The sequence below is a fragment of the Lissotriton helveticus genome, chromosome 2_1, assembly GCF_964261635.1.
Source record: "Lissotriton helveticus chromosome 2_1, aLisHel1.1, whole genome shotgun sequence".
Classification (NCBI taxonomy): Eukaryota; Metazoa; Chordata; class Amphibia; order Caudata; family Salamandridae; genus Lissotriton; species Lissotriton helveticus.
In genome coordinates, this window is record NC_136059.1 from 1,765,644,693 (window position 1) to 1,765,933,050 (window position 288,358).

Here is a 288,358-nt window from a genome sequence, read left to right on the forward strand (position 1 = left end):
ACGACGCCAAAGATATAGGCAAGTCAAAAAATTACTATGGAAACTAGGTCCTAACTATAACAACCTACTAGCAACCACCAGTAGGTAATATATTTAGGACCTAGTTTCCATAGGAAAATCGTTTTTTACTTACCTATAATTTTTGCGCTGTTTGACGTATCGTCAAATAATTTTTCAGAAAAGTATCCTTCTGATTCTAGGTTTGAATGGAAAATTTTGGGCTAATCTGTCATGCGTAGTCTGAGAAAAAGGAGAGTCAAAAAAAGTGTGTCCCATGTTAATTCCCTTAGGGATCTTAGACACGACTACAGTCAGTCAGTCAAATTCACTTTATTCAGTTAATTAGAACTATAAAAGCATACTACAAAAAATACATAAAATATTACAATTACCCAATATCAACACAATACAAAGGAAGAAATAATGTAAACATATAAAAAACACATCCTAAAAACGTTAAAAATATCTCAAAGTAAAAAATGATCTATTTCATTGTAATCCTTTAAATCCTTATTCTGACCCCCGCTGTTAGAAAACTGGCCATATTAGAAATTTCCCACACATTCGACAGCATCTGTAAATACAGAAAAGCAGGTTTAGCCTGTAAAAATCCTTTGCCCCTTAAAATAGGTCAAATAAAACGTCTCCGAATATAGATAAAATGATCAAAGAATAAGGTAAAGTGCATTGAGTCCTGGGTCGAAAAACAATTACATGAACATACTCCCAGATCCTCAATATTTTTCCATCCCTTTTGTTCGGCCAGCAGAAAATGTAATTGATTAAATCTAAATCGTACTAAAAGGAAGCTGTGATGCTGGTTTGTAACTAGATTTAAATAGGGTTCCATTGTACTTGAAGTGGACAATAGTTTATGTATCCGCACCAGCGGCTTTTTGATCTCACTAGCTTCCCTCTCAATCTATGCAACCTGCAAAAACCTAATTTTTGCCCAGAACAAATCTGCTTTAATCAAATTTTCGGGAGATATAAACATTTCTGGCCTTCCTAGAATAGTAGCAAGTTTATTAACATGGTTCAGCCAAGGGATACTACTTGCATGATCGAGTGTTAAACAGTCACTGATAACTTCCCGATTCATCCCTAACTCAGGGTTTGTCCAGATGCCGATCCACTTTGATAAGGGTGCCATCCTGATTAGGTCAGATACAAAGCCTATCCTAATTTCTTGATGAATAATGAAAGAGGATGTCGACTGGGGGACAGAAAACAGGTTTCTAAGAAAATTATTTTCAATTATTTGAATGTCCCCCGAATCCCTGTATCCTCATATGTCAGATTCATAACATGCTATGGTGATACATTTGGCCCTATAGATGTTTAACATTGCTTGCATTGGCTTTGCCCCCAATCTGCAGGCGAAGTTAAGAACAGCTAAGGTGGATCTGGCCATAACATTTCTTTTAGCTTTCATTTGTGGAATCCACGATTCCCTTTCATCAAATAAAACCACTAAATAGGTGAACAAGTTAACCCATGATATCACATTAATTTCACAAACAAGAGTCTTTTATTTCCTTGGTTTACGTCCTAAAATCATTGTGTTCGATTTAGAAAAATTAACATCCAAGTCTAATGACTTCATAAAATCGGCAAAGAAACTTAAGAGATGCTCGAGGCCAATTGCAGTTCTAGCTATCAAGGCAGCATCGACTGTATATAAGAGACCCGGGATTAACCGCTCTCCAACACGTGGTATGTCCTTGCCTGCTCCTATTAACACTGTCTCCAAGTTTTTAATATATAAAGTTAATTGGAGCGGTGCAAGAATGCATCCCTGTCTCACACCTTTAACAATACTGATGCTGATGGTAAGATGGCCTTTTTGGTCTATCGAAAGCAGAAGAAAGGTCTATGAAGGCTAGATAGAGTGAACCTTTCTTCGCGATCGTATATTTCCCGGCCAGAAAAGATAGATTTAGATACTTATCCATGGTTCCTCTTTCTTTCCTAAACCCATACTGTAGGTTTGAGAGGATATTACAATTATTTAACCAATCTGTGAGTTTACCAAGAATAACTCTACCTAAAACTTTCACAGCAGAGTCTATCAACGAGATAGGCCTATAACACCAAGGATCAAGTTTATTTCCCTTTTTAAAAACCGGGACTATAATTGACCGAGACCATGATTGTGGTAGACCTAACTTATATGCCGCAGAAAAATCATTAGCATAGATGTAAGACCATAAAGAAACATTAGTTTTAAAAAGATCCGCCGGGACCCCGTCCGGGCAAGGTGCTTTATTACTTGACATCTGGTAAATAGCCGCAGTTACCTCCATAGCAGTAAACACTGGGGTGTACTTCTCCATGACATTAGGTGTACTTTGGGGCTCCTTATCCCTTTGATCCCCGTAGATGTATTTAAAATGGGTAAGCCACTCAACTTCTGGGATGTTACAGTCCAGCAAGCCGGTCTTATTATTTGAAAAGAACGGCTTGTTGACAACATGCCCGAACTTTGCACTATTTTTGATTACATCTATGGAAAGCAATTCCATCCATGCTTCCTTTTTAATTTCTGTTTTACGTGTATATACCACTAGTTTATAGTTTTTCCTATGGTTGACTATCATTAGTTTATCATGTGGTTTATGTTTCAAGGCAACCATCAACTTTTGGTGAGCGGTGGAGCACTCATGGTCAAACCATTTCTCACCTCTACTAAGGTATTCCTTACAGGAGGACGTTAAAGCTCCAGCCACATGGTTACGTATTTTTACATAGGCCATAAGGATCTTATCATCCTTATCATCCAGAGTCCTAGAATCACGCATAGCTCTAACTCCAATCCTACTTTAACCTCTAGCTCATTACAAAACTCATCAGGGATCACTTTGCACCATTTGAGTCTACGACCCTGGTCTTTAGATTTAATAAGCAGATTAGAAACACATCTATCAAACTCAGAATTAAGCCTGATTCCCCCACCCAAAATCAAGTGGAACAGGTTATGGTCACTTAACTGTGACCATATAGCAGTAAAATCCTTGACATAAGGTGCCAAAGAGGAACAAATAAAAATATAGTCAATAGCCAAAATGTCCTCAAGAAGTTCACCCTGAAGCTTATGTTCAAAATGGGTATCCCTATATTTCCCCGGGCCTAAACTATCTGTAACCTGGCAATTTTTATGACAAAAATGAATATTAAAATCACCCAAAATTATTACCCAAGAAAGTGTGACCTGTTCTCCTTGTATGATTCCAAACACAATTTAAGACTAGATAGATGCTCTATAGCAATGGATCTATCAAATGAGTTATAAAAGTTCACAATTGAAATCCTAGTTGCTGTAGTGGGAACAATTTCAACTGCTAGACAGTTCGATAAACCAAGATTCAATTTGGGATGGCTACCTGCAACATTTAATGATATCATAGTTATAAGATCACTTTCGGATCTGCCTGCTAAGGGGGTCTAGCTGTCTCAAAATATGTTACAAAACCATCCAACCAAAAAATATTATAATAATATAAGTTTCTTGAAGCCCGATAACATCATAATCCCTTAAAAAATCGTTACGTAAGGGGTCATCCTTTTTATTTCCTAATCCAGCTATGTTCCAGCCCAGTACTTTAACTTGATTTGGCACTTTTGGCCCATCTCTATTGGGCAAGGTATTAGGGTCCACCCACTGAGTTTCTGCAACTTTCCCCTGTATGGGGGAGCCACCCACCAGTCAATCATTGCTGTCCATCTGGCTCAGTGGGGAGAATCTATTTGTTAATTATGGCCTGTGAGTAACAGAGCTTACCCCTAAATCACTCCCTGGGATTAGGGGCGCAGCAGGATTTCCACCCGATCCAATCTGAAAGTGATGATTACCCCTAGGCCTAGAGCTAGTAACCAGTTCATGCCTATGATTGTCTTATTGCCAGTTAGACCGGGGTATAAGATTGTATGGCTGCTCAGCCATTTTGGGCGGGTAAAAAAAACATAAGGGGAATGCAGTAATACCCTCTTTGCCCCCAAGATATTTACCTTGAAAAAGCAAACCCGCAATATCCCTCTGGTCTGAATTAATAACAACACAATCACCCTCCTTCTGTTTGAGGCAGGGACCTATGCACCCGACCCGTCTAGCCATGATAATATGTTGGGATCCTTTAAATCCTCCTTTGGAGTGCGAAGCACACCAAAATTTAACTTTATGGATTAACTCGTCTGTTGTGTCCACCATAATTTCTTTCAGTGGGGGTACCTCTGTTAGAACTGCCACTAAAGGGGTAGCCTCAGGTTGTAGATGAAGCCTAACCTGGTTAACCCCCCCCCCGCTGAGTTACACAGTTCCACCTTTCTTCTTATTTCCGGCCTCCTAGATATCCAAGCCTGATTCTCACTCATTTCAGCTTCTCGGGGCGACTTCCCAGATGTAATCCCAGCATAGGGCACAGTAGTGACACCCCCCCCCCACTGGAGTCGCCTTGGTTACATGTAGAGTGTTCTTATTGCAGAGCATTTTGCTACATTGTGTATTGCCATTCGGCTCCCTAGTAGTAACTTGCAAACATGTTACACCCTCCAGTTTCCTTTCCAGAGAAGTGAGTTTCTTCATAATCCCCTCAGTCCCAAATTTCATACAATTTATTATGCACGTACCATTTCTTTCTTGATGCTCTCCCATTTAGTATCAAACAAGAGGGATCTGACATACTTTACAATGTCTCATTGATTTCAATTCATTAAACATTTATATCCTCCTTTAGTAAATACTATCAGAGAAAAATGATTTTCAACACGATAAAATCCAACTTCACGCTCATAGATATGTAAATGTAAATGTAAATGTAATTTGCACTTGTATAGCGCCTATCACCCAGGGGTCTCTAAGCGCTGTACGAATACCGCTATGGTACGTGCATAATAATGCTTAGAGGGGAGTCTATTTTCTGATGGTTGTGGTAAATCAATGTAACCATAGTCTTTTGCCAATATATACTGTGTGTCAATCACATGGTTATGGGGTTTAAAGGATCGCGATGAATCACAGCCCGTTCATGTGATCAAGGCCATTTGTTAGCAGCCGAAATGCGGCAGGGACATACACTTGCACTAAAGAAGAGAAAAATATAAATCCGCCGCGTTTGAACCTCGTCATATATACACGTCATCACAAATGGCTAATTGAAGGTCAGGCAGGGTGTGTCATTACCAGGCCAGGCCGTCTGGCTCACATTGCGTCCTGTAACCGTGGAGATCTCTTATGCAAGGTGACATTACACTCAATTATATTTTAAAACGCCATGCATTCAACTTTGAAACCTTTAAACATTAGGCATGAAATGCTTGTGCACAATCTCACATGATGCCTAAATTGTATCTATCGGCTCGCTTATTCTAGCACTCGTCAGTTAGACATTTCGACATTTTATCAAGACATTTTACAGAACACTTAATTATGCCCTGAATGGGCCGGCACTGTCGCATTTATCAATTATCCCAAAATTGCGCGCCTGGTGGTTTCCTGATCCTATATTGTTTATTTTCATGGCCAAACTAGCCTATGGCTGGTTTGCCCTTGAAAAAAAACGCCACTAAAGAAACTTCGTTATGGTAGTGTATTCCTTTCAGAATGGAGCGCATGTTCTGCAGACTTCTGCAATCTGGTGACTTTGGTATTGAAGGGGTTTTCCTCTAACCCCGACATGCACCGGGCTGCTGTTCGCTGGAAAACTTGAGTACTGTGGAACTGAATATATATATACATATATATGTATATAATGCTCAAATTTAAGTTTGCACTTGATCTGCACAAAGAAAACCGCACTCCGGGCAGCTTGAAATGCAAGTTCTTTTTTATTATTTACAGCAACAGACGCGTTTCGGCGGAAGTGCCTTTTTCGATGTTACCGGCACTAATGTGAAACACCATGTTTTATTTCCATTCACATTGTCAAAATTGAGGAAGGACTCGCGTTCCACTTCTAACGTGGGCGCCATTTTGTAACATGTTGTAATTTATGTACAAATTATCAATTATTTGACAATTTATCATCTGAAAGGTGTTTCATGATTCATTATTTCATTAAATAACGTTTATGAATCAGAGATAAGCAACAATAGTTGACTACATCATTTTATACCATATATTGCTATATTTCAGCATAGATGAAAACTTTGCTAATAGAGCCGTGGATCGGCTAATATCCTTCCATATACTATCCTAATCACACCTTGGATCAGGATAGGTTGTAACTAATCATGAACAATTGGAATCCATGAACATATTGCTGTATAATTATACAAAAATTCATCTAGGTGCATGTCAAAACAAGGCAAAACATCAAATATCGAATATCCAATATTGGTACATTAGTATATTTCTCAATTCATTGATACTATATACAAATCAGGACCCTTAGAAAAAAAAACCAAAGACAATAATTCATTCATCTAAGATGCTCTAGTCAAAACCTATCTTTGGACACCCCGTTTTCATGTTTTATAGTTCTATTATGAAACATGGTGTAAAACCAGTGATAAAAGTTCAAAATGAGACATCCAGTGTCCAAAGCCCCCTATACTGTGATTTTACCTCAGTTTTTAGCCTATGTGGACTGTCAGTTCCTCCCCACAGTTTAAACCATACGGGTGTTTGGTGTGCAGGTCGATGATGTAACGTGATTCTAACCTGCGCAACTTCTTCAGTCTATCTCCACCCCTTGGACTCTGAGCTACAGAGTCCAAACCAAAATATTGTAGCTGGTTGCGCTCTCTACTGTGTTTATCTGCAAAATGGCGCGCAACAGGGTATGCCTGATCATTTTTATCGATGGACCGCATATGTTCTAACACCCGCATTTTTACTGGGTTGACGGTACTCCCAATGTATCGGAGACCGCACGGGCACAACAAACAATATACAACGAAGGGTGTTGTGCAGGTGATAAACTTCATTATCTTTTTGGTGTTAATTCCTGCATCTGGTATTTTGTATGTCAACACCCTCCAACTGTTTGCGCAGGCCTTGCATTTACTGCATGGGAAGAAGCCCATCATCTGTTTTAGCCCACTTGTTTTCCCAGGCAGTTTGTCAAGATGACTTTTGACCAAGATATCCCGCAGAGATCTCGCTCTTTTAAAAGTGACCAGCGGTTGAGGTGGAACGTCCATACCAATCATAGTATCTGCTAGGAGGATGGGCCAGTTTTTTCGTAGCATTTTCTTGAGATAACTCTCCTCAGCTGAGTAGGGAGTTACCATCCGGAACTTACCCACATCATCTGAGGCCCTCTTGCTGCCAGTGAGCAATTGCTTTCTGTGTACTCCTCTCACTTTATGTAATGTAGTGTCAAGGGTAGCTGAATCATATCCCCTGACTCTAAATCTTGCAATGCTTGCAGCTGCAGCTTTCTCAAATTCATGGTCTTTTGAACAGTTTCTTCTCAGCCTAAGCAATTCCCCATAGGGAATGCTTTGGATGAGTTTAGGTGGATGGCTGCTGCTGGCAAAGAGTATCGAGTTGCCTGCCATTGATTTGCGGAAAAGAGTGGTTTGTAAGGTCATCTCCTCAACATAGATCCTCAGGTCCAGGTAGCCCACTGCCACTGGACTAACTGTGCCTCGAGAATCTAAGGTTGACTTGATTGTTGTTGAGGAGATCGATATATCGATTAGCTGACTCTATATTTCCCTGCCAGATGATGAATAAATCATCGATATACCGATACCACTTTATGACCTGTCCTGAGTTGAATTCGCTGTGGTAGGTTCTGGGCACCCGCTCCTCCCACCAGCCAACGAACAAGTTCGCATAGCTGGGGGCAAAGCAGGTGCCCATCGCCGTCCCAGTAAGTTGCCTGTAGTATTGGTCTCTGAATAGAAAGATGTTATGGGTTAGGCAAAACTCGATATACTCAATGAGCATGGTAGTATGTGCTGAGTACCTCAATTGTCGTCTTTCTAAAAAAGACATTACCGCTGTTATACCATCCTCATGCTTTATGCATGTATATAGACTGGCAATGTCTAAAACCATAAGTTGATAACTAGGGTCCCATTCGATGTTCTCTATTTGGTTTAGAAAGTCTTGAGTATCCCTAATGTAAGAGTCCAGTTGAAGTACCCATGTAGATGAAAAGTGATCGATGAACATAGACAGGTGCTCGGTTAATCCGTTCATGGAAGAAACAATAGGCCTGCCAGGCGGATGTTTGTCGTCCTTATGCAGTTTAGGTATGTGATAAAAGGTTGGTGTTACCGGGTTCGAACTTCGTAAAAACAAGTGCTCTTTCGGACCTAACATGTTTTCACTATACCACTTGGCAATCAGAATGTCATACTCCAAGATGCTGATCTGATACTCCTTGGCTGTGACTTTTAAATAACAATCTGTATTCAATTGGCGAAGTGCTTTCTCACAATATGCCTCCCTTGTTTGTAGTACTACATTACCCCCCTTATCTGAGGGTTTTATGACGATCTTTTGGTCTTGTACTAATTGCTGTAATGCTTGTTTCTCCATTTTCGCTAGATTGCCCGAGCATAGATGTTGTTTGGGTCTCCTTCTGAACTTGAGGAGGTCATTGGTCATCGCATCAGAAAAAATGTCAATTGCATCGGGTGGCATTTGCGGGTTGAACAGAGACTTAGGTTTAAATGGACTTTCTTCTCTGTCCTGTTCCACACCTACATTTGCCGCTCTCATTGGAAAGTCTGGAAATCCGTGCACTGGTTCACCGGCAGTTTCAGATCTCAATTCTCCCAGGCACTCCATTGCGGGCAAATCTCTCCGAGTGAGGGCGTCATCCGCATGGTGTTCCCCTTACGTTCTTTCAAATGTGATCTGGTTTTGAAATATTTGTGGAGCTTAAGCTTCCGCACAAAGCTAAATAGGTCTATGCGTACTTGTGTATACTCCAATCGATTGCTGGGACAGAATGTTAATCCCATTGTGAGTATCTTGTGTTCCACTTCAGTAGGGGTCCTTTCCGTGAGGTTGACTACTGTCAAATTAGACGCCATTATTGCCTGTTCATGTTCTTCTTGCGATTCGCCCAGCTTCGGGTTCGGCCCCTTCCTCTGCCTGCCTCCCCCGCCTCTACGGGTTTTTCTGCGCCTCCTTCCAGGGGTTTGTTTTTGCCCCCCCGGAGCCACGACTGTCGGATAATCTTGAATTCGTTGTGAAAAGGAGTAGGTGTTTTACTCCCTTCAGCTTTTGTGCCTGACCCAACATCTCCCGACTCATTCTCGGTATCTTCCGATTCAGAGGTTTCCACTCTAGTAGTGATTTGTTTGGATTGTTGATTTACTTCCTTTCTGGGTCCATCAAACTTGCGGGCGAAGGTGAGAACTCTTCCCTGCAAGTAATCATTTTCGTCACGTGCAAATTTTTCTTGTTTTCGTGACTTGATATTTTGTTCATATTTGGTTAATCGTGATTTCATTTGGCCCATCATGTCATCCAAGAGTTTCTTGTCTAGATCTTCCTTAGACAAATCTCCTTCTAGTTCTTGCCCTAGTTCTGAAAAAAATCTCCTTCTAGTTCTTAAATTTCCTGAAGGGCTTTATCTCTATCACTCCACGCATACTTCACCAGTATGCCAAGTGCTCCTCTACAGTATTGCACAGTGTGTTCTGCCCAATCAGTTAATAGCTGTGGGTCCGGATTTTCATAAGAAGGCACAGTATATACCCTCAGCCCTCTGGGGACACGTTGCTCATATGTATATATAACTTATTTTCCATAGGAAATATGCAACATTCTATTCCCAATAACGTTGGCACCGGTTGAGGAATCTTCACGAAATTTTTTAAACTTGTGGGACGCTCCGGTCCACTCTTATCCTGAAAGTCTCGGGTGATTCGTCAAGCGGGGTCGAGAAAAAAGATGAGTCCCAAAACATGTTTTCCCCGAGCGATCACAAACAAGGACCAGAATTATCCAGTTGCTAGACAATTTCAAATAGCACACCATAGTGACCCCTAATTTCTTCGATACTATGCCATAGAGTCAATTCCCCCATTGAAGAGAGGAGGGAACAGAGAGGCCAGTCTCCGTAGATTGGAAACAAACTATATACTTGAGTTTGACTCTAAGTGGCCGGGGGGGGCTCAATGCAACTGAGTACCTTCATACCTTTTTATGAGAAGTCAATTGTGGTATTAAAGTCCATTTACTTGTAACATGGTCCTAGTTCTCATCAAATTCTGAATCTGCTTCTCAAATTGATCCAACAATGAAATGAATGTTGTTGTTTTTTTTAAAAAGGTCTTATACATTAGGATTGCCGGATATTAAGATTAGTATGAGAACAAACTATTTATGCACAGACTTTCCCGGGATGCTGTTTTTAATGATTGGTTTTAGGATGTCATGGGTAGTTTTTATCAATGCTTCTTTTTATTGATCGTTTTAAATATGTTACTGGGTTTAGATCTGTGCATATTGACTTTATATGAGTATTTATTGCTTTTTGATCTTGTTCTATGATTAATTGTCTTTGTATCATAACTCTTCGAATATATATTAACCTTTCCATGCATATACTGTACAGGCACTAGTCACTTTAAAATTTAGCACTAAGGCACCAGTCACTTTAAAAATATGTAGTACTGTAGCACCGAAGCACTTTATTCAATGAATTTTAAATTGAATGTTTTTCCAACTTTAATCTGTTTACAATTTTGACTGATTTAATGAGGAATAAGGGGGCATTGAAATGAAATTTTGTTACTGTAATCTCATTAAGAAAATGTGCTTAAAGTTTGGTTTGGAGTAAAAAATGAGAAAAAATGTAAAAATTGAACAGATGCATTGCTTACTACATATGAAACTAATTAGGTGACTGGAGGAAGTTTTTGAAGTTTTTTATAACCACTTTTTAGTTATCAATTTTCCGAGATATATACATGTATATTTTCTCAGAAAATTTACGGTGAGCACACAGTTGTAAGGATGAAGTTGTGCATCTAGGCTAGAAAAAGTGAAATGCAAAGCATTTATGCAGTAATTTTTTGCTATAATTGGCAAAATGTTGATAGGTTTGTAAATTTCTGATTTGCATTTAAGCAGTTATGAAATATAACCTTAACCAATTTTTTCTATATATATGTGAAGAAATGTATTTATACAGTCATGAGTATGTCTTCTGTGTCTATTTCTATACATGATGCACTGGCACTTTAAATTGGGTAATGTTCTATGCACAGTCAGGTGACCAAGGCCGCTTGGACGGCCGAAACGCGTCCTGACGATTTTTGAGAGAGAATAAAATAATGCTGCACAAAAGTTTGGTCTGCGCCCCTGATCCCGCGTTCCAAGCGGGTTGGATTACGAGTTGGTGCTTATATATATATATATATATATATATATATATATATATATATATATATATATATATATATATATATATAACGTATTTTCCATAGGAAATACGGAACATTCTATTCCCAATAACGTTGGCACCGGTTGACGAATCTTCACGAAATTTTTTAAATTTGTGGGACGCTCCGGTCCACCCTTATCCTGAAAGTCTCGGGTGATTCGTCAAGCGGGGTCGAGAAAAAAGGGGGTCCCAAAACATGTTTTCCCCGGGCAATTTTCCATAGGAACATTTAGTCGCAGCTACAGCCCGCACTGCTGAACGGAATTACACCAAATTTGGCAAAAAGGTAGCCCTTGGTTCAGAGTCATGCCTTTTGGTTAAATGGTGTAAATCCGTTCAGTAGTTCCTCAGATATTAAAGGAAAAACATATATATATATATCTGGGCGGAGCCTAACCACACATCTCATTGTGAGAGCTGATTGGCTGTCAGCACTTCATCCAAGAAGTGTTGGCAGCCATCTTGGGACCAATATACATGATAGCACCTCATTATAAAGCATTGCAGTTAATAGAAGGTTTAAGACTGTAGTTACATTATAAATCATTTGTTGATGGTAGCATACTCATTTTAGGAACTGTGGTATGTTCTAAGGTGATTTTACAATGTGAAAAAGCCTTCTGCTGGAATATCATGAATCCTGTTTGAGTGAAAACTATTTTCTCATGCTTTTTCACAAAGGTTTGGAAGGTGATCTCTAAGCTAAACTGAGAGCATATTTTCTGTAAATTCATATTATCTTTCTCAGTCATGTGAGAATGAAGGCTAACATTCTCAGTAAAACATGTACATCCAACAAGGGCAGAGAATGTCAGTTGATTCCTTTATGTTCTACTGCAGCTTTCTAGAGTGTTCTAAAGCTCAACTAGAGTGCTAACAGCCTTACTTATGATAAAAGTATAGCACACCTGAAACCATCTTGATTGGAATAAAGTGGTAACTCCTAAAACATTTAATTTAAAAAGGAACAAAATGAAGGAGTTCATTTTGCCATAGAAAGTATGATTAGTGCTGCAGAAAGAAAAATTAGGGCACATTTTGAGTGACCATTAAATCAATGGGGTATCACCCACAAAATCAAAGGACCTGGGTATAAATTAATATAAGAAAAACAATAGTCCTTGAGTTTCAATCCAATCAACCTTGTATGGATATCATTTCTAATTAGGTAATGCGATTAAATCTGCATATTTCGACTCAAGCAAAAATGGGAGAGATATGTTCGATTTAACATTAGTTATGTACACATTACATGTAAGGAAAAAGCAGTACCCATGAGTGATAAGTGTAGCCTAAAGCTGGAATGAAAAAAGTATTGTACCCAAACTTCAAGTATTTATATTATCAAAGTATTACACATTTATTTACAGTTTCATAAAACAATTCTACTTGTAAACGGCGCAGAGACTATAAGGTTATAGTCAAGTGAAGAGAAAGGGTGCTCAAGTGATTAGAAGGAAAAAGGGAAAGCAATTGTAATGTACAGTTCTGGTATTTACAAATAACACAAGGCGGCAATTCTTCCGCTATTGTATAAGCCTGTCCAAACTATTCAAGGGGGGAAGGGGACAAAAAAGGGGGGTACAGGCACACAAGTTGAAAAGCGTCGACGTTTCGACCCTAATGCTCTCGGGAATTTTGCATCCTCAGCTGCGGGTCTTCTTCAGGACATGGGGCAGGGGTTGGATTGAAGGGGAGGCTTGGCCGTGATCAAACTTGTGGTCAAGGTCGAGCACCAATGAAGCTGGTCAGGTGGGAACTCCGTCCAAGCTTCCAAGGGGTCACCTAATAACTTGTTGGTGATCCTATGTGTGGTCTGTAGGATGTTCAGCTTGATTGTTGGGCATAGACCACTGTTTGTAGATCGATTGAGGGGTCCTACCGGCGCCCCCGCGGGCACTCCGGTGGTGATGGAATTGTAAACAAAAAAAAAAATATATATATATATAAATGCATATATATGCCTATATATGTGCATATGTGTGTGTGTAGCGAGAGGTAGAGAGGCTAGAGGTGTAGAGGTAGAGGTGTAGAGGTAGAGAGGTAGAGGTAGAATGTAGTAGAGAGAGAGGTAGAGAGAGGTAGAGAGGTAGAGAATAGAGAGTGAGTAATAGAGAGTAGAGAGTGAGTTGTAGGGCGTAGTAGAGAGTAGTAGAGAGTGAGTAGTAGAGAGTGAGTAGTAGAGAGTGAGTAGTAGAGAGTAGTAGGGAGTGAGTAGTAGAGAGTGAGTAGCAGAGACAGAATAGAAGAGAGGGAGTAGTAGAGAGAGAGTAGTAGAGAGTGAGTAGTAGAGAGTAGTAGAGAGTGAGTAGTAGAGTGAGTAGTAGAGTAAGAAGTAGAGAGTGAGTAGTAGAGAGTAGTAGAGACAGAATAGTAGACAGTAGTAGAGAGTGAGTAGTAGAGAGTGAGTAGTAGAGAGAGAGCAATAGAGAGTGAGTAGTAGTGGAGCAGAGAGTAACTAGTAGAGAGTAGTAGAGAGTGATTAGTAGAGAGTGAGTAGTAGAGGGAGAGTAGTAGAGAGTAGTAGAGTAGTGGAGAGTGAGTAGTAGAGAGTAGTGGAGTAGAGAGTGAGTAGTAGAGAGTAGCAGAGAGTTAGTAGTAGAGAGAGTAGTAGAGTAGTAGAGAGTGAGTAGAAGAGTGAGTAGTAGAGAGTGAGTACTAGAGAGTGAGTAGCAGAGAGGGAGTAGAAGAGAGTGAGTATTAGAGTGAGTAGTAGAGAGAGAGTAGTAGAGAGTGAGTAGTAGAGAGTGAACAGTAGAGTGAGTAGTAGAGAATGAGTAGTAGAGAGAGAGCAGAAGAGAGTGAGCAGTAGACAGTAGTAGAGAGTGAGTAGTAGAGAGTGAGTAGTAGAGAGAGAGTAATACAGGGTGAGTAGTAGTGTAGTAGAGAGTAAGTAGTAGAGAGTAGTAGAGAGTGAGTAGTAGAGAGTGAGTAGTAGAGAGAGAGTAGTAGAGTAGTAGAGAGTGAGTAGTAGATAGTGAGTGGTAGAGAGTAGTAGAGAATGAGTAACACAGTGAGTAGTAGAGAGTAGTAGAAAGTGAGTAGTAGACAGCAAGTAGTAGAGAGTGAGTAGTAGAGAGTAGAAGAGAGTGAGTACTAGAGAGAGTAGTAGAGTAGTAGAGAGTGAGTAAAAGAGTGAGTATTAGAGAGTAGTAGAGAGAGAGTAGTAGAGAGTGAGTAGTGGAGAGTGAGTAGTAGAGAGTAGTAGAGGGCGAGTAGTAATGAGTGAGTAGTAGAGAGTAGTAGAGAGTGAGTAGTAGAGAGTAGTAGAGTAAGTAGTAGAGAGTGAGTAGTAGAGAGAGAGGAGTAGAGAGTAGTAGAGTAGTAGAGAGTGAGTGGTAGAGAGTAGTAGAGAGTAGTAGAGTGAGTAGTAGAGCGTAGTAGAGAGTAGTAGAGTGAGTAGTAGAGAGTAGTAGTAGGTGAATATTAGGGAGAGTAGTAGGGAGTAGTAGAGTAGTAGAGAGTGAGTAGTAGAGTGAGTAGCAGAGTGAGTAGTAGAGAGTAGTAGAAAGTGAGTAGTAGAGAGCAAGTAGTAGAGAGTGAGTAGTAGAGAGTAGCAGAGAGTGAGTAGTAGAGAGAGTACTAGAGTAGTAGAGAGTGAGTAGAAGACTGAGTAGTAGAGAGTGAGTAGTAGAGCGTGAGTAGCAGAGAGAAAGTAGAAGAGAGTAGTAGAGAGTGAGTAGTAGAGAGTGAACAGTAGAGTGAGTAGTAGAGAATGAGTAGTAGAGAGGGAGCAGTAGAGAGTGAGTAGTAGACAGTAGTAGAGAGTGAGTAGTAGAGAGTTAGTAGTAGAGAGAGAGTAATAGAGAGTGAGTAGTAGTGTAGTAGAGAGTAAGTAGTAGAGAGTAGTAGAGAGTGAGTAGTAGAGAGTGAGTAGTAGAGAGAGAGTAGTAGAGAGTAGCAGAGTAGTAGAGAGTGAGTAGTAGATAGTGAGTAGTAGAGAGTAGTAGAGAGAGAGTAGTAGAGTAGTAGAGAGTGAGTAAAAGAGTGAGTAGTAGAGAGTAGTAGGGAGCGAGTAGTAGAGAGTAGTAGAGAGTGAGTAGTAGAGAGTAGTAGAGTAAGTAGTAGAGAGTGAGTAGTAGAGAGAGAGGAGTAGAGAGTAGTAGTGAGTGAGTGGTAGGGAGTAGTAGAGAGTAGTAGAGTGAGTAGTAGAGAGTAGTAGAGTGAGAAGTAGAGAATAGTAGTAGGTGAATATTAGGGAGAGTAGTAGAGAGTAGCAGAGTAGTAAAGAGTGAGTAGTAGAAAGTGAGTAGTAGAGAGAGTAGTAGAGAGTAGTAGACTAGTAGAGAGTAGTAGAGAGCAAGTAGTAGAGAGTAAGTAGTGGAGAGTGAGTAGTAGAGAGCGAGTAGTAGAAAGTGAATAGTATAGAGTGAGTAGTAGAGAGAGTAGTAGAGAGTGAGTAGCAGAGAGAAAGTAGAAGAGAGTAGTAGAGAGTGAGTAGTAGAGAGTGAACAGTAGAGTGAGTAGTAGAGAATGAGTAGTAGAGAGGGAGCAGTAGAGAGTGAGTAGTAGACAGTAGTAGAGAGTGAGTAGTAGAGAGTGAGTAGTAGAGAGAGAGTAACAGAGAGTGAGTAGTAGTGTAGTAGAGAGTAAGTAGTAGAGAGTAGTAGAGAGTGAGTAGTAGAGAGTGAGTAGTAGAGAGAGAGTAGTAGAGAGAGTAATAGAGAGTGAGTAGTAGTGTAGTAGAGAGTAAGTAGTAGCAGAGTAGTAGAGAGTGAGTAGTAGATAGTGAGTAGTAGAGAGTAGTAGAGAGAGAGTAGTAGAGTAGTAGAGAGTGAGTAAAAGAGTGAGTAGTAGAGAGTAGTAGGGAGCGAGTAGTAGAGAGTGAGTAGTGGAGAGTGAGTAGTAGAGAGTAGTAGAGAGCGAGTAGTAATGAGTGAGTAGTAGAGAGTAGTAGAGAGTGAGTAGTAGAGTAAGTAGTAGAGAGTGAGTAGTAGAGTGAGAGGAGTAGAGAGTAGTAGTGAGTGAGTGGTAGGGAGTAGTAGAGAGTAGTAGAGTGAGTAGTAGAGAGTAGTAGAGAGTAGTAGAGTGAGTAGTAGAGAGCAGTAGTAGGTGAATATTAGGGAGAGTAGTAGAGAGTAGTAGAGTAGTAAAGAGTGAGTAGAGAGCAAGTAGTAGAGAGTAAGTAGTGGAGAGTGAGTGGTAGAGAGCGAGTAGTAGAAAGTGAATAGTAGAGATTGAGTAGTAGAGAGAGTAGTAGAGAGTGAGTAGCAGAGAGAAAGTAGAAGAGAGTAGTAGAGAGTGAGTAGTAGAGAGTGAACAGTAGAGTGAGTAGTAGAGAATGAGTAGTAGAGAGGGAGCAGTAGAGAGTGAGTAGTAGACAGTAGTAGAGAGTGAGTAGTAGAGAGTGAGTAGTAGAGAGAGAGTAATAGAGAGTGAGTAGTAGTGTAGTAGAGAGTAAGTAGTAGAGAGTAGTGGAGAGTGAGTAGTAGAGAGTGAGTAGTAGAGAGAGAGTAGTAGAGAGTAGCAGAGTAGTAGAGAGTGAGTAGTAGATAGTGAGTAGAAGAGAGTAGTAGAGAGAGAGTAGTAGAGTAGTAGAGAGTGAGTAAAAGAGTGAGTAGTAGAGAGTAGTAGAGAGCGAGTAGTAGAGAGTGAGTAGTGGAGAGTAGTAGAGTAAGTAGTAGAGAGTGAGTAGTAGAGAGAGAGGAGTAGAGAGTAGTAGAGAGTGAGTGGTAGGGAGTAGTAGAGAGTAGTAGAGTGAGTAGTAGAGAGTAGTAGAGAGTAGTAGAGTGAGTAGTAGAGAGTAGTAGTAGGTGAATATTAGGGAAAGTAGTCGAGATTAGTAGAGTAGTAAAGAGTGAGTAGTAGAAAGTGAGTAGTAGAGAGAGTAGTAGAGAGTAGAAGTAGTAGTAGTAGAAAAGCTTTATTTCGATATATACACATATCTTGAAAAGCATTACAATACAGTAAAATTAATTTATAAAAACACTCATTACATTAAGTGCAAACATTTCAAACCTTTAAAACAATCGATTTGTGCATTAACTTATTCCATAAAGAAATTTCTGACAAGATCATTAACCTAGAAGAACGAATCCGCCAAACCCAACCCAGAAATTTGACAAGGCAACATGCAAAAAAGGGACAGGGGTCAGATCTTAGAATTCTTAGTAGAGAGTAGTAGACTAGTAGAGAGTGAGTAGTAGAGAGTAGTAGAGAGCAAGTAGTAGAGAGTAAGTAGTGTAGAGTGAGTAGTAGAGAACGAGTAGTAGAAAGTGAATAGTAGAGAGTGAGTAGTAGAGAGAGTAGTAGAGAGTGAGTAGTAGAGGGTAGTAGAGTGAGTAGTAGTGAGTGAGTAATAGAGAGTAGGAGAGAGTGAGTGGTAGAGAGTAGTAGAGAGTTGTAGAGAGAGTAGTAGTGAGTGAGTAGTAGAGAGTGATTAGTAGAGAGTTGTAGAGTGTGAGTAGTAGATAGTGAGTAGTAGAGAGTAGTAGCGAGTGAGTAGTAGAGAGAGAGTAGTAGAGAGTGAATAGTAGAGAGCAGTAGAGAGTGTGTAGTAGAGAGATAGTAGTAGAGAGTATTAGAGAGTGAGTAGTAGAGAGTGAGTAGTAGAGAGTGAGTAGTAGAGTAGTAGAGAGCAGTCAGTCAGTATCAGTCAGTGTCAGTGGTTCAATGTTGGTCCGTGTCAGTCAGTCAGTGTCAGTCAGTCAGTCAGTGTCAGTCAGTGTCAGTCAATCAGTGTCAGTCAGTCAGTGTCAATCATTCAGTGTCAGTCAGTGTCAATCAGTCAGTGTCAGTCAGTCAGTGTCAGTCACTCAGTGTCAGCTAGAGCAGCTCTGCGGACCTGGTTCTCTAGCTCTAAAGAAGCTCTTCTGACCTGGTTCTCTCCCTCTAAAGCAGCTCTGCTGACCTGGTTTCTCTGGCTCTACAGCAGGTCTGCTGACCTGGTTCTCTGGCTCTAGAACAGCTCTGCTGACCTAATTCTTAGGCATCAGAGCAGCTCTGCTGATGTGGTTCTCTGGCTCAACAACTGCTCTGCTAACCTGGTTCTCTTGCTCCAAAGGTGCTCTGCTGGCCCGGTTCTATGGCTCTAAAGCAGTTCTGCTGACATGGTTCTCTGGCTCTAGAGCAGCTCTGCTGACCTGGTTCTCTGGCTCTAGAGCAGCTCTGCTGACCTGGTTCTATGGCTCTAGAGCAGCTCTGCTCACCTGGTTCTCTGGCTCTAAAGCAGCTCTGCTGGCCTGGTTCTATGGCTCTAAAGCAGCTCTGCTGACTTGGTTCTCTGGCTCTACAACAGCTCTGCTGACCTGGTTCTCTAGCTCTAAAGCAGCTCTGTTGACCTGGTTCTCTGGCTCTAAAGCAGCTCTGCTGGCCTGGTTCTTTGGCTCTGAAGTAGCTCTGCTTACCTGGTTCTCTCCCTCTAAAGCAGCTCTGCTGACCTGGTTTCTCTGGCTCTACAGCAGCTGTGCTGACCTAGTTCTCTGGCTCTACAACAGCTCTGCAGACCTGGTTCTCTCCCTCTAAAGCAGCTTTGCTGACCTGGTTCTCTTGCTCTAAAGCAGCTCTAATGACCTGGTCCTATGGCTCTAGAGCAGCTCTGCTGACCTGGTTCTCTGGCTCTAGAGCAGCTCTGCTGACCTGGTTCTCTGGCTCTAAAGCAGCTCTGCTGACCTGGTTCTCTCCCTCTAAAGCAGCTCTGCTGACCTGGTTTCTCTGGCTCTATAGCAGCTCTGCTGACCTGGTTCTCTGGCTCTAAAGCAGCTCTTCTGGCCTGGTTCTCTCCCTCTAAAGCAGGTCTGCTGACCTGGTTCTCTGCCTCTCGAGCAGCTTTTCTGACCTGGTTCTCTGGCTTTAAAGCAGCTCTGCTGACCTGGTTCTATGGCTCTAAAGCAGCTCTTCTTGTTGTAAATTGGCAGCGATCATTGTTAGCATTTAGCTGAAGCCATCTTGGTTCCGGCAGCCATCTTGTCTACCATGTGCTCACCATGTGCTCTGTCCTTCTTTACTGTCGTTTATCCTTGTGCTCTGCTCATGGACTGACTATATTTAGGCTTTGCTATTCCGCACTTGCGCAGAGGACACTGCAACTGTTCGTACACATGTTTTAGTCTGTAACTGTCAGGATATTTTTACCAGAGTTAGCAAACTGCTAAGCTCCGCCCTACCGTTGACTGTGCATTTCTGTATGACCTTGTATGTATGTAACCTTCTCCTGTATACTTGTACCGCCTTCTTTTGAGCCCCTGTGTGGGTATAAAAGGTCCATGTTCCTTCTATTCAGTGTGCTACTTCATACACTACCGAAGAGTGTTGTGTAAATGTAGTTCCACCTAATGAGGGTTAATAAATGACTGTTTTATATTCCAGTTTCCATGTCAACTTCTATTCTATTGGTCTGAGGACTTGTGCACAGAAGGGTGAACCCCTAGCACTGGTAGGCCTGGCTGAAACCCACCACGACACATTGGCACCCAACCAGTGGGGCTCATCGGCGACTCGGATGCCCGAAGGAGTGGTCGAAACGAAGGATTGGAATCTTGCAGCAGACGATCAATGCCCGAGGAGACCCGCGTCTTGGCACCCACGGCGTTTTTCCTCTCTTTCTAATCTGACCCTCCAGGTGGTGCCGGTCCTCAACTGAGATCTCTTTTGTTGTACGCCGTGCAGTGACCATTTGGTCGATTCAGGACTTGGCAGTTAGAATCTGGAGACTTGTGATTGGTAAGGTCTTTTGCACTCATTTGGAATTGTCTATGCATTGGCCAATGATTTGGATTTAGAATTTGGAAATATATAAATTGCAATTTATATAGGCAGGTAATGAGGAGAATTTTCTCTACTTTGTATAAGATTTGAACAGCACATCATGACCTAAGTGCTACTTTGCGTATACTACTGCATATATGGCACTATTTTTGGCGTGCCTGTTTTTAGCACACTTCGTATAATGTGTTGCTTTTGTAATGGTACCTGTTTGAAACTCGATAGGACTCAACCGGCTCCCCCGGAGGGGACGCCTAATAGGGATATGTATATTAAACATGGTATTTCTTCTATAATGTACAGCACGTTATGGAATAAATATACTAGCAAGTATCCTGAGTTGCGTTGGCCTACGCATGGGTCATTTGATCTTCGAAAGGTTCAGTATGTGGAACAATGTATGTTTAAGCGAAAGGCTAGGCAAGATATGTTTGACTGGGTACGAATGTGGGAGAAAAAAGTGCGTGAACGAATTAAATGAGAACAAGCTTTGCTCAATAAGGAACAACAAAAAAGTATTCATGCGAAAGCATTAGAATTGAAAAATAAAGAAATGAAGGAAATAAAAGAGAGAGAGAATAGGGAGCGTCATTTACAGGTAACTGGCCAATACCCTGTTCGGTGGCCCCTCTATCCTATCCTTAATAAACCACAGGATGATTCCCTTTCGCTAGACCTTTCTCCGCCTCCATATACTTTCCCCTCTGCTCCTATTCATGATTCGGATGAGGATTCTTCTACAGAGCAGGAGAAGGCACGGGAAACTCACTCTATGTTGACGGCTGATTTTCGGCTGGCCTTAGATCCTCTGCTCGCAAAGCCGTTCGTAGTACTACTTCTGCTTCCGAACTTATAGATAACGTACAAAAATGTCAGGACAGAGAGCAATTACATTTCACCGAGGTATTTGCCACAGAGGTAATTGAAGAGTTTCGAAAGCATTCTGAAGAATTAGAACCTGATGATATAGCTGCAGATTGTACACAGTTGCCTGATGGTCTTCTTCTTCTCTCTCAGGTGGCTGACTTAATCAGACGTTTGGTTTAACTGCGTGCTGAAGCAGTCCGTTTGCGAGAGGAGAAAAAGGCAGCTGGTGCAGCTGCACAAACATCGCAGACCAGCATGACACATGCATCTACTTCCGAAACAGATAGGAATGTGGTAGTTCATGCGAAACCTATGCGGGAAGCTGCACCTATGTAAGCCCCTCCTAAAGGTACGGTAACGGATGATGATAAGACTTCCACTGACGCAAAGGGTTATTTTATTTAAAATTGGGTTTACACTCCCTGGAATAGAGCGGATGTTATGAACCTTAAAGCTGCTTTGCCCAATCCACGGAAAAATCCAGCCGCTTTTTATGAGGAAGTTAAGGGAGCCGTAAGCTCTTTTACCATGACTCTGCCTGATATTGACATGTTTTTCGGGTTGATATTACCACCTGATATGTGGAGAACTGTTCGTAGAGTTGATGATCATGCGACTTTTGGGGAGATATGGAAAGACTTAGAGCAGATGGATGTAGAAAGGGAACCCGCAAAGAAACCATGCCAACTAATTTTAGACCTTCTGACAGCTATATTGGTTAAGTTGAAGACAATTATTCCTCCTAAAAAGATAGACTGGACTGTGTTAGCATCTTGTAAGCAAAAGACAGATGAATGAGTTGCTGACTTCTTCACACGTTTTGAGGAGGTATTCCACGACTTTAGTGGCCAGTCATTGAGAGATGACACGGGCAGACATCTGTTCGTCGACAAATTTGTCGCAAACATGTTGCCAGGAATAGCTAGTCACCTAAAGGCCAGTGAGAGTTCATGGACTAGTTCTTCCCCAGTCTCTCTTTTGACTATAGCCCAGTATTATGAACTGCAGGAATTAGAAGCTAAGGGTAATGAGGATGAAAAGACTAAGGACTTAAAAACAAAGGTTATGTTAGCTCTGGCTTATGGCCCACCTTCTAGAGGTAGTGACAGAGGTGGACGTGTGTCTTATGGCCTGTCTTTTCCTCCTTATGCTCGTCCGAATTTTGGGTTCTGACCAGTGTGCGTATTATAGGAAATTTGGACATTGGGCTGTCAATTGCCCAGCATTGCGTGTTCAGTACTATACGCGGGGACGATGTCAAATGAGAAATCTTTCAGGATATTCAGGGCCTAGAGGAAGCACAGACGACCGTGCTAAGTTTGATACTAATACGAATAGACAGAATGGTTTTAATACTTTTGATAGACGGAACAAATATCAAATGTCTGATTATTTGCCATCCGATTTGAAAGATTCTGCTTATGCATAGGACTGCCTAGGATGGGGTAAGGAATCAGTTGAAGTTCTGGTAGATCAGAAGAGTCCCTATGTTACAGCACATGTTTTGGGTTCTACTGATCAGTTTCTGGTTGATACAGGAGCAACTCGTAGCGCCTTATCTAAACAATTAGTTCCAAGGGCTCCCCTGTCTGGCTCAACCATTACATCGATACGTTTCGATGGAACACCTTCCCTTAGCTCACTGTCACAACCACTTGCATTTCATGTTGATAAATTCACTGCTCAATGTCCATTTTTGCTTTCCCCTAACACACCTGACAATATTGTGGGTCTTGATATGCTCAAGTACTTCAGGGCTACGATACGTTGTTCTCCAGAAGGTGTGCGTGTTATTTTGAATGACAACTATCCAGGGATTGAGAGATCTTGTCTTGTTAAAAAGGACATTGCATTAGCTTCACTCCCTAGTATTTTGTGGGCCACTTTGGACACCGATGTAGGGCAAAGGGTTATTCCACCAGTACACATTAGTGTCAAGGAGGGCGCTTTTTTGCCACACTTGCCTCAATATAACATTTCTCAAGAAGGTGAAGAGGCGCTTGTGCGTATTGTTCATGATTTAATCAAAGTGGGGGTTGTGGAACAAGTTCCTTACAATATTTGCAATAGTCCTATTCTTCCTATTCTGGAAAAAGATACTGATACTAGGATTTAAGGGTTTATCATTGATTTGCGAGAAGTTAACAAGATTGTAGTACCACATTACCCGGTAGTTTCTGACATTACAATACTTCTTACTTTGGGTCCTCCAACAGCGACTGCCTTCACTGTGATTGATTTGAAGAATGCCTTCTTTTCAATCCCTATTCATCCAGATAGCCGATATTTGTTAGGCTTCACTTTGAATAATCGATCATTAGATTTTGTAGAATTCCTCAGGGGTATACCGAGAGTCCTAGTATTTACTGCCAAGCATTGAAAAACCAGCTTGATTCTTTCACTTTGCCTCAAGGGGTGGCTCTCATAAAATATGTCGATGATATTTTGTTGGCAGCTGATACATCAGACCAGTGTGAAAAATGTACTTTGTCTTTGCTTTCCTTTCTTGCATTGCACCATCACAAAGTGTCACAGAAGAAATTACAATATTGTAGACCGAAGATTACCTACTTAGGTCACCTTATGTCTAAGGAGGGGCGTGCACTTATACCAAATCGCATTCAAGCAATTTTAGACACACCAGTGCCTTGTACTCAGAAAGATGTCCGTGCATTCATTGGTCTTACTCCCTTTTGTGGGCAATGGATATTAGGCTATTCACACATTGTTAAACCCTTGTTGGCACTTCTGACCAAAGACACTCCAATGCCCCTTCCATGGACGACTGAATGCCAGACTGCTTTTCACCAGTTACGTCAAGCTCTTTGCTGTGCACCAGTGTTAGGCACTCCAGATTATACGAAGGCTTTTACACTCTATGTACACGAGAAAGAGGGGTGTGCATTGTCAGTTTTAGTACAGACACACGGTGACAAGCAGCATCCCTGTGCATATTTTCAGCTGTTCTTGATCCCGTTGCTCATGCATTGCCTGGGTACTTCCGTTCAGTTGCAGCAGCAGCTGTGTCCATACGTCAGAGTGAAGGGATAGTTCTTTCACATAAATTGTATGTGCTAGTACCCCATGCAGTCGATGCCCTTTTGAACCCAACTAAAACGCAGCACTCAACTAGTGCTCGCTTGAGAGGATACGAATTGACACTGTTGGCTCCTCACATTACTTTAAAGAGATCTTCGACTTTGAAACCAGCTACTTTGTTGCCATATCCAGCGACTCAACCTCAGTCACAGGAGTCTCATGATTGTATATTCCTTACTGAGGAACAGACAAAGGGTTGTGTCGATTTGCAAGATACGCCCCTTTCGGAGGTAGATGGGGAATTGTGGGTTGATGGGTCTTGTTTGAAGTTACCATATGGCACGACCTCAGCTGCATATGCAAATGCGACACTTCAGACGGTAGTGGAGACAGCTCATATACCACAGAAGTCAGCTCAAGCAGCTGAGTTAATAGCTTTGACACAAGCGTGTGAACTTAGTACTGACTTGTGTGTGAACATCTATACAGATAGCTCATGATTTTGGCCTACTCTGGAAGGAAAGAGGCTTTTTTACATCCCACGGGATGCAAATAATGCATAGAGAATTAGTGCATAATCTTTTGACTCCCCTAACATACCCGAAAAAAATAGCTATTGTTAAGTGTAGCACACACAAGAAAGTGACTGATAAGACAGGACAAGGCAACGCCTTTGCAGATCATATAGCCCGTGAGACTGTGACGCAACAATGCACTACATCTATGTACGTAGTGAAGTCACAGGCTGAATGTTGGCATGATGCTAGACAAGAAGTGCTAGACATACAGAGATCTGCTTCTGTGGAAGAACTTGAGCAATGGTTTAAACAAGGATTATTGGATGATGAGGGCTGTTGGTTCATATGGCACATGGGACAGCACATAGTGAAGCCTCCGCAATAACGAAATTGTTCACGCAAGTTTGGGAGCATCCATAAATTGCCGGCACAGCTAAAAAGACAGTACAGTCCTGTATGATGTGTTTGCACTACAATCCTGGTAAAGCGATATGGACTCCTACAGGAGGGTTTGCTACACCAACCGCACCTTTTGAAGTTTTGCAAATGGATTATATCCAACTTGAACGCTGTACCAACTTGAAGCATGGTTTAGTGGTGGTATATGCCTTCAGTAAATGGATAGGGGCATACCCTACGAAGGATAATACGGCTCTCACCACAGCAAAGGTGCTTTTGAAAGAATTCTTCCACAGATTTGGTGTTTGCAAACTTTTATGATGTGACAATGGACCCCATTTCATTCGGCAAGTTGTCAAGGATGTCCTGAAAGAATTAGGGATCAAACAGAAGATTCATGCAGTCTTTCATCCACAATCAGCAGGGTTAGTGGATAGATACAATGCTACCCTAAAGCTGAAACTAGCAAAAAAACAGGCTTCCACGTCTTTGAAATGGCCGGATGTGCTGCCCTTGGCATTGTTGTTCATTAGATCAGTACCACACTCACGATCTGAGGTTACACCATATGAGGTAGTATTTGGGAAACCTATGAACATTTGGGAAGTTCCTAAGCCACGCCCCATACATGATGTACCATGCGTTCTGATGAGTGACTACTCATCACAGTTGACTGACAGTTTGATTTCTATTCATCAACAGGTTCGAGAAGCTCTTCTTGACAGGTCCACAGTTGAGGCTCATGAACTCCGGCCCGGCGACCAGTTGATGGTCAAGGTCTTCGAGAGGGGGAGCAGCTTGGAGCCCAGGTGGCGAGGACCGGAGCAGGTGCTCCTAGCCACGAGGACTGCAGTTCGAGTGACAAACAGAAAGTACTGGGTGCAGCACCCATTGCAAGAAAGTGCCGTCTACCTTGGTGGAACCTGCTGCACTGACCGATCATCAACAGATTCTGGATACACAGAAAGGCCAAGCCATATCACCTGACGAATCTGAGGAAGTCTTCCCGGACCACACAATCCCTGGAGTATCTCGATACCAACTGAGACCCCGGAAAGAGCGTGCATTGTTGAAAAAGACTGGTTGAGCTACCGTCCTGGGTTTGTGAAAGGGAGCTGATGTGGCAAGGGGGGAATCAGTCCTACATAGTGACACCCGTCTTGACCCTCAGTGAAGAAACCACTGGCTGTCCAGGACTTTAGAGCTCCAACGATTGATTCAACGACGAAACGATTATGTCTTCAGGAAAATCAACTGTTGCTAAGATCTGTAACAAAAAGACCATATGGGTTGTAGGATTTGGTATCGCTATGGTTGCAATAGCAGTGACAACTTGGGTTGTTGAGGAAGTGGCTCCTGCTCGGCAACTGCTGATCGCCACTACCCCAGTACCAGCTGAACATCATTACTTCACTCTTCCATACCATGAGCAAAAGCATTGACAATCCTATTTAAACAACACGTTTATTCAGATGTTGCATCACACTCACAATGCCACAAACACTACTGACTGTTGGGTGTGTGGTATGATATCTGCTCACCAGAAGAAGGGCGAAACGTCTTTAATTTCTCTTCCCTTCTCCAACAACGGTTCTTGTTAAGCCTGGTTTGCGCTTTTAATTGCTTCTGGAAAGGCTAACATTACTAGTATGACTGTAGGACGAATAAATGAAAACCTCAATAAAGTATGTTATCCAGATGAAGGAGGTTATCCCCGAGCTGAAGGAACTAAATGGAAATGGGAGGAGTATCGACCTGAAATATTTCTACACCTTATGTCTTCCCAAATATGCAAACTATTAAGAATAATGGACCATTTGTAATTTCTACTACTAGAGCCAAAGCAGACTCGTGTATAAGCAGTGCTGGGAAAATTCCAGTAGGAACAAGTGAGTGTACTCTGGTTCTGACCATTGAGGGTGCCAATAACAGCAGTTTCATATCTTCGCATCATACCTACTTTTTCTGTGGTAACAAGGGATATTACCATCTACCTGTTGGATGGTCCGGAGTTTGCCATATGTCCTTTCTGTTGCCCCCTGTGTTCTTGGCACCTGCATTGTATCACAAGGACTACAAACTGTTTAATGATATCTCCAAGACAGATTAAGGAGGACAACAAGAAAGTGGACCAGACTAAAACACATAAGATGATGGACGAAATGTTGCACAAAGGCAAAACATTCACCACCAGTCACAGATCTGAGTTTAATCCATCGTTATTTTGCTCACCAAGCCATCCCAGTTCAGGCATGGCCATATGCAAATCAGTCATGACCCTGTCCCTCATGGGAACAGTCCAGCCCGAACTGCCAAGCCATGTGTTTCCGGACCGTAATCAAGCATCCTAGGACCAGTTTCGGGCTATCAGCCGTCTTCAGCCAGGATAGCTTGACTCCAGTGGCATAGTGAGCAAGGGACCCACATCTGGGCATACCCTTCCCACATAGGGTGAACAGCAAAACACACAAGATGATGGACGGAATGTTGCACAATGGCAAAACATTCACCCGCAGTCACAGATCTGGGTATAATCCATTGTTATTTTGCTCACCAAGCCACCCCAGGATCAAGACTGATTTGCATATGGCTGGGTTCAAACTGGAATGGCATGGTGAGCAAAAAACGATGGATTTAAGCCCAGATCTCTTTACTGGGGTGAATGTATGACATTGTTCTGCATTCTATCCATCATACTGTTGTTTTTGCATTTGTCATCCCGAGTGGGACGGGTATGCTCAGACGTGAGTCCCGTTTTCTCCATGCCACTGGAATCTAGCAATCCAGGCTGATGAGGGCTGAAAGCCCAAAACCGGTCCTTGGATGCTTGTTTCCAGTCCAGGGGGGACCTGGCTTGGCAGTTCGGGCTGGACTGTTCCCATGGGGCACAGGGTCAAGACTGATTTGCATATGGCTGGGTTCAAACTGGAATGACATGGTGAGCAAAAAACGATGGATTTAGGCCCAGATCTCTGTACTGGGGTGAATGTATGACATTGTTCTGCATTTTGTCCATCAACTGTTGTTTTTGCATTTGTCACCCTGAGTGGGACAGGTATGCTCAGACGTGAGTCCCGTGATCTCCATGCCACTGGAATCAAGCTATCCAGGCTGATGAGGGCTGAAAGCCCGAAACCGGTCCTTGGATGCTTGTTTCCAGTCCAGGTAGGACCTGGCTTGGCAGTTCGGGATGGACTGTTCCCATGGGGCACAGGGTCAAGACTGATTTGCATATGGCTGGGTTCAAACTGGAATGGCATGGTGAGCAATAAAACGATGGATTTAGGCCCAGATCTCTGTACTGGGGTGAATGTATGACATTGTTCTGCATTATGTCCATCAACTGTTGTTTTTGCATTTGTTACCCTGAGTGTGACGGGTATGCTCAGAAGTGAGTCCCGTGCTCTCCATGCCACTGGAATCAAGCTATCCAGGCTGATGAGGTCTGAAAGCCCGAAACCGATCCTTGGATGCTTGTTTCCAGTCCAGGGAGGACCTGGCTTGGCAGTTCGGGTTGGACTGTTCCGATGGGGCACAGGGTCAAGACTGATTTGCATATGGCTGGGTTCAAACTGGAATCGCATGGTGAGCAAAAAAACGATGGATTTAGGCCCAGATCTCTGTCCTGGGAGGAATGTATGACATTGTTCTGCATTCTGTGCATCAACTGTTGTTTTGAAGCGGACCAGACTGACACTACATTGCAACAATATATTGATTTCAATTTGGGCTTGTTCTTCTTTGTGGGTGCTGCACTAAATAGCAGGAAAATAAGACGATTGACTCGTTTTGTGGAAGCTGTTACCAGCCAGACAGCTATGGCACTTGGGATCATTACAGAAGAACTGCAAATTGCAAGGATTGTAGCGCTCCAAAACCGTATGGCTCTAGATGTGATTTTGGCTGATCGAGGTGGTGCATGTCGCATCATCGGGAGTAGTTGTTGTGTCTACATTCCAGATCACTCTACTTCAGTGTTTGATGCAATCTCCAAACTGCATAAGAGTGCTGCTGAAATTCCCCCAGATACTGGCACATGGTGTTCTACAGGTGTCAAAGCGCAGAGATACTCCAATGTGAGTTGATTCCAGCGCTATACAAACCAATAAATAAATAAATGGACTTTCTCCAACTGGTTTTGGACATTGTTTGTCACTTGGGGCTGGAAGCTATTGATCATCCTGTGTGTAATATTTGTAATCTTATTTACATGCTGTGTATTTATACAATGTGGTCCAATGCTTTGCTCCGTTTGTATCGCTGCTTGTACACCTGCTAAACGAAATGTTGCAGAAATAAATGCTCAACATATGCTGAATAAAGAGATTAATGAGATGATGCGAATAAATATACAGGATTTGTATTCAGATTATCCTAAATAAACGAATGTCTTCAGATAATGCTAAAAGGGTCGTCTGTTGTAAATTGGCAGCGATCAACGTTAGCATTTAGCTGAAGCCATCTTGGTTCCGGCAGCCATCTTGTCTGCCATGTGCTCACCATGTGCTCTGTCCTTCTTTACTGGTGCTCTGCTCATGGACTGACTATATTCAGGCTTTGCTATTCCGCACTTGCGCCGAAGATACTGTAACTGTTCGTACACATGTTTTAGTCTGTAACTGTCAGGATATTTTTACCGGAATTAGCAAACTGCTAAGCTCCTCCCTACTGTTGACTGTGCATTTCTGTATGACCTTGTATGTATGTAAACCTTCTTCTGTATACTTGTACCGCCTTCTTTTGAGCCCCTGTGTGGTTATAAAAGGTCCATGTTCCTTCTATTCAGTGTGCTACTTCATACACTACCGAAGGCTGTTGTGTGAATGTAGTTCCACCTCATGAGGGTTAATAAATGACTTTGTTTTATATTCCAGTTTCCATGCCAACTTCTATTCTATTGGTCTGAGGACTTGTGCAGAGAAGGGCGAACCCCTAGCACTGGTAGGCCTGGCTGAGGCCCACCACGACATGCTGACCTGGTTCTCTGGCTCTTGAGCAGCTCTGCTTACCTGGTTCTCCGGCTCTAAAGCAGCTCTGCTGACCTGGTTTCTCTGGCTCTACAGCAGCTCTGCTGACCTGGTCCTTGGCCTCTAGATCAGCTCTGCTGACCTGGTCCTTGGCCTCTCGAGCAGTTCTGCTGACCTGGGTCTCTGGCTCTAGAGCAGCTCTGCTGACCCGGGTCTCTTGCCCTACAACGGCTCTGCTGACCTGGTTCTCTGGCTCTAAAGCAGCTCTGCTGACCTGGTTTCTCTGGCTTTACAGCAGCTCTGGTGACCTGGTACTATGGCTCTAAAGCAGCTCTGCTGACCTGGTTCTCTGGCTCTACAGCAGCTCTTCTGACATGGATCTCTGTTTCTACAACAGCTCTGCTTACCTAGTTCTCTGGCTCTAAAGCAGCTCTGCTGACCTGTTCAATGGTTCTAAAGCAGCTCTCTCCACTCCTACAATCATCCTGACAGAAACATGTCCTTATCTAATCATTCTGCTGAAACATAAGTGACTTATACACATATTCTGCTGTCAACTACTAGCACTCTAGGAACACAGTCACTGTCTATGCACTTGCAGAATGACTCAGGCATTGAGACAAGCAGTGGTACAGTCAAATGTGCAAAATATATGTGGTCCCTTAAACCTTTGCAGACTACTGAGTCAGTCCTGCAAAAGTCCAGGTAATAGTCATGCTTGTCTGGAATCACGCTGTGAGTCTGTGTCCACTCCTACAATCGTCCGGACAGAAGTATGTCCTTATCTAATCCCTCTGCTGAAACATAAGTCCTTATAAACCTATCCTGTTGTCAACCACTAGCACTCTAGGAACCTATTCATGTGTAAGCACTTGAAGAATGACTCAGGCATTGAGACCAGCAGTGTTACAGTCAAATGTGCAATCACTCTGCTGAAACATAAGCGTGTATAAACTAATCCTGCTGTCAAACACTAGCACTCTAGGAACCCAGTCACTGTCTATGCACTTGCAGAATGACTGAGGCATTGAGACAAGCAGTGGTACAGTCAAATGTGCACAATGTATGCAGTCCCTTAACCCCTTGCCGACTACTGAGTCAGTCCTGCAAAAGTCCAGGTAATAGTCATGCTTGTCTGGAATCACACTGTGAGTCTGTGTCCACTCCTAAAATCATCCTGACAGAAGTATGTCCTTATCTAATCACTCTGCTGAAACATATGTCCTTATAAACTTATCCTGCTGTCAACTACTAGCACTCTAGGAACCTATTCACTGTCTATGCACTTGCAGAATGAATCAGGCATTGAGACAAGCAGTGTAACAGTAAAATGTGCACAATGTATGTGGTCCCTTATATTTATTTATTTTTAATTTTATTTATAAAGTTTTATATAGCACTAACTTAATCCGAAGGATATCAGAGAGCGTTACAAATTAAGGGAATGAGGTAACATCAGTACGAGAGTCAAATAGGGAATATACATAGGCAATGCAAAAATCGTGCACAAGAAAAGACCCGATATAGGCCCTGGCTAGGCGTATGATGTGTTAGGCATTGAAAACATAACGGCAAGGGGAGCAAAAGCAATAGAAAAATACCAGAATTACATCCATTCTTGAAGAGTGTCCGATGAGCTAAGAGCTGACAATCGCTCTTCTTATGAAGGTAGGAATTTGTCCATGAGGAATCTTTTTGTTTCCAGTTTGAAAGCAACCTAGGAGGAGATTTTCCGGATTTCCGGTGGAAGAGAGTTCCAAATTTTTTGGTGCAGATCCTGCGAACGCTCGTTGGCAAGTTTTCTTTTTGCGGAAGATCTGGGGTTTCAGAAGGAAGGAATTAGCACTCCTTGACGGTCTCCCCCCTCCGGATAGTTCTAATTTCTGCACCAGGTAATTAGGGTTTTTGAAGTGGAGGGCTTTGTGCGATAAACATGCAATCTTTAGTTGAATTCTAGCTTCGTAGGGCAGCCAGTTTAGAGATTTTAGGACTGGGGAGATGTGGGCATTTCGCTTGGTGCCCGTAATCAGTCTGGCCACAGCGTTCAATGAAGCCTTTAGCGGAGCCAGAGTGTATTTGGGGAGGCCGCATAGCATAGCACTGCCATAGTCAAGCCTCGGAAGAACAAGCGCTTGGACCACCTGCTTGAAGTCGGATTGAGGTAAGAAAGGTTTGAGGTTCCTGAGAGTTCTCAGAAGGTGGTTAGCTCCCTTGCTTACGTTGCTGATATGGGTCTTCATATTCAGATGTTTGTCCAATGTGATTCCTAGCGATTTCGCTGAGTCAATATTGCGGGGGGAGCAGTTGAAGGCTGTGAGTTGGTTCTAAGCATGGGCTCAAAATCCGTTCGGCTCTCGTAATTTGCGAATTTTTGGCAATTTCGCGGTCCGCGAATTGCGCAAAATTGTCAAAGAATTCACAATTCGCGAGTTGGCGCATTTTTTTGCTTGGTCGCGCTTCAAAAATACAATCTCGCACACGTGGCATTGACTTACCGTGATTTTGAGTTCGCCGAGTTGTTTTTCTCCCGGTTTGCGTGCGCTGCGCCATTTTCGATCTTGCTGCGTGATCGCGCAAGACTTTTCGACCGCGAGTACGTCATGCTGTGATCGCCCGAGACTTTTCGACTGCTAGTAAGTCATAGCATCCCCCCATCTTGCACTGCGAGACTTTCAGAACGCGGATACGTCATAAGGGCCCGCGATCAAGCATCGCAAGAGTAAACAATTGCGAACACGTAGATGCGGCGCGCAGCTGCCATCCGGCAAGAGATTTGAACATCTCGCTTTCCCAAATTTCCAAAATTGCAATTCAGCACAAGAAATCTATCGCTGGCAGCATAAACCTTCTGAAATTGATCATTTGGATCAGAATAACTCCTCAGATTGACATTTGGCTGCACTTTTTTGTGCAAGGACTGCATTTTTGGGGGGTTGGGAGGAAAGAAGTGCCCCAGAGTCTCCAACTTCCTGTTCCTGTCCAGCAGGCCCCTCCAACTGCTTTGTCCATGTCTTGGTCACTTTTCATTTGGATCTGGAGCTGGAAGGATTACTCTTTGTGGCTGCTGCTGGATATTTGTATTTGAGGACTTTTTGTTTGGATCACTTTTGGAGTTGAGATTTTACAAGTAAGTTGGTGTTGTTTGTTTGGGGCATTGCAGTTGCTGCAACTACAATTTATAAACTTTTTCAGAACTTTAAAAAAAAAAATTAAAATATATTGTGGGTAGCAACAGTATCTAGTAGGCCCAGTGTTAGTCATGGGTGCATGATACAACTGTTTCTGTGAGTTTTTTTGAACTTAAATATCATTTACGGCATGGATGGCATGGAATTGAATAGCTCACTGTTATTATATCTATGTGGGTGTTTTTTGTAATTTTGGGGTGCGTGTTAAAGCCACACTGGCCAGTAGGCCCAGGGGTAGTCAGTGGTGCATGGGCCAAGTCTTTCTGTGTGTTCTCTTGATTTTAAACATCATTTAGGGCATGGATGCCATTGGATTGGGGTGTTTCTTCTGTATATTTTGATTTTTGGGTGTTGTTGGGGCCTGGTCCAGGGTCTGGCCATGTGGTTGGGGGCCATTTTGAGGCCTGGTCCAGGGCCTGGCCTTGTGGGTGGGGGTCTAGGGGCCATTTTTGAAGCCAGGCAGTGTGCTTTGTGCCATAGGCCTGCACCCAGTCTGCCTTGCTTTCATCCATTATTCCCATGGGTAGTCAGTGATGCATGGGCCAAGTCTTTCCGTGTGTTCTCTTGATTTTAAACATCTTTCAGGGCATGGATGCCATTGGATTGGAGTGATTTTTATGTGTATTTCAATTTTTTGGGTGTTGTTGGGGACTGGTCCAGGGCCTGGCCATGTGGGAGTGAGCCATTTTTGAGGCCTGGTCCAGGACATGGCCATGTGGGTGGGGGTCTAGGGGCCATTTTGAAGCCAGGCAGTGTGCTTTGTGCCATAGGCCTGCACCCATTCTGCCTTGCTTTCATCCATTATGCCCAGGGGTAGTCAGTGATGCGTGGGCCAAGTCTTTCTGTGTGCTCTCTTGATTTTAAACATCATTCAGGGCATGGATGCCATTGGATTGGGGTGGTTTTCGTGTGTATTTTGATTTTTTGGGGCGTTGTTGGGGCCTGGTCCAGGGCCTGGCCATGTGGGTGGGGGCCTTTTGAGGCCTGGTCCAGGGCCTGGCCATGTGGGTGGGGGTCTAGGGGGCATTTTGAAGCCAGGCAGTGTGCTTTGTGCCATAGGCCTGCACCCAGTCTGCCTTGCTTTCATCCATTATGCCCAGGGGTAGTCAGTGGTGCATGGTCCAAGTCTTTCTGTGTGTTCTCTTGATTTTAAACATCATTTAGGGCATGGATGCCATTGGATTGGGGTGTTTTTTGTGTGTATTTCGATTTTTTGGGTGTTGTTGGAGCCTGGTCCAGGGCCTGGCCATGTGGGTGGGGATCTAGGGGCCATTTTGAAGCCAGGCAGTGTGCTTTGTGCCATAGGCCTGCAACCAGTCTGCCTTGCTTTCATCCATTATGCCCAGGGGTACTCAGTGGTGCATGAAGTGGGGGCACATCAGGAAATCGAGATTCATGCGGAGCTATCAGCCGAGCAAGCCACTCTTCCTGATGGTCCATTGTCTTCCAGATCCCCAGCAAGGAAAAGGTCTGGGGGGCTAGTACAAGTTCTTCTTCAAGCCCCCCTCCTTCTGATGATCTAGATCTTGATTGGCAGCCACTAATGCAGTCTGAGAGGGAGGCACGCATGAGCCGACAAAGCTAGGTAAAAGGAAGGTTCCCGCAAGGCTTTCAGTTATGGGTGATGACGAAGAAGAAGTAGAAGTGGTGTATTCTGCTGCTGATGAACAGTCTGACAATGACGACCCAGTCATCACAGTCATCACTCCAGCCCCAGTGGGCAAGCAGCAGACAGACATTTTTACCCTATCTAAAAATGCTGCTGTGCAGGATGTGTGCGGCGTGGCACCACTGGTACCACCACCAACACAGGTAACTGCTACACCAACACGACCTACAGCTTCCATATTTTCTCATAAGAAGGGCCGGCAGGGACCTCCATCCAGCTCGACCTCCATTACCTCAAGTAGTGGTGCTGTAAGTGCACAACAGAGTCAAATTCCGCCACGCCCATCCTCCACTTCATCTGGCATTGAAACTGAAAGTAGCACCTCCACCACCACCAGAAAGCTCCAGTCCCCAGTTTGGGACTTCTTTAGTGTTAGCAAAAAGGCGGAAAACCTAGTCATTTGTTCGATTTGTAAACAAGTAGTTAGTCGGGGTAAGCTTGGTACCAACTATGGTACCGGAGGCCAGAGAGGTCATCTAAAAAAACACCACATTATCCAGTGGGAGGCGCACCTCAAGAAAGTCAAAAGTACAAATCCAAAGGTATCCATTGATATTGCATCTGATGACGAGGTGCTGATCGTGCAGGGGGGAGGTGAAGAACCAAGAGACATTTTTTCTGGTACACACAGTACCCCTAGTAGCAGCACTGCAGTGGTAGCGCCCACACTCTCCTCTACCCCAGCAACATCTAGGAGGCACAGTAGTATGGTAGAGACACCAATGTGAAAAAGTACATCAATGAGCCTAACTGGGTTGAAGAAGTCTGGATCGTCATCACATATGAAAACGGTCCAGACCACCATTAAAGCATGTTTTGGTCAGAGGCACCATTTGAAACGCAACCATCCAACGGCACGTCTGTATAATGCAATGCTGGCTAAAATGTTAGCACTCGACCTTCTCCCTTTTTCTTTCATGGAAGGGGTGGGTTTGAATGATGAGATGGCATGCAGTGGACAACACTGACTGTCTGGCTCTGATGAAAGCAATTGCTGTTTGTTTGTTGTGCGTGAAATTAATCATATGTGTTCTGTTATTATTTAATCTTTTACACACTAAATGTAACTCAAGTCTACTCTGTTTTTACCTTGTTTAATGCAGATTGTACTTCTACTGCAGGGGCCACTACGTTGCATTTTTTAATATGGAAAATGTCCTTGGAATCACTGTGTGTAGACTGTGACTGCATGAACAACATTGAGTCTGCCAATACCATGATGATGATGAGTCTTGATGATCAAATTTACATAATATCTTTACAGTCACACACTGGGATGGATGGATCATCATCGTCGGTTTACGGAAGAACTATGGCCATTTCGTGAGTGGCAAACAGGTAAACAAGTCAACAACAACCACAGCAGAACTACATGTCTATCTAGTCAAGTTCAAGTTCAAGTTCAATAATTTATATAGCGCACTACTCACCTAGCCAGGTTTTAAGTTATTTTCTGGTATGGAGTGGTCGAGCCAGTGTAGTGTTGTTATGCCAGAGTCCAGACAGCAGTTCCTGTACAATTGCGGCTATGTGGCTTGCTGCATAAAATTAGATCTGCTTTGTCTGTCTGTGTCAAAGAGGTATGCTACATGGAGGTTGGTTCACTCAGAGGTGCCTGCCTTGACCGTCTGCATGGCCCCTGCCTGCTGTGTGCTAATTACTATCCTTAAAAAGGAGACTCAGAGTTTGCACTTTAGAAATGATGCTTGTATGTAATACTGTCGCCTCTGAAAGTAAAGTGGTATTTTTGCACTACACGCCATACCTTATATTTTTTCTCCGTGGTGTTTTAATATCCCTTCCTGTTTTTCCATCGACAATTACAGGCCGGCTTTTACCCTGTGCGATGGGAATAACATTAACTTAGGCTTACCATAGCAATCCGCAATTCCGCATCCGCCAAGCAAGCGGTGGACAGTGTGTCTGGACACCAAGATTGATCGACGGAGCGCCAGATGGAATGGAGGAGTACCGCGAATAAGAGGAATGGCTGGATGCATGCAACTTCCCAAATTGAACAGGACAACTACGACATACAGTTACAGAATCCTCTTCACTTCTTCTTATCTTTTAAATAATGTTATTGTTGTGAACTTCTATGAGTGCGACTCTGTGCGTTTGCTCTCTGCTACAAATTCATCTCTACAGCTATTTGATAAGTTTCTTTGCTATTTTTAAAACTAATTTAATGTACTAATAAGTGTTTATTCTCTGTGAGGGCAGATAGGCAAGTGAAATTGCGTAATTACTGCAGCCCTGTACTGTCAAATTGTTTATTCATAGTTAGTAAGTTGTAGTAAGTACTACTTTTCAGTAACCTAACCATCCATTTAGGAAACAACTTCATGCATGCAGTGCACTTCTTTTATGTCCCTTAAAAGATTTATGGATATCTTCGTATCCAAAGATTTGTTTTTCTTCATTTGTTGTTTGTCCATGCTGGGTTTTTTTCCTCTCTCCACAAAACCTTCCCAAAAACCCCCATTCCCATCCAATTTTCACACCCTAACCCTCTTCCACCGGGCTGTGTGGTTTTCATTGAGGTGTGACTAAATGACAACAATAATTCCACACACTTGCTGGGGAGGATACGGTCAAAGCAACAGAAAACCAATTTCAAGGCTGGTGAAGGAATCTGAGGATATATTCTTATTCTTATTCTGCTTGACACACACCCATGAGTATTTGCAAATCAAATCAGAATTTCATGTGCGCCATCGAGTGGATTCATCATCAACAACATCCTCCTCCTACACGTGACGAATGCTTACGCTGCTGTGTCCTTCACCTTCAGTACTATTTCTTGTAGTAGCCATACTCCACGCAACTAGTAGTTATATTTTGAATACTTTAGCATTGCTTAGACTACAATTTATGGCACTCTTCTTGTGTACTGTACTATCTATCGTACTGTTATAATGCTCCGCTCAGGCCACTCAATGTTTCATTTCCTTTTTTTTCATATGCTGCTACTGCCAGTGTGTAACACTACTCCTACCACCATAACGATGACAATTCATCCGTCCAGGATTCCATAGCCAACCTTAATTGTCATTTGCCATGCAGCCAGCCCTGTGCCTAGCCCTATTCTCAAACACGAATCACAGGTAAGATGAACATTTTGGGGGAGGAAGAATAATGGAGTAAGAGGAGAGGAGAGACTGACGTAGTACTAGTAAAGTAGAAGGACAATTGAATTCACTAACTCTGTCAGTGGCTCTTTTGTACAAATTTGGGCGATTAGAAAATTTGAATTAACCAGCCAGTTAAGTTTCAGGAAAACAAACATACAGTTAAGTTAACCCCCCCCCTGCCTCCCCACAAAACATTTAAAAAACACGTATGCTATGTTTAAGTTGAAATAAATAATTATTTTACCCTAACAAAAATAAACTATCCCACAAGAAGACCCGACCCACCCCGCTCCCTAACCCCAACCAATGTCCATGAAATCAAATGTCCCCAAAAGTCCAAAAATCCCAACGCCCAATTCCCACCCCCTCAAAAGTCTTTTAAAAAGGGGCAAGGGACAGTCTCTCTACTTTCGCCTGCAGTGTCCTCCTGTGGCCAGGTGGTCACGCAGCTCTCTCCGGAGGTCCTTGAGCAGGGCTTTCTGCCTCGCCACCTCCTGCTCAAGGTAGCCCACTTGCAGGGTCAATCGGCGCACACGAGCCTTGCACTTGCAGGTACTGAGGGGGCAGCTGTTGTTTTTGCTGCTCAGCGGCGGCGGGTGGCTGCTGGACCACGGCTCCATACCGCTGGAGTTTTGCTCTGACTGTATGACCCAGGGGCAGCGGAGGAGGATGCAGTTGTCGTGGATGTTGTTAACTGTGACTGCGAGTCATCCTCCTCCTCCTGGGCCACCAGCCGCTGATATTCAGCGACAATTGCATCCAGCTTCGGTAGCCGGGCCTGTATAGCCAACTCCTTCCTTGTTAGTTTAGAAGGAGTATCTAAATGAAAAAAGAAAAACACACTGTAACCAATGTTCTTTAAGATTAACACAAAATTATTAGGCAGAAAGTTGTGTCACAGTAGCACTAGCAACTTGCAAGCACAGTACATACCATTTGTGGCATGCATCTATCTAACCTCCCACTTCATCGGCCTCTGCTCTAACATTAGTGGGAGTTTCAGGAATTCTACTAGCACTATATGGACTCACTACATTAGACTCAGACAGTACACCAGTCTTCTTTTCTCTCTTGTTTAGCGAAATTGGTACATAAACTTGTGGAAGCCGGCCTAATGCCAGCGCAGTCAACTTGCACCCGAGTAAAACAGACGCAAGCCATGATGACACAGACTTGCGTTACTGTTACCAGTCCAGTGGTGCACAGACATAATATCGACTCCAAAATATCGTCTGGACAGAATATCGAGTTTTAAATATCGTTTGGAGAAAATATCGACTAGACAGAATATCGACAGCCAAAATATCGTTTTTAAGGTAAGTGAAGTAATATCGACTGTAAATAATATAGACAGTGAAAATATCCAAGTATATAATCTAGATAGTAAAAAATATAGTTTTTTAAATAATATTTAATTATTTATAGTGTGTTTATGTTATAATATGTGTGAAAAGTGTCAATTTATTATTATTTTTTTTTAATTAATTATTTTTTTAATTATTGTGTAATTTAATTCTGTAGCGGGTTGTGGGTTTATAGGGGAATAGGGTGGGAAGTAATTTAATTATAATTAATTAAATATGTAAATTTATTAATTGGTAGTAATAATTAATTAATTGGTAATTAAATAATATATGTTAATTATTTAAAATTTAATTGGTAATTAATTTTATTTAATTGATTAATTGCTAATTATGTCAATTAAAATAATTTATTTTCTCTAGCGGGTTGTGGGTTTATAGGGGAATAGGGTGGGAAGTAATTTAATTATAATTAATTAAATATGTAAATTTATTAATTGGTAGTAATAATTAATTAATTGGTAATTAAATAATATATGTTAATTATTTAAAATTTAATTGGTAATTAATTTTATTTAATTGATTAATTGCTAATTATGTCAATTAAAATAATTTATTTTCTCTAGCGGGTTGTGGGTTTATAGGGGAATAGGGTGGGAAGTAATTTCATTATAATTAATTAAATATGTAAATTTATTAATTGGTAGTAATAATTAATTAATTGGTAATTAAATAATATATGTTAATTATTTAAAATTTAATTGGTAATTAATTTTATTTAATTGATTAATTGCTAATTATGTCAATTAAACTAATTTATTTTCTCTAGCGGGTTGTGGGTTTATAGGGGAATAGGGTGGGAAGTAATTTAATTATAATTTATTAAATATGTTAATTTAATAATTGGTAGTAATATTTAATTAATTGTTAATTAAAAAATGTTGGTTAATTAATTAAAATGTAATTGGTAATTAATTTTATTTAATTGATTAATTGCTAATTATGTTAAATGAAAGGGGTATTTTTAGGGTTCAGGGTCAGTTTTTAGTTTTTGGGTAAAGGGGTATTTTTAGGGTTCAGAGTCAGTTTTCAGTTTTTGGGTAAAGGGGTATTTTTAGGGTTCAGGGTCAGTTTTCAGTTTTTGGGTAAAGGGGTATTTTTAGGGTTCAGGGTCAGTTTTTAGTTTTTGGGTAAAGGGGTATTTTTAGGGTTCAGGGTCAGTTTTCAGTTTTTGGGTCAAGGGGTATTTTTAGGGTTCAGGGTCAGTTTTCAGTTTTTGGGTAAAGGGGTATTTTTAGGGTTCAGGGTCAGTTTTCAGTTTTTGGGTAAAGGGGTATTTTTAGGGTTCAGGGTCAGTTTTTAGTTTTTGGGTAAAGGGGTATTTTTAGGGTTCAGGGTCAGTTTTGGGTTTTTGGGGTACATATACAATATTGCCTATTATTTAATTAAATGTTGTTACTATATATATATGTTTTAAGAAATATGATTAAAAATATTTTTTTTTTTACTTTCAATAAATATTTAATTATTAAAAGTTATTTTAAGTATTGTTAATTATATTTTAGTAATTAATTTTTTATATTAATGTAATTAAACATTGTTTTTAGTAAAGTCGATATTTTTTACAACGATATTTTTGTAAACGATATTTTGTAGTCGATATTTTTGTACTTACCTGTTTGTACATACAAACTCGATATTTTTGTAGTAGATATTTTCACCTCGATATTTTGGGTACTCGATATTGTGGTAGTCGATATTCTTTCAGTGATCCCAGTCCAGTACATGCAGGTGGTGAACCTCTTACTTTTCTATCATGCGTGGCACTGGCCATACTCTGTTACAACGGCTACTGCTTAATTAATTTAACTTTCACCCTGCCCTGCCCCTGACTACTACAAAAGGAAAATAAAGAAGATAAATAATATGACCATCTATACTTTCACAGGATATTTGCTTACATATGGGATGACTTTAGGTACTTTGTTTTTGATTGAGTGAACACCGATAGGCCACACTGACAGAGTTGTAAAATAATTATTAACAGAGGTAGTGAGTGGTCCCCGTAATCGCCGGAGGAGGGCACTTGTGAGTTCTGACTTACTTGACTTGATAATGTGAACTATACAATATAGATACACAATAATATATGCTGGGCTTGCAAACTATTGTTAATCATGGTAGTATTCTGAAAAATTAAATTACAACTTCTACTTTCCTTGGCTTTGCTACTCTGGCACGGACGTGCAGTGTTACATGCTCTTCAAAGTAACACTCTTCATCCAGTGACCGTCCACTCTGTCTACATACACCTATGCTATCTATGAGGAAGGTACCATCCAGGCATCCATCCATTCAAAGTAAATGTCAATCATTCTTCTTAATGTCTCAACTGGACAAACCTTACTTTTTCTCACCGAAAAACAACCTGTTTATTTTATTTTGTAAACCTCCAGCCATGCATCCGTGCTTGACTTGCATTTGAATGTGAACCAAAGGATATATTGGGCACACATCCAGTTTCTGTTTCACCCACCCAGGCAGTCCTCTTTTCTTTCTCCTTCGACCCATCCTTGCTTCAGCCTTCAACCGGCCATGCATCAGGTTCCCAGCTACCTCGGGCAGCATTCAAAAACACGTATCATTCTTTGCCAGTCATTAATTTTAACTCGCCCGTCCTTCCTTACACCCTTTGTTCCCTTTTCGTTCATCCATCAAGTTCATCTCTGATCTGACTTGGCTTCTTGATAAAACTTTCACAGCTGAGCTGAAGTTAAATTTAGAGGAGGCCATTGGTTACTCGTCAACTCCCGCCGCTAATGCTATTGCTAATGCGAAGTCAAGGGTGACTGTCTTCTACCTGGTTGACAAAAACTTAGTTCTAAATTTGTAAGTCTTCTTAACAGTAAAGTGTACTTGTACTGTACAACATATACACCCTTGCAGCGAGCCTACTCTGCAATCTCAATAAGTAAGGTATATAATAGCTTACCACTGCCAGCCACTAGCGTGGCATCCCCCACAGCAGTTCCTGCTGGCTGTGGCACCGCATCCGCCCCTGGAGTGACCACCTTCGCGCAGGCCCCGGCAATGGTGGTGGGCTGTGCCGCTGGTGTTACGCCTAGAAAATACATTTAATATTTTTAGATGCCATATACACCACTCCCTATTTTGTCTAGGAATGAAAAAAATATGTTACTAGTACTACATAAACAAATTTAATAATTTGTGACTCTCTAGTCTAAACTAAAAATGTCCCTTTCTTAAGGGAAGGGTGTTTTTAATTTATGCTTAGCCATAACATGTGATGCTACACTTTTTGGCACAACTGATGAATGCTTGCTTTTTAACATGCACCATTTTTCTCATAACAGACAGAAACGTTCCTTCTACGAACAAGACCAATATCATATGTTAGTCGGAGTCGTCATCATCACCACCAAGACTTTAGGTTCCAACCAGGTGAGGGCTCTCCCACATTTAATGTGTGAAATCAGCCACTTTTCAGTTTTCAAGCGTTCACCGTTTATGAAGTTGATTTTAATAAATGTTTTTATATAATGCACAATTGAAATGTAATATACAGAGTACAAACAGAGCTAGTTGTTTTACTTTTAATAAAGTTTTAAAACGTACATAGACTCTGTGGTTTTTGGTCATGAGTGAGTGAGCGAAAGGGTTTGCAATTTGCAAGCATGAGTCCGTGACTCTGAGAGGTCGGGACTCTGACTCCGTAGTCTTATGTTCTGGGTTGTATAATCATTGGGGATCATCGCTGCATTCAGGAGCTAAATAATGACTCTGACACACTAGCTAGTCAGTAAGGAGATTGGGGGTTCAACTTCTGTCATGACTGAGGTATGTGGAAAGTCTAACTACGCATATTATCACCAATGCCCTATTTCTTGTCCATAGTTCTGTATGTGCAGAATAGTCCCTGCAACAGTAGTAGTATGTCCTCCTATCCAATCAAAAAGTAAACTAGTATCTTATTCTTGGTGGCCATTGACATTTTATTGTTGGGAATTGTCAAAGCATAAACATTAAGAAGACTTCAATAGACATTATGGACAACCCAGAGGACTGCACTCAGTGCCTAGAGCTATTGCTGAATAGGAGTTTTCTTTAACACCTTTTGCCAACTGTGCAAGCTTAGCTAGCTACACAGGCAGACTAATAAAATAGTAGTAGCATAGAGAGTCATAGTAGAGGCAGGATAAGAATTTAGAAACAGTACAAGAAGATCAAAGACGAGTTAGGAAAAAATAGAATTATGATGAATGTTTGGAATAAATAGGTGCTGTAAAAGTTAGGGAAGCATAATTATTAATATTAACAGGAAAACTTACTGGGGCCAGCAGAGGAGCCCTCGGCGGACCGATCCTGGCCTTCCTGCTCCGCCGGCGCCGCCACTGCCACCTCTGTACTCATACCCCTGGGGGGAGCTGATGTACATGAAAGAAAGACACAAACATGGATGATTGTTGTCAACCAAATCAAACTTTTCAAAACAACAATAACAAATTATTTCAGGGAAATAGGTCAATAAATGTAGTGCAATTGTTGTCTATCTGATGTGGTCTACTAGGATATTAGTATTGCTGGATTCGCGGACCGTCTACTTGGAAAGGTATATAACTCACTAAACCAAGGTTCTACTAGGACTGGCAGGCAGCACTCCGCAGCACGCGAAGTGACAGACACAGTCCGCCATGATTGCAGACCACTAAAAAGTTTCCTACTAAATAACCAGTCATAATATGCTCAAACTATCAATCCACCACCACTATCTCTTCTTAGTGGCAGGAGTACAAGGAAGCACTGGACTTGAGTCTCTAGTGTCTAGCATTACACAGTTCTGTAAAGTACACTCATGCATAATCACTCAGGCCAAATGAGCACAAAATTGAAAACAAGTAAGCATAGTAGCACTGCCAGTGAGCAGGCGAGCACCTGCAGTCACAGAAGCTTTTGAAACATAATTTACCTGCAATGTAATCTCTAGTGTCTAGCATTACACAGTTCTGTAAAGTACACTCATACATAATCACTCAGGCCAAATGAGTACAAAATTGAAAACAAGTAAGCATAGTAGCACCGCCAGTGAGCAGGCAAGCACCTGCAATCACAGAAGCTTTTGAAACATAATTTACCTGCAATGTAATCGGCAGCATTCTTGCTCTTCGCAAAAAAAATATATTTGCAATATCATAACACAGAGCAGAAAACAACAAAGTAGTGATTAAATAGGTACTAGTACTCACCAAGCCCAGGGATCTCCATGCCAAGCAGGTCGAGCAGGTCGTGTTCCCGGTCCAGTATGTCCGACCACCGGTGCGTCACCTGGTTGTAGGTGCGCCAGACCCCAGACTCCCGATACATGGCCTGCACACCTTACCCCATAGCTGGCGACGCTCCCGGAGGCCGTACCAGGTACCGGGCCTAAAGCCTGCCACGACGGTCTTGGGGAGGTGGCGCTGCACGAAGAAGACCAGTGCAGACCTTGACTAGGTCACCATCCACAAACGTCGTCTGGATCTGGTTATCAACTGCAAACTCTGCCCTGATTGAACAATGAACTAACAGCCAAAAGACTGGAATGAAAAAGTATAAAAGGCTTGTAAGCTGCGGAGTAAAGCAGCAGCCTCCTCTGTCTTGTCTCTGACTAGCTTGGGACTCTGTTCCATTACCTGGGCTATTGAATAAATCTGGGTTCCTCCTGCAGACGAAGGCTCCTGTGTCTCCTTTTACTAAGTATGGAAGGCATGGAAGACTTGGGCGGTTGTCCCGCTGCCGAGACCCAGTAAGTGGGTTATTCCGGTTCTTCATGTTTGATCTTCGAATATCTACTTACCTTCCTTTTAATGATATTTTGGTCTTCTATATTTTTGCTATCAATATTTTGTAGTGTACAGTATGTAAAGTCAATATTTGTGTCCTCAATATTTTTGGGTGATTTTCTTTTGCAATATGTTTGTTGCTGTTATTCTGATATCCAATGATTTGCTCCAGTCCAAGGACTCAGTGGCTCACTTTGGTGTGAGAGGTCTCGTTTGTGGGCCATACATGAAACACCTCAGATAAAACAGATTCTCTTTTACTTAGGCTGATAGCCAGTGTAAGCTATTGTGGTCCTACAAGCTATGAGATGCACTGAGGGTAGGGTCTGAAGCCTCATTCTGCAGGAACGTACAACACCTCTCACTTAAATCAACCATTCTAAAGATCAGACACTTATCACTGGGAAAAGTCAATAAAGATAAACACTTACTTGGTCACCAAAAACGTCAAGGTCTGGAACACAGTACACACCCTCTCCCTATGCCATGAATGAGTTTGCCAATGGTAGGAATCCATTTCATAAGTCAAAACTGCGTATGAAGTCTTGGGCAAGCCAAACGTGCCATCTACAGCACCCATCTCAGGGAGTTCCCAATGAAGAACAAGTGGCACCTGGCCCACTGGTCTCACTGTTGATCAACGTGCTTTTTTTTCTTCATTTTTCTATGAGGTTCTCAAGTCTCCTACCATTATTATGGACTTCGGAGGGGTCATCTAAGCTCTATCACTCTAAAGCCCCAGCACAAAATCGAGCAATTAATTCCAATGGATGCATTCCACTAAGAGACATTAGTGACAGCTATTCTCCTCCGGGCAACCACACAACCTCAACATTACATGTGAAATTAAGCCCTCTGGTTCTTTCTGTCCGGTCGGGCTGTGCAGTAATGTCATCAAAGGCACACTGTTTTTATGGTCATAGTTCTTGGGGATTCACCACCCGATGAGGAAGCATGCCACCTTGGTGAGCGAGGGTCAGTGCATCTTGAGGACCATATCCTTCAACCTATAACTCAGTGTTTCAAAGGAAGATTGTAATTTGAGTACTGCCTTCGCAATGCCATTCCTTTTTTGAGCTCTGGGTCAATCTTTGTTTGCATAGGTTAGGCAGTGTTGCATATTAACGTCTCTTCTTTTCAACATCTTTAATAATAATCTTCGTAAATTCCACTCCATCTTAGTATTAAACAACTTGATGATACCAAGCATAATGCCCGCACTGCTTAATAATGATGGCCCATTAATATTACATTAGACCATGCAAAGGGAACTTAAAACCCTCCGCAAGGGCCCTCAACACATCTCCTGTATGAAGAGTTCAGCTTCACAGGTGTCAGATCAATTAATAAGCATAAGTGTTATAAAATGAAGTAATAAGGCGGTACACCATCGTCGTGTTGATCAGGGTTATTTATTAGGTTGCGACGTAGAAAACCCAACCAACGTGAACGGGACCAAACGGGCAACTGCCAACCGTTGGATCGAACACAGGACATGTCACCAAGTCGGGCAGCGCGAGCACAGCACGCGACCTGGGCGGTGACGCAGAGCACAGGGCGAACATAACACATCTCTTTTCCTTAAACAGATAATGAAACACAACAGCATCGAACACATTACTTACTCTTGAGAATGCAGGACAAGGTAAAACATTTCATCCAACCCCACACCCTCCCTTAAACGGATGAAATCACACATAATCTTTCAAATAAGCAGGAGCAACCTTACAGCGAAGAGGTCTGCAAACACTATCAGCAACCACATTCTTAGAAGTTTGAGCTGAAGGAACAGACTTAACCCTTTTTTGGTAAAGTGCTACCCTGCGGAGGTTCCACGTTTGACCATTTTGCAACTTAACATAATTGCCAACTACGGACCTTACCTGGTAGGGTCCCCTAAATTTGTTGAACATCCTCTGATTACCTCCTGGTTTTACTTTTACCAGGTCCCCATCAGCTATTTTGGAAGAGACAGCCTTTCCCGGGATGTTGCCTCCCACCTTGTTTTTTTTCCCATGTAGCCAAGTAGGAATGAGTTTAGTGCCTGGCACCCTCCCCCTCATGAGCTCAAAATGTGTTACCGACATGTTGCTATGAACAGCTGTGCGGTATGCCCACAGCATTTCTTTAATCTCCTTCTGCACGGGGCGACCTGACGCTAAAGCGAGCTGCATAGTACCCTTAACAAGCCTGTTTATTCGCTCACAAAGTCCATTCCCTTGTGGGTTGTAGAGCGATGTACGCAAGTGCTTTAATCCAAGAAAATTAAAATAATCCTCCATAATGGCAGAGGTAAGCTGCGTGCCATTATCCGTTAACACCATAGAGGGAATACCTTCACGTCGAAATACCTCATCAAGGACCTTGATAGTGGATTCAGCAGTGATGCTTTTCATGAAGGCAACCTCAACCCACCTCGAAGTTGAATCTACCAATACCAAGGCGAATTTCTCTGCGTCTGTTAGATCATGAAAGGGACCTATGAAGTCAATGCAGACCTTCTGCCATACATCATCGTCAGAAATAATTTTCCCCATGCTATCTTTACTTGCACAAACCTGTAACCTCTTTTCAGACTCCTTGCACGGCTGGCATTGCTCAACCCAACTCTTCACCTGTGCATCTACCCCTGGCCACCAAAAATCAGCTTTGACACGTTTGCCAGTAAGGGTTTGGCCTAGGTGGCCCTCATGTGCCAGGGCAATGATACGGGGTCTAAGGGATACTGGAGGTATATATTTCTCACCCCGCACAAGGATATGCTCGCCCTGTAAAGAAATCTCATCCTGTAACTGAACATAAGGCCGAAGAGCAGGTGAGACCGTACTTTGCCTTGACACCCCTTCTTTGCACATCCTGATTAAGCCAGTTATAACAGGATCTTTCCCCATTTCCTCAATCCAATCCCTCCTAGATATAGAGCTGGGTAAATCACCTTCTAAGTCATCTAAAAATGCGACCACACTTTCAGTTACTAACTCCTTAGGCGGCTCTTTAGTGTCAGGTAATCTAGATAGGCAGTCCGCAACACTGTTGCACCAACCAGGCAAGTATTCTACATTACACGTGAATTCTTGTACACTAACAGCAAGTCTCGCTAACCTCCCAGAGCAATTCCTAATCCCCCCAGGGGCTAAAACTTTCAACAGGGGCTTGTGGTCTGTTCTGAGTGTGAAGGTGATTCCCCACAAATACACCCTGAAATACCGAGTTGCCCACGCAGCCGCCAGAGCTTCACGCTCTATGACCGAGTAATTCCTTTCGGTCTCAGTCAGAGAACGCGACGCAAAAGCAACGGTGTTCTGTTTGCCACCCCCTTTTTGTGTTAGGACCGCACCAATCCCAACAGAACTTGCGTCAACAGTGAGGATGGTGTGATAAGACTGCACAAAACTTGAAAGAATGTTAGCATCTAATATGTTTTGTTTGATCAATAAAAAAGCATTCCTCTGATCTGCACCCCAAGTGAAACCTTTCCCTTTCCGCATGATAATCCGCAAGGGTTCTACCTTTTCTGCAAAGTTCTTTACGAATTTCGCATAGTATTCAACCATGCCCATAAAAGACCTTAGTTTGTCTTTGTCATTAGGTTCAGACACGTTACATATAGCACTTACAAGGTCTTTTTTGGGTTGTATACCAAGGCCAGATACGTGGTACCCCAGGTAATCTACTTCCTCAACAGCGAACACACATTTTTCCCTGCGCAATGTTAAACCAGCTCTTGAAAGAGCAGTGAGAACTTTATCCAGGATAACATCATGGTCACCAACATCCAAACCATGAATCAGGATGTCATCCTGGAAAATTACTACCCTTTCAATGTCTTTGAGTACATCTGTAATGATCCTTTGGAAAGCACTTGCTGCAGAGCAGAGGCCGAAAGGAAGTCTTTTGAATTGATAAGTACCCTCCGGAGTGATGAACGATGTAAATTGCTTTGAGTCCGGATGAAGTTTTACCTGGTGGTATGCGCTGCGAAGGTCCAATTTTGAAAATATCTTACTTCCACCCAAACTCAGGACTATTTCATTTATGTTCGGAAGCGGAAAGTTATCCATTATCACGGCTTTGTTAAGGCTCCGCATGTCCACACAGAAGCGCAAGGATTTGTCCGGTTTCTGTGTGATTACCACTGGACTCAACCACTGTGTGGCCTCCACAGGCTCAATTATATCATCCTCTAATAATTGCTTGATGATTTTCCTAACCTCAACTCTTGCAGATAGAGGTATCTTCCTTGCAGTGTGTTTCACAGGTGTTACACTTTTTTTTGTTTTGATGACGTGTTGGTAACCAATGGCCTCCCCCAACTTTTCATTGAAAATATTTTCATGCTTTTTAAGAATAACTTCTAAGTTCTCTTGAACTATATTACATGCACTTTCAACCTCAACACACATTACAGGTGGATCAGCTCTTGGGTTCACCCTTATATTAAGCTCATATTGGTGTAACCACCCTAAAATAGCAGGGCCATGTGGGGACACATAAACCTTCCCCTGAGTGGCTCTCCCTTTAAACTTAATATTTGCCTCAAAGTATCCAAGGACACCAATGCTTACACCTTGGTAACCTCTTAGTGTGATGTCAGATTTCACTAAAGTTGATTCAGTGCAAGATGAATTATACAACTTCTTAGGGATGATCGTGTAAAGCGACCCTGTGTCCACCATTAAATTGACAACAACACCATTCAATTCAAAATCTGCTTTAGGCCGAGACAGGACAACACCCTCTGTTGACTCTAGGCTGCCAGCAGACGTAATCATCATTACTTCTGCTTCGTCATCAGTAACTTCACCCTCAACCATAGCAACCTTTTTTGAGCCAACTGTTCTACACATTCGTGCATAATGCCCTTTTTTCCCACATTTTAAACAGTCTCTGGACAAAGCCGTACAATTCTTGGAATCAGCTAAATGAAAAGGGCTTCCACACCTATTACAAGACCGTGTGATCGGTTTAAACTTGCTTGTCCCACTTTTATTAAAAGAGGTTGTGGGTTTCCCCCCTTTATTTGTTTGTCTCCCTTGTATTAAAGCTATGCTTTCTGAAGCATCTGCCTGTAGGCTTGCAACTTCCTGACAACTAGTGTGTCCCAGTTGTATTCTTTTAAGTTCCTTCATACACCTATCGCTTTCTTCAGCGACCTTAGCAATGGTAATTGCCTCAGTAAGGGTGGGGTTTTTAGCTGCCCACAACTTTTCCTGTGTTTTTTTGCTAAAGCATTGTACGATTAATTGATCCCGAATCATCTCATCCTGTATGTTCCCAAACTGACATTTCACAGAGAGTTCCCTCAGCCTAGAGACAAATTCATCAATTGTTTCATTTTCTCTTTGAGGGGCAGTGTAGAATTTGTGCCTGCGCATTACAACATTTTCCTGCTTAGCAAACCTAGTATAAAGTCTAAACAGAGCATCTTTGTAAACATCATCAATGTCAAGAGGCGGATTTGGCAAGTATTTAAACACCCTTTGTCCCTCCTTCCCTAGGGCACCCAGTAACAAAGCTTTCTTCCTGATGGCAGAAAATTTTGTACCGTCCAAGGCTATGATATAGTTCTCAAATGCCTCGCACCAGTCATCCCATTCCATTGAGGGTTCACCAGGGGTACTGAGAAAAGGGACAGGCGCTTGAATAGCATTGTTCACATTCATAGTGAACACCCCAGAGTAATACACAAATCACGAAAGGAGATAAGTTAAACAGCAAAATTTAAAATACTCAGTAATGTTAGTAATGTCCTAATTTAAAGTGTGTGTCACTGATGTTTATGTTGAAAGAAAATGAGTAACACACTGTCTCGAGGTCGATTTTAAAGTGAGTGTGTCACTGTAAACTTTCTTTCCTTCAAAGACGGTGGTCTTTAATGACAAACGTCTTAGTGGCTGCGTGACACACAGAGGCGAAATTGTTTAGAAGTGAGTGTTTCACTGTAGGCAGGATTTCTGTGATATTTGTTTAGAAACGCTTTCCCTTTAGTTGTGCGTTTCCCTTTTAAGTCGTTCCGCCCTCTGAGCAGTGGGGCTCACTGGTACTGCCTTTCTTTTTAAATACGATTTCCCTTTTAAGAGTATTTGCACTGAGGGGCGCTGTCGCCTGCGTCGACGGGCCAAGGAGCAACAGTTAACGCTCCGTTACGCTTGGGGTGAAGACAGCCTTAATCACAGTTCCTTTCACGGTAAGCGATTTTGTGACATACCTTCCGTTGAGGCTTACGTTACACTTTTAATCCGCTTTCTTTTCTCCGTTCTCCGTGAGGATTTCCTCTGGTCGGGTTTTCTTTCTCGCGTCGTCTTTTCCTTTCTCGCGTTATCCTCCGCCTCTAGTCGTAGTCGCCAAAAATGTTATAAACTGAAGTAATAAGGCGGTACACCATCGTCGCGTTGATCAGGGTTATTTATTAGGTTGCGACGTAGAAAACCCAACCAACGTGAACGGGACCAAACGGGCAACTGCCAACCGTTGGATCGAACACAGGACATGTCACCAAGTCGGGCAGCGCGAGCACAGCACGCGACCTGGGCGGTGACGCAGAGCACAGGGCGAACATAACAATAAGGTATAGGTTTTAACAGAATTTAAAATTCAGAGTATTCCCTTCAATCAGATATTGACATGAAAGCTATTCTACATCATCAAGAAAGTCACCATGAGTGTTTTAGAAAGTCACCTATTACGATTTAACAAATTTGTGTACGCACATTGATAAAGACCTCTATTGATCAATGGCTGTCAGGTGTGTTTTCCTGTTGTACGTAAGCTATTGACCTTTCACAAGGCCTCGTGTGGAGTCGCCTTCTTGGCCTGAGGCTGGGAAGACACCTAAAGGTTATTAGACTCAAACTATACTTGATTATAAGTTCAGGAAAAATGCTACAGACCATCCCAAAATGATATTTTGTTATTTCTCTGGGACTTTCCAAACACGTAAAAGGATGGATTTGAAGCACCTTGTTCATTCTGAGGTAACAGTGTTATAAAGATTATGCCAAATTTGTTAAGAGTTGCTTAAACATGATTGGAACCAGATAGGTAATCTAAAATCAATCCTTGGGCATACCAAGATTTAAAGTAAATTGTCACCTCCCTGATATCTCGGGATTGAGACAGGAATAAGAAACACAACAAGGTAAAGGTATATTGCTATGTTCTTGTTTAATGACCACAAGTACACATAGGTAAAAGAACTCAATGAACAATGCGATGTATAGTCTCGCTAAAGAAAAGTACTTCATACGATACCCCTCAGTCGTTTGCCCATCCTACAGTAGGGCCAGGTACCAACCGTCCTCTGCATGAATACCGGTCCCGGTATTTATCCAACAGAGGACACTGTGCTAAACAACGGCCGACAATGCAGTTCGAGGACGACTGATGGGGTAAGAACAACTGTTGCGTCCGTGCGCTGTTTCCTGACTCACGTCTCAGGAACACCCAGCCGGGCGCTCTACCGAGGGGTCAGCTGTTATAAACAATTCCCAAAACAGAGACGCGGAAAACACCTCCCTCGGTGTGCGTCTCTGTTCCAGTCCGTCCAGGGAGCGTAGAAACAAACGCTCCACCCGGACTCCAAATCACTGTGGTTACACGAGCAGCCGCTCGCTTCCTATGACGGGTCTGTGATACCTGTAAAGCGGACCGCTTCTTGTTCCGCTGCTCCGTTCGGTGTCCCCGGAATCCTCTGAACAGCTAGACACTCCCAAACGTCCTGCCGGCAAGAATTCAAAATATCCGACACTGAGCCCGGTGATTGATGCGTCTTATGTACGCATTTCCGTGTGCGCGCGGGTCGCGCTAGGCATTCTGGACATTGTGGTCTCTTGATCTCTCCGAATGCGGCGATCGGCATTTTGACCCGACAGTTCCTCTCTTGGTGTCCCTCCGCGTCCCGGGAAACCTGACATAAATGAACCAACTAGAAATTGTTCAAGGGTTGTTCATTCGAGTTCATTGAACCTTCAGCAAATATCAAGCCTTCCTATCAAAGTTCTAGTATGGTCTATAAGCTAGAACACTCAGCTGATATGTTTGATACTTTCTCCACGTCTGCATTGTGCCTGCCCTTTATGCAGATGAGATTCAATCGTACGCCCTTCATGCCAGGTATACTTGTGTTAAGGAACACAAAGCTATGCATACCTGTGGATTTTGTGGTAATGGCTTGGACTCACTCAGCCACGTTATGTTTTATAGCGATGGTTTGACTGTATTGTGCGCTAGGCATTTTGTATATGATGAAATTGATTTTAAGAAAAGTAGCAAAGCTGAACATTTGCAAATGTTGATGAGAGTGGAACCACAATCTATTTGTAAACTCGTACTGTCGTTTATTGGATTTTAGGCAAATATGTTAATTATTTGAAGTATATAAATCAACAGTATGTATAGTTTATTTAAATCTTAATAAACATAATATTGAAACTAGAACATATATACAGGATAGCTGTATTTGAATCTTTGGCTTTAGTGATGATTAGGATATTCTTAGGCAGGTCTTCTTTGTGCAAGTTTGGATTTTTTTAATTATTAAGGGAAATCATGTTCACATTTCTGTGCTGCCAAAAACTAAAGCTTTGCTCAAGTGGTCTGTTTACCTTTAGAAACCGAAACGGATCCAAGGATTAATTTCTTTATAACAGTGTGGCTCAAATTTGTACTTAATTGTGTTGAGAATATTTTCTACGTCTGCTGGCAAATAGATTGGAATATGTTTAAACCAGGCTTGCAAAGTCTCAATTCACTCAATCATTTTGCAAAATCGTTGAATAAATCTACCATGACTATAATATATCTTCGCCTTTTACCAAATAGGTTATCAAGAGGAAAAGCCACGGAACAGGCTTCAAAGTTGCCCTTTTCGAGCTAGATTCTGAGAAGTGTTATTTTTTCAAAAGCGCAAACGGCTTCAAACACACATGAAATAAAATGTTGCCTGCGTTGCAAGTTCGAATGTAAGTTCTTGATTTGACCTGTCAGATCTGTACCAAAAGCAAAGTCAGCAACACAGCCAGTGTCTTCCTTGACAGAGATGTCCATTGCATTCTCTTAAAGGGATATTTTTATTTCATCTCCTAAAGCAAACCATCGATTGAAAGCACCAACGTCTCTGGCTATGGCTGTGATAGACAATATACCTACACAAATTGTATGAAGTGAAATCCGCCAACCTTTGACCTTCACGATGACTGCACCTTTTCTTCAAACAGCTTTTGTTGAAAACTAGAGAGTTGATCATTCTAATAAAAGGTGATTCATAACAAAAACACGCTGATAGAAAAACTATCAAAAACTGAGAGCAGACTTATCCTTGAACAATTTGTAATCACAAGGGCTACAAAACATACTACAGGGGTTACAATCAACAAGCAGGCAATGTGCAAAGAATTCGTCACTCCAAACAAAACTGTATTTTGAAGCTGGTGCCAGTACTTAATATGTGCTGGTGTTGACTGTTGGTTGTCACCATCAGTTAGAACTGGGATCAGGTCTCTTGCCGGATAGCTCTGCAGGCCACAGTCCTGATTCTAAATAAATGAAACTGTTCCAGGATGCTGGTCCATTCTGTCTGTGCATCAGTACTTGATGTGGTGACACACACTGACAGAGTTCACACACACACACACATGCTAGTCTAACGCAGCCACTCTGCTTGCTTATGACTGACGGTACAAAAGGGGGTGGTCAAAAGATCTGGGTTGCATCCATCACCGTTATTTAGCCCACTCTGCCACCCCAGTTCAGAAATGGCTATATGCAAATCAGTCTGACCCTGTGCCTCTTGGGAACAGTTCAGCCCGAACTGCCAAGCCATGTCTTCCTTGGACCGGAAACAAGCTTCCGTGGACCGGTTTCTGGCATTCCAGCCGTCTTCAGCCCGGCTTGCTTGAATCCAGTGGCAAAGTGTGCAAGGGACTCATGTCTGAGCATACCCTGCCACACTTATGGCAGCCAAAAGCGGTACAAAAAGGGGTGGTGATGGACGGAGCATCTGAATCAATCAAACACTCACACACCATAAGTGTGGCAGAGTATGCTCAGACGTGAGTCCCTTGCTCACTTTGCCACTGGATTCAAGCAAGCCGGGCTGAAGACGGCTGGAATGCCAGAAACCGGTCCTCGGAAGCTTGTTTCCGGTCCAAGGAAGACATGGCTTGGCAGTTCGGGCTGGACTTTCCCATGAGGCACAGGGTCAGACTGATTTGCATATAGCCATGTCTGAACTGGGGTGGCAGAGTGGGCTAAAGAACGGTGATGGATGCAACCCAGATCTTTTGACTGGGTGTGAGTGTTTGATTGATTCAGATTCTCCGTCCATCACCACCCCCTTTTGTACCGCTTTTGGCCGCCATAAGTGTGGCAGGGTATGCTCAGATGTGAGTCCCTTGCTCACTTTGCCACTGGATTCAAGCAAGCCGGGCTGAAGACGGCTGGAATGCCAGAAACCGGTCCACGGAAGCTTGTTTCCGGTCCAAGGAAGACATGGCTTGGCAGTTCGGGCTGGACTGTTCCCAAGAGGCTCAGGGTCAGACTGATTTGCATATAGCCATGTCTGAACTGGGGTGGCAGAGTGGGCTAAAGAACGGTGATGGATGCAACCGAGATCTTTTGAATGGGTGTGAGTGTTTGATTGATTCAGATGCTCTGTCCATCACCACCCCCTTTTGTACTGCTTATGACTGAGCTGGCTCTGCTGTGACAAAGCTGTGGCTTGTGGCCCTCAGGTGCTGCACTCACTCCACTGTGTCTTAGTTGTATGGGGTGGGCCTTGCCCTGGCCTAACTCCACTGGGACTGAGTGTGATGTTGAAGGCGTTGTGCCAGGCCAGTTATGCTCTGACTCTTATGTGTAATACAGACAGTATCCGGGAAGGGACAATGCTGTTCAGCTTTTTGGATAAGCACCTAAGCCTTGTTCATGTCCAAAGTAGATCATGTCTGCGGGATGGGTGATGGGGACAGCGATGGATAGAGGCCTGATGGATGGTTGTTTACCCGGTGGAGTGGCACATATAAACACCGTAAGTAATATCTATGGGCCTCGGACCATCTCTATTGCAAAAAGTCACCAATGGCACTTGTACCAGCTTTGGACATTTAACCGGACTTCATTCACGTCTATTGTGTACCTCAGTTTCTAAGCTTGTGCTTTCAGCACGGTTGACCTGGGCATTGACGCTGCCCTGCAGACCTGGCAGTACACGGGGTCCCTAAGGTGCTCAGATCCCTGATTCAGCTCAAGGTCAGTGAATGGCTGTGAGATATGGTAGACTCAAGGGCGGCTCATTACACCCTGCAGCAGGGACCCATCATTTTGCATTATGCCACTTCCAGCTTCCTGGGGGTTTGCGGAGGAGAGATACTGAATGTGGGGATGAAAAGGCAGATTATCTATCAGTAACAGATGGTTAAACTGGCTAGGGACACCCTACAGGCAGGTTTTTCTCAATCTGGTACTTAGGGAGAATCATATTTCTTAGTTGAGAAGATGACACTCACTGTTATTATCTCTGGATTTCAGCACTTCCTGTGCTGGGCAGCAGAGGGTTTAGCACAGTCAAGCTAATTGGATTGGCTTCTACTTAGTAAACACCCAGCCCTCACAATTGTTACAAAGCATGCTAAAGTAAAGAGAAATTAAGCAGTTCAGGCTGCTAAAACACGATTCATTGACTATAGCTAACTTGGTACATGGTCCTAACCTATTCATTCACATTGACAGCTGTCACTGTGCCGTATGATATCAACAGAAGGAGAGCTTTCAGAAGTGCTACTGAGAAAGGGGCATAGGCTATGCCCACATTGTTGATAACCTCAAGCAAAGATTTGTATTGCGTAGAAGTTGTGAGCTTCCAAAGAAATAGAGGGGCAGATTTACAAGCCCCTTGCTCCTCTTTTACGCCGCCGTTGCGTCACTTTTGTGACGCAGCTGCGGCGCAAAAGATGCGCCATGGTGCGAGGTATTTACAACGTGACGCATCTGAGAGATGCGTCACGTTGTGAAGCCCTGCGCCACATGAAACCTGCGTCAGGTTTCATGTGGGCGTTTCCACGAAGGGGGGGGGGGCGTTCCATCGCAGGAACGCCCCTGGAAAGTGACTCTGTGAAATCTACAAGATTTCACTGAGTCACTTTACTAACGCTGATGCGTCAAAACACTGCGCCTGCTTGAAGCAGGCGTAAGTCTTGACGCACCATGTTAACAGATAGGGAAAGTTGGAAAAGTGCTGGAGTTGCGTGCCGCATGCAACACAACTTCAGCACTGCGCCAACTTCACTCCCTAGATGCGACACGCATCTGTTTATTCCTGTGCCATGGTGCACCGCATTGTAAATGCGGCGCATCATGGGTGGCGCAAGAATAAACTTGCCTGCCGTATCTTTCCTGGCGCATCTCTGCTGATTTGCAGAGATGCGTCAGGCAACATAAATCTGCCCCAGAGTGTTTGTATTGTACTTTGCCTTGTGGGTAAACTTATGCTCAATAGAGCAGGGCTGTGTTGGTTATGATGACAAGCTGATATGCCTGAAACTATGATAGTGATAGCAGGCTTGACATGTTTATTGTGAAAAGTATATGTTAAAGTCAATAGGCATTTCAATGTCGATTGTTGTTACTCTGTATTAAAGCCTGCAAAGATGTATGTTACATTGAGTCTCAGAGATTATGTAATAGGCAAGAATTATGTTGTTGGTTACACCCTTTGACAAAACTTGGGTATAAAAGATTTGCACTGTAATAATCCTTGTTAGGGCTTCTTAACAAGAGTTTCACATAAGTATTTGCAGTTTTACGATGGTATGCCTAATGGTTGCTGTGTGGGAAAGCATACACTCAATACAGTAGGCCTGAGTGGGTTATAGTGGCATTTTGGTTTTGGTTGCCACTCTGACAAACTTTGAGGGTAGAACATTTTCACTGCTATAATCATTGTATTATTCCCTTTCCAGAATGGTTGTATATTGTTTTGTGCACTGTTATTTTGTACATATGTATCATTTTATAACTGTATATGACATATGCACTCATCAAGAGGCCTCTGCTTGCTCTAGTGTCAAGCCAAAGGCTGTAGGCATTTCGATTTTAAAAAGGTTTTGTCAAATTCCATAGGTTTGATCAGTTTATTATGACATGTTATGACAAAGCCAGTAGATAAGACTTACTTACAGCGAACATTATGTGTTAAAGGCAATAGGCTTATAAGAGTTGATTGTTAACACTGTGCAAAAATCTGTAGGCAGGTATTTTGTTATAGGGAATCTCATAGATTGCCATTGTAGGCATGGGTATTGATGTTTATGACCCACTCAAGCAAAACGTGGGGAAAGACAATTTGCACTACGATAATTCTTATTAGACTCTGTTCGGATGGATTTAAAATTGTTTGGACATCAGTAATTCTGGACATAATTGTAATTTTACAATGGTCTTCCTGATGATAGCCTTATGAGAAAGCTTATGGTCCATATGGTAGGTCTGAGATGGTTAGGGTGGCAAGTCAGTAATTCAGGCCATAAACCTGATTGGTTTATTGGAAAAGGTTATTTCAAATACCATAGTTCTGATGTATTTATTATGAAATGTAACAACAAAGGCAGCAGACTTGATTTACTTTTTAAGATATGCATACGTTAAATTCATAGGCCTTTCATGGTGGGTTGTTGTTGCACCATCTTAAAGTCTGCAGGCATGAATTGTTTACATGGAATATCACAGATTAGCTTGGTGGGCAAGTATTTTTGTGTTGATTACATCCTTTGAGCAACTCTATGGACAGAAGGTTTGCACTAATAATCCTTCTTAGAATCCCTTTGTAAGGCCTCACAGGCTTAGATGTATGCTAGTCTCCTGCAATGAAAAATTGAATTAGAAATGACATAATTCACGCATACATGCATACATATATAAATACAAACATGCATACATCTACATAAATATATTTATATACAAATATATTCATATGCATCTGTAAAGGGGCTTTAGTTCAACCTACTTTGGGCATTGGTCATATTGTTGTCATTAATACTCTGCTTCCATCCATACCAGCACAGCATGGGGCAGTGCCCAATTCAGCCACTGACACTACAGCGTTGTGAGTGATGTCATGTGCCTGATCTCATGTCCAGCTCCACCTGAAAAGCGTGTGCTTTAGTATGAAGGCTGATGGGCCAGTCTTGCAATTTTAAATTTTCTCTTTCGACCGGTCCCCTTTCTTTTTTTCCTTCTCTTGCTATTCTCATGTTTTAGAGCACACTACAGCTCCAGCGACAGTGTTAACGAGCTGCTTGCCTGTCGCTGATTTCATCTGCTATGCCCCACATCCTGCACAGCCACTGCCTATAAATCAGGTGACCATCATGTAAATATTGTGTCATTGATTTATCATTCCAAATGGCCAGTACATTGGTTCCATATGCGGCAGCCATGCTGAAACTTTCAAATAATTCTGCATTATGTACAATATCGTTTCAAGACAGCCAACCATTAGCTATGTTTAAGTTATTTGCTAATACAAGCATATTATTAAGATGTTTACGTGGGAGCATGCTTTCTTTTTTTCTACTTTTAATCTTTAAATTTATCTTACATTTGCTGTTGATTTTGTCTGTGTGTTTTATAGTGGCTGGGTAAGTAAGTGAATGGGAGGATGAGTCAATGGGTAGATGAATGGTTGCAAGAGTGCAATGATGAGTGACGGAGTACATGTATGAAGAATGATTGAGTACTAAACCCATCACTGACAACTGAAGATGCCCTTTCATTTATAGGCCAGACCTGTTGTCACTGCCAATGCTTGTTTCGTTTATTGTACTGTAACTTATGTAGAATTTAAACATCTTGGTTAGCACATATGACCAGGTCATATTACGTACTGAGCTGATACTTGGGGGATAAGTAAGCTCCTGACCTACTGTGACCAAATTTAGAAACGGATGGGAACTGTTTTAAGACTCTTGCTTATGTATCCAAAACAGACCTACATTTTGTATCTTTTTATAGGTTTGAGAAATCCTATCCTGAAGTCATTTCAGGTAGAGAATGAAATATCTTCCCTTCTCTCAAGTGCATAACGTGCATAAGGGGGTAGGATAGCTCAAGGCTACAATTCGTAGGTCAGGAAATTGAATGCCATTTTATCATTTCATTTGATATTAGTACCAAGTGAAATTTTCAGCAGCTAACAAAAAGTGCAGCATGATATATATAAAAAGGTATTGTTATTTACTAAGCTATTGCACAAGTAGGACTATAAAAATCCCTCTTCCTTTTCTTCACCCAGAGCAATTTATTCTTTCTGATGCTGCTGTTCCCACAGGTCTGGCTCATGAAGGTCTTCCTGAGACATGACTGTGGGGTGTGTTCATTGACCAAGTCGTCTATTTTTCATTTCGAGATGTTGTTTAGTTATTCGCTCTTTCTATATTTACTGTTTTCTGTGGCCATCTTACTTTCTTTTCTCTACAGTACAGTACAATACAAGTTTACTACTTTTCACATCCATAGCCCGGCTCTCTTATCTTCCTCTATTCTTTCATTATCCTATTTAGGGGAACATTTAACATTGAGTTGTGTCTCCCTTGCACCACGCAAGGGGGAGCGAGGGCGAAGTAACTACTAATTCAGATTTACCAAACCAAGCAAGGCCACCTTGCGTAGCCCTGCATGGCTTGATAACACTAGTGTACATTGAAGATCTAATTAAAATCCAACCACTTATGCTTTGGAGGCGAGTCTGGCTGTCGGAAAAAAATAATTTGTCCAAAAGCATCTTACAGGATACTATGGGTTTGGACCACGCCAACAAAATAGCTTGGCTCTCCTATGTAAGACACTTTTTTACCGACTTGGGGTTACCACAATATTACCATGAACCAGAAAACCTAAAAAACATATCTAAGAAAGATCTGAAGCAAACTGCTTTGAGCCACCTGGACTCCCTGAGACTGTCTTCATCGATTGCAAAAAAATCTGTCATGCATGCAATTATGACGCAGCAGTCTCTGAAGATGCAGCTATATTTGACTTTAGAGATTTCGACATACGAAAAGATGCTCCTTACCAGGTTCAGAATGAACCTTTTTTTCAGACTAGTGACATTCCCGGAAAAAACAACTGGAACACTCAGATGGATCCATGTCCATGTGATGGCTTTTCCATACAGTCCACCATCCACACAATACTGTTCTGCAAGTTTTTTCACCCCCATCGAAAAACATGGCTTATTCCTCTATTAAAAAAATGGGGCCACAGACAATGCCGTCCAGCTATGCTGGCACTACAATACTTGGACTCTGAATCCACCGTGTACCATGTACTAAATTTCCTTAAGTGCATCATAAGGCACAGAAACAACCTTTAAAATGTAGGGCCTATCCATATTTTATGTAAATTGTTGGCATTTTTATCTTCATTTTTAATTGTATAATATATTGCATTTCTTAACGTGAATGTTTGTATTTTATGACATCTTTTATGGTTTTCGCAAATGCTAAAAAACCGAATAAAGATTACATTATTATTATTAACACTAGTGTAACACAAAGCAGAGCAATAGCTGCATTGCGTTTCTCTGCCCTAGGGAGGCATTCCATGAGTGGAGCGTGGGTGTTCCTATGCAGCCACCCATGTATTTTGATGAATTCCGAAATTTATCATTACTAGTAGACTTGGGAATGCGTCAAAATGCCATGCCTCATCAGGTGAGACGTAACGAAGAGAAATAACTTTATTTCACATTATTTCTTCCTCTTTTTCTGTGTGCTGCTTTCTACATCACACAGAGAAAGAGGAAAATGCCTCAGAGGATTGTTTTTGTGTTGGAGGGGATACCCTCTTAAAACCTGCTTACAACCCGGGCACCCTTCCAACATGGTGCACAGGTGCCTGCATTGGAACTGGAAAAAGGCAGGAACGCACCGTATAATGTTGAATACCGTGCATCCCTGCCCTTTTCCTGGCACTCATGGCAGTGCAGCAAGGTGGCTTGTGGCACTGTACTGCATCACATAATGAGAAAAATGGCCTGTAGTCGATGAAGTGAATTCAACTAACCAGATATTTCTCTGAGTTTGTGCTTTGTTTTTACACAGCACAGCTCAAAAACAGAAAGAGGCAAACCTTGCTCACTGTGAGCTCTTCGGTCTGAAAATAAAACACTAACTTAGAGAAATATTTGGTTTAAAAGAATTCACTTTTAGCACTACAGGCACATTGAACAGGCACTTGGCTCTGCCCTGAGGTAGCAAAGGCCATCATGATATGGCTCCTGTACCGAAACACATTGCACATGATAATAAAAATCTCATTCACAGGACTGAGATAAATATTCAGGCTGATGGCACCCTTCATACTTGTAATGCATTAAAGCAAAGAGAAAGAGTCCCAAACACTATACTACAGAACCCACCAATGGTTGTCAGAGTAAGGTTAACGCCCATGATCTCTCTTGTTAGAAATGGGGGTCTCTAGTTGGCAGAGAGAGGTACCTTTGTCCAAATAGGGACCCCTACTTCTAGTCCTAATAAGGGGTATACACACCCCTGCTCACCCCCTGGGTAGCTTGGCATGAGCAGACACTCTTATCCCAAAGGCAATGTGTAAAGTATTTGTACTTAAAACACACAGTAATACAGTGATAACACCAAACCAGTTTAGAATAAAAAAAAGTATCTGTATCTAAACTCAACAAGACCACAATTACAAAAATCCCACATACATGTAATAAGAATATGACATTTAAAAAGTTTCAAGTAACTGGGTCCATAGAAAACTATGGATGTGTGATTTCTCATCAAGTACCTGTAGCAGTAAAGCATTCCTATCCAGCCTTGACTCTTTCTGTGCATGAATATTTATGAAATATATGCAGTGCTATCTCATTGTGTGGCTTTACGGCCAGAGCTGCTGACTTTGGAGCTGGGAAACCAGGTTGGAGTCTCGGGTTGGCTCAACATTCTGTGTTTCTGTGCAAATCACTTAATCTCCCTGTGCCTACCAAAAGTGAATGTGTTCTTGTTTAATGTACTTGGTGCTCGTGTAAAGCCTCCAATACCTTGGGTCAAGTTCGTGCTTACTATATAAAACTGCAAAAAAATTGAAAGCCTTTCAGACTCTAACAGATCGTTTACAACAGAGAGGTATCTGCACAGCTATCTTACCCATAATAGAACAGCACAAGAAATTCCTCTCTGGTGTGTCTTTTGACTCCTAGTCTCCTATGCCAATGACACCCAGCTCATCCTCTCCCTCACCAAGGACCCTACCATCACCAGACTCAACTTCCAGGAAGAAATGTAGGATGTTGCAGCCTGGATGAGCAACAGCTGCCTCAAATTCAACTTGGATAAGACAGAAGTCCTTGTCCTCAGAACCACCCCTTCGGCATGGAACAACACCTGGTGGCCCACCGCCCTCGGCAGTCCCCCGACCCCCACGGACCACGCCAAGAACCTCGGCATCATACTCGACTCCTCCCTCTCCATGAACCGACAGGTCAACGCCATCACCTCCAGTTGTTTCAACACCCTCTGCATCCTCCGTAATACCTTCAAATGGATCCCCACCGAGGCAAGGAAGACAGTTAACCACGCACTCATTATCAGCAGGCTGGACTTCAGTAATGTCCTCTACGCTATCATCAACAAATCTCTACTCTGCAAGCTCCAAACAATACAGAACACTGTCGCCAGACTCGTGCTCGGGGCCATTCGACAGAAACACATTAGCCAACACCTATGCGAGCTCCACTGGCTCCCGTCGAGAAAAGAGTCACCTTCAAGATACTCACCTACACCTACAAATATCTACACAACACCGGACCCTAATACCTCAACAACAGAATCACCCTCCACGTACCCAAACAAAACCTCCACTCCAGGGGGCATGGCTAGCGGCCGAGGGATATGGCCGCAGCTTGAGAGAGCTCTGCCCGTCCTGTGGCCCATTCTCCTACTATAACCTATGGATCGGGAGAAATTCGAGTCATAGTGCCCGATAATGATACCTGGCACCTACTCCCCCAGCAGAAGTGAGCGCGCTCCCGGATGGCCCGGGAGCTGCAGCGCCCAAGATGGCGGCTTCGGGGTGCTGATCGAGGTGGAGACGCGGACTGTTTCCAGCGGGACCCCTCCTCTCTTCAATTGCTGGCTCCTTGTCACCCGGACTCCTGGGCTTGGGGGTGCCGCGACGGAGGGCAGCGGAGACGGACCTCCTCCGGCTCCCGTTTTGGGGTGTGTGCGGATGTCAGCCTGGGGACGGGACATTAATAGAGGCCCCGGCTCTGGGGCCTAGCGGCGGCAAGTGCCCGGCATTACGGAGCTGGCGAGGCCCTGCCCCTGCTGATGGACGCCGTAATATTGCGGGGCCTGGGGTGGCATTGACTGGTGGCGGCCCCGGTTTGCGGGCCACCTGCGCAACCCCCCCGGGGATGCGGGGGGCCTGGGTGCTCTCTGGTGCGCAGCTGAGGTGCGCTCTGATGACGGTGTTGCATCCGCCTCCCCGGGCCACACGACTACCCACTGAGGATGGTCTTTGGCTGCATCCTCGCTGAAGGTGGGGACTGGGGGCATATTACCCCCCTACATGTTGTGGCACCGATTGCTGTCTCCCCTCCCCCCTCCAGAATAAGACCTGATTGCTTCAAGGTACTCCTGACCTCATTTCTCCACCGCGACCGCGCCAGTGGGCCAGGGAGTGGACTTGCGGCCTGAACTGTGGTGCCTGTGTACTGTGTAGCTAGCGCAGCTTTTGTGATCGGCTGCATCTGGTGGGCGCGGCCCGGTTCAGAGGTGCGGCGAACCCGGTGACAAGATCCCCAGAGGCTTGTTGGGGTGAATCCTGGCCCCACCAGAGGGTTCTCAGAACTAGTGGAGGATACGGAGGAGTCGGGGCTGCTGTCGCTGTACATATCCCGGGCACGCTTCTCATGCCGATGAGAAAAATGGCGACGGGGGGCAGAGGTTCAAGGAGTAACCCAGGCACAACTTTCCAAATTTACGTGGACCAAAGGTGGAGATAAGGGCGTCTCACCGAGAGCGGACAAAGAAGGCACAGAAACGTCGTCCTCCCCGGCTAAGGAACCTACACTACATGACGTCCTGACGGCCATAGGGGGAATGCGTACCTCAATGGACTCAGTCACGGCGGAAGTTTCCCTGCTCCGTGCGGACTTTCAACAGAAGAACGAGAAGGTGAGGGAGCTCAAGGTGGTGACGGCGGCACTACAGGAGGACACTTCTGAACTGCAACGTCAAATGTCTGACATGGAAAAGAAACAGTCTCGAATGGCGCAACAACTGGATGACTATGAAGGGAGGGCCAGCCGGAATAACATAAGAATCCTTGGTGTTCCGGAAAAAACGGAAGGGCCTGCTGCGGACTTTTACGTGGAGGAACTGGTCACAAAACATCTAAAGCCTAAGACGCTCTCTGCGTATTTCTCCACTGAACGAGCCCATAGGGTGCCGGGCGGGCTGCCCAAGCCTGGGGCTCCACCGCGACCCCTAATTGCAAGAGTCTTCAATTTCCGGGACAGGGATAATAGCTTGCAGGCCTCCAGAGCGGGCCCTCCGTTGAAGATTGACAACTATCAGGTTTCCTTTTTCCCGGACTTCACGGCGAGGGTCCAGGCCCAGAGACGCATCTTCCAAGCAATTAAGCAGGAACTTCACAGCAGGGAAATCAAATACGCAATGCTTTTTCCGGCCAAACTAGGAGTCGAATGAGACGGTAAACCATGGTTTTTTGACTCACCTGATGTGGCATGGGAATGGCTGGAGGGATGGACAAAGGTCGGCGACGCGAATGGCACCCGCCGCGACAGGAGAGACCGGAGGAATGGTGGAGGGCCTGCCGCCCTGGTGCCAGGGGCCGAGATGGAAGCAAGTGGCCTAGCCAAACAGGACTGAGTGCCCTTCGCTGTCTCTTGTCGGACTTGTTCATGAAGACATCTGCAAGTATTGGCGGGGAAGTGTGGGTGGGGGGTGTCCAGCGGGGGAGCGACTATATGAAGGTGCCGGGGTTTGAAGATTTTGAGTTTGTAACATGCAAGATTTGCGATTATCTAGATATGTTATGATACTTATCTAAGGGTTATATTCAAGATTGAAGGCTGTATTTTATTGTAGACACTGTAGATTGCCACGGGATGGGGGCTCTCTTACCCCTGTGTGATGAGCAAGGGTTTGGGGAGTACAGGCACTCTGCCATGTTGGGGGGTGGGCAGTTTGAGGTCCACAGGCAGGGGAGCAGTGTGGGGGTGGAGGGGAGTACGGGGGATGTTCGAAGGAAGAGGGGGGGGTGGTAGTACTGTTTGCTATGACAAGGCACAAATTGTGGCCGTAGCTGCGAAGGGGGGGTTGTTGAGTTTTGTTTTTAGTTTTAGTTTTCGGCTGCATTTCAAAGTTCTACCTGCTAAGATACATGCCGCGGGGGAAACATCCTTTACAACGCAACTTTTACCATGCAGTGCCTTTACGACACAACTATTACAATGCATGTCATTACCACGCATTGTGCTGGGGGCGCTCTAGGATAGGGAATAGATTTAATTTACTATCCAACACCTGGACTGGAGTTGGAATAGTAAATTAAACTATTCACTATCCAGCGCCCCTAAGCGCTATGCGTTGTAACAGCATGCGTTGTAAAAACTGCGTTGTAAAGGCATGCATGGTAAAAGCATGTGTTGTAATGTCATACATCCATGTCGCGGAGGTTGGTCCACAAGGATGTCCTAATTGTGATGGAAGACTCAGAACTGACAGGCACTGCGATAGATGTTAGCACCCCACTGATGGCCCCGGTATCTCCTATTACCTTACTTACTTGGAATGTTCACGGGCTGGGGGATAAGATTAAACGGCGATTGGTATTACAGTATGTATGCCGCGCAGCACCGGCACTTGTATTGCTTCAAGAGACGAATCTGGTGGGATCGACCTGTAAAGCTATGGATCGCTGGAGGTACACAATGGTAGTGCACTCAGAGTTCTCAACTGGCTCCAGAGGGGTGGGCATATTGGTACGCAAACGCTTCCCATTAATTGTTCAACAGGTTTGGAAGGACACACAGGGTCAATTTGCTGCCGTCTCCTGTCTGTGGGAGGGGAGGAAATTCAATGTGGTAACAGTATATATTCCGCAGGCCCTTCATAGTGTAGCGCTTCCCGCCCTTAGTGCCTTTTTATTGACGCTGACGGAGGGAGAGCTTATAATAGGGGGCGATTTCAATGTAGTTCTGAACGATGAATTGGACCGCCACCCCAGCAGGACACTGGGGATGAGTAAGTCCCGGCTGACTGGTTTTATAGATGCACTAGGCCTTACGGATGGGTGGAGGTTCAAACATCCCGGGAGCCGTGCGTACACTTTTTATTCAGGGGTACACAATAGTCTCTCCCGCATTGATTACTTTTTCCTTTCCGCTGATAGTTTACCCCATTTAACAGAGGCACTAATAGGCCCAAGAGGCATTTCTGATCACTCCCCAGTCTCTACGACCTATACCTCTATTCTTAAAGCCCGGAGACGTATTTTTCCAATTTCCCCCAGCTATTTACAGAACCCAAAGATTAGGAAAGAGTTGATTGCAGTTACAAAGCACTACTTCCAAGAAAATGCGGATTCGGTTCGCTCACCAGAGGGTCTGTGGGAGGCATACAAAACAGTGCTAAGGGGACAAGCGATAGCATCGATAACAGGTGATAGGCGGGCAGCGAGCGCCGACCTACAGGCGATCGAAGCTGACCTGGCCGTGCTACAGTCACGACACGAGGACGATCCTACTGAGGAGGCAGCACAGCAACTGCGCCTCAAACAGGCTGAATTCACTGAACATCAGCGGAAATGGGTATGACAGCGACTCCAACGCACGCAGCACACTATTTATGAAGTGGGGGATAAGGCGGGAAGGCTACTGGCCTGGTTGGATAGGAAGGAAAGGGCCCAGAGAACGATAGCACAACTCCGCACCCTAGAGGGGGTGGTGGTCACCACCCCAACGGACATCGCAGATGCCCTAGCCGACTATTACAAAAAAGTCTATATCCCCAACTCCCATATGTCCACAGAAGAAGCACAAACCTATATGAAGGATATAAAAATGCCTTCCTTGTCAGAGGACGAGGCCTCGCTCCTGGAATCCGAGTTCACGAAGGACGAGGTCCTTGCTGCGGTTCACTCTTTACAGTCGGGCAAAGCCTTGGGTCCCAACGGGATCCCTATAGAATTTTACAAGCGAGTATCTGGCTTAACGGTGCCGCACCTTTTGAAGATGTTTTAGATGGCTTAAGTAAGGGGGAATTGCCACGAGACCAGCGGATGGCTACAATCATTGCCATCCCGAAACCTGGCAAAGCCCCCGGACATGTGCACATCCTACCGTGCAATCTCCTTATTGAATGCGGAAGCAAAGATATTGGCCAAAATTATTGCTACTCGGTTGACCCCACAATTAGAGACGCTGATCCACCCGGACCAATCTGGGTTCATGCCGAACAGAAATACCGCTCTTAATTTACAACGGGTCCACGCGGTGATGGTGCAGATACCCAGTCTTTCGGAACCTGCGGTGATCCTTTCATTGGACGCCCGAATGGCTTTCGATATGGTTGAATGGCCTTATCGTTTTGCGGTTCTCCGGCATCTAGGCTTCGGCCCCAATTTCTGTGCGTGGGTAAAGCTACTTTATACTAAGCCACTAGCGCATGTAGTGGCGAATGGCCATATTTCCAGGGATTTTCAACTCGGCAGAGGCACACGTCAGGGGTGCCCGCTGTCGCCCCTGCTTTTTGCCCTGATCCTTGAGTCTTTGGCAGCATGGATACGGTGGGACCCCATGATAAGAGGACTGAGCTGGACAGAGACGTGGGAGGACCGCATATCATTATATGCTGATGATATCATCCTCTATCTGACCCTGCCCAGACGCTCGATTATAGTACTCCTTAACATCTGTGAAATTTTTGGGCAGACCTCAGGGTACACCATTAATTGGTCCAAGTCTGTTTTATTCGTTCTTAAGGGACCCCCACCGCGGCTTCCGGCTGACTGTCAATTGGTGATTACTGACGGACCCTTTAAATATTTGGGGATTTGGGTGACTCTAACCAGGAGGCCTTCTTTCAGCATAATTTGGCAACCCCACCTTGAACGTATTCGTAGTGATGTAAAACATTGGCACACCTTACCACTGACCCTTCTGGTGAAAGTGGCACTATTTAAAATGATGACTTTGCCCCGACTGCTTTATCTCCTTGAGAATACTCCATTTCTTGTGCCTCTTAAATACTTTACGTCTTTAAACGCACTGGTCTTGGATCTCCTTTGGGGGGACAAACCAGCACGCATTTCCCCATATAAACTAGTTAGGGGTTGGTTTGATGGAGGCATAGCCCTCCCTGATATTCAACTATACTATTGGGCGGCCCAGTTAAAGATCATAAATCATTGGCTGCACGCCCCACAGACTGAGCCGGCATATAAAGCGGACAGGTATGACCTCAGAAGCGGCGGTGTGATGGCCGCACTCTACGACACAAAAAGTGCCGCGGTCTTGATTGGCTCTACGGCCCATACGGTGCGGGTGTGGTATTTGGCATCGGCTAGCCTTCAATGTAAAGACACACTCACGCACATAACGCCGCTTTGGTCATCATGTCGACTGGGCCATCTATGTAATAGTAAGGGCTTCAAAGCCTGGGACTTGATTGGTATCTCTACGGTTGGAGACCTTTGGAGGCGTGGGGCAGTCCTTTCCTTCGAACAACTTATGGAACAATATGACCTAGCCCACACTGAGCGATTCCGATATTTGTAGATTACTCACGCCCTGAGGTCACTGGTCCAACCCGGTGAGGAGCTACCTGAATTTACCCCATTAGAAGATAGGCTTCTCACGGAGCACCTGCCCAATATGGCGACCTCCCTTGTTTACCGCAAAATCGTTAATAATCTGCCTGACCCTACTTTGAAGTTAAGGACAGCATGGGCTGCGGAGATGGGTGAGTTCGATGAGTTGGACTGGCAGGCTGTGCTCTCCTCACCGCGGGAAGTTGCTGTACCAGCTAGGCTCCAATTAATACAGTTAAAAATGTTGCACCATGTCTATTACACTAGAGTTACTCTTCATAAGATAAGGAAAGCTGCACATAAGTATTGTCTCCGGGGATTCGGTGAAGAGGGAACATTCTTTCATACCATCTGGGACTGTCCTCAGATTGCCGGCTTTTGGGTGAAGGTTATGCGGACTATATCACAAGTGGTGAAAGACTCACTGGTCCCGGAACTGCGCTGCTGCTTATTAAACATTTGGGAACCAAACTACCTTAATCACTCCATGCAGGACTGGGCCACACTGAGTATCATGTATGCTAAAAGGAATATAGCCAGGTTCTGGGGATCCCCTCTGGTGCCGGCATTCAGGGAATGGTGTTCGGATTTAGACTCTGCAATGGTGGCTGAAAGGGCAGTGTATCTGAACCGAAAATGTCCGCATGAATGGGCTGGGATCTGGGGCGCATGGAATGAGTATAGAGGGTTCCTATGTGAGCCACCACAGCTACATAGCGATAGTGATTCCGAGTGGGGGGGGATGAAGATCCGGGGAGGGGGGAGGACCGACGTCATGACACAATCATATTGTTTATTAAAATGTGCCGATGTGATGGATTCCTTGATCTGCCACTCTCTCTGTATGCATGTACTGTTTTGCAACTGCCCATTGTTTGTTTCTTTGAATCAATAAAATTGTTTTATAAAAAAAAAACTCCACTCCACCAACCTCCTCCTCGCTGAAACCCCATGCATCCACAGAGCCAGAGCAGGGGGAAGATCATTCTCCTACATTGCGGCCAATACCTGGAACTAGCTCCCCAGATGTCGATCAGACATGCCCCCTCCCTGAACATCTTCAGGAATGCTCTGAAGAGCTGGCTCTTCAACTGAAAAGGAACTGTTGCCCCCCCCCAGCAACTTGAGACCCTCACGGGTAAGTAGATTGCTTATAATTCCCCTGATTGATTGATTGATTGTGTCATCTGCAGCCTCTGGATCTTCATTAATGGCATGCAGATGGATTCTGATGAGATCTAGAGAGTTGATAGTACATAGAAGTAACTTTTAATGATTATCCATTTTCTAGAACAACACTGTTTGGTTCGCAAACGGAGAAAATGTTGAAGAACTCTACTGAAGATCTAAAACTAATGGCACCATCATTTTGATAATTGTTTAAGGGCTGTGGTTCTGGTCCTAGAGAAGATTTTAGTATATCGACAACTTCTATAGTGCAGAGCCAGAGATTTTGAGAGGGGTCGAATGTGAAGGACTTCTACCTCTGGGCAGCTGTAATTATCCTGACAGCGAGTAAGACGGTATTCCCCTACAGACATTTTTGAGAAACGGGAGATCCCGATCTAATCCAGATACCGCTGCAGATTAACAAAGACTTGAACACTAGTAACTTCAGGAAAAACTCTTCCTTTTGAAAATCTTGGAACGGTGTAACAATCTCCCGGTTAAAAGAACTAAACAGGAAATAATTCTAACTGTACAGTTCCTGTGACTTTCAACAGAGAACAGGATAAAAAGAGCAGCAAAGGCTGTTACCTATAACACCAGCCACCCGAAAGACTAGGGAAGATCTGAATGAATCCCTTGGTGTGACAGAAAATAAGAAAGTCTTGAAAAAAGTGGTAATTACCATTATAATCCACCGAAACGCGTCAACGCTACTCTGGGTACAATTCAAGACTCTAACATCGATGTTGACGTACAGATACTGTAGTAGCATAATATGGATGGAAATATAATTGAGTCCGAATGTATAACTTGTATTTAACAACTTTTATGTTTTACTGTTTCTGTCTCTAATCTCAATTGTGCAGGCCATAATTGATCATTCTGTATCATTTTTATGTATTTTAGATTAGGGCACTAGATTAGTTAGCCCAATATTTTCGTTTTTATGCTCAATGTATTCACAATAAATGATTTTTAATTTTCTAAGATTTTCTGTGTATTATATATTTGGAGGAATGTGTTTATAAACCTGTATTTACTGTGTCTCAAGGGAATTTTTGACATTTTAGACTTCACTTTATTAGACGCACTAGTTGTGCAGTGTGCCTGCCCACATTTACAAGGCCATGTAAAGTCACCCTGAGTGACTTTTCATGGCCTTGTAAATATGGGCCCCTTTCACGCATTACTATGAGTGAGAGGGACGTTCCATATGGGTGTTGCTGTGGGTGTTCCTACACAACATCTATGAAACCTGACACATTTCCAGATTTACAAAGTGTCATAAACCTGGGACTGCATCAGAATCCTATGCCTCCCCAGGTTTGTATGGGTGATGCAATAAGGCGAAATACTTGTATTTCTCCTTTTATTTGCTCTATGAGTGCTGCTTTCTGCAGCACACATAGGGGTCGATTGTGATGCCATTTGGAAAAGCTCTGAATTGGATTCGGGTCTGCCGAATTGGATTCGGAAGCCTTGTTTTTGACCGATTCTTAAACCTTTCCGAACTATTAATTACCATGTTTGGACTTTCGAAATCGATTCCGAATCCAAACCGGACAGCATTCAGAAAGTGCGGGTAGTTTGGATCCGAATTGTGTATGTCTATGGGCTGCATTTCCGAAAGACCCGGAAGATCTCCGACCGAGCGATTATGATGTCAGATTCAGACAGCCTTTCCCAATCAGTTGTTCCGACTCGGGTCAACTGTCGGAATGTCACTTTGGGGTCCCGTAGCCAGGGCCTTCCATATTGGTCCCGTGGGGGTACGCAAGGGATCCCCTGTCCAACCATGCACAATGTGGCAGGCACCATGGGGTGCTCACCTCAGGGTGCACGATTTTCCATAGCCACCCCTTTCTTCAATGGGAGCCTGTGTATTCGGTCGCAACACAGGCTCCCATTGAAGTCAATCAGAGTCTGACCGAATCGTATCCGGAAGCATATGGATGCGTCATAATCGGTCAATCCGACTCCCCGGATCCGATTCAGTCGGAAAACATTCAGAGACCAATTCGGTCAGAATGCTTTCTAAATGGCATTGTAATCAGCCCCATAAAAGGTGCAAAACACGATTCATGACATGTTTTGTGCAGGAAGGTGTCCCTTCCTGCCCAACAACAATCATCCCTGCAACGCAGGCACCCTGGCACCATGACGCAAGGTTGTCTGCGTTGGCGCAAGGCTGCTGTTTGTGTGCCAGTGCAGGGGAGACTGACAAGAATGGCCATATCTTGCAGATATGGTGCATTCCTGCCCATTTATTTTGACGCATGGTAGCGCAGCAGAAAGACTTGCTGCACAGGGCCGGATTGGCTTCCAGGCAGTTTGGAATGCTGCTGAGCTGGGGGCTGATTTCATTCATGGAGATCTGCGTGTGCTAAACGAAATTAGTTTTCCTTTAATTATTTCGAACCACACGCATGTCTCCATGAACGAAATCAGTCCCCACCGCAGTGAAATCAGCCCCCAGCTCAGCAGCATTCCAAACTGCCCGGCAGTCAGTCCAGCCCTATTGCTGCTCTGCCTTGTGTCAAAATATAGTAAATGAGGCCCTGAATATCAGTGAACTATGAGTTGTGCTATAAAAAATGAAATGTACGTAGGTCAGAGAGAGGCTATGAGGAGATGAGGTGCAATGTTGGAGTGTGACAGTGAGGGAATTCATGGTAGAGAAGGAGGTTATGGGGAGGAGAGTGCCAAAAAAGACTATTAGAATAGCCGCCAGCAGGCCCTGGCTGGCAGTCTTAACAACCCCCCCCCCACCTCCCTCCCCTGCCAAAGTTCGGGTCTGGTTGCGCCCCAGTCTAAGCTCATATGGTAAAGTCTGGATTGAGAAATATGGATGAGGAGGTAATCACCCAGTTACTTACTTGTAATTGCTGTTTGGAGCCAAGCCACGCCACTCACCACGGACCTCCATTGAATCAGCCTGCTGAACCGCTGCTGCTCGCCGGACCCGCTGCGCGGGTCCCGCTTCGCGGTGACAGCGGCTGTTTGTTTGTCTGCAAGGGGTATCAGCTGGTGACCGGCAGGGCTGCGAGGAAACAGCGGGTGGACTCCACGGACCAGGAGACCCCGCGCGCCCGTTTCCAGCTGGGCTCCTCTCCCTGCCGGCCCCGCCCCCATCCACCGCAACCATTTAGAGGCTCTCTGCCCTTCCCTCGGCGGATTTGCTGTTTGGAGCCAAGCCACGCCACTCACCACGGACCTCCATTGAATCAGCCTGCTGAACCGCTGCTGCTCGCCGGACCCGCTGCGCGAGTCCCGCTTCGCGGTGACAGCGGCTGTTTGTTTGTCTGCAAGGGGTATCAGCTGGTGACCGGCAGGGCTGCGAGGAAACAGCGGGTGGACTCCACGGACCAGGAGTCCCCGCGCGCCCGTTTCCAGCTGGGCTCCTCTCCCTGCCGGCCCCGCCCCCTTGGTAACCTGAGGTCACCTATAAAGAGGAGTGGACATACCCGCAGCGCGGGAGCGCGCGGGAGAGCGCCGGGAGAAGCCCGGGACAAGGGCGGGACCGTCTGTGGCCGTCAGAGGCCAGAGGAGGCCGGGCTGGGCTAGGGTATTTACATTTTGTTTATTGTTGGCAGAGCTATAGTACAGTATTCTTATATTGTGGTTAGTTAGCAGTGGTCTTTAGATATTACACCGGCCATTCATACTAATCTATCCCCCCTGATCATGAGCCATTCTGCTCCGCCTGGTGTGAGTGTCTCTGTTCTAGGTCCCCTGGATAAATTCTTTAAGAAATCTGTTAAGGAAGTAGATATGGATTTACTCCTTGCCGAAAAAAGAGCCGAGCGCAGACGCTCCATTGAGCAGTTAAAGAAAAACTCCCTACCACTTTTTAATACTACCAAAGAAATTCCCGACCAAGGTCTGAGCGTTATTGATGCTGACGCGACTGACCTCAATCTTACCCCTAGTATATTTAGGTTTCCTGCTATTTCCCCCCCCCCTGTAGTAGTGCCACCAGCGGAGGTCAGCTTGATTGTCCTCCTATTGATCACTCAAGCATTATTGAAACAAACTTTCCCGAGACCTCCATTAGGGAAGTAGAACCAACCCCCTTGCTATCCAATTTATCTCTGGTATGTATTGACTTAGGCGAGATTAATCCTGTGACGAGTGGACCAAAACCAGGAACTATGTCTGTAAAAGCTACAAGGGCTGTTCACTCCCCACCTAGGAAGAAAAGGAGAAAGGGAGGGGTTAAAAGGAAAGGACGTAGCTGTCCCACTCCACCACCACCCCCATTAAATTCAAATATTGAGCCAGGTCCACCTCCAGTCACACGTGATCATGTTACCCCAGAGTTGGTAACTGTAGGGGTAAGTGAGGTGCCCTTTGATATTTTGGAGAAGCTTATCAAATCCTACATGCTTCCCTTGTTAGAACGTGTGAGGGTTATGGGTGAAAAACTGGATCACCTTGTGGCGACCATTGAATCTACACACTCCACGGGCCTGGATAAGAACAGGGGCCCCTCTACCCAACCTGCTGGTTCATCTCTTGTTGCTGGCAAACCATCTAGAAGTACCAGCCAACTTACCACTAATACCACTAAAGCAGTCACCATCTCAAATCAAGCACCGACAGTGGTGGCGAAACCCACTACAACGCTACCCTCCGTGACAGCCAATCCCAGTGTGGTAGTCAGTAATTCATTGGCCATGGGATTAGCATCGCAGGCAAAGAAAGGGATGGGTAAACCTGCAGGCGCAAATGGTAAAAAGAAAATACCATTCTCATCAAAGAGAAATGTTGAGTTGCCGCCAGACTCACTAAATTTTGTTATTGTCATGACAGGTGTCCCACCACTTCACGAAGGGGAAAGAGAAAATGACGAAAGTCTAAAAAACAAAGTCATTTTCTGGCTAAAAACAAACAGACCCCTTCCACCTAACCTTAACGGGGATATTGTCACTGTCAGAAGATGTCAGTGGGTTGGGGTGCGCCCCAAGGACATTGAGGGGGACATTGTTATTATTAACTTCAGGGACCACCGGGTTGTATCTCATCTTACAGATTGGTATGTGGGTAACAACGAGGGAGGGATTTCCACAAGGAATCTAAGTTATTTCTACCCCGAAACTTTGTTTAACGTTAAGAATCAATCTTCTGGTAGAGCTAACAAAAACACTAAAAGCCTCCTTAAATGGTCCAACTTCACACCAAGTTTCCATGTTCCCCACTTTAATCCTGAGGCGCTATATCGCTCTTATATTCAATCCACTTACAACTGCCCAGTACAAACGCCGGGGTGGGCAAAGCCTTATATCCAGCCATCTGGTCCCCCATCACTTCTGGAATTTCCATTTGCAAATAAACCCCCGTTCCCCTTGGCTCCACCAACGCCCGCCTTTACACAGCTACAGCAGCCTTCCAGTTTATTTCCAGTAAATCCTTACACTATTAGGCATCCTCACCCCAAAGACCTTTGGAACATCCCACTGAGAAACCTGTATGATCCTCTCTCTGGGCTGTCATCTAATGATTGACAAACAAGTGAGAATAGTAACGAAGACCTGTATAACTCGTATGTGGGAGGTGATTCGGGAATCCTCCCATGTATTGTTGTAAGTTCTAATGGCCCTCTGCGCTGTTGTGAGGAGGGTAATTTAGTTCAATTAAGTGAGCTGGTTTCCCTAACACAGTCTCCTGCCACACTGCATCCTCAGGTTGCTTCTCCTATAGGTTCTCCTGCAGTGTCAGCATTACGGGATGGGTTAATAAGCACGATAAGGAAAGGGGTGTTCAATGAGGTCTCTCCATTCGCTGAATCTTCCCTGCAACCCTGTGAACAACTCCCTACTGATACAATAGTCCCGTGTGTTCAAGCTCGTGTTAAGGGTACTACTTTGGGATGTTGGAATGTGGCGGGCATAGAATCCTGTTTATGTATACCTGACTGGGCTGACTTCATCAGTTATGGTGATATTTGGTCTTTTCAGGAGACATGGTCAACCCATCCAGTTTTTTTTCAAGGTTTTCTGAGCTTTAACAAACCCGCAGTTAAAGGCCAAAGAGGTAGAGCTATGGGGGGCCTCACTGTTTGGGTTCGTCAAACTGTAGGGGTCTCTGTGAAGGAAATTTGTATTGACTGTCCTGATATCCTTATAGTTAATTTGAAATTTGATAGTGGGTTGGATATCTTGCTGTTTAATGTATATGCCAGAGGAACCCCGGGTGGTCGTGTATCTTCCACCCTAACACGTCTAGATGAATTCCTTGGTTCTACTAATTCAGTGGGTCAGGTGGTTGTAATGGGTGATTTTAATACTTGCTTTGAACCTTTAAGTGGGGAAGACGAGATGTTAACTGAGGCCGAGGACATGATGTGGGGTATTCCTCAACTTGAGCTTCCTCCCATTGCTAAGTGGTCCCAATGTGCTACTTTTGTCAAAGGCCTATGTCTGAATTGGGGGCTGCGCGCCCTAAATGGTCGTACAAGATCGGATAGATTGGGCAGCCCAACATTTTTCAACGGCAGGCATAGTAGTCGAATTGATTATATCTTAGTCGATATGTCCCTGTGGCCCTTGGTGACGGACATGGCAATTAGACCACGTCCTGAAAGTGATCACGAACCACTCATTGCTGAACTGAAGGACTTTAGTTTTGCCGGGCCTATTGTGCGACACTCTAAACCTGTTCAAGAGGCCGTGGCACTAACTAATGATATGAGGAGGGTTCGATGGCCAAGGGTTGCTGTAGATGGGAGTGCACGTAGCAAAATTAGAACACTGGTTTCAAGTTCGCTACGGGAACTAGAGAAGTGTGATGATCCGAACCAGACATATCCCAAAATCTTAGACGTTCATGCCAGCCTGTTTGCATCCTTAAAGAGACTATTTGTTAAAATTGTAGCTAAAAAGGGCTTAGGTAAGACGAGGAAGCCTGCGAACTGGTTTGATGAAAATTGTGTCAATTCCCATTCAAACTTGTTTAAAGCACTAAAATCCAGGAACCCAGCCCTTATTAAATCCAGCAGGAAGGCTTATAACGAAGCTAAACGGAGGGCCAAAGTCGCATGGGATGATGAGCGCTGGGCTCTCCTCGTTGATGCCTGCGGCTCTAGGAACCTCACGCAATTTTGGCATCTCCTCAAATGGGGACAGTCCCAGGACGATCGTCCTAGTCCTGCTTCTGTTGACCAACTTACTTGGGTGTCACACTTTGAGGAACAGTTTAGGTGTGTTAGGGAGGGGGATGCTCCCATTGGCTGGCCACTGACCTGTGATATCCTTGTGTTTTCTGCCAAAGAGGTTGAAAACGTTCTGAATGCCATCCCTAGGGGCAAAGCGCCCGGCCCGGACTGCATCCCAGCAGATATCTTCCAGCAGGACCAAGACTTATGGGTTCCTTATCTTCTGTATCTGGCAAACTCTATGGCTAGGGGTGCAAAGGTTCCTGATTCATGGGCTGGTGCCGAGATTCTGCCCATCTTCAAGAAGGGTGATCGGTCGGTTCCCTCCAATTACCGGCCGATCAGCCTTATTGACGCAGTACAGAAGATAGTTTCTCGTCTCGTCCTTTCCAGGGTCCAGGCATGGATTGAGGAATTTAATGTACTCACTCCTCTCCAAGCAGGGTTTAGACCTCACGTAAGCACCCTGGATCAGGCTTTTCGCTTCATGCTTTTACACTGGAAGACGGTCACCCTGGGTAAAGGAAACTTATTTGCGGCATTCGTAGACCTTCGGTCTGCGTTTGACCTTGTCCCGAGGGCTGGGCTCTGGAATAGCCTTCTAGAAATGGGTATGCCTCCCTCTTTGGTCCGCATTATAGTTAATCTCCACGCAGAGACCTATGCCTTTGTAAGATGGGGCAAACCTGGTGAGGTGACTAAGAAATTCCCTGTGTCGAAAGGTGTCAGGCAGGGATGCGTTTTGGCACCAACCTTGTTTTCTCTATACATTAATAGAGTCACCAAGTATTTCGACGGATTTCCCACTGATGCTCCGAGTTTGGCTGGCATGAAAATCCCCCTGCTCATGTTCGCTGACGACACTCTCCTGATTTCACGAACCAGACAGGGCCTCCAGCATGCACTGTCGAGGTTTGAGAGTTTCTGCAGCGAACATGAGCTCGAGGTGAACGTAGCCAAAACCAAATTCATGGTGATGAGGGGGCACAAGCAGGTCAAGGCTAGGGTTGTTATGGGGGACACCCCCCTGGAGCAGACCAGGCACTTCACCTATTTGGGCGTTACTTTCAGTGACACCCTTAGCTGGACCCATCAGATTGAGCTCATGACCCTGAAACATCAGCAGTTGGGCGGAGCCTTGATTAAGGAACATAAGGGGTCATTCACGAAGCCCATGTCACCGCTGATGAAGATCTATGGAGGGAAGGTACTGTCAGCGGTGTTATATGGAGCAGAGCTCTGGGGTGGAAGTAATCTGGAATCCCTGAAACATGCCCAAAACAAGTTTATAAGGATGGCAACAGGTCTGCCCCAGTCAACTCCTTTAATCCCTTTACTATTTGATTTGGGCTGCCACTCGGTGGTCGATTATGCCAAATATCGACCCTTATCATTCTGGCGACGCCTGTGGACAACGCCAGATCTACACCACTATGCGGAAGCATGCCTGGAAGTAAAAAATAGTCCTGGAGCCACCAAAATTGGTTGGCTTAAAGATCTTAGGGCTACCCTACTATCTTTGGGCCTCAACGAGTTGTGGTTTTCGCCCGAGACAGCCAAATTTCCATCAAAAAATGAGCTCAAAAAATGCTATTGGGATTGGGTGACGCACAACATTTTCTTAAATACGAGTACGAGCAGTCTCTCTGGCCAATTTATGGTTCATAAGGATTCACCTAGGTTAGAAAGGTATTGGGAAACTATCACCAAACCTTTGGACCGTAAACTTTTCTTTCAATTTAGATGTGGTACTCTTCCCCTGGGGGATTTCACTAAAAAGTGGGGAATGGGCAATTTGGGGCTCTGTGCTAACTGTCAGGGCACAGGGGAAAGTCTTTCTCACTTTTTGTACGTGTGCCCACTATATTCAGCCCCTAGAACCAAGTGGCTCAAACCAATATGTAGACTACTAGGTACCAGATCAGCTGCTGAAGCCCTGAGACTGTTAAAAACTAATCTGGATCCATTTATTGTTGTGGGGGTTGCTAAGTTTCTTGGGTGGGCATGGGTGATTAGATGCAGGTTTATCAAACACATTATAGCGGAGATTGCCTAAAACTTTTTATATGTATTGTGATAATATGGTCATGCACAACACTATTTTAAATTTTTGTATAGTTCTGTATGAAGTCAACTCGATGGTGATTATTTAATATTGGTTTTATATGTTCTTGTGTAATTGTATTTATGTCTTTTATGATGAATCAATCGAATAAAGACTTCTTGAACTTGAACTTGTAATTGGTAGTTCTTGTTTTTTTTTGTTCACTTTATTTGAGGAAATGAAGCTCTGTCTGGGACCTGGGCAGACTGTGAGGAGGAAAACTCGGACTCAGAGAAATGAAGATTACAGGTAAGTAACCTGGTGATTTTTACATCTGCACAACAGAAGGCAGCCCAGTCAACCTACCCTTTAATTGTTAGCCCTGATAACATCAGATTGTCTACGTGCAACACCGTAATCCTCTTCCCCGGACTGATTGCCACTTCTACCAGCTTGTCGGGCCCTCTGTAACAGTAATGAACCCGCCAAGCAGAGTTTTGTTTTCGAATCTTGCTGCTCAGCCCGAAGAGCTGGCTTTACAACATGTACCTCCGTTGGCCGATTCCTCTCATTAAACATCTCTGATAGGAAAACATCTGAGCGAGCTTATCATGTCCACCATCCGCTAATGCCAGGCGGGCCGTCGCGCGCAGCTAAGCAGCCGTGTACCCGCTTTATCGCCAGCGTAATGTGATTGATACTGCCAGGTCCACTGAAGGCCGGGCGATTGCTCTGCGAGGGCCGTGGCGAAAATGGAAGCCGCTCTAAATGCGAGGTGACAGTTCACTCGAATCGCAGCGCGTGCTTGTGTTCTGCTCGGCGCCCTCGGATTCCCAACAGGATATTAGACCTGACGCACTGTGCATGCGTGTTTCTAAACTGCAGGTGAATTGCTGGGAAATGTTATTTGGTTTCGGTGTCAGCAGCGTTCAGGTTGTAGGTGTACCAATCTGCCCACATGACGCCGAATCATGGCAGGCAGGGGCGACGGCCGGGGCCTATTGTGATAGATTACCGTCAACCTACCAGACAGAGGCTGCGCCATATTATAAATAGCAAGCTTATTTGCAAATAGTTTACATACGGCGACATCCATTTTGCAAAGTGATGAGGTAAATAAGGTCTCGCATCTGGCGATAATATCCCAATCTAGTTAAACGAATCCCTGGGTATTAATTAGAGATCAAATGCTTGTGTCCCTAAACGAGCTTGCAGGCACTCGAGCATAGCTCGCGCTATTTGGCGCCTTTCGGAAGAGAAGCGTGGTGTTATATTTTTGTACTCTCCCTGTCCCTCTGTGCCGTGTTGGACTGGTGTATGCAACGAATTATAAAAATTCCCCAAAACCGTGCATGCTCTGCTTTCCCTCTTTAAATTAGAATTTCATTTGAGATCTGTCTACCATGCCGTGCTAAGTAATATGTTAAAGTAAATAGTTCACATCATTTCTGTATTTAGCCTCTCATACGTCATGTTTTAAAAAGGGTGAAAGACACATCTGTTGTGCATATGAAAATAATTTATCTTCATTCACACCATCTGGCTTGTTGTGGTGCTACACACTAATCCGCTACAAGGAAATACAATCATTGGAAAATGATGTGCTGTTATTGAATCATTTTTATCCACTGATACATAATGTTCAGCTAATATTGTTTCATCAGCTATCGGGCTATCATGGAAGATTACAGGATAAGATGACATTCATTAGGTATTATAGATTCCAATTGCCGTTCTTCTCAAAGATGCAAATCAACCTGATCTCTTACGGATTGTTTGGTCTGGATCGTATTTATAGATAGCACAATAATTTTTGGACACATAGGATGGATTCACAATGAATCATTCACAGTAGAAAATATATGCACTATGAGTTTACTCTTAAATTGCCTGCTTTCAGATTTTTAGGACATTCACAAAAAATCCCAGGAGTGCTCGTGGAAAGTTATGCAAATATTACATGGCAAGCACACTGCAACAGCCACATATTTACACCTGTGGAGTGCACATAAGAATAAATGTTGCTGACAAAGGTGTTAAAAGTTACGTTTGTTTTCCTGCACCTAGAAAATACTTTTCCAGGTGGAGGTTCACCTGGAGATTTTCTCTGTGTGAACAATTAGCCTAAATGAGAAATTACTGGCGTAGCAGACCCAGAATTACTGATTCCCTCAGTCATTCCTAATTTCACAGTGGACCCTTAGGGTCTGAAGTTTTTTGGTGGAGCGGTGGCGTGGCGGTTGAAACCACCACGCCACCACTCTGACGAAAGATGCTTTGGGCACTGTGCCACTGCTAATCAGTGCCACAGTGCAAGTGCTCCCTATGTTAAATTGATGTACTAATTGGTGATTCCATGAATGGGTTATTTGATTTACCTGTCAGCCCCTAGTACAGTGCATCATGTGCCCAGGGTTTGTAAATCAAATGCTGCTGGTGGGCTTGCAGCACTGGTTGTGCCACCCACAGAAGCAGCTTGTAAAGTATGTCTCAGGCCTGCCATTGCAAGGCCTGTGTGCAGTCTAGTATTGCCATGTCGACTTGGCAAGTGCACCCACTTGCCAGTCCCTAAACCTTCCCTTTGCTTCATATTAGACACCCCTATGGTAGGCCCATGGGCAGGGTGCATTGTAAGTATAAGGTAGGATATACTCTGATGTATGTAGCATGTACTAATAGTGAATTACAGCCATTTTCGTTTTTCACTATTGCCAGGCTATCTGTTCTCCATAGGCTAGAATGGGCAGTTAGATTATGAATGAATGAATGAATGAATGTGGTTTTTATAGAGCGCATAGTAACCCGGAAGAATCCCAGCGTTAAACCAAGACAGCAGATTCGGTGGGGTGACCCGGGAGAGGAGAGAAGGAGTGGATCAGGGGAAGAGGTGCGTTTTCAATAGTTTTCTGAAGCGGAGATGACTGGGTTCACTCCTGAGTTTGAGAGGTAGGGCGTTCCACATTTTAGCCGTGTTCACCGAGAAACGCCGACCTCCTGTGCGTGCCTTTTTTACTCTGTGGGCTGTGATAAGGTGTTTGAGATCCGAACGGAGAGGCCTTGTGGCTTTGTAGGGCATGATTAGGTTTTTGAGGATGGGGGGGCCCTTGTCCTGTAGAAGTTTATGCGCAAGACAGAGGGCCTTGAATTTTATTCTTTCTCTTATTGGGAGCCAGTGCAGGAGTTTAAGAGGAGGTTTAGCCGAAGTTCTGGCCGGTGTGTTCGTGAGAATCTGGGCAGCGGCGTTCTGGATTCGTTGTAGTTTGTTTAGGGTGGCTTCGGGAGCTCCCAGGTAGATGGCGTTGCTATAATCCAGTCTGGAAAGGATCAGGCCTTGGATGAGCAGTTTCCGGGAGGTTTGAGGAAGCAGGGGCAGAATTTTTCTGACTGATCTAAGAAGGCCGAAGCAGATCCCAGCAGTTTTATTTGCTTGGGTTTTGAAGGACAGGTCCTTCTCTATCCAGATCCCTAGGCTCTTAATCTCCTCTTTGGGAGCGGGGGGCTCTCCCAGGCAGTTGGGCCATAGGTTTGGGGGAAGGGTGGGCCCTTTATGTCCGAGAAGCATGATCTCAGTCTTGGACCCGTTGAGTTTAAGGGCTGATTCGTTCATCCACATAAAGATTTCGGAGAGGCAGGTGTGAATGTTGGACGGTTCTTGGTTGGGATGGAATAGTGAGACTACCAGTTGGGTGTCATCGGCGTAGCTAATGATTTTTACTCCAAACGGGGTGACCACTCCCTCCAGTGGGGACATGTAGACATTAAATAAAGTAGGGCTAAGGGATGAGCCCTGCGGTACTCCGCACTGGAGGGGGATCGCTGTGGAGCGGGTGTTATTCTCCCAGACCTGGAAGGAGCGGTTGTTTAGGAATGACGTGAGCCATGCTAGAGCGGTTCCTTCCACCCTGATGTCTTTGAGTCGTTGGATGAGGACCTGGTGGTTGACAGTGTCGAAGGCCGCACTGAGGTCCAGGAGGATCACTGCCACTGATCCTCCTGCGTCCAAAATGCATCGGTCTCCTCCACCACAGCCAGGAGGGCGGTGTCCGTGCCCTGACCAGGGCGGAATCCAGTCCGAGAGTTACTGAGGAGGTTGTTAGACTCCAGGAAGTAAGAAAGTTTTTTGTTCACTATTTTTTCCGTAATTTTGCTGATTCCGGGGAGGAGGGAGATTGGCCTGTAGTTGGCCAAGTCTGACGGGTCCAGGAGTGGTTTTTTGAGAAGGGCTTTGACGACGGCGGCCTTCCAGCTGAGAGGGACTGTTCCCTGACACAGAGAAGAGTTGATGAGGTCAGCTAGGGGGGGGGCGATGGTGGATGCCACTTTTTTAAGGATGCGAATGGGCACCTGGTCGCTGGGAGAACCACTTTTAATCGTGGCGAGCGTTGTAAGGACCTCTTCTTCCGTTACCGGGCCGAGTGTATCTAGGCAAGTGTCTAGTTCTCCCGGCTGCGATACAGGCTTGGGTAGACCGTTAGCGTCCGCTCTGTGGTTAACTTGGGGCAGTGTAGCGAGGATCTTGTGAATTTTTTCGTCGAAGTATTTTGCCAACTTGTGGCATTTGTCCTCGGAGGTGTTAGGAACTGGGGGAGGGTCAGGGACTTTGAGCAATTCTTTCATGATGATAAAGGTTTCTCTAGCAGAGCTAGAGGACTTTTTTATTCTTTCGTCAAAGAATTTGCTTTTGGTGTTGCACAGGGCGGTTTTATAAGTTCTCGTGGAGGAGCGGAAAGCGTCTTTTTGGGTTATGGATCCGTCTTTCCTCCAGGTGCGCTCTATCTTTTTACATTTTTTTCGTACGTAGCAGTTTGAGTTCAGGGGTGTACCATGGGGCGGGGTTGACTCTTTTGGCTCGTTTCAGGGTACTTATTTTGGGGAGGGAAGAATCGAGTGAGAGGGTGAGCCAGGAATTGAATTGCGCATCTGCGGTTGCTGGATCTAGAGCTGGGGGGGGGGGAGACTGCGTGAGTATAGTAGCCCATTCTTCAGACAAGAGTTTGGACCAGCGTCTATCCGTGACCTGGATTTTGGGGCCGTTGGGGTGGCGGGGCGTTGGGATGCCAAGTGATGGGGACCAAGAAGTGGTCTGTCCACGGCAGTGGGAGGGGGAGAGCGGTTTTGAGGTCGTTGATATTGGAAAAAATGGGGTCCAGGAGGTGACCTTTTTCATGAGTTGCCTCTGAATTCACTAGTCTTAGGTCGTAAGAGGTGAGGTCGAGGAGGAGGTCGGAGGCTGTCAGGTCCTTGGGGTCTAGGAAGTGGAGATTGAGGTCTCCCAAGATTATGAAGTTGGGGGATGACATAGCCATTGACGTGACAGTTTCAACGAGGGCGCTAGATAACTTGGTAGGGGCTCCCGGTGGGCGATAAATGAGTAGCCCAGAGAGGGAGACTATGGGTGAGATTTGAAAGGCGAAGTGGCAGCTCTCGCAGTCTTCGATAGTGCCGTTGTTCGCTCTGCAAACAAAGTGCTCCCTCTATATTATTGCCAGGCCACCTCCTCTACCGAGGGGTCTGTTCTGAGAGTGGATTAGAAAGCCTTGAGGAAGGGCATTGACGATGTCGGATTCTGCGTTGGGGGTAAGCCAAGTTTCCGTAAGGAACAGAATGTCAATTGTGAGGTCCTGTATAAGGAGGTTTAGCTCTAGGGAGTGTTTCGGAAGGGACCTACAGTTCAGGAGGCCAAGTTGCAAGCCGTGGCGTCCTACCGTGGTGTGGGCTGGGTTGCAGAGATCGCAGTTGGTAAAGGGTTTCCCTCCTTTGTGGGTATAGTTGCAGTTTGCGTTTTTCTTGGGGTTGAGTAAGAGGAGGTTATCTAGGGTGTAGCAGAGATGATCCTTGATGGATTTGGGCATAGAGTCTGGGCCTAGGGCCGCCTGGGCCCGGACGGGCCCAGACGGGCTTACCTTTGGCGCGCCTTCGGCGCGCAGACGGCGCGCCCGCTGGGCGCGTCCGCTGCGCGTCCGGGTGAGGCACATTATAAAGGGAAGTGGGCGTGGCCTCTGGAGGAGGGCGTGGACTCGCTACCCTGTAATGGCGGCTATCTAATTCCCCAAAGCGCCGCGGCAGCGTTCAAATCGACTGCGCGGTGTGGCTTTGGTGATGAAGGAGGGGCGACAAGTGCTCAAAAAAGGTGAGAAATAACACAAGTTAAAAGCAGTTTTAAAAAATATTTAGTGCTCAAATACGGCGATGTGTCTCCCGGCTTTCCGCCTCAGGAGCTGTCAGGCTAATGCGTGCGGAGGAGCGGCGCGACTTATATAGCGAGGAAGGGAAGTGGACGTGGCCTCTGGAGGTGGGCGTGGCCTCGCTACCCTGTAATGGCGGCTATCTAATTCCCCAAAGCGCCGCGGCAGCGTTCAAATCGACTGCGCGGTGAGGCTTTGGTGATGAAGGAGGGGGGACAAGTGCTCAAGAAAAGGTGAGAAATAACACAAGTTAAAAGCAGTTTTTAAAAATATTTAGTGCTCAAATACGGCGATGTGTCTCCCGGCTTTCCGCCTCAGGAGCTGTCAGGCTAATGCGTGCGGAGGAGTGGCGCGACTCATATAGCGAGGAAGGGAAGTGGGCGTGGCCTCTGGAGGTGGGCATGGCCTCGCTACCCTGTAATGGCGGCTATCTAATTCCCCAAAGCGCCGCGGCAGCGTTCAAATCGACTGCGCGGTGTGGCTTTGGTGATGAAGGAGGGGGGACAAGTGCTCAAGAAAAGGTGAGAAATAAAACAAGTTAAAAGCAGTTTTTTAAAATATTTAGTGCTCAAATACGGCGATGTGTCTCCCGGCTTTCCGCCTCAGGAGCTGTCAGGCTAATGCGTGCGGAGGAGCGGCGCGACTTATATAGCGAGGAAGGGGAAGTGGGCGTGGCCTCTGGAGGTGGGCGTGGCCTCGCTACCCTGTAATGGCGGCTATCTAATTCCCCAAAGCGCCGCGGCAGCGTTCAAATCGACTGCGCGGTGTGGCTTTGGTGATGAAGGAGGGGGGACAAGTGCTCAAGAAAAGGTGAGAAATAACACAAGTTAAAAGCAGTTTTTTAAAATATTTAGTGCTCAAATACGGCGATGTGTCTCCCGGCTTTCCGCCTCAGGAGCTGTCAGGCTTATTACATTCTTATAATCCTAACTGACTCAGGAAACATGGTCGAAATTCGAATTTAGTATGCCTGAACTCAGAATGATAAAATACATATTTTAGTAAAGTTGGTTTTAATATTCTGAAAGTAGGTATTTTCTTGCCTAACTGTCCAGGCCTGTCTCTGCTAGGTTGTGTATTCATTGTCTGGGTTTGTGAGTGACAGGGCTGGGGGATTCCAGGAGACAGGTTGGGGCAGCCCAGTTGTGAATAGAGAGTTCTGCATCAAGATGGGAGGGAGGGGTTGCACCTGGGACCTGCATAGGGCTGGGCCTTCCCTCTACAATGCTGGCTTCACCTCCTGTGGCTTGTCTGATGTCTCTGCCCTGCACTGTGAAAGGAGAGAAGGAATCATGTCAGCAAAGTGCTCCAGAGCTGTACCTTCCCTCCCCTGTGCTGGCTCCACCCCCTGTGAGGCGGTGGATGCCTCTGCCCTGCACAGTGAACGGAAGAAGAGAGTCATGTAAACAAACTGCTCAGGAACTGGTTTGGACTAGGCAGAGGCCTCTCTGCCTTCAGAGAACAAAGGATTTTGGGGTATAAATATTGGGACCCTGATCCGAAGAAATCAGATGAATGAATGAATGAATGAATGAATGGGAGTCATAATCCGCAAACTTAGCCCAAAGGCCATCAAGGCGCAGGAGAAAAACAAACATACAGTATCAGAGAGGCAGAAACCACGAATTAGTAAGCCTGAGGGAAGAGCCAGGTTTTTAGAAGTTTGCGGAAAATCCCCATTGAGGGTTGACTGGAGAGTTCAGGGGGGAGAGAATTCCATAGTTTCGGGGCCATGGTGGAGAAGGCTCTTCCTCCCCACTTCGCTTTTTTAAATCTGGGAACAGAGAGCAGATTTCTAGAGGCCGAGCGTAGGGTTCTGCTAGGGGTGTAGGGGCTGACAAGAGACCTAGTACCTACAGAACCTAATCCAAAAACTGCTCTATGGGCCATGCATATCAGCTTGAAAGAGATCCTGGCTTGTATAGGTAGCCAATGGAGCTCTTTCCTGGCCTGGGTTGCAGATGCAAGCCTAGGGAGGTTCAAGAGCATCCTGGCTGCAACATTTTGGACCATCTGGAGGCGATGGAGAGACTTCTTGTTGATGCCGCCATAGAGCGCATTACAATAGTCGAGCCTGGAAGAGACCAGGGCAACTGTTGACTGTTTGAGGGCATCAGGCGACAGATACGCGGCAATCTTTTTCAGCGTCCGGATGATGGCACAGCAGGTGGACATTGTTCTATTGACCTGAAGGTCGAAGGAGAGGGCCGGATCTATAAGTACGCCCAGATTCCTGGGCGGAATCTTTTAAAGACTGAGTAATGGAGACAATAATCTGGGTATTGTCGGTGTATGACAATACCTGGTAACCAAAAGAACGTACTACTTTGGCAAGTGGGGTTACATAGATGTTAAATAAGAGCCCTGTGGAACCCCACATTGCACAGACTTAGAAAGGGACAGGAAGTTACACAACTTTACTCTCTGCTGTCTCTGGTGGAGGAAGGAGGATAGGAGATTAAGGGCACTGCCTCCCACCCCTATCCCCTTCAGCCTGTCAACCAGGATTGAAGGGAACAGGGTGTCAAAGGCTGCCGTAAGATCAAGCAGTACCAACAGCGTGGTCTGTCCCCTGTCGACCTCAGATTGGATGTTGTTAACCACGACTGTGAGGGCAGACTCGGTACTGTGGGCAGCACGAAACCCATGTTGGGAGATGTCAAGTAGGGTCGCACTCTCTAGGTAAGAGGTTAGATGGTGATTGAGATGGGCCTCAAGTATCTTAGCCGGGGCTGGTAATAAATATATGGGGCGGAAGTTTTTTAGGACTTCAGGGTCCAACGAGGTCTTTTTGAGAAGGGGTTTAACAGCGGCAGTTTTCCAGGGTGTTGGAAAAATCCCCTCGGTGATGGCTATATTCATGATCTCTAAGAGAGGAGGGAGGACATTCTCTCTACAAGCTTTCAAGGTTTTTAGAGGACAGGGGTCCAGAGGCGAGCATGACTTGATGGCGTCTAGGAGGCAGTTTAATTCTTCTAGAGTTAAAGGAGGAAAGCCTGTGAAACCAGGAATGGGACCAGATTCGAAAGCCTCATCTTGAACAGAAGCAGGGGGGGAAGTCAAGGATGCGCGATTAGTGTCCAACTCCAAATTGAGGATTTTAAGGGAGTTGTGAATGTCAGAAATTTTAGAGTGAAAAAAGCTTGCGATATTGTCACAGAGCTCTTGTGTCTCAACGACAGGATCGGCAGCTTTGGGTGTCGAAAGAGTATCAATGATTTTGAAGAGCTCTCTAGATGATTTTAGCGAGGCAGTAGTATTGCTAAAGTAATTCTTTTTTTCCTCTGATATGGCCCTTTTGTATTCCCTCAAAGCTAATTTATGTTGCATTTTCCCAGGGGAGTCAGGAGGTGCATACCAGGATCTTTCTTTTTGTCTGCACTTCTGTCGCAGGACTCTTAGATGTTCCGAGTACCAAGGCAACGAGGGACTCTTCCTAGCCAAGTAGAATTTTTTGGGCGGCGCTAGGGTGTCCATAGCGTTAGATAGGGCGTTGGACAGACCTAGTGCAGCGGCATTGGGATCTGACGAGGAGAGGGAACTGACAGCCGCCATAAATGGGGCGAGGGAAATGTTCGAGACTTCTCTATAGTTTCTTCTGGTTTCCCGTACCTTCCTATTTATTAGATTGGAGGTGGAAGAAGAGATGTTAAGATGGAGAGGTACTGCCCGATGATCCGACCAGGATAGAGGAATCAAAATTCCCGCCACCAGTCTGGTATCATTCGAAAAGATACCATCGAGCGTGTGCCCAGCAAGATGTGTAGGGCCTTCAACCAGTTGGCTCAGCCCACAAGCAGTCAGACCCTCCACCAAAGACCTCGTGTCTCTGTCGTCTACCACCTCCAGATGAAAATTGAAATCGCCAAGGAGGGTTAGCTTGGGCCTATTAATGTAGGGCTCTAACAGTTTGAGTATTTCATAGGAGAAGGAGGCCCTGGGGCCAGGGGGCCTATAACAAAGAATGCCAGAAAATGAGGCTGAAGGTGCAAACTGTTTGGAGAAATACAGTGCCTCAAAATTATCCGAGGGAGACGAGAGGGGGTCAGTACGGCAAGTAAAACAGTCTCTGCACAGTATTCCCAGCCCTCCACCCCTGCGCCCGGTCCGATCCATTCTAATCAGGACATAACCATCTGGAATGGCGACAACCAGGTCTGGGCCAGAGGAATCCGAGCCCCAGGTCTCGGTAATGAAGACCCATGGGGGTTTCCTCTGTAATATAAAATCGTTGAATGCAACTTTGTTTTTGACCAGTGACCTGGCTTTAATAAGAAAGCCTGCCTCCCTTACAGGATTATATAAGACCTTAGCTGCCTTCGATCTTGCCCGGTGCTTTCTTAGATGTCGAGTGCGAGCAGGTCTGAGTATGAAGCAGCCACAGTTGTTGGTTGATATATCATCCGGAGATCGGGTGTGATGGCATAGCATAGGAGGGGGTTTAAGAGCGAGCAAGATGGAGAGTGTACAAGAATCATTTCCAGCAGAGCGTGGGAGGGGAGGCCCTGGTAGCCCGGCCCTTAGCACGTCCTCAGCGCGGACGGGCGCAGACGGGCTGGACTCTGGCGTGACTCCGGCGCTGATGCGGCGCTTCCGCTGATCGCGTCCGCTGCGCGGAGGCATCACCGTCTCTTTTATGTGCTGGCGACTAGAACGCTGCAGGTGAAGCCTCGCACCCACCCAAGATGGCCGCTGCTAGTTCCGAGGTCCGTGTGTCTCAGCGCCTGAATCGGCTGAGCGCCGGATGAGAATCACAGAATGCGGGAAAGAAGCTGCCGAATGGCGAATGGTCAGCAGAAAGCAAGGTCTGTTTCAAAGTGAGTTGTAGGGAGGGTTTTAACGTGAATCTTAAAACACGACGCTTTTAAAAGTAAAATTAAATTAGGGCACAACAGAAGGTCCACACACACAGCACAACCTCCCGGCTTTCCGCCTCAGGAGGGAACAACACACAGCAAGGACCTACGCCTGCTTAGGGTGCTCTTTTATGTGCTGGCGACTAGAACGCTGCAGGTGAAGCCTCGCACCCACCCAAGATGGCCGCTGCTAGTTCCGAGGTCCGTGTATCTCAGGCCTGAATCGGCTGAGCACCGGATGAGCACCACAGAATGCGGGAAAGAAGCTGCCGAATGGCGAATGGACAGCAGAAAGCAAGGTCTGTTTCAAAGTGAGTTGTAAGGAGGGTTTTAACGTGAATCTTAAAACACAACGCTTTTAAAAGTAAAATTAAATTAGGGCACAACAGAAGGTCCACACACACAGCACAACCTCCCGGCTTTCCGCCTCAGGAGGGAACAACACACAGCAAGGACCTACGCCTGCTTAGGGTGCTCTTTTATGTGCTGGCGACTAGTACGCTGCAGGTGAAGCCTCTCACCCACCCAAGATGGCTGCTGCTAGTTCCGAGGTCCATGTGTCTCAGCGCCTGAATCGGCTGAGCACCGGATGAGCACCACAGAATGCGGGAAAGAAGCTGCCAAATGGTGAATGGTCAGTAGAAAGCAAGGTCTGTTTCAAAGTGAGTTGTAGGGAGCGTTTTAACGGGAATCTTAAAACACGACGCTTTTAAAAGTAAAATTAAATTAGGGCACAACAGAAGGTCCACACGCACAGCACAACCTCCCGGCTTTCCGCCTCAGGAGGGAACAACACACAGCAAGGACCTACGCCTGCTTAGGGTGCTCTTTTATGTGCTGGCGACTAGAACGCTGCAGGTGAAGCCTCGCACACACCCAAGATAGCCGCTGCTAGTTCCGAGGTCCATGTGTCTCAGCACCTGAATCGGCTGAGCACCGGATGAGCACCACAGGATGCAGGAAAGAAACTGCCGAATGGCGAATGGTCAGCAGAAAGCAATGTCTGTTTCAAAGTGAGTTGTAAGAAGGGTTTTAACGTGAATCTTAAAACACGACGCTTTTAAAAGTAAAATTAAATTAGGGCAAAACAGAAGCTCCACACACACAGCACAACCTCCCGGCTTTCCGCCTCAGGAGGGAACAACACACAGCAAGGACTTACGCCTGCTTAGGGTGCTCTTTTATGTGCTGGCGACTAGAACGCTGCAGGTGACGCCTCGCACCCACCCAAGATGGCCGCTGCTAGTTCCGAGGTCCGTGTGTCTCAGCGCCTGAATCGGCTGAGCACCGGATGAGCACCACAGAATGCGAGAAAGAAGCTGCCAAATGGCGAATGGTCAGCAGAAAGCAAGGTCTGTTTCAAGGTGAGTTGTAGGGAGGGTTTTAACGTGAATCTTAAAACACAACGCTTTTAAAAGTAAAATTAAATTAGGGCACAACAGAAGGTCCACACACACAGCACAACCTCCCGGCTTTCCGCCTCAGGAGGGAACAACACACAGCAAGGTCACTTCTGGAACAAGAAACCTTTTGCCAAGGAGAAGAACCAAGGAAGCTGCAGGAGTTTTACTGCCCCTCTGCCAGTGTCCTTTTTGCTGGGTTGGCCTGCAGTGGTTGCTTCATTGCCAAGGAAAGGAGAAGGAACTTTTTAAGGACTTTCATCATTTACAGAATATTCTTCAAGGGCTTGAACTCTGCTTGCCTCCTGCTCTCAGGGACAAAAGACTTCACCTCCAGCTCCCCTCTGAATTTCCTTGCTGGGAATTCTCACCTCCAGACATTTGCGTTTTGCTGGGAGCTGGAAGCGCGATGCACCATGAGGAAGCGTGTCGCCGCCGCAGCTGAAATCGACGCATCGCCGGAGAAGCGAGCCTTCACCGCATCTCTCTGGAAGCATGTGTTCATCGAAGCTGCCTGCTGTCGTATCACCGGAGAAGCGTGACGCCATCGAGAGAGTCGCCAATGCATCACCGGAGCAGCGTGGCGCAGGGGCTGTCGCGACTCCAAAGTACAGAGTTGTCGCAAGGCTGCCCGAGCTTCTACGCTCAATCATCGCATCGCCGTGTCAAGGGCTCCATCTTCTCGCATCTCAACCGGGTCATCGCATCGCATCAAGGCGCCATCTTGCGCACCGCAACGGACCCGCAGGGTCTATGAAGGAGTGTAATCCCTTTATCCTGACTTACAAGTAAGGGTCCCTATTTGGACAAAGGTGAATACCATTGTCAACTAGAGACCCCCAGATCTAACAACTACCAACAAAGTTATGACTTTGTTTGTGTTCACTACCTTCCTAACACCCACTTCATGTTTTCCCTCTCTAACCCTCAATTTGCAATGGCAGAACATCTCCCATATTTGTCAATGTTTCAGTCATAAGATCCATCTGAGGGTGAACGTGTAAGCAGATCCTGGTTTTTCGAACAAGGATCTGCCAGTTTAACACAAGATGATGGATGGAATACTTGAATTATTCTCAATCACTGGCAATCACTTGGGATGCACTCCAGTCCATCGTTTTTCACCTACTATTCTCATGATGGATTGGGATGCAGTCTGAGCGATTGCCAGTGGCTGAGATTTATAGGAACATTTCACCCATCGCTTTGTTATTGATGCCATAAGTGGTATGCCCAGATGTGAGTCCCATGCTCACTGTGCCACTGGAACAAAGCTATTCTTGGCTAATGAGCCCAAATAAGTGTGAAGCCGCTACTGGGATGCTTGTGTTTCGGTTCAGGGAGGAGCTGGCCTGGCCGTTCGGGCTTTACTGTTTCCATTGGCAAAGTGTTAAGACTCATTTGAACATGGCTGTGTCCATACTGAGATTGCATATTGGGTGACAGACGATGGGCAGAGATGCAGCCCCAAGTGATTTCCAGCCACTGGGATTAATTTGATGCCCTAAGTGTGATATATCTGCCCAGGCGTGGGTCCCATGCTCACTGTGCCACTGGAACCAAGCTATACCTGGCTGATCAGCCCTAATAAGGCAAAACTGGTCCTAGGCTGAGTGTGTTCTGGTTCCGGGAGATCCTGGTTTGGCAGTTTGTGCTGGGCTTGTCCCATTGGACCAGGGACAAGACTGATTTGTATATGGCGGGGTCCAAATTGAGATGGCATAGCGGGTGAGATATTGCCAGTGGCTGAGCATAAGTCAAGCATTCCATCCATCCCTTTGTGTTTGATGCCCTTGTCATCCACATTTTGAAACACTGATAATACAATTACTCAAATACAGCACAGTAGGTAAAGACAAAACAATAATGAATTGAATGTAAAGCACAAATGTTCTTAAAAAAATATAAAAGGCATTGCATTATTTTGCTATTGCAAAAAATGTATAATTTTTTTGAAAAAATAGAAAGAATGTGAAATATATACTAAGTGTATGCCTATAATACAATATAAATTTAAATTAATTGTTAATTTGTTTTTAAAAGTCAAAAAAATTGAAACTTTGTACCATGCAGTGAAAAAAAATACATTTAGCTGAATACACAAAATATGTACTAAATATTTAATGTTTGCATGTTTTAATGTTAAGTTTAACTATGGAAAAAGAGTAACAAATGTTCCTATTTTCACACATTTTCTTCTTACATTTTATTTTCGGTCAACTGAACACTTTTAGCAGATATGCAATAAAATGTTGCAAAACGTATTGCTCTATCTGTGTTAAATATTAATTGGGCTTCAAATGTAAAATCATAAAATATGAAAAAGTATTGCTATTTGAGTAATGGGAAATTGTAAACCTTTTTATCTCTAACATGTACATGTATTATTAAAGCATTTTAGAATATTGTAATTAACTTAATACAAAAGTAAAACAAAATGAACCTTTGAAAATTATATTAAAGATATACTTCATAGCTTAAAAATAAACTCTACCTACAAAACAGAAATAAAAAGGTACAATGACAATATACTCCAAACTAACTAACCTACACTGGAGAAAAAACAGTAGGCCTGGGAGTCTCTTTTACTATTCTAACTCTAGTTCCACTAACACTGGTAAAAGTGCATAAGGTTGGGCGGGGGCAATTTTCTATTCAAACTCCTTTCGAACAAACATTAAGGAAGGTGTACACATTAATGGGGTTTTGATTTACTATTGTAACTCCAATTCCACTAGCACTGGAGAAAGTGCATACATTGTTGAGGTCTCGTTTAATATAACATAACATGCATCTTGGTGCGGAATAGTAGATGCTTATTTATGTTTATTGTTACAGTACTCATTTTGTCAACCTCAGAAAGATGAAAGGCTGAGTGGACCCAGCAGGATTTTAACCTGTGGCCATGAAGTCAAACTCAGGTCCCTACAGTGGCGCATTAGTTCACTTAGGGCCAGATGTAGGTGGCCATTTACCGACCGGTAACGGCCGATTTCGGCCGTTACCGACCGGTAAATGGGTATTTGTGATGTAGGGGCCCTATTTTACCGATTCGGTAAATTTACCGAATCGGTAAATTTACCGAATCGGTAAATTTACCGAATCGGTAAAATACCAAATCGGTATTTTTACCGATTCGGTAACTTGCAGATGTAGGTGGGACTCTTCTGAGTCCCAAAGGCCTTACAGAATCGGTATTTTACCACCCAATCCAATTGGGTGGTAAAATACCGAATCCAGGTGTGCATGTACATGTGTGCATGCACACCTATGCCATGTGACAGACAGACATGCCCTTAGGGCATGTCTGTGTGCCACATGTCACACGTGCCTGAATTCGGGGTGCTAGAGGGTGTCAAAGTGACACCCCCTGCACCCTTGCAACATTCGGTATTTACCGAATCGGTAAATACCGATTCGGTAATACCCATTGATTCCTATGGGCTTCAATGCCCATAGGAATCAATGGGCATTACCGAATCAGTATTTACCGAATCGGTAAATGCCGATTTTTACAGAATCGGTAATACAATTACCGATTTTACCTAAATCTCCCCCCTTCTATTTTACCGATTCATAAATACCGAATCGGTAAAATTCGGTATTTATGAATCGGTAAAATAGAATTACCTACATCTGGACCTAAGCCACCAAATTGAGCCTATTTTAATATTCTACATACAGTGCCATTATTGAGGGGTGCATACATACATGGGTTTTGATTTACTATTCCTACTTCGATCCCACCAAAATATGGGAAAGTGCAGAAAGTTTGGAGGAAGATTAATCATTATTATGCCGATCCCACGAACACTGGGGAATGCATATAAATTAGACAGAATGGGGGGCACGTTTACTATTGTAATTGCAATCCCACACACATTGGTGAATGTGCTACATTGCAGGTGAACTGTTTTACTACTCGAACTCTTTTCCCACAATCATGGGGAAAGGGCAGGCATTTTGTGAGCTTTGGGGGTGGTAGTTTACTATTCCACCTCTAGTCCCACAAACATTGAGGAAAGAACATAAATTCATGTTTTTTTTTACAATACTAACTCCAGTCCCAACAGCATTAGAGAAATAACATAAACTTCAGTTCCACAAACACTAAGGAAAGTGCATAGATTCAGGGGGTCATTTTACTAGTCTAGGCCCAATCTCACAAACAATGACCGAAGTACATACATTATTGGAGGAGTAATTTACATTCCACTCCAGTCCTAAAAATTAAGGAATGTACATAAATTCCAGGGCCATATTTACTCCTCTAAATCCAGCCCCACAAACAAATTAACTTTTAAATAAATCATGTTCGCCTTCAATTGTAAAAGAAAAAACAATTGAAAAGTAACAATTTTCTAAATTTTTAAATGCTACCCACCAAAAACTCTCAAATAAACCAGAAACTTTAAAAACTAGTAACAATCTATAATTTCTTTAAAATGATTCTGACAAAAATAGGATCCCAACAAATTACAGTGCAAATCTGCTACCAATGGAATGAAAGTCTAAATATTACACTGAAAAACGATAAAAAGAAAGTACACCCCCCAAAAATTGGAAAGGATACCTACATATGATAGCCACAGAAACTCCCAATATTGCTCAAAACCCATGAAAACATAATTTAAGATTAATAATGTGGACGTGGGGTATCCCGCAATTTTGACACTCTAAAAATAGGCACACCAAATATGTATCTCAACAGAATGCGCACAATTCGATGAGTTGGACATGGCATTAAACATCAATTTTAGGAGGCAATGTGTTCCACAGAAAGCACAATAAAATACCAGAAAACAGTCAGTTGAGGAAACGGGCCCACTTAACAACTGCATTCTAGATCAGCTAAATATGTTTAATGGTGTTATTACAAAATTCATAACATATGTGATACAGAGTCAACGCCATGAAGTCTCTTTATCTTATACAGCATTACAGAGAAGTGCAAAATCTGAAATTACTTTAACTCCCAAGTGGGCATCAAAATCACAATAGAAACAGAGAGCATCCCTAACAGCAACTAAGTCTTCAGGAAAGTCTTGTGGCTCATCCCCAAAATCAAGGGTTTTTAATACATTATTTCCAAACATGAAAACCCAAAAACTTCAGATTCATTAAGGTATGATCAAATGTGTTACATTCTCAGCTGATCAGAACATAGTTTCATTAGGTGTCATATTGCCTTACCCTCTGCGAACTATCCCACTACATGAACTCCTTGCTAATGCCATTCAGAAAAGGTGGAACAAACTAGAATAAATGAACAACAGTGAGCTATAATGTATGAAAATGGTATAGCATACTAGCGGAAGGACCTTGAAGTAAAGTTGCAATTTTGGGTCTGGGCTGAGGAAGGTTTATCGAGAACAGCATGAACAATGACAATGAAAATAAAAAAAACAGGATTCTGCTTGACTGTGCTGCAGAAATAACAAACAGGGAATGTGCACGGGAAGGACACGGAAGACATCCATTTTGTAAAACATACCCACACATCATAAGAAATTAGTTTTAAAGACAATAGTACTCTACTAATGTGTATATGTGTAAAAGGGTGTAAAACCATATTATGTAGATTGTTAATGATGTACAAAAACATAATTGAACAAAAATACTCAACAATAGTGAAACCTGTACTTCCTAAAAAGTAGAAATCCCAATTTTTAATATAAAACACCTCAAAATAATCTATGTTGCAATGCCAACCAAAAAAAAGTGTCCCTAAAAATAATCTCATAAAACGATCAAATTAATACACTGCAAACCCAAATTACCAATATTCCTACCAACCGATTAAAACTGGATAATATTGCAACAAAATAAAAAACTACTTATACAAATTCAAATTCAAAAATAGTTAGTTCATACTTCAAATAATTATTAGAACATAAACAAATTAGTATTAAGTACACATAATAATACCCACTGTATTAACTACAGAATATATATTTTGTATGCTATACGTCAACAAAATATATTGTTTACTAAATTAAAAAAATGAATTTGTTTACTAGGGATGGACAGAGTTTGCTCCGTTGCACTATGCAGAATTCCGTGGAATTCCACAGAGTTTTGCTCTTCCCTATGGGGGACTGAAATCAAGGACTCCTCATGACAGATGTGGGAGGGTCAAAGAGGCTTGGAGAAAAAGGCCTTTGGTGAGGTGAGTTTGGTGTCTTTAGCTGGGCTGAAGAGGGTTGTAGTTGGGACAGACTTTGTGAAAGGAAGAGGGTGGGTCACTGGACGCAGGATGCACGGTGTCCAGATAGCAGCTTCTGTCATCTTGGATGGTGGTGTCACCCAGGGCCCCATGCCAGGTACCCCACAGGTTCATGGGCAGACCCCACCACATACCGTATCCAGTCTCCCTTCCTCCCACCTCCTGCAGCAGGTTCTCTGTTCCCGGCCTGTGTCGCTGCTGACGTCTCTCCTCCTGCCGGTCTCTGCCTCTTCGCCGGCCACCGTGCCTTAAGTTACATGACAATCTCCTAGGGGCCGGTACCTATGGCGGAGGAAGGCAGGCATATTGGCAATGCAACAACAGTCCGGAAAAGGCAGCAAGCTTCTTCGCCCTCTGTCACATCCATACAGGGAGGAAGTAGAAAGGGACCAGCAGCACAAACTACCACTCGCGGAGGGTGGGTTTAGTTTCCAGTGGAGGCTAATTAGGCAACCAGCCGGTAGCCAGGGCCCTTAGTGCTGCACCTTTGTACAGTCCACCAACAGTCAAAGTGGACTGCACCATACCAGCAACAGCCAAGAGTGGGGAGGTGTAGTGTACTCAACAGAAATAACATAGAGGTGCGTACTGGCTCTTCTTTCACATCAGTAAATTGTGTGGAGATGTAACCACATTTTGCGAGAAGCACAGCGGAGCAGAGAGGGGAGAGTGAGCTGCAAGAGGCTGCAACAGCCCGTCGGCCTGTCGGCCATTGGCGTTTTCGGCGTTTTCAGCATTTTGGGTATTTAGTATGGGGCTGCAGCTGGAGCGGACTGGCCTGGCCCCCACTTGGCCCCCCTCAGTCGGGCTACAACTCTCTGTGGCTGCCGGCCAGCCTGTGCTTCCCTGTATCGCGGCAGGGGCCGCGAAAGACTCTGGCAGGGGCCGCGAGTGAGTGACTCTGGCGGGGTGAGACCCACGGGCTGCCAGCTGTGATACGCCTGAACCTACGGTTTGGCCTCCAGTTTGGCAGGAGCTGTGAGCCCCTCACCCGGTGCGGTTTGGGAAGACGTGAATGCTTCCTTAATGCAGCAGGAGCATATTATACTGTATCAATCCACCGAGGACACCTGAGGACATCTAAAAGACGTCAGGAACTTCCCGGGGGCCGGAGCCGTTCCTTGTAGGAACACCTGGGGCAGATCGCTGTGGGATACCGGGACGGCAGAGGTGGCAGAGGCGGCCCTGGGCCAGGGACTGGGCCAGGGACCGGGATTAGGACACCAGGGTCCCAACGGCAGCTGAGTAGGTGCCGAGGGGTCAGCAGGATACAGCCGGCTGTACGGTGAGGCCTCCTGATCTACTGAATTACTCTGCAGCGGGGAGCACTGACCCAGGCCCGTGTTGTCTCTTCACGGTTTCATCCATGCTGGCCACAGGCTTGGTCGGTGAGGAAGCGAGGAGGCTGTGTGAGGACCGCTGCAGTGGCCTGATTCTGGAAGGTTTAGGATGGCCACATAGGCCTGTAGCAAATCCGATTACCCTATTGCTTGATAGCCAGGTGAGCAAGGGGTGAAGTTGCTTGCCATCCCAACACATTTCCTCGCTATAATCCGATAATTACTTTCTCCTGGGTTTTCACGGGTAGGTCCAACTTTCATTTTTATCACCTTATCACATTACTCATTACTATTAAAAAGACCTTCCAAAAAAAAAAAGACTGCTAAATATCTAAAGCCCCCACAAGCAATTATTGTAATCACCTACCCTACAATGGCCCATATAAAATTAATATCTCGTAGATCTTTAAGAAAAGAATTGGAACACAGCAAGACATACGTAAAAATGCATGCAAGAAGGTCCACGTGGGACACGTGGTGTGGACTTCTGAAATAACTGCATTTTCCCAAAAATAAATCACAAAGTGCAAAGGATCGACCCCAACGACCAAGGAAGTGCTCTGAACTTCAGAGATTTCAATAAAACGATCTCGACTGACCTCGGTGAAGATCAAAAAAACCTTAAGGGGCATAAAGTCAGCAAAGAGAGTAATTCCATCGCTCAAGGTATGGTAACCATAGAAGCATTGCAGGACCAGGAAACAACATCATCACCTCCCTTAGAACATAATTTACAACAAGTTCCTGCTACAGACTTTACTTTACCTGACATCAACGTCTCTCTCTTGACTCAAGCGCCTAGAGAGATGAAGGATCACTTGACAATTATAAACAGTACCCCCCGGAAAAAGGCAAATTTAACTCCACTAGGGAATTTTTCTCCACCATCAGAATTTCTTTCCACAATGCATTTGCAATCTTCAAATGGTCATACACCGGTATCAAATTCTTTATTTTCCCTGCAAAAAATTCTAGAATCGATTCTCAACCTTCTTGGGAATATGATGGATAACTCAGATCAGATGCTGGACACACAAATAGGCATGTTGCAATATCTTGTTGACAAAAAAGGAAACAGCAATGTATCTGCCAGTCACCATGCCAAAAAGGAATGGGAAAAACTGAGGACAACCTTCCTAATGACAAAGATATCCTCTCAAATGAAGAAACACTTTCAAAGATGAAGCATGCATCAACCCAAACGGGGAGGAATAAACATAAAATAACACAGAAAAGGTCAGAGAGTACTCAAACGTTCTCGCTTAACAAACTTTTTAAGGAACCAGAAAATGATAAAGTCTCAAAGCCAATTGAAGCATATTATCCAATTTTTTATCAGAATAAATCTAAAGCCACAGTCGATCAAACTAATAAATCATTGACAACTGAAATTAAAAAAAGAGGAAAACTGTCAGAATCTCCAGACTTAGTCCTCGCGGATACCCTTTCATCCAAAAAGGAAAGGAGAATTGCTAAGAACAAAAAGAAAAGGCAGAAGAAAAGAATAACAAGGAGATTCGCAAAACAAAAATCACGAGTGCTAAAGTTTCAAAAACCTTCATCTACCGAACTCCAATCAGCTGAACAGGATATACTTCTGGAAAATAACTCAAATCAGCATATTACGGAGCGCATTGATACACAATTAAAAGAGACGCTCTAAATCCTTTGGCAGTTAGTTTCTCAACTACCTTAAGCTGTAATAAACGTTCCCAACCAGAATCCACCCAATCAATAGAAAATCTCTGGACCCCTTATGAAGAGCAGACTCACCCGCGTACCCTGGAGTTCACCGATCTATTATCATCAGGGAATGATCCACTTAACAGAGAGAAAATTACAAATCTTATACAAAAGATTCACGTGTTACATTCCTTTTCAAGCGCAGAGATTAAACTAGTAGTCTTTCCTTTAAAACCCAAATTTACGGTAGCCGTTGTGGAGTTCTGGTCTCCATTGATTCCGGGTATTATTTTAAGGAAAGAGAAATTCTGTTTAAAAAGGATATGATGTTGTAGCAGTTGACCACAAAAGATACCATAATCGGAATAAACTCAAAGAAACTACTGATAACAAAAACTATTCCCTTCCACAAACCCATAGTGGTCGCACTGATTTGATTAACGCCACAAACGAAAATCTGACAATATCAGTCAGGAATGGTGAAAGAAGGATCTGGAACAAATCTATCCCTAAAGAGGAGACAATACCAGGTGAAAAGCAATGGTCTTGGATTGCAGATAACTTAAATGGTAAAACACAGGGAAGGGCACAGATATTCTCTTTTTAACCAAGGCCTTAGCATTACCTCCTGGAATATTGCAGGGAAAACTCAGGAGAAAGTCGCAAAGATCTTGGAAGATGGCCCAGGGATTGTGGCACTTCAGGAAACATGGTCAACTATAACTTTTCACTTAGATAATTATATTGTATTTGATATTCCAGCAGAACCAGTCAGTCGGGGACATGCTAAGGGCGGATAAGCAGTACTTCTAAGCGAAGTTTTCTTATGGGAACAGGAAATCATACTTACAAAAACACCGAATAGCCAATGTATAAAGGTCAAGTGCCTGAAGGAGCTTGCAGATACCCCAAATGACCTTCTCATTTACAACGTATATATTCCGCCTGGCTCCAAGTTTAATTCCCTTATGTTCGAAATATTGGAGGAATTGGAAGAAGTCATAGAATCCTCAGGATCCCTGTCAGTCTTTCTAATGGGAAAGTTTAATGGGAAAATCCCCAATGACTTGCTGGAGAAATGGGAATGTGGACTACTCAATGAGGCACAGTTAATCTCTACAGCAGTTTTTCCTCCGGGGATTAAAGCAGATAAACGGGGAAAGCTAATACTTTCCTTGCTACCAGCTTTTAACGGAGTTATTTTAAACGGCAACGTAGAAGAAGACATACCGGCTACAAGCACATGATCAGGTATATTTAATTCCTCAATATTAGACTACATCATATGTAGCCAGGACTTGTTTAGGAAGATAGAACACCTAAGCATCAACTCCAATCAGGGAAGCGACCACGCAATTCTTAAACTTACAACTGGCCTAACTGTGAAGTCTAGTTCAGCAGTTTTCAACATGTATCCACAAAATCTGGCACTCGTGAATCAATTCCAAGGAAGAATCACTTTGAATATTAGAGCACTCATCAATATCAACATAACAAAGGCACTTACTCAAATATTTGAAAGCATACGTTTCGAAGATCCAATAGCAAATTTTGAAGCTGCTTTAAACAAATTAGTGAAATATCTGCAAGAATCCCTTAATCCGCGAGGTTCCCAATCAGGAAATCACAAAAAGAAAAATCCTGACAAAAACGTAATATCACTTAACAAATTAATTTGTGGACAATTCTTATGTTTCTCTGACAGCAGACAACAGGAAATCAAAGTACTCACAAATCGTAAACGGAGGGAAAAAGATAAACAAAGAAAAGTACAACAGGATAAAAAATGGATGGACAATCAGATAGCGGCTAAGCAAAAATATATGTGAATACTGGACTCTTATTGCAAGAGAAACAGGCACAAAAAACCCTTGCAAGCCACACCTGTCCCCCCAAGGGAATGGGAAGTGTATTTAGCAAATTTATACAAAATAAATGAGAAGAAAGAAATCATGTTGTGACCATTGGACAAGATACGGATTACTACTCTCGATGATCCCACACCTTCACCATTTCAAATTGTACTTCACATAAAAAATGTAAGAACATCCGCAGCAATGGGACCAGATCACATCCCAATAAAGGTGCTTCAAAAGAACTCCAAGGAGTGGAGTTTGTTTCTAGCTCCCCTCTTTTCCCATAGCTTCGCCACCGGTGAAATTCCCAAATCATGGAAAGGAAGTATAATTATTCCTATCTACAAGAAGGGCTCCCAGCTGTCCCCTGGCAACTACCGTCAGATCGCCCTCCTCGATGCGACAGGAAAGATCTTTGCGGCCAGTGTATTGGAACATCTAAAGCAGTGTGCCTTCTCAACTGGATCAATTCCATTTAATCATGCTGGGTTTCACAAAAATCATTCTGTAACTGACAACATTGCGATGTTACAACTAATAATTGATAAATATGTGGTCTCAAAATCACAGGTAGTCTACTCTGTCTTCGTTAATTTTTCAACAGCATTCGACAGAGTGGACAGACCAACACTGTGGTGTAAGCTAAAAAAATTAAATTGGGAATCCCAGATAACTTATTACATATAATTGTCTCACTCCACTCCGAAACTTGGTGCCAAGTATTATTGGGGAAAGAGAGAAGGGCCTCACATCCCCAATTAAAACATCGAATGGCCTAAGACAAGGGTGTCTCTTAGCTCCTCTATTATTTTCCCTCTACCATAGTGATCTCCCAGATTGTTTTAAGCAGACAACTAATTTTCCTCCGAAAATATCACTACATAAAATTCATACTCTGATGTATGCGGATGACGTGATTATTCTCGACCTTACTCCGTTTGGCCTTCAAAGGAACTTTCACGCACTTGAGTCATTGGCAGAACAACATTTTTTGGTTCCTAACACAACAAAAACAAAAATAGTTCCTTATCGAGGAAATAAGAGATACGTAAATTATAACTGGACCTTGGGAGGACAATCGTTAGAATTAGTGAAAGAATACATTTATTTAGGTCGTATTTTTAGTCAAACCCTAAAAAAACACTCCCACCTCCATCACCTGGCTTACAAAGCTGATGTTCATGCTGGGGCGCTGCAGAGATTATACTCTTCTACCGGGCATAGGCACTTTTCAACCCTTTTACAGGTTTTTAGCATTACGATCCCTCCAGTTCTTTCATATGCTCTCGAGCTTATACCTATAAATCAATGGTATCCAATACAAGTCAAAGAAAGCAAGATGCTTCGAAAACTAACCAAAATGTCTCAAGCTGTACCCGTGCAAGCCCTGCGCCTTGAGTTTTCTCTAACTAGTACATTTGCCAGAGGAATCACTAGTATCATTTGATGGGCATATAACATTTTACATGCTGAACAAGGCTCCTTAAGAGCTCTATTAAAACTGGAAGGATCTTCGAAATACGTTTTCTACCAAAATGTATTATTTGTACTGAAGTTGTCAGAATGTACAGCTGATCTACTGAAAACTTGCACCGCGGCACATTTAAAACTCTTTTTGAAACACCTGACTCCAAGGATCAGTTACGATCTTGATTTCCAGCACTGCACAAAACTACAATCTTATAAGTTATATGCTGAGTCAATTGAATTCAAACAAAGGCAACAATATCTTTCCTACACGCTGAGACATGGCGCCCGGCATTGTATGATTTTACTTCGGTTTGGGATCCTTCCTCTCAAATCTTTTACCTGTAAATGGACAAATAACAATAATGCCAATAGCTTTTGTGACCTCTGTAAAGGAGGAGTTCAAGAGCTGATCCATATTTTGTTTGTTGGTCCTAACCCTACTGTAGTTGATGCTAGAAAGCGATTTTTAAAACCAGTTCAAACAAAATGTAACTCTATAAATGTACAGAGTTTGATTTCCATATTTAAATCCGCTCCCAATGAATTTGTATGCTATAATTTGTTTACATTTTAAAAATATTTTTTTTAATTGTATTAGGGTAAGTGTTCATAATTTTTGCTGACTATAAAATGTAATCTTATCTGTTTTATCATTCTATTTGTTGTTCTCAGTAGAGAACTAAACCAAATAAATAAATTTGATTGATTGTGGAGATGTAACCATGTTACTCCTTGACGTATGCTGTCTCTGGATTAAGACTGTAGAAAGGAGTGATATGCATTGAGATTCTAGAACTGGCTGTGTGTCCACGAGCTACTCTGGAATGTGGGAACAGGTGCTACAATCATAGAAGAGTCAATGTGGAATAAGGTCAGACTGTGCTGGACCTTGCTGAATGATATTAGGGGTGGGGGACAAACTACGCTACGCAGCGGAATCAGAGTTTTTGCCCACACTCCACTTTCCCAGCAGAGCGCAGAGTTGGCAAAACTCCTCAAACTCCATTACCGGAGAGGAACTCACCACCCACACTTAGGGGTCTATTAGGATGTAGGGTGGATAGCCACCGCCATGCGCCCTACATCATACCCCGCCGCCACCCATTTCCCCCGCCACATTAGTATGGCGGGCCCCAGCGGATGGAAAGACCGTCCGCCGGTTTTCCGCTGGTTGACCAATAGACCATGGGGGAAAAGGGGCTAGACATGGTGGCGGTGTCTGCACGACACCGCCATCCATATTTGCATGGGCAGCGATGCATGGCTTTCCATGGCGGAAACCCCGCCATGGAAAGTCATGCGGAGTCTGCTTACGGGGGCCCGTTACGGGTCCCCAGGGTATTGAGGGGGTGGGGTATGCACATGGGGGTACCTATGGTACCCCCCTACATTGTCATGGACAAGGTGGCAGGCACCGTGCAGTGCCTGTCACCTTGTGCATGACAATGCACACAGTGGATTCCCAGCATTGTGGTGGGCGGTGCTGTGAGCACCGCCCGTCACAATGCTGGAAATAGAGGATGCCACCGCCACGGTGGCGGTGGCATCCCAATCGCCGGTGTGGGACCGCTGCACCACTGGCGGCCTGTCCCAGCACCGCTAGAGTGGAGGGCGGCCAAAAGTCGGCCCGCCATCCTAATAGGCTCCTTAGTGCTTACCCATAACATTCTGTCTCATGATAGTTTGGCCTTGATATTATTGCACTATGCAAACAAATGATGGACGCAATGCTGAATAAATAATACATTCACCCCCAGTCAAGAGATCTGGGTTAAATCCATTTTTCTTTAGCTCACCATGCCATCCCAGTTTAGACCCAGCCATATGCAAATCAGTCTTGACCCTGTGCCGCATGGGAACAGTCCAGACCGAACTGCCAAGCCAGGTCCTCCCTGGACCAGAAACAAGCATCGCTAAGAGGGATGGGTATGCCCAGACGTGGGTCCCTTGCTCACTGTGCCACTGGATTTAAGCTAATCTGGCTGATGAAGGGTAATTCCCAGAAACCGGTCCCAGGATGCTTGTTTCCGGTCCAGGGAGGACCTGGCCTGGCAGTTCGGGCTGGACTGTTCCTATTGGGTGCAGGGTCAATACTGATTTGCATATGGCTGGGTCCAAACTGGAATGGCATGGTGAGCAAAAAAACGATGGATTTAGGCCCAGAGTTCTGTACTGGGATGACTGTATGACATTGCTCTGCATTCTGTCCATCAATTGTTCTTTTTACATTTGATAATATTGCATCATGTTTTTATAAACTTGATATTCCAATACCATACCTGAATAAGAGTATCTGGCAAGTAGCTTGTTAGCACTCTGTGGCAATCAAGTTACAGAGTACAGGTATATACATACAGGTTTGTACATGCAACATGTCTGGAGCATAAGCATCAAAACATACCAAAAGTTCCCATAGGCCTCAGACCATTCAGTTCATAAGTTCATGTTTGAAAAAGAAAAGAAGCAAAATTAGCAGCCTACATGAACTACAGTTCTCTTCACAAAGCTAAAATATGAATCTCACATTGCATAATACCAAGTATTTACTGCTCACGTAAATGTATTAATAAACCTTTCAATCAATTCGTAATTAATTCATGTAAGTATGAGGTACTCATCAAATTTTGAAAGTTTTACTGTTTCACACATAGAGTATGTTTTCTCTGCATATTCATCATTAAGGTGCACACATAATTATAAGCACGCTAAATAAAGGATTTACAGATGTTACTACAAATAAATCACGTGAAACACCTACTTTTTTGCCATTTTCAGTGTTCACGTTTCACATACATTTGCTATTTTATCTCTTAACAAGTGAAACATTAATCTCTCTTATATAGAATCTCTTGGTTAATATTATTGTCCCATTCTTCAATCCTTAAATCAATGTCATCAAATGTGTTAAATTTCACATCTATTTAAAGGTAAACATAGAACATATCATGAGCTTATTCTAACATTCTGCACACTTGTACGATGCAGTATCTAAATCAGATTTACATTTTGTCATTTTCCATAAACATGGTGCTTATCACACGTTGTCATCATCTGTGTAAAGTGGTGTCACAAACAGTTTTCTTTCTAAATTGTTGCAAATTTGTAAGAGGAAAACCGCTGCTCTATCAATTCCCTCTGATGGCGAATCGAGTCATCACACTTTTATTTTAATTTTATCTGATGTCACATCTATAGTTCTGATGTCTCTAAAAGTTTTAATCTAGATTGCTCTAAAGCTTTCAATTCATCATAGTAACCACACTGTCTCTCTTCTAGTTCAATTTCTGATTTCTTTCTTTCCAATCCTCTAGTTTCTTTCACTATTTTCATGTTCTTATACAATCTGATAAACATTATAATCATTAGTATGCAAATAGCAATAGTTAGTATGGGTTTTAGTATTTTTGCCACTAAACTACATCCCAAAGTAGCCAACCATCATCCCACAGAGGTAAACCCTTTCCCAATTGATTCCAAAGCACCATCAGTTTTAAGTTCAGCCAAATCTTTCCCTAAATGGCTGATGTTGCTGATATATCCCTGCAAATTTTTACTTTTGTCAGGGATATAAATACAACACTGTTGGACTTTCAGCATCTGGCAGACTCCACCCTCTTTTGGAAGAAGAACGTCTAATGCAAGTCTGTTTTGTAACACCATAAATCTGATAGCAACCATTTCAGTATATATGGCAAGGAAACCTCAAGCTGTATCAGTTGATAAATGATCAACTACAGTAGAAAGTTTTTGAACATTGTGAGAATTTAGAATCACTCCCACTGATGGTATAACTGCACCAACGATATCCCCAATTACCTCAGCAGCACTTACTCACCTTCTTAAGCTTGTATGCTTAAATTTGTTGGTTACCTCCAATTGGTCCACATGATAAATGTTTGGAAATACTATTCCCATAAATCAGCATTCATACCAATGTTTTGGTAACCTTTAATAGACATTTTCTCCACAGAGGTACTGTATTCCCTGAAAAACAGGATCTACTCCTCCAAGAAACAAACCTCACCCTCCCACAATTTGTAAGGTGTGATCATGTTCACTGGAACCTACAAATGTATTGTTAAATTCAGTTCTGCGTCATAATATGCATAGCTTTCCCCTACGTTGCCAATCCAGAGCCATTGCAGATTGTGCATCACCTTTTTTAATTTCACCCTCCTGGTGTGCCCAAGGTGGAATCGTCGATTGACTTTCAGCCCTTTTCTTTATTTCTCCACATCTGTCTTCAACTGAGTTGATAAAATCTTCTTCTACATTATGTAAGAGGCAGGTTAGGTTTTGTCTATGTGCATAAACTGTATCTATACTTTGTGTAGGTTGGAAAAATTCATCCATTATTTTAGCCGTTTGTGTATCCGGTACAATGTTCATATTCTTCTTAATTGGTACTTCACAGTAAACTAAGTCATAGTTTGAATACTAATATTGAAATTGCCCTTTGCAATAGAAACAACTTGTTATTACACTGCATGAAATTCCAGAACTTATTGATTCCAGAACTTAGTGATTGTAGGGCACTCTCTCTGAAACTGAGGTAGGTAGTTCTATGGATACATATTATAACAACCTTGAGGATCCATAGTGTCGATATACTCATATAGCAATTTAGTAAAGACATTTCGGGAGAAATCATTAATAGATTGATCTTGATGTAAAGTTTCATCAGTTAATTTGTTAGATGCAATTTCATCATTCTTCTCTTCCAACGGTTTAGAAACAGAAGTTGGGTTAATATCATGCTTTACATAGATATGATGAGGAAAGTTTAAGATGATGAGTAGCAGAACAATAATTATAGAGAAAGCAGTTAGCAAGCAAGCGCATATGCTTTTACGTTTTAAAGATACTAGGTTTTGATCTCCCTCTTCTCTAGAAACAGATCTCAAGGTTCCTTTTAAATTTTGCAGAGAATGCTTAATATAGCGTCATTTTTGTAGCAAATGTTTATTATTGAGCTCGTATGTGAGTTTCTTTTTTCTTTCCTCTTACTGTTATAGCTTACAGGCTTCAGCTTTTCTGTCGTATTTCAGTGTATATTCATCTCTTCAGGTTTTTGCAGGCCTTTCCATTTGTTTTCTGCTTTGATTTTGTCACTTTTTAATAACAATTTTCATGATGGTTTTTCTGAGCTTGAGTCTTTGAAGCAAAAAGCTTGATATACTTTCTCCTAGTCAGTAGCTGCTGCTAGATGAGTCCATTCAGGTGCAGCGTATCTTCCATTTGGCACCGTGGATCTTTTTAATCTTCTTACTGTTGGTTCATCATCATCAGTGTCGCTCTGTTCTGATTGACTCGAGACCTCAATAACAGTTGGGCGTACTCTGCCTTCAGTCAGAATTTTATCCAATCTGTTGGTTCTTTTGGGCCAATGGTCTCCAATTATCACTCCCATTTTGATCGCGCTGTTCGCATCAACTGGGTCAATATCTTGCCTAGTCAAGTCCCTCTCTTCATGACCCTTGGTACCAACAGGGACTGACTCTATCGGAACCTCACTTGAACCAGTGCCTGGAGACCCAGTAGCAGGTGCCCCGTCTACTGTTTGCATGATCTGAGTGGGATGTCTCACTGTGACCACCAGTATATCAACTACTGATACCACATTTCCAAGGGGACATGGAACTCAGCGAGTGTGGGCAGCATGTACCCAATTAGGCACACCACCACATTTGACAGCAGTTGTAGTAACAAGGACCACTTGGTATGGTCCACACGAACGAGACTCCATGATTTGCACACGTGTTTCCTCATCAAGACCCAGTCACCAGGACTAAGGTCGTGGCATTGCTCCTGTTGAGGTGAGATGGCAGCTTCCCCAACCTGCTGAGAGACAGAACGTACCACATCAGCGAATCCTTTACAATAATCGAGCACCAAATCATCAGTAATATTCACTAACTGATTGGCTGGGACTGCAGGCTGTCTTATAGCCTTCCCCATAATAATTTCATGTGGGGACAGTCCAGTTATTCTAACTGAGGTACTTCTGAAACTCATCAACACCAAGGGCAAAGCATCAGGCCATTTCAGATACATAGACGCACACTCTTTCGCCAATCTAGATTTCAGCATTCCATTAACCTGTACAACCACTTCAGATGCTTCTGGTCGATATGCACGAATCTATGACAAAATATCGACTAAAAAAATATCTACCTACCAAAATATCGCAACAAAAATATCGAGGACAATAATATCGAGATCCTATCTCTAACAAGGTAAGTACAAAAATATCAAAAAAAATATATCGATGTCAAAAATATCGTTTTTTAGAAAATATCATTTTATTTTAATAAAAAAACAATGTAATATTAACAAAATAATACTTATAAATGTAATAAACATAGTTAAAATATATTATAATATTTAAAATTAATAAATAATGTAATAAAAACTAATAATAATAAAGATATAATACATAGTATATTCTTCATTAATAATAACTCTAAAATAATTATTTTAATAACTTATAAATAAATGAAAATATAATAAATTACAAATATATTTATATACATAAATTAATAATATAAATAACAATTAATAACAATGTTAAACTAATAAAAAAAATTAAATACATTTTGAATAGCGTATGGGTAAAAATTACTAGTCCCACTCCAGAGAGTGCAACAGTAGGGAAAGTGTTGGATAGCGTAGGGGTAACAATTACTATTCCCACTCCAGAAAGTGCAACAGTAGGGAAAGTGTTGGATAGCGTAGGGGTAAAAATTACTATTCCCACTCCAGACAGTGCAACAGTAGGGAAAGTGTTGGATAGCGTAGGGGTAACAATTACTATTCCCAGTCCAGAGAGTGCAACAGTAGGTAAAGTGTTGGATAGCGTAGGGCTAACAATTACTATTCCAACTCCAGAGTGCAACAGTAGGGAAAGTGTTGGATAGCGTAGGGGTAAAAATTTACTATTCCCACTCCAGAGAGTACAACAGTAGGGAAAGTGTTGGATAGCGTAGGGGTAACAATTACTATTCCAACTCCTGAGAGTGCAACAGTAGGGAAAGTGTTGGATAGCGTAGGGGTAACAATTACTATTCCAACTCCAGAGAGTGCAACAATAGGGAAAGTGTTGGATAGCATAGGGGTAACAATTACTATTCCAACTCCAGAGAGTGCAACAGTAGGGAAAGTGTTGGATAGCGTAGGGGTAAAAATTACTATTCCCACTCCAGAGAGTGCAACAGTAGGGAAAGTGTTGGATAGCGTAGGGGTAAAATTACTATTCCCACTCCAGAGAGTGCAACAGTAGGGAAAGTGTTGGATAGCGTAGGGGTAAAAATTGCTATTCCCACTCCAGAGAGTGCAACAGTAGGGAAAGTGTTGGATAGCGTAGAGGTAAAAATTACTATTCCCACTCTGGAGTGTGCAACAGTAGGGAAAGTGTTGGATAGCGTAGGGGTAACAATTACTATTCCCACTCCAGAGAGTGCAACAGTAGGGAAAGTGTTGGATAGCGTAGGGGTAACAATTACTATTCCAACTCCAGAGACAGGAACAGTAGGGAAAGTGTTGGAAACCGTGGGGGTAAAAATAACAAACTTATAAACAAATGTATTTTTTTAAATAATACAAATATTAACTATTAAATAAATATAAACAATTTACAAATACCACTACATAATTATTAAAAACATGATTTGCAAAATATTTTTAACCAAAAAAATAAAACAAAAAATACCATATAAGAATATTTAATTACCAATTAATAATGAATTAACAATTATATAATTAACAAAACAATTAATTAAAAAACATTACTTAATTACATTTAAATTACTTCCCACCCTATTCCCCTATAAACCCACAACCCGCTACAGAACATAATTATCAATTAATCAATTAATTAAAATTAATTACAAATTAATTAAAAATATTTATCAATTCATTATATTTAATTTATAATTCTTACTAATTAATAATCAATTTAAACATAATTAAATTACTTCCCACCCTATTCCCCTATAAACCCACAACCCGCTACAGAACATATTTATCAATTAATCAATTAATTAAAATTAATTACCAATTAATTAAAAATAATTACCAATTAATTAAAATTAATTGATAATTCCTACTAATTAATAATTAATTTAACATAATTAAATTACTTCCCACCCTATTCCCCTATAAACCCACAACCCGCTGCAGAACATATTTATCAATTAATCAATAATTAAAATTACTTATCAATTAATTAAAATTAATTACCAATTAATTAAAATTATTTTATAATTCCTACTAATTAATAATTAATTTAACATAATGAAATTACTTCCCACCCTATTCCCCTATAAACCCACAACCCGCTACAGTACTAAAATACAAAATGTAATTAAATTACATAAAAATAAATTAAAAACATAATAAATACATAATAATATACACAAAAATATTTTGAAAATCGATATTAGTAACATCGAAATTATTAACATCGATATTACTGACATCGATATTTCAAACTTCGATATTACTAATATCGATATTAAATCTATCGATATTACTTACCTTCTATATTATGTCCCTTCGATATTTAAACTTCAATATAATTGTATATCGATATTTAAATATCGATATTTTGTCTGCATACCGATATGCACATTGTAACTTCTGCTCAATTTGCAATGCTGCACAGAGCATTCTGAAAAACTTTTATTAAAATGAGTTCCTCTATCTCTGTGATACTCAAAGTACGGCATGGGAGCCACATACGGCCCTCCTGACCTTTACATGCGGCCCCCTGGGCAGCAGCAGCACTGTGCTGCTGTTTACTTGACTCAGCACTAACATGAACAAAAATATATATACAGCAAGCACTTACTTAAATGTTAATTGCAGTAATGGAAAGGAACCAACTAAGCCCTTAACTTAGGAACACCTCGATTTTTTAAGACAGCAAACATGTAAAAATTCAAGTCTTTTAAAAATTCAAAAAGTGCTTTGCACAGCAGTATAGCAGTGCACTTAAAAAGTGTCTTTCTTTAAGTGATGGTTTCAAACATGAATTTAGAAATGTTCATGCTGCCCCCTCCCACTCTGACAACAATGCCATTAGTTATTACATCCAAGCACAGGAAATGGTTTTGAACAGCATGCATCCCTAAGTCATATATTTCAAGTCCCTCTTATATGTGATAATGAAGAAAAAGGTGGAAATTGAAATAAAACAATTGCCCAGAGTCACACAATCTAGTCAAATGGAGACGCAGAGATTCCTCCCACGTTTTCTGTTTTCACATTGCGCAATTGAGTTCAGCCACTAAATATACATGCATTGCTTCCCTTACACTGGCTTTCCACCTGATGCTGGCATCAGTGTGGCCCTCGGTGAACCCAAGGACCAAACGTTTCAGTTCCCGAGAAAATGTTTGTGAGTACCCATACTCTATCTGATTCCAAAGAAGTCTGAAATCCAAAACGCAGTAGGTGCTCTCTAAGGAGTAGTTTAGCTACAGTTAAGCTGTTGTTACGCCTGGTTGGGTAGGCTTCCACCTAACGAGAGAACAAACACACAATCACTAAAACATATTTCAGACCATTGCAAGGAGGCATTTCGAAGAAATTGAGTTGCATCCTATTAAAGGGCCCTCCAGAGCTCCCCACATGACTCATTGTGACTAATGTTTTCTTTCTCACATTCTGCTGTTGAAACACTACACACCTTTGACAAAGCACTTTTACAACAGCTCTGAATCGGGGATTAAACCAGGTTTGTCATAAAAGACGCATCAGAGCATCCCTCCCAACATGTGCAGGTCCATGATAGTTTCTTGCCATAGGTGACAACAAACTATTAGGTAGAACTGGTCTTCCATCCGTGCATACCCACACCTCATCTTCCTGTCTTTCTGTACAACGTGCCTTGATCCACCCTTTTCTTTCAGTTTCTGGCACCACATCCTGCTGGGCTTTTATTTCTTCCCATGTTTCCACTGGTGACAATATCAGTCTACATTCTGCGACATCAGATTTGTCTTTGAGTAGGTCCCCATTGGAAATGTAAGAATTTGGGCACAATAGTGCAGGTTCTTGTCCACATAGCAGTTACAGACCGTTACATAATCATTTCCCTGCCGATGGACTGGGCACTTAACCACCGCAATCCGAGCAGACAGTTGTAATGACAGCAGTAGATTTTTACGCTCTCTCTGTTTCAGATGGGTGAACCCGAAGAGGTCATGAACCCACGCTGAGACCAGACCTACCCAAAATAATGGACAACTCCAAAACCATATTGGTTATCCGTAAAAATGGTCACTCTCAATTGTTCAGTAATGCTGCAAGCCTGTGTCAAGGCAACCAATTCAGCGACCTGGGCAGAATACACTCCTTGCAACCAGGAAGCTTCCACCACTCACATGACAGTAGAGATGGCATAGGCAGCACTCCAATTTCTCCCCGCATCTCTCAAACACAACCTTCCATGCACAACACACGATCTGACTTAGGCACTGGAACATCCAGAATGTCCAGTCGAGGCTTTTATTATAACTCAGTCACATCCAAGCAATCACGATCTGCTTGATCAATCACAACTTCATTTTTTGCTGGGAAAGGCATCAATGTAGCTGGATTCATAATCGTACAGCGGACCAACGACGCATTCTCAGCACCCAAAATCACATGTTCATACTTGGTTAATCAGCTACTAGTGAGATGTTGCGTTAGAGTATGAGTAAGCAAAATCTCAAAAGAATGTGGCACATGCACTTTCAAAGGATGACCCATCACAATGCTCTCGCACTGTTCCAAACTCACACATGTGGCATCAATAGCTTTTAGTCATCCAGGCAACACTGCAGCTACAGGATCTAACATAGCTGAAAAATATGCAAAAGGTGTACGTGCAGTGCCATGCATCAGCGTTAAAGCTGACAGTGCGCATCCTTCCTGCTCACTACAGAACAGAATGAAACTTTTGTTGGAATGGGGCATAGCCAAGGCTAGAGCTCAACATAAACTCTCTCGCAGTTCATCAAAAGAGTGAATGCATTTATCATTCCATGGAACTGGATCTGACACATCTTTGTGTGTAAGTCTTTGAAGTGGCTTGGCTGTCAATGAGAAATTTGGAACCCATTCTCGACAATAGCAACCATTCCCAGGAACATTCGAACTTCCTTTTGGGTACTAGGAGAATTCATCTGCAGAAGGGCAGTAATCAGATCCTGTGACACCTTTCTGGCTCCCTTTGCGATGTGATGTTCTAAATAAAGGACTTCTCTCCTGCAGAATTGTAACTTCGCTGGTGACGACTTATGCCCACTTATTGCCAGATGATTCAATAATGCATTGCTGTCACATATGATAGCCTCCTGAGTACCTGATGCTACCAACTAGTTGTCAATGTACTGAACCCACACCAAGCGATTTGTCATTACCAATGACTCTAGGTTCTTCTTCGGTATTTGATTGAAGATTGAAGGACTCTCTGTATACCCTTGTGGAACTTGGCACCATGCCAAGGCACGCTTTCAGAACCAGCAAGCAAATAAAAACTGGCTATCTGGGTGCAAGGGAATGGAGAAGGCTTGACACAAGTCAATAACTGAAAACCATTTAGCTTCACATGGAATCTAATATAGTATCATAGCTGGATTTGGCACAATCGGACGACATGGTATCACAATCTGATTAACTTTGCGCAAATCCTGCACTAGCCGATACTTCCTGTTTGGTTTCTGAATTCCCATAATAGGTGAATTACATGGACTCCCCATAATTTCTCTCAAGATCCCTTGTTCAAAGACTCAATTAGAGGTGTTATACCTGAAATTGTCTCTGGGCTCAGGTTATATGGTGGGATTTGAAGAAATTCTGCATTTGGCTTCAAGGTAATTCATATTGGGTCCACTCCTTTGATCAAGCCAATGTCTTTTCCCATGAAATCCCAAACCGCAGATAACACAGTGTACTTTAATTCCATGGGAAATTCATCACTCATTAATAAGGGAAATAACCCTTCAGCTTCAGTCTTATTTTGACATTTTGAATACAATATCCTCATCATTAGTATGGATGTCTATTCCTTTTGGGGTATAATAAATGGAACAGTTTAATTTGCACAGCAGAACTCATCCCAATAGGTTTACTGGACTAGAATCACACATCACAAATGTGTGCAGATCCGAAAATGACCAGATTTGTACCATAACAGGCTCAGTTACAGGGGTTGACATTAATCGATTTGAAACTCTAACAACTTGGATTCTTTCTCCCGAGAGGGGTAGGTTGGGAAATTCCACTGTTCTTACAGTGGAAAAGGGAGCACCAGTGTCAACAAGGAATGAAATAGGTGTTTCATTTACCTTGCCATCCAAATAAGGACCGCTCAGGTCTACCTCTAAGGATGGGCCAAGCATGCATTCCTCCTCCCCTCTCAGGCACCGTCATTGTGACAAGTCAGAGTTTCTGTCATCAATCAGTATCAGATATTGCTGAGTAACATTTGAGTTTGTGTTAATTTGGTCATTATTATAGAATCACAAGTTCACATCATCTTTTTGAACCTGCCCATTCATGTGTTTTATAGATGCTTTTGGCATGTTTAACTTTTAATTTTTCTGCCTTTGGGTCTGCTGATTCTGCATCATATCGCCTGCTTGAGGCTGTGTATTTCTACTCTGGTATATCTGTCCATTCACCTGTTTTTGTGGGTTAAACCTACACTCGCGCTTTCAATGACTCGACGTTCCGCAAATGTGACATGGATTGTTTTTTTTCAACATTTCTATTGAAGTCCCTCTACCTCTGCCCTGAGTTGTTATATTTTGTTGTTGCTACTCCCTGCATACCCGTATTCGCTTGACCATTTCCTTGTACGACAGCAGCACAATCAGCACCAACTCCCACATAACCTTTCTTTGCTGCCCTAATCTGAGTTAACTTCAACTTTTCTTTTATTCTTCTATGCTGGAATCCACTTCATCTCCACAATATTTTGCATAGCGAAGAATTTTATCTATTGGTTTGCTCTGCCAACATATCAAATGCTGTTGTATCATAGCACTTGTTTCAGGTCTTAATCCATACACAAATCGATACACAAAATGTCCCATATCCTTTTCAGACACATTTCCCATTCAACTGTATTGCTTAAATGCCTCTAAAAGTCTTTCATAGTATGTATGCACTGTATCATTTAACTTTCAAATTAGTGATAACCTGATTATATGTTTTCATTACCTTGGGTGATGGTGCACCATTTTTCGGATCCCGCCCAGGTTCTACTTCTGGCCAATCTACAGCAATTTTACATTCAGTCCATAAATCACTAGGAACTACAATACCAAACAAGGTATCTAAATCCTTTAGCAAAACCTTTGAAACTTTCACAAACATCTCAACTTGTCTATATACCAGTCTACAGGCTACTCTTAGTTTTGGAAAATCATTTGTAAAGGGCAGTATATCAGGTCGAGTCCATGGAACATGAACATAACCTCCTCCTGGCACTCCTTCATTGGAAATAATTTTGTTTCTGCATTTTCAGTTTCCCCTTCAAACATTGGATACATCTGCATAGCCATTTCCTTTGTTTCCTACTTTTTAGCCCATCTGCCTTCCCATCTTTCCAGCTCAGCCCATTTCCCATGAGCTGTTAGCAACTCTTTAATAGGTAATCTTTTACCTGAGGGTTTTTGACTTTCAAGATCTTTATCACTGAAGTCCAATCGATAAGTCTTTTATAATGTTTTTGATTTTTGAATGTCCACCCCATACTTCTGTGCAACGTCAGCCAATTTTTAATGAGTATTTCCATCTCTCCTGGTATTGTCTTTTCATACAAATATAATTCATCATCCCGATAACTAATGATTCTTCCAGGACTGATGGTTCCCAAAATCATTTCTTCCAACTCCATTTTAAGCTTTGCTGCATCAAGCGATTTTTCATTAGGATTTTTCTCTTCTTATGGACTCTGAAAGTGCGTATCCTTATCAAATGTAGAAGGTGCTATAGCGTTATTAAAATCATCACGTTTGGGAGGAGCCAAGACAGCGACTGTGATGGCCGCCTGAGACCTCGGCTCCGCGGCCCTTCTCCTCCCGCCTTGATATCCTGTGATAAATCCTGGACTTCTCTCACACTCTCGCGTTGGTGAGGACGCCCGGTCACAGGTCGCGTGATCCCGAGGTCTCTCCCAGCCATGCACCCGGAGAAATATCCATCTGCATCTTGCGGCCTGCAATGGAGCTGGAACCGGGTCTTTGCCTTCTGAACGGGGCCGGGAACTGAGTGAACAAAAGCGGTCACCCGTGCAGGGGAGGAGTCGGTCAACTGGAGCAAAGAAATGATCGGCTTGTTTCTGGCCGAGGACAGCTAGCACAACCAGCGGTGCGGATCGGAATACGCCTGGCGTAGTAATTTCGAGGGTTTGTGTAATTATGTGCCTAACCTCAAGTGCGCCGATCGGACGCTGTTGGCCGCCCTGCCAGCTTTTGGCGGGCTGCTCTCGAATTCTCGCATGAACTGCTCCCTTTCACGGATGGCTTGCACCGGATGCTGCCGATTGGGCATTTATTGATACTGCCCCTACAGAATTTCTGCACTGTCATGGAGCCTGGTGTGCCTATGTTTGAGGCTCGGTCCCACACGTTAGTGGAGCGGCTGGCTGACCAAATCGATAGTGTGGAGTGTAACACCCGAAGTGCTGGCTTGCAGCAAGGAGTGGAGTGCGTGGAAATGGGGAGCATGGAAGTGTTGGCACATGGAGTTGGGTTGACGTGTCGTGACCTTTTGGCTGCTCTTGGTGCCCTGCGCTCCACCCTGGAAAGTGGCGCCCGAGCATTGGGGAGTAAACTGGATGCCATGGTGTCTACCTTGAGACTTTCGCTACCAGACAGTCTTCGGGCTGACAATGACCTGCCTGGTTTTGTACCCGGGAAAAGCGCGATGGTGGCCCATGTGAATGCTGCAACATCGGAGGTCCCGGTTCGTGTGGTAACTTGTGAACAGGCTCCCGGATATTTGGACTGCTCGGTAGGACTGGCGCTGGACTCAGAGGTGGCAGTATCGTTCTACCATATGCTCCCGAAAGCCCTAGTGCTGCCTCAGATACTGTCGGACATTTTGTTTTTCCTCTCCCTCCCGGATCTTGTGCATGTGACCTGGAAGATACACTTCGGAGCGATATTGGGATTGTTGGACTGCCATGCTGATGACTGTGTTTGTGTTCAGATAAGTCGCCTCATTGTGTGTGGACTGCAGTCTGGACTAGATTTGGGGCTCCGTTTCCTCGCAATATTTGTTATGGGAATGGGTCGACTGCGGTTGGGCTCCGTTGGTGCACTGGAACGCACGGGACAGGGTTGAGGTCGTGTCCTGGACTGCTGAGTTTGATTTCCTGGTGACTATGTGGGACATGCCTTCCGTTGATTGAAATGATGGCTACCCGGGTGCCGATTTGAAGGGTTGGGATCCGGATGGGTGTGGTGGCTGGGGGCCAGTATGTTAATTCTCTCTCCTCCTCCACCTTTCTTTCTTTCTCTTTTGTCTTCCTAAATTTCGGGTTTCCATTTAGGGCGACGGGCACGCTGCTGGGGGGGTAGGCCATGGCCTTCTGCAGGGGTGCGGGGTGGGGGGTTGGAGGGGGGGGTTCTTTCTGTCTTCTTGTTTCCTCCTTGGTTCTATGGCCCCTTTTTCTTTCTTCTTTTCTGCGTTTTTGTTTTACAGGGTTCCTGTAGTGTACTCGGTTTTTGTGGGGTGGGGCATTGGTCTATCACGTATGGTGATTGTAATGATGGCTACTTTGTATTGTTTATTTTGCCCTTCATTCCCACTCTAATTGTTATGCTGGTTGCCGCTACACATTCTGATGGCCTGCTGTAGGTCCTGAAACGATTGCTTGGCATTTATCCTGTACTCTCTAGAAACTCTTAAAAAGAAACCTCTTTCATCCTGGTATCGCTATGGTACGGTCAATATCCTGGGCTACGATCGGGCAACTGGAAGAAGAAATGTTGCATGTTTATGGCTTTATTGATTTGCTTGCCCGTGACTGTAACTGCTTTCTGTACAATAAAGGTTTACCAAAAATAAAAAAAATAAAAAAATAAAAAAAATCATCACGTTTCTGTGGGGTAGGCCCTATCGGTCTATCTAATACATCATCTTGTGATCCTCCTTGGTTCCCTCCATTCGTGGAGTAACATGTATTTCAGAAATTCTTGTTCTCATTTGTAAGGTTCTTCCTGCCATAGGTTGAGATCCTCTACTAGATGTCTCAATATTTCTTTCTACCGTACCTGAAATTGATTTCCCTTGATTGTGTGTCACATTAATTTGGGCTGTCTCTAAACTAGCTCCTGATTCATTTCCTTGATGAGCAATATCATCATTCAAATTTGTTGAATTGGTAATTATTTATTACCTATTTGACCCTTGTGGAATAATGCTCGCTCCTCCCAATCCGGTAGGACTCATCAAAGAATGTATCTGCTGTCCTCCATTACCTGATTGATACCAAGGTACCACAGGTTCTATGATTACTGTAACTGAAAGGGCATCAGGAGGATTTGTTATCAATGACTTATTAAACCCTGCTCCCTTAGGTGTTTGTTTCTCACTCAGGAAATGATTACTAGGATTCAAACTATTTGGCAGTGAAGGTGCCTGTGCTTGAGTTCTCATAAAAGAAGTTGATCCTGTTTGTGATTGTACTTCGTTATATGGTGGAGGTTGATTCATCAAACATTAATTCATTCAGAAACTCATTGTCTAACTCATTATCACTCTCATCTGTTAATGTTAATGTCTGAGAGCTTTCAAGATGTTTTTTGTTTTCTTTAAATTTTTGTCGTTTGCCCTTTTCTGCAAATAATACATAATACATTTGTATTCCCTTTGCAATATCTTTTCTCCACATTCTCTGTTGAGAATCCCATTTAGCCTCTACATTCCTATTTAATGCATTCTTATATCTTCCCTGATATTTCAGTTTTTCCTTCTGATGGGCAACATGCTTCCATTCTCTGAGGACTCCCAATTGCATATGTATTGAAGGTGGTTTAATAACATTCATCTGTCTCCTCAAATTTTCAAGAATTCGTACATAGAGGGGTCGATTCCGATCACGAGAGCTGCCCGTAGCCTTACCTCACAACCAAATTGTTCCAGGAGCCGGGGCATCCAGGCGAGGAAGTACGATACAGCAAAGTGCCAAATTCCCAACCGACACGTACGCTCCGACTCCATCCACAATTTCCATATGAGCCGGATCCGTAAACGCCCAGTTCGAGTCGCATGGTACCATTAGCACTGCAATTTCCGGCTGGTCAAGTACAATGCGTACTTCCTATGCGCCGGACGTGCCGCCACATATAGCACATCACAGCATCTGGGAAAGCAGCATATCAGGTACGATTCACGCCAGAATACAATACACGGCTACGAGACCGGCCAGCTAGCAATGGGTACAAGACGGAGAAACAAGCAGCGTGTACGAGATGAACACATTATGAATCCCATCACGCAGGTCATACCAGTACTGTACATCAACAGATGAAGACGGTGCAGACGGTAAGCCAGACACCCACCACACAAACAAACGACACGTACCCGCCAAATGTCACACACACCCAGGGGGTCCATATCCTGTCCACTAGCAACAGGCCACTATAGGGGTCGCATGGCTATCACTACTGCCACCCCCACCCATATGTTGAATGTTGCCTATCACTACTGCCACCCCACCCATATGTAGTATGTTGCCTATCACTACTGCCACCCCCACCCATATGTGGTATATTGCTTTTCACCACTGCCACCCCCACTCATAGGGGCTATCTTGCCTATCACTACTGCCATCCCCACCCATATGTTGAATGTTGCCTATCACTACTGCCACCCCCACTCATAGGGGCTATGTTGCCTATCTTTACGGACACCCCACCCATATGTGGTATGTTGCTGATCACTACTGCCACCCCACCCATATGTTGAATGATGCCTTTCACTACTGCCACCCCCACCCGTATGTTGAATGTTGCCTATTACTACTGCCAGCCGCACTCATAGGGGCTATGTTGCCTATCACTACTGCATCCAATATACATCTGTTATTGAGCGCCTTGAGACCTTCGGGTGATACGTGTGCTTTACAAATGTACATGTTATATTATGTTATGTTATCCCCACCCATATGTGGTATGTTGCCTGTCACGACTGCCACCCCCACCCATATGTTGAATGTTGCCTATCACTACTACCACCCCCACTCATAGGGGCCATGTTGCCTATCACTACTGCCACCCCCACTCATATGTGGTATGTTGCCTATCACTACTGCCACCCCCACTCATAGGGGCTATGTTGCCTATCATTACGGTCACCCCCGACCCATATGTGGCATGTTGCCTATCACTACTGCCACCCCCACCCATATGTGGTATGTTGCCTATCACTAAAGCCACCCCACCCATATGTTGAATGTTGCCTATCACTACTGCCACCCCCACCCATATCTTGAATGTTGCCTATCACTACTGCCACCCCCACTCATAGGGGCCATGTTGCCCATCACTACTGCCACCCCCACCCATATGTGGTATGTTGCCTATCACTACTGCCACCCCCACCCATATGTTGAATGTTGCCTATCACTACTGCCACCCCCACTCACAGGGGGCTGGGTGACTATCAATATCAACACCCCCACCCATAGGATGGGTGATGCGCCACACATCCATCATACATCAAGCTCAGGTATGTCAGCAAAATACATTTCCCCTAACATCATGACAACAGTGTGTATAGTCTTTGACAAATGCCCCCAACAGTGAATATGAGTTAGAACATACAATGTAACCACCATCATGTGTGGCCAAAAACTGAGTGTGGGCTACACAAGTCAAGCTTCACAATAGCACTGTGTCAATGTGCTCTAACCCCCCATCACTGTTTAGATCAAATGTAAATTGTGTGGTTCCAAACTGCAGCAAAAGTTGAGCTTTGTGGCAATGGGGCTAAACCCACCATCATTACAGTGACGAAAAGGTAAGTGTCATCATGGTAAAAGCAGCAAACGCCAAAGAGCATGTATGATTCCTGGTCTCAACACATGAAACACTTTTGTGGCAAAGTAGTGGTTGTGTCACATACCCACAAAGATGTGGCAAACAGTGCTGTGAAAATAAAACATACTCTCGACCATGTGCATACAAGCACCACCCATGGGGGCTGACATTGCATACAGTGTACAATGACACAAAAGCAGAAATGACCATCATAATGCATACACACAACTCGAAAATAGACACATAACTAGCAGAACCAGTAGGAGAGGAAGCTGGACAAAACTTATTGCTCAACTTTATTACCCCCACACCAGAAAATCTTATCCAAATATGTAGATCAGTGAAATCTGGCTCCCCCCGGGACCCAGCTTCCCCAAAACGGCTGGGGGACAGCCTAATGACACTTGAACCCTACATTAGACACCTGCTGGATGTTTCCTTCCGGTCCGGTTCCATACCTGAGGACTGGAAACAGGCCGTGGTGCTCCCCCTTCGCAAGAAGCCCAACATAAGCTTTGAGAAGCTGGACAACTTGCGTCCCATTTCCCTGCTACCCTATTTTTCCAAAGTGGCGGAGAAGGCATCAAATGTGCAGTTAATGCAATTTGTGGAGGAGAACAACCTCCTTCATCCTACCCAATTTGGGTTTCGGCCACGTCACTCTACGGAGTCAGCCCTTCTCAGGGCCACGGAAACCCTCAGGCAGGGTGCTGACGAGGGCCAAACTATGGCCTTGATACTTTTGGACCTCAGCGCTGCGTTCTACACTGTGGCACATTCCATCTTGCTACAGTGTCTGAGTAAAGGAGGGGTGAGAGGGGCAGCGCTGAAATGGATCCATTCTTTCCTATCTGGTCGAGGCTTTCAAGTCAGGCAGGGCGACTACTACTCGGAGCGAGTATCTTTGGATCAGGGGGTGCCGCAGGGCTCGTCCCTGAGTCCAACTCTTTTTAATCTTTACGTTGCTCCGGTTGCCACCATAGTGGAGAATCATGGTCTTCGCATGGTGTCCTATGCCGACGACACGCAGCTGGTCATCTCCCTATCACGTGCGCCCAGTCTTGCGGCGGACATCTTCAGAGCATGCATGCAAGACCTTGCTGCCTGGATGTCCGCCAACTGCCTCAAGCTCAGCGGAGGCAAGACTGAGGTGCTGGTTGTGGGGGGATGCCAGGCGGCGTGGACGTCGGCGTGGTGGCCGCCATGCTTGGGACCAACACCCATCCCCTGCCAGGAGGCGAGGAATCTGGGCATTTGGTTCGATTCCAACCTGACCTTTGGCCCCCAGAATAATCGGGTGGTCGGATCTTGCTTTGGGACTCTTAAGAGCCTTAGGAAGGTGCTGAAGTTCTTACCCATTAAAGCTCGCCAAACGCTGGTGCATGCACTTGTTACATCTAAGATGGACTACGGCAACCTTCTTTACCTAGGGACCTTAGAGAAGAATCTGAGCCGCCTGCAAGTCTTGCAGAACGCGGCTGCCCGACTGGTGCTTAGACTACCCAGAAGAGCTGCCTCAAAAGCGGCGCTCCAGACCCTGCACTGGCTCCCGGTAAGAAGCAGGGTGGAGTTTAAAGCACTCTGCACATGCCATCGGATCATTATGGCAGGTCTCCCCTTCCTTTGCAAGGACTACTGAGACAATACGAGCCGTCCCGTTCCCTTAGATCTTCCGGCTCGGGGCGCCTGTCCATTCCAAAGGTATCTAAAGCACGGATGGGTGGCAGATCCTTCAGGTATCTAGCTGCGTCCAGCTGGAACAAATTACCTGCGGCGCTGCGCTTAGAACCATCTGAATCAATCTTCAGAGCCAAGTTAAAAACAATATTATTCATTCGCTAATAGGTTCCGCATTCTGTAGTCCTCCTGTAAGCACTCGCTCCTCAGAGCGTCACCAAGCGCTTTACAAAACCCCCTAATAATAATAATAATAATAACAACATAAAGCAATACATCCTGTGTAGACTGTAGGTGTTGGGTCATAAAATCGCATTCCATGGTAGCTATGGGACCTAACAACCAGGATCAATGTGCAGAATGATAAGATATGACTCACAGGGACAGCAGGGAAAACCACTCAAACAACATCCAGACAATTGCCCACAACAGCAATACCAATGCACTGGTGCAGATTCACAAACACAAACAGGCAACCTCACACTGCACATCTCACATAACATGTGTTTGTGTGTGTCTCAGTATCCCTAGGCAACTAACAACACATGAGGGGGCTGAACCACAATGACTCAGATGTGGACACAGTGCCATACAAAAGTAAGCCATCAATTGGGCACCCATTAGTGGGCAATCAGGCATTGTAAGATGAGAGGGATCCCAACAGTCACATGTGACACAAGCTGGAACGAACAGTACCTAAAACAGCAACAGACAGACCAACAACAGCACTACCCCCAGGGACCATAAATTGGGGTGACACAAGCCTGCATGTTTGAATCACTGAAAGGTACCACCTATGGACAACTACATGATATTGCGAACAAACAAGTGCACTGGGGAGCCCTGACTGTGTACCATCTGCGTCTGACCACATCATCACCACTCAGTAGTGACAAATCATAATGATGATGACACACAAATGAACAGTAGTGTGCCATGCACCCACATATCTGGAAGCCCCGGACAAAGATGTGTGATGAACACAGGACAACTCAGCAAGAATCACCAACACAAACATATTAAGGGAACACAGCCTGTATAGTAAAAGGGATGGGAACACACACAGACATGCCCACACAACACACACCATGGGTTCAGGCAATGTCACAGAACAACACACTAGCTTGAGGGAAGTCAACTCCTGTGGAAGCACAGCTGTGCCAAACACAGTTCCAGCAGGTCACAGTGCACAACACTTGTTCAGTCAACCCTCATTTACCACCCAATGTAGGCACTGGTCACTTCGGCCTGGGTACGGGAGGGTCCCTTAAGACATATGCACATACTCAATACATATGTCTAGCAAGTTGCACAGAGGACACAGTTGACTCCTACACCAATGATGCCCACACCTGCATGTCCAGTGGAGATGGGCCCACAGTCAGGGAAATATACAAATTGGACAATGGGAAGCACATCATATGTGCATGGGTGCAAGCCACAGATGTGACCATGCAAATGAAGTGGTAACATCCCTGTGCAAAATTAGTTAATCATGACACACCCAGTTAGCTGCAAAGGATGACATGGATACCGACCAGAATAGGATACATATCTCATTGACCACATGGAGTACATCACATCAACACCTAAGTATTCAACATTGAAAATCCAGCATCATAACAGCAAGGTCATGGTAAACATCATCAACATAATGTACAGCTAAATCAAATTCACAAGGATAACAAAAAATGCTTTATTCAGCAAATTGGAAACTCAAAGGTTAAGTTCATAAAAAAACAAAGGCCAATGTCCAGTCCATAGCCAAAGTCCAAATAGGGTGTGAGTGACACCTGTCACCCTTTGCTTGCCTGCACTACTAAGGACAGGGAACATCCACTATGAGGGGCATATATGGGGGCAGGCCAGGCACCGCAGGGACAGGATCAGGGCTCAGCAGAAGGAGGCAGTGAAAGGGTGGTTGGTGCAGGAGACACTGGCAACTGCAGTGGATGTGTCTGACATAGTGTGTGCCGTCACAACTGTGGGGCACAAGTCTGATGGGGTGGGTGCCGGAACAACTGCAGTGGTCAGGTCAGATGTAGTGGACAGGGTACCCACTGCAGTGCCCAAGTCAGACTGGGTGGTCGTGGACTCCACTGAAGTGCCTAACTCCATGGGAGCAGAATGGGGTTCAGGTGAGGTCAGCAGGCCAGAGGGGGGCCACGGGTCCCCACACCAGTGGCACAAACAGGCTGACTGGGGGTGGGGGTGGAAGAGCAAGTGGTGGGGGGGTTGAGCATTTTGGGGATGGTGTATCTGTGGGTGGGGGAACCTGGGGCAAGGTGTGGGGGGGGACCTGTGGAGTGTTGGCCTGGGGGATGGAGGAAGCAGACTGAGCAATGGAGCTATGGGGCGGGGTGGGTCTTGCCCTTCCGGGTATGGGGACATGCAGGTGGGGGCCTTAGTCTGCCTGAACCTGGGGGAGTTTGTCCGGGTGTGAGGGGCACTCCCCTCTGTGTGTGGGAAATTCCCCTTCCCCCTGTAACCAGGATCTGCTGGATCGGTGGGGAAGAGGCCAAGGTCACAGAGGAAGAGCTTCTTGGGAGATGGGGTTGCAGGTGAAGCAAGGGAAGGGCTCTTGGAGGGAGAAGGATCGGAGGACTGATTGGTCCTCTGTAGGGCAGACATGCCCGATGTCATGCCCTCCACGAACGACACCAGTTGTGTCAACAGACTGGTATTTGCATGGAGGGCACTCAGCATTGATGTCTGCCCTACATGGATCTGTTGAAGCAAGTTCACAGACTCCACACTCAGGGCAGCAGGCGACACTGGGTCATGGGACGCGGTGCCTGGCATGAAGGAGAAATGCTCCTGAACCCGGGAGCCACCATGGACCTCTGGGATGCGAGCCGATGGGAGGGTGGTGGTAGTGGTGGAGGTGGAGGTGGCGGGAACAGCCTCACTAGATGGTGTTTGGTGGCTGCTGACACCAGCCTCCACAAGGGAGTCAATCTCTGAGCTGCTGTGGTCCTCAGCTGAGGTGGATGGTGCTGAGGACTCCTCGGTGTGGCTCCCCTTGCCCTCCCTGCCACTGGGTCCCTCCAACTCCTCGTTTGCTGGCCCAGTCTGGCTCTGTGGCTCCTCCTGGTCCGTGGCGCTGTCCCCTCCTGTGGCCGCGGATGTATTTGGATAGAATTAGGAAATCAAGACCCACATTAGTCACCTGCACTGACTGCACACAACACAGTGTGTACAGCACATCACAGGGCAAGCCCTGGCATCGTCAGCTGAACATTGCTCAAAGTCTCACACTGTTTTGAATAGGCCAATTGCCAATCTGACCATCAACCATGGCACCCTCATCCCTCCTGGACTTGCACCCATATGTTTGTTGCATGTTGGCTGCTAATACCCCAATGTGCACACATACACCACCTACACAGTTGTTGGACATGCAAGTGAACATGTAGAAGTTTGTTACTATACACACACATCACATCTCTTGCCACTCACTCAGTACAGGTGTAATGATGAAGGGATGGCCAGAGTCCAGTTCATTTGTGATGCATAGCAGCACCACACACAACGATGTCCTCATGTCCTGATAGTCAATGCCACAATGGGGTACAATGGGGTACATGGAGCACATTTGACTCCACTGCAGGATCCCTCCTAGCAAGTTCTATGCCATGGCACAGGTATGCATGGAAAGTCAGTCATCACTGTCCCATGTCACCGGGCACGGCATCGGACAACAACAGTCTGCACTGTGTCACAATCATAGGTCATGGGCAAAGCAAACTCTGCAGCTGACGAGTGCGCTTGTTCATTCCCTGCAAAAACATATTCTGGACTCTGATGACCTCACATCACACCAATCAGACATATGCGTGACTGCAAACACAAGTCCCTGAACATGAGCACCTCACAGCCTGCTGTGAATGAAACACAGCTGCCCGAAATTCAGTTGCATACAGCATTGTGCACAGTCAAGTGATCACACACCTATATGTCACACAGGTCTTGTCTCCTATAGTCACATCTCAGAAGTCCTGCTGACCCTAAAACTTATGGTTGTCCTAAAAAGAAAGCCACACCACAATGACACAGAGGCAGACACCTGAGGGCACATTTCACTAAGCACAATCTGTAGGTTGATACACGGGAGTGTGAGTACAGAGTGTTTCAATGTCCTCGAGTAAGCATGACTGCCCAGGTCTACGTGAAACAGTGTATAGCCTTGGACAGTAGGCAGGTGGCTGAGCAAGTGTGACACACTTGATATACATACTCCTGAGACCACTAGATTGGACTCACCTGCTGCATATGTGTGTTTTAAATACCCCAGACATATGTGGCTAGTCAGACCAGCAATTGGAACACATATCAAAGGCACACACAGATCACATGTCAAAGACTTGTTTCCTATTCTACCTCATATAATGTTAAGCGCTCTGATACCCAAAGGTCTTGTTCGCGCTATAGAAAACTGTTCAATAAATAAATAAATAAATAAATTTGCTGTCCAGAACCTTAAGCATAGCTGACTGCAGGGACACAGTGCCCAAGTGAAAAAAGTCACAGACTGTAGGGGCCACAACTGTGAATCAGATGAGGAGGGTGCATAACACAATTGAGGGGCATGAGTCCAGGACTACAAGACCGACGTAATGTGGAAGTATAACCAGGCCAAAAGACTGCAAAGAGCATGTCAGCCATAGTTCACAGATTAGGCATGGACTTACCCACTCCTTGCTGCTGTCTGGCCTTCAGTTGCCCATCCTGGTCCGGGTAGACCACTGCCAGAATCCTGAGCATGTGGGGGATCAGGGTCTGGTGTCCGCCCCTCCTGCGAGGAGGCGACAGCTTCAGCTGGACCCTTGCGATCCTCCCGGTCCAGCCCGAAGGTCCGGCCACCTCTTTTGGCAGTTGCGGATCCGGCGCTTGTAGACCCCCACTGATCTAACTGCCCCGGCGATGGTCAGCCAGATCTCCTGCTTCTGGTGGGCATCAACCTGGGAGGATGACAAAGTGAAAAGGACATTACCACACATGCCACATATTTGAGCTGCACATAGTTGGATATACATGTAGTCATCACAAAGGTAAATGAGGTACACAGGTAGTGCACCCATGGAAATGTACAATTGTCCTGCACGTCTGACATGGTAACTTTGCCTGGGAAGTAAAAGCTTGCACAAATGCACTTTTGCGGCAGGACACCTGCTCATCACATGTACCTACACACTTTGGGGGTTGAAAGTACTCAGTGCATATGCTTGCCACTGGTGTACACACTGCTAGTACTGCTAGTCAGACAACTTGCACAATTAGGAAGGCAGTGGACTGCACACTCACCTGCTCCCCTGGTGTCCAATACAGCTTGCAGTACTGTGGAAGGAGCCCGATCAGCAGGGCCTGGTTCTCCTCCTCTGTGAAGGCTGGGGCTCTCTCCAGAGTAGGTGCCATAGCAGTAGCCAGAGGATGCATAGACAGAAGCAGTGGTAGCAGAGATGTGGTCCTGTAGCATGTAGTGCAGGTACGTGAGCTCTCTGGGGGCCAGCCAGCCTTATATCTGTGCTGCAGAGGCTGATTCTGTGCCTTGTCTCCTAAGTGATAGGTCCAACATGGTTGCATTCTATGAATCTGGCCAATCCATGGAATTGTAAGACTCATACATGTCTTCCGCATCGTTCAGAATTTCACCATCATGACACCCTAGGATTTGCAACATTGTTGAAGGCAGCCAACTGAATTTCCAGCGCACGACTCGTACAAGTTTTGAATTCGCATCTGTCACCATTACAGTCCATAGCCAAGGAGAGCGCACGGCTCGGTCAACTAACGACGCGTATTTTGAAAATCCACACGCACCCGTCTCCATACGATTGAATGGGCTATGCGTGCGCACGGCTCAGTCCATCCCTGCACGACGCGTATGCATTTAAGTCACCCGCGTCGGTTCACATTGCAGTCAATGGCCAAGGCGTGAGCACGGCTCAGTCCACAACTGCACAACGCGTCTCTGTAGAAGTCACCCACGTCGGTTCACAGTGCAGTCAATGGCCAAGGCATGCACCCGGCTCGGTCTACAACTGCACAACACATCTCTGTAGAAGTCACCCACGTCGGTTCACATTGCAGTCAAGGGCCAAGGCGTGCGCATGGCTCGGTCCACGACGTGTCTCTGTAGAAGTCACCTGCATCGGTTCACATTGCAGTCAATGGCTAAGGTGTGCGCACGGCTCGGTCTACAACTGCACGACGTGTCTCTGTCGGTTGACATTGGTGTGACTTGTTGACGGATTCCACACACAATTACTTGCCAGGGACTCAGGTGCACACCTACAACACCACAGCATGTGCCACACTGTATCCCATGGCATGTAAGGCTGCATTACCTGTGTGTTTATGGGGGCAACATTTGGTTTGTTTTGTGGCACTTTGGTGCAGCCACTCTCAGGCTGGGCACAGGTTCACGGGGACAGAATCCTTTGTGTGTTGTGCACATTACCACTGTGATGTGCAAATGTTAAGTTATAGGAATAAGTCATGGACACAGTTGCAGTTTGGATATGTGTATGACTTGTCACCTACACCCTGAGTCCAGGGTGGGATGGCATGTACGTCACAGCGAGACCCATAGCCACAATTCTGATGTACACCCACAGTCTGTGTGCATGTTGTGTCTCAGATGTCTATGATTCCATGTGCCCCAGGGGAGTTAGTCTCCACATCCATGTAGTTTGTGCATCAACATTGATGTTGTGTGTGTGTGTCAGAGACGTCCATATATGGCCTGCAGAGACAACAGGGGCCACTACCTGTTGGACTCATGGTTTTTTGTGGTGTGTACATGATTCGCCATGTCATGCCAGTGTCCATGTGGCAATACAGGGACCCTGGGTATCTGCCTGTCATAGATGTGTTATGCATGGGAGACATCAGTCCTCACTTGTCACTGTGGTATGTGTTTTGAACGTGACCGCAGTACATAGGTACTGTGACACGGCCCAATGATTTACCATTGCACTCCATGGAACTTATGTACACATGTTGACTTGACATGTGGGATGATGGGCATGATGGTGACATATGTGTTCATACCCAACAGCATACACCTCATTTCATTGTGTATTGTCATGTTGAATCGTGTTATATTTTGCTTGGTCATTGCCACATGGGTGGATAAATGTACAATCTTCCTTTGCCCAACTCTGTACTACAGGGCACCAGCTGTCCATAGACCGTTCCCAGACCTTGAAAGCATGTTGGAACGTGACTTCATCCAATGGAACCGCTTCACCAGGCCACTGAATGAGGAGTTGGCAGAGCAGTTGGCGCCACACCTGCTACCTGGCCGGACATACCCTACAGCACTGACCCCAAAGGTGAAGGTGATGGCAGCCCTGCCCTTTCATTGCTACCGGTACCTTTCAGTACACTGTGGCGACTGCTGGTGGGATGTCACAAACTATGTTCAGCCATGTGCTCAACAATGTCTTGGAGGGGATGTTGCATTTCCTTGACCTGTACATCAGTTTTGCTAGCCCAGGTCAACTCACTGGCATAAAGGATGCTTTTAATACACTGGGGAGGATGCCAAACGTCATTGGATCTATTGATGGCACACATGTGACCCTGGTACCACCATGGTCACATGAACAGACATACCGGAACAGGAAACATTTCCACTCCATCAATGCTCTGATGGTATGTCTAGCGGACATGTGTATCCCACATGTGTGTGTATGTTTCCCCAGTTCTGCGCACAATGCCTACATCATGAGGAGTAGTCGCATTGCGAAGATGATGTCACTGATTCCAAACCAGCGTGCCTGGCTTGTCGGTGTGTACTGACTGTTTAACATTGTCTGTGTTTGGCAATGTTGTATTCCACCCTCTTTCAAAACTCATCTAATGTGCAATTCTTTTTATGTAGGTGACTCTGGATACTCCAACATGCCGTGGTTGCTGACACCCCTCAGGAACCCTGTGACAGCAGCCGAGATGCTCTACAATGAGACACATGGTCGGACCCGGAGAGTGATCGAACAGACCTTTGTCTCCTGAAAAGCCACTTCTGCTGCCTGGACAAGACCGGAGGGACCCTCCCGTATGACCCTGCTAAGGTGTGCAAAATTATCATAGTATTCCGCATGCTACACGACGTGGCAGTGCGGAAAAAGTTGCCTCTCATCCAGGATGACGAAGACCTACATTCGCCACCTGTGGAGGATCCTGGCATGGGCCACGATGCCAGTGAGGATGATGAGGGTGACGTCCGCACACAGCTCATCAATAACTTCTTGACCTGAATGTGAGTTTACAGGGTTGTTATGTCAATGTATTGATTTAGCCTGAAATGTGTTGGTGCTGCTCAATTGCTGTTTGAGTTTGTCTGTGTGCTACTTGACTGGATGCGTGCAGTGATGTGTCCTGTCAGATGGTCTGTACTTCACAATAGTGTCGACATGCAAACTTGTTTCTGTGCAGGTTTCATGTGACATGTTTTGTGCATGTGTATTGCATTTCTATCCTGTTCTGCTGTGCTTTTGACTGTGTCTTATGTCTGTCCTTCCCAGGGCACTTTGCCTGTTGTTTGGTCAACTCTGACCCCTAACACCCAGAATCCAATCCCAGGGTGGAAGTTGTCGATTCCCATCAAGTGATGTACCACACACTCCTGAACCTCAATTCTTCAACACTTGGTGACCGTGTGCCCACTGTGAAGTGGAATTACCTTGCAACTGTTGTGGAATAAATATGTTGCTGATGTGTAATGAACCTGTACTTCACTTAGTTATGTGTGTTGTCTGTCTTCACACATATGACTGACATTTGCTTTCCTCACCTGTGGGCTTCTTACAACTGACTGTGGATAGGTGTGGTGTCTGTGCATTCCACTGTATTTCTGGTCAACATCTTTGTAGGCGATGAGTTACATGGCCATGGTGAGTATGTGTTGTGGTGCCCTAGTGGTGTGTCTCCCTCATATGTGTCACATCAACATGACTCACATAACGGTAATCACACTGCTGTAGTAGTTAGCATGCACTGTGTTCTTTAGCAGACCATCATCTCCATGACACATACCAAGTTTGAATCACAACAGAGGCAAGTATAGTGTAATAGTGAGTTTATTTACATACATGTGTGGAGATAGTGCACAGGATTGTGGGTGCAGTACATTAGTTTTAGAATCCAAAGTTCACACATGAGTTTGAAGTCTTGGTAGCTGAAATAGCCAGAGTAAAGTCCACAGTCATCTGCTACATCAGCCCAACATGAACCCTCCATGTCATGTGGACTCGTCGGGTTATATGCAACAAGGTTAACAGTTTGCACCCAAAGAACAAAATCCTGAACAGGCTTTGTGTTCCTGGGGGATGTGCATGGCCATCTGTGTCTCACTTGTCCTTCTTCGGAAGACCCCTCTTCTTCTTCAGGGGGGATCCTCAGGTGCAGGCGTCTGCGGTGAAGAGGACTCTCCACCAGAGTCATCCACCCTCCCTGTCGCATTTTCAGATTTTGCAGCAACAGATGTTGTCGGCACACAGGGAGGTGTGGACATGTTAGTGCTATCTGGTGGAGGCATGTCAGTATGTCCCTATGCACCGCAGTAAGGTCATCCCACTTGGACTCTATGCGAGCATGATAGGCAGCCCGCTCCTGTTGAATGTCCTTGAGGATACCCACTACCTGGCCGAATCCTCCGGTGCTATCCTGGTACGCATCTATGATGCGTAGCAGTTGGGGGTCATCATGCAGTCCAGACTCCTCTGCAAGCTGTGACCTCTGCCTCCCACCCCTCCCACCACCCCTAGCCACACGGGCAGGACCTGCGGTGGCACACACAGGTGACCCTGGGCCCCCTTGGGTGTTGCTACTGGTGGTGTTGTCTGTAGCTTCCTGAGTGGCCGGTGTCTCTGTGCTGTTGGAATTCTGTGTCCTTGGTCTGTCCGTGTTGGCAGGGGTGCTCGGTCTGTTGCCAGATGTTGTAGGCGTGGGTACAGGGGGTGCAGATGTTCGTACTGCTGGAGCATGATGACTCACACCGGAGGTGCCAGGCTGTTCTTCGTCAACCGAAGAGGACAGAGATCGATCCACACCAAAGAGCTCAGGCTCCATCGGAGTCTGGGACAGGGACTCATCTTCATTTGCTGCTGTGTCCCCAGCACCACCTGTGAGACACACAATGTGAGTTATGTTTCTACAGGCATCAATGGTTCACATACATGACATTTGTAACTGTATGCCAGGATGCGTGCCTGTACACTGCATTGTCCTAAGTTGTCAAGACCATAGATTGATATTGTTGTGGCGTTTTGTTCAGCCAACATTACGCATTTCAGGGAGACACTAGATCTTTCCCAGCTCAATATTAAGGCAATCCCAGGTTGTAAACTGCTGGGTTTCTCTCTAAATGGTCAGGGAGGTGTTTTACATACTGGGCTGCTGTGCTATAGACCCCCGGCCAGCGCTCTGCCTGCTGTGACTGAGCTTATTGATCTTATTCATGATTCATCTAACTCCCACACAAGGTTTATGGTGTTGGGGGATTTTAATCTGTGGCCGGATGGACCGACTGACTCAGCTTTCAAAGAGTTGGTCCAGGCCTGCCGCAACATCCAGCTGCAGCAGCTAGTACTCTCTCAGACCCATTTAAAGGGTCACGTCTTAGATTTGATCTTTGCAGACGTATGCCAAGTGACCATACGGAATATCCTACCCCAGTGTTGGACGGATCATGCGTTTGTCCATTTTCTCTCTCACTTTCTGCCGCCTCAGCGAAGAAAGGCAGTTTAGGAGCCACTAAGGTGGGTAGACAATGGTCTAAACTCCTTAAACAGTCAACTCCGCCTACTCTGCTTCTGAATGGCTTCACCTTGGGAGATAGTGTGGATGTGAGCTATGAGACTCTCAGCCAGCGAATTTTGGCCTCATTGGACTCATTGGCCCGCTGCAAAAAACTAGAGTTAGGACCAAACACGCCATGCCGTGGTTCTCAGGGGAACTTCTTCAGCTTAAACTCCAGTGCAAACGGGCTGAGCGTGCCTGGAGAAAGCAGTACCTTGAATCAGATAGAGCTCTTTTTAAACAGGCACTGGCGATCTATAAAGCCCAGATTAGACGTGCCAAGGCCAGATTCTTAGAGGATCCGTTATTGTCAGCCGCGAACAAGTCTCAGGCCCTATTCAAGATCGTCAAAGATTTGGCGCGTCCTGCCTGCATTGCAAATGATATTCCTGCCTCTCAATCTTTATGTGACTCGTTGGCACGGGCCTTTGAGGACAAGATTGCTATCATCCTGAGAAATCTTGCTACACCGCCAGGCTCTGACTCTCAGTCCTTGCCTAATCTCACTTCGACTTCTATCACGGAGAGAGATGCTAGGCTAGTCCGGCTGAACAGTTTTCCCCTGCCGTCCTTTGAGGATATTTGTGCACTGGCTAACGGTGTCTCTTCGGGCTCGCCGTTTGATCCACTTCCACATAAATTTTGGAAACTGTTCCGTGAAGAGCTTTTCCCCCCACTTTTTTCCATCTGTTGTCAGTCCCTCAGGTCTGCACGGGTCCCGTATTGCTGGAAGCTGGCGGTGGTCTCTCCACTCCTGAAGAAGGAAACTTTGGATCCCACCTGCCCAGCAAATTATAGGCCTATTTCTTTACTTCCATTTCCAATTAAAATTCTGGAGAAATTGGCTACAAAACATCTTTCCAGCTTCTTAGAGACCAATGCTTGCTTGGACATGGCTCAATTCGGTTTTAGACCAGCCCATGGGACGGAGTCAGCATTGGTGACGGTTTTGGATGATCTTTGGACGCGTGCCGACCAAGGTCGAGCAGCCTTTTTAGTGCTGCTCGACATGTCGGCCGCATTCGACACGGTCAGCCACACGATCTTGATCAGGAGACTGGAGGAAGTGGGGGTGTCTGGCTTGGCCCTTGACTGGTTGGTGTCTTACCTTGGTAATAGGCACCAGGTGGTGGCCCTGCCACCCTTTAAATCTAACATCAGAAGGGTTGGGCAGGGCGGGCCTCAGGGGTCGGCCATCAGCCCGATTTTATTCAATCTTTACCTCCGTCCCCTGATCAAGCTGATAAAATCTTTCGGCATAGCAGTCACCAATTACGCTGACGACACCCAACTTATCTTCTCGTTTGAAGGAAAGGAGGCTGTGTCACAAGAGATCTTTCACCATTGCATGACTACTACGGCGGAATGGTTGAGCCACAACTCCTTGCAATTCAACAGCTCCAAAATCGAGATGTTGCACTGCTCAATGGATCGCACCCCTAGGCCTCTTCCACAGGATTTTTGGCCTCCTTCTTTTCAGGGCACTAGTTTACCGGCTGAATCCGTTCGGAACCTGGGGGTGATGTTCGGTTCCAACCTGCAGCTGGACGTGTCCGTGAATAAAACGGTGGCCACCTGTATGGCACTGCTTTGTACGCTGCGGAAGATTCTACCCCTGCTCCCTCTGCAGGTCAGGCCAGAGGTAGTGCGGAGCATCATCTTAAGTAGGCTTGACTACTGTAACGCACTACTTCTGGGGGCGCCTACGACCTTGGTGGGAAAACTGCAGCATGTACAGAACTTTGCTGCCAAACTGGCCCTTTCGCGCCGACGTTCTGACTCATCTGCTATGGCACTTAGGGATCTTCACTGGTTGCCAGTCCTTCAGCGGATTGATTTTAAAGCCCTTTGTTTGGTATTTAGGGCCCTTCATGGACAGGGTCCGTTTCCACTGCAGGACTTGTTCTCCTGGTACACCCCGTCCAGATCTCTCCGCTCGGCCTCAGCTTGCTTGGTAGTAGTTCCCAAGATTCTGAGGACCCGGATGGGAGGTCGGTCCTTCAAGTTCACCGCAGCGAGACTGTGGAACTCTCTACCGCTGTGCTTGAGAAGTATTGGAGATCTCCCTTCTTTCAAGAAAGCTCTAAAAACACACCTCTTTCCTAGACCAATGTAAGCTGGGCAGTAGCTGGAAACATCGTGTATGGATTACAAAAGTCTAAAGCGCCAGGATACCTGTTGGGTGACAGCCATTGCGCTATACAAGTATGCCAATACATACATACATACATACATTTCAATGTGCATGTCAAAGTGTGTGCATGACCAGCTCATGTATGGATTTGACTGTACATGGCCATTGCTACTCAAGGGCCATCATGTGGCTGACACAGGTGTGTCATCCCTGTTCACATTTGAATCTGCTTCCCTGTGAGGGAGTGTGCCTGTGCTGACAAGATGGCTGACAGTGTTGTCCTGGTGTTGGTTGGTGCCCAGTTCCCAGCAGGGCCTTGGGCTCCCCACAGCAGAGCCCAGTTTCAGACATCTTGTCAGTCTATTTCCACTCCCTGTGACGTGAGCATGGTTCAATGTGAGGTTGCTGGGCCATGTGGGTGGGTGGGGATTGTCAGTGACTACAACTCCCATCATGCTCTTGGCTACACCCCCTTCCCAGCATGCCCATATTTCCTGCTTTTTGACTCTGCTTCCCTGTGAGGGAGTGTGCCTGTGCTGACACGATGGCTGACAGTGTTGTCCTGATGTTAGTTGGTGCCCAGTTCCCAGCATGGCCTTGCGCTTCCCACAGCAGAGCCCAGTGTCAGAAATCTTGTCAGTCCATTTCCACTCCCTGTGAGGTGAGCATGGTTCAGTGTGAGCTTGCTAGGCCATGTAGGTGGGTGGGGATTGTCAGTGACTGCAACTCCCATCATGCCCTTGGCTACACCCCCCTTCCCAGCATGCCCATACTTCCTGCTTTTTTACTCTGCTTCCCTGTGAGGGAGTGTGCCTGTGCTGACAAGATGGCTGACAGTGTTGTCCTGGTGTTAGTTGGTGCCCAGTTCCCAGCAGGGCCTTGTGCTCCCCACACCAGAGCCCAGTGCCAGACATCTTGTCAGTCCATTTCCACTCCATGTGAGGTGAGCATGGTTCAGTGTGAGCTTGCTGGGCCATGTAGGTGGGTGGGGATTGTCAGTGACTGCAACTCCCATCATGCTCTTGGCTACACCCCCCTGCCCAGCATGCCCATACTTCTTGCTTTTTGACTCTGGTTCCCTGTGGGGGAGTGTGCCTGTGCTGACAAGATGGCTGACAGTGTTGTCCTGGTGTTAGTTGGTGCCCAGTTCCCAGCAGGCCCTTGTGCTCCCCACACCAGAGCCCAGTGCCAGACATCTTGTCAGTCCATTTCCACTCCATGTGAGGTGAGCATGGTTCAGTGTGAGCTTGCTGGGCCATGTAGGTGGGTGGGGATTGTCAGTGACTGCAACTCCCATCATGCTCTTGGCTACACCCCCCTGCCCAGCATGCCCATACTTCTTGCTTTTTGACTCTGGTTCCCTGTGGGGGAGTGTACCTGTGCTGACAAGATGGCTGACAGTGTTGTCCTGGTGTTAGTTGGTGCCCAGTTCCCAGCAGGTCCTTGTGCTCCCCACAGCAGAGCCCAGTGTCAGAAATCTTGTTAGTCCATTTCTACTCCCTGTGAGGTGAGCATGGTTCAGTGTGAGCTTGATGGGCCATGTAGGTGGTTGGGGATTGTCAGTGACTGCAACTCCCATCATTCTCTTGGCTACACCCCCCTTCCCAGCATGCCCATAATTCCTGCTTTTTAACTCTGCTTCCCTGTGAGGGACTGTTACTGTGCTGACAAAATGGCCGACAGTGTTGTCCTGGTGTTAGTTGGGGCCCAGTTACCAGCAGGGCCTTGTGCTACCCGCAGCAGAGCCCAATGTCAGACATCTTGTCAGTCCATTTTCACTCCTTGTGAGGTGAGCATAGTTCAGTGTGAGCTTGCTGGGCCATGTAGGTGGGTGGGGATTGTCAGTGACTGTAACTCTTGCTTTTTGACTCTGCATCCCTGTGAGGGAGTGTGCCTGTGCTGACAAGATGGCTGACAGTACGGTCCTGGTGTTTGTTCGGCTACAAGTCCAAAAGTAGCCCCTGTGCTTCACACAGCAGAACCCAGTGTGGTGGATCTTTTGGCGATATGCCATTTGAGTGTGAAGCAATGCATTATCCCCAGTGAGTTGTGTGGAGTTTGTGTTGAGGGGTGTGTGTGGCGAAACATGCTGGTAAGTATGGTCACAGCTGTCAGTCCTCCTTCCCACCCAGTCAGACATCCCATGAAACGTTCTTCCATTGAAGGGCGTGCAAGTTGGCTTTCAGGATGTCAGGCAGTGGTGTCCTGCTTCTGATTTGATCACAAGCCTGACCAGGGCCTTGTGCTCCCCACAGCAGAACCCAGTGTCAGGCATCTTGTCAGTTCTTTTCCACTCCCTGTGATGTCAGCATGGTTCAGAGAGGTCTTGATTAGCCGATTGGGATGGGGAGCATTATCTGTGACTACAAACCCCATCATGCTTTTGGATAAACTCACTTCACCAGCATACCCACTCTTCCTTCCTGTCAGTCAGCTTCACTGTGAGGTAGTGTTTGTGGTGGCAAAATGTCTGACAGTGTTTCTTTAGATCTCTGCCACTGCCTTGCTCTATTTGTTGGTAGGTTTGTACATGTCATGACACAGTTACAAATCACTATGAGATGGCAGGTATTGTGTTTGTCTGACTAGCATACACATCTTGGGATGATTATCTTTTGGTTACTGTGGCTTTGCTAACGGTGCATGGTTTCACTGTCCCCTTGACAGTGATGCGTGTGTATTGCGACACAATATTGAGTATATTGGTTGTGTACTCACCAGGCTCTGGTATGTATGCTAGACCATGGATGCTCTCTGGTGGTAGGATGTCCCGCACCTTCTCCTCCCAGGACCTGAAGTATACTGGTTTGGCAGGAGGGCAAAGGCCAGTGCGCTGACTCAAGGCATTTTCCTTCTTGAGGAGCTTCTTGACCCTCCTGCGCACATCATACCACCTGTTCTGGATGTCATCCTTTGTGTGCAACGTTGGTGCTTGTGCGTTCACCTTATCCACAATACTTGCCCACATCTTTGTTTTCTGTGACATGGGTGTCCTTTGTACCAAACAAATGTGGCTCCGCTCTGAAGATTTCATCTACCAGGACTTCTAACTCACTATCTGTGAACTTTGGATTCCTCTTAGGGGCATGGTGATGGGTGGTGGTGGGGAGTGATGTGTGTGTGAGGGTGCAAGTGAGGGTGGGTGAGTGTCAGTTTTGCTGGGTGTATGTGAGAGTGCTTTTGGAGAGGTGCTAATGGTGTGAAGGTTGTGTGATGGGTGAGTTGTGAGCGTGTCTGTGGTTGCTGTCTGAAGGTGCTGTCTGCTGGCTGATCTGTTGTATTTGCAAATGATCATGGTAGTGATTTTTGGCCTTTATGTAGGTGGAGTTGTGGGTTGGTCTTTGTTCCAAGTTTTTTTAAATTATTTATTGACTTTGTCATTGCTTGTTTGGTCCTTTTTTTGTGTTTTTTCCTTTGTGTTTTTTAGGCATGTAGGAGATGTTCTTCTGACCGATTCAGACGCTGATGTTGACTCATACGGGCTCCTTCGAGTCTTTCACGCTGACTTTCTTCTGTGTTGCATACGCCCCAGTCGCGGGGGACTCTGTTGCTTCGGGTCCTTGTTTTCTGTGCGTGTCAGTCATGCGACTTGAGCTCCGAGCGAGTCGGTCTGGTTTCACACGCATTGCATCACACTGCGCGGGTCGGACATCACGGGTACGTGCCGGTGGGGTTCATTGCTGGTTCGTGTCGGTCGGTGCGACTCGCGCCCTGTTTCCGGGTGAATCACTGGTTTCCATACGGCTCCGTCTGATGGCTTGTATTCCGTATGGGTCAGTTGGATGTCACGGGCGTTGCATCGTACTACACAGGTCGTACGGCGCCTGTACGTGTCGGTTGGACTCCGTTCCCGGTCCGTGTTAGTCTGTTCGATTTCCATCGGAATCGACCCCTTAATGTACCATATTGGGGAAAAGCTAAAGTGCCATCATTTTCAGAATACTTCATCCAATTCTCTAACCATGTGCTGGTATGATAGCCTTTCTCTATGGTCATATACAAAGCAGACATGCCTTTGGGCGGTATTGGTACCCCATCTCTAGTAAGTACACGCACATCTCCATGTATCAATGTTTTTATACTCTTCAAAATTTTCAAGATTCTGAAACAATCTTTCTAATTTCTTTTGCAAATTATTTCACTCAATTTTCTAATACACATTTCCTTGTTGTCTCTTAAGCAAGTCAATCTCTGTGCAGTTCTCTATGCCACTATCAACCAATCCCTGCGCGGTTTTACATTTACTGTCCTATTGCAGCGCGACACTCTATGACATCAATCATCTCCTTACAACAGCTTCCCCTCCTTCACAATTCAACTCTGATCTTGATATATCTTATTAAAAGTACCATAAACTCTTCTCTGCTCCACTTAAAGAAATTATAGAACTTCATTTAATCAGAATTTTATTCACACAACCTGAACAAAGTCTCGACCAGTACGACTTCACCTAGAAATCCTTTTGGTTAATCTCCGTGCACTTAGAGAAAAATCCCACAGATTTTATATTTCATACTCTCACAAAGTTCCCTTGTCCGGTGGTACTCATGCACAGCACCTTGCAAACAGCAGATACACGTACTCCGTCTATGCCACACTGAGACCACTCTTATGTGTATATCCCGGGATCTTAGGCCACTTTGGACCTGATAATGACTTCAATTTAACAACAACTTATTCAACCATTAAACACTAGAAAAACATCACACTACTAACTCTCACTAGTTACACATTTAAGAAACAGTATCGCACAACCCTACTAATACTTACACAACTTGTCTCGTCATCGCACCGCTTTTCTTCCGAACTGGCACTTGGTCAGGTTTCACTGAAATGGGGCTTGGGTAAATCTATAGTGATCCCAATATGCATCACCCTTATATCCCAGTTTTGTCAGACAAGTAAACCATCTGACATGCTACCAGAAAAACTGCTGTAGCGTTTGCACCCTGGGCTATAAACTTTATATTAAGACTAGGTTTTTATGATTTTATTCTTTAACCTCTGACTACCACCATAATCAGTTGGTTCTCCAATGGATCTTGTTCTGTGCTGATAGGGACTGAAATGCTAGTAGGATGAGCAATTAGCAAATGAGGGCTAGGTATATGATAATTGCTACACTCAAATTTATATCATTCAATGTTTCATAAAGTCAATACACAGACTAAAGGTGTATAATTCTTATATGTTAAACACGAGTGAATAATGAGTCTGAATCAGCAGTTTAGTATCTCATTTAAGGGTAAAGAAACATGACATAAATGGCATTAGATCATATTAGGTTTATTAAGCAACATCAAACTCTGCAAGATGCAAAGGTGAAGGGAACAAATCTTCCTTAACCGAGGGAGATTAAGATAACTAACGCACATAGATTAATAGGAAATCAATTTAGCCTCAATCAAACTCTTGAGAAAGTTCAGATAGCTCCAAGTGACCAGTTCCAGTTCGTTAAAGACATGAAACCTGCCCCAGTCTGTTGCTGTAACATCAAAGTCACAGCTTCATGACACAAACCCTTTCAGCCAAAGAGGTTCCAATATGCTAACATACCAGCCGGCAGCAGATTGCAGTATTACGGCACAGTTCACATTGTTATAGATGTCCAAGCCGGATCAATGACTAAACATCGAGGGACACAATATCGAGTGTCCACAAGATCGAAGCATAAATATCGAGGGACATAATATCGAATCCCTATCTGCAAACAGGTAAGTACTAAAATATCGAGTACAAAATATCGTTGTTCAAAATATAGGTAACTAAAATATAAATTAAAAAAAATTCAAACTAATATAATAGTAATTAAATAATAAGCACAATTAAGTAAAACATAGTTAAAATGATGTAAAAAAGCCTAAAATGTAAAAATAATAAATGTAATGTAAAAAAAGTTTGATTGTTGTTTTAACATATATATATTAACTTAATATTATTAAAAAATTATTAATATTCTTAATTATAAATATTTAAAACATTATTAAAAAGATAATAACATATATATACATAAACATATTATATAAAGTTAAAAATAAATAATATACAATAATTTAAATGATAATATTAATATTTTTTATACAAACTAATATTTTACACTACATTAAATGGAACAATAAAAAAAATGTTGCATAGCAAAGTGAATAAAAATAGTATTCACACTACAACAGGTGCAAAAGTATGGAATATGTTGGATAGCAGGTAGGTACAAATTACTGTTCCCACTCCAATGAGTGGAACAGTAGGGAAAATGTTGGATAGAGGATGGGTAAAAATTAATATTTAGTATAACAACAAGAGAGAGAGGGAAAGAGGCACTCTTAGACCCCATGTAGATCAATAAACAACAACGAAAGAGTGACTATAGTGCAACCAGGGAACACCTGGTTAAACAAAACAGCAAAGGGCAAAAACCAGTGTTTGTAAAAGAACCCTCACTCACCGACCTGGTCGGTGACATGCTTCATCATAGGGTTCCACCAGAGAGGCCGAATGCCTCGCTGGTGTGCTTCTACGTCTGGTTTACAGCGGAGCAGGATGTTCAAGTACGTGTGTGCGTGATGGTGAAAAGGAAAGTGAAAATTAAAGGGTGACTGGTTCTAGCCTATCAATTAATTTAGTAAAGGCTGACCAATGACCCTTAAAATAAGTGAGACGGATGTAAACTAGTTCATTAGTGTAACAAGTAACATCCGATTTAAGTGTGTAAAATTAGTCAACATGTTTCTGCTTGTATATGCTATTAGCTAAGCATACGGTCCAGGGAGGACCAACGTAGGTCCACTACGGGGGCACACGAGTTGGGAAATACCCGGGTGTTTGCTTCCCCTCCCTGCTGGACCCATGAAGTGATTTGCTTCATAAGCTAATGCTCTAATGGTCTACGATTCTACGAGAAACCACATCGGTATAACTGTGAGTTGTAATACACATTGTTCCTCAGGTTAGGGTGTGCCTTAGGGTGCGCATACCGCCGTGGAACATACAGTAGGCCCTGAAGAATGCTCAGCTAATAGCATATACAAGCAGAAACATGTTGACCAATTTTACACACTTAAATCGGATGTTACTGGTTACACTAATACACTAGTTTACATCCGTCGTATCTAAATTAATTAACACAATTAACAGTATAAAATCACATTGATTAAATATTATGTAAATATGAATACAAAAATATTTTTAAATTATTTTAATACACACCGTACTCCTCTATACACACTCAACACACTCCTAAAAAATATATAGCTTATTAACACGTTAATACATTAATTATTAATCATTAATATGTGATTAATTACTAATTAATAAAAATTGCACAATTTACATAATTAGCAATTAATTAAATACTGTTATTAATAACTTTTTAAATATTTATTAAACAATTAATTGACTTACTTAACACTATTAATTATTAAAAATACATTATTAATTAATAAATTATAATGTATTTTTATTTAAATTAAATTACTTCCCACCCTATTCCCCTATAAACCCACAGCCCGCTACGAAACTAATATACGCAAAAATGAATTAACATAAAATTATTTATCTTACATTTTTTTAAACTTTTAACACATATACTAACATATAATACAATAAAAAAAATTATATAATGAAATTCGATATAAAGACATTTGATATTACTTACCTACATGTCGATATTATTTTCAACTATATTATGTCTATTCTATATTCTGTCCTCTCGATATTTTGGAGTCAATACTGTATCCTTTCAATAGAAAAAAAAATGATATTTAGTCTCATTACCGTCCAATCCATCTGTCTTAATGCTGCAAAATGGGCGGGCAAGCGAATCCAAATTTAGCTCCAAAGTTTGAGCAATTATCCTCCCTGGGTTCCGGAGTAACACCCCCTTAACAGCATCAGGAATATCAGACAACTCTGTCTCATTGGTCGTCTTCAATAGGATGAGGATGATGTAGTAGGTAAGTATACAATCCAGAAGAATTAAGTAATCCAGGTTACGTAGCTTCCTTAAAACCATTGTAAGCTTAGTCGTATGAACAATGTGAAACTCAGATAGTAAGCGAGATCATGGCTTTTGTATTTCCAATGGTTAGTTCTCAAGCATCTGTTCTAGCATGTAACAGTTTTTGTTGCAGATTTAGTCAAACTGTGCTACACAGAAGTCAAAGGAAGCAATGGAAATTCAGAGCACAAGTGGCAACTTTACAAAAAGTTCCCATAGGCTTCAGACCAGTCAGTTCATTAGTTCAGGTTTGAAAAAGAAAAGAAAAGAAAAGAAGCTACATTTGAGGCCTACATGAAATACAGATCTATTTATGATGCTAAAATATGAATCTCACATTGAATAATGCAAAGTATGAACTGCTCACATAAATGTATTAATAAACTTTTCAATCAATTCGTAATTAATTCATATAAGTATGTCACTGTTTCACACATATAGAATATATAAGTTTTCTTTACATATATATCATTAAGGCGCACATAATTATAACTGCATTAAATAAAGGATTCACAGATGTTACTACAGCTAAATCTCATGCAACACCTATTTTGTCATTTTCAGTGTTTATGTTACACATAAAATTGCAATTTTATCTCTATCACGTGAAACGTTAATCCCTTTTCTATTTAATCTCTTGGTTAATATTGTCACGTTATCCTTAAATCAATGTCATCAAAAGTGTTAAATTTCACATCGATTTAAAGGTAAACATAGAACATATCATGAGCTTATTCTAACATTCTGCACACTTTTACAATGTAGTATCTAGCCCCCAGACTCATGAAACCCATTTTCTGCGAATCCCAATTTAGAATTCGCATAATGGGATTCATGAAATTCTGCGATAAAAAATAGCGATTCGCATACGGCCGGCCGCAAAAGCCGATTGCGAATTTCACTAAATCGCAGAATAATCGCTAAATCGGACAATATCCGTGTTGAAATTGCGATCTCGCTATTAGCGAAATCGCAAATTGCGATCTCGCTAATGGCGAGATCGCAAAAACGGGAAGTCGCATTTCGAGCACAGTGATGACATCACAACCAGGAAGCAGGCAGTTCCCTCCCTCATTCTGAATACTGAGACTTATTTGGAAGCAGCACTGCCCAAAGCTCCACTCTAAAACACCTCCAGCTTTCAAACAGGATACACCCCACTGCAGCAATGTCACAGGAAGCAGCAGGGAGCAGCTCCACTGGGAGAAAGAGAACATTGAAATTCTCAGAACAGGAGCTTGAATATCTTATTGAGGGAGTCAGTAGAGATCATGATAGACTGTTCGGGAAGGACTCCAGGAGGGTGCCAGAGGCCGACAAATGGCGAATTTGGTTGCGCATCCGCGCAAAAGTCAATTCTGTTGGAGTCACTCAGCGATCAATCAACGATCTCAAGAAGAGGTGGTACGACCTCCGAGGTCGTGCCAAGGAGAAGATTGCCGAGAGGCTGGGTGAGCGTGTTGCAACAGGAGGGGGAGAGCCAACAGTCCCTCCCAACACCCCATTGGAGGACCTCGTTGAGGACACATTGCAACCTGAGGCATGTGTGGGGGTAACCCGGCTGGACTCCTCCCGACCCACCTAAGAAAGCCAAGGTAAGTGCCATGCGACTGCGACCCTGTCCCCTAACAATGGCCATGACCCTAGAGCTACCCATTAGAAACCCCAGTCATGCAGCCCATGCACATCAGAAAATCCCTATTGCATTGTGGGACATGTAGTCTGACCACAATTCACATTCAGCCCCATATAGCCAGATATGTCCTAATAGAGTCAATCCAACAGCCAGTCAGTGAATGCTAGCCTGCATGCATGTAGCAACCTTCCATGTGCAAGATACATGTAATTAATCAACGTCCACTTTACATCACAGGTGGCGCTGAAGATACCAGCAGCGACAGTGAGGGGCTGCAAATAGACGAGAATCCAAAGGATTGTGAGGGTGACGCACATTCATCCACACAACCAGCTCCATCAGAGCGAGCACCAGCGCCAGCAGCCTTACCACCACCTGCAACGCCAGCGACAACAGGTGCACCACAACCTCCAACTGTGAGACCCATGCCAGTGGCATCGGCAACACCAGCAGCCGCCTGGCCGCCAACACAACGCACACCTACTGTGCCCACCCAGTCCAGCGGACAGGTCAGGGAGCGGCCCCAAACTACACCAGGCACCGGCAGGAGGGGGGTGACTGTGCGTGTGCCCGGTGTGCCAAAAGAGCGCTGCATGCTGCGCGTCCACCAACAACAGGCACGACACCTTGCAGCAATACATCTGCAGCTGCACAATACAGCCAGGAATGTTGGCCAGCTGTCCGACCGGATAGAGCGAATGACCACAGCAGTGGAGGCTAACACTGAGGCCATGCTGACCCAGCGGAACCTCAACCGGCGCCGCCACCGCCAGCTCCTAACACGCCTCTCGGCGTACACGCGCTCCAATTATATAATTCGCAATGCAACATCCCAGATGTCCCGAAGATCATTGGCCATGCAAATCCAGATGGTCCAATGCTGCCAGGACGTGGCACGGGCACTTGAGCAGGCAACCACTGCAGTTCAGGCACTGCAGGCTACTGGCCACGGCCAGGCAGGAGGGGAGGACGCTAGTGAGGGAACATCTAGCCACAGCAGCCTGTCTTTGCCACCGGTCAGAGTTCCCCGCCGCAGCAGCAGGCCCACTGCGGGATCACGGGTGAATCCGGAGGAAGATGTGGAGAGGCGAATCGGAGCCTCGGGCCGGAGGCGCCATTGGCATTTATGCTCATAATGCTGGGACATGCTGATGATAAAAGCATGCCCACTAACGAATCAGGAGATGCATGACGCAATACACCTCAAATGTATCTTTTGAAAATATTGCTATATTATTGTGAACACAACAATAATATTTATTCAATAACAGTACATCAGACTCATGTCATTATTTCAATTCTCATGCATGAGTGAAGTGTTGGGTGAGGGGAGTGGGTGGACTAGAAAAAGTTATTTCTGATTTGGTTGCGGCGTCTGTGTCCTTCAGCTGGATTTTCCCCGCGTGCATGACGCGCATGTGGAGGTGGGCGGTTGTCCCCTTCCGACTCACTGCCAGATATCTCAATAGGTATCCTGCGCTTGGTAGCAATGTTGTGGAGTATTGCACACATGGCAACAATGCGGCAGCAGACCTCAGGCTCGTATTTGAGGGCCCCACCAGTCTTATGCAGTATGCGGAAGCGGCTCTTCAAAAGCCCAAATGTCCTCTCAATACAATTCCTAGTGCGGATGTGTGCTGCATTGTAACGCCGTTGCTGTGGTGTTGCAGGGTTGAGGTAAGGGGTGAGTAGGTACTCACGGAGACCGTAGGCGCTGTCACCGGAATGAAAGGAGCAGAGGGTGAGTGCTTGTTCTGCGCATCTACATGATCACAGTGTATTATATGGGGGCATGAGTACTTACCTAGTAGGTGTCCTTCGGCAAAGCCTCCCCTGGCCAGTCGTGTGTGAATGCCGCTGTGCCGGAATATGAAGGAGTCATGTGGGCTCCCCGGGTATTGTGCCACTATGTCCGTGATGTAAGTCTTTGCGTTGCACACCATCTGGATATTGAGGGAGTGGTAGCTTTTGTGGTTGCGGTACATGTACTCCGTTTGTGCTGGTGGGCAGATGTGGATGGGCAACGTTATAGAAATGTAGCTTGGTCTCATTCAAGTCCTGTTGGGTGGTGAGGAATGAGATGTAGTGGTGAAGCCGGCTCAGCATTGCCTCCAGGAAACTCTTTAGGCAGCAGGACATGGTGCTCTGGGATATCCCCCCTGCAACAGCGACTATCCCCTGGAAGCTTCCGGAGGCCAGTAGGTGCAGGCAGCACAAGACCTGGACATGTGTGGGCAGGCATTGGTCCTCCTTGTTGGGTGCTGCATCAGGGGGTCTAGGTCCCAGATCAGCTTTAGGATCATTGGCCATTCAGGCGGTACTTTGAATAAATTTGCTCCGCTGTTTGGCCCAGCAGGGTGACCCGCAAGCGGAATATTCTCTCCTGGATCCTGCGTCTGTTCCGTGCTGCAGTCTGGAGCCTGCGCCGCCTAACCACCATGTAGAGTCCTGGCATTGTGAGAGTCCTCATGCTGCTACTGTGTTTCCTTAAGTGTGTTTGTTCAGGTCTGCACCTGTGGCTCGTTAGTGGGTTTTTTTTTTCCTACATGGTTACCACCTGCTTTTGGTTCTCCTTAAATTGTGATTTACAGCTATTTTGCAATTTGCAATTTTTCATGAATAGCGTTAGCGATTATTTTGCGAATTCGCTAATTAAATCGCAGAATCCATGGAATCTCGCAAATTCCGAATCGCTATTGGGGTTCCACCCAGATTCTGCAATTTTTTTAGCGAATTCGCAAAAACGCTATTTTTGCCATGATGATTTGCTTTTCTGTCAATTGCGATCGCAATAGCTAATTCGCAGCTAATGCGATTGCAATTTTGGTTCATGAATCTGGCTGTAAATCAGAATAACATTTTGTCATTTTCCAGAAATGTGAAGCTTATCACACGTTGTCATCATCTGTGTAAAGTGGTGTCAGAAATCATTTTCTTTCTAAATTGCCACAAATTTGTAAGAGGAAAACCTCTGCTCTATCAATGAGTTAGTGTAGTTCTCAAAATGTGCCTTTCCTGCTAGATTGACATTGCAAGCAAACCTGAAAATCTAAGTACCAACTCTCATTTCAGTTCAAAGTGAAGCCCTGCCTTTGCTAATATGACATCAATGACACCCTCCAGCACCTGCTGCTCTTCCACTTTGGCCATTTTCTTGTTAGCATTGCTATCCCCGCTCTGGTCTTATTTAACCCCATGGATGCTCAGCATATTCCCCTGCTGTGCTGAGAATTCGGAAATCCCACACAACATGACGAGCTGGGCTCGTCATGAGCGTGCGAGGAGGCTACTTCATGACGAGCCCAGCTCATCATGAGCGTGGAAGGGGTTAAAGAATGTGCTCCACTCCTTTCTACAAGTTTGCATTATCTTTCAAAATTGATCTATTACCTACATAGTAGCCAGTGTAAAAGAAGGAGCACACTTTGGCCAGGTTTCCACACCAAGAAATGCAATGAAGAGAAAACCTGCCATCATGCACTCAGCATCTGGCATGGCATACCTGTTAGACTTGGCATCTTTTGGCATGTTTCCCCTGAGTTTTTGCTTTCTGACCTCGCGGTTTTGACTCTGTTTTTGCTGGCGTAACATTTATGCGCACTTCTCGCGTTGCTGATCAGTGGTAAGGCGCAGGCGCTCTCTGTCAGTTGTGTTATGGATTGGTGTTTCCACGATTGGATATTTGATTTACTTGTTAGTCCCTAGTAAAGTGCACTGAGTGTGCCAGAGCCTGTGAATCAAATGCTACTCGTGGGCCGGCAGCACTGATTGTGCCACCCACGTGAGTAGTCCTGAAAAGGTACCTCAGACCTGCCATTGCAGAGTTTGCACGCAGTTTGTAACTGCCATGTCGACGTGGCCAGTGTAAACACTTGCCAGTCCCTAACCTTCCCTTTTCTTACATGTCAGGCACCCTAAGGTAGGCCCAAGGTACCCCTGTGGGCAGGGTGCAGTTTATGTGAAAGGTGGAACAAGCCGTGGTGTGCATGGCATGTCCCGATAGTAAGTTACAGCCAATTTCGTTTTTCACTATTGCAAGGCTACCGGTTCCCCATCGGAAGGAATAGTAGGTTTGTTTATAACATCTTATAAACGTAACTGGTTCAAGGAATTAGGTAGACAAATGAAGTATAGTATGCCTGAACTCAGAATCTAAAGATGCATCTTTTAGTGAAGGTGATTTTTACATTCTGTGTTTGAAAATACCACTTTTAGAAAGTAGGTATGTTCTTGCTCAGTCATCCCATGTGCCTCTGCTGGAATGTGGATTGCCTGTGTGGGTTTTGGATGACAGAAGACTGGGGAGCCAGAGGGGCTCCAGATAGTCTAGGTGTGTCAGGAAAAGGATGAATAGACCTAGGCTGCGATGGGTGAAGGGGGAGGAGATTTTCTTGCACCTCAAAGGGCCTGGTCTGCCTCTGACAATGCTGTCTCCACCTCCTGCCAGGAAATCACACCAGAGAAGGCAAACTGGTTCTGGCCGGGCACAGACACCCTCTGCCTGCCAGATCAAAAGATTTTTGTGTACAAATACTGGGGCCCAGACCCCTGAACTTTAGAACTCATCTGAATCAAGAAGACTGCCAAGAAGAACTGGAGAAGCTGTGAGGAGGCACTACCGCTTTGCTGTGTGCTTGGCTGGGCTGTCCTGCAGTGGCTGCTTCTGTCTTGGGCAGTGAAAGGCCTGGGCTGGACTTTCTGCAACTTATTTTGTGAGTCTCTCCAAGGGCTTGAAATAGAGCTTGACCCCTGTTCTCAAAGTCTCAGGAACAACAAAGACTTCAAGCGCTTCTGCCCGCAGCACTGGGGACTGTGTGTTTTGTGCTGTATCAGAGGAAAAGCAACTCGACGATGTCTACGACGCCACTGCCAACGCCCAGTCCTTAAGGCACCGCAGAGGGCACTGCCACAACGCCGCACTGCAACCTTGGCCTCACCGACGACACCTGTCGATGCTGCCACCGACTTGCAGCTTGCACCGCGACCTGTGAGCACAGCACTCCGCACCGCCTAGCTTCACGCTGAAGCCTTGGCACCACAGAGAGCACCGCCGCAACGCCGCACCGTGACCTTGGTTTCACCGACGATGCCTGTTGATACCGCCACAAAGGAGCTGCTCACACCACGACCTGTGGGCACCGTACTCCGCACAGCCATGCTTCACAAGGAAACCTTAGCCTCCCCGCCAACGTCGCTCCATGCCGAAATCGATGCAGCTGCTTGCACCGTGGTGCAAGGGCACTGCTTGTAAGTCACCCGAAGCACCGCCCTCATCCCGCACCGCAGCCTTGGTCCACCCGTGCCAGCACCATCAACTCCCACTTGTGAGCTGACGACAGCGCTTCAGCAAGAACGTCGCCGCTGCTTGCACCGTGACCTGCTAACATCGTGATGAGCACCGCCTTCATCTCACACCGCGACCCTGGTCTCACCGACGGTGTCATCTGAAGCAGTCATCGAGCTGCTGCTCGCAACGCAGCCTCGGGGCACCACACACCGCACAGCAGCACCCGATGCCTGCCGATGCCAGCGCTCCTGATTCCATCACAGAGGAGCTCGACCTGCAACGCGAGTGACTTTGAGGGCCTCATCGCCCTGTATTTCTCACAGGTACTGTTTGCGGGTCTTCCCGACACCTTAGCTGTCCCGCAACCCTGTGACCCGCTTGCAACCTCACTAATCCACAAATGAGCTATTGATTCACAACTTAAAGAAGCATCTTATCAGTTATAACTAGTGACTCTGCACCGACTCTGTTCCAGAACCAGGAATCTTCAAAAGGTTCTCTCTTGTCTCATCTCCTATTTCCCTAACAGTTGCACAGTGATAATGTCTCATCTTGGTTTGCTAAATATATAAATACCAACATAGAGATACATAGTATACCTCTTTCCAGTGGTATAGTATGGGAATATCGCACAATAAATAACGTGTCCCAAAGATGATGTCCTAAAACACTTTTAGGGGAGTAAGTATGAGAGGTACCCCTTAACAGCAATCAAGGGAAATAGGGTCAGTCAACCAATGAAACAAGGAAATTCCCTTGAGGAGAACTCAATAAAATACAATAAAAAGTCAAAACTAATAACAAGATATACGTATATAAAATGAATTCATACAATTTATTGCAAATACAAGCATTAAAAACATAAAACGAGTGGACCCGTGTGAGGCCACTCAACACAGTTAAGAATAAAAGCAAAAGAATTTTTAAGCATTCAATATTGACCAGCAAAATTGAAATACAGAGACAGAACGGCTGTAAGACTTAGAATTAGTACAATACTGGTTGTATAGTCAGACTCTATTTCTGACACCTGGGTTATGTACACCAAAATACAGTATATCAACAAAGATGTCTGGGTCGTGAATTATACTAGGAGGTGCGTCGACGCGTTTCGGTGGTTTTTCTCAATTTTGTCCACCTTTGTCAAGACTACGTTTGATATCTGTCGTGGTGCAGGGGTCAGTTATAATCACCCTTAAAGGATATTTTTCAAATGGACCTTTTTTCTTTGTTTGTTTAAAAGCCAGAGGTGTCTAAGTTTCGTCCTTGCACTGTGAACTCTTGTTACACTAGTCAGGTGCCCGGGACTATGTATTTCTCTGGTTGCTTAAAGCCCTTTAGTTAAAAATCCAGGGGCGCTTACGTCATGTCCTTGCGTTTTGGAATTATTTCCCTGGTATAGCGCGAAGGACTGCCTGCTTCTCTGGATACTCGGAATGAGTAAAACACTTTTACACAAATGTCACCCAGTTAGACCCAGTGACCGGAAATGTACACCCAATGAGACAAATATTTTGCAAATATGTAGAATACATTGTATTTTTGCCAACAATATCCTGTTAAATAAGTTGGCTTTCTATTGCTTCCTGACTTGTATTGTACTGTCTGATGACCTTGCATTGGATCAGTAATGTACTTTTTTCTAGGTGTTGTACTCATTGTCCTGTTAAGATCTTATCACAGAGATAAGCAGGCCAGTACTACAAAGCCCCGTTTACATGTTGCCCTGTTCTAGAATATTCTTGTCTTCCTCAATGCTATAGTGTACTGTGGACATCAATCATGCATCACAAATTCAGGTGATGTCTTCTCATTATTTTTTGGCATTGTAATTAAAAGTCTTCGAACACTTTGTACCATAATAAAATGCTGCAGGATTTTCTTTTAATCCACCAGGGTAATGTAGCTCAAGGTAGAATTATGAAAATTAATTTCAAATACATTTTATCTATCCTGCTTGCATTTCAGCACAAAGCTGTATCAGTATATTTTTATATTTTTTTAGCATTATTAGTACTCTATTTTGTTAATTTCAGCTGCTGTGTTTTTGGTGTCTCAGGTAGCATGCTTCAGTCTTCCTGAAGCAGTCCCTTCTTATCCACATGCTTTTCAAGTGATAATGTCAGCTTGCATGGCTGTTTTTGTATAGGTTTAGCGTTATTTTTGATGGTTTCTGATGAATGTGTTGATGTGTTTTACTTTAATTACCATTTTGGTGCTTGAATTCAGGGTTTTGAGCCACAAATTCTTACAATGCATTTTAAAACAAGGCCACTTTCGGTCATTGGTCCTTCCCCTGTCGATAATCCACCACAGTGATTGCAGTTTACTCCCCTCTTGTGGTCCCACCTTGCTGTCCCCTGACCAGCCTTTTGGGGTCTCCAGTTACCTCCATTGATGCTGACCTTCCATTTGACTACTCCCTGCCATACCGCTTGTGGCAGGTGAATGCATCACATTGCAGCGGGCCATGGCCGATGACGATGGCGGGCTAATGTCTGATGCCTCTTGACTTTAAATGTTTCACGCCATCTCACTTCCAGGAGCTTGCTACAACTGGGACTTCTTTCCTAGGCTCATGCACTAATGACTGTGGACTTCAAGCATTTGGACATCATTCTTGACTTTCTTAAGAAAAAGGTCTGTCAATTAATCTGCCTTCCCAGATACTAGGATCCTAGGGGTGGGTTAGGTGGATTATGGGAAATTCCAGTCCTGTTTGCTTCCTTGCGTTTTTTCATTTGAGCTCCTGTACTTGCCCTTCAAAAGTGTTTTATGTTCTAATCTGTAATATCTCATCCCAACCCAACCCCAGTGGTCCTATTCATGCTATCACCAGCCGATGTAGACAGCTCTTGTTTATCTTTCTGCATTTCTGTGTTTGTGGTTGAGAGTGACCATTATTGGTTCCTGTGTTGTGGTCTTGTTGGAGCAGTTCTCTCCAATATTGTAGTGAGTGTCGCTTGGCTCTCATCCAAGAACTCATCTTTAATCATAAGACACTAACTGCCCCTTTTAAGGATCACCACCTCTTGGGCCCAGATTTTCTAATTGTTCATGCAACGCAGTGAAGGATCCAAATTTGCTGCCCTGTGTTGTGCAAAGGGATAAACGTGGTGCGGCACCAAGTCTACAAAGATGAACCTGCTGCTGGTGTCCAAACAGGCTGTCTTGCACCATGCACTGCTCGCACCATGGTGCAAAAGTGAGTGAGGTCTGTCCAGCATAGGATTTGTACTGGTGGCATACCCTTTCAGTACCAATTCATATGCATAGACAAACGCAGATGGTTCTTACGCATTGGATGAGGGATGTATACTTCAGCACACTTGAAATTCATGGATTATTCAGAGAAATGACTATTGTGTCCCCTTTTTGGCATCTGCTTCAAGTAGACGTCAATTTTGTATGCTAACCCTGGCGTAGCTAGGGCTTTGTGGCAAATGCTAAGGGTGTTTGCATTATTCGGCCCCAGAGGCGCCTCTTGAAACAAAGCAACGCAAAGCATATATTCTGCTCCGAAAAGTTGACCTTTCCAGCGTAAGACACCTTAGTAGACACATGAACCACTTTGTGGCACGGCAGCTCAAGTGCAATAGTTTAGTAAATCTGGCCCAAGTTATTCCACACTTCTGCCTTTATCACAACTTATCGCCGTAAGTTGGCTCAGTAGAGACAACACAGGTCGGTAGAATATGGAAGGTCTGAAGCATGACACATTTCTATGTTGGTTAGCTAAGTATATAGAATAAAAAAATAAAGTCCACTGTTATATTTTAACGGAGCTCTATGTTGCAAAGGTTCAAGGTGCAGTTTAAACAGTAGTTCAGCGGCGGACATCAGTTGAAATCAGGTCATCAAAAATAGCTCGCAGATGTATTCTGCTTAGCCACTTTTATTCAAATGGACTGTTCAAGTTCAGCAGTTCCATGCTATCGTCACCCTAGCCCAAATATAAAAGCAAACATCATCTGCTGGTCTAATGTGTGCAATTTCTGACTGTACACGTTTGTTCCAAATACGAGAGCATCTCTAGGGTACATTTTGTTCTTAGATACATGTCTGAGAAATGAAATGCATCCTGCTGTCTAACACTAGCAAGTGTATATTATTAGCTGTGCACAAGATAATCATACTTATAGATATGAAATTATTGCTCTACTTTTTGGTTGTTGAAAAAAGGTTGTAGATGGATTGAATTATATGACCTCTATACTTTTTTGTAAACTGTTAATGCGTTAATTTCCGCAAATAGTCTGATTGGCACAGGCAGCTGGCCTCTCTGCATCTATAAAGAGTGCTTCAAATAGTATTGTATCAGTTCATGCTTTCCCTTCTTTTGTTCTAATATATTATGGTATGTTGATTTTTGTTTTAAATCTTGTTGTATTATGTTGCACTGTCATCTCTTAAATCTGTGTATCTTAATAGTGTTCTTTCCCTAGACCTTTTGTTTTGTCCATCCTTGTTATCAGCTGATATATTTTCTTGCCTTAGGACTTTAAGCACTTTTGACACTGCCCTTCAGTGCCAAATCGCTGTGCTTGTCATATACAGTCCGGTGATTGGTGTATACATGGTTGGCTGATTTGAGGTGGCTGTAAGTCCCATGTCTAGGGGTAAGACAGATACCCAGGGAATGTAGCTCAAATGCTCCTCTGTGGTCCTGCAGCACTGGTTGTGCCACCCATGGAGGTAGCTCTTCAAACGTGAGACAGGTGGGTCCTGTGTGGGCAGGTTACTGTTACTCAACTTGGCATTTAAAAAGCTACTTGCCAGAGTTCTGCATGCCTCTCGCTCTGGATCACTGACATAATATTGACGGACAGAATATCGACTAGCAAAAATATCGATGCCAAAATATAGACAGACAGAATATCGAGTTTGTATCTACAAACAGGTAAGTACAAAAATATCGAGTCCAAAATATCGTTTACAAAAATATAGTTTATTAAAATATCGACTTTATTAAAAACAGTGTTAAAATAAATTAATAGTTAAAATTAATTACTAAAATATACTTAAAAATAATTAAATTTACTTATAATAATTAAATAATTAATGAAAGTTATAAAAAAAAATTCAATCATATTTGTTAAAACATATATATACTAACATAATATATTTAAATAATATCCAATATTATTACCGTACGATAGCAGAAGTGTAAAAATACTATTCCCACTCCAGAGAGTGCAACAGTAGGGAAAGCGTTGGATAGCGTAGGGTTAAAAATGACTATTCCCACTCCAGTGAGTGCAACAGTAGGGAAAGCGTTGGATAGCGTAGAGGTAAAAATAACTATTCCCACTCCAGTGGGTGCAACAGTGGGGAAAGCGTTGGATAGTGTAGGGGTAAAAATTACTATTTCAACTCCAAATAGTGCAACAGTAGGGAAAGCGTTGGATAGCGTAGGGGTTAAAATTACTATTCCCACTCCAAAGAGTGCAACAGTAGAGAAAGCGTTGGATAGCGTAGGGGTAAAAATTACTATTCCCACTCCAGTGAGTGCAACAGTAGGGAAAGCGTTGGATAGTGTAGGGGTAAAAATTACTATTCCCACTCCAGTGGGTGCAACAGTAGGGAAAGCGTTGGATAGCGTAGGGGTTAAAATTACTATTCCCACTCCAGTGGGTGCAACATTAGGGAAAGCATTGGATAGCGTAGGTTTTAAAGTACTATTCCCACTCCAGTGGGTGCAACAGTAGGGAAAGCGTTGGATAGCGTAGGGGTAAAAATTACTATTCCCACTCCAGTGGGTGCAACAGTAGAGAAAGCGTTGGATAGCATAGGGGTAAAAATTACTATTCCCACTCCAGTGGGTGCAACAGTAGGGAAAGCGTTGGATAGCGTAGGGGTAAACATTACTATTCCAACTCCAAAGAGTGCAACAGTAGGGAAAGCGTTGGATAGCGTAGGGGTCAAAATTACTATTCCCACTCCAGTGAGTGCAACAGTAGGGAAAGCGTTGGATAGCATAGGGGTAAAAATTACTATTCCCACTCCAATGAGTGCAACAGTAGGGAAAGCGTTGGATAGCATAGTGGTAAAAATTACTATTCCCACTCCAGAGAGTGCAATAGTAGGGAAATTAAATACTTCATATATTATTTCAATAAATATAAATTAATATCTATAAAAAAATAATGAAAAGTAATTACCAATTTAATATAATATAATAATTAATCAATTAAAATTACAAATTAAAAATAATTATTACTATTATTTACCTATTAATACAAATTAATTACAAATTAACAATTAATAATTTAACATTTAAAAATTAATTAACAATTAATTCAAATTAAATACAATTAAATAAATTGATTTATTTAATTAATTATAAATAAATAACTGCCCACCCTATTCCCCTATAAACCCACAACCCGCTACAGAAAATATTTTTGTAAAATTAACATAATTAGCAATTAATCAATTAATTAAAATTGATTGCCAATTAAAATGTAATTAATTACCAAATATTAATTAATTAACTATTAATTAAAATGAATACCAATAAATAAATTTACATATTTAATTAATTATAATTAAATTACTTCCCACCCTATTCCCCTATACACCCACAACCCGCTACAGAAAATAAATTAGTAAAATTAACATAATTAACAATTAATGAATTAATTAAAATTGATTGCCAATTAAAAATTAATTAATTACCTAATATAAATTAATTAACAATTAATTAAAAATGAATACCAATAAATAAATTTACATATTTAATTAATTATAATTAAATTACTTCCCACCCTATTCCCCTATAAACCCACAACCCGCTACAGAATGAAATTACACAAAAATTAAAAAAACAAATTTCATTAATTAAAATAAATTATAACATAAATACACACTTTTCACACATATAATAACATAAAAAACACTATAAAAAATTAGATATTATTAAAAATTCGATAATTTTAATAACCTATATTATATACTTCGATATTTTAACTGTCTATATTTTTAACATTCGATATTACATTACTTACCTTAAAAACAATATTTTTGACGTCTATATTCTGTCCAGTCGATATTTTGTCCAATCTATATTTAAAACTCGATATTATGTCCATTCGATATTTTGTAGTCGATATTTTGACTGTTTACCCTCTCACTCTATCGGAGTACTTTCTGGGAGCAGGGTGCCATGTCAAGAAGAGGCAGGGCATGTGCATGTGTGCACTACATTTAGTGGTTGTAAATGGCTAAAGATGGTTTGTTCCACATTGTATTGTAGAACCTGCTTCTCGGATTGGATTGGCATGAAGGATCTGTGCAAAGGCTATTGAGCTGAATGTCAGAGTGGCAGTATAGTGTTTGATATTGATGAGTTAGTAATGGCAAATCCTCTCCAGTGGTGCGAGTGAATTTGACATTTCTAATTTAGAAATTCCACTTTGGGAAAGTGGGTATTTCTGTGCTTGTGGTTACATGTGCCTGTCAGCCTCTCTTCAATCCACATCTGGGGATCTGTACATTCCTGATAAGACAGCCATAAGCTAGGGGCTCAAGGGAAACTGCATACCATTGACTCTGAGGGGCCTTCTGGGCACAGATAAGAGTGGGTGGAATTGGAACCTGCATTCCAAGGGGCAGGGTCTTGGCCCCGCTAAAGATATTGATCAAGACTCCTGGGGTTGGATGGCAGATAGGACAACATTTAGAGGCATCCCGTGCATTTCAAAGGTGGCCTTTTGAACTGATCTCTTCTTTGAAGACCATTGTGGTTATAACTACTGGAGCTCTATCCTCAGGAGTTAGAGACCCTTGTGGGATTGCAACCATACTACGCTGCTTCGACGCTGGGACATCGACAAGAGGAACTATTGGGGCAGGAGTGACCGCAACTAGATTATCCGCAGACTTGTGGGGGCCTGTGGCTTGTCGTGCTCTAGGAAAGGGACTATCACTTGGCGGATTTTGACTGGATTTTGCTGGCATGCAGCTAATTGCCACCTGTCAAGGTCCCAGGTCTCTAAGCACTCTCCAAGGGCTGGTTGGCTGGTCTCCTGTCCATGAGATCCCAAGGACAGAAAGGAATTCCGTTTTCATGAGATTGTAACGACCATGCAGGGTGCGGCAGAAACGGGTGGAAGTGGTTTTCGACAAGGACCATCCTGACGAGTGCAGTACTTACACAGTCCCGAGGAGTATGCTTGTAACGATTAGCGGCCAACCTGGGGGTGCCGTAGCCTGAGGAGTTCAAGGAGTGTGGGGAAAGTTTGCTGAGTCTGAGGGACTCAAGCTTACAACCGGAAACCTGTTCTAGCTCACACTATGTAGCGTGTGGTGTCCAAGGGGTGTTGAGGGGAGCTTTCCAAGTCTTTGAGACCCGAGCTGGCAGCCTAGACTGTCTCTGACCTACAGATTGGGTGGACAACAGTGCCTGACATCGTGGCCTCAGTCCGAGGTCACTGGCTCCCTCTCCCCACTCACGCCACAAGGTACTCTGTTGTTGGGAACACTGTGACTGGACCAGAGTGGTCTCTAGGGCCATATGTATCAACAATCCGATTTGCGATTCTGAATTTGTGATTTTTTTGCGAATCGCAGATTCAGAATCGCAAATCGGTATGTATGTAAAAAATCGCAAATAAATAGAAATTCGGCAAAAATCGCTATTTATTTGCGAGATCCCCAAATGCGATTTCTTACCCTTAAGAAATCTCAAATTTGCGATTTCTTAACGGAAAAAATCGCAATTTTGCGAATTTCGCAAATCAGCTAATCGGAAACTCAGGTGCAGCATGATGACATCACAAACAGGAAGTAACTCACTACCCATGCTGCACCTGAGTTGCTGATTCAGTGTCAGAGCGAAGGAGTGTTGGAGAGTGAACTGTGCTTCTAAATCAACATGGCTGAAAGTGGAGACATGCCCAGGCAGGAAACCCAGCAGCAGCAGCAGAAGGGAGAAAGTGCAAGGAAGAGGAAGCAGAAATTTTCTGAGGCAGAACTGGAGGCATTAATCCAGGAAATGGTGCCAAATCATGAATTACTGTTTGGCAAGAAATCTCTGAAGGTGCCAGAGACCCGTAAAAGGTGCATTTGGGCTGACATCCAGCATAAAGTGAATGCACTGGGGGTGACACACCGGAGTGTGGATGAACTACGAAAGCGCTGGTATGACCTGCGCCAGCGCTCCAAAGAGAAGTTAGCTGCCAGCTGGAGCAGTCCAGGCACACCGGTGGAGGGACCTCTACAGTGTCGGACTCCACACCTCTGGAGGAACTGGTGGAGGGGACCCTGCAACCAGAAAGGGGCGTGGCTGATTTGGACAGCTCCGATCAACAAGCATCTGGACCAGGTAAGAAGCATGCCATCACCACCCTAATACCCCCAAATATCCCCCAGCAGTGACCTAGATGCAGGAAAAAAGATTTGTACTCCAGAGCAGGTACACAGGCAGACACAGCAATGCATTATGGGAGATGTTATCACATGAAATTCTAAGTAGTGCATTTTCAGCCAAGCAAATCAAAAATAGCATGTGCATGTCAGGAAAGGGAAATAACTAACAAATGTAATCCCAAACGGTGAAATTAATTTATTTACACAGTGTAAGTGAGTACAGTTAATAATTGTGTGCTGTTCTGTTCACAGCACCATCAACAACACAGCCTACAGGCAGTGGAACTGTGAATGAACGTCCAGGGCAGGGCATGAGGGCATGAGGAACACACAGATGGGGAGGACAGCCCTGTCAACCCTCAGAAGAAAAGAAGGAGACACATAGTGAGACCACTACCACCAATGGAGGACGAGGCAGAGGATAGTGATGAAAATGTGCACTCTGATAACACACAGCCACAGCAAGAGGTACGTGCACAAGACCACCAAGTCCCACAAGGCACAGGCAGGCGCAGACGTCCGACAACCAGCAATATTGGAGGTCGGGTGAAGAATCTGTGTTTGCCGGCCTGGAACTGAATATGTTGCAGGTGCAGCGCCTGCAAGCGAAAAACATGAAAGCATTACAAAGAGAGGTGAGGGCATGCTTCAGGGGAATAACAAGTGAACTGAGGGGTGCCATACAGGCGCTTTGTGAAGAAATGCGCACAGACCGTGCTGCTAGGCGCCGAGAGCTGCAGCGCCTGGATAGATATACACGGGCCATTAACCGCTTGGCCTCTGCCACAAACATCCAGACCAGGTGCAGCATAGACATGCAGCGGCAGTTTGCACATGGTAGCCAGGATATAGCTACTGCACTTGTGCAGGTAACATCTGCTGTGGACGAGCTGCGGGCAGTTCGTACTACAGGGCCTGGAGTACTAACTCCCAGTGAAGAGGATGCGCAGTCAGGGCGGAGCAGCAATACCCCACCACCCATCATGGAGAGGCGCCGTAGTGGCAGTACCAACAGGCCTACAACGTCCAATTAGAATAATGCTGTGCATCATCCAACAGGGGCCTCAGCTAAGCTGCGCTGCACATGAGGTGTTTACTTTGATACCACTGGGAGAGGTGGTCTACAGACTTGACTTTACACTCACTCCTGTTTTCTATGTAGCACTGTGAGTAAAACATGTGCAAGACAAATGGAGTGTGACTAGTTGCCATTACGGACGTGTGCCATTATTTCTCCTGCAATTAAGGAATAAAAACACAGTCACACACATAAGATATGCCATTGTATCATTTTTTCTTACATAGAAATAGTTGCGCGTAATCTCATCACGCCTCTGGCGCCCAGCTGCTGCACCAGCTACACCAGCTACCATACGTCCTGGTCCAGGCCCCTCCACGTCAGAGGATTCTGATTCACTCAGCTCCACTGGTGTGCCTTTCCTGGTGGCAATGTTATGCAGCATGGCACTTGCTACCACTATCTTGCAACATGTTTGTGGGCTGTATTGGAGTGCACTTCCACTTTTATGGAGGCAGTGGAATCTGCTCTTCAGTATCCCGAATGTCTGTTCGATAGTGCCTCTGGTTGCTATGTGTACCCTGTTGTATCTGCGCTCCCTAGCATTGGCAGGGTTGAGGTAGGGTGTCATGATGAAATCCCGGACTGCATATGCACTTTCACCTGTGGGTTGAAATGTTAATGGTTAGTCACTAAACTGCACATGGTAGTCAGTACAAATGTGCCCTATGTTTAAATGCATTTACCTAGTAGATATCCCTCGCCAAACTCCCCTCTTGAGAGTCTATGGTATAGCCTACTGTGACGGAAGATGAATGCGCCATGTGTGCTGCCTGGATACTTTGCTACTATGTCCGTTATGATGTGTTTGGCATCACACACCACCTGTATGTTTAGTGAATGGTAGCATTTCCGGTTCCTGAAGATGTACTCATTGTTTGAGGGGGTGGGGGGTATTGCAACATGTGTCCCATCTATGCATCCTATCACGTGGGGGAATTGGGCAATTTGGTAAAAGTCCTGCTTGGTCTGGTCTAGTGCCTGTGGGGTGCTGGGGAAGTAAATGTGGTGTTGCATCCTCTGTACCATAGCATCAAGGAACGCATGGAAAAAGCGCGAAAGGGCACTGTGTGACACCCACTTCCTGCTGAGGCTATCCCACCCTGAAAACTACCTGAGGCCAACAGGTGTAGTGAACACAGGACCTGGATGTGAGTGGGGATGGCTTGTGTCCTGCGTGTGGGGTGTTCTAGGAAGGGTCTGAGTTCTTCAATTAAATCATGAATACTGTCTTCATCCAGTCTGTAGTGGGTGTAGATGTCCTCCTCAGTGCGCTGGTAGATGGTGATGCGCGCACGGAATATCCTCTCCTGGCCTCTCCTCCTCTGTGCAGCAGCTCTCAGTCGCATCCTCCTGGCTATCAGGTAAAGCCCCGCCATTGTGGTAAAAAGTCTGTTGAATTCTGGTACAGCTTAAATAGGTTGCACCTGGTTACCACCTGCTCCTACTTGGTGGTAATTGCGATTCTGTAAATTGCGAATTTCCAAAATTCGCTAATTGCGATTTTGTCATACATACCATTGCGATTTCTTATTTTGCAATTTTCCATTTGCGAATTTCGCAAAACGAAGAAATCGCTAAAATAGGTAATCGCAGGAAAATCGCAAATTTTTCATTCTCGCAAAATAAGGAATCGCATTTTATGCGATTCCTTGTTTTGCACCTACATTTTCCTACATACATACCATTTAGCAAATTCGCATTCGCAAACGCCGAAATTCTGCGAATTTCGGCGTTTGCGAGTTCGAATTTGCTTGATACATATGGCCCATTGTGCCTTATGTGCACCCATGACTGACTGCCTGCAGCAACTGCAGCTTGCACCTATGCCGGAGAGGAAATAATTCTCCAAATTGGAAGCTTGTCAGCTTCCGGTGTCACAGTCTTTTGCCTACCGGGGGATGGTGATCCTGCACTCATGGAGGTGCCGCTGGGTGCCTGAGGACCTAATCTGGATGGACGAGAATATGTAACAGTTTTCTCCTGGTGGTCTTGACAATCTAATCAAAGTGTTGCCAGTGGGTGCAACATGTTTCGTTGGCTGGTGTTGTTTGTGTCTGAGGCATAGTCAGAACCTGTGATTTCTTGACCATTACAACTGTACAGTGTTTGCAATATTGGGAATGTCATGTTTTATTCAATTTTTTTGTGGGAAAGTGGAATACCTCTGAACAGCCTGTCCATATGCTTCTGTTGCTTTTGATGTAGGAGTGATTGCTTGGATCGTGAACATGACGGGGAAGTACACACGTGTTTATTTTGCTTACGAGGCTGAGGGGATAACTGTGCAAGTGAATACATATGACTAGTACATATATGTTTGTGCCATTCTGCTGCTAATGGAAGAGTTCAACTATCCATACTAATATTATAAAGAGAGAGCAGAAGGACATAGGCTATGCAGACGGATAAAAAAAGTATAAAAAAAATTGCAAAAAACTACATCATCCAGAAGGCCGAGGGCCAAAATAACATGAAACAGGAAATGATGTAATAATGTGACTCACTATATTGAGACTGAGAGCCTGAAGCCAAATTGATCGTGAACAAGGGATATGCTATCTCGAAACGCGTAGATTTGTGCCTGCCTGCTTGAGAAACTCCATTCTGTGAGGATTAAATAAAAAAGCACATAAGTGAAGACAAACGCGAGTTCATCCCGTTTTTCTCCCAGCTCGGGGAATTGGTTGTGGATTTAAATGCGGCGTGGTTCTGCCGCGGGGATTTACGAACCGTCGAGCGAGCGCTGCAAATTCTGGCGAAAAGGAACCGAGGGGTATCAATCCATATCCATACTAATATTATAAAGAGAGTGCCCAAACCTTTGAGGCGGCTAATCTCAGTAACCACAGCACCATTGACAACACCCAATACAGCGTTGGAAAGGGCAGTTGCAGCAGAAGGACATAGGCTATGCAGACGGATAAAAAAAATTATAACAAAAATTGCAAAAAACTACATCATCCAGAAGGCCGAGGGCCAAAATAACATCAAACAGGAAATGATGTCATAATGTGACTCACTATATTGAGACTGAGAGCCTGGAGCCAAATTGATCGTGAACAAGGGATATGCTATCCCAAAACGCGTAGATTTGTGCCTGCCTGCTTGAGAAACTCCATGCTGTGAGGATTAAATAAAAAAGCACATAAGTGAAGACAAACACGAGTTCGTCCCGTTTTTCTCCCAGCTGGGGGAATTGGTTGTGGATTTAAATGCGGCGTGGTTCTGCCACGGGTATTTACGAACCGGCGAGAGAGCGCTGCAAATTCTGGCGAAAAGGAACCGAGGGGTATTAATTCATATCCATACTAATATTATAAAGAGAGAGCCCAAACCTTTGAGGCGGGTAATCTCAGTAACCACAGCACCAATCACAACACCCAATACAGCGTTGGAATGGGCAGTTGCAGCAGAAGGACATAGGCTATGCAGACGGCCACCATATAAATTTTTTTAATATTGTTTTTATTAACTTTTCAAGAAACAGTGGTGTTCATCACAATCATACAGTGCAAGACATACAATTGTACCGTAGGACACAATATACATTTAAAAGGTAAAAGAACCGTGCCAGCAAAGTAGTCCCTTGTGGGCGTGTCTGCATTGTGCTGTGGGCGTGGGCTGGAGGCGTGACTAACGTTAGGGGCGTGTGGTACGGCCATCACATCGTGGGCTGTGGGCGTGTGTTGGGGGCGTGACAAACGCTGGGGGCATGACAAACGCTGGGGGCGTGTGTCCGCCCTTCATGCAATGTGAGTCGTACATACAAGCACCAATTACGTTGCTGCGCAGCATCAAGGGGCACGCTGGGGGCGTGACACGCTGGGGGCGGGAGAAACACTGGGGGCGTGTGTCCGGCCTTCATGCAATGTGAACGCAATTGTGCCGCATCAAGGGGCACGCTGGGGGCCTGAGAAACGCTGGGGGCGTGTGCTACGTTTCGCCCTTCATGCCATGTGGGTCGTGCATTAATCAGAAGATCGTCTGCTGTGGCCGTGTGCTGGGGGCATGACAAACACATTCAGCTGGAGTCCTGGTAAGTAACATTACTGCACCCTCTCCTGCGCGCTGTTACTGAACTCTCTCATTCAACGAAATTAGACGCGCCTGCTACCATCAACCAGGGCTCTGGCTGGGCTCAGGCGGCGGATCAGTATACTAATTACACGCGCCTGATAACATCAACCAGGGCTGCAGCTGAGCCTCAAGCGGGGGAACACGTGCCTGCTAACATCAAACAGGCCTGCATCTGGGCCTCAAGCGGGGGAACACGCAAATGAGCGTGTCTGCGGGGACAATTACTGCAGCCTCTCCTACTCGCTGTCACTGAACTCTCTCATTAAATGGATTTACCAGCGGCTGACAACTCTCTCATTCAACGACATTACACGCGCCTGCTAACATCAACCAGGGCTGTAGCCGGCCTCAGGCGGCGGATCACTACACCAATTACACGCGCCTGCTAACATCAACCAGGGCTGTAGCTGGCCCTTCCCCGTCCCTATTCTAATGAAACAAAAAATTGTGTCTACCGCGAGATTTTAAAATAAATTGCCCTTGCCAAATACACACATTACACACATTCTATTTCATACCCGGACAACGTCGGGGCGGGCTGCTAGTTACATATAAATGTAAAGTAAACATCCAATGTTTATGTTGTTTTTATTTCAATGTGTGTGTAATGCAAAGACCAGTGTTTTATGCACATGGTGTGGAGTGCTTTTGCAGCATACACAGTGTGTTGTGAGGGTGGGGGTTGTGCCAATACTTTACATTTTAACCCTGAGGATAAGCCTCACTGCTCTGTGCCAAGCTACCCAAGTGTGAGGACAGGTTATTGGACAAGTCTATCATACTCATCCTTGTCTAGTTTGGTAGGTTCTGCCTGGCTTTGATGCGTCCCAGCTAGTCAGAAATCGCTGGGCCTGAGACGCCGCTGCTTTACAGTAGCGTGTTTTGCACCCGTTTTTCTTATAAAAACGCCGATTCCTGTCAGCATTTATCAACAAAGTGGATGGAGAGCCTTGAATGCCTACCTACAATAACTGGTGATTTTCAGCAATTTTGGTGCACTGGAGGTCCTTCTTTCGGCGGTGTGGTTCCTGGTCCCAATCCAGCTTCTGAGGTACTGCAGGGCTTTCTGTCAGAGGGGCGGAGTGCAGTTCTAGGAAAGGGCCTGGCTTGGGCCTAGCCACGGCCACAGCTCATTTTAGCTGTTGCACCAGTGATTTTTGCTGCATTCTCACAACTTTTACAGTTTTTTGGGCTACTTTCTTATATTTCCACTGTTTTCTCCTTATTTTTTGACGACATGGAGAATAAAGCTGTGGTTAATAATAAAAGGAGGCAGCAAATTTCCCCTCCTCCTATTAAATCTAAAGTTGTGGAATCTTCAGAGCCTTCGTTATCTTTGATATTAGAAGAAATTCAAGCTTTAAGAGTCAACACTGATTCCATTGCGTCTGAAATTAAAATTGTTAGCAAGGAGATGGCTAGTCTATCCATGACAAGTTCAGATAATTCAATTAAAATTCAGGATAATAAGCCTAGAATTGACTCTTTCTCTCCTCTGGTGACAAAAATTTCACCTTTGTGTTCTCAGTTGCTGGATTTGGAAAATCGCAATAGGCAATACAATATTCGCATTTTTAATTTACCTGAAGATGTTGAAGGGGCTAGCTGCAGATTATATTTGGACAATTTGCTCCCTGGTCTTTTACAAATCAAATTTCCTGAAAAATTTGAAATAAATAAGGCTCACAGAATTCCTTCACAGCAAAATCCTCACCAAACCAAACCACGACAAATGATCTTTAAGGTTCTGCGTCACCACCACTTGGTCTTGATTAGAAAGGCAGCTCGAGAAATTCCTTCGCTGATGGTTAATGGAAATAAGATTTTTATTCACCAGGATTTTGCCAAGGAAACTGTCACAATACGCAAAGAATTTTCTACTTTCCGTCCTCATCTTCGACATCTTGGTTTCAAGTATGGTCTTTTTGACTCATCGACGATGCGTGTCTGGAAGGATAATTTTTCCAAATCTTTTCAACGTCCTGATGACTTGAGACATTTTCTTGATCAGCAGTCTCATCATTCAATGGATACTAATGATTCCAATACTTGAGTTATGATAATTCTGCCTTGTTTGACAGGATGCTGAGATTTTCTTCTGTAGGGCTCCAGAGGTTCTGGCCATTCTTGTAACCGTGTGTGCGTTTCACATTTCACATTTATGTCTCTCGTTTGTCGTTTTTTCCATGTTTCTTTCTCTCCTTCTATCCTTTGATCAGTTTTGGAGCTACTTTTTATTTTAGGACGATTTTTTCTTTGCTTTTCTTTCTCTTATGCCTGTCTTCTGGATCTCATTTCTTACCATTTTCTACTATGGCTAATACTCATAAGTTGAATTTTGTGTCATTAATTGTTAAAGGATTGCGCCATCCAGTTAAGCGTACGAAAATATTAGATTATTTAGGAAGGTATAATGCTGATATTTGTTTTATTCAAGAGACTCATATTGATGACAACATTTTAGATTATATGAAAAAGAAATGGTTGATAGCAATGTCTCTACTCCTGCTTCTGGCAAGAAAAATGGAGTGGCGATTTTGTTTGCAAAAAGATTACATTGTCAGATTTTAAGCAAACACTCTGATGCTGATGGTAGATATGTACGGGCAAAAATTAAAGTTCATGATACATTCTTATTTGTATTATATGTTTATGGTCCTACTGCTGACGATCCTACTTTCTGGTCCACTCTTGCTACAGAGGTCTTAAAGGTTGGAAATGTTCCTTTAATTGTTGGCGGGGATTTTAATATATTTTATGACCCCTTACTGGATAGAATTTCTCAAACCAAATTCCACCCTTCTAAAGTTTATTTTGCATTCAAAGCTTTTCTTCAAACCACTAAGTTAGTTGATATATGGAGATTCAACTTTCCCACAGAAAAAAGCTTCACTTTTTTCTCCAATCCTCATAACTCCCATTCCCGAATTGATTGTTATTTAATTTCTAGACACTTAATCAATTCTGTTTCAGATCCCTGAATAGGTAATATTGATATCTCTGACAATGCCTTGTTTTCTTTATTTTTAAATTTACAGTCAACATACACTAAACAATCTAGGTGGCGAATGAATACTGATATTGTATTGAACGCGAAACATAAACCAAAACTTTTAACAGCCATAACTGAGTATTTTTCATTTAATCACGAAAGTTCTACCTCTTTAATTAACAGATGGGATGCATTTAAACTTATATTAGGGGGACTACAATTTCAATTATGGCACATGAAACTAAAACCTTCAATGCATCCATTTTAGATTTACAAAAACAAATTGCGAAAAATGAAAGACTCTTTATAACTTCTAATGATCCCCAATATAGGTGAACGCTTCAAAAATTACGATATAAATTTAACTCCCTTCTTAGTAAGAGAGCAGGCATTCAAATTTCTAATGCCAAAGCCAGATTTAATTTTAATACTAATCGCTCTGGCCGACTGTTAGCTAATTATTTACGCAATAAAAAAGACAAAACTCAAATCAATTCTATTCACAGCTCTCATAGTAAAAAATGTTTTTCTCAAAATGATATAGTCAAGGAATTTTTGAAGTTTTATTCTACATTATATAATAAACCTGATTTTCTTGATGAATCGTTAATTGACTCCCTTTTATCTTCCTGTGATTTACCTAAGATTTCCCAATCTGATAAAATAGGTCTTGACTCACCCATTACTCAAGATGAAATTTTACTTGCCATTAAGTCTCTTAAGAAAAATAAGTTTCCTGGTCCAGATGGGTTGCCAGCAGAATTTTATAAAGAATTTCAAATACAATTGCTACCCTTTTTATATCAACTTTTTACTTTTTTTGGATCCAATGGTACAACCTCTGGTTCATTCACAGAAGCATTAATAATTATTCTCCCAAAACCTGATAAAGATCCCACTTTTGTTTCTAATTACCGCCCTATTTCTTTGATTAATCAAGACTGTAAATTATATGCAAAAATACTCGCGTCTAGATTAGCACCTATTTTGGATTCAGTTATCTCTCCCGACCAATCTGGTTTTATGAAAAATAGTGTTTCTGCTAATAACACCAGAACTCTAATTCACGTTATTGAACAAAGCGCTCTATCATCCCCCTCAGGTATATTAGCCTTAGACGCTAGAAAGCCTTTGATAAGATTCATTGGCAATTCTTATTTCATACATTATCCTTTTTTAATTTTGGAGATTCCTTTATTTGTATGGTTTCTGCCTTATGTTCTGCACCGACTGCTCGTTTATTCATAAATGGACACATTTCTCATCAGTTTCCTCTTTTTAAAGGTACAACGCAAGGTTGTCCACTTTCTCCTCCTTTATTTTTAATTGGCATTGAGCCTTTTCTTTCTTCAATTAGAAAATGTGATGAGATTAAAGGTATCAGTATTAAAGGTGTTCTTGTTAAAACCCTTGCGTATGCTGATGATGTACTTTTATTTTCAAGTGATCCTGTGTTTCCCACCTTTAATGCATATTATAACAAATTACTCTACAATTTCTGGTTATACTTTAAATACAAATAAAACAGAATGTTTCCCTTTGAATGTATATTGTACCCCTGATATGCTTCCCTTGAATGGTTTAATTTGGCAAAAAAATAAACTGAAATACCTTAGGATTTTATTTTCTACATCCATACCATTACGTTAAATTGGGATTTTCTTTTAACTTATATTAAGGATAAAATTTCCAAATGGTCATCACTACATCTTACATGGTGGGGCAGATTAGATTCTATAAAAATGACTTTAGCGCCTAAAATTTTTTATACACTTGCAATGCTTCCAAATCAATTTCTTTTGAAGTTTTATAAAGATGTTGATAAAGGTTTGTCTAAGTTCTTATGGAATAACAAGTCACCTCGTATTAGTATTAGTTATAAATTACTAAAAATTCCCAAACGTAATGCCGGTTTTGGCATTCCTGATTTTTTCTTTATCATAAAGCCTTTATTTTGAAACAAAGGGACATATTATCAAGCACAGGCAATAAAATTATCGCCGCTTTATTGGCAGGAAACTGCAGCTAAAGCGGCAATAATGGGCTTGATAATATGCCCTTGTGAATTCCCATAGCATCCCAGGTTCTGGTGTTAACCTGGGCTGCTATGGGAATTCACAAGGGCGTCCGCACTGGTGGAGATCTCTGAAGCGGTTAGGGAGTGTCTGGACAGCGGCGGCAGAGCGGCTCTAATTTTATTGGACCTCTCTGCCGCGTTTGACACGGTGCCTCACCAACGCCTTCTCGCTCGGCTTGCTGATATTGGTGTCACAGGCTTAGCTTTAGACTGGCTGCGCTCTTTTCTCTCATCTAGATCCCAGCAGGTCTGGCTTCCCCCCTTCTCATCTATGGCTAAGCCTCTTTCGACGGGGGTCCCTCAGGGCTCCACATTGAGCCCTTTGCTTTTCAATGTTTATTTGACCCCCCTGATAGAGCTAGCCGAACAAATGGGGGCTAAAATTATTGCCTATGCGGATGACACGCAGTTGTTATTCACGTGGCCCAGTGATGTTTTGGATACAGAGCGGATTCAGTCCTGTCTATCCTCAGTTTTTAATTGGCTAGCTTCCTCACAACTGAAGTGTAATGAGGATAAGACAGAAATATTACTGTATGGTCATTTCCCCCCCAGCTTTAGAGAATTACTTTGGCCGGCTGGCTTCCCGATGCCCTGTTTAGTCAACGTTCTCGCTAAGAACTTGGGGGTCTGGTTCGGAGAAGACCTCCGGTTCGAGGGGCATATTAAGAAGCTGACTGGGGGTTGCTTTGGGACCCTTAAAGCGCTTCAGAAGTTCTTTCCTTATCTTCCTGCCCCAGCAAGAGAGTCAGTAGCGAGAGCTTTAATTCTCTCGCGTCTGGACCATGCCAACGCCTTGCTGAGCGGCTCCCCGGCTTACTTGGTGGGGCGTCTCCAGGTGATTCAAAATGCGACCGCCAGATTTTTGGGTAATATCCCCAGCCGGGTGAGCGTAAGGAATCATTTGCAGAGCTTGCACTGGCTGCCAGTTCCACAAAGGATTATTTTTAAAATTCTGACGCTGGCTCATAAAGCCATAAATGGGCAAGGGCCTGCATATTTGATGAAACGATTTAGTCGCTACTCTCCTAACAGACCCCTGCGCTCTGCAGCCCAACATCTACTGCAGGTCCCTCGTTTCCGGCGTGCCCGGCTGGGAGGGCAATCAGTGGCGGTGAAGGCTGCCTTTCCCTGGAATGAGCTTCCATTATTCTTGCGTGCTACCCTGAACTTTGATTCTTTTAAAAAAGCGTTGAAAACACACTTGTTCCGGTTGGCCTTTTAGCTGTCTTTTGTTTTGGAGTCTTTGGCTGTTTTTCTGTTTCCTCTTCTTCGCGCCAGGATACTCCGGCAGTAATTGAGCGCGTTATAAAACAGCATAATAATAATAATAATAATAATAATTATCAAGCCCATTATTGCCGCTTTAGCTGCAGTTTCCTGCCGATAAAGCGGCGATAATTTTATCACCTGTGCTTGATAATATGGCCCAAAGTTCTCTTTGGTTTAATGACTCTTTACTAATTACTCCGCCTGCTTGGTTATCTATTGAGAAATCGTTAGTAAATCCTCACCCACTTTTATCTCTAATAACAATGTCTAATACCACAGCATTTTTTCATAAATCAACCATTATTAAATCTACTAAAATGATGTTTAATGATTTAGACCTAATGTTTCTTCCCCCATGAATACTACTGGAGATATTTCCCTTTGGTATATCACTGTTATCAAATTAAATAGGAATGTTACTTTTTGGTCCTCATGGATTAAAGCAGGTATTTTTTACCTAAAGGATGTGTATACCAATAATAATTTCATTTTGTTTGAACATTTACAATCTCGATTTGGTTTACCTCGATCCCATGTTATCAAATACCAATACTTATGTAATTCAATTTTGGATTCTTTTCCAGATGCTATTTCCTCTAATATTGATCTTGATTTGGCTCGCTACATTCAAACGATTTCCTCTTCTTCTCATGTTTCTATTTTATATAAAAAACTATCAGACACTCTTGGTAATAATATTGATACGCTGTCAACCTTCTGGAATAATGAGCTCTCACTTTCATTATCTAATGACAATTGGAGAGAAATATGGTGTAATGGTATGTCTGGCTGGCTCCCTGTTTCTCTCTTTCAAACTAACTCTTATATTTTACTTAATAGATTGTGGACCCCTTATCGTTTATTTCATGCTAAACTTCTCCCCTCTGCTGACTGTTGGCATTGTAAAGTTGAATCTGGTACATTGCAACACATGTTATTTGATTGCCCTTCTATTTTCAATTTTTGGTCTGATGTTTGGGTTGTTATAACTAAGATTTTAAATATTCAAGAAGATATTTCTTATAAATTGTTGATTTGTAAATCGCATACCTTATCACTTGATTTAAATGTTTTAGAATGTAAACTTTTTTATTTTCTTATTTCAGCAGCATTGAAATCCATTACTAATTGTTGGAAAGACTGTTCTTCTTTATCTGTTCATGCATGGCGGTCTTGGGTTCTTTTTACAAGAAGAGGTGCTCAATTATCTTTGAAGGGGCTTGTTCATAATTCGCTTTCTTTTCAATCATTCTGGTTACCTGTTGATTTATATTTAGATATAAAGTAATCTATGAATATTTGTTTTATCTTGGTGGCATTCATTTTCCCTTAATGTTTGTTTTCTCTTTATACGTTCAGTAAACACAAATTTATCCCTTAGGGTATGAAGATTTATATCATAAGGTCCTCTCACCACACTTAGGGGCCGATTAGGATGGCGGACGGACTTGCGTCCGTCCGCCACCCCTGAGTAGGAGGGACCGTCCGCATGGGCAGCGGCGGTCCCTCCATGGCAATTAGGATGTGACCGCCAGGGTGGCGGTCACATCCTCTATTTTTAACATTGCGGCGGGTGCAGCTTCAAGCTGCACCCGCCGCAATGTTAAAAATGCATGTGTTGCATTTACATGCACAAAGCGGCAGGCACCGCACGGTGCCTGCTGCTTTGTGTACGCAAATGCAGGGGGGTACCATAGGTACCCCCCATGTGCACCCCCCACCCCCCATTCACCCAGGGGGCCCGCAACGGGCCCCCAAAGTGAATGTCCGTATGCTTTTCCATGGCGGAAAAGCCGCCGTGGAAAAGCATATTTACACCAACATCATAATATGGCGGACGGTGTCTCATAGACACCGCCTGCCATGTTATAGCTTTTCCGCCGCGGTCGGAAGCCGACCGCGGCGGAAAAGCGGCGGACGGAATTCCAGACCCACCAGCCATCCTAATTTGGCGGTGGGTCTTTGGAGTCTCCGCCGCGGTTTTTCCGCATCCTCCAGGCCGGCGGACACTTCCGCCGGCCCGGAGGATGCGGAAAAACCGCCATCCTAATCGGCCCCTTAGTCATGAATCATTCAATTTCAGTCATACATCCTGATGCTCTACAGTGAAAATGTCACAAAAAGATTAGGTTATCCCAAAAATATTTTTTTTAGAAAATATATATATATGATTATATATATATATGTTGTTTATTAAAAAAAGTTTAAAAACACATATTTAAATACACAGTTATCTATACAACAAATCAATAAAACAAAATAATAGTACGACGAAACATACAATAGTGCAGGAGAAATCACAGTAACAAGACAATAAAATCTGTCTTATATTCAGTTCATTTATAAACAGTTGGTTCAACAAAAGGTTTGGTAACATTTCCTGATCCCCTCATGGGTGTTGACCACTCTAAATTTAACTTGCAGTAAGGCGTCGACGCGTTTCGGCGGTTTATGAATAATTTTAACCACCTTCCTCAGGACACTTTAATGTTACTTCTCCTTTTCAATCAGCATTACCTAATGCAGAAACAAAAATATTCATTGTTCTAATAATCCTAAAACGATATACCATCATACAGTAAAAATGTATCCTATTATTTAACTATGTGAAAAAAAGAGGGTTGTCACATAGCCATTTGGCATAGTCCCATTATTCCAAACAGTGCTTTATCTACAATTTTACATAATGTACAAGTTGTTACTATGTAGACACCTTTCCTATTTCTCTTAAGTGTCACTCAATAAAAGCAGACTGTTGTCCATTTATTATGAATACTTCGTATTTTGGCGCCAAGAGCTCTGCCTCTATTTAGACTCTTAGTTATAGACATTACTACAACACACATTTCAAAGTAGTTCCCATTTTTCTATACATTCCTCATTTTTTATATATATACACCTATGTTTTTACGAAAATTTCACCAAGCTCATCTTGTCCATGCATATAGATTCATACCATTCTCTCAAGTTAGTTGAAACAGCAATGTGTTGACACTCACCCATATTTTCGCACCTATGTGTCGAGAACTGGTCAAAGGTTTCCTCTTCTTTCTATATGGAGGACCCTGTCTTTATTTTAAGAAAGTGATAGAACAACATGGAACAGCAGGTATTAGCAATAGCATTCCTTCCCCGCTTAATTTTAATAAATAAAAATTTCACGTTTATACCTACTTAAGTTTTAAAGTTTTTTCTTTCTTTCCTTTATTCCTTTGTAGTTCCTGGGGTTGTTTTCTTATTAAACCTTCAATCCTCAATTTCTAGGCAAAATGTTCCTTGATAAACACAGCAACAAGAGCTTTTAAGTTATTTAGTGTAATCTCTTGTTTTCCGATTAGTACAAACAACATATGAAGCGTTTATCTAGTACCTTGTATTATTATGTTTGTGGATGCTGGGCTGTTTATCTTTCTACTGGGATTCAGGGCCACTTCTTGGTTTAAGGGTCCTTCCTGATACACCCAAGGAGACATGTGTTGATCACCCCTTATAGCGACAAGTATTTCCAACATCTTATTCCCACCATTGTTAGTCATCGATAACCTAACCCCCGGATTTTTATTGTCTCACCTTTACGGTTTGATCCCTTTTCCGTTCACATGGGTTCTGGCCGCGGGTATGGGTGGTTTGTCACTGTAATGGCGGCAAAATCAAAGGTGTATACCATCTGTTAGTCTGGTATAGTTGCAATAATTTCCTAACAATTTGCGAAAGGTTTTATCATTTCAGCTCAATGTGTTATGAGCCATTGCTTGTATAACTAAACTCATTAAAAAGCATTTCTATAGATTTTACCATTTGCAAACGACATTTTTCGTTTTATAAGAAATCCTCGTTTTAAGGCGTGTATAAGTGCTTTAATTCCCACGCCTTAATCGCATTGGGAGCCGCGGTATGAGAAATTTGTTATTGAAACTCTAAGGGCTTAAGACTATTGTTTGTTACGCAGCGCTTTCTGAAGGACTTTTTAAATTTTTACCGTTTACCATTTCAAGTTCCCCACCCACGTTATTCATTTCAAAGAACAACTACGTTTACCAAATGCCTTTAAACATGCCTTTGTTTGTCCCCCCTAAAACTCATTGTGAGCGGCAGTATAATGCCTACCTTCAATTCGGTGCGCTTTGTTTCCCCGTCTGGCCGCGTCTGTTTCATATGGTTAAATCGGAACCTAATCCGATGGCGGGCTCTTTATTTTGCCGTCAGAAATTGACGTCATTGTCAATGGACCTCACGCTTTTACAAAAAATTTTAAAGAAACCACTACACCTTTACTTCGGGGCCGGTTTTGTTAATAAAAAAGCGGGCGTTTGTCAGTATTTTATTTATTTATTTAATGACTAAATTTTCATTCTATGTAATCTTAAACCAACATCAGGCATTTTACTTGTTGTTCTTCTAAATGTTTTTTATCAAGTGATTTGCTGTTTTCTATTATCAAACACCTCCCCCTTCCTCGTTTAGATAGATAAAATACAGAGGTGAGTAGGCAAGATTTAATCAATTCTTGTCACACCGTTATTATAACTGTAGAAGCAGCAATTTAGTTTACTTAATCCGTTGCCCATGCGGTCTGGCGTATGTGGGGGAGACGAGCCGTGAATTAAGACTGCGTCTTCTCGAACATAGGTCAGCCCTCAAAACATGTAAACGTAATGCACCGATGGTTGACCATTATGGTAAACTTAAATATAAACACACTGACTTCATTTGGTTTATAGTTGAAAAAATCACATGCTCCAAAAGAGGCGGAAACATAGAGCTGAAGCGCAAAAACAGGGAGCAGTGGTATATTTCGACTTTGGATACTGTGAACAATGGATTGAACAGTAAAGAAGACTGGATGAGAATTGTAGTATAATAACAGGTGTGGATACTAAACAAGACACTAGGGGGTCGATTAGGATGGCGGACGGAAGAGCCACCGCGGCCCTGGAGTAGGCGGAGAAAGCCTTTTCCGTGTCCGCCTGCCGCGGATACTCCGTCCGCCATATCAGGATAGGAAAACGTGTCAAATTTCCGTCCGCGACGGAAAAGCACGCACCGCCGCCGAACTACACACGACCCCGTGGCGGACGGAACACATCCGGAGGCCCCGCCGTACGTACTGACGTCTAAGACCATCCCCCAAATCAAGATGGCGGAAAATACACATAAAACCGCAGCGGAAAAACAACCTGTCTGAACACGGCGGAATCTCCACAGCGAACATAGGTGACATAGCAGAGATACCCACCGCAAGCTGACCACCACCATGGACCCAGCGCTACACGCTTTCCCGATGCTCTTCGCGATCCACCATGTCCTAGTCATGGCCCACTATGGACGACGACGCAGGTAAGGCACAAACCATTGGCTGTCTGGAGGGGAATACCAGCAAGGGACGTGACGTAGGGAGGGGGAGTGTCATGTTACCGAAACCACTGATGAGAAGCAAATACGAATACACATTTGTAGTACGCAAGCAGGAATGACAACGACAGACCACGAGACTTGATAGACTACCTTCATTGTACAAAATAGGGGTATAATCACAGTGTATGCGTGAGCATGGGCAAAGTGGGCACCAGAGCAGCTACATCATTGGCAGTTAACGAGAGGGCAGAATGCAGTATCAGAGCATCAACAGGGCATTGTGCAGTACAGAGCAGGTACATCAGAGGCAGTAAACGAGAGGGCAGAATGCAGTATCAGAGCATCAACAGGGCATTGTGCAGTACAGAGCAGGTACATCAGAGGCAGTAAACGAGAGGGCAGAATGCAGTATCAGAGCATCAACAGGGCAATGTGCAGTACAGAGCAGGTACATCAGAGGCAGCACGTGAGAGGGGCTAAGTGCATCAACAGTCCATTGCACAGAACAGGTCCATCAGAGGCAGCATTTGAGAGGGGCTAAGTGCATCAACAGTCCATTGCACAAAACAGGTCCATCAGAGGCAGCATGTGAGAGGGGCTAAGTGCATCAACAGTCCATTGCACAGAACAGGTCCATCAGAGGCAGCACGTGAGAGGGGCTAAGTGCATCAACAGTCCATTGCACAGAACAGGTCCATCAGAGGCAGCACGTGAGAGGGGCTAAGTGCATCAACAGTCCATTGCACAGAACAGGTCCATCAGAGGCAGCACGTGAGAGGGGCTAAGTGCATCAACAGTCCATTGCACAGAACAGGTCCATCAGAGGCAGCACGTGAGAGGGGCTAAGTGCATCAACAGTCCATTGCACAGAACAGGTCCATCAGAGGCAGCACGTGAGAGGGGCTAAGTGCATCAACAGTCCATTGCACAGAACAGGTCCATCAGAGGCAGCACGTGAGAGGGGCTAAGTGCATCAACAGTCCATTGCACAGAACAGGTTGATCAAAGGCAGCACATGAGAGTGCAGAATGCAGTATCAGTGCATCAACAGGGCATTGTGCAGTACAGAGCAGGTACATCAGAGGCAGTAAACGAGAGGGCAGAATGCAGTATCAGAGCATCAACAGGGCATTGTGCAGTACAGAGCAGGTACATCCGAGGCAGTAAACGAGAGGGCAGAATGCAGTATCAGAGCATCAACAGGGCATTGTGCAGTACAGAGCAGGTACATCAGAGGCAGTAAACGAGAGGGCAGAATGCAGTATCAGAGCATCAACAGGGCATTGTGCAGTACAGAGCAGGTACATCAGAGGCAGTAAACGAGAGGGCAGAATGCAGTATCAGAGCATCAACAGGGCATTGTGCAGTACAGAGCAGGTACATCAGAGGCAGCACAAGTACGTGTCCCTACCAACCCGTCACAGGAACCACAAGAGTGCCACGCAGTTCTCAATGGACACACCATGTGAAATAACATTTGAGTGAAGTGTTCAGCACCTCACATCACAGAATCAGGGTGACTGCGTGAACTACCTGCCTCGGCCACACTGGCAGCACCAGCAACAAGAGTGTGAGACACAGCCACAGCCCGAGTGACACACACATGGGCCACGGACCCAGACACACTGGCAGCACCAGCAACAGGAGTGTGAGACACAGCCACAGCCCGAGTGACACACACATGGGCCACGGACCCAGACACACTGGCAGCACCAGAAACAGGAGTGTGAGACACAGCCACAGCCCGAGTGACACACACGTGGGCCACGGACCCAGACACACTGGCAGCACCAGAAACAGGAGTGTGAGACACAGCCACAGCCCGAGTGACACACACATGGGCCACGGACCCAGACACACTGGCAGCACCAGAAACAGGAGTGTGCAACACAGCCACAGATGTAGTCACTGACACGTGACCCACTGACCCAGACAGACTGCCAGCACCAGAAACAGGAGTGTGCAGCACAGCCACAGATCTTCTAACTGACACGTGAGCCATAGACCCAGATACACTGCCAGGACCTGCAACAGGAGAGGGCACAACTGACACTGTGCCACTACATGATGCATGACAGCCAACAACAGACACAGTGCCACCATCTGATACATGAGAGTCAACTGCACCAGCGCCACTGGGACAACTGAAATGATGAGCCACGGGGCTGTATGGGCCAGGAGGCAGGGTGGGCCTGGGAGCTGGGGATAGCTGACCTTGAGCCAAATCGGGGTTGGCAGGTGTCAATGGTGTGTGTCTGCGTTTCTTAGGGATGTGTGAGTGCACCCTGGACAGGACAGGACTGCCAAGTGGTGGGGACTCTAAAGAATCACCACCCACCATAGGTGGAGCATCTGCAGCCGGGGATCTGGTTTCTGGGGACGTGCTGGAGCCTGCTTGTTGTTTGCTCTGTGCCTGCCGCCTGGACTCGGAATCATGTGTAATGGGGGATGCAACAACAGGGGACACCCTCCTCTGCTTCTGACTGGCCTGGATGGGAGTGGAGGTATGGGGGGACTCCGCCGCGGAGTCATCTGTTTGGCGTTCCGTAGAAAACATCAGCCTCAGTGCAGCCAGGGGTGAAGTATGCCTGTCCTTGATTGCGCCATTGTCCATGCTAGATGCCTTGTCCGTAGGATGTGCCTTATCCTTAGGTGGAGTGTTGTCTCTGGATGTAGCCTGTGCCCTGGTCGCTGCCCTGTTCCTGCCAGCAGACTTGTCGTGTGTGGTGCACCTGTCTCCAGTAGACACCTGCTCTCTGTGTGTGTCCCTGCCCTTGGGAGATGGACCTTGCTCTGCTGTGGGCCTGCCCTTGGGAGTCTCCCTGCTCCTAGGAGGTGCCTTTGTCTTGTCACTGTCCTTGGGAGTGTCCCTTTCCTCTGCTGTGGGCCTGCCCTTGGGAGTCTCCCTGCTCCTAGGAGGTGCCTTTGTCTTGTCACTGTCCTTGGGAGTGTCCCTTTCCTCTGCTGTGGGCCTGCCCTTGGGAGTCTCCCTGCTCCTAGGAGGTGCCTTTGTCTTGTCACTGTCCTTGGGAGTGTCCCTTTCCTCTGCTGTGGGCCTGCCCTTGGGAGTCTCCCTGCTCCTAGGAGGTGCCTTTGTCTTGTCACTGTCCTTGGGAGTGTCCCTTTCCTCTGCTGTGGGCCTGCCCTTGGGAGTCTCCCTGCTCCTAGGAGGTGCCTTTGTCTTGTCACTGTCCTTGGGAGTGTCCCTTTGCTCTGCTGTGGGCCTGCCCTTGGGAGTCTCCCTGCTCCTAGGAGGTGCCTTTGTCTTCTGACTGGCCTTGTCCAAGGTACAGTCCATGGACATGCGAGTATCCCTTGCCTTGGGAGTACCTTTTGTGTTGAATGCCTGTGTAGCTCCTGAAGGCATGTCCCCCAACAACACTTGTGGATCCTGTGTGTGTACTCCAGTGTATCTGACGTTGTCTACGTGAACAGATTTAGCTGATCTAGGGGATGCGGTATGTGCCCTGCGTGCCCCGACGTGCTGTCTGACGCTGCTTCTAGTGCAATAACCTGTATTTGAGTCCTGTTAAGAATAATCACTACCCCCTGAGACATCCAGTGGTGTAGATGGGGAAACAGAAGTAGCACCCTGTTCATGCGACTGTACTATTGCAGACGACACACTGCTTGCCAATGACTGCACTGTCCTGTGTAGACCTGCAAGATCGCCATGCATCCCTTCCATGAATGCACCACCTGCCCCAACTTCCTATCATGGTCCTGGAAAGCATTTGTCATATTGGTCTGCCCCACACACAGCTGTCGCAGCAGATCAATGGCCTCAGCACACAGTGCATTTTGGCTCACCGTGGCTGGGGCAGCGGTGCCTGCACCGAACGCCACTCTGCTCCCCCTACTCCTCCGGCCACGAACAGTACATGGTGCAGTTGGCGGAAGTGTGGGCCCTGTGTGCTGTCTTCCGACAGAAGGTGATGAGTGCCCACTCCCAGTCTGTGACAACAGTGCAGGCTCACCAAGAGTGTCCGACGAGGAAGAGGATGGTGTCTCCACATGCGAGTCCTCAGGGACGGTCCTGTCCCCCTCTCCGGCGCTGGCCTCCTCTGTGTCAGTCTGCGTGTGTGCGAAGTCTGAGCCGGACTCATTTCCTCGACTACTCTCCACCGTCTGTGGCTGAGTGTCCTCTGTCATAGCTGAAATGCACATAAAAGATTTGTGAGTCATGGGCAGACTGACGTACAGAAGGAACAGGATTGCCAAAATACATAGCTGACAAAGATTTTGTAGCCCTCATCCTGCACACGGCCCACCTCTACCAGTCATCCTCACATTTCCTGCCATGGGGCCATGGACCACTAGGGGATGTGCTTCAACACTCAACTACTAAGCAAGTGGCGTGTCAACATGGCGGACCTGGATGTCAAATGAGAACCACCCAATGGGACCAAAATGGCATCACAGAGACACATACGCAACACGGAACTCATTACTGTGTCTGTGCACCAATACATGCATAGCACTCACAGGTTTCCTACACAGACAGTATGCTCACCGCTAGTTTGCTGTTGATCGGCACTCAGACGTTCGGCCAGTTCAGGATGCGTCACTGCAATGATACGGTGCATGAGAGGGGTCATGGAGCGTCGGGCCAGACGGGGCGTCCTTGGAATCATGCCCAGTGTTACTTCCGCTACATTCTTGCTCAGCCTGGAAATGTCGTCCCAGCGTTTGTGGCAGTGTGTATGTCGTCTGTTGCACACCCCCAATGCCCGTACTTCCCGTGCTATGCTCCTCCACAGGTCCTTGCGAAGGTGCAGCTTGACCTACCATGATGGGAGACAAAAGGGTTTAAGTCAGTGGACTGGTGGCCTGTGACACACATAGGGGCAAGACGTAACTGTCAGCAGCCATGCACAATCAGGAACATATGTCTAGCCCACACTACACAGCTAAGATAGAAATAGGCCTGATTATTTGGCCCCCTCATGCACACCAACATGTCCCACACTGCACTTACCACCCGTCCTGGTGCGCCGAAGAGGCGGCCATAGTTGCGGAGTACACCGTCCACGAGGACATCAAGCTCCACGGCGGTGAAGGGTCGAGACCGGATCTCTTTGCCTCTCGACATGGCAAGATCACGGAGTATGGCACTAGAGCAGCAGTCGGTGGTCAGCTCAGCAGCAGCAGCAGGTCGAGGTGATGGTCACAGGCAGCAGTCGGTGGTCAGCTCAGCAGCAGCAGCAGGTCGAGGTGATGGTCACAGGCAGCAGTCGGTGGTCAGCTCAGCAGCAGCAGCAGGTCGAGGTGATGGTCACAGGCAGCAGTCGGTGGTCAGCTCAGCAGCAGCAGCAGGTCGAGGTGATGGTCACAGGCAGCAGTCGGTGGTCAGCTCAGCAGCAGCAGCAGGTCGAGGTGAACAGGCAGCACTGGTCCCCAGGGTAGGAAGTGTCATTTTGGCCAACACACATATATAGGGCCCTCAGCACGTGTCAGTGGCATACGTCGCCAGCAATTGGTCAGCCCTGGAAGCGTGTTCGTGAAATGGGCCAATGACTGGCCCTGTTGTTGCGGTGCACTGCTTCCGCTACTTGCGATTGGCCATAAGCGCCCAGCGGCCCTCTTCCCATTGGCTGCATGTGCAGGGACCGTCACGGGCACACATCGGCAACCGCACGTGCAAGCCTCAGGCACGGATGCTTCAGTTGCAACAATGTTCTATCACTGGCGCCTCCATGGCGGTGCACGTACTCAGCGGGGGAGGTGCAGGCCTATACACCCTGTAGATGTACTCAATGGACATGCCAGTTCATGACCCCCCTTACAGTCACCTTGCATCATCCACCGTACACCGGCCGGAGCGGCCGGGCCTAGGACGGCCGTGCCCGGCCATGTACACAACCGCCGTGCCCGGCCATGTCCGCAACCGCCGTGCCAGGCCCGGCGGTTGTGTTCATGGCCGGCCACGGCGGTTGTGTACATGGCCGGGCACGGCGGTTGTGTACATGGCCGGGCACGGCGGTTGTGTACATGGCCGGCCACGGCGGTTGTGTACATGGCCGGGCATGGCGGTTGTGTACATGGCCGGCCACGGCGGTTGTGTACATGGCCGGGCACGGCGGTTGTGTACATGGCCGGGCACGGCGGTTGTGTACATGGCCGGCCACGGCGGTTGTGTACATGGCCGGCCACGGCGGTTGTGTACATGGCCGGGCACGGCCGTCCTAGGCCCGGCCGCTCCGGCCGGTGTACGGTGGATGATGCAAGGTGACTGTAAGGGGGGTCATGAACTGGCATGTCCATTGAGTACATCTACAGGGTGTATAGGCCTGCACCTCCCCCACTGAGTACGTGCACCGCCATGGAGGCGCCAGTGATAGAACATTGTTGCAACTGAAGCATCCGTGCCTGAGGCTTGCACGTGCGGTTGCCGATGTGTGCCCGTGACGGTCCCTGCACATGCAGCCAATGGGAAGAGGGACGCTGGCCGCATATGGCCTTTGGGAAGTAGCGGAAGTTGAGCACCGCCATGGCGGCGCCAATTATGTTATCTTGTCAGACGCTGCACCGTGATGTGTTGTGTGCAGTTGCGTCATGAGGGATGTGAGCGTGATAGGGAAAGGTCATATGTCATACAATATGGCATGTGTGTCCATACTATGCCCATCGGTCGGCACACAATGGGCAACAGATGTGCATTTGTACGTGTTGACGTCGGGTGCAACCCTACAGACGTTCTTACATCTTCACAACTACACAGTACATCACGGCTGTATGGCCAAATTACAAATTATGCATCTGTTGTCAGTGTCTTGTTCTGGCGAGGTGACTACAGTGGTGGTGGTACACATGCATTCCGTGTATGTGTTTTGGACGTTGTGTCACCATGCATGTAATTACCGTATGCACAACATTATTGGTGTTGGCATTTGTGCTTGATGACATGGCGTGTGTATAATTATCGTTTGTGTGCATGCAGTTGCATGTGTGTCTGTGATGTGGCTACTAAACATTAGGGTTAAGACTGACGTTTTGTCAGTAAGGTTCACATGTGATGACGTTGTACACGTATGCGTCGTTTGTAAGTTGACCTAAGTTACATCTCTCTCCCACACAGGAGGGCTCCAAATGTGCATCGCCCATACACTGTGCTGGAGGATATGGTTGACGAGGAGGTGATTCGGAAATTCCGGCTGGATCGACGTCGGTTGCTGGAGCTTGTGGCTCAATTGTCTCCTCATCTGCAGCCACGTAGGACGTATCCTGGGTCGATTACACCCACTGCAAAGGTCATGGCGGTACTACATTTCTTTGCTACTGGCACATTTCAGTACACAGTTGGACATGCCGGGGGGATGTCACAGGCCATGTTCAGCACGGTTCTTCGGGATGTCTTAACAGCTATGATGCTGTACAAGAATGACTACATACATTTCCCACGGCCGGAAGAGTTGGCAGCAGTTAAAGCTGACTTCTATGCACTGGGCCACATACCTCACGTTGTGGGTTCAATTGATGGCACACACATCGCTATCATTCCACCACGGGCACAGGAACAAGTGTTCAGGAATCGCAAACACTTCCATTCGCTGAACGTGCAGGTGGTGTGCCTGGCAAACAACATCATCTCCCATGTGTGTGCAAGATTTCCTGGCTCCGCACATGACGCCCACATCATGCGGAGCAGCATTGTCCCACGACTCATGGCAAATCTGCGACCCGGTCAAGCGTGGCTTGTTGGTGAGTGTGCAGTGGGGACTCTTGTGATCTCTGTGTTGCATGGGGTACCCACCATATCTTGTTGTGATGTTTGTGTCTGTCATCCCCCTACATAGGCGACTCGGCGTACCCAAACCGGCCCTGGCACCTCAGTCCCCTACGTAATCCTAGAACAGCAGGTGAAATGCGGTACAATGATGCACATGGAAGGACACGGAGAGTCATCGAACGTACCTTTGGACTGCTAAAGTCTAGGTTTCAGTGCCTCGATAAGACCGGAGGGGCCCTGCCTTACTCACCAGGAAAAGTATGCAGGATCGTGATTGCCTGCTGCATGCTCCACAACCTGGCAGTACGCAATGACATTGAACTGCTGTTGGACCCTGAAGATGAAGAAGTTCCTCGGCCTCCCATCCCACCCATGTCAACTGATGAGGATAGTGGTGAGGAGGAAGGTGTGGACCAGAGGCGCCAGCTCATAGATCGCTACTTCCCTTGAATGTGAGTAACTACCTCTAGTGGCGGTTGACAATGCCTCATGTATGTTTGCTGGTGTTGTGTGGATGTGGGGTTCATCAGCTGGGTGTTGTTTGTGATGGTTGCATATGTGTGTCTTCATGTCTTTGGACATACAAGTCTCCATGATGTGTGTGCTCTCATCCCATGCTTTTGTGATGGTTGTCGTTTGTGTAATGTTGCTGTGCATTGTGTTGTGATGTGTGTGTATCTGTTTCCTGACGTGTGTTTGCTGTCTCTGATTATCCCTAGGTCACTCACGCAGCGCCATGATCATGTACGACTATGATCCCTGAACCTGTTTACGTCTGTTTCTGAAGGCAATCATGTGAATAAACATGGAGGCAGAACATCATTGTGTGTGTAAGTGCAATTTATTTACAGGTTGTGCTTTTGTGCTGGTGAATATTTACAAGTAAGTGGGGTGGAGGGAGTTGGAGTTGAAGGTAATGGCAGATGAAATGTCCGTGCTGACACCACATTGGGGGGTGTCAGGGTAGTCCAGCAGACCAGTGGGAATGATTGTCTGTGGGACAGGATACTTAGCAGGGTGAATGTCTGGCACAGGCTGTGACATTGTCATTGGCGTCCCCTCTTGGAGCGTGTGGATGGCGCTCCAACACTGCTCTCAGCCACTTCCTGCCTCGGCCGGCCCCTCCGTCTCTGAGGTGGAACAGAGTCAGCTGGGAGGGCAGGTTGTTGATGGGCCACATCCGTCGCCAGGGGCACAGGTGGTGGTGGCGGCGGTGGAGGCGGAGGTGACGGTGGAGGCGGCGCTACGACAATTGGTGGAGGGGGGGGGGGTTGTTCCGGCCAACCCATTCCCTCCACATCGTTGCCTGCTGGCCCATGATGTCCACCATCTGGCCAAGGAAGCCAGAGATTTCGCGCAGGATGTTGGTGTTGTCCACTGAGTCCTGGTGTGCACGATCAGCGTTTGCCTGGGACCGGTCGTATGACGCCTGACACCTGGCAAGGGCTTGTAGGGACTCTGCCACTGGATGGGGTAGCTGTCCTTCCTCTGCACGGCGGTGTGTGGCTCGCCTGATTGGCTGATATCCCACCCTCCACCACCACCACCCTCCCCGTGTACATGGGGGCCTGTTGGGAGTTGTAGTTTGGGCCTCTCACACACCCCACCCTCCACCACCACCACCCTCCCCGTGTACATGGGGGCCTGTTGGGAGTTGTAGTTTGGGCCTCTCACACACCCCACCCTCCACCACCACCACCCTCCCCGTGTACATGGGGGCCTGTTGGGAGTTGTAGTTTGGGCCCCTCACACACCCCACCCTCCACCACCACCACCCTCCCCGTGTACATGGGGGCCTGTTGGGAGTTGTAGTTTGGGCCTCTCACACACCCCACCCTCCACCACCACCACCCTCCCCGTGAACATGGGGGCCTGTTGGGAGTTGTAGTTTGGGCCTCTCACACACCCCACCCTCCACCACCACCACCCTCCCCGTGAACATGGGGGCCTGTTGGGAGCCATGTACATGTTTGTGAGTTGGTGTCCAACGTGCATGGGTTGGGGCGTAGGAGATGTTTCTTCTCAGTTGTGTGAGCCTGACCATGTCGTGCTGATCGTGGTGCTTGGTTTGTACTCACCAGCCTCTTCTCCTTCGTCAAGTCCGTCTAGGCTCTCTGGGTGTAGTATCACCAACACCTTCTCCTCCCAATCGGTGTAGGGTATGGGCTCCGGGGGTGTGCCACCGCCAGTATGATTGGCTCTAGCGAAGTTTTTAGCTCGGATGCCCTTGACCCTTGTCTTCAGGTCATGCCACTGCCTCTGAATGTCATGCTTCGTCCTCGGCACAGTCCCCGACGCATTCACCCGAGTGACGATCCTGTCCCACATGTGGTTCTTTTGCGCCACGGACGTCTGCTGGACTTGGGCCCCGAAGATGTGGGGCTCAACACGGATTATTTCATCTACCATTACCCTCAACTCTGTCTCCGTGAATTTATGGGTTTTTTTGGGTGCCATGGTGTGTGGTGCTCAGTGTGTGAGTTGTGTGAGTTGGGGGGTGCAGGTGTGTGGTGTGTGATGTGTAGGATTTGTGTGGTGGGTGTTTGTGTGGTGGGTGTGGTAGGGTGGTGGTTGTGTGTCTTCTATGTGAGTTAGCAGTATCTCGAATAGGGCCTCTTGCTAGCAGCAATGCTGTGATGCAAAGGATTGTGGTAGTGTGTGGGTGTCATTTTATAGTCGTGTCTCAATGGTTGTTGGCAGTCAGGTGGTAGGTGGGCGTGTTGACTAGTGTGCATTATTGGATACTTGGGACGTGTCATGGTGGCTTGTGCTTGGTGTTGGTGTATGGGGGGGGCCTTGTCAATGTTCGTATGTTTGCTTTGGACTTGCGGTACACTTTCTAACATTTGTTTGCCGCTAGGGATGTTGTGCGTGTTGACCTTCCGCAGTGATGCTGTGGTTATCGTTGCATTCTTTCCGCCGCGGACGTGGATGGCTGTGCGTTCCGTGGTACGGGCGGATTTATCCTAATTGCGGCCACGGAGTATTCACAGGTATGGCGGTACATGTGATATTTTCCGCGGTAATTTCCGTCCGCAGCAGTGGTTGTTCATTGGACTCCGTCCGCCGCGGACGGAGTTGGATGTGTTCCGTCCACCGCGGACGGTGTTGGTTATGATCCGTCCGCCGCGGTCGGAGTTTCGTGACATGATTATCCTAATCCCAACCGCGGAATCTCCGCGGCGCAGCCGGGAGTAAAATTTCCCCCACCGTGGCGGACAGTACCCATTTCCGTCCGCCATCCTAATCGACCCCTCGGTGTTTTTACTCCATTGGGAACTGAGAATCTTAAATAATACATAACAAAGGATTGACATCTATTCAATTAAGATGGATCACTTATAATAACGGTGTGACAAGAATTGATTAAATCTTGCCTACTCACCTCTGTATTTTATCTATCTAAACGAGGAAGGGGGAGGTGTTTGATAATAGAAAACAGCAAATCACTTGATAAAAATTTTTAGAAGAACAACAAGTAAAATGCCTGATGTTGGTTTAAGATTACATAGAATGAAAATTTTGTCATTAAATAAATAAATAAAATACTGACAAACGCCCGCTTTTTTATTAACAAAACCGGCCCCGAAGTAAAGGTGTAGTGGTTTCTTTAAAATTTTTTGTAAAAGCGTGAGGTCCATTGACAATGACGTCAATTTCTGACGGCAAAATAAAGAGCCCGCCATCGGATTAGGTTCCGATTTAACCATATGAAACAGACGCGGCCAGACGGGGAAACAAAGCGCACCGAATTGAAGGTAGGCATTATACTGCCGCTCACAATGAGTTTTAGGGGGGACAAACAAATGCATGTTTAAAGGCATTTGGTAAACGTAGTTGTTCTTTGAAATGAATAACGTGGGTGGGGAACTTGAAACGGTAAACGGTAAAAATTAAAAAAGTCCTTCAGAAAGCGCTGCGTAACAAACAATAGCCTTAAGCCCTTAGAGTTTCAATAACACATTTCTCATACCGCGGCTCCCAATGCGATTAAGGCGTGGGAATTAAAGCACTTATACACGCCTTAAAACGAGGATTTCTTATAAAACGAAAAATGTTGTTTGCAAATGGTAAAATCTATAGAAATGCTTTTTAATGAGTTTAGTTATACAAGCAATGGCTCATAACACATTGAGCTGAAATGATAAAATGTTTCGCAAATTGTTAGGAAATTATTGCAACTATACCAGACTAACAGATGGTATACACCTTTGATTTTGCCGCCATTACAGTGACAAACCACCCATACCCGCGGCCAGAACCCATGTGAACGGAAAAGGGATCAAACCGTAAAGGTGAGACAATAAAAATCCGGGGGTTAGGTTATCGATGACTAACAATGGTGGGAATAAGATGTTGGAAATACTTGTCGCTATAAGGGGTGATCAACACATGTCTCCTTGGGTGTATCAGGAAGGACCCTTAAACCAAGAAGTGGCCCTGAATCCCGGTAGAAAGATAAACAGCCCAGCATCCACAAACAATATTACAAGGTACTGGATAAACGCTTCATATGTTGTTTGTACTAATCGGAAAACAAGAGATTAAACTAAATAACTTAAAAGCTCTTGTTGCTGTGTTTATCAAGGAACATTTTGTCTAGAAATTGAGGATTGAAGGTTTAATAAGAAAACAACCCCAGGAACTACAAAGGAATAAAGGAAAGAAAGAAAAAACTTTAAAACTTAAGTAGGTATAAACGTGAAATTTTAATTTATGAAAATTAAGCGGGGGAGGAACGCTATTGCTAATACCTGCTGTTCCATGTTGTTCTATCACTTTCTTAAAATAGAGACAGGGTCCTCCATATAGAAAGAAGAGGAAACCTATGACCAGTTCTCGACACATAGGTGCGAAAATATGGGTGAGTGTCAACACATTGCTGTTTCAACTAACTTGAGAGAATGGTATAAATCTGTATGCATGGACAAGATGAGCTTGGTGAAATTTTCGTAAAAACATAGGTGTATATATATAAAAAATGAGGAATGTATAGAAAAATGGGAACTACTTTGAAATGTGTGTTGTAGTAATGTCTATAACTAAGAGTCTAAATAGAGGCAGGGCTCTTGGCGCCAAAATACGAAGTATTCATAATAAATGGACAACAGTCTGCTTTTATTGAGTGACACTTAAGAGAAATAGGAAAGGTGACTACATAGTAACAACTTGTACATTATGTAAAATTGTAGATAAAGCACTGTTTGGAATAATGGGACTCTGCCAAATGGCTATGTGACAACCCTCTTTTTTTCACATAGTTAAATAATAGGATACATTTTTACTGTATGATGGTATATTGTTTTAGGATTATTAGAACAATGAATATTTTTGTTTCTGCATTAGGTAATGCTGATTGAAAAGGAGAAGTAACATTAAAGTGTCCTGAGGAAGGTGGTTAAAATTATTCATAAACCGCCGAAACGCGTCGACGCCTTACTGCAATTTAAATTTAGAGTGGTCAACACCCATGAGGGGATCAGGAAATGTTACCAAACCTTTTGTTGAACCAACTGTTTATAAATTAACTGAATATAAGACAGATGTTATTGTCTTGTTACTGTGATTTCTCCTGCACTATTGTATGTTTCGTCGTACTATTATTTTGTTTTATTGATTTGTTGTATAGATAACTGTGTATTTAAATATGTGTTTTTAAACTTTTTTTAATAAACAACATATATATATATAATCATATATATATATTTTCTAAAAATAAAATGTTGGGGATAACCTAATCTTTTTGTGAAATTTTCACTGTAGAGCATCAGGATGTATGACTGAAATTGAATGATTCATGACTAAGGGGCCGATTAGGATGGCGGACGGACTTGCGTCCGTCCGCCACCCTTGAGGAGGAGGGAACGTCCGCAGGGGCTGCGGCGTTCCCTCCGTGCTGATTAGGATGTGACCGCCAGGGTGGCGGTCACATCCTCTATATTTAACATTGCGGCGGGTGCAGCTTCAAGCTGCACCCGCCGCAATGTTAAAAAAGCATGTTGTACATTTACATGCACAAAGCGGCCGGCACCGCACGGTGCCTGCTGCTTTGTGCACGCAAATGCAGGGTGGTACCATAGGTACCCCCCATGTGCACCCCCCACCCCCCATTCACCCAGGGGGCCCGCAACGGGCCCCCAAAGTGAATGTCCGTATGCTTTTCCATGGCGGAAAAGCCGCCGTGGAAAAGCATGTATTTACGAACATCCTAATATGGCGGACGGTGTCTCATAGACACCGCCTGCCATGTTATAGCTTTTCCGCCACGGTCGGAAGCCGACCGCGGCGGAAAAGCGGCGGACGGAATTCCAGACCCACCAGCCATCCTAATTTGGCGGTGGGTCTTTGGAGGCTCCGCAGCGGTTTTTCCGCATCCTCCAGGCCGGCGGACACTTCCGCCGGCCCGGAGGATGCGGAAAAACCGCCATCCTAATCGGCCCCTAAGTGTGGTGAGAGGACCTTATGATATAAATCTTCATACCCTAAGGGATAAATTTGTGTTTACTGAACGTATACTGATACTCCATTCCCTTTGGGTTTATAAAGGAGTAACTCTCATTTTCTTTGAGGTGTTTTCTCTTTATTACAGTAGCTCCTTTCAATTTATTCTTATCCTAATCATATGGTTTCCCTTCCCTGTCCCCTTTTAATTTCCTTTAAATACTGTTTTATCTTTACCTTTTGCAATCATATAATGTATTGTTTGCTAGTTTTGAAAATGAATTAAGGTATTTTCGCCATTTAGTATTATTTTTTGTATTGTCTTTCTGTTTCACCTGCATCAAAAAATTAAAATAAAATATTTAGAAATTAAGAAATCGCTGGGTCTAACAGTGGTGAAAAACACAGTAGAACATTCATGGTGAGAAATAATTCTGCCTTGAATTACAGCCACAGTTGGGGTCAAGGAGTTCAGCAACTGGACTGTCAAACTTCAAAGAGAAATACACCCACACACTCCTAGTGCAGTCTTGGAATTTTAAACAGAGCATGTGTTCTTTGTAAATGTCACCCAGGAGAATACCAGCATAGCTTCTTACTGAGAAACTGTGGACCATGATTTTAATAAGTCTGATAGAATTGTACGAAAACACCAAAAAAAGTGGTCACCCTACAAACAATAGAATACATCCCCTAGAATAAATTAACTACATTGGAGGGCTTCCCCTTCAGGTGTTGGGGCTCACATCCTCAAAAGTAGCTTTCCTAAATCACACTAATTTAAATTCCTAACTACACTGTCATGGAAACTTAATATGGACAAATAAGTTCATAGCTGCTCGATTCAAAATCAGCAATTCATGCAGCATTCATGAAGCAGCCTTTGCCTGACCCTCTGGGATCTTGGAAGTTGCCCCCAATTTTTAATCTACCCACAACCCACAATCAAGGGTTGCATTCTGAATATTGTTGGCCAAAATATCATGTGACGTAAATTTCATTCCTAAATGGTGTTAACCGAAACATAGTCCTATTGGGGGGTGGAGTTTTTCTTATTAACTCCTCTGGGCCGATAGTTTTGTAAATGATGTTTAGGGCATGCTATTTTTGTCAGACGATATTTAGTTCAAGATATTGTGGCACCGTACCATCTAGGAAATTAGAGCACTGTCATGCTAGCTTGTAGATTTCTAAAAGTGTCTTTTGGCTTCAGATAGTTGGATGTCACATAAACTTTTGAAATGGAATGTTTTCAAATGGAAACCTGATGGTGAAATCCGCCTCCTTTACAATGGCCACTTCTGGCTCCTTCCAATTGGGTGTGCTTTAAACGTGTTAAAGTAAACTTGGCCATTCTGATTGATTCATCATTGTCAATGGTAAGTGGTCTCTAAAGCACAACAAATTGTTTCCACTGTTGATTGCTTAATATTTTCCCTTTTCTCAGAAAATAATGCCTGGGTGACATTTTTAATTATGCTGGACAACTTTCAATAATTACGAATTACGATTGTGATGCAAAATTACACGGTTGCACCATCTTATGTAAATAAGAGTAGTCTGGGGCAAACATCCTGCTACAGGAGGACTGGAACAACAAACCAAGGGCCTCATTTATGGCATTTTGGCGTAGGGCAGTGCAGCAAGGCTCCTCCTGCTGTGCTGCCTTACACCAAAGTGAAAGGGCAGGAATGCACCGTATTTAAGCACTCTGTCTTTCCCCCCTGCACTGGCACCATTTTGGCAGCCTATTGTCAACATAGGCACCCTTGCATTATGGGGCAAGGGTGCTTCCATTGCAGGCAGGATTATTATTGTGCAAGAAAGGGCACCTTCCTGAACAAAAACAATCCTATGGAGTGGTTCCCCTTTTTCTATGTGTGCTGCAGAATGCAGTACACATGGAAAGAGGAAAAAACAATGATAAATTAACATGTTTCTCCTTGTTACGCCTCACCTCAGGAGGCACATGGATTTGATGCTTCCTCAGGTTTACATCACTTTGTAAATCTGGGACAGCGTCAAATTCCATGGGTGTTGCATGGGGAAGCCCACAGCTACACCCATGGAACGCCTCCTGGGTGCAAAGTAAGGCAACGCAGAGATTTGCGCTGAGCCGCCCTACTCCTGATTTATGAAGCTACTCAAAACCATGGAGGGTGGCTTTGCAGGGCTTCATAAATCTTTATGAGAGCCCTGCGTCACGCATGTACTTCATTAAGTGGTGCAAAAGTGACACAGGGCTCTCATAAATAAGCCCCTTAGAGCGAGCAAACAGCTGCAGGCTGCTGCTGTTTGTGTCGCGGAAAAACCGAAGGAAATGATGGACGGAGCGTTGACAATACAAGCACTCACCCCCAGTCAACTGATCTGGGTTTAATCCATCACCGTTCTTTAGCCCACTCTGCCACCCCAGTTCAGACATGGCCATATGCAAATCAGTCTGACCCTGTGCCTCATGGGAACAGTCCAGCCCGAACTGCCAAGCTAAGCTGTTCGGGTCTTGTCACATTTAGTTCTATTTTCTTTGCACAAAATGCATTCTTGGGTCCATGTTTACACAAGGGAACATTTTGCACGAAGAAAATATTCCTCCGTGTCCCGTAAATATATTTGAATATGCAAATCTAACTTGAGTCACTCACTTCTACTGCAGCAGGTTAGGAAAATATTTGTTGTTCCAATTATTTCACAGTGGAAAAGATTACCTCTTCACCTATGCATCAACGTTTATTTATTTATTTTTAGTTTTACACAGTTCAAACTAGACCCACCTTGATAGGAGAGTACTTTAAATTGTTGACGGAGAATACTGAAAGGATTCCTAAGTGAGGGCAAAAAAAAGTTACATGATAAAAGAGGAAATCAGTAGTACATAGGATTATGAGGATATTTGTTTGAAAGTTTACAACAAAATGTATGAACCATACAAAAGGTGAAGCGGTCCAAGGTACTAGCGTAGCATAATGAAACATTTAAGGACAGCTCATCTGGAGGTAAGAAAAGTGAATATTTAAAAGGATGGCACTCATAAATGAAAGACACATCCATCAGATAGCCTGGGGTCTAACACCAATGTCTGTCACACAAGACTCATTTCACACTATGACTTCCATTTACGCTTTGCTTGAATTTTGCAAGAATCTTCCTGTGCCCAGTCACAACTCAAAGTGACACTCAGAAAGTAGAGCTTTCGGTTCATTCTTAACGGTGACATTTGAAAGGCTTGTAATAATAGAAAGGGGGCGGGTGGAGTTCCAGACTATGAGTGCTTATCATTAAAAAGACTGTTTTAGAGTTCTCTCTTTTTAGGTTTTGCCCGCACAGCGCTTGCTCTGTGCTTTCGAAATCTCTTGTATTTAATACGTCTTAAAAAGGGCTATTATCAGTTCCGATAGCAGAATTACTGTGTTTATTCTCTTTTGTGTGGAACTTGTTTTTGTTAACTTCCCCTGGCTGCCCGCATTTACAATACTTCAGCTAAAGCAGTTCACACTGTGTACATTCTAATCCCTGTCAAGATAGATCTCTTCCCACTGAAAAGGCAAACAGCTTCTAAGAGTGTGCTAGAGTGCTAGCTTTTTATTACTTAGTTGTGTAAGTGTATGCTTTAGCCTTAGAACATTTGTTTCATTACCTATTCTTGCCTCAGTACCTTTCTATGGACTCTGATTTTTTCTACTTAATCTATTTGGTAATTATGATTAAATTCTAAATGTTGTAATACACATTGCATGTTAAAAATAAAGTTAATGTGCAACATCTATGCTATATTGTACTACTAAACAAGCAGCCAGAAGTGCAGTTCCCTTGCAGACAACAGGGTCATGAATTGAATGGTGTAGCAGGTGCAGTAGCACCGGACCCAAATGTTGTCAGAACTCCTCTAAAAACAAAATATTGCTATATTTGACTTCTAAAAGGCAGTCACACTTGCAGTTACCTTGAAGTTAAAAGGGACTTGATTTGAATGGTGCAGCAGGTGCAGTGGCACCAGGCTCTAGGCAGTTCACTAAATCCAGATTAGCGCAAAAGTTTAAAACTAAACAGGCAGTCACAATTGTAGTTACCTTGCAGACAACAGGGTCATGATTTCAGTGGTGCAGCAGGTGCAGTGACACAGAACCAAAAGCTCTAGGCACCCCCATTAAACACCTAAAATTGCTATATTTGAGTAATAAACAGGCAGTCACAAATGGAGTTACCTTGCCGTTACGAGGGGCTTTCTTTAAATGGTGCAGCAGGTGCAGTGTCTTAGGGGCTAAAAATTGTCACCACTCCACTAAACATCAAATATTGCTATATTACTACTAATCTGGCCGTCACAAGTGCAGTTATCTTGCAGGCAACAGGGTCTATATTTGGATGGTGCAGCAGTTGCAGTGGCACCGGGCCCAAACATTATCAGAACTCCTCTAAACAACTAATATTGTTATATTTTATAACTAAACAAGCAGTCACTAGTTCAGTTATCTAGCAAGTGTTAGTGTCATGATATCAATAGTGCAGCAGATGCAGTGGCACAAAAGCTCCAGGCACCCCTCTAAACACTGATTAGTGATATATTATTTACAACTAAACAGGCAGTCACGAATGCAGTTATCTTTCAGGCACTAGGGTCATGATTTGGATGGTGCAGCAGGTGCAGTGGCGCCAGGCCTAAAAGTTGTCAGAACACTTCTAGACATCTAATATTGCTATATTTGAGTACTAAAAAAACAGTCACATTTGAAGTTACCTTGCAGTTAAAAGGGGCTTTATTTAAATTGTGCAGCAGTTGCAGTGTCACCGGGGCCAAGAGTTGTTATAACTCCACTAAATGAGAAATATTGCTATATTTTACTACAAAACAGGCAGTGACAAGTGCAGGCAACAGTTGTCATAACTCCACTAAACACCAAATATTGCTATATTCGGCCCCTAAACAGGCAGAACTCCTCTAAACACACAATATTGCTATTAAATCAATCAGTTCATTTTTTTTCCTCTTTCATTTCATTTTTCAACATTTTGCTATTACTTACTCGCACTATACCACTAGTACCAGCACAACTCTATATTATCGTTTTGTACATAAACAAGTCATAAAACTTTAACAGACTTTCTGTAATTTATATTGTCCAACTTCTCAGCAAGCTACAACTTACAACAAAAAACAGCGTATTTTTAATCACATAGGCGAAACCTAATGCCTTTACCAATGCTTGTTTTAGAGATGTGGTTACTCGCCGAAGAGCATTAGTACATCTGAGTGTACACTGTGCCACCACAGCTGACAAATTCATTTGTAAATTAGTTTGCTGAACCTTTATGCATTGCTCTATGCTATACACAGCCAGCCTTGAACAAACTGTCTCAGTGGGAAAACCAATTAAGAGTGATCAGGAGTGGGGCATTATTATCTGACCTTCTGAAGCTGGACACTAACCGCAGTGCTGCATTGAGGACTGCCTTAAGAATACCAAGGTTAACTTGTGAACGCTTACCAAAAGTTAATTGCTTGAGTTGAGTCTAGCAAGGAAGAGCAATTGCATCATTATTTCAAAACCTTCTGGTGCGATAAGAGAACTCATTTGATGTAAGAGTCTAATTTGGTGCTGGGTTTCTTTTGCTAAAGCATTAATGTGAATGTCAAAATTAAAGTTTTCGTCTAGGATGAATCTCAGAGATTTGGCATTTTCCACAATGGAGGCTGCTTAGTCAAGCAGATTAGGTGTATCAAGTCAGAATTGCACCAGCATGGGGCACTGAGGAGGAGAGAAAAGAGGAACTTCATTTTTAGGGAGTTTAATTTGAGATATTGGAATGATAGCTAGGACTGAAGGCCTGCTAGTGTTCTAGGAAAGTTGCCAATGTCCTCAGAAAAGTGGACATTCAAACGCAGCTGGGTGTCATCCAGTAAAAACAAAAATGTTAGATCATCTCAGGAGGGAGCTGGGGGATTTAATATTCAGCTTCAAGGGAGTTGTGAAAAAGATAGACTACTTCAATATTTTGTGTTGAGGGTATAAGGGGTCATCAAATTTTTTAATGCCACACCCCCTCCGGTGTAAAAAAGAAATGATTGGGGACCCCAAACGACATTATTCTACAACATCAACCATCTTTATATATGTATAAACATATTTAAACATTGCAGTATTCCTTTTAAAAAATGTAATTGAATACTTGATTGCCAACATACCATTCTGGTCAGCCAGGTCTTACTATAGTGTAAAAGTATATTTCAGTGGCCCTCTCCCTTTGACAGCTACTCCCAGCCATCATTCGAATGACAAATGATGTTTGAAATAATCCAGCACTGTTAGCACCTTGATGATTCTCTTGGACAGTGTCTGGTGCCCCCGCCAGGATAAATTAGGACCCTCCCCAGGGAGGCCCACCCCCGGTTTGAAGACCTCTGGGCTAAAGGGATAGAGAAATCAACAGTTTTACAGGTTACGAGCAGATTATCAGATATGAATCCAGTGTATTAAAGACAGTGCTGCTGAATTAAATTAGTAACTGGAATATACAACTATATTGGTATTCATCAAGGAGGTTGTTTTATATAATGCTATGCCTTAGTTATTTTGTGACACTACTCTAAAAAACATTTGCTATGGAACAACAGTGGTTTAGGTCTACTGAATCCACTTCTGGCTTTTTGAGTAATGGTGAGATTTGACTGATTTTAGGCAGTCATGGACTACACCTCATATCAGTCATCTGTTGATTAAGGTAACTAATTAAGAAATGTTGGAAGAGTTTAGGTCTTTATCAGTCTTGACTGGAATGTAGACTATGAAATGAGTAGAGTTACTTTCAGTGCTTTATATGGGCATTTACTATCTGGTACTGAGTGCCTGCACTTCTTTAATTTGACCTGCACTTCTCAGCAATGGTGCAGTACATTTAATGGGAGAGTACCAGCACTTCTCAGGAACATATACGTACTCCAAAGAATGAGTACCTGCAATTCTATATTTCAAAGCACTGATTATTATATTATCTTGGAATAATGTCCACAGACCTCTGTAGGTTTACAAGAAGACTAAATATTAAGCATATCTTTTTGGGTGATATATAGAGCAAGTGCGAACTTTTCAGTTTTATTGTCAAAGAATTGGTAGACTTTCTTACATTTCTCATTGGTATTAGTGATGACAAGAGAGAAAGGATAGTTGGTCATCTTTGTAATGACATTGAAGATATTTTTTGTCTTTTTTATCTTGGTTGATCTCTTTTTTGAAGAAGTTTGGCCTCAGAAATGTGGTTTTGGTCAACATTTCAATTGCTTTGCAGAATGCCAAGATTCCTCAAAGAGGAATGTTGACACCATAAACGCTCAAATGTTCTGAGGTATTACCTTCTATAATGAAGTTCTTCAGCGAGCCATTACAAAGGTGCATTTGTTGTTCAGTCTTTTTAGTGTAAGCAATGCAAATTCATCAGCAGTCCCTGCCATGACAGTTTGGTAATCATCAATGTACTTAGTTGTCATGTGATTGGTTAGGGAATCTGTTAACTACAAAGTCATATTTGGTTGCATGGCTGACAGAATGATAACATTGTAGATCCATACCTCTGGTTGTTTTGTTTTGCCCTGTGTAGATTTCTTGGTGCAGGCGAGAGAGAAAACGACCAGAAAGTGGTTTAACCAGTTCCCTGTCATTGGAGTGTCTATGTTGATAATGCCCTTTTTGACATTTATGAGGTTAGCAGTTTGTGCTCTTCACTTGGTGGTTGTTGATAATCAAGAAACAGGCCAACTGCAGTACATCTGTGCCATTCATGTCTCTCTAGTGAATACTGAAGTCTCCCAAGAAGTTGTGAGATACAGGATTGGTTCTTACAGCAATGAGTTTGATCAGTTGTTTCCTGAAATGAACAGCAGATTAAGACCTTAGTGGAGGCTATGGTATTTTCCAAAGATCCAGCTGTGAAATTGGATAGTTCAGAACATTGATATCATCCTCAGGTAGTGTTTGTAATGACCTTTTGGGGAAGGCTTCTTTATTTCTGTGAGGAAATATATTGTATCAGTCACACGAATGTAGAAGAGGGGAAAGAGTGCAGGTGCAGGTGAGAGTTAATATACTATTTAAGGCTGCCATTGTGTTGCTAACGAGTAGAAGGGAGGATGAAAGGCATTTAAAAAAGAGAGCCTAGTTTGCTGGCTAAACACTGTGTCAAGAGTAGTATGCCTGATGTTAGTGTTTGTGTCAGAGGCTGGGTTGCAGGCAGATTATGCAAAGACTGATATTGGAATTGAAAGTACTTCAGGGTCTGTTTGCAGAGAATCTTTGAGAAGGAATGAGTGTTGATTGCATCCATTGAAGGAATGAGAAAAGTTCTGAGTATGATTAGTTGGCTGATCATAGGGAATGTGAAAGACTGAGATCGATGTAGGAGGTGCAATATAAGCTATATGACTATATGACTTGCTAAAGACTCGATGACTTGACTTTTTATTCAGGAAAGAGTAATTCGTTGGTTAACATTATATGGACAGTTTTGTACAAAAGGATGATTTATGGAGTAGAATTCCTTAACATGACATGCCATGTCAAACATACCATGACATAAAATCATCTATTTCCCAGCCTTAAGATGCATATTAAACCAAACTGTTTAACCTTTCTTTTCATTTAAGAACCATGTTTAAAAAAATAGTGAATGATTCCAGTGTAACGTCTATATAAAATGAAGCTTTTCCTACCTTCAAATAACATCCGTTTCAAGGCCTTTGTTCTTTCACAGATCAATGGACATAAAAGTGCACTGTACTGCACTTGTCTCAGTGGCACCAAGGCCTAGATGTATCAAGCCGTTTGTGAATCGCAAAGGCCGAAATTCGCGAGTCGCAAACGGTCTTTTTGCATGTTTTGGCATGCATCAAAATTTTGCAAATTAAGGAATCGCAAAAATTTGCGATTCCTTATTTTGCCATAGCATTTAAGGAATCGCAATTTTTGCAATTCCTTAAATGCTATGTATGTAGCATTTTTGAATTGCGAATTTTGGTTAAGAAATCGCAAATTAACACCAACTTGTAGTTGATGTTAATTTGCGAATTCTTTTAAAAATGCACAATTTGGCATTTTTGAAGGAGGCATGTGACGCACACACATGCCCATAGGGCATGTATGTGCACCATATGCACACACATGTACATTTCAGGGGTGCAGCAGGGTGTCTTTGAGACACCCCTGCACCCTTGAAATAATTCTCAATTTGCGATTAGCAAATTGTGAATTCGCAATTGGATAATTATTTCACAATCATTCCTATGGGCCTCCTGGCCCATAGGAATGCATGGGAAATTATTCCTTAATTGCAAATTCGCAAAATGCGAATTCGCAAATAAGGAAGATTAAGGAATCGCTAAAAATTAGCGATTTTTTACATACATTCCATTTTGCGAATTCTAAATAGCGATTCCTTAAAAATCACTATTTAGAAATCGCAAAATGGAATCTTGATACATCTGCCCCCAAGTCTGCTCAAAGAATCCCTCATCCCCTTGCCGGGGGAACCCTAGATTAACCTATCCTTCAGAAATTATGGTAGAAGCATGAATAAAGATGTAATTGAGTCACTTGTGTGCTTGACTTCTTACCTCTGGTAGTGAAATGGGTAGGACATCAGTTCTTAGTCCGTCATGCTCGACTAACACAGGCTCTGCAGCATGATTCTTCCACAGACAAACACATGTGGTGTTCGATTGCAGTTACATTAGCAGCCACTAAGGAGGCTGGCCATGGCCTGCATCTGTCTCACAAACAACAACTCGATTGTCCTGCTGTCTTGAAGTGATAATTTAATTGAATTGTTTAACCTCTGAGGCGGAAGCCGGAGGTGCTACTTCGTCCGTTTTTAAAAATTGCTGAAACTGTGCTAATTTGTGTTTTTAAAATTATTGCACCTACCCCAAGCTACTACAATCACTTCCCCGCCAAGCAGGCACCCACAAACAGCGGATCATAGCGCTGTGGGAAGGAAAACATTACAAGGACGCCATCGCCGGTAACGCGAGGCCACGCCCACCCGCTAGGCCACGCCCACCCCCAAGCCTATGTAAGCGCTGATCAAGAGCGCGAGACACTGGAATTATTTAACCTCTGAGGCGGAAGCCGGAGGTGCTACTTCGTCCGTTTTTAAAAATTGCTGAAACTGTGCTAATTTGTGTTTTTAAAATTATTGCACCTACCCCAAGCTACTACAATCACTTTCCCGCCAAGCAGGCACCCACAAACAGCGGATCATAGCGCTGTGGGAAGGAAAACATTACAAGGACGCCATCGCCGGTAACGCGAGGCCACGCCCACCCGCTAGGCCACGCCCACCCCCCAAGCCTATGTAAGCGCTGATCAAGAGCGCGAGACACTGGAATTGTTTAACCTCTGAGGCGGAAGCCGGAGGTGCTACTTCGTCCGTTTTTAAAAATTGCTGAAACTGTGCTAATTTGTGTTTTTAAAATTATTGCACCTACCCCAAGCTACTACAATCACTTTCCCGCCAAGCAGGCACCCACAAACAGCGGATCATAGCGCTGTGGGAAGGAAAACATTACAAGGACGCCATCGCCGGTAACGCGAGGCCACGCCCACCCGCTAGGCCACTCCCACCCCCCAAGCCTATGTAAGCACTGATCAAGAGCGCGAGACACTGGAATTGTTTAACCTCTGAGGCGGAAGCCGGAGGTGCTACTTCGTCCGTTTTAAAAAATTGCTGAAACTGTGCTAATTTGTGTTTTTAAAATTATTGCACCTACCCCAAGCTACTACAATCACTTTCCCGCCAAGCAGGCACCCACAAACAACGGATCATAGCGCTGTGGGAAGGAAAACATTACAAGGACGCCATCGCCGGTAACGCGAGGCCACACCCACCCGCTAGGCCACGCCCACCCCCTCTCACCATAAATGTGTGTCCCACGTAAGCGCAGCGGACGAGCGCAGCGGGAGCGCCTAAGGCAAGCCCGTCTGGGCCCAGCCTGACCCGGACCCAGGCCCAGATACTCTGCCGGTCTCACTGCTCAAGCGCCGGGTGTACACAAGTTATACGCTCCGGGCTCTTCACCTGGAAAAAAAGCCGGAATGTCTCTACATTCATGTACAAGGCAAACCCTATACCAATTGCGCACGCTGTAACCCAGGCACCCATACCCCGGCCAGGCCAGAGCTACAGATGGGCCTTCTCAATTGCCGTTCCCTCCCCAAGCATGCACTTGAAAACAATTTGCTGATACAAGACCACTGCCTGGATGTACTGTTTCTTACAGAAACCTGGCTTTCGGCAACTTCTGACTCCGACATCGTCAATACTCTCCCTCCGGGCTACCTGATTAAAACCCTGCACAGACCCAAAGGGAGAGGAGGGGGACTGGCAATAATCCATAAAGAATACCTTATCTGCAGAACTAGCAATGCAAGCATTGACGACTGCGAAAGTTGCCACTTCAGTCTCCAAATTTCCCCTGCTCACTCCATAACGGGTTTGCTGATATATCGACCTTCGGGTCTACCAGGAAAATTCATCAACGCCCTTACGGAGACGGTGGCACAACTAGCTTCCTCCGCCCCCAGCTTTCTCCTAGTGGGCGACCTTAACCTCCACTTTGGAGAGTCGACAGACTCCATAGCACTCGATTTATTGCATGACTGCGGTCATTTAACATTCGGTTGGTCAATAAGGGACCCACCCACGACAAGGGCCATCTTCTGGACCCCGTCCTGACCAACATTACGGACATCACTACTAGTCCCTCTCTCCCCCTCCCTTGGACAGATCATTTCCTAATCCCTTTTTCCTGCCCTCTATTCACAGCCCCCCCACAACCGCCCAAAACCCGAGTCACCGATCGACGCTGGCACAAACTTGTCCCAGAGGAATGGGACAACACCCTTGCTAATTCTATACCGACTTTCTCCGGTGACCCTATCATCGCTGATGATCAGTTCAATCTCTGGATCACATCCTCACTGGATCATCTCCTTCCCATAACAACTACTCTTAAACATTCCAAGCGAGTCACCCCCGCTCTTTGGTACACTCAAGAGCTTAAAGTCCTACGACAGGAATGCAAGAAAACGGAACGCTCCTGGAGGAAGGATAAGACTAAGGACAAAAAGGACGCCTACCAAACCGCTCTACAAACTTATAAAACCTCCCGCCGAAAAACTAAAAGTCTATTCTTTCAAAAAAGAATAGAACACTCCGCATGCTCTAGTAAGGAATCTTTCACCATTCTAAAAGAGCTCCTCAAAGTCCCCGACTCCGGACCCAGAATTCCACCGGACCCAAAGGCCGATGGGGAAAAATGCTATAAACTAGCCAATTTCTTCACAGATAAGATCCAGAAAATCCTCGACTCAATTCCAACCACTAATATGTGGGAGGATAAAGAGACCAATAACACTCCTATCGTCCCCTGTCTCACCTCTTGGGGACAAGTGACCGTCGAGGAGGTCGAAAGCACGCTCAATAACATCAAAAGCGGCTCCCCCAGGGACCCTGCGCCGTTACGCTTCCTTAAAAGAGTAGCATCCACAATCATTCCCCCCCTCACTCAGCTCATCAACGCTTCGCTGGAACAGGGAGTTGTCCCTCCCAATTGGAAAGAGGCAGTTGTCAAGGCGTTATTGAAGAAACCTTCCCTTGACCCCGCCGATTTGGCCAACTACAGGCCAATCTCCCTCCTCCCGGGAACTAGCAAAATTGCCGAAAAGCTGGTAAACAGAAAACTCTCAGAGTTTCTGGAAACCAATGATCGGTTGAAAAAAATCGCAGACAGGATTCCGCCCAGGGCAGGGCACCGACATCGCCCTCCTGGTAGCGGTGGAAGAGGCCAGAGCACTGCTCGACGCTGGAGGATCAGTGGCAGTGATCCTCCTCGACCTCAGTGCGGCCTTCGACACCGTTAACCACCAACTCCTGATTCATCGTCTCAGGAGTGTCGGCGTGGAAGGAAAAGCACTCTCCTGGCTATCGTCCTTTCTGGGCCATCGGTCCTTTCAAATCTGGGAGAACAACACCCGCTCCTCCGAAAAACCCCTCCAGTGTGGCGTACCTCAGGGCTCCTCCCTGAGCCCCACATTATTTAACATCTACATGTCCCCACTGGAGGAGGTCGTCATCCCATTCGGAGTAAGCATCGTCAGCTATGCTGACGATACACAACTAGTGGTCTCCCTGTCTCACCCAAGCCAACAACCTGCGGACCTCTACAATTGTCTGACACAGATATATGGATGGATGAACCGATCCCATCTCAAACTTAACGGTTCAAAAACCGACATCCTCCTCCTGGGTCAGAAGGGACTCTCCCTGTCACCAAACATCTGGTCACAGAATACTTGGCCACCTTGTTTAGGCCCGCCCCCAGACCCAAACCCCGAGATTAAGAGCTTGGGTGTCTGGCTCGAAAAGGACCTATCATTTGCCACACAGGCAAAAAAAGTAGCCGGGATATGCTTTGGACTCCTCAAATCAATTCGGAAAATCCAGCCCCTACTCCCTCCTACCGCAAAAAAATTACTGATCCAAGGTCTAATACTCTCCAGGATCGACTACAGCAATTCCATCTACCTGGGCGCTCCTGAGGCCACCCTGAACCGGCTACAAAGGATCCAAAACGCGGCTGCCTGCATCGTTACCAACACTCCTGCCAGAGCCTCAGCCAGACCCGCTCTGAGGCTCCTCCACTGGCTCCCGGTCAGGGAACGAGTGCAGTTCAAAGCCCTCTGCCTGGCCCACAAATCGCTGCAAAACAAAGGACCTCCGATCCTAGCTAAATTCATTACACCTTGCAAAGCCTCAAGATCTCTCCGTTCCGATCAGGAATACTTCATCACCACCCCCAGAGTCAAGAAGGCCCGGACGGGCGGAAGACGCTTCTCGGTTCACACAACACGTCTCTGGAACACTCTACCCCGCGAGATAAGAACAGAACCCAACTATCTACGTTTCAGAAAGAGGCTGAAAACCCTCCTATTTCCATAAATCCCTAACTCACTGCCACTCACCACCCTCAGGTTAACTGTTCCTAGCGCTGGGATACTCACGGGTGACTACGCGCTCTATAAAATGTATTAATAATAATAATAATAATAATAAGGATACTCATACCGGCATACTCACAAAAGGTGATGGGAGCATGTTTGCACTAAGTCTAACCACTGGCAATAACTCAGGGTAAGTTACTTGCAAGTTACCTTCTTTATTAACCATTCAATTAATTAAAATCATTACAGTAAAATGTGCAATGCTGTACATCCCTTCCCTCACACCCTTCACTCCATTGAGTCCCTGGAGCAGCAATGTTCCCCTGGCCCGCATGAGCTCTCTAGTCAAGGTTATACGCGCAGGCAGGTAGCTAAAGCTTCAGCTGCAGAGCCATTTCTTGGTGGTGACAACTCCTTCTATACAGTTGATTGTATATCATAAAATAAGGTGAGTCTCTTCTGTAGAGTCTGTATTGTGCTACCCTACATAAGGCCTACCTCGTCCTAGGGAGTTATGAGTTAACTGGGACTTTCTGACCAAGGTTAAATAAGTAGGTGGACAAAGAGGCCTTAGAAGTCTAGATCAAGAAGGGCAACAAGCCTGTAATTTGATAGCTTGGAGCGGTCTCCTTTTTTGTAAATGGGAAAGAGTATGGAACTCCTCCAGGAGTCCGGCGTCATTGCAGTGTTAAAAGCATGGTTAAAAAGGGGGGTTAAGATTGATGCCCAGAAAGCCTGTGCTGTTTTAAAAACTGGTGCTGGGATTCTATTTGGCCCTGGTGCTCCATCGCTCCTCATATTGTTAATGATCTACGACTTCATCGTCGGTTGTCAATGTGTCTTGGGACGTGGTGTCGACTACTTCCAGGTGCCTTGGCATGATGTGCACTTCGTCCAGTGGGACTGTCGAGTATAGCTGTTTGACGTAGGTTCTCCACTCTCGTTCGTCAACCACGTTCTCCTTTTTTACCCCTCGGTTGTCGAGCTGGTTTATGTTCCTCCACCACCTGGAGTGATTCTTCTCTTTCAGCAGGGAAAACACTTTAAACCATGCCTTTTCAATGTATCCCCTTTCATTCTCCCATACTTTCTGACCTCAGACCTCTGACTATAAAGGAGACTTTGATTGTTTTACCTCCTCTTTTCCTGGCTTCCAGGGCCCTACGTAGAGCATGTTTTCAATTAATTAAGTCCATAGAGCAGTGGGGAGCACCTGATGTTATTATGGATTTGTTGCTTGTGATCTTATGTTGTGCATTTCCCAGTTCCAATTTAATCTCTTCAACAATGGCTACCCATTTACTTGTTACTGAGGCTGGAATTGATGGATTTGTGCTGTGCTTTCTTGTCTCCACACACACTAACAAGTTATCTCTGATTTTGGCTGACCATTATATCCTTCGAAGTACCTTGTGTCGCTCTTCTAGTGTAGTTTCCCCAATCACTTGTAGGATGGTCGCTGTGGGGGCTGCTGAATGCAGGATGGCCTGCAAGGCCCTGTGAACACTTTCAGCCTTGTCATCAATATCAAAGTCTATCAACCTAGCTGCATTAGTTTCACTGACTAAGATGTAGTCGATTGTGGACGTATTGCTGAAGGTTGGTTCATTCGGGTCAAGGCGTATCTCCCTAGATGGACGGCGGGATTCTGCTAAGTAGAAAAATGTTCTGGCAGCTCCCCCGCCTTGGACTCATGATGCAAGTGGCATCTGTTTTAAAAACTACTCCCGATCTAGGAAATTCCTGAAGATCGGAGGGGCGATCAGTGAGTTTTGCCATCACTTAAAGACCAGAGGTTAGGATACGCCTTAGTTCGCGTATACCGCCATGGTCTCTCTCTAGTTGGTCCTGATGAAATCTTTGCAGACAGTGCATATATAAGCAAAAACATGTTGACCGTTTTTCACGTTCTTAATGTATAGGATCCACCTGGCTACACTTATTAGCGAGTAAAGATCCGTCACCAGTTTTTAATAGTAACCAAATCACCTGGAATAAATTATTTTATAGGTAGCATTTGGCGACTTTTTTAATTCACAAACCCCCCCCACACAAACAACCAGCTCCACTTCAGTTGCAGGCGTTGTAGCACACCAGGGAAGCACTCGGCTTCCTTGATGGGGACCTCATGATGAAGCATGTCACCACCAGGTTGGTGAGTGAGGGTCCTTAAAACAAACCTGTGTGTATCCCTTTAATATCAGCTGCTTCAAGTAGCCACTCTTTCGTTGTTTTTTGCAGGTGGTTGGTTTCGAGCACCTGGAGGGAAAGCAAGATTCCTTTAGTGAGTGGGTTGAGCTTAGCTTGCGGTTGTTAAAAAGGGTAAGAAGGGGTTCAACCCAGCCCCTGCACCTGAGTAAAGCTTTTCTCTTGTCTAGACCCCTTGGCTATGATTGCCTGATGGGATTCATATTTGGCAGAAGATCGACTAATGTTCTTGTTAGAGATTCCAATAACTCCTTCTTATTAGTCTGTACGGAATTGATATTGTAGTTTATGAACAGTAGGCGAAGGTGTTGGAGATTAAGTTTGGGCCTTTGATTAGTAGAACTTAAATCTCAGGTGTTTTAGTATCTATTTCCGTTGCTACAAGTTTGCATGCATGTTTTAAAAAGACCAAGAGTCCTCAAGAAGGCCGGACAAAGATATTCTGTTTAGTGGCCACTGCGTGAACTTCATAAAACCCTACCAAGGGAGTGGCGTTCATGGCCCAGGTCTCCTGGAAACACAGTATGTCCCATTGGATAGATAATCCTGTATTAGATTTTCCTTGAAGATGTTCCCATTCCCTGCAATATTCCAGGAGATTATTGACAGTTGTTGGAGGTCCAAGATTTTATCCCTTTCCTCGTCACCGGTAACTAATGTTAGGGATGCTGCCTCTGTTTTCTATGGGCAACTATGGCAGCGGGTACAGCTTGGCTTAAATGTGCACTGCGTTGATTGTTACTATATGTTACCCTGATGTTGGTAGGGACTCTTGCGCTCATTTGGATGCTGCTCCCAACTTTATTTCTGTTAGTGCCCCGCAGAACTGATGGGGTCCCTTTCTTCCCATGGTTGGGAGTGAGGATATGCAGGTATTTCATCTGCAAGGGGGAACTGTGCATTTATGCCCCGATCGCCTAGCTGTTGCCATTCTCCCAGTACAGCAAGTTGGAGTTGCTGATGGCAAAATCCCACTAGTGTTGAGTTTCCATGGGTGCCCCCTTGGAGTTTGAAGAATCTGACGCATCCCAGGTCGTCCGAAAAGATTTGTGCAAGGGATGCAACATGTTTAAATAGGCGAAGGATATTGCTTCTGTTCAAGATATCATGCTGGCCCTTTTAAGCACTACCTCATAAATGCAGGGAGTTTCCTCAGCGATTAGTGATTCTCCTAATCCTTGGCCCAGGCCTTGGGTTCTGATTGGAAACCGGGACTTGGTGGAGCTCTTAAAATGTTACCATGTTGGTGCCCGGTTGCCCTATGTGGTGAGCTCACCAGACTATCCTTTCTCGTGGCTGTGGATATATGGTGGGCCCTTCTGAACCTATAGGTGCCTCGGCCTTTGAGGTAGTAAGTGCTGATGCCTGGGTACTAGCATCCACCTTCGATAGGCATGTCCCCACTGCTTCTTTAGGCCCAAGATTTAAATTTAATCTGTGAGAGACCTGGGTGTCCTGTGTGTTACTGTGAAGGGGCGGGCTGCTGGCCTTTGAGACTTTCCATCTTTTGGTGTCCCTGGCTTAGCCTCCTGATTGATTGCAAAGATTGGGAAAAACTGTGTTTCTTTGGTTTCGATATATGGAGTGGGCTGGTTCATGGTAGGTGGCTGCATTGACCTCCTGTTGGCTTTACCCTTTTTAGCTGTTTTCTCAGCTTTTTCTTAGCTCTCCTTGATAGAGAGGCGTCTGGTATGGCTGGGATAGTTGGTGCTGCTAAGTCTTGGCTCTTCCTTGCGAGCACTTCCTCTTCGCCGGTGGTGGCCCTCACTTGGTCCGGTGTAACTACAAGTCATGGCACGGGGCTCTGGGTTTCTTGAGTGGATACATACTTCAGTCCGGCCTTTGTATTTGGACTTGGGGGGGGGTCTTCTTTGCCACTTGGGGCCTGGCGGGTGTCACTCAGTGCTATTGAGCTTGTAGTTGTTTTGGTGGGTGACTGTGTACCCCCTCCCCCTGACTAGGATCTCTAGAAGAGTGGCCCACTTGTCAATAATTTCTGCACATGAGCTTGACAGGATCTTGTGTCCACGTTTCTGAGAATTGTGTCTTCCATTGCCTACATCCTACTACTTAGGTTTACCAGATGTTGTGCTATTGATTGCAGAAGGTCTATATGGACCTCCATTTTTGTGGACTGCCAAAGTAGAGTTCGAGTCAAGATATTTTGTGTTTCACTTGTAGCTGTCAATCGCCGATCTTTGTTGTCATTACGTGATTGGAGATCTGACTATGTTTCTAATATGTCCACCATCTTCCTGAGCAATTTTGGGGTTAATTCAAAAGTTCTTTCTATTTTTAGCTCCAGATTTTGGAGGAGAGAGGCTGTAAAATCTCCCACCCCTGTGGAGTTAGCCGACGGGCCGCTAGCAGGTGAAGCGGGCCTTGAGGTGACTGGCGGTGTTTCCAGCTTTGAGTCTTCCGGGCTGAGTCCTCCATGCCAGTGAATTTGTGCACTGGTGGCTTGTTCTCCTTCCTTTTTATTAGGGGTCTTCCAATCGTTCCCTGTGTTGTGTGTGTTCTTTACGTTTAGTGATTCGGACTGCCTTTCATGCGGAATGGGGATAAAGTTACAGTAATTTCTCCCTTGGTTGCCCATAAACGTGCCCAGATTCAACGCCTCCACTTCCCAGGTCATGAATGTGATCTTCTCTTTTGGATGGGCAAGTATGGAGAGGGGTGTTAGTTGTGCTTGAGCTGAGACTGTCCATTGGAGGAGAATCAGGACTTGTTCTTGGGCTTCCATTCTTTTGGAAAAACTGCGTGATAAGACCCCGTTGGGAAGAGTCATGGGGTTACTTGCTTGATGGATGTGGCTAAACTGTTCTCATTGTGACCCTTTTAGTTGTTGGCAGGGAAATTTCCCTTTCATCAAAGTCTGTCTGATCGGCAGGCCCCATTGTGCTAGGGCCGCCTGACTTGCATGGGGCCAGTAGGGCTGTTCGTCCGACGAGCCCTGGGCTCGTTGGGTGTGGGGACTCTTGTGTCTTCTTGTTGCCTCCTGATGCTGCTAATGGACTTGGCAGGCCACTCCAGTGGGGTTCTGCTGTCAGTGCTCCATGGGTTGCACAAGGATCCTAGGAGGTGTTTCCGGGGCCACCTAGCTCCCCAGCTAACTTTTCGACTCCTGTTGCTCCCATTTCCACTCCGGCGAGTTGGTCCTGTTGGGTCCTGTTATCGGCACAACTGTGTATATTGACAACTGTGGGCTTTTTTTTTTTAAATCACCTGGTGCCTCTCCTGTGGTCCTGGTTCTGCAAGCCGATCATTGGGTTTGGATTTTCCCTTTTAGGCTGTCTTCCTTCTTTGGGTGCGCCCTGCCAGTAACATAGGGAGGAGCTATGGCGTTCAAGAACACTGCCTTTGTGGTGCCCAAGCTGGTGCCCAAAATGGGCGGGGCTCCTTGGGGCTCCACAAGCTGCACCTGGACCTTTCTGGGCCACTTATATGGTAACCTTGGACCCTCTTGTAGCCACAACTCACTGTGGCCACCTCAAATTGTGACAGGAGGGGGCCAAGAGGGGACCAGGGGGGCTAGTATGGATAGTTGTGGTCCCACCACCCCGCTGTGACCATCAAGTTTGTAAATCCACTCACCCACTATGGATACACTGGGCCCCTTTACTCTCCTAGCCACAAATGCGCTGGATTTACTGGTCCTACCCCGCTCCACGCTCTCAGTTAGCAGCGAACACCAGCGCTTTCCTCCGCAAGACCGGCTGGCGGACAGGGACTGCGGGGAGTAGCAGAGCTGCGGCAGAGCCGCAATGCCTGTTCCTCGCGGCGTCTTGCAGTCTTCCTGCCACGCCCACTGCAATCGGCGATAAGCAAGTGCAGTCTGTTGCAGCAGATTCTCAGGGCAGTATTCCAACCTATCATTCTTTTGCCCACTATGCCACCTTAGATTTGACCCAGCCATTGCAAATCAGTCTTTACCCTGCTCCAACAGAAAAAGTCCTGCTTGAACTGCCAAGCCATGTTTTCTCTGACCTGGCACACAAGCAACCCAAAACTCCTTTCGCCCAAATTGGGGCTCTTCAGCCGGGTATAGCTTGGTTCTAGTGGTACATTGAGCAAGGGACTCATGTCTGAGCATACCCTTGGCCGCTTAGGGTGGTAGATCAAGCACACATAGGGTGATGGGAGGATGCTTGCAATAAGTCTAAACATTGGCAGTCACTTGGTGTAGCATTCCACCCCATTTTATTTTGCCAACCATGTCACTTCAGATTAGACCCGGCCCTATGCAGATCAGTCCAGCCTGAACTTCCAAACCAGGTTTTCTCTGTCCTGGAACTCAAGACTGATTTCACCCATATTGGGGATCTTCACTTGATTGTAGCTTGGTTTCAGTGGCACAGTGATCAAAGCACCCATACCTGGCTGTGCCTAATCTGAGTTGGCATGGTGGGCAAAAGAACTAAGGGTGTGAATGCTACTTCAAGCAATTGCCATTGCTCAGACTTATTGCAAGCATCCTCCCATCACCTTTTGTGTGCTTCATAATAATGCAGGCACCAGTTGCGCAGTGGTGATTCTCTCTGACAGATGAAGTTAAGGCAACTACGACTGGGCTGAAACAAGTACAAAGCTGATTGCAGAGGTTCCTGCCCATAACGGAGTAGAGACCGAAAGACCCTCTTAAGCTTGACTTGCTCCTGGATTCATTCCCCATCCATCTGCTTCTTTCAGGTGTTTCTTTGGCTAGTAACACTCCAAGGTTCTCTCCCTTGACAGTCTGTTCTCGTGCAGGGCCAGGCAGACTCATTCCCTCTCTCACCAGGCAGGTAGATGTTTATTCACTAGGGGATCCTCAGCACCTCAAGCAGAAAGTGTGGATTTGATGTGATTTTCTCTCACCCCAGAGGAATGGCTGTCAAACAAACATCAGTCTTGGATACACAGAAATCCTTGAAGTACTCTGTGGCTCGCTCTCGTTCCTTGGTCATGAAGAACATGGAACTAAAACCAAGTGGGGTTCCTCTTTCTAGACAGGAAATGTTAATCCACCTCCTCAAACTTTAGAACCAGTTTGGGGTGGTCCATGGTGTTCCATGGAGCTATCCAGACATGGCCTTTGTCAAGTGGGATGCATCGCACAGCAGGAATCACTGTGTGTGTCTTCAAACTGGAGCACCCACAACATGACCAAAATCAAACATGAGAATGATGCACCTGGCCATCACCAGCATCCCTAAAGCAATTATCTGGGAAAGAGAAAAGGACAGGCCTGGCCTAGAAACATCTTCACCTTGCACAATAGAATCTGCATTCCCATTCCACTCCGCCACCCTCCACCAAATGGCAGTCTTCGGGAAGGACTGGTCAGCTGCTCTCTACTAACAAAGTCTTCATAGAATTTCTAAGTGTAGTATTGTCTTCAGCCTCCTCACTACAGTGGCTGAATCCCCTCCCTCAAGTAACAGGAATGCAGACAATACCCTCCCACTGTCTGTAGAAACTGTCATCATCTTGTGCCATGGCAAACCAGAGGAATGCGACGATGTAGATATCTTCCTAGACAGTAAGGTTGCTAAACGTCTATGATTAATTTGTCATTCCAAAGCAGAGAAAATGCAATGTCAAGCAAGTAGGATTTATATATAAAAAGATCTCTGTTCATTAAAAAATAAGAGAGTAAAAACACAATAAATGCAACAATTAATTTTTGACACAAAATATACAATCAATCAAAATCACAGTTAAAAATAAAAGGATGTCTTTATCTAATCCAATAAACAGTAATGTGGCGAGATTGGGGTTAGTTCCGACGCGCATTTCGGCGCTATTCTACCTTCTTCTGAGAATCGAGCCACAGATTCCTGTATTTATAAGGACACGGTCTACGTATTGTAGAGCTGGTACTTCTTGTCTATATGGAAATCTTTTCAATACTGGTGGTTTAGAGGATTTTGTATTATAAGTTTCGATATGATTTCAAAATTCTTGATATATGGATCCTTTCGATGAGGGTCTACGATGCTATTATTTAGTAGTGCAGGAACACTTCACTGAGAAGAATGCCTTGATAACTCTTTTGTGATAAGTAAGATGATTCGGTACTGGGTGTTCCTTCTATGGCCTAATACATTTCATGAGTCAAATACTGTAAGAATAGTCAATACTGACGTTCCTGATGTAAGGACGTGGGTACGTCTAATCTCCAGGCAAAAGTTCTGTTCCTGGCTGCTCAACCAGAGGAATGCAAAATTGGTTACATTGGTTTCACTACTCAGAATCATACAAACACGTAATACTACTATTGCACACGTGCTGCACGCACATTAAACATGCACATGCCCTGGATAGGCACACACAATGTCAGCGCAAGGTTCTGGGTATTAACAGCAGAACTTTACATGAGAGTTGCAGAAGACTTCATTCTCACTAACGTGGCAAAAATATCTGGTCCGTCTATGAATCCCAAAACCCAGTATGCTGCTACCACCACTTCATGTGCTATACCAATGACAGAGATAATAGTCCTCTGACTTTTATGAGGGTACACTTTGTGTGCCAATCCACTCCAGTTCTCACAAACGGTCTTGGACCTCTTACCGTCAGGGTTAAGCCTAGGCCTCTCCTCATGTGGTGAATTAACATGATGCACGGGGCAAAACAAAAATCAGGATACCTAATAAAGAGACAGTAGGTTACTCAGCAGATGGGAACACACCTGTATACCATGCAGGTGACAGTCCTGTTCCAACAGTGTGAAATGATTTTCTTTGGAAATGTAAATATTTGATAAAACATTAGAGATAGAGCCAGCAAACTGGTATGGAATGAGATATAATTTTTTCTAGAAATCTGAAACTTTGGTAAAGTGAAATGAAATACATTGGGATCAGCTCCGGGCCTAGCAACATTGCCTTCAGAAGAAGCAAGCAGTAAGACGGTGTGGGGGCTATCACCAACTATTTTAAATATTTACATAAAGGTGCACTGGGGCATATATTGTTTTAATTGTGGGCATTTAAGGGGTTAATGGGAGAGTAGTTTTGGAGCCCAACTAACCTAACAGGAAGGCCATTGTGTGGTCAGGCCGAGCACAGGGAAGTCGGGAAATGTGTTTTTTCAAATTGTCAGTGAGGGACACTCCAAATTAAATCAAGTCAAGAACACTAGTGAGCCCATTATGAGTGAGCTGGAATTCGACGCAGTAATAAAATGGCACCAGAATCTCTGAAACTGCAGCCATCACTAATGCCAGTCTTTCTACACTGTGTGCTCTGATCTCCCAGAACCAGGAGTGGTGTATTCCTGATAGGACGTTGGTGCTCCTGATGGACCTGTTTCTCTTAAAATCGAAAATCAGTAGTGCTTTATCTCTGAATCATATTTGAGTCTTTAATAACAACAGACTTGAAAGTCATCAATGTGCTAAGACCAAAATTACAGAGAATCATCGACTCAGGAGAGTTCAGAGACAAAACTGACAGAGATTTGCCTTCTAAGAATGGGGGAAAGGGCTCCTCCTAACATTGTAAAATCGCGCACTTTTATAGGATTTTAAACAAAAGGTTCATACATTCCTTACATTCGTACGTGGTTCTCATGGCTCATCAGCAATAGAAAACAAGCAAAGAGAATCATTTGAAACAGTATACATTCGAGGATTTTATCACTATTATAATACATGGGATTCACTGCGTACAGTGTCAGGTACATGGGGACACAACTGCTAGACGCTATGCTATTAAGTCTGGGACAGCTAACCACAACCTTGAGAAAAATACATTTAATTCAGAACATTCAGCATAGTCTTCATCTTGCTCGGTGGAGCCTAAAAGTGATTTTATTCTAGAAGGGAATAAAACAACAAAGTTAATCATGTGGTGCCATGCAACGTCCAGGGGCGGTGTGTTCCATAAGAGTGCAAGGGCATTGCCCTCCTGCGTTCCAGCCGTCGCATAGCATATAAAATGTATAGTTGTGTTTTTGCAGTTTTAAACAAAGTGAATGCAATATTTGCCCGGCAGTGACCTCTATGACCACGGTGTCGTCTGATGACATACCGAGGGCTGGTCCTAGCATAATGATTGGGAGGCTGCAGTGAAACTGAAGTGCGCATGTCAGTTTGGCATTTTGGTTTCCACGGCCTACCGTGGGCTGGTCCTAGCATAATGAAGCATAATGATTGGCAGGCTGCAGTGGAACTGAAGTGCGCATGTCAGTTTGGCATTTTGTTTTTCACGGCCTACCCGATATACATATTTCAGCTCTTCTAGCTGACAAGTGAGCAAGGGCAACATAGGCGAAGCCTCCTGGTCCTTGTGTGAGAGTGTTGTCTGCCTGCCCTATCTAATGCAACTACTGCTGGCATGCTGTTCACTAATACAAACAACATGAAAGCAGCATCAGGATTGGTGCTGGTACTTAAGTCAATTGTTCTCATTATCTCAACCGAAGATCCTTTGGGTTTCTGTCACATGTGACACGAGGCTGTGAGGTACACTTAGGTTTGCCTCCACGTTTGAAACCTTTGTGCCATATTGCGTCTACTCCACTTTTAAATTGGGAATCATTGGGCACATTTAGAACTGAACAGCAGTATTCGGCTCCCCTTCTTATTCCTCCGTTCGCACCCATCCATACCTTTTTCTTGTATGGAATGCTTCTCCTGCGCCCAGCCTAACCCAAGGCACACCATGCCCGGCTGCTGCAGACCTGGATTCTCGGCTCTGGTGTCCTCTGCGATACTTGCTTGGATGGCTTTTCATATGTTTGCATCCAGGTAGGGGACAGAAGGATGCTCTTCATACGCAAGCCTGAAGGTGTAAAGGGTGAGACCCTAATCCTGGTGGACATGAACACCAAGAGCCCAATCAACACGGTCCATGAAAGCGATTTGTCCATCCAACTGGACCCCTCAATCACTCATGATGGCTGGCTGGATTTCCTAAGGTAAGGCATGAAGTTTGAAGTTAAACACAGAGAAAATTTGACTTTTCTCCATCAGTAAACTGCGGGGTCCATCTGGTATGCACAATCATGCAATTGATTCACAAGGAGTTTCTGGGGTGCCTTGGATTAAAAGAGAAATGTTTCCCATTAATATGCACATGTTAAAAAGCGGAAACATTTCGGAAACGTATCGGTTGTGACTGGGGTATGGGGCAGATTTACAACTTCTGGCGCATCTCTGCAAATCAGCAGGGATGCGCCAGAACACATGCGTCACGCAATCCCCCCCTTGCGCCACCACGGATGCGTCGTATTTACAATGCGGCGAACCATGGTGCAAGGAGGGGCAGATGCGTGATGCCTCTTGTGGCGTACGGGCGGCGCATTGCTGGAGTCGCGTTGCAAGCAAGACACAACTCCTGCAATGCACTGGGGCCGCCCATACTTAACGTGGTGCGTCACTCCTTACGCCTGCTTCAAGCAGGTGTAAGGATTTGATGCAGCAGCGTCGTAAAACTGACTCAGCGAAATCTTGTAGATTTCACTGCGTCAGTTTTACGGGGCTTTCCTGCGAGGGAACGCCCACCCTGCGACAGAACGCCCACATGAAACCTAACGCAGGTTTCATGTGGCGCAGGGCTTTACAACGTGAGGCATCTGCCTAGATGGCTCACGTTGTAAATAAGTTGCAACTTGACGCATGGTTTACGCCGCCGCTGCGTCACAAAAGTGACGCAACGGCAGCGTAAAAGTGTTGGAAGGGGCTTGTAAATCTGCCCTGTTGTGTTTATATATCCAGAGCAACAAGTCCTTCCTTTAGAAAGAAGCATGAATGTCAGCTACGATTGTTGTTGACTCCAGTACCTAGGATTTTATCATGAAAAGGTGGTATTCTACAATGGGGTTTGCTCATTAACTCGCCAAAATAACTGAAACCGTTGAATGCTTTTGTTGATGGCTTTTGACGTACCTTTGGAATACCCTAGCAATGTTTATGTTTCGGGTACAATATGAATGTCCTCATCCTCCTAACCATAAAGAAAATCCTTTGTGTTCACCTTTACAAACAGAAATCTGCAGTTGTTGGAAGAGCATTTGTTTGAGACTCACTGTGATATAAACATTGATTTTAAGATGCCTGCTCGTTGGCTGCACACAGATATTAAGTGTGGCTAGTGTTACAGTCTAACTCTGCGAACTGCAGATTACATGTTGCTCAGGAGCAGCTCCTCCATTAGGGTGGAGGAGCGTACCCCCACTGCTTTCTCGGAGCGCAAGAAGCAGAAACATAAAATGGTATTTTAAATACCATTTTATGTTTCTGCTTCTCGCACTGTGATAAAGCAGAAGTGTAGGCCTAGTTTGGCTTGGGCGGATCGGGGAGGATTGGCTTGCCCAATGCTGTGGGCCCTGACTGTTTGGTTGTCCCCTCTGGGGCCGACCAAACCAGTCATGCGCACTCTGGATTTCTCTATGTATGCTGCAGCTTACATAGAGAAAATAGCCTCCCCATAGGCTTCCGGCTGGGCACCGTCCTCACCAATCACAATGCTGCCATTGCAGTGTTGTGATTGGCTTAGGTGATGGGAGGGAGGCTGCCTTCTTCCTGTTCCCTGTGCGAACCCCCGTGCAACCCACCTGCGAGTCATGACGGCTGCGACTTATGTTGACGTGCCTGTAGTGCAGACTTTCTAGTGTGCGACGGTGTAGGCAGTACTTCAGGTCATATACAACCAATGTAGAATCCGCAATATCAACTGTGGTTGCATTCTGGCATACACTCTACTCCGTCGTCTGGTCCTCGTACGTCTACTATAACAAATGTGTAGAGCTTGAGTCACAACATGGTATCACAAGTCTCTGGCAGAAGGGTGAGCTGCTGTGGTGACATCAGGCACTGCTCACTGGCTCTCACAGTCTCACTCAGTGAGCACAATGACCATCAGCATTGGAGTGAATGAATAAGTCACTCAAGTACTGGCTGCTGCTTGCTGCACTGTCCCACTGTTGCCACTGTTTTTGCCCGTCTGCCAGCCCACAGGCCCAAACCAGTAAGCAACTGTGCTGAGAGCAGACTGCAACATTGGAAATTAGCCTGAGTCCCCAGTGCCCACAATCTGCAGGTCCTGCACAAGACATCTTAAGGATTTTAGGGGCCTTGGGCCATATATATTTTGGGGGCCCTTGTTGGAAACAGCTTTGTGTTTGTGCAGCTCTTGTATGCCCTTCTCTGGCCAGGTCACTGACAGTGCACAGGTAGGCTGGTCTAAAATCTAAATGTTTTTCCACCTAATATTTAGGGATTGTAACATGCAACTTGGAATACATCCCCCACCATAACCTCTCCTTCAGTTCAAACTCACTTGATACGCTATATCATGGGTTCAACTCAGATCTCAGTTTTCCGCCACACCACTTTTAGAACCACCAACTGTCACTGACATTGTCATGTTCAAGATGGACTACAGAGGCTAAATAAGTCTGGTTCACTTAAAGCATGAATTCTGAGGTTATCGATATTACGTTTCTACAAATAGTATTCTCACTAATAACATAGGGGTGAAAATGATTGCATTTTTTTAATTATAACATGCATCAATCTACGCTTTCACCCCAGTTCCCACTTGTTATTCATAATTTTCCCATAGTTTCACCTGGACATTTCTCTTGCTTTCCGGTCTTCCTGCAGGACTTATAATGCTGATAGAGCTGGTATCTGAAATGACCAGCCCCATTGGGATTACTGTTGCACGTGTAATGAAGGACTTAGTCATTCTTCTTGTTGACATAAATAGAACCAAATCACTAACACATTCACTCAAGTAACATTGCAGCTTTGCTAACAGCCTACCAAGTAGCCCATTTGGATAGGATTCAAAGAGTCTTAGGAGCAATCTTTAAAAAAGTCAGATTTTCTGTTCCCTCAGGCAGATGAGAGGATGTTGGATTTAAAGAACTATGCCTATTGCTGCTGATGATTTTAAAGCCCTTTCTTCTAGCAGAAGATTGCCATCCTGAAAGGGCTCAGGACTCCTGAGAACATAGCTTGTCTTACACTTGAAACCTGAGAAGGTACATATTTCTCTACATTCATACCCAAAGGAGTTGTGTCACCTTATTTGCATTTCCTGTTTAAGGAGTCTGTCTATAAAACAGGTGTTTTCACTTAGTAAACAGAATGGCTCATTATTTTTACAGAAATGTCCAGATTTGACTGTTAGTGTTTTTGCAAAAACACTATAATTTAGAGGAATTTGCAAGCATAATCGGTAATTCTTTGAAACTATGGAATACTTTTTGTTAGAAATGGGGGTCTCTAGTTGGCAGGGGTAGGTACCACTGTCTAAATAGGGACCCTTGCTTCTAGTCAGGGCAAGGAGGAAACCCTCTGAGATAACCCCTGCTCACCCTCTAGGTAGCCTGGCACGAGCAGTCTAGGCTAATCAGAGGGCAATGTGTAAAGTATTTGTACCAACACTCACAGTAACATGGTGAAAAAACCACAAACTGACTCCACAACAGTTTTAGAAAAATAAAGATATTTAATCTAAACTACACAAGACCAAAACAACAAAAATCCAACATACACAGTTCAAGAATATGGTTTCAAAAGAGTTCTTAAGGTTGCGATAAAAATTCTTCAGGTTGTGTTAAAATTCTGTAGTTTGCGATAACATAATCCACAGTTACATGAAAAGTTACACAGTTGCATCACGTTTAGCTCACAGTACCTTTAGTTGCGACAAAGTTCCAAAAGCAGAAGCTGGTGTGGTGGAAAACAAGCGATGCCTTGCTCCTGAGACCCTGGGGAGGCATTTGCAACTGCCTCGCTGCAGCAGCGGGCGTGTTGCAATGAATCCGGTCTGTATGGGGAGGAAGTCCACTTGTATGGATTCCGGTGCGGAGGTTCCGTAGGAAGTTTGTTCTCGCAAAGGCACGATGCGACAATCTTTGGAGGTGCGACGATCTCCGGGGTGACGATGCGCGGACCAGCGGTGATCTTCTCTCTCGCAGCTCCTCGATGCGTTGGCTTCGGTGATGACTCTCGCAGCGACGTGATGCAGTCCGCAAGCAGACGATGCGTTGATCTCACCCAGCGACGACAGGCCCTGCGACGACACTCGCAGCGATGTTAGACTTCCCGTACCAATCGGGTGCGTCCCGCAAACGAAGGATGTGATGGCTCTGACAGCGATCTCGACCTTCGTAGCGGCGGGAAACTTCTCGCACTGTCGGGGATGCGCTTCGCAGCGTGCGATGCGATAACTTTTCTTTAGCAAAGTCTCTCAAGCTGAGTTTCGAGCTTCCCAACACAGGTACAACTTCCAGAGGCACCACACATGGGCCAAGCACTCCAGGAAGGACAGAACTCCCTCAGTAGAGCTCAGGGGAAGCTGGGGGTGAAGTCCTTTTGTTCCTGGGACTTCAGAACAGGGAGCCAGCTCTTCTCTGGCCCTTGGAGATTCCTTCAAGCAAGGGGACACAGCACAAAGCAAAGTCCTTCCCCTCTCCTTGGCAGCAAAGCAACAGCAGGGCAATCCAGCAGAGCAACAGCTGGACAATCTTCCTTCTTCATTTTCAGCTTTCTCCTTGGCAGAGGTTCCTTCTTGATTCCAGGATGATCTAATTTTCTATAGTCAGGGGTCCTGTACTTATACCCCTAAAAGTCTTTGTTCTCTTTGTGCAAGTGGGCCCTGCCCCTGAGCCCGGTCTGAACCAGTTCTGGGTGTTCCTTGAGCGCTTTGTTTTCCTGGCCTCTCCCTTCCTTTCAGAGAGAGGGGCAGGGTCGTCAGCCGCCCAGCAGGAGGGGGAGCCAGCATTGTGGAGGGAAAGCACAGCCCTGGAGCACTTTGTTGACATGATTCCTTCTCTCCTTTCACAGTGCAGGGCAGAGACATCAGACGCACCACAGGGGGTGGAGCCAGCACTTTGGGGGGGGGCACAGTCCTATTCAGGCCCAGGTGCTAACTCCTCCCACCACTCAAGTTGCAAATGCAGTCATTCAGCCTAGGGCGGACTCAGCCAGCTCCTGAGGAATCCCCAGCCCCTGTCACTCTCAAACCAGACAGTCAATCCACAAACAGGCCAAGGCACACAGAAAGGTCATACAAGAGAACAGCAACTTTCTAAAAGTGCTATTCTCAAACACAGGAGTTAAAAAACATGTTTCCTAAAAGATGTGTTATTACATTATGAGTTCAGGGATACCAGACTTTATGTCCTATCTTGCTTCTATGGGAAGATATGCTGGTAGCCACTGTAGCCAGCATCCCCCATGATAGCCTATGAAGCAAGATAGCCTTGCAGCAGTGAAAAACGAAAATGGCTGTAATTCACTACCAGAACATGTCACCTGCACAAGTACATGCTCTACCTTTCACATACACTGCACCCTGCCCAAGGGGGTACCTTGGGCCTTCCATAGGGGTGACTAATGTGCACAGAAAGGGAAGGGTTAGGCCTGGTCAGAGGGGACACTGACCAGAAGACATGGCAGTTCACAGACTGCACACAGGCACTGCAGTGGCAGGCCTGAGACACCATTTTAGGGCTACTCATGTGGGTGGCACAATCAGTGCTGCAGGCCCACTAGTAGCATTTGTCATCACCAGCCCTGGCACACTCGGTGCACTTTACTAGGGACTTCTTGGTAATACAAATATGCCAATCATGGATAACCAATTACAATACAATTTACACAGAGAGCATATGCACTTTAGCACTGATAAGCAGTGGTAAAGTACGCAGAGTCCTATTGCCAACAGCCACGGGTCAGGAAAAATAAGGGAGGAACAAGCAAAAATTTTGAGGATGACCCTGCAAGAAGGGCCAGTTCCAACACAACCCCCTTCCAGCCTTTAGCCAGGGTAGACCAAACGATACCTCGATGGTATTCCCTGCTTAAGGCGATAGAACATGGAAACTGGCCCACACAGCAGGGCAGTCCTGTTCTACGCCATCCTAAACCCAGTTCAATCACTCTATCCATACTCCCAGGGCCCACCATGCCAATCCATGTGGAACCCTTCTCCTTACCTGTGGACACCACCTGTGCAGCACCTACACTTAACTTGCTCACCGGTGTGTCCCAACAGACAGACAGCAAGCCACATTGACCACCGCCAGTGATCAGGTATGAGACCCAGTGTAATGCACGCACCTTTGTCTCGGAGGTGTCCTGGATCCTCGCCGCTAAAACCCTGATTCCCCCTGTCACCCCTCGGAACACAGGATTGTACACTGAATCCCAAGTTGTAACTAGGGGGAACACAGGGGAACAAAACAAGGGTAGTAAAGGGAAAAGAAATACGCCTCCTCTCTCTTCTGTGGTCTGTGTAAGACAGTATGTGTCTGCAGCACCTGGATCTATAATAAGACAAAAAACAGGAAAACGTGAAAAACCAACCCCCCCTTTATTACTCTGTTGTGTTGTACTATTATGGTCTAGAATGACTAACTACGTGTACCTTTAGTAGAATGTAACACCACTCGAGCCAATATTCAAACTATGCCAGGCGAACTTCCTGTGACAGTCTTGAGTGTTTTCCGCACACACAGCTTCTGTATACAATATAAACAAATAAGGCACTGCTTCCAAAATGCCTACATCCAGAACACGACTATTATGCAATTCACTCACCACGTGTATATCATAACTGCAACTCTAATTTGAAGCACGAGTCACTGATAAAACACGGGACTCCAAAAGAATCAAACTCGAATTTCTCAAAAGGAAAAATAAACTCCACAGTATGTACTTCTACTGTGGCAGACCTTCGCACATGAAACCAGGAGGCAATTCAAACTCAAAAATAGACTCTACGAGCCCAAGACAAGCCGTCTCGACTCTCTAAGAAATAAACACCAGCACTCCACACCTGGAGCCGGGAATCACTGAAACAAAATGCCGACACCCTACCTCCTCGGACGCCAACCTCAGATAACCTCAGATACCGACCCGGAACGAAAACAGGAACAGCTTAGCTAAACGCGAAGCACTTCCTTCTTCCATGGGGCGGGTTATATTCCGTTTCACTACATTGTGCGCATGCGTGCATACTGCGCATGTGCACCAGTCTATGGGGCTCCTTTTGCCAACCACTGCCAACCACTGTTCTCGTATGCTCATACCTCATTTTTCTCCACTTGCGCGTCGCCTATTTCCCACGCATCCGGCAGGCATGACAGAACACCCCTCCCACAGAGCCCCCCACAGGTTTCGGTTTATGGGGGTACCTACTGTGGAAAGCCCTCAATAACCGAGGAGCATGGACCTGTCCAGCTGGTTCCCAAGATCTCTCCTCAATACCATAGCCTTTCCAGTGAACAAGATATTGGAGTCGACCTCGCACTCTGCGTGAATCAACAATAGCACCGACCTCATATTCGTCGACCTCATCCACCATCGTAGGTAACAGGACTGGCTGAAGGCGAGTACCTGGCGCTACAGGCTTCAATAAAGAGACATGGAACACCGGGTGTACTTTCATGGTAGGAGGTAGGGTCAATTTCATGGCTACAGGGTTTATGACCTTTACAACAGAAAAAGGACCAATGTATTTAGGTTGGAACTTGCAGGCCCCTTTAAGAGAAAGATGTCTAGTTGAAAGCCACACCTTGTCGTCTTTCTTATACTCAGGTTCTGTGTGTCTATGTGTGTCAGCTGCCTTTTTGTACTCAGTTTTGGCTTTATCCAAATTGTCATGGATGGTGGAATGCACCCTCTGCAAGTGGGCGACTAAATCAGTGACAGCAGGGCTCGCACAAGGTCGCAAAGGAGAAAAGGGTAAGAATTTAGGATGGAAACCATAGGTGGCATAAAAAGGGGTGAATAAGGTCGAGAAGTGATGACTGTTATTATATGACAGTTCAGCCAACCAAATCAATTCATCCCATTCTCTTTGGTCGTGCAACAATTAGCATCTCAGGAATTGCTCAAGACTCTGGTTTACCCTTTCGGTCTGACCGTCTGTCTGCGGGTGATGACTCGAAGAGAGATGAACCTCTATCCCCAGTGTCTTGCATAATTGTCTCCAAAACTTGGAGATGAACTGAGAGCCACGATCTGTGACTAGAACATTAGGAAGACCATGGAGTCTGACTATATTCTGGAGGAATATCTCTGCCAATGAAGAAGAGGTTGGTAATTTCTGTAATGGGATGAAGTGAGAAGCCTTGGTGAACATGTCCACAACTACAAGGAGAGTGTTATTTCCCTTCACTGTACGGGGTAAATCCACTATGAAATCCATAGATACAGACAGCCAGGGGGCCTCAGGAGTGGGCATTGGAAGTAATAAACCTACATAGCCTTGATGTGATGTCTTCCCCTGAGCACATACTGGACATGTGTGGACATATTGTCGTACATCGCTAGCTATATGAGGCCACCAACAATATCGCCTGAGTAATTCAAGGGTTCTTTTGTATCCAGGATGGCCAGCCACACTATGTGAATGACACCATTCCATCGCCTGATTCTGAAGGGGTACTGAGGGTATATACAGTCTGTCTTGAACGTACTGCAACTCTGACTTGACAGTAGACTGATGTTGGGACAAAACCTCCATAGCAACAGGTTCCTGTTGAGCTCTCTTCACCTGCATAAGAAACTCAACTTCAGTAGTGAGTCCCCCTATGATCCTTTGAGGAGCAATGATGCTAGGGGGTGTCTCTTCCGTAATCAAAGGAACAAAGCCCAACCTGGATAAAGCATCCGCTTTACCGTTTTGTCTGCCTGCACGATAATGTATACGGAAATCATATTCATTAAAAAACTGTGTCCATCTCATTTGTCTCATTGACAAAGCTTTAGCAGATTTGAGATATTGAAGATTTCGATGATCCGTCAAGACTGTGACGGTATGATTCGTGCCTAGAAGATATTGTCTCCATTCCTCTAACACTTTTTTAATTGCCAGTAATTCTCTTTCCCCCACGGTGTAGTTTACTTCGGCAGGAGTTAGTTTATGGGAATAGTAGGCTACCGGATGGAGTTCCCCCGTATTGGAATCTGCCTGTGAGAGTACTCCCCCAACTGCCACCTGGGAGGCATCCACTTCCACCACATACGGACTAGACGGATCAGGATGTTTCAAAATAGGAGCTCTAGTGAATGCCTCTTTCAATGTACAGAAAGCTTTATGAGCTTCTGCCGTCCACTGAAAGGACACCCCCTTTTTTAACAAGTGAGTAATGGGAGCCACTAAATCGGAGAACTGATGTATAAACCTCCTATAGAAGTTTGCGAATCCAATAAATTGTTGGATTTCCTTGACAGATGTCGGGGGTGGCCAATCTAAAACAGCACTGACCTTCTGTGGATCCATACTCAATCTGGTTGCTGACACTATGTATCCCAAGAAAGAAACCTGATGTCTGTGAAAGAAACACTTATCCAGTTTACAAAAGAGGGAATTGTCATGTAGACACTGCAAGACCTCCTGGACATGAGCTATATGTTCATCAAGAGTCCTTGAGTTGATCAATAAGTCATCAATGTAGGCAATGACCGACCTTTCCAGGAACTCCTTCAGCACCTCATTGATGAAATATTGAAATGCTGAAGGAGCATTGCAAAGCCCAAAGGGCATCACCCTATATTCATACAGGCCAAACTTAGTGCAAAACGCCGTCTTCCACTCATCTCCCTCTTTGACGCGGACTAGGTGGTAGGCTCCCCTTAGATCTAATTTTGTGAACCATTGTGCCCCTTTAATTTGGTCTAAAAGAGAGGAGATGAGCGGTAACGGATATTTGTTTTTCACTGTTATGTTGTTGAGGGCTCTGTAATCGATACAACAGCGTAAGCCCCCCTCCCGTTTAGGGATGAAAAAGAGCGATGAAGAGGCAGGTGACCTAGAAGGTCTAACAAAGCCAAGGTCTAACATGGTATCGAGGTATTCCCTTAAGTACACGTTTTCTTTTTCCGTAAGGGAATAGACCCTGCTGGTGGGTATACGAGCCCCGGGTTGTAAATCAATCCTACAATCGTATACACGATGAGGGGGTAAACTGGTTGCTTTTTCTTTGTCAAAAACGGATTTAAAATCCAAGTACACTGAGGGCAAGTCACTATCAGGTTGATCATAAGGTAAGGAATATTCAGGACTGCTCAAAGCTGATACGGAAGGCAGAATGGGTACTGTGATCGGGTTTGGTGCAACGGATCCCCCTCTAGTCGTCCCATCATAATGGTGGTCTCTGCAGTCTACTCCAAAAGTAAGCTTGGACGTTTTCCAGTCTATGTGAGGGTTATGAAACCTCAACCATGGAAGGCCTAGTACTACCGGAAACTGGTGTGATTCTATCATGTCGAAAACAAGAACTTCTCTGTGTGTGTCCTCTATTATCGTTTCCAAAGGGATACTGGAATGTGTTATGGGACCGTTTTTTAATAAACTCCCATCTATGGTGTACACTTCTTCCTGTGTGTCTTTTTGAACTCTGGGAATGTGATGTGTCTGAGCCCAATGACAATCCATAAAATTGCCAGAGGCTCCCGAGTCAATCATGATGGGTTGTGTGATTGTAGAAGATTTCCAAGACAGGGTGGATGGTATAAAGAAATGTCCTATATTTGACATAATGGAGGAGACCATGTGTGCCATAGGACCCGATTGTAAGGTCTCAGTTACCTTCGAGTCTGTCAGTTTTCCGCTTTGCGGGATTGCTTGGGTTTCACTGGACATTCTCTGAGGAAATGCCCTGCTTTACCACAATAAAGACATAACCTGTTGTCTCGTCGTCTTTGTTTTTCCGATTCACTTAGTGGCCCTCTAATACTGCCTATTTGCATAGGTTCAGGTTCTTCGGTTTTTATTTCAGGCTCTACCCTTCGTTCCTTAGGGGTGGGTCTAGGGTAGTCACTCCTTCCCTTGTCTTTTCTTCTCTCACCTAACCGGTGATCCAGTTTCACTACCAAATCTATTAGCTCGGGACAGGTATCAGGAGGGTCCACCACATGAGCTAGTGCATCTTTTAGTTCGTCTCTTAAGCCTTTATAGAATAAAGCACTACGCTTTTCTACTGGCCAATCTGCTTCAACCACTAATCTATTAAAGGTAGATATATAGGTGATTAAATCCTTTGATCCTTGTTTTAAATAAAGCAATTCTGTGTCTGCGGCATGTGTGAAAGAATGTTTGTCAAACATTTTTCTTAATTCTCGTCGAAAAGAATCATAATCTTGGAGCAAAGGATCATCCTTCTCTATCAAAGGAATCGTCCAATTGGCTGCTGACCCACCTAAATATGATAATACAAAAGCAACCTTAGCCTGATCATTCGGAAAACAGGGGGCTTTACATAAAAAATGCAATTGGCATTGGGTTAGGAAAGCTGCGCATTTCGAGGGATCCCCATAGAATCTTTCAGGAGGAGCAAGAGGGATGGTGTGTGGTGTAACAACTTGCACTACAGGATTGGGACTACTAGCTCCTGCACCGTCTATTCTATTCAGGCTCAAGTTATCTAGTCTGTCTGCTATGGACTGTGTTTCCCGCTGTAAATTGCCTACCATGCTAGCTACGTCTTGAAGGGTGAGATCCATGGCACCTGGGAGACAATTTGATAAGGGCTTCGCGTTCTGTAATGCACGCACCTTTGTCTCGGAGGTGTCCTGGATCCTCGCCGCTAAAACCCTGATTCCCCCTGTCACCCCTCGGAACACAGGATTGTACACTGAATCCCAAGTTGTAACTAGGGGGAACACAGGGGAACAAAACAAGGGTAGTAAAGGGAAAAGAAATACGCCTCCTCTCTCTTCTGTGGTCTGTGTAAGACAGTATGTGTCTGCAGCACCTGGATCTATAATAAGACAAAAAACAGGAAAACGTGAAAAACCAACCCCCCCTTTATTACTCTGTTGTGTTGTACTATTATGGTCTAGAATGACTAACTACGTGTACCTTTAGTAGAATGTAACACCACTCGAGCCAATATTCAAACTATGCCAGGCGAACTTCCTGTGACAGTCTTGAGTGTTTTCCGCACACACAGCTTCTGTATACAATATAAACAAATAAGGCACTGCTTCCAAAATGCCTACATCCAGAACACGACTATTATGCAATTCACTCACCACGTGTATATCATAACTGCAACTCTAATTTGAAGCACGAGTCACTGATAAAACACGGGACTCCAAAAGAATCAAACTCGAATTTCTCAAAAGGAAAAATAAACTCCACAGTATGTACTTCTACTGTGGCAGACCTTCGCACATGAAACCAGGAGGCAATTCAAACTCAAAAATAGACTCTACGAGCCCAAGACAAGCCGTCTCGACTCTCTAAGAAATAAACACCAGCACTCCACACCTGGAGCCGGGAATCACTGAAACAAAATGCCGACACCCTACCTCCTCGGACGCCATCCTCAGATAACCTCAGATACCGACCCGGAACGAAAACAGGAACAGCTTAGCTAAACGCGAAGCACTTCCTTCTTCCATGGGGCGGGTTATATTCCGTTTCACTACATTGTGCGCATGCGTGCATACTGCGCATGTGCACCAGTCTATGGGGCTCCTTTTGCCAACCACTGCCAACCACTGTTCTCGTATGCTCATACCTCATTTTTCTCCACTTGCGTGTCGCCTATTTCCCACGCATCCGGCAGGCATGACACCCAGGCCTTATGTCTCTCAGGGCCCTCAAACCTCTGTGGCGTCAGAGGGTGGGGGGCAGTAGCCCCAGGTGCTTGGCACCCTTTGTCCAATCCCTCTCTTGTCAGGTCAGGTCTAACATCCTGGCACTGACCCACCAGTTCCGGACCTGTAGCCAGCGGCTGAACAGGAGGCTGGGGTGGGCTTCCCCACACCGGGTCCTCCTCTTCCTTGGGGCTCTGTACCCTCCCATCTGGAGTGGTACCCCCTTCTAGAATAGCAAGGGCACCTGTGGCAGGTGTCCCGCACCATTCATCCACCAGTTCAGGATCTCCCTCCATCAACTGGTCTCCCAACCTAGGGTTTAACCCCTCAGGTTGCACCGGGGTCAGAGGCGAGGACTCCCTCCCTCTGCACCCCCTTCCAGAGCACTGCACCCTCCCTACTGGAGGGGTACCTCGGGAAGCCAAACTGGTCAGGATACTGGTTACAGATGTCCTTCCTTCCAGGTCAGGCAGATCCTGAACCTGGTCTCCCAACCCAGGGACCAATACCTGCGGTTGTGCACTTTCCTGGCACGACAGGACTTCTGGGGACTCACACAGTACCCCCTTGAGGGTGACACACAACTCATGTGTCCTGTGACAGTCTGCCTGGCGCAGATCTCCCGACCCCTGTCCACCTGACAGCATGGGAAGATTCCCCAGGACAGAAGTGAGGTCACCATGGTCACTCACTGGGGACTCAGCCCTTCTGACTGTTCCCTGACCCACTGGTTCTCCCACTGGGGACTCCTTCCCCCTCTCACCCCTCAGTCTGGACTTCTGCACCCTCCTAACTGGAGTGGCACTGCCAGACACCAGAACCGATGGAGGCCTGGTTACAGGCACTCCCCGGTCACCAGACACAAGGAGATCATCCTCAAATGTCCTACTAGTACAGTCTAGGTCCCCAACCAGGTGTTCCCTTAAGGAACCCTCCAGGCCCTGATACTGGGTTTCGGGCACCGTGAGACACACCGTACCACAGCCACTCCTTCTCCACTGAAACCAGACATGAGCCCCTACACCCCTCCCACTACACTGGGACCTAACTGGGCTACACTGAACCTCTTCCACCTCACAGGCCTGAAAGACATCTAAGCAACTCCTCTTGGGATCACTCCCCAATGCCTCTTCAGACCCTTTGGAATCCACCAAGAGGTGCCTCCAATGCAAGCTCTCTGGGGTCAGAGAACTCACACTCCACCGGGTGTTGGCATAGCTCTGGAAAACAGGGACTTAAAATATGCTCTCCAACAAAGGAATCACATAGCCCCCCACAGTTGTTAACCAAGCTACCCTTTGCCTCACCCTCCAGTGCCTCACACAAGTACCCCACACCACTCTCCTGAGACTGGCAAGACAGTATCTGACTGTCTCTGTCACACAACCCACACTCTTCTGGCTGGTCTTCACACACACACACCAAGTTTTCTGCCATCGGGGAATCCCTCTCCCTGTTCCTCTCATCTAGAGTCAGTAGAGTGTCCCTCCCACCACTAGGAATATGGTCCCCTGTGCCAGTCCCCCAATCTACTTCAGGGACACTGCACTCCACTGGAACTACATCATAAACCTGAACCCCCTGGTGTATGTCGACCTCCTCCCTCAAGTTAGGTGCCACATCTCTGGGTGTTTGTACCTTTCTCTCAGCACTGGAAACTATAATCTTGCTGCCACCATCTGAGCTGAACTCCACCTCCAACTCAGCAAAGCTCACCTCTTGGGCTACCCATGTTTCTTCTTCAGCTGAGACCCTCATGGCCTCATGCCTCCTGAGCTCCAACTCAAGCTTCCTCATTCTTAATTCATGGGCCAAGGTCAATTTCAATTCCTCCAGGGCACGGGCATTTTTGCTCTCCTCCGCCGCCCTTTCTCTTTCTTTTTCCATTTGCTTCAGCTCCATTTCAAGCCTCAACATTTCTAACTTATGATCTCTAGCCCTTTGGTTTTCCTCCAACTCCTCTGGGGAAAAACTTTCAGCTGAATGGTTGCTGCCAGCCCTTGAGGCTGCTCTGGACACAGGCAGGTCCTGTGGCCTGAAACCATCCCTTTGTGCATCCTCATCCACTTCTGCATCATCTGTGTCCCCAGCCTCTTTGGTCTCCCACCAGGCCCTTAAGGCCTCCTGTTGCTCCTCCTTCTTGGAGCAGCGCTTCATGGGGCATCCAAAGTTCCTGCAGAACTGCCTGAGTTGACCTACTTTGTAATCACTTAACATTTCAATATCAAACTCCAGTTCTGCAACATCATTTGCTGGTTTACCATTCTGAGACATGATGCTTGGATTCTTTCAGGGTTATAATCAAAAATAGAAAAAAAATAAAAAAATGTAGTATGCAGTGGCGTAGTGGTCTGCACTTACTAGTGATGTACACCAATCACTGTGGGTCTAGTACAAATACAAGTTCAAATCCCCACCGCTGACCAACAATGTTAGAATTGGGGGTCTCTAGTTGGCGGAGGTAGGTACCACTGTCCAAATAGGGACCCTTGCTTCTAGTCAGGGTAAGGAGGAAACCCTCTGAGATAATCCCTGCTCACCCTCTAGGTAGCTTGGCACGAGCAGTCTAGGCTAATCAGAGGCAATGTGTAAAGTATTTGTACCAACTCTCACAGTAACACAGTGAAAACACTACAAACTGACTCCACAACAGTTTTAGAAAAATAAAGATATTTAATCTAAACTACACAAGACCAAAACGACAAAAATCCAACATACACAGTTCAAGAATATGGTTTCAAAAGAGTTCTTAAGGTTGCGATAAAAATTCTTCAGGTTGCGTTAAAATTCTGTAGGTTGCGATAACATAATCCACAGTTATGTGAAAAGTTCACAGTTGCGTCACGTTTAGCTCACAGTACCTTTAGTTGCGACAAAGTTCCAAAAGCAGATGCTGGTGCGGTGGAAAACAAGCGATGCGTTGCTCCTGAGACCCTGGGGAGGCGTTTGCGACAGCACCGCTGCAGCAGCGGGCGTGTTGCGACGAATCCGGTCTGTATGGGGAGGAAGGCCACTTGTATGGATTCCGGTGCGTAGATTCCGTAGGAAGTTTGTTCTCGCAAAGGCACGATGCGACGATCTTTGGAGGTGCGACGATCTCCAGGGCGACGATGCGCGGACCAGCGGTGATCTTCTCTCTCGCAGCTCCTCGATGCGTTGGCTTCGGCGATGACTCTCGCAGCAACGTGTTGCAGTCCGCAATCAGGCGGTGCGGCGATCTCACCCAGCGACGACAGGCCCTGTGACGACACTCGCAGCGATATTAGACTTCCCGCACCGATCGGGTGCGTCCCGCAAACGAATGATGCGACGGCTCTGACAGCGGCAACAGGCGCTGCGACGATCTCTACCTTCGTAGCGGCGGGAAACTTCTCGTACTGTCGGGGATGCGCTCCGTAGCGAGCGATGCGATAACTTTTCTTTAGCAAAGTCTCTCAAGCTTAGTTTCCATCTTCCCAACACAGGTACAACTTCCAGAGGCACCACACATGGGCCAAGCACTCAAGGAAGGACAGAACTATCTCAGTAGAGCTCAGGGGAAGCTGGGGGTGAAGTTCTTTTGTTCCTGGGACTTCAGAACAGGGAGCCAGCTCGTCTCTGGCACTTGGAGATTCCTTCAAGCAAGGGGACACAGCACAAAGCAAAGTCCTTCCCCTCTCCTTGGCAGCAAAGCAACAGCAGGGCAATCCAGCAGAGCAACAGCTGGACAATCTTCCTTCTTCAGTTTCAGCTTTCTCCTTGGCAGAGGTTCCTTCTTGATTCCAGGATGATCTAATTTTCTGTAGTCAGGGGTCCTGTACTTATACCCCTAAAAGTCTTTCTTCTCTTTGTGCAAGTGGGCCATGCCCCATAGCCCGGTCTGAACCAGTTCTGGGTGTTCCTTGAGCACTTTGTTTTCCTGGCCTCTCCCTTCCTTTCAGAGAGAGGGGCAGGGTCGTCAGTCGCCCAGCAGGAGGTGGAGCCAGCATTGTGGAGGGAAAGCACAGCCCTGGAGCACTTTATTGACATGATTCCTTCTCTCCTTTCACAGTGCAGGGCAGAGACATCAGAGGCACCACAGCAGGTGGAGCCAGCACTGTGGGGGGCGGGCACAGTCCTATTCAGGCCCAGGTGCAAACTCCTCCCACCACTCAAGTTGCAAATGCAGTCAGTCAGCCTAGGGCTGACTCATCCAGCTCCTGTGGAATCCCCAGCCCCTGTCACTCTCAAACCAGACAGTCAATCCACAAACAGGCCAAGGCATACAGAAAGCTCAGACAAGAGAACAGCAACTTTCTAAAAGTGCTATTCTCAAACACAGGAGTTAAAAAACATATTTCCTAAAATATGTGTTATTACATTCTGAGTTCAGGGATACCAGACTTTATGTCCTATCTTGCTTCTATGGGAAGATATGCTGGTAGCCACTGTAGCCAGCATCCCCCATGATAGCCTATGAAGCAATATAGCTTGCAGCAGTGAAAAACACAAATGGCTGTAATTCACTACCAGAGCATGTCACCTGCACAAGTACATGCTCTACCTTTCACATACACTGCACCCTGCCCAAGGGGGTACCTTGGGCCTTCCATAGGGGTGACTAATGTGCCCAGAAAGGGAAGGGTTAGGCCTGGTCAGTGGGGACACTGACCAGAATGACATGGCAGTTCACCGACTGCACACAGGCACTGCGGTGGCAGGCCTGAGACACCATTTTAGAGCTACTCATGTGGGTGGCACAATCAGTGCTGCAGGCCCACTAGTAGCATTTGTCATCACCAGCCCTGGCACACTCGGTGCACTTTACTAGGGACTTCTTGGTAATACAAATATGCCAATCATGGATAACCAAGTACAATACAATTTACACAGAGAGCATATGCACTTTAGCACTGATCAGCAGTGGTAAAGTGCGCAGAGTCCTATTGCCAACAGCCACGGTTCAGGAAAAATAAGGGAGGAAAAAGCAAAAAGTTTGAGGATGACCCTGCAAGAAGGGCCAGTTCCAACACTTTTCCTAATAGTCATTTCAAGACATCATAACACTGAATATTAGTAACTGAATATTAGTAATGTTCTTATAGTGTGCCCCTCTTTGCTACAAGTCTAGTACTTTTGGGGCTAGGAAGCACTTGAAGCTGCTGAAGAAACCTGCCAACATCTTGAATCTTTTATTGTCCCCAGGCTCACAATGTAGTTGAAGGGATTATGCAATTAACTTTACTTCTTGTGGAAGACAGGGCAAATCAGAGGCCACATTTCAAAGAGATCCGTTGGTCTCAGAAAGTTCTGTCTGTAGATCTGTATGGGTTCCTGTTAGACCTGGTATCATTGGCGTGATTTCACCTGACCTTTTGCCTTCCTACCTCCTGTTTTGCTGACTTCATTTTTCCTGGCTTTAGGATTTTGGTCTCTCCACCGCTGCAGGCCAGTGCTAAAGTACATGCGCTCTTTCCCTAAAACATGGTAACATTGGCTTATCCACAATTTACATATTTAGTTTAGTTATTAGTCCCTAGTTAAGTGCACTACATGTGCCTAGGGCTTGTATATTAAATTCTACTAGTGGGCCTGCAACACTAACTGTGCCACCCACTTCAATAGCTCTTTAAACATGTCACAGGCCTGCCATCGCAGACCCTGTGTGTACAGTTTTAAACTGCCATGTTGACCTGGCAAGTTAACCCTCTTGCCAGGCCCAACCCTTCGCCTTTTAATACATATGTCACGACTAGGGTAAGTCCTAGGCAGCCCAGGGTGCGGTGTTTTTAAAAAATAGGACATGTCCTTTTAAGTTTTACAAGTCCTGGTAGTGAAAAACGATTACATTTGTTTTTTCATTACTGCAAGGTCTATCTCTCCAATAGGTTAACATTGGAATGCTGATACTACATTCTTGTAAGTGTATTTTCCAATTGGGAAAAGATAAACATGCCAAGTTTGGTGTCTCCGGACTCATAATTTAAAAATCACAATTTATGGTAAAGTTGGATTTTTAGTTGCAAGTCTGAACATTTTTAAACAAAGAGAATCTACAGGTGGGTGTGGGTGGTCCCTACAATGGTGGGGAGTATTCTTTAAATACCCCTCACACACCAAAAGGACCCTTGGTGTCATGCTTCATCATTGGGGTCTTCGCACCCCTCTAGGGGATGCGGGGTGCTGCTACCTACGAATACGCCGGAGCACTTTTTACACAATGACTATGTGAGGTGCGTGTGAGGTTAATGGTAATAGTGAGTGAGTGGTGGGGTTTGAAGTGACTCTAGTGATGGTTAAAAAGTACCTGGCTCATGGGGTTAAACAGATGTCGATTACTGGTTTACCAATCATATTGGGTAACCACAGATGTGGCTCTTGCCACGCCTGCGAGGCAGCCTTAGTCACAGATCAGTCTAGCTACAATAACATCGAGGTGAAATTGAGACACCTCACGAATTGCAGAAGCAGTAATATTGTTTATATAATCTTCTGCCCTTGTGGACTGGCATACGTGGGGGAGATGGGCCGAAGTTCCGCCTGCGCTTCAATGAACATAAATCCGCGATTAGAACGAAGAAGATCACTGCACCCATAGAACAACATTTCCTAGAGGCCAATCACACAGAAGTAGACCTTAAATGGTGTATACTAGAGAAAATACAGCAGAAGATGGGGGAATCTATGGAGACAACGCGTAAAAAACGCGAAACATTCTGGACTTTCCATTTGGACAGAGTACGGAAAGGCATGAATGAAGACATAGCTTGGTATGTTACCAAAACCTGAATAGATCCTCCTACACATGTATTTGCCTTTCTCTTAGAGATTTATTGGCTAAGAAGATGACTGTTATCAGACATCAATAGAATACAGGGGTCACACAGGATTGAGGCTAGAAATATTCCATCGGTATATAGTTATCGTTAATGTTGGTTGGCCATGTTTGACCAGGGATTATAGCGGATTGGACAGTACCTTATCTGCATTTATTTTTCTTGTTGGATAGAGGGGGGATATTCTATCAGTATATAGTTATATTTAGTACAAGGGGTGCCATGAGTGGTCATACATATCAGTGGATCTGACAGTACATTATCTGCAGTAATTTACCTGGGTTCTATCATATTGTCATAATGCCTAGTCTCTCAGATACATACATTTTATTGACCATACGAAGATTTGGTATGGGTGACATCAATAAGCAGGAATCTCCAGAGGTACTTTATAAACCTGAACATCGAATATGAATTTTTTGTATTAGAGCAAAGCTGAACTGAGAGTGCTCATATTAATGTATGAAACATATTACTAAATAGGGACCCTTCTCCCATTTTTGGACATCTAATTTTTATATAGATATTTTTGTGATTGTGGCGGATTATTTGTATTTAATAGAGATTGGTTGCTCGGGGGCATTCTCGTTCTGCTTTTCATACGGGCTGTCATATAAGAAGATTACAATCTCTCGAATCATTAAGGCAAAAGAGGGAAGTTGAATATGGTGACTGCAATTGAGCACAAAACTGACGACGAAATTAGATACTTTAATCATGGCGGCCGGAGTTAGTCCTCTTTTGATATAGATTGGCAGCGTGGCAGCAAGCTTGCGCTCGTACCATCGCGGTAGACTGAACACCGTTTACGTACACCGGGAGTATTTAAATACTCACAAGCTGTCTACTTGTTCATTTCGTTGTAGCCTCAGCGTGGTGTCATTGGGAGGCCAACACAGCAGCACGAACGAGGGAAGAAAAGGGTAGGATGTTATTTTGGGAGGGGCGGAGTGTAGTGTAGCATTCCCTTTGGAAGTATCCTGTAGCCCGGTAGTGCCGCATGTCGCGCAAATAAGGACTCTCACACAACTCTGAATATAGTATAAAAGGTCACCTTTATTACCAGGACAGCCAAAGACAGACCCGCAACATAACTTTTCCAACAAACTTTATCTTTATTTATTTCTCCAAACCTTTCATATAACCATTTCCTTTTTCCAATTCTTTCTTTTCCGATAACATAACTTGTTTTGATACCATCCTTGAGTTTTCCTTCTTCTTTTTCCATCTCTTCCCCCACCTACCCTCCCAAGCCCTCCCCCTTAGAGAAAGGATGAATCCGCTCTAGATTATCCAATCCCCATCACACACGCCACCCAGGAAAACCCTTGAGTTTTCCTGCCCCACCCTCAGAAAAACCCTCCCCTAATGCAGAAAAATAGTCCGCTCAAGACAATACCTAATGACGGAGAAGGAAAAACCTTATTTCCCCAACTTCTTCCCTTCCTTACTTTGGTTTGGAGCACCACAAATCGACACACCAGAGGTTGGCTAAAGTATCTCTGAGCTCCATCAAGTAGTATGACTGCCCCATTTGTGATAGATGAACCCCGTCTTCCCTTAACAAGTGCATCATTTCACCATTAAAATGCTCATGGGCAATGACCGTAATTCCCATTGCCACACAGTATGTCTTCAATGCTTTGTTAACTTTCTTGCGGGCCCTCTCAACCGCGGCATGAACCCTGGCACCCCTCCACTGGCTCCTGTACAGAAATTCTGTCCACACAAGCCTGGCCCCTTGCCATCTGTCCTTAATCACAGCCAAATCCAGCTTCATCTGCTTGATTAAAGCCAGACCTGAACAATCCACCAAGTCATTTTCCCCCAAATGTAGGATCAACAGATCTGGAATGCCCCACACTTCAGCCATTTTGTTCAGTACTGAAAACAACTCCCCCCATTTCATTCCCCCTAAGCCCTTCCAAATCACCTCATGATCGTTGCCATATAGTCCCAGCCCTCTCCCACACAGCTGCTGTTCGGCAAAGTTCGCAGCCCACTTTACTATAGAATGGCCGACAATCCATGTCCTCTTTTTTCGAGGAAAATCCGCCACTCGACCTGTGATGGAAAAAATAACATTAACTAACTGACTTCTACAACGAGTAACTCCTTTTTTTTTTTTTTTTTTACAACCGGACATATTTAAAACAACAATTCGATTTCCATCTACCAATTCGCTGCAAATCTTCTGCCCCCCAACCCAACCTTGCCGCTTCTGTAGCCGCACCTATTCGGAACGAATGCGTCCCAAAACAGTGCGAATTTTCACCCACGAAAGTCAATGCCTTTCGTAAAACCGCTAGAAACTGAAAACAAGTTAACTGTGTTTTGTTCTTATGGCAAAATATCCCACCCTCTCGAAACACTCCTGAAGCCATAAATGCCTCCCACTCCCCAACAGGGCAGCAACCCTCCACCCCACTCCTGCCCAGTCGCACCAACATCCCTCTTCCTGCCTGGTCTGTCTTTGACCTTCTCAATGTGATTTGCAACACACCACTACCCAAAAGAGCAATATCAGATGACCGGATCCCTTCTTGATTACGTAACCCCAATAATTCTGATATCCTAAATGCACCGAAAAACAACCATATCATGCATAACTTGAACCGAAACCATTCCCACTCATCATAACAACAGGAGGGCAACACCCCCAACAATTTATGTAACAAATTGAACGTAATGGGGTCCCTCAACTTCTTTGCCTGCCCAAAGGACCTCCCAAAACCCTTCAGCATTTTCTGTAAACGAAAACCTTTCTGCACCTCACACCCCAATTCTAGCTGACTATAAAATGAAATGCCCGCCAACTTGCCCGAAATGGTGGAAGGCGACAAACCTTTATCTATTAAACTCAGAACAAAACACCACATAAACTTTTCATCCCGCACCGCCGAGCCATCCCTGCCGTGCTGTGCGGTGTAAATCAAAAAACCAGACCATGCTAGCTGATAGCTGCGACGCGTGGCTTCTGATAAGGACTGCTCCGCAAACTCTGCCATCCTCAAGTCCCCAGGTCCCACATGTTCGGCGGAATCGGTGTTCTGCATTGGTCCGCTCCAGGCGCCAACTCCCGAAACCTCTGCCACTGGCAACGAGACAGAGCGTCGGCAATTGAATTGTTGACACCAGGGATGTGTTGGGCTTTAAACACAATATTCAGCTGCAGAACACGCAACATGAAGGCCCGTAACAATTGCAACACCTTTAAATCCTTTGCCCGCTGCCCGTTCACCAGAAAAACCACCGCCATGTTGTCGATGTGAAACAACACGCAGCGGTCTCTGAACTCTTCGCCCCAAATCTGCAGCGCCACCAACAAGGGAAAGAATTCTAAAAAGGCAATGCTGCGGCCTTGCTGCAACCACTGTGCCGGCCACTGCTCTGCACACCACCTTCCGTCCCAGAACACGCCGAAACCTAAGGCCCCAGCCGCGTCCGAGAATATCTGCACTGGCCAGACTGTGTCCTCAGACACAAAATTGATGGACACGCCATTGAAATCGTCCAAAAATCGTAGCCAAATGCTCAAATCCTCCTTGATTTTTGCTGTCAAACGTATGTGGTGATGCGGCAAGTATGCCCCAGCCAACGCAAAGCCCAGCCGCCTGCAAAATGTCCTGCCTGCCCTGACAACTCGACAAGCAAAATTCAAATAGCCCAGAAGCTTCTGGACTTGCCTCAGCTGCACTTTTTTAGCTCCCAGTATTTCATGCAAAAAAGACCTGATCTCTTGTACTTTTGTTCTGGGCAAACGGGCCACCATCTCCATTGTGTCTATTTCTATGCCCAGGAAGGTCAACCGAGGCGTTGGGCCTTCCGTTTTGTCCTCCGCCAAAGGCACACCAAACTCTTTAGCCAAGTCCTGGAAACAAGCCAAGACTTTAGTACATTGCTCCGTCTCCGCTTTGCCCACAAACAAAAAATCATCCAGGTAATGGCATACAGCTGTGTGATCTGAGCGCTGGACTACACACCATTCCAAAAATTTACTAAATGTTTCAAACAATGAGCAAGAGATAGCACAGCCCATGGGTAACACCCGGTCCACGTAATATTCTCCTGCAAAGTACATACCCAGCAAACTAAAATCAGCTGGATGAATAGGCAAAAGGCGAAAAGCGGCCTGTATGTCGCATTTTGCGAGGTCAGCTCCTACCCGTGCCTTGCGCACCAATGCCAAAGCGTCATCCACTGACGCATATGCCACTGCTGAATCGGAAGTGGAAATGAAATCGTTAACTGAAAGCCCCTCCGGCCAAGACAGATGATGTATCAGGCGGAACTCACCCTTTGCCTTCTTCGGGATAACACCAAGTGGTGACACAATTAGGTTTGGCAAGGGACAAAATTTGAAAGGGCCAACTACTCTGCCTAATTCCACTTCTTTCATTAATTTCACCTCCACCACCGACGGCAACTCCTTAGCTGACTTCAAATTATCAGCCCAACGTGAAACTCTGGGGCCTTGATAACCAATCCTAAAGCCGAGTCTAAACCCCCAAAATAACTTGGCCGCTCCTTCCAAATCCGGGTATTTTTCCAATGCGCTCAACATGGCCTGTAACCTAATTGGAGTAGGCGCCTTTTGGCATAAGAGGCGGCACAGATCCTCTCCCCCCCCCTCTGGCCCCTACCGTGATCTCCCGGGTGTTGGTTAGGGAAGCATTGGAAGACAGCATGTCTGCCCCCACACTGGGAGCATTCATGTTTAAATTTACAATACTGGCGCACGCAGGAACCTCTGTTGAAGCTCCAACATGCTCCAGTTGTGGGCAACTGTCCACGTCCGACGCCAATTGCCCCTTGTGTGGCGGGACGCTGAGAAAAGGGCCGGTAAGGAATCGGCAAACCACTGGCTGTGTGGATCGTGTTGGCAGAAGAATGACCTGTCATCCACTGCAACCACAACTCCTGATCAACCTCCCCCCATGGCTTATCGTGGAATAAACCCATTCGCGCCCGAAACTCCTCATCGTAGTTCAGCCAAGCGTAACCCCCTGCCTGCAAATGTGCTTTTCGTATGACATCTAAATATTTGAAAAGCGAAACCGCCCTCTCAGGGTACCGTTCACTGTATACGCTGGCATAAATCAAAAAGGCCGCTGTCCAGTTTTCTATTGTTTTAGGAACTTTGGGACGGCGGGACAATTCAGCCTCCTCCTCCTTAGAACCTTCCTTTGCTTGCAATTCCCTATGAAGGAGCCGAAACACATCTACATATTCATGATCCCAAATACGCTGCCTAGTTCTGGTTGACAAATGTATGCCCAACGGCATTGATACTCCCATGTAAGGCAATCTCGTACCACTCACTTTCGGCAATTCACTCTGTTCCGAACTAGTAACCGATGAACCCGGGCTTTCATATCCCGGCCTCCCCCCATCCCCTGACACTGCCTTTACATGTTTGCTTTGCTGTGAACCCGAGCCGTCCCCAACCTCCGCCCTCACTGGACCACCCTCTGCAGGCGCCCCACCTGATACACCTTCCAACGGCCGTGTCCAAGCAGCCCACCAGTCCGTCTTACCTGCTGGTAACTGCGCAGCCCGTTGCCGAAAGTCCTCCAGACCGTCACGCCGATGACGTCCGCCTTGCATCCCGTGTGCCGGTGAGAGATCCGCTCCAGAACTCTGTAACACACTGGCAGAAGTTAAACTCATCTCCCCTCTCCCAACCCCAGTTCTACCACCCTGAGACAGACCACCTCTCGTCCCATAAACATTCTCTTTATCATAATCACCAAACTCATTTCCGAGGTGTTGTTCACCTTCCGACCTTACCAAACTCCTACCTGGCCTATTGCCAGCCGCCAAGTTAGTAACAGCACCTTGAAACTCAGACTCGGGCCTCCGTGCAAAGCGCCCAGTCGCTGATGTGAAATCCGCACCAGATCCGCCTCTCAAACTCGCCCCCCCCCCGAAACACCGCGCTCTGCGGCGCCGCCTGTGGATAGCAGAACTGCTCATCTGGTACCATACCAGCAGCTCCAGAAAGGTACTCGCCGCTCGAGCGAGGACCCACACCATACTTACCTGCCTGAGAAGCTGAAATACCCGCCCTGCCTGACCCAGGCAGCTCTGTATGTTCCACCCACACCCATTGGCCTTGTGAAATCGCAGACCCCATGCTATGACATACCTCAGGACACACAAGCGGGGGCCTGGCATTTGAAAACATTGAAGTGGCTTCTTGCACCTGCCTGCCCTCCCCCTTGTCACCCCTGCCCCCCCACCTCCCACCCTTGAACTGCCTTGCTGGTTGTTTCCATCGCACCCCACCCAACCCCTGTTCCTCCTGCAAAAACTGAAAATCATGCGTTAAATCAACATTAAAATCCTCCTCCACCAATTGTCTCGGGGGGCCCCTAGGCCGGGGAACAAGAATGTTCTGGCAGTCCTCGAACTCAACCAGCTGGTGTTGCTCATCGACGTCAGATGCGCCTCCCTCGACCTCCTCGCCTTCCTCCACTCCAGAAAGCTCATACTCCTCAGCCTCGCTATCGCTGGAATAGTCCACTAACATTGGACTCCGCCTGGCAGCCTCTAAATCTGGCGCAATTTCAATTTTCTTTCCTCTCGCCTGCTGCCCTGCTGCCCTCACAGGTAGACCTGAGGTAGCCCTCATGCTAGGACGTGGCGCAGACTCGCAAGGCTCCTGGGACGTCGACGCTCTCTGCGCTTCAAACTCCCTGTCAGCCTCTCCTTCAAACAGCTGGACCTGAGACACGCGCGTGTCAAAACTAACACCAGCGCTGCCTCCTCGCCTGCCAGCTCTATGACGAAGGGGTGCCACACTGACACTGCGGCCCCCCCTGAACTCACTTGGGGCTGACGACGAGCGCGGGGGCGGCTGCTTCTTACCCCGGCCTCCTCGGCTCGTCGAGCGCGCTCTCCTGACCCTCGCCGCTGACGTCCTCACGACGCTGTCCTCCTCCTGACGGTCGCTGCGCGCCGACTGACAAGCCGCCACCGCCCGAGACACGCCTTCCGCTGCCAAGCGACGTGGACGCTTAACCACAGCTGTGTCATCGAAAGCGCCGGGCCTCAACAAGTCGCTCCTCCCTACCGCCACCAAAGCTCGCACTGCCTCAAGGGCAATCTCCTCCGACGACATGCTTCAGCAACTGGCTGAAATTCTATCGAAAAATCACTCGCAACAGCGACTGACAGCTCTGACAAGAAGTAAACGGGCGCCTCAAAAAGCGACTCCACAGTTCACCTCACTCGCTCAGAGTGACGTCGCCCTCCCTCCCCACCCTTCACTTGACCCTAAACCCCTCCCACCACCCAATCAGGTCGCGTGAGGTCGTCCCTCGCGCGAAATCCCCCAGGGGGACATTGGCTTTGCCAAGTGCCCCTGGGGGCCCATTAGGACAGGGATGGGGTAGAACCTTTTTGTTGCGAACAGGGAGCATTTGAACATGTATCGAGATACTATTTGGGAATCAAGGCACTTTAGAATACAAATTAAATTATCTTTATAAGTTAGAGTGTTTTACGTCACGCATTTTTGTATATTTTGCTATGAGTGTGACAAATTTTGTAGATAGCCATATGGAGTATTCACTAAGACTTGATGGATCTACTACTGTAGACTCTTAAAACATACCCATATTAATTGATCGGTGGATTTTAAATAACCTCCTTTTTAATAACTGACGAGTTAGGATTATGCGTATAATCAATGTGATATATCGAGGGAGACTGTGAGTGGACAAGCGACTTATGCAGGAGTTAATGAGGTACATAAACAGGGAATAAGTAATGAGTAACTAATAGTCGGACCTGTTAATGTCCCCCCACAGGTATTGACAAATAATATGCTTTGAAAGTGCACCCTGAATAGGAAGAAGATGTATCTGCGAACCATATGACTACACAAAGTTAGTATGCTATTAGAAAGTGCTATATTTAGTATTGAGGATATTTAATTATGACTGCTCTTTATAAACAGGCATTACAAAACTGTCTTTTCAGCTTATGCTTGATATGCCGGCCCCCTACTCGTAATTCTAGAGGAACTCTTTGCAGTTAATATAGACGTTAGTCATATATAAGCTCTGGTAAGATGCCTGTGTAAATTACACTTTTTAGGTCAATTTCCTCCAATAAATAGGAGACCAATTGCCAATAATTATACTCTGGTTTTAGGTACTTAGACAGATCATCACTGAAGATCGAGTGATACTCCAGTTGATGCTTTGATGCCATTTATCTGTACAGAATTAAGATGAACAAATACTGGTCCTTTGGCATTATGTAAGTTAGTGTAGATGTAGTAATGCAAGGGTGATTTTTGGCGTTAATCACAGCTTTTTAATGATGTTTGTTCACAGGGTGATGGTGATGGTATTGGAATTGTTGACTTTGGTGTTTTCACAAATAATAGTTTTCTTTAATGTTTACTGCACATGGTCAACTCTGTTTATGGCATTTAATATGAAGACACTTTAGACCTTCCTTTTCTATAATGACTGTTGATAGGATGAGTGATACATGTTCTGTAGTAATATGTGGGTGCTCATGTTAGGTTTGATGATAGTGTTGTACTTTGTCTTTAACTCAGCATCTTGAGTGCAACAGTGCTGATATTTTTATGTATTTATAGGTCCCCTGCGAAGTGAAAGTTTAATATCTGGAACGGTCCTGAGGAAGATGGACCTTACATCTTTTACCCACCGAAACGCGCGTCGACCTAGTGCTGAGTCTCATGCCTTACATTGAGATTCCGGTGTTGGCAGGGGCTCTCTCTTGTCACAGATAACTCAACTGTGTACAGATATAGTATGAATGTAGATGGTGTGAGATTGGATGAAGTGGTATGATTGAAGTATGACTGTATGTATTTAACTTAATCCAGGGGTGTTTTGCTGCATATATTTTTCTTAAAATTGGCTCTATATCAAGTCTGATTTTGAATAATCATGGTACAAATAGTAATGTATTTATGATTGTACACGCCAAGAACTATTGATGAATATGTTTTTACAGAAAAATACAAGAAAAACAACAACTTGAAAAAAGAAAACTTTTGATATAATCAAGTAATGAAATAAGAAAAAAAGAAAGGAAATGTTTTGATAAAATAAAAAGAATAATGAGATGATTTGAGTTGTCACTGTTGTATTTCAGATGTTGATTGAAATATATATGAACAATGTCTAATGGTAAAGTATAATGGTCCGTGAGGGAAATATATATATTATTGTATTCATGCCAATCCCCTCTTTTCCCTGACCTAAATTATTTACAGAGGGGGTTCCTTTATTCTTGCTTTGACAATTATATCGCCGCCTGCATGGTACATGGACTTCATCATAAAGGGTTTGCCAACAATGCATCTCCAATTGCATGGGTTGGAACCAAGGCATTGACTGCATTTGAAGCGATCAATGCTGACTAATCACCTCCTGTGCTCCCCACATTGGGTATTCGACATAGTCGCATCCTCCATCTAAAGGTACTTTTTCAGCCGGACAAGTTTTCCCTGCATCTGACCCGGACTCCATCGCAGTCGTACTAAACTTTCAGATTTGATCCGGTCAAGTGCGACCAGACAGCCCCTCTTTATGTTTTTAAGCACTATATTTCAAGACATTCTTTAGAAATTCATCACTCTGGTTATTCTCGTTCTTTTGGTCTTGCTTTGTGCATTAAATTACAATCTATTTTACTATCCTGCTGTGGATTATTTTTATGTGGTGTTTTCACAGTTCTACTGTATTAAGTGTTGCACAAAAACTTTACACATTGCCTCTTAAACTAAGTCTGACTGCTCTGTGCCACGCTACCAGAGGGCGAGCACAGGTTAATTTAAGGTGTCTATCTGACTTTCTCTGACTAGGTTTAGGGCCCTACTTGGACAGGGTGCAAACCTCTACCAAATAGAGACCCAGCTTCTAATAGTGCCTAACATGTGTTAAGTTCTTGTTAGTTCGGAACTATAATCTTGGCAATGACTTTACCTCTTACATCGACTAAAACTCCATAAGGATAACAGAAGCAACCCAAAACCTCTCCTCCCTTGCCTTTAAATAGGTGAGTTTACTACCAGACATTCATCGATTATAGGGACAATTACTGATCTAATGATATACCAAACTTCAGGCTCAAATTTAAAGTTTGCATGTATATAGACAATGAGAAATAATTACCATCAGCGTAATCCAGGAGCACTCTTATCTATGATTACTTGATACTTTGGTGTGTGCAAAAGAACAGTTTGTACTCTGTACTCAGCAAGCTGAAAGTATATTTATGCCAATCGCTGTGAGCTTCTCAGTCATGTCTGATAAAACATGTGTCCAGAAGTGAGCATTTGAAAAAGTTATTTTTATCTTACATGTACAAAATCTCTTTCTTCTTTTTTACCATTTTAAATCAATATCACAGATGCAAGCTTTCTTCCACGTCCCTTACACCTATTCTGAGAACTTTCTGTGATGTCACTCCGCAATAAGTACACGTGCATGCTCCATACCTTTGATGATTCTTCACTGCTTCTGTGCTCTACGCCATGTAACCAAGTACAGCATGAGTATCCATGTAAAAGAAGTTAGAAGTTAAGGCATACTTATACACTGAGAGAGAATGAATGAATGATAAGGTAAGATCATGGAGATAATGCACTAAAGATTTAAGTATCATTGCTGCCTGTTCTGTCTCTTTCAGATCATCTGATGATCCTAGCTATAATTTTGGTGTTGTGCTGTGCACTTAGAAAATTACAAATAAATGCAGAAATGAATCATATGTTCCGGCTCAAGCTGTTCTAAATCTTGAAATAGCTGTTTAGTTGAGGCGAAAACAGTAAACAAGCATAACAATCTTAGATCATCTTTAACTCCCTTTCCTGCCACACTTAAATTTCAGTTATACAATATGCACATTAAGGGTGGGCGTCCGAATCGGCTACGCCCACGGAGTAGGCGTAGTGTTGCCTTCTACGCATTTTGCGTAGACAGCGTAGCCGGCAACACTACGCCCACTCCGTGAGCGTAGCCGAGTCGGCCGCCACCCGCCTCCCTCCCGCCCTCCACTAGATACTTTATTTAAGCATTTGCACGGATAAAAACAACTTAAAAGCACTTACCTTGTCCGGGGCTCGTCCGGGTCTTCATCTTTGAATAGCGTCCTTTGCCTGGATACCAATGCGCATGCGCGGGCGGCCGCGCATGCGCATTTCTCGGGAGAAATGCGCATGCGCGGGCGCCCGCGCATGCGCATTGGTATCCAGGCAAAGGACGCTATTCAAAGATGAAGACCCGGACGAGCCCCGGACAAGGTAAGTGCTTTTAAGTTGTTTTAATCCGTGTAAATGCTTAAATAAAGTATGTAGGGGAGAGCGGGAGGGAGGTGCGTAGTGGGGCTACGCGGAGTGCGGGAGTGGGCGTAGCTTCTCGCCCTCTCCGCGTAGCTCCGCGGAGCCCCACTACGCCCCACTACGCCCAGGGTTAATGCACATACACAAAAAAGTCAAAAGTCAAAATTTTTTATTTGTATTGGTACTCGACAGAGGACCACAAATATACAATTTACAGAAGTAAAAAAGGTAATTTCACATTTAATCAATACAATGGTAAAAAAGATTTTAAAAACTTAAAGAAATTGTAGCAAACAAATTCATTTGGTGGCTGTTTACACAACTGTAATAGTTCACTCACTTGGATGATTCTGCAAGTGCGATAGATCGGGGCAAGATATCTTGTGCGTGCAATAGATACTTTTGTATTAGGACACACGAACAGCAAGTGCTCAATGTTTTGATCTCCCCCTTCGCACAAGGGGCATAGCAACGATCCTCCTGGCAACCATCTTACTGTGTAGGTTAGTACGGGTAAAATGCCCAGTCTTAACATAGTGATTGACCTCCTTGCACCGTGAGTCAGGGAGAACCCGACATATGGTTGAGTATGCTTGTATTCCAAAGAGTCTACGAAGGATTTATATGTTGACAGTTTTTTACAATGTTCGTAGTCTAATTCATAACTTAACTTCGGGATGAAGGATTTTAAGAAGAGTTTCATTTGGGCTGCTGTCCAGCTACGTAAGATTTCCGGGCTAATTTCTGCCATTTGAAATATAGTTGTCATATTGTTTGAAAAAGTCTGATTTTTTGTTCCACCATCGAAGATTTCTTTTTTCAGTAAGTGTCTCAATGTGCCCTCCTTTGCGTGGAGAAGATTGTAGCTCCACCTGATTACGTTGGCTACCGCTGTGGCGTAAGAACTTGTGATCGAGAATTCCAAACGTAGTGCTTGAACTGGTACGGAATCAGAGACCTTCATTATTCTTTTTAAGATTCTCCCCTCTTTACGGTCCATGTAGGTCCACTGTTTTATCGGAATATACTCTGTTGCATATGATAGCACAGGAGGAATTTTTGCTTTATATATTTTTATCAGAGAGGAAAAGTGCCGATTCCCAGTAGAACGATAGAGTCTTAAGAGGGCCTCAGTGTGTACTTCAGATTTCTTCATTAAGTTTTCTATCTGTTTTACATTTGAGATGTTCTTTGTTAGTATCCTGCCTAGATAAGGATATTCGTTCACTATTTCTATTTTTTCTTCCCCTAGGCTCCAACTATATTTATCACTAGATTTCTTTCTCGAAAAGACCACAATTTGTGTTTTCTTTAAGTTCGGAATTAAAAAGTTTGCTTTTGAGTAATTATAAAGGATGTCCAGAGATTTTTGCAAACCGAAAGGAGTGAGATCAAGCATCACTATATCATCAGCATAAAGTAATGCTTGTATGCTTTGCTTAGCAATTTTTGGGGATAAACTTGAGCCCTGCTGTAGCTGTTTGGGCAAGTCGCTAAGATATAAAGAAAATAGTAGTGGGGCCAAAAGGCACCCTTGCTTTAGACCATTAGCTGTTTTTATCCTTTTTGTTAAGCCCTTTTCTCCCCCCATTTGTACCTGGCACCAGGTGTTGGTGTGAAGATTCACTATAGTTTGGAGCAATTGTTCTGGGATTCCAAGTTCCCTAAGTTTATGCCATAAAGTTGGTCGGTCAACACGATCGAACGCAGTCGAGTAATCTATAAACACTGCGTATACTGTCTGGGATTTTCCTGTTACATATTTATCTAATATTGTTTGAATGATAGCAATATTGTCTGTAACTGAATGTTTTGGCCTAAAACCAGCTTGAAACATTGGAATTTTATCCAGTGAGAAAGCCCAATCTTTTAATCTTTGTAGAACTTCTGCTGCAAAGATTTTTCCCGCAGCGTCCATTAGTGCAATTTGCCGATAATTTCCAGCAATTGTCTTGCTCCCCTTTTTATGTATTGGGATGATAGTACTCCCCTGCCAGGATTTTGGTATTTGTCCGATTTTAAGGATATAGTTAAATAGATCCGATAACAACTTACTCCATTCCCTTGGGTTTGCTTGATAAATCTTTATAGGAATCTGGTCTGGGCCAGAGGCACCTGTTTTTCTTGCTTTTCTGATATTCCATTCCACTGAGATCGCTGTGACTCTGAAAGTTTGTGAGTCACCTTTTCCTTTATTTTTTTCTGGGCTTTTCCCATCAGATATAGTCGGGTTTGCTTTGTACAAATCAGTAAGATAAGTTTCCCACTCTTTTGGAGGAACAGGTATTGATTGAAGTTTCTTTTTCGTCCCTGTTAGTTTGGCTATGAGGGACCAATATTTGCGTTGATTAGAGTCTTTTGCAGCTACTTGAATGTCAACCCAATTGCGGTCTTGAATTTCTTTTTTATTTCTTTGCTTCTCTCTCCTGAGTTTATTTTTTAATTTATTGATTTCTTTCTCAGTAGACATAGAAGAGTTCTTGTATTGTACGAGTACAAGTTTGTTCAATTTTTTCTTCGTAATAGAATTTTGAGTATTTTGTATATTGTTTTTGTTAAGGTTTTGATTTTTCCACCTATTAACTCCTGAGGAAGCACGGTATAATTTATCCAATAGAAAATTTTTGAGCTCCTTAATTATGTGTTCAAAATTTTCTATTGGGTCTTCCGAAATTGTTTTTGCTAGGAGTTCAGTGTGTTCAATCAATGTCGATATTTTGTCCAGAATTTTAGAGCTCCAGAAAATTCTTCGCTGTTCTCTATTTATCAAGACGGAACTTCTATGAAAAATTAACTGCCTATCAGATGCTGTTTGAGGCCTCCATTCAGTAGTTAGATTCATCAGCGCATGGTCACTCTCTTGACTTAGTTTTATTTGTAAGTGTGTGGCAGTCTCCGATAGATTCATACTGCAGATGATGTAGTCAATAATGGATGAGCTTCCGTTACCCCGTCTGGTGTATGATGCCGGAATATCACCTTCTATATTACCATTCAAAATTACTCCATTTAGAGTAGGTAATGTTGCTAATAATAGTTTTCCTCTTTTATCAGATTTTAAGCCTTTGGGGAATTGTGGGGCTGAGAATTCAACAGATTCCTCATTACATACACCATTTTTTCCACGTTTGTAACAATGTGACATAGAACCTAAAAACATATAACTACAGGGGACCTAAGCTTTCAATCTAACCAGTCAGGCCACTTGGCAGTACACCCCAGCTTAATTAACCCTTTCAAAGCCAGTATAATATACAAGAGACATGGTGTGGTGTAACTTGGCAGCAGTTAAATTATGCATACAAAACAGATCATCACACATCACTGCACACAGGCGGGAAGACCATTGTTTTGCAAATCTGCATTTGATTTTGCAGATAAACATAATTCATAGTCCCTGGTCCTGCTACAGATTGGGGATGACTTTGCCCCTTCTCTCATAACCTGCAGATACTTGGCTTAAAATTGCTACCATTGGTCAATTCAGTCCCTGTGATTCGCCACACTTTGGCCAGGAATTTTGATCTGCAAGTGCAGAGTCTAAGTTACCAGGTACTCTTTTCTCACTTCCCTCCTAGCATTGATGTCTGGCTTCCCAGAATCTGTGGAGAATTAAACGTTCCCTTGTGGGCCCTTTAATTATGGGTTTGTGCTGCTGCCCTGTTAGACCTGGTATCATTGGTGTGGTTTGCTCCTAACCTCTTGCTTTCAACCCTCCTGTTTTGCTGACATCGTTTTTCTTGGCCTTAGGACTCTGCGCACTGTCCCATAGCTAACCAGTGTTAAAGTGCTTGCGCACTCTCCATAAAATATGGTAGAATTGGCTTATACCCAATTGGCACATTTAATTTACTTGTACGTCTTGAGTAAAGTGCACTACTTGTGCCCAGGGCCTATAAGGTAATGCCACTAGTGGGTCTGCAGCACTGATTGTGCGACCCACTTAAGTAGCCCTTTCAACATGTTTCAGGTCTGCCATTGTAGCCAGTGTGTGCAATTCTGAACTGTCATATCGACATGACAAAGTAAATCTTTTTCTAGGCCCAAACATTCTTTTTTAATACATATAAGTCACCACTAGGGTAGGCTGCGGACAGCCCAGCGAACGGTATGGAGTACATGTAAATAGCTGTACATGTACATTTGAGATTTACATGTCTTGGTAGTTAAAAACGAATAAATTCATTTTGTACTACTGCAAAACCTACCTCTCCCACAGGATAACATTGGAGTTCCCTTATTACATTTAATAAGATATAATTTCCAAATGGAAACAACTAACCAGTTCATGTTTGATGTCTTTCAAATTGTAATGAAAATTCTTCTCTTATGGTAAAGTCGGATTTTAAATAAACATTTTGAAAATGCCACTTTTAAAAAATTGACGTCTTCCTGCCTTAGCCATTTAGTTCCTGCAGCCTATCTCTGGGTCAAAAGACCATGCGTAGATGACAGTTGGGCTTTGTGTATTTTTTCAAGACAGACAAACACAATAGCAACCATTGGTGTGCCTGGATGGGCCATCACTGGCAGGATGGAAGGGCAAAGCAAAGCACAGCCCTACTTACACTTGAATAGGCTGTGCCCTGCCTCCAAACATAGGGCTGCATAAACCCTGTACTTAATCTGGGTCAAGGGGATTAGAGGCAGGAAACCTGTGCACGTCAAAAATAAACCTCTTTTAGCTTCTCCAACATGACAGGAAGGCCCAGGTTTAACATTAAACCTCAGACATCAACTATTCAGTAAACTTCTAGACTGAAGAAGGACTGCTAGGCTGCTGAAAGGACTGTCACTCATCTGGACTGCTGCTCTGAAGAACTGCTGCCCTGCTATGCTGACCTGCTGCACTCTTAAATGATTGAGAAGGTCTGGACCTGCATCTGTTTAACCCAGGACTTCAGAATGACTCCAAGGTCTAGTTGTCTCTCCTCCTGACTAGAACTTCAGGTACAAAAGGCTCCACCAACCTTGAACTCGGCACCTGGACTCCGTCATCTGTGAATCTTACCCTGTCAAGTGGTACCACCCCAGTCCTGGACCTTTGGAAGCAGGTCTGAAGGTACTCTGCCAGCCCATCTGTGGTCCTACCAGAATCAACACATCTCCTCTGCCGCACAATGCAACCCCAAGCAGAACCAAATGATCACCTCTGCTGCAAGGCTCCTCACAACGCAAGGACTCTGTAATAACCTTGCAGCCTTCATTCGAAGCGCCTCTGTGCCATACCTTTCCGATGCAGGCCCTAACATTTCAAACATCTTGTTGACGACTACCTTGACGATGACGCAGGTTCCCGCATTTCAGCATTGCTGCTCCTCGGAACCAATGCATCAACTCAGCTGCGTGACACATCCTCGACGCTGGGCTTTACATCACAAACCCACGCCGACCGGATCCTCGGCGATGACAAGGACCTCTCATTGCAGCTGCTCAGCTCCTTGGGACTGACCATCGCCTCGGCTTCGCATCTTCGATGCAGGACCTCTCAACGTTCCAGGAACCAGGATAAAAGGTACTTTTGTTCATTGGGCCTAACTGAGTCCCTATAGCCGGCCTGTGCCTGGTCTCAGTCACCCTGAACTTGTGACTTTGTCCCAGTCTAGTGCAACCAAATATCCTAAGTTGGCACTTTGTGCTTTTTGTAAGTATGGGCGAATTTTGCGAATTCGCGAATTTGCCTATTTACGAATTAGCAATCCGCAAACTTAACGAACTTTTGGGAATTTGCGGATTTTTTTTGTGTTCGCAAGGGTTTCTGCCAGTTCGCGAGTGTTCTTTATCAGTTCGCAAACGCGAACTTACTTGTCGGGTCGCAACGGTCGCGACCATGTTGTTTCTACGTCTGGTTCATCACAGCACCCTCTGTTTCACCACTGCCACCCTCTGGTTCACCCACTCTGCCCCACTCGTTGTTGTGCCCTTTCTGCCCTCTGCCCCACTCATTTTTGTGCCATTCTGCCCTCTGCCCTACTCGTTGTTGTGCCCTTCTGCCCCTTGCCCCATTCATTTTTGTGCCATTCTGCCCTCTGTCCCACTCGTTGTTGTGCCATTCTGCCCTCAGCCCCACTCGTTGTTGTGCCCTTTCTGCCCTCTACCCCACTTGTGTTTGTGCTCCTCTGCCCCACTTTTTTGTGCCTTTCTGCCCCACTCGTTTTTGTTCCCTTCTGCCCTCTGCCCCACTCATTGTTGTGCCCTTTCTGCCCTCTGCCCCACTAATTTTTGTTCCCTTCTGCCCTCTGCCCCACTCTTTGTTGTGCTCTTCTGCCCTCTACCCCACTCGTTGTTGTGCCATTCTGCCCTCTGCCCCACTCGTTGTTGTACCCTCATGCCCTCTGCCACACTTGTTGTTGTGCCCTTCTGCCCTCTGCCCCACTCCTGTTTTATTTTAGAATGGCGCCGGCAAGCTGCCAGCATCATTCTAAAATAGTTACTAAGTTAGCTTCATCAGGAAGCACTAATAGATAAAATAAAGCAGGTGCTCGAGTTGAAGCTCGAATTCAGTTAAACTCGAGCACCTGCTTCATTTGATCTATTAGTGCTTCCTGTTGAAGCTAACTTAGTAACTATTTTAGAATGGCTCTGGCAGATTGCCGGCGCCATTTTAAAATAGTTACAAGCTTGAAGCTTGAACTTTTGCCCCCGGATTTTCGGCAAATTCGCGGGAATTCGCGGATCGCGAATTTGCCGAAAATCCGCAAAATCCGCGAGCGGAACGGATTTTGCGCCCCTGCTTAGCTTTTTGATGCTAATTTTTTACAGAAATCTTCAAACCTGCATGTCTTCATTTCTACTGAATTGATTTTTGTTGTTTCAGTCTTGATTTTTATTAAAATTTACGTTGTTTTTCTAAATTGGTGGGGGTTTTTTCTTGTGTTGTATTTGTGCTTTATTACTGTTTGATGTGCTGCATAAATTCTTTACGTATTGCCTCTAGCTTAAGCCTGATTGCTCTGTGCTAAGCTATCAGAGTGTTGAGCACATGTTAATTTGGGATTTGCTTGTGACTTCACTCTGAGAAGGATTGTGGTTACTGCTTGATTAGGGTTTCATCCCCCGCAACCAGTAACCCAATTTCTTACATGCCCCCTTACCTTCTCAGGGCACGCAACTCAGGACCTGCCCCTTGCTTTGCATTATGCACACATTTTTGCAGAGCAGGTGATGAGCCAGGCACTGCTTTGTTAGACTTCAATGATATCACTTTATCTGGCCCGCCACCCAGGGTTTGCCTGGTTCATAAGTTGCCAATCCTGTTTGCCCAATCCTGCGCTATTCTGCACTGGTGTGAGTTTTGTGCCACAGCGCAATCCCCACTCCCACAGGCCGTCCAAGGTTCTCCATTTAGCACGCTGTACTGACACCTTCCTCAGTCCCTGCTATTTTGAGTGGGAAGGAGGCAGGTGGAAGGGAAATTCTGCCTCAGCTGGGGTCTATGCATTGTATGAAGCAAAGAACATTATCAAAGTAACTGGAACATTCACAACACTAGATTCCATGTTGTGTGTCATACTCCTTAACCAGCCACCCATATATCCAAGCCTGAACCAGAGAAATGGCATCTCAAGCAGAACTTTGGTGAAGTCCGTATGCTAGCCAGATGCTGATGTTACGGACGCTAATAGGATAAGACAATTGATGAAGGCATGGGGGCTTTGGAATCTTCCACAGTATTGCATCACTTGAGCTCAACAGAAAGACCAGCATTGGCAAAGCCAATGGGTCTCACCTTTCGGACCTTTTAGTGATGCTGTACAAGATTGGCAAAAAGAATTTTCTTTTGTAAAAAGAATTAAGGGTGCAAAAATATGACCACTGCTGGTGGATAAGTAATGTGCTTGGTATGTGCATGCATGAGGATGAATCTGCATGCACAGCACACTAAGGGGCATATTAACAAGGAACGGTGTTAAAATTATCGCCACGTTAGCGGCAGAAAACTGCCGCTAAAGCGGCGATAATGGGCTTGTTAATACACTCTTGAGAATTCCAATAGAAGCCCATGTTCACACCAGAACATGGGCTTCTATTGGAATTCTCAAGGGTGTATTATCAAGCCCATTATTGCCGCTTTAATGGCAGTTTTCTACCGCTAAAGCGGCGATAATTTTAATGTCGTTCCTTAATAATATGCCCCTAAGTTTGCAAGTGCCTACAAAATGATGCAGCAACCATTTTTATATTTACCAGTCCAATATGGATCATTACATTTTGTATACAAATTGTAGTATCACAACGCATTTTGTTTAAGGCACAGCCATGGGCGTCCGCAGACATTTTTCTAGGGAGGGGGTCAAAATGTTAACGTCATCACCATCCTCCGACATGATGTGTGCCAGGTGGGGCACAAGAAACAATGGGGCACAGGAGGAGCCATAGGGGGCAGGGAGCAAGCTGCATATGATCTCATACACCATAGGGTTATTGTGCCGCAGCCATCTCTTTCTTTTGTGGCTTTTAGTAGATATCATTCACACCTTCTAACAATTGGCATCAGAAAATGTGCCGCATTACTCTGCAGCCCTATTTTTGATGCATAATTTAGTTAACACTGCGACATAATTTTATCCTACATTGCTGCATAATTCTGTGGCCCCAAAGCAGACAGTACATATTAAAAGTTAAAGTGCATATGCATGAAGCAGAGATCCTAAAGCTTGCAAACTTAGGGGCTGTGGACTGGGGTTGCGGGCGGACCGGAATAACAGGCGTGGAGGCCGGATATAGTGTGCTATTGCAGCAGTTATTTTATTGTCAACAACGGGAAAAACAGGAGGATGTGGAATAAGGCTGGGCTTGGCAGGATGGAAGTCCGGTCTCCGTGGAAGGGATGAGTTGGTCTTCAGAATAGCTTCGGCTCTGCAGGTCGGGATCCGGTGTTGCCTCGGAGGTAAAAGGGAGAGAGAGAGGGGGCAGTTAGTCCTTGACAGGTAGTGGACCTTCGCAGCACTGTCACCAACCACCGGGTCGTGTGGGCAAAGGAGACTGTGAGGAAGATGTAGGAAAGGGAAGGGGTAAGAGAGGCGTAGACGAGAGAGGAAAGGGAAGAACGTGCAGTTGTGAGGGCGAAGTGCAAGGGCTCTATATACACTGGCCTAAGTGAAGTGAGTTCCTACGTATACACAGTGCAGCGGTGGGTACTCCGTGAGGGGATCTATATACATTCACTATACAATTATCTACAGGGGGACACGGAGATAACAATGGTAACAGGCTACGTCGTCTTCATGGCGCGATCGCGAGGGCGGGGCTTCTGACGGAGCCGGCCATTTTGGCATCGTTGGATGCATCCATGGCCTTCGACACGGTGGAGTGGCCCTATCTTTGGGCGGCTCTTGAGAAATTTGGTTTTGGGCCTGATTTTATTGGTTGGGTCAAGTTGCTGTACGCGGCACCTCTGGCGCAAGTGGTGGTGAATGGTAGGGTCTCGGCTCCTTTCACCCTCGGCAGGGGTACCCGTCAGGGATGCCCCTTGTCTCCATTACTGTTTGCTCTCGCCTTGGAACCGTTGGCTGCCTGGCTCCGGTGGGAACCGTCTCTCAAGGGGATCCGCTGGTCTCCGGACTTTGAGGACCGCGTTTCGCTTTACGCGGACGATATCCTTTTATACCTCACCTCCCCGCGTAAATCTCTGTCTGTTCTGTTTGATGTTCTTGCTTCTTTTGGGGCCAACTCGGGCCTCGTTATTAATTGGGCCAAGTCCTGTGTATATGTTCTTTCGGGGGTTTTGCCCCCCTTGCCGAGTAGACTTCCCATTCAAGTTGTCCATTCGGGCTTCAAGTGCTTAGGGATTTGTATTACGTTGGACCCGACGCTCCGCTTTGAGCATAATCTCCTCCCACCGTTGCTTAGACTGCGACTGGATGTGGCCCGTTGGCGCAAGCTTCCTTTATCACCGCTGGGCAGGGCGGCCCTGTTTAAGATGATGTCCTTGCCGCGATTCCTTTACGCGCTTCACAACTCTTATGACGCTATCCCTAAGACCTATTTCCAAGAGATTGAGAGTCTTCAACGGCAGTTGATATGGGATGGGCGACCCCGTATCGCACTCGCAAAGCTCACCATCCCCTGGTATGACGGGGGCATGGCGCTCCCCGATATCAAGCGATATTATTGGGCTTCCCAGTTGTCTGCCATTAATCATGTGATGTTTTCCCCGGGTCGTAATCCTGCATTCGAGATGGACAGACTCCAGCTTCCAGGTGGGGACTTTACTAGAGCGCTTTATTCCCGATCGGCCGGGCGCCATCTTGTGGGCCCATCCAGGATCGCAGTAACGGTGTGGCGGGCTGCGAGTGTGAGTTTGGGGTGGGAGGATCGATTGACGTTAGCGACACCGCTTTATGCATCCGAACGTTTGGGCGGACTCTGGTCTACCAAGGGTTTCGACCGCTGGGATGTGATTGGGATCTGTAGGGTGGGTGACGTGTACTCGAATGGTTGTGTGAAGTCGTTCCAGGCCCTCCAGGCGGAATATGGTTTGAGTGGTAGGGAATTTTTTCGCTACCTGCAGGTCCGACATGCCCTCGTCTCAGTCTTGGTTCCTGGTGAGGCCTTGCCTGACTCTTCCCCCCTCGAGGACCGTATCCTTGATGGGCATCTTCCCGATAGTACTATTTCTCTGATTTACAAGAAGTTGATTAATAATCGGGTGGACTTACTGATCCGACTTCGGGAGGCTTGGGTTCGCGATGGGTTGGAACTGGACGACGAGGATTGGCAATCGGCGCTCTCTTCTCCCAAGGAGGTGGCCATTCCTGCCCGTCTCCGTTTGGTTCAGCTTAAGATTCTTCATCGAGTCTATGTCACTGGTCCGCGTCTGGTTACGATGGGCTTTTCTTCGGATGGGCTATGCAAGCGTGGATGTGGCTTGAGTGCGACTTTTTTGCATATCCTTTGGGAGTGCCCGGTTATAGCTGCTTATTGGACTGCTGTGCTTGAGGTGATGACTGCTGTTACGGAGGTGGCCCTGCGACCGGAGCCTCGCAGATGTCTGTTGAATGTATGGGAACCCACTGACTACTCTGTGGCCCAGACCAGATGGGCTACCCTTGGTTACATGATTGCGAAGCGGGATGTCGCGCAACTCTGGGGCGCTTCCAGGCCCCCTGAGGTCTCGAGGTGGGAGGACAATATGGACTGGTCCATGTTTCGTGAAAAGACGGTTTATGTGGCCAGGGGCAGACCCAGGGCGTGGACGAAGGTTTGGGGCCAGTGGAATGATTATCGTGGGGGTATTTGCACCCCTCCCCTTGAAAACACTGCTGAGATTGTCCTTTCTCCCTAGACTAGAGTTCCCGGAACCTTTCCGTAAGGTTTTTTATACTTCCGGTTCTCCCCGCTGCTCCCCTCCCCCCCCTCCCCGACTTGATTGGAGCCTCCGGGCTCTGGGTGTGTTCTCCTGATCGTGGAACCGTCCCCTCCGCTCTTTGGGCTGACCTTAATTATCGTCCATTCGCCTTTAGTGTTTATGTTTTCTTTTTGTAAAAAATAAAAATACAAATTGTTCTGTGATGTCTATAGAGTAATGCTCTGTACTTGAGCTGTACCTATCCACGAGTGTATATTTTCTTACATGCATTTTGCCTTGTTATTAGCGGCCAGCCCGTGAGGTTGTAGGCCCATTCTTGTACTTTTCTATGCTTACTCCAATAAAGGTTTTGAAAAAAAAAAAAAAAAAAAAAAAACAATGGTAACAGGGTACTCACGTGCCCCGCCGCAACTCTCTGGTGAGTTGCGGCCGCTCTCCAGCCACCTCCGGAGGACTCCACCAGTCTTCCGTCCAGACGTCCTCCTCTTCCTCGCTTCCGCTCCGGCACTGTCCGCTCTCGGCCCCAGGTTCTCCGCACGCTGTCTCCTGCCACGAGCTCCTCTCTTCGTCGGCGGCTTTTCTGTCCGTTGGGTTGTAGACGGGGCGGTACTTCCGGGGTCACCAGGGTTCACTTCCGGGTAGTTGTATGACGCCTTGAGTTGTTCCGGTTCCTGCATAGGAAAGAAGAGAGGAGGAGTCCTGGTCGTCAGGGACGCCGGAGGGTCAGTTGTCAAGGTATCCCGGCTCGCTCTGCTGGATTGCGCGGCGCTCCCTTCCCACAGGGGCATATTACCAAGGCGGTCAAAATGAAATTATCGCCGCTTTTGCGGCTGTTTTTGGCCGTAAAGCGCCGATAATTTCATCGCCCTATTAGCAAGCTGTCGCTAACATCAGTTAGCGACAGCTGTTAGGTGATAGCGAGTGGTTTGGGGCCCGCTTTCCATGTCAGCGATTTTTATCGCTAATGACATGCAAAGTGGGCGTACCCAACCTGTTAGCAACTGAAAACAGTCGCTAACATCGCTATCGCCTATTAGCAAGGCAGGCGTAGCGATAAAAAAATTCACGCTAAGCGCGAATATCGCTGAAAACTAACGCCTGCTCAAACCTGTATATCCAATGGGAGTTGGGTATTCAGGTTAAGACCCTATTGGCGTTAATGCCTGAATATCGCTGGATTCCCAGCGATATTCACGCATTTCGCCGCTATCGCCGGATATTTCATCGCATTGGAGATAAACGTTGCTAATAGCACGTTATCTCTGCGATAAAATCTGGCGATGCGCGGTGATAAAAAAGAATGTCGCTAAGCCTATTTAGCGATAAATATCGCTAGTTGTTGATAATATGCCCCATAGTTTGGTGTGCGTGCAAATCCTGCATTGCCGATCCCTGGTGAGTTGCACTACTTCTACAGAAACAAGGCCAACTGAGGTACCAATGGGTGAGGCGAACTAGCTCAGGGTCCTGTGACCTCAGTGACAGAGTCACTGTCGCTCTAGCGTGTGCTGCTTCGTAGGCCTGCCCAGATAACTGAAGGTGAACCTCGGTATGGATTGTGGGGGACAGACCTTCAAGGTTAACCCACTCTTGCCACAGATAGGGACATGCTGGTGCTGAGACACCAGGGCTTCTAAGGTCTAGCGGGCCTTCTAAGGTCTAGCATGGGAATGTGCTCCCTTCGGAGAGAAGGCTGAACCTGGTTCCCCAGTTCCAAAGTCGGCAGCTCTGGCCATAGTGCCACATCTTCTCCCCCACTGAACACCATACTCTTCCACTAAAAGAAACTTTAGATACAATCCAATTGTGTTCCGCTATAAACGCCTGAAACAACTCAATTCAAATTATGCACTAGACAAGAGTAATATTCTGTCTGAAAAAACAGTAACAACCTCCGGGAAAAAGCAAACACTCATAGGGAATGCAGGACTGAGTAAAGTATGTGAAATGTAAGCAGGAACAACATGCGTACCTTAATGTTTGTGCACTCGTTATTTAGAAATCAATGAGTGTTTTTGCCTGAAAAGCTAAGGACATGACTACAGGGCCCGGAGGGGACCTGTTTCAATGTTCATTGCTTAAATACTTACCAAACATAAGGAGTATGGTTTAAAATACCACATTAATGAACATAAAGCTGCAGTACACTACACATTTCATTAACTAATGAAAGGAAAACAACTGATAAGGATCACATGAAACATTTTCTACACCATGCATCAACCAGATATCGCAGTACCTCCAGGAATGGTGAACTTCCTCACCTGAGGAGAAAAATGCTACTCAAAGACGAGAACAAATGAAAGTAGAGCTTCACTGGGAAAGTCTGTAAAGTAGAGCTAATGTTTTTGGGTGTGAATAAAAACCAATCTGGCAACTTTGTGACCACTCTGTCTTGCTTTAAATTATTTAGTTTAAGCTACTATATCTGTGGGTTGAGGTTCAGCCTATAAATAATAGTTTTGGTCTTGTGTGTGCGATCTGGAGGTATGATCCAACACTGATGAGGCAGGGGTATGGCAGCACATTATTTCATAAGGTGAACTGTGAAGGAGTGTGAGAGGCAGGGTCTCAATTTGCTTAAACAAACCAGTACACTTTGTAGCAGAATTCACTTGAAATTATAATGTAGAGAATAGCCAGGTGTTTATCATTTTTAGTAGGAAAGGTGTTCCAGAGATGAAATGTTAGTCAATTGAGGTATATGCATTTGGACCTAGAAGCGCCTCGAACACTGAAAGAGCTCTAGAACATTTGCAACGCTTGTTTTTTAAATAAATTGTAGTTTTATATAGCGCGAACTCGACCTAATGGTATCAGAGCACTTCACATGAGCACCAATTGCATTACAGACAGACATGTTTATTTTCTTTTCATGAATAATATATAGTATACTTTTGGGGGAAAATAAACTTCACAATGTATGTCAGTTAATACAAGCATCGTCATTGCACATTGTTGTTGAAAACTTAATTTCGATAGCGCTGTAGTTAATCACGTCCAGTGTTTTTAGTTCTTTTTACTGGAAATGTAGTTTATGACTTTGGCATCGACTCAAATGGGGTAAAGTGTACTGTGATTTTACTAAACCATGTGAATACCAATACTGAGAGTGAGTGAGTGAGTTATTTATCTGGTGAGGCAAATACTTCCAATTATATGTTTTCTTCATATAAATGAGGAATTATGTGTGGAATTTGGGGCTTCCACTCAGCGGCGGCTATTGACATTTAAAAGTGGTGGAGCAAATCACGGCTGCAGGTCTCCGGGCTCACTTCATGCTTCAGTGGCAGTACACATCCACGTCTTTCATGGACCCTTTTGATTGCCACATAGAAGTCTTTCTGAGTGTGATGTCTTAGGGGGTGTAACAGAGCTTAGTACTTGTTGACTTTTATACTGTGGGAAGAGACATGATCTGAATCTGCTTGACATGCTGAAAGAAACCCCTTCAATTACAGCCATTCTTTTCATTGTATGTATATTACCTGCACCCTTGCTCTGTCTTTCACTCCCCCACACATATAACCAGTCCTTCACTTCTCCTGCTAGTGTTTATCCCTCTCCTTCATTTCTTTCCTCTCACTTCACCTGCACTCTAACGTTCTTACCCACCACATCAATTAGAATTTCTATGTTTCTGTTTTTCTGTCCATATATCCTACCAACTTTTCCTTCTGTCTCCCGCCCTCTGTCTTTCTGTCATTCTACAAATTCCTCTATTTTAATACCTTCCTATATCATTTTTCCACCCATTATTCCGCATCTCGTTTTCCACTTCTTCTTTCCTGTCTCTCTTTCTCTGTAGTTCCCCTGATTTTCCCTCTCTCTCTGTTAGTCTGTAACCCCCCCCTTTCTCACTCCTCTGTCTCCCACATACACTCTGTCGTTCATTCTTTTTCTACCTCCCATGTCCTTATTCCCCACTCTCTCAATTTCTATTGCCTGTTGGAGTTTTACGTCAGTTGTTTTTCCGGTCCGAAAAATTCTCAGATTCTTCAATTGTGTTTTCACATGCCAGTTATCCTCTTTTCCCACACCTGTTATATTTAATTGTGGCCAATTTACTGACTTGTTGCTGTCAGAAACAACTTGTTTTTATAAATCCTTGACATTTGCAAAATACCGTTTTCTTGAGACATTAAATAGATTCCTGTCCTTGTGAGTGTTTTCAGGTCTGCAGCTTCCAAAGGTTATTCAGGAAAGTGTAGGGGCCTTATTCTAACTCTAGTAGCGATCAGACCAAAAGTATGCTTTATTGTTGATTGGTAAAGCAAAATCCACCTATTTCTGGAGACATTGTTAGAAACAGTGGAGAATCCACAGGTGTCATCTCTTACTATACAATCCCTTTCTTGAAGGGGTAGTGCCATATTATTCCTTTCTTGGGTTTTACTCTAGATTTGGCACCACCTCAAGGTATTGCCAACATCTAAATCAGGCTGTGGACTGCTGGGATGTCAGAATAAGACGTGTTTGTGAGGCCTTGCTCCACCCTTTTCTTATTACTGACCAGGAAACTTTTAACACCCTCTTCTGCATCCATCCTTCACTTTGTCATTCAGTGTTCTGTTTCTCCCTATGCCATCCCCCTCTCTCCCCTTTTGTTTCCTTCCCTACCTTCTCCAAACTCTTGTTTCACCCTCCTTTCACTTAGTTTGTCCTCACTTCATCTTTTCCTTTGATGTTTCCCTCTCTTTCTCCTTCTCCCTTAATGTGCTTATCTAGAATTATTTCCCTCCCCCTCCACTCTAGCCTCTTTTTCTCTCTTCTCTCATCAAGCATTTCTCCCTCTTTCCTCTTCCCCTCTACATTTGTCTCTACTCCCCACTCTGTCTCTTATTTGCTTTTCTCTTTCTTTTTATCTCTCCTTTCCTCTCGCCTCTCCTTTTGGCCCAACATAGAAGGTTAATTAATTATTTCACTGAAACTTTGTCAAAATCGAATTTTCCTTTTACCCATTTCGCGTCATATTTTTCTTCAAATGTTAAGTTATCTGATATAACTTTACATTTGAAAAAAAATATGACCAGAAATGGGTAAAAAGACAATTCGATTTTGACAAAGTGTGTTTTATTTCTGAAGTTCCATTTCTCTTCGAGGTGCACAGCACCCTCCCCATTTCATAAACAGATGGAATTTCATTAGAATGAAACTTCCAATCTACATCTGGTATTTATAGCTGGCAATAACCCTCCCACCCCCCAAAACTCCCCCTGTGGCTTAACTACCGATCGTTGTGGCCTGCTGCGAGGGACTAAAGCCAACGTCCCCTGTACTGCTCAAAAGCATCACCAGCTCCCCAAGGACTCGGTCACCTCCCTAGGCCTGGGATGAGAGGAGCTGCACCATGCTGTGCCTCCACTGTCGGTCCATTGTCATTCTGCCCATGACAATGGACCGCCCTGACTGGGGGAACATCGTTTACAATGAAACTTTTACCACACACTACCATTACAACGCAGGAATTACAACGAAAGTCGTTACAACGACTTTCGCTGGTGGGCGCTGTTGGATAGGGAATAGTTTAATTTTCTATCCAACACCTTCCCTACTATCCACGGGGACTGGAATTGGAATAGAAAATTAAACTATTCCAATATCCAGCGCCCCCCCAACGCAAGTCGTTATAACGACTTGCTTTGTAATACCTGCGTTGTAAAGGCATGCATGGTAAAAGCATGCTTTGAAACGTCATACATTCCCTGACTGTGGCTTGCTAAAAGTCACAGCCAATCTGTATCAGCCTTTCGGGTTGTGCGCCAGCAGGAAAGTCGGCGCCAGTATGTGGACCTGCTTTCCACTTCTTGATGGCCTTGGGTGAGCCAGGATCTACCTGGCCCACCCTCTAGAACCGGGTCTGGATCCAGGGGGGGCCAGAGCCCCTCCTTGCCCCCCCCTGTGGACGCCCATGGGCACAGGGATAGGCAGCAATCTGCTGCCTGGCCCTCCAAAAACATGAGATATAAAAAAAAGAACCACAGTGTTGAAGGGGCAATGGAAAAGTGGTTGGTGGGAAGCCATGAATAAAAAGTAAAATCGGATGGGAAGAGAAGGGTAAAAGCAGCACATAAGGGAGAGAGCTACACAGGGACGAGGGAACACTTGTCAGCCATTCCACTTTATTTATAGCACAGGAATATTTACAGAATGACAGTACTGAAGCAACCAACTCTTTTCTAGGAACGTTCATTGGACAATACACCGTTTTGCCTGATTATACAATGAAAATATTTCTAGACACACGATAGAGGTTTGTGCACATAACAGAAGGGCTATTTGAAAGCTGTTTTGAGGGAGATCGAAACAACCTCAAAAGCAGCCGACTCTGCAAGCACAGTGTTGTGGGATGTATAAATGCTTTTCCTACAGTATAAGTCAGCTTGTATAGCCAAAGTTGTCAATTGCATCAGTGAGTAGCAGATGGAGATACTTTAGTATGTAAAGAAACAGGGGGGTAGAAAAAAACAGGATGAGATCAGGTTGGGGAATGTAAAAAAAGGCGCTATGATGCAGCCAGCATTGACTGCGTCATAGTGTTTTTTTTTTTTTTTTTTTTAGAAATATGAATAGTAACTTACAGCATGAGCAGAAGAAACACAGTGGGGTGGGGGAGAAAAACAGGATGGGGGTGGGAGGGGAAATGTAAAAAATGTGCTGTGACAGGCCAGCACTGACTTAAATAAATAGCACCAGAATTACAGTGTGAGTAGTAAATGGTCAGCGGAGGGACACTAATTAAAGTTAATTATTCAGTGCTTGGTTCATGTGCCAATGAAAGAAAATGAAGTGAGGCATGCCAAGCACTGCCCAATCAGAAGAGAGAAAAGGAGAGTGACAATGCTTCAAACCAATGGTAAGCAATGGGCGGTTTCCGAGCCCATTACAGAACACAAGTGTCTCACTAGCACATGCTTCGCAGGACATACGTAAAAACTAGCTCCCTTAAAGTAAACAGTGAAAGTATACAAGCCAGTCAATCAAATGGATGGTAAAGCAACTATGCACTAGAAGAGAAACAAGCACAAGAAGAGGAAGGCAAGCCAGTGCAAGCCAAGAATAAAAAGAAAGTGATAAAAAGTCAACAAATGGAAAGCAATGGGTGGTTTGTATGCCCTATGTAAGTTCTTGGCAAGTCGACAATCGATCTTTCCCAATCAGAAAGCTTGCAATTCCAAATAGCAAACCGCTAGAGTAAGAGCAGGAAGGAAAATCACAGGGAACATATCTGGTAGACGAGGTTAAAAATGGCATTACAGAGAGAGAAGGTATTGTTGAGTGAATGTAGGTATAAGAGCAGGTTATCTCATTCCCACACCAAGGAGATCTGTATGCCAGAATAGACCACTCTCTTTCGATGACCATCCTCCTTTCAGAGGCCTACCTTTCTTGCTTCATTCTGGCTAGACCTAGCCACCACACTCTCATCTGTGAGCTTGTTGTCATACAGATTGCGGGGTACCATCTGTGTGAACAGACCAGGTTTGGTATAAAGACATTGTAAGGTTACAAATAATATTCACGATAAGAAGCACATGTGGTGCATGTCATTACATTTGGAGTGTTTACCTGAATTTTTCAGAGACCAAATGCCAAATTGTTTTACCTTGTATTTCAATGCCAAAGTCCAATGACTTCCTCTTAGCAACAGAAGATGAATGTCTGATACAGAACAAGAGGAGTGATTTCTGAAGGAGGAGTTGGGAAGGCTCATAGAGAAAGCAATGGGATCATTCTTGGCTTTGGGTTCTGAGCAGGGGTCCAATCCACACATCACCTCGACAAATACTGAAATCCCCTGGAAAAACTTGCCATGGCACGCAAACAATCTAAAGAGGACGGATCAAGCCAATTAGAAATTGCCAAACAGTTCTAAGGTGCATCAGTCCGTCTCCATGGGCGTGCAACAGAGCTGACATAATTAAAAAAAAACACTTGAGAATAGCTTTCCCTCACAACCGGGTACCTTGATGCACATGAACAGATGTCCTATCCAGCAATCCCCCACCAATATACATTGGGTTGGGGGAAACAGATTCAACAACAGTGACTCAGGATTGTTGATCACTGTCCTCACATAATGCCTGCTTTACAAGAGTTAACCTACCGTTTTGAAAGGGTTTATATTTTTGGGGTATTCACAAACTATGATTTAATAGTATGTTTATGATTGTGGAGACTTTGCAGTCAGGGTGGAGGACTCTGCACGGATGTATGACGTTACAACGCATGCTTTTACCATGCATGCTGTTACAACGCAGTTTTTACAACGCAAACCTTTACAACGCATAGCGCTTTGGGGTGCTGGATAGTGAATAGTTTAATTTACTATTCCAACTCCAGTACCCGTGGACACTAGGGAAGGTGTTGGATAGTAAATTAAATCTATTCCCTATCCTAGAGCGCCCCGAGCAAAATGCGTTGTAATGGTTTTCGTTGTAAAACCTGCATTGTAAAAGCACTGCGTTGTAAAAGTTTCGTTGTAAAGGATGTTTCCCCTCTGCACAGAAAAAGATATGGCTGTCCTATCTATTTATGGGTGGAGTTCTCTGCCCCAACTGCAGATTCTCCGCAGTCATAAACTTGCTATTAACTTGTAGTTTGTGAATACCAAAAAAATATAAACCGACACGAAAGGGTAAGTTTACCTTTGTGAATCAGGTCCTAAGTGCTTAATTTGTGCCAGTGTACTCAATTCTTAACACTGGAACACATTTGTAGCAGCCAACCACATGGTGGTGCTGTCTGTCTATTTTAGAACAGACCACAATAATTAACCATTGACAATTAACCTAAACAATTAAATATACTTTTAAAAATAACAATTGTATCCAGGACATTTTTACAGCTTTGAGTGGCTTGTAATTGTCAAAACTGTCACATTTGTAGAAGTATGAAGCTTAGTAGGGAGCATTTATAATGCAATATTTGGGATGACTGGCCCATTAATTCAACCCTCAGAAGAGAATGGTGAAAAGAGGTAAGAAAAGGCAGTGCAGCTGCCTCAATATATACTGGACTGGGAACAAAAAATACAGGACAACCATTGTTCTAAGATCTAAAAACACGATTTTGTGTAAATAACTTCATGTGAAGTGTCTGGTCACATGCACCACTGGAATGTACCTGGAGAAATACACCATTGGTTGTCCAATTGTCAAGCTTCTGTGCCATGCTCCTAGAGTCACACTCTGCCTCCTCCCGCCATCCCTGCCTATCCCGGCCGTGCTTAATTTGTAATAAAATAAGTGATAGGGCACAAGGCATTGCCCAGAGGGCCACTCCAGCCTTTAGTACCAACTAGACCCACAATCACTACCAAATGTCATTAATGAACAACATCTAAAGAGTATAGCAGTCTAGACTCAACAACACAAGGCCACAACAAAGTTTATTACCACAAAAATCAAATAACAAAATATAAAAATACAAGAAGGCAATGCACAAGCACAGTTGGGCAGTCGACAATAATAACAACCCCAACACAATACAAATGTTATATTCTGCATGCTTGTTATTTGTTGTGTTATATAATTGCTTTGAGTTGGCATTGTGTAGTGTTTTTTTTGTTGCTGTAGCTGTCTGTTCTTGTGTGGTGTACTGGTTTAGACAGTCGTGGTGTTGATACTGTGCCCTGTAGAGGTACTTTTGTTATATCTTATGGTGTTCTCTTATTGTGCTCGATTGTGGTATTTGTGCTGTGTTGTTGTTATATTGATATGTCTCTGTTATGTTGTGATCACTTGTGTTGTTTTGTGCTTTTGTTATATTGTTGAGCGTTTTTAGTTGAGTTGCTTTTGTGCTCTGTTGATTTATATGTAGCGTTCTTTACAGGCATCTGCAAATGCTGCTAATTTGCAGCCAAAAACAACATTCCATGATGGCTTCAGTGAAAAACAAACATTAATCATTGCCTATGGTGGTAACATACAACTCCTGTACAAAAAATAATAAAGCTCTATGCTTGTGCTCCTAATTTCAAGTTAAACTGTACACACATTTAAGCAGTAAATACTGAGAGCAGTAACAAAAATAGGTTCCCCTAAACCCAGTGAGTAGCATATAAAGCCACAATTGTGTTGCAGAAGGTGATAGCCCTGAGCCACTACACCTGTTGCACTACTGATAGCTACGACCTAGATATGGGAGGCTTGACAATCTCTAATGAAATGCTATTAGCGTTAAGACATGTCTACAGTGAAAGCCCCAAGGGAGCTACGCACACTTCACTGTTATTTATTCATGCCAGCATAAGGATGTTAAAGAATAAAATGAGTGAATGCATCATTTATTTCTACAGTGGAGCAGTGCATGAGGCCTGAGTGCTTGATGCTGCCAGGTGCGTGAATGAAGCCGCCACTACAAATAAGAAACAAGCTAACAAGGGTGCTTCGATGGAGTGCTGTTCAGGTGCAATGGGATTATGTACTCTGGATGCCCACCACGTTTTTTGAGGGGCTGGCCATGGTGAAGCACTGTGCATTAGGGTGCCTCCCTCCACATTTGGAACTCTCATGCTTGAACTTGCATGGGTGTCTGGAGCAGAAACCTCTGTTAAAGTTCTGGCATGCTTCCATATTGGGTCGTGTCCTTTTTGGCACATATCCCTGTTGAGCAAGATGTGGCTGAAGGGACCGGTATGAGACTAGAAGGCTGCTAGCCATATGAATAGTGGTTGTTGGCTTCGTCGATGACATAGACTGCAACGATAACTCAAAATCCACCTCCTACCATGGCTTGTCTGGTTTAATACTGACTTGGACCCTGAACTCTTCATCATAACTCAGCCATGTGTAGCCCCCAAAATGCATTTGTGCCTTCCTAATTATATCCATATATTTGAATAACACAAATGCCTTATTTATTTATTTATTTGTTTGTAACATTTATAAAGCGCACTGTTACCAGCCGGTGTCCTGGCGCTGATTGACCGCTCCCATGACTGGGCCGAGCTTATTGCCTGAAAAGCCATGTCTTTAGGGCTTTCCGAAAAGATATCAGATCTGGAGCCTGTCCGAGGTCCAATGGTAGGGCATTCCAGGCCTTCGCTGCTCCCAGCGAGAAACTTCTACCCCCCCATTGAGCTTTCTTAATTCTTGGAATCGCAATCAGCCCCTGACCAGCTGAACTGAGGGATCTGCCCGGTATGTCTGTATGCTTCTCGCAATAAATGCTGGTGTAGATTAAAAAGGTCGGTGTCCAGTTTTCCATGTTAATGGACACCCTGGGTCACCTTAACAGTCCCCATCTTCCTCCTTAGACCATCCTTTGCTTGAATGTCCCTATTTAACAACTTGGAAACATCCACATACTCCTGTTTCCAAATCCTGTTCTTCAGCTTAACGAATATGTGCATCCCCAGGGGCGTTGCAGAGCCCCCGTGTGTTTCGTTTTAAGCACCTCCTCCTCCTTGCTCCCTTCCCCTTGTGACGTCTGTCTCTGTCTTGTCCTTGCTCTTGTCTCCCAGCGTGGCCCCCTGTATATCTTTGTCTTTTTCGCTCACCACTACTTTAGGCGCAGCCCACACCTACCTCATCTCTTTTGCCTTTTCCCCCACTCCCTCAATCATACCATCCCAACCCTCACTGACTTGCAAGTCTTTGAACCTGTCCCCAGTTCTTTAGGTTCCCAGACCGACAACTATTCTTTATTACTGGAAAGTAATCCACCACGTCCCATGTGTTCTTGCAACATCCGCGGGTGTACCAAATTGCCTTCTAGTGCTGCCTCCTCTGTCTGCTCTTGACCTCTGAAAGACACCAACTGTACTTTTCATCGCCTCACCTCTGTCATCCTTTTGTGGTGCTTGCTCCCCCATTTTTTCATCATCTTGCAATTCACATTCCCCCCATTCATCACTGCCTTCTTCGTCATCCAGCACCAACTCATCCTCTCCTGCGTCCACATCACATCAATTCCTTCTAGCATTCTCAGCACACTTTCCAACAGGCATTTCACGGTCAGCATACAGTCTTTCTCCATGTGTCCCTTCTAATAATTCCTAAGGTGTTGGGAGGGCCGCCACAGAACCCCCCACCTCTTCAGGCCAACGTCCAGGGGCCGTCATGCATCCCTTCGGCATTGCCAACTGACTCACTGGTCCCTTGAGTCGCACCAGCTCCCAGAGTCCCTGACACTCTTTGGTCCCTTTCCAGCACCCACAGCCAAAGATCCCCCAAATCCCACTGGCCTGTCCCCGGAATCCTCATGCACGCTTTTAGCTTTTTTCATTGTGGGCCCCTATTCTTGCACAGCTTCCCTTTCCTTATATAAGCGCTCCTATCTCTCCTCTGTACACTTCGAAAATTTGGCACTATTCTCTTATCTTTGCCTCTAATTCCACTCCTTACCAGCTTGATATCTGCTCTGTCCCCAGCCTTGCCGACCTCTGTGATGCCTCGATTCCTGCACCTGCCACATGGGCTTGCTCCACAGGCCCCACCCCTGACCCATCAGAGGCCTATGTAGAGACTACCCCTCTTCTTTTTCTTAGAGTTTAGGCTGGCTGCACATAAATATTCTTTAAAGACAATTTGCTCTTTCCATGTGTGCTGCAGAAAGTGAAAATGAGGAGAAATAAAAGTATTTCTCATTGTTGCACCAATTGAACACCTGCTTTTGCATGCCATTAGTTTTAGGCACTGCCTCGGATTTACACATCCTTGTAAATCTGGGGCAGCGTCAAAAAGCAATGGGTGTTGAAGGGGAACGCCACAGCAACACCCATTGCACACGTGAAAAACTGCATTCCATGGTTATATTTATAAAGTCGCGAAATGTTGGTTAACGCCGCTTTATAAATATGGTGCAGGGCATTCCCCCACAGGAACGCCAAAAAAAGTGATGTTCTGGTGGTGAAATACCCTTGTACATAAGCCCCCTAGTATTTCGCGATATTGTTTGCTTCAAAGTAGAGGACCCAATGCAGTGGTATGGTAGGGATAGTGTTTAGAGACCCACACTCAGGCCCTCATTTACACTATTTTGGCGTAGGGCAGTGCTGCAAGCCTTCCTGCTGCGCTGCCATATGCTAAAAGAAAAGGGCAGGAGTGCACTGTATCTATGAGATACAGTGCACTGCTGTCCTCTTTCACAACGCTGGCACGCAAATGGCTCCCTTGCGCCAACGCAGGCCTCCTTGCACCATGGTGCAAGTGTGTTTGCATTGAAATCAGGTTGTTTTTGTGTCGGAAGGGACACCTTCCTACACAAAAACAAACCATCCGCCTCACCTGGGGAGGAGTAGGCTGTTGAGGCACACTTCCCCATTACAGTATAAGTTACACAGCGACTTGCACTGCATTGTCTCACACCCTATCTACGATGCCATGAAAAGCTATGCAGGGTGGCTTTATGCGAATTTGTAGGTATGGGTAAGCCCAGAGCGCTGCCAGGACATCAGCAAAAGTGACATTAAGGCGTCAAACTGGGCTTGTAAATAAGCCCATAGGGCTTTTTTGCCATACAGCAGGGTGACGTGGCAAGCATTCTTGCATTAATCAGGGTATGCTGGGGATAAGAAGCCCCACCTTTTGAAAATGTTAACCAATTGGCACTTATGGTTGCCTACTTTTTTGATGAGTACCCACCACTACTTATATGGTTAGTTTCCACTGCAACTTAACTATACTTTTATAGTGACACCATTTAGAACACTGATGTATGCAGGCTTTGTGCCGCTATGGAAATGGTTTTCAAGAGGTGAATTGAAGGAGTACTCCAGGGTCTTAAGAATCCTTTAGGAGGACCATGGGGCATGCAGGGGTTACTGGGCCCAACCCTGAAGGTTGATGCCTTTTACTATTGATTTCCCAGGCCCGACTTGCTATGGATCCTCAGTAACTTGGCTAAGTACCACTTCTGCACTTGACTCACAGGGTTGCGAGGTCTGAGCAGTTCAAGGCTCCCTTGGGGCGAGTTGTGGGTACAGATTAGTGGATACAGACTCACAACTCAAAATACATGCAACAATCAATCAATCAATCAATTAGGGAATTGTAAGCACACTACTCACTTGTGAGGGTCTCAAGGTGCTGGTGAGGTTCAGCAGTTCCGTTCAGTCAAAGAGTCAGGTCTTGAGAGCCTTCCTGAAGGTGTTCAGGGAGGGAGCGCGTCTGATGTCGATCGGGAGGTCGTTACAAGTCTTGGATGCGATGTAGGAGAAGGATCTTCCCCCTGCTTTGGCTCTGTGTATGCCAGGGGTTTCGGCGAGGATGAAGTAGGTGGAACGGAGGTTTCTTCTGGGTGCGTGGAGCGTGATGCTGTCATTGAGGTATTGGGGTCCAGTGTTGTGTAGGCATTTGTAGGTGTGGGTGTGTATCTGGAAGGTGACTCTCTTCTCAATAGGGAGCCAGTGGAGCTTCAGTAGGTTTTGGTTGATGCGTTTGTGTTAGATCTGGGGTCTCTAGTTGGCAATGGTTATCACCTTTGTCCAAATAGGGACCCTTACTTCTAAGTCAGGATAAAGGGATTACACTTCTTAATAACCCCTGCTCACCCCCTTGGTAGCTTGGCACGAGCAGACAGGTTTCTCTCAGAGGCAGTGTGTTAAGCATTTATGAATATACACAGTAATACAGTGAAAACACTACAGGTGGAAACAACACAGGTTTTATAAAAATAAGTATTCTTTATATAGACTTAACCACAAGACCACAAACGACAAAAATCCACAATACTACACTTAAGATTACTTAAAAGATGATTCTTAGATCAAGTTGCTGTTAAGTTGCTGTTAAATGCGACAAAGTTCTCAACAAAGTACCTGGATGCGTAACGCAAAGTGAACAAAAGGCTTGCAAAATGGGAGATGCGTCCGATCCGTGACCCGGGGGAACGGTTGTGTCCTTCCTCAATGCTTGCGCAGAGTAGGGGACTCGTCGTGAGCCTTACCGGTGCGGAGGTGATGCGTAGATTCTCGGCTTGCGGTCCCGTTGCGGTGCGCAAGATGGCTCCTTGGTGCGATGTGATGATCCAGTTGCGATGCGAGAAGATGGCACCCTTGATGCGGTGTTGCGATGACGATGCAATGACGCCCTGGCAGCCTTGCGACGACTCGGTACTTTGGAGCCGCGAAAGGCCCTGCGACGCGCTTCTCCGGTGATGCGATGGTGACTCTCTCGATGGCGTCACGCTTCTCCGGTGATGCAACAGAAGGCAGCTTCGATGTACAAATGCCTCTACGGAGATGCGACAAAGGCTCTCTTCTCCGGGGTTGCGATGATTTCAGCTGCGGCAGCGACACGCTTCTTCTCGATGTGTCGCGCTCCCAGCAGCACGCAACTGTCTGTCCCAGCAAGGAGATTCAGGAGGGAGCTGGAGGTGAAGTCTTTTGTCCCTGAGACTTCAGCAGGAAGCAAGCACAGTTCAAGCCCTTGGAGAATATTCTGTAGATGAAAGTCCTTACAAAGTTCCTTCTCCTTTCCCTTGGCAATGAAGCAACCACTGCAGGCCAACCCAGCAAACAGCACACTGGCGGAGGGGCAGTCCAACTCCTGCAGCTTCCTTGGTTCTTCTCCTTGGCCCAAAGGTTTCTTGTTCCAGAAGTGATCTAATTTCTTGGGAGCAGGGTCCCAATATTTATACCCCAAAATCCTTTGTTCTCTGAAGGCAGAGATGCCTCTGCCTAGTCCAAACCAGTTCCTGAGCACTTTGTTTACATGACTCTCTACTTCCTTTCACTGTGCAGGGCAGAGGCATCAGCCGCCCCACAGGAGGTGGAGCCAGCACAGGGGAGGGAAGATACAGCTCTGGAGCACTCTGTTGACATGATTCCTCCTCTCCTTTCACAGTGCAGGGCAGAGACATCAGACAAGCCACAGGGGGTGGAGCCAGCAATGTAGATGGAAGGCCCAGCCCTATTCAGGTCCCAGGTGCACTCCTCCCTCCCATCTGGATGTAAATCTCTCTATTCACCACTTGGCTGTCCCAGCCTGTCTCCTGGAATCCCCCAGCCCTGTCACTCACAAACCCAGACAAGGAATACACAACCCAGCAGAGGCAGGCTCATATGGTTAGGCAAGCTAATACCTGCTTTCTAAAAGTGATATTTGCAAACACAGAATATTAAAATAAACTTAACTAAAAGGTGTATTTTATTATTTTGAGTTCAGGCATACTAAATTCGAATTTCTACCATGTTCCCTGAGTCAGTTAGGATTATAAGCATGTAATAATCTAGCTGCTCATTCTGGCCTATGAGAACAGGTAGCCTTCAATAGTGAAACACGAAAATGGCTGTAATTCACTATTAGAACATACTACACACATCAGAGCATGTCCTACCTTGTACTTACAATGCACCCTGCCCTTGGGCCTACCATAGGGGTGTCTAAAATGAAGCAAAGGGAAGGTTTAGGGACTGGCAAGTGGGTGCACTTGGCCAAGTCGAAATGGCAGTGCTAGACTGCACACAGGCCTTGCAATGGCAGGCCTGAGACACACTTTACAAGCTGCTTCTGTGGATGGCACAACCAGTGCTGCAAGCCCACCAGCAACATTTGATTTACAAGCCCTGGGCACACATGGTGCACTGTACTAGGGGCTGACAGATAAATCAAATAACCCAATCATGGAATCCAATCAGTATATCAATTAAACATAGGGAGCACTTGCACTGTGGCACTGATTAGCAGTGGCACAGTGCCCAATGCATAAATCCAGCAAAAACATATCAAAAACAGAGGAGGCAATCCGTCAAAATGGAAGGAAGACTCACGCCAATGATGCCAGGTCTAACAGTTTGTGTCGAGGGGTGCCAAGGACAGTCTGGCGGCCGTGTTCAGTATCGTCTGGAGCTTGCAGAGTAGGGACTTGTTTATGCCGGCAGAGAGGTTGTTTCCGTAGTCCAACCTGCTGGTCTGAGTGCGTAAGTGACCGTCTTCCTTGACTCAGGGGGATCCATTTGAAAGTCTTAAGGAGGATGCAGAGGGTGTTGAAACAGCTAGCGGCGACAGCGTTGACCTGTCAGTTCATGGAGAGGGAGGAGTCGAGTACGATGCCGAGGTTTCTGGCGTGGTTTGTTGGGGTTGGTGGCTGCCGAGGGCAGTGGGCCACCAAGTGTTGTTCCATGCCAATGGGGTGGTTCTGGGGACGAGGACTTCAGTCTTCTCCGAATTGAGCATTAGGCAGCTGTTGCGCATCCAAACTGCAAAGTCTTGCATTCCTTCCTGGAAGTTGAGTCTGGTGGTCGTAGAACCACCGGACTCAGTGGTGAGGGAGAGGATGAACTGTGTGTTGTCGGCATAGGATACCTTGCTGAGGCTGTGATGTCGTACGATGGAGGCGAGGGAGGCCATGTATATGTTGAAGAGGGTGGGGCTGAGCGATGATCCCTGGGGTACTCTGCAGTTGATTTCCGTGGGTTCGGATAAATGGCATTCTGATCTTTTGGGTTTCTACCGGTGAGGTCCGAGTGGATTCAGTCGAGGGCAATCCCTTGTATGCCGGCGTCATGTATTCTGGCGTCGAGTGTGCAGTGAGAGACGGTGTTGAAAGCTGCTGACAGATCGAGTAAAATAAGGGCTGCATTGTGGCCTTGATCGAGGAGGGTGCGGATGTCATCTGTGGTGTCAAGTAGGGCGGACTCGGTGCTGTGGTTGCTGCAGAATCCGGATTGAGAAGGGTCGAGGACGGCATTGTCGTTGATTAACCTTGTCAGTTCTGCGTTGACGGTCTTCTCAGCAACTTTCGTCGCAAAGGGGAGGAGTGAGATGGGCCAGTAGTTCTTGAGGTCCGTATGGTCTGCTGAGGGCTTCTTGAGCAGGGACCTGACTTCTGCGCGTTTCGAGTTGTTGGGGAAGGTGTCGTTCTCAAAGGCAGTGTGAATGGTGCGTTGTACTTCGGGTGCGATGGCGGTGGCGGCTCTGTGGTAAAAACTTGGTGCGCAGGGATCTGTGGGAGCCCCTGAGTTGATACCTTTCATGGTCAATGTGATCTCTTTGGCTGTGACCGGGGTCCAGGAGGAGATAGTGTGCTGACTGGTGTTGCCAGTGGGCGGGGTGGCTGCAGAGTCAGGTGTGTGGTCTTGAAAGTTATCATAGAGGTTTTTGATCTTCAGGTGGAAGTAGGATCTGAGCCTGTCACAGAGCTCCTGGGAGGGGATGATGTCAGTGGCTCCGCTGCAGGGCTTGGTGAATTCCTGGATGACGCTGGGGAGTTCCTTGGAGTTGCTAGAGTGGAAAAGGATTTTCTTGTAGGTAGTGTAGTATTCCGGTCTCTTGCTGTTTCTCCAGTTCTTCTCCAGGTGTCTGCAGTTGCGCCTGGCTTCTTGGAGGTTGGTGGTGAACCAGGCGGCTTTCCTAGGTCGCTGTTTGTTGGGGTTGCGAAGCTGGGTGAGCTTGTCTGCGCAGTTGGAAATCCATGTGTTGAGTTCTCTGGCTGCAAGGTTGGCGTTGGTTGCATCGGTGAGGGTGTTGCGGTTGAGGGTGGAGTTGAGTTGCTCATCTGTAACCCTGGGCAAAGCACTACGGTACACTTGCGTAGTTTGCGAAGTTTGCGCTACTTCGTACTACGCGAATTGCACGTAGCACAGTGCAAACACGCGTAGCGTAGTGCAGCGGTAATTTTTTGCTTGCTAGCAGTCCTCAACGTCAAGTTGGCGACCACGAGCAAGCAAAATGACATCCCGTCGAGACTTTTTCCCCATTCGCGATCAGCAACATCAAGTTGCCGATCGAGAGCGTGTAAATTAACCTCCCGGCGAGATTCTCAATGCGGGGAGGTCAGGTTTCTCATTGCGAGTGGTCGCTTATGCTCATGACCGCTCGCAATTAGAAACTACCAGTCCACGTTGAGAAAGCTGCAGCTTGAGTAAAAATCTACTCGAGCGGCAGTAAAAGACAGCTTGCACTGTGCAAGATGCCGTTTTCAATGATTGCACAGTGCGACAGCGCACTACACAGTTCGCATAGTGCTACGCGTTGCTCGCGTAGTGCGAAGTGCACTTCACGTAGCTTCGTGTAGCGCTACTTTGTGAACTACGCCCAGAGTTACTCATCAGAGACTTTGCTCCACTTCCTTCGTGGGGGGCGTGGAGTGGGTTTGTGTGGCTTGGGTTTGTCGACAAGGAGGTGTACGCAGTAAGGGTCGGTCCATGGGGGTTGCGTGGCGTGACTGAAGTGGACGTTATTTCTTCCAGCGAAGATGGGATTGAGGGTGTGTCCTGCCTTATGGGTCGGTGAGGTCACGAGTTGTTTTAGTCCGATGTTGGCGAGATCGTCAAGGAGGGTGGCGAAGTTGGGGTCACTGAGGTTGTCGAGGTGGAAATTTAGGTCTCTGATGAGTATGTAGTCCACGGCGGCGATGGTGTGGGGTGCCATCAGGCCGGTGATGGAGTTGGCAAAGAGTGCCCATTGACCAGGGGCTCCGAGGTGAGGGTGCCATGGAGTGTGGAGTTGGGGCTGGTCTGAACCTGGAAGTGCAGGTGTTTGGCGGTGGGAAAGGTTTCGCCGGAGGTGGTGAGGCGGAGCGAGTTTTTGTGCACGTTGGCGAGGCCTCCTGCTGGGTGGTTGGGGCGTCCTTCCCCTGATCTTGTAACCACCCGTGATGGCGATGGAGGCTCTACTGAAGATATTGTGTTACCTAAGCATTTTCTTTTGGACCAAAGAGCTACTTTTCCAATCAAAGTGTCTTTTTGCGTTTGAAGGACACTTTTTCACACTTTTTTCAAGTTATGCACCTTAGCAATTTTGTACGAGAGCCAATGGCTGTTTTCCTTGATTGTAGCTTATGTCACATGGCTTTCACTCTCACTTTCTCGCAATGCTATTGCCCCATCCCTCAGCCATAGAAGAGCTCAATAAATCACCAAGACCACATATAAGTGGGCAGATGCTGGTGGGTGATATAAATGTCTGTTGCCAATGTTGCTGGAACTTATTTTATAATCTGTAACATTTTGCCATTTTCCTCACAGAGCTTCCATAATGTTCTATTGTCTTCCTCTGGAGAGGGTATATGCTCACATCATCAATATTTAAAAGAACTGCAAAGATTTCTTTTGTAAATAATATGTTTGCAGGTTATCATAGACCATGCACTATAATATTAAAAGGGTCATAGCAAGGTTATTGAGGTAACAGGTTCTGGATGATACATAGGTTATGGCTAAAAGAACACATGGGCAGATGAAAGAACTTTACTGACCTAGGCTAATCATATGGATATGTTCTGAAGTTTAAACAATGTGAATATTTTTCTGCCCTTACCCGGAAGCTGTACACTGGTAGCAGGAAGGCCGTATCACAAGTATTAGGTGGCAAATTTAAAAGGTAAAGGAGGCGGATTCTCAAAATGTAACTAACGCACGGGTGTACTCTTATATTGGCATATGAGCCCAAGGTTAAATGATTCAATCGCACCAGCAGTGATGGTTGCACATACAATTGCATTTGCATATGGAACACAGAATTCAACGGTGGCTCCAGTGTACATTTATACAGAGAAAACCTTGCATTAGCAGGTGGAAATTTTCAAGAAGGCCATAATTTACCTCTCTTGTTTTAATTACAACTATGTCATTTTACTAGAAGTGGTTGATAAATTGCAAGATATCATCACATCCATTTTATCTAGGTGGAAACTCTTGAGAAGGCTGTCAGCCCCTCTCTTGTTTGTAATACAACGATGTCATGCACTAGAAGTGGTTGATTAATTGCAGGATATCATCACATTCACGGTGTCTAGAAAAACTGTCCTGAAGAAGGTGGTAATTACTATACCGAAACACTGCGTCGACAACAGTTTTTCAGAATATTTTTAATAAATGTTTTTATGTAACATGCACACAAATGTATTGTATGGAAAACATTGTTTTTTTAACTTATGATTTGTTATTGCTAATTTTTTAATTGTGAATTCCTTGACATTGCAGCAACATTTGTTCCCATTGTGTTCTTTAAGTGTTTTGACCACCAGCCTTACGTAAAGATTGTTTGTACATCCCTAGGAAATGGGACTGTGTTAGGGACATTTTTTGCTTCATGTATTTCCCCTGTTCCAGATTGGATCAGTAGGGGACCTCCCTTTCTTTCTCTGCTAGCATAGACCATGCACTATAATATTAAATGGGTCACAGCAAGGTTATTGAGGTAACAGGTTCTGGATGATACATAGGTTATGGCTAATAGGACACATGGGCAGATGAAAGATCTTTACTCGGCTAGGCTAATCATATGGATATGTTCTGAAGTTGAAACAATTTGAATATTAACTAGGTCAGTCTTCATCATTCTTAGATCCACATGACATACAAATTCATACATTGTCTTTGTAAGCTGAGTCATATAAATGACCTTTTTTCAGAGTAACATGGACTGGAATATTATCAAGAAATTGGGGTCGTTTATTCACAGATTCTCACAATGATGTACCCCAGGTGTCTAGTCAAGATTTAGTTCTACACACAACCTAAATGTGTCAACCTATATTTTTCCAAAAGTGTTATAAGATCCCTTTGACTTCTATTTCCAAAATTCCTCCCCAGCTCTTCCTTTTCACAATTGTGGAATATAATAATTGCTAACAAACCCTCAATCATGGCAACGGTATTTGGTTGCTAACCCGGGAAGTCACCACAACTTTTAGCATACTGTGTATCTCACCATGGAGTGACTCTTATAAGAGTCATGAAAAAAAAATGTTGACTAGTTTATAACAATCTTCTTAACTCTCCTCCCATTCTGCCGGTTTTGTCACCTTTGGACTCATGGAACCATACCACTGTAAGAATGGCTCATTTGAACAAGGATTTCAACAAACATCAAACAATGCCTCCAAGAGGTTAATTGCTACTTTGTATTTATACTTCTTATTGGCATGATTCAAAATGTTTGAAGGAGGGCCCTACTAGAGTAATCCCTAACAGTCAACATGTATCGGCATCATCCTCTGCCCTATCCAGGTCTGCACCATTGTCAAAATTGCATTCTGATATGATTTACCCTACAATCCATCTTGTAGCTCTGTACATTTTGACAGCTTCCTGGTACAGTGTTGCAGCAGAACAAACAAAGATGGAGAGATGAGGAAACATTCACATGCCTTAAAGCTGCTGTCATGCTCCACTTACATAGAGCCATCATCCAAAGGAACATGCAATGCACAACCAAATCTAAACAACATTGCAGTTAACTATTTCATATTGTGCACATCAGTGCTTCATGTACTTTGTACATTCAAAAGTACCGCCCAATATTATTAGGTTAAACAAGTAAATATCAATTAGATGGTGTAAGTAACTCCCTCTACAGATGCTGTCATTCAAAAAGACCTGGGGAGGACCTGTACACAGGACACGTGTAACACTATGGTCACAAGCATAGTTCTTTGCAATTCTAATTAGTTTTGGGTAATATTGTCAAAGTGTTTAGCATGTGAGGAAAAGCCCTTCCTAAATGAAGCAGTCATTTCTTGTAAATGCTTTTTTAACTAACAGGGTTCTTTTGTGCAGTAGTACTGAATCACAGACACAAAAGCATTTGCCAAAACTGATTTGTAGCGTTGCTAAACTAGAATACACAAAATAAAAGGCAAACCCTCAAAGTGGTATGAAGAATGGACTTTGGAAGAGATACAAAAGAGAATACTAAAAAAAGTTTCCCTGCTCCCTTAGATTGACCCACAATCAGTTATTAGTAGTCAGGGCAGTGGTGCTGCCTCAAAGTGAAAGCATGGACCTGCAATCCTTTTGAGTTGTAGACAACAACTCTCATGGAGATAGACATGACCCACAGAGAACATTTTGATGAGATCTGAAACAGAGACAAGAAACGACCCACGAGAATAATTCTTGGAGTCAAGAGATCTATACAAAACCAGGTCACCTGTGTCAGCACCTTTACCACTCTGTGAAATAAGGTAAAATAACAGCTTAAGTGACCTCAATGCCTTTTAAGAGGGGCAACAGATGAAGGTCTGCATTGTCCATACATGGCAAACACCATAAAAGGGAAGATAGAAGTACCTAACAGATCACTATGGACCCAACAATACACAAAACTTACGTCAGGTTGACCAGGCCTAAGAATACCCTGGAAAAAAGGTGTCACGCCAATTTCATACTTCAGTGCTTGTGATCCTCACACTGGTACACTGGCCCAGGGAGATAGGTTTATAGTCTAGGGACAAGAGTTACCAAACACTGCTTTGAGGGGTGCAAAGTTGGAGAAGTTTTGCTTCGTAAACTAGGCAAAGTAATTTGTAATTTTTTCAACTTCACTAGATCATCTGATATTTTTACGAGAGAAAAAAAGTCTGCAAAATCTGCTTTTTGTGGTAGAATTCTCATGCACAAAAAGGTATTGGTGGTGTAAAGCTCCCACAAAGTGGTGCTAGTAATCCACCCATAACATGTCAGCTTTTTGAAAGGGTTCTATGACATTGCTAGCAGAACCTCTGTAGTCCTGCAAAGTTCATTAAGATGATTTTTTAATACTGGCAGAAATCTAGACCTGTATGACTCAGCAGCCACCAGCTCATGTTGTAGCTCATGTTAGTGCCTTTGCTGTTAAGTTTCTGCTTGAGATCTCAGACAGCTTGCTTGGACACTCTCTTCTCTTCAGTAAGCAGCACAGGTTTTCCTCAATCCTATGGTACAAGTACACATGATAATCTTACAATTATCAGGTTCCTGCAGAAATATCTGGATGCCAACAGCCTTTAGGGCTGCAATAAGCTGTTGCAAATGCCAAAGGTGGTGTTGCAGAAATCTCACTGGACAAAGAAGGTATTCTCACCACAGCAAACAGATTAGCTGGGTATGGCCTTTCGTAAAAAATATAACAAAGGATTAAATTTCCGCAGGAAATAAGGATTCAATGAGGCTCATTGGACTGTGTCTGATACTGAGCTCTAAAGATCTTAAGAGGAATCTGTGCTCAAGTTCCTTCCCTCCAGGTCAGGGAATGTCTTTTGAAATAGTTGAGCATCAAAAGATTCAGCTGGGTGGTTTAGTATTTGACATGATGAAAGTTCTGTCTTAAATTAGCAGGGCTCTACCCTCACTGAAATAGTGGAGTCTACATTGGTATCGGCTGATTTTTTCGTGCCGGGTGGTGCCAAGGACGAGGCTGGTGGTGGTGTTCGGTATTGTGTGCAGTTTATGGAGTAGGGACTTGATACCTGCGTAGAGTGTGTTTCCATAGTCCAGCCTGCTGGTGATGGGTGCGTGGGTGACTGTCTTCCTTGACTAAGGGGTATCGATTTGAAGGTCTTGCGGAGAATGCGGAGGGTGTTGAAGCAGCTGGAGGTGTCGGCGTTGACCTGTCGGTTTATGGTGAGCAATGAGTAGAGTACGATGCCGAGGTTTTTGGCGTGGTCTGAGGGGGTAGGTGGGCCTCCGAGGCAGCTGGCCACCAGGTGCTGTGCCATGCTGAAGGGGTGGTTCCGAGGCCAAGGACTTCTGTCTTCTCAACGTTGAGCTTCATGCAGCTGTTGGTCTTCCAGACTGCGACTACTTGCATACCTTTCTGGAAGTTGCGCTTGGTGGTGGTGGGGTTTTTGGTGAGGTAGAGGATGAGCTGGGTGTCTTTGGTGTAGGATACGATGTTGAGGCCATATTCATGGACGATGGCTGCGAGGGGGGCCTTGTAGATGTTGAACAGGGTAGGGCTCAGTGATGATCCCTGCGAGACTCCGCAGGTGATTTTCATGGGACCGGAGAGGAAGGGTGGTAGTCTGATCCTTTGGCTTCTTCCGGGGAGGAATGATTGGATCCAGTCCAGGGCTGTTCCTTGTATGCTGGCGTTGTGTAGTCTGGTGACTAGTGTGAGACTGTGTCGAAACCACTGATAGGTCGAGCAGGATGAGGGCTGTGGAGTGGCCTTGGTCCAGGAGGGTGCGGATGTCATCTGTGGTGGTGCGTAGGTTTCGGTGCTGTGGTTGCATCGGAACCCGGATTGAGACGGGTCGAGGATGGCATTCTCTTCGATGAAATTAGTCAGTTCCCTGCTGACTGTTTTTTCTGCAACTTTGACTACGAAGAGGAGGAGCAAGATGGACCGGTAGTTCTTGAGGTCGGTGGGGTCGGCTGTGGGCTTCTTGAGCAGAGGTCTGACTTCAGCATGCTTCCAGTCGTCTGGGACGGTGTCGGTTTTGAAGGTGGTGTTGATGGTGCGTTGTAGTTAAGGTGCGACATACAAAACATGATGGCCCCAGGCAGGGAGGACAAATAATAATACCAACACACAGAGAGAACCCTTCCTTTGTGTCACAATCTTTTTTTCTCAAATAAGGAATTTGATTTAGAGCTAACAGGCAGAAGTAAGTCTGTCAGTATGGTGGAATACTTTACTACCACCATACCTAGGGTCCTCCACCTGCTAAATGTAGATTTGTCCACCAGCCCTGTGGGCAAGTGTAAACATTGACATGTACGACTATCAAGGCAGGTCCTGTCATTGTATTAAAAATTTGCCGGGCAGTACAGTCAAAATTACAGTATATCCGTCAAATTTCTACCATGATTTTGTTTTTTTTTTAAACAAAATCCCAATCCTGTATTTTTTTTTTAAACAAATCTAATGATCTCCACACCATGGGAGTTTTTACTGTGCTTTCCCTCCACATTTTCCATTGTGGTAATGGAGAGTAAAAACTGGCCATTTGACCCCCCATTGTAAATCAGGTGGGTGGTCTAATTGCCAAAAATCCGAAGACCCCTACTCCGTCCAGCACCGGAGGATAATACATTGATGATGTTGGATTAGTCCCTGTCCCGGACATACTTGAGGTCCGCCCATCGGTAAATCAGGCTGGTGCATCTTCAGTTTGGCAGAGAGGTTACTCTGCCACCATTATGGCAGAGCACCCTCTCTGCCAAATTCTAAATCAGCCCCAGATTTTCTTCAGACAGACATAGAAAGCTTACAGCTGGCTAATACAGAGCCGCATAACCATGCCACTAAACACTAGAAAGAATGAATATTGTATCCCAAATCACAAATTAAAGAGATTATCCCAACCCAAGCTGCAGGGTTTGCATATATTTTAATACAATGGAAAAGTGAGCTCTGGTCAGGAGGGTCCCTAATAGTCTTCTCGTCAGCCTGCCTGCAGCCAGCTGTGTTCTTCTGACACCTCTGCCCAGATGAATTTCAATGTTGCTTAAACATGGATTGTTTTAAATATATTTTTCTCTTCATTTACTTTTTGGAAAGTTGGGAGACTGGGGTGATGTGTGGGGATCCTTTGCAGAAATTTTGAAGAATAATGTATGTATGTTTTATTAATCATGTGCAACAACCAGAAAGTTTCTTTAATAACGAAATCATACCTCACTTTTGAATAATGGGAGGGGTCACAGAGATTATTTGTGATAATGCTAGTGAGTGGTGGCTTTAGGACAATAATGAAAACACATTTGACTATAGTGCTTAGCAGTACATGTAATCAGAATATTGGAAGACATTTTTTTCAGACATGGGACATATTTGTATGCTATTTTTGTTCACTACTCCACACCTAATGTTTGTTTAGCACATTGTAACATTTTTGGAAACTGGGCTACTGGTTGAGGGGGTGAAGCACCACTCCAGCAGCAACCACAGTTCTTTTCAGGGTAAAACACAAGCAAACCTCAAATAATCTGTGCCTAGCCCTTTGCTATCTAGGCACAAAGAAGTCAGGCTTAAATTATAGGCAATGTGTAAAGTATTTATCCAACACGTCAAACGTTAATAAAGTGAAAACACATTACAAGAAACATCCCATACCAATTTAGAAACATAGTGTAAAGATCAAAATACTTGTGATGGTAGTAAAAAGGAAGTTTACTCCATTGTAAGTTGCACAGCAGAGAAACACCTCTACTCTCTTCCCTCAGCTCTCCAACTGCTCCACAATCTAGAACACCACGATAGTGGAAGTTAGCAGTTGGAGCGAGAACGAACAATAACATACGATTATATACATAACACATAGAGTAACATGTGATAAATGATTTGGGATCAAGATGAAAAAAATTAAACCAGTAGTATCGGAGATA